Source organism: Xyrauchen texanus, chromosome 46, assembly GCF_025860055.1.
Source record: "Xyrauchen texanus isolate HMW12.3.18 chromosome 46, RBS_HiC_50CHRs, whole genome shotgun sequence".
NCBI classification, from domain to species: domain Eukaryota; kingdom Metazoa; phylum Chordata; class Actinopteri; order Cypriniformes; family Catostomidae; genus Xyrauchen; species Xyrauchen texanus.
The window spans coordinates 3293399-3581756 of NC_068321.1; the positions used below are offsets into that span (position 1 = coordinate 3293399).

At 40.4% G+C, this 288358-nt stretch overlaps 3 protein-coding genes and 1 pseudogene across 3 annotated transcripts; 1 reads left to right on the forward strand and 3 right to left on the reverse strand.

Moving 5' to 3' along the window:
- Window positions 1-2519: 2519 nt before the first annotated feature.
- LOC127638423 (sal-like protein 1) lies at window positions 2520-24882 on the reverse strand. The gene is made up of 3 exons (XM_052119946.1): window positions 24800-24882; window positions 15065-18444; window positions 2520-3371 (listed from the first exon to the last, which is right to left on the reverse strand). The coding sequence occupies exons 1-3, from the start codon at window positions 24855-24857 to the stop codon at window positions 3162-3164; spliced, it is 3648 nt and encodes a 1215-aa protein (XP_051975906.1). The 5' UTR covers window positions 24858-24882; the 3' UTR covers window positions 2520-3161.
- Window positions 24883-40581: 15699 nt separating this feature from the next.
- Window positions 40582-101461, reverse strand: LOC127638229 (retinoblastoma-like protein 2). The gene is made up of 22 exons (XM_052119666.1): window positions 101199-101461; window positions 100578-100708; window positions 94448-94648; window positions 93348-93412; window positions 79510-79638; window positions 79185-79345; window positions 63049-63113; window positions 62782-62950; window positions 62451-62614; window positions 57689-57801; window positions 57463-57566; window positions 57184-57321; window positions 56938-57102; window positions 54977-55073; window positions 54065-54295; window positions 53162-53415; window positions 52901-53077; window positions 52554-52625; window positions 46257-46356; window positions 45911-46125; window positions 43884-44048; window positions 40582-42206 (listed from the first exon to the last, which is right to left on the reverse strand). The coding sequence occupies exons 1-22, from the start codon at window positions 101334-101336 to the stop codon at window positions 42033-42035; spliced, it is 3228 nt and encodes a 1075-aa protein (XP_051975626.1). The 5' UTR covers window positions 101337-101461; the 3' UTR covers window positions 40582-42032.
- A 583-nt stretch (window positions 101462-102044) lies between these two features.
- On the forward strand, window positions 102045-134435 carry LOC127638227 (protein fantom-like). The gene is made up of 26 exons (XM_052119662.1): window positions 102045-102118; window positions 102763-102858; window positions 102981-103125; window positions 105919-106232; window positions 108697-108802; window positions 108884-109027; window positions 109150-109255; window positions 109582-109728; window positions 111027-111100; window positions 111526-111665; window positions 111742-111848; window positions 115625-115675; window positions 115783-115962; window positions 117845-117962; window positions 118063-118515; window positions 120618-120757; window positions 121511-121877; window positions 122757-122992; window positions 124330-124419; window positions 124537-124605; window positions 124682-124838; window positions 127656-127720; window positions 129126-129312; window positions 132802-132886; window positions 133000-133136; window positions 133321-134435. The coding sequence occupies exons 2-26, from the start codon at window positions 102768-102770 to the stop codon at window positions 133443-133445; spliced, it is 3834 nt and encodes a 1277-aa protein (XP_051975622.1). The 5' UTR covers window positions 102045-102118; window positions 102763-102767; the 3' UTR covers window positions 133446-134435.
- A 135620-nt stretch (window positions 134436-270055) lies between these two features.
- On the reverse strand, window positions 270056-273531 carry LOC127638239 (iroquois-class homeodomain protein irx-3-like; annotated as a pseudogene).
- Between the last annotated feature and the right edge of the window lie 14827 nt (window positions 273532-288358).

Below are 288358 nucleotides of genomic sequence, written 5' to 3' on the forward strand. Positions count from 1 at the left end.
TCTAACAAAGCCAAAATGCCACAAGCTCCTGAATCCGCTGTAATAAGGAGGTCATTCCTGACCCTCACAAGTGCAGTCTCTGTACTATGTCCAGACCTAAACCCTGATTGAAAAAATTTGAATAAACAGCTCATAGATAAATTATTTACAGTTGACCAATAACCACACGTTCACACACCTTTGCCAGAAATTTGAAATAGGCCTGTAATTGGACACATCAGCAGTGTCACTTCCAGGTTTTTTAAGGACTGGTCCAACTGCTGCCATTTTAAGAGCAGAGGGTACAACCCCAGTTTCAAGTGAAACATTAACAATAGTAGTGATATGTGGAACAATTGCTAGCAATTACTTCACTCTTTCTACTGTTCAGTGATTTAAATATTGTACTTCTGTATTGCCTTGATTGTGATGTTGATTCCCCTTTTTAAAGCTTATGCAGTCATTTATATTATACAGTAAGTTGTTTTTACTTTACCTCAAAATTATAAATGAACATGTACATGTTTGTAATGTGTACATCTATATCCTTAATTGCTAGTTATCACTGTTAAACAACTCAATGCACAATAGTTTCAAGTAACATTGTGTTTATTAAGCACACATATGATCATGCAAAGGGATGATAAAGCAACAAACATGCAGCTGATGTTAGCATTAAAACCGTCTTCTCTTTTTTGCTCTTAAGTTGTTTTCCATCTCATCATCCAAATTTGAGCACATCTTGTCCATGTGAAGTTTTTCACATCAAGACAGGATGATAAAAAAATGACACAAAATCTTTTATGGAGTCATCCGTTGTTTTTGTTTTGAAGTCAGTGGGTTTGGCTGTTGTTGCATTAATTTCAGGCATTGCCATTATAATGGTATCACATTTACATTAAAGCTTATTTAAATACAGTTCTTGCTTTCTACATTTACATTTATTCATTTGGCTGACACTTTTATCCAAAGCGACTTACTTGTTGGTGTCCCTGGTGGAAAAATTATGCTGGAATTTGATTGGAACGGTATGGTTCCACAAGGAACTGATTAGGCACTATCATGATCAGGCACTAGTTCCACAATTATGTTGAAAAATATCTTAAGGTTACAATAAAGAAAAGTGGATTGACTTCAGTTACCTGTTAATACAGACATTATTCAATCCGCTCCCGTTGTGGCTATATACAGTACAGGACACTTTGAATCACACCTGCAAATACGGTTGTCAATCACACACTGACTGTGTGACTGTAGCCAACATTTCTTCACTGGAAATGGCAGCACTAAAACATTAATGAAGGTTGACGTTCTATTTATTTTGTCAAAAATATTAAAAATATTATCTATTACAGAGATAAGTGCCTTTATCCTTTAAACCTGAAATGTTTAGGTAAGATGAGAAAGAAACCTTGGGAGGAAGTATGACTTGCACATATAAAACTGCTGGTCATCTGCCCATGTGGTTTGGAGACATAAGGTTGAGCTGACGAGTCGTACCTACTTGAAGAATGGCCTCTATTATTCTATTAGCTTGTATAAGTATCATCTTCCACTGGCAAAGATTATTGAGTATTACATATTGCCTGTTATTATTGGTAAGTTTATTGAAATGGAAATGCAGAGGAAAAGGTGACTTATGATTTTTATCACCAGAGAAAAGCCATGAATTCTGATTGTATGTAGGTGGGAAGAGAATAATTTCTTTGTTAATGGGAAATCCTTGGGAGAGGAGAACAATGCTTGAAGGTAAACACACTAAAGTTTTCCAAAATTTTTACCATAATCAGTAGTTTCAAAAGCACATTTCCTTTTGATTTAAATCAAATGGAAAGTAAAACATATTGTGTAACATGCAGCCATGACATCACATACCATTACATATATGAGTACCCCCAATGTAACAATGTAATTGTACAAAGTATGTTTAAACAAGATAAAAAAAATAGTATTAGCACTCATATGTGTTTATGCGTACTGTTTTACATTGTAAATAAGCATGAAAGAACAAAGTTAATGAGATATATTAATGTTATACACTGAGTAACAAATAGTTTTTGACAGAAAAATAAGAATTCATTAAATAATAAAAACTTGCCTCATCATAGTATTACAAAAAGGTCTAGCAAATGCAGTATATGAAATACCTCCAAGTATTAAAAAAATTGCTAAATAGTAGATAATATCTACATATTAACATTACTTATCTTCCTAAAACTAATCTAATACAAGAAATACAACAAGATAGGTCAAGTCTGTCAGGACAAAATGTTATGTTGGATTGAAAGTTTAAAAAGTCTGAAGTTTGAAGGCATCGTGGCACTCAGTATGGTGTCCCATCTTAAAAGAGCACACCCCATGTCTCTTGGATGTATTGGTGCTGATACACACTACTGGTCAAACATTTTGAAACACACACTCATTCTTTATTATAATTTTTTTTATTTTTTTCACATTTTAGAATAATAGTAAAGTCATCAAAACTATAAAATAACATAAATGGAAATATGAGAATTACGTTGTGACTAAACAAAATCCAAAATAAATCAAAACTATGTTATATTTGAGCATTTTCAAAGTAGTCCCCCTTTGCCTAGAATTTGTAGACATGAACTCTTGACATTTTCTCCAGAAACTTCTTGAGGTATCACCCTGGGATGCTTTTAAACCGTACTGAAGAAGTTCCCATCAATGTTGGGCACTCAGTGGCTGCTTTTCTTAATTATTCGGTCCAAGTCATCAATTTCAAAAACTTTTTCAAAAATATATATTTCATTAAATTTGTTTTGTAAATTATTTGTTTTGTTTAAATAAACAAATATGTTGGCACGATTATATTTTTGTCTACAAAACTAATTTCAAACATTTAAGCATATGCCTTCAAATCAAAAGATTTTTAAGATCATGAGAAACATTTCAGTCATGTGTTGCTATATGGTTGCTAGGGTATTCCATCTGGTTGCTAGGGTATTAGGGAATGGAAGTCAAAAGACGGTATGACTGATAGTGTGGTGTATGGATAGTGTGATTGACAGACAGAAACATTTTACATTTACATTTATGCATTTGGCAGACGCTTCTATCCAAAGTGACTTACAGTGCCCTTATTACAGGGACAATCCCCCCGGAGCAACCTGGAGTTAAGTGCCTTGCTCAAGGACACAATGGTGGTGACTGGGGATCTAACCGACAACCTTCTGCTTACCAGAGGCATACTGACTCCAGAGGCATTTGGAGTCCCCATTTTTCACTCTGCCCACAACATATTTCAGGGTAGTGTCTTTTGGGCAGTGAAATCTCTCAGGGTTGTATCCAACAAAACAGCCATCAACAGAAAGCCTGCGACCTCCTCTGGTTGGAGAACTGCTCCACATGTGGGTTCCCATATGAACCTAGGTGGAAATACAGGATGGAAGAATGCAGATAGATGGTCATAAGGCAATAATCCAAGACAATATCCATAAACAATGTAACAGATTCAAAAACAAAGTAATAAAATATCAAAAGGACAATAACCAAACTTCTGAAAAGACTAACTTTTGCAGCTGGGCTAATTGGGATTTTTTCAAGTAAGTTGTGTTCTTAGATCAACATCCTGCAACAATATTTTTATCAATCAATAAGATTTTAGGGATAGGTTAGGGCTGAGGTTAGGGTTAAGATTAGGACTATTTCTTATATACAAATGTTGTTTCAAGATCATGTCTTACATGACAAAATTACAATGACCCTATGCTGGTTTGATGCTGGTCTAGCTGGACCAGTATAGCTGTGTTGCTGACCAGTAAAACTAAGCTGGTGAAGCTGGTTGATGAAAATGTTCATGTGGGTTAAGCTACTTTAGCACCCCATCATCCAAGTCAATTGAAGTCAAGTCAAGTGGCTTTTATTGTCATTTCAACCATAAACAGCTAGTACAGTACACAGTTAAATGAAACAATGTTCCTCCAGGACCATGGTGCTACATAAAACAACATGAAACAGCATAAAACAAACAGAGAACTTCATGAAACTACACAGAACTAAAAGACCTACACATTTATACATAAAGTGCATAAAGTGCTACAAAAGATACATTTGATACATACTGTGCCTATGAAAAAGGTCAGATAAAACAGGTAGTGCCAAAAGATAACAATATAATAGAAAATGCTGTGAATGTAAACATAGCCTACAATGGCATAGTATCCACCAGATTAGCAGCATACTACTGTAAAGCAGTTCAATGGAAAAGAGGCAGACTCCGGGCGGTCAGCAGTGAGCCCCTCTCCATTTGTGGTTGGTGGTCTCAGACCCCGCCTCGTTTAAACGGCTAGTAGGGGTCTCGTCCGCCCCTGGCAGCAGCCCTGACCCTTCCAGGCGGTCGGCTAGGAGCCCCTTCTCCCCTCGCGGTCAGCGACTAATTCATCGGCTTCCAGGTGGCCGAGCTCCTCCATTCCCCAGAAGACGGCCACGGCTGCTCCACTGGGGTGGATGGTAACGGCGAGAACTCCACTATGGCGTATCCCTCCTCCTTCTCGGGTTTCGGCACCAGTGTAAAGCAGTTGAATGGAAAGGAGGAGGCGAGAACCGGCTTGACAATAAAAATTATATTTTAATGAAAAACTTAAACAAAAGACACAAACACACACATGACGGACAGCTGCTTGTAATCAATCTCGCTTTCTATTGCACCACCATCCGCAGTCGGCCTTTATCCCTCTCGGTGTCTTAATTAGCCTGATAAGGGACCGGGTGTGTAAAATCACAACCTGCCCCCACCCTCTGCCCTGTCACAACTATATATGGACATAGCAGTTATTAGGGTAGCAGCCAGGTAGAAGTGACAAGAAATTAAGTACAATATGTTATGAATAAAGTAGCAGCGATAGATAATTCAAAAATGTGCAAAATTGCAAAGGGAGTTGGATGGTGTTCAGTTGAGTGTGGGTGTGTGTCTGTATGTGTTGTCCGTCCAGTCTCTGAGTGTTGAGGAGTCTGATGCTCGGGGGAAGAAACTGTTACATAGTCTGGCCATGAGGTTGAAATGTTGAAGATGTCAGTAAGAACATCTGCCAGCTGGTCAGCACATCCTCTGTAAACCCTGCCAGGAATGTTGACTGGTCCAGTAGCCTTCCGAGGCTTGACTCTGCGTAGACATTTCCTTACATCAGCCATGGTAAGACATAGAACCCGGTCGTTGGGAGGAGGGGTGGTCTTCCATGCTGCCCCGTCATTCTGCGCCTCAAACCGAGCGTAAATTCATTCATCACATCTGGAAGGGAGGCAGCACTGTCACAGGCAGGTGATGCTGTCCTGTAATTGGTGATGGCCTCGATGCCCTGCCACATGTTTTGCATGTCACAGCTGTCCTGGAAGTGGCTGTGGATTCTCTGGGCGTGTGCGTGCTTTGCCTCGCTGATGGCCCGGGACAGTTTGGCCCTTGCTGTTCTTAGGGCTGCCTTGTTGCCTGCTCTGAAGGTGGAGTCTTGGGTCCTCAGCAGTGTAGCACCTCCGCAGTCATCCACGGCTTCTGGGTGGAGCTTGAACTGATGGTCTTGGAGAGAGTGACGTCATCGATGCTATTGCTGATGTAGCTGGTCACTGATGCTGTGTATTCCTCCAAGTTGGTGGAGTCGCCATCGGTGGCAGCCTCACTGAACATGTGCCAGTCAGTGTACTCAAAACAGTCCTGAAGATCAGAGATGGCTCCTGCTGGCAAGGTTATCACCTACTTCAGAACCTGTTTGGAGCGTCTAATGAGTGGTCTGTATGCTGGGATTAGCATAACAGAGATGTGATCTGAGTAGCCGAGGTGGGTGCGGGGCTCCATCTTTTAAATGCCGGGGATGTTTTTGTAAACAATTTCCAGCACTTTCGCCCCTATCATTGCAAAGTCCACATGCAGATGGAATTTAGGGAGCACTGACTTGAGATTTGCATGGTTGAAATCTCAGGCGACAATAAAAAGCCCATCAGGGTGTGCATTCTGCAGTTCGCTAATAGACCTATACAGTTCACAGAGTGCTACCTTAGCATTAGCACTGAGGGGAATGTACAGTATATAGTGCCTTTTTTAACCTTAGCGTTTACCAAAGTGCTTTACACTGTGTCCCATTCACACACACACTCACACTCATACACCAATCACCTGTGAGAGAGCCAATATTAAATATTAATATTACTAATATTAAACATAGCAGAAAGGAAGAATAGACTAGACTTGATGTATTTTGCAAGTACTCAATGGTTTACAAGTTGCCCTGAGCTGGTCTTGAACCAGTAACCTTTCAATCTCCATAGCACACAGATTCGGCACACTGTCTGCTTTGCAACATTGCCACAAGTCTTGCAGGTGCTAAAGAGATATACCAGAGATATATGTCAGTCAGAAGGTTTAGTATATTTAATAATAAAAAAACAACCAAGCTCATGATTTTAGAACACGGCTCAAGATACAGGCAAAAATAGCCATTTTTCATATTTTTCGACCCATAGGTGGCACTGTCAGCAAACTATGCATGTACCCTCAGATCATGTTCCTTATGAAGCATATAAAGTTTTGTATCCATAGGACAAAGGGTTGTCCAGATACAGCCTCACTGCCTGTTTTACATCAACCTTTTTAAATTTTTGCAATGCTGTTACTTTAAAACAAAGGCAAACATATAAATTCTGTACTACATGTTATGTGCGGCTCGATCTGGTGATTATTTTGAGCCATTGCTTGGGCAAATCAGTTTGAAGGATTTGAAAAATGTAAACTGTAAACATCACAATCCAAGATGGCAGCCATTGTAATGGCATGAGTTTTAATGTAAGGGCTTTATTTGAATCATCAGGAGGAGTGTACTCAGACAAAAAAAAAGAAAAAATAATTGTGTCTCTAGGGCAAACAGTTCAAAATATATGCGCAAAAGAAAAATGCATTTTTTAACTGGTGGTGACGCTATAGAGTTTGTCATAGAGGTCCTAAATTTGCTATGGGGATTTCCCAATTTTCCTACAAATGGTTTTATGGGCTGCCATATACTCCCAGCCAGAATAATAATAAGAAAACCAACAGATACAATAGGTGCCACAGCACCTTTGGTTCTTGGCCTCTAATAATTGAAATATAATAAACCATTACCTCTAGAATGTTTAACATATTACAGTATCATATTAGGTTGTTGGGCCTCATGTATTCAGATATAAGACAAAGGCAGGCCTACATGCAGTCATAAAGCCTGACTGAGGCCTACATTCAATTATAAAGTATAACTACAACAATCGTGCCAAAATCAAACATAGGGAGTCCAAAACAGACTACAAATCTCATGAAGCCTTGCTCACTTTACAGCTATGTATGACATTCTGAAGAAACGAACTCTCAAATCCTATTGGATGAGACCAAGACAAGACAAACCGCGCCCTCAACCATGATGTCATCGGTAGTAGAAAAACCTTTGAGATCTTTCTGGGAGTTGCTTCCAGAAACATTTACATGCTGTGTCTAGATGCAGCTCATTGCTGCTCTCAGGTGTAGCATTGTTGCGCAAGGAAATAATGTACGACTTGACACTGTGGCCATACAATCTCCATCTCGCTGGACAAGTTGAGATTTCTCCATGTTCCACCCAACACGCTAACGGATCAGAAGGAGACCGTCGAGCAATGCTCCGTCTTCACCGTTTGCCTGCAGAAGTGAAGAAAGAAGATTTCTCTTCATTCTTCAGCAGAGTCAACTTCGCTGATTTCTCCAGCAACCCGCCGAGCATCAGCAGCCATAATGCCCTCCGCCGAAATGGCCTCCCACTATCACCTGAGCTTCAAGGAACCGAGTCAGAGTTAAACGACGGATGAACACACATTCTACACACGTCCTAATGCGATTCATTAAGAGGTTTACGTCTGAGCAGAGATAGATTATTATAGTGTGTTATTCTGTTATGCTCATTGCTGCTAATAATACTCAAAGTATTATTGTAACATACTGTTATCACAAATTAGATTTGTGTTGTAGTGCAACCATGTTGGACAGTTGTGTATTTCCGCCATCGCGGGTGAGAACGGCACACTATTTATCCATTAAAGAACCAAAGACCGTGGGATGGTTTACGTGCCATTCACCATGTCTCTGAGTGATAAAATAACAGTTGCCTTTTCCCCCCACGATTGCAAATCCGGCTTCGGTGCAGTCACTCTGTTTTCTCTCTCTCATACTAACCGCACACACAGGCGACCCCTCACAAACATAAACACACACACATTTGGCTAGTAGATAACTTCGCAATAAAACTCAGCTTTGTCCCTAAGTTATCATACAAGCAGAGACACTCGCTAAACAGGCAGACGCCATTAACCCTCTGGGGTCTGAGGGTGTTTTTGGGTCCATTAAAACATATTAATGGCTAATGTCTGATAACACTGTATTCAGCACAAACTGGGCTACAATAATATGTGAGCAACATGTATGTACATGTTTGTATTTTTGAGAAAATAACGTTTATGCGTGTTTTTTGAAAAAACTAAAATTGTAAGTAATTGAAATAAGGCCATATAACACATACTAAACATTTGTCCACAAGACTTTTGAGAACTGGATCTTGTAGCTACAAAATGATGTTAAAACCATCCTGATCACTCATTCATACAAAGCAATTTAGTCGTTTAACTTTTGTAAGACACTTGTAGTGTTAGAAAGGTCATATGCGAGGTGGTGTGAATTATCACGAATATTGATGCGATTCACACCTGAGACAAAGACCCCTCCCCTGGGCCTATCAATGAGGAATGTGATAGAAAGAGAACTAATGTGAGGATACTTAATGATCAAAATCAGGTTTTAAGTAAAAAGAATTAAAAAAATACATTTTATTTACATAAAGACATAACTTAAAAATTTTAGACCTACACTACTGTTTAAAAGTTTTAGAAGAAGTCTCTTCTGCTCACCAAGGCTGCATTTATTTGATCCAAAATACAGTAAAAACTGTGATATTGTGAACTCTTTTTACAATTTAAAAGAACAGTTTTCTATTTGAATATATTGTAAAATGTAATTGTTATGTATACCCTGTCTTGTTTCACTGTTGCCCTTTTGTTTGCCATTTTTGTCACTTTTGCATTTCTTAGTTTTCACTTTAGTCCCTTATGTAACTCCATAGTCCCCTTGTTAGCGTTCGTGTTTTCTGTCATTGTTTTCACCTGCCCTCATTAGTTTGCCTTTTGCTTCTGTTAATCACCTTGTTATCTTGTTTGAGTTCTGTTCGTTCATTGGCCCCTTTTTTCCCATGTTTATGTATTTATACCCTGTTTCTTTGTTCAGTCCTTGTCTATCGTTGTTTGATGTTAGCCTGGTGTGTGTTTCCTTCCCGAGTCCTCTGTTTGTTTACATCGTGTTTAGTTTACAGTTTTTATGTTTGATTTCCCCATTGTGGGTTGTTCCTTTGTGTTTACCTGTTTGTTAACTAAATAAAGTTTAGACTGCATTTGGATCCGCATCTCCTCGTCTGCCTCGTTACTCAAGCTTTACAGAACGATAGACCACACATGGATCCAGCAGCTATACGGGCCAAATGCCGGCTGCTCAACTTGCGGCAAGAAGACCAGCCTTTGGTAGACCATGCTCTCTACTTTCTCCTCCTGGCGACCTTTACGGACTTCCCGGACTCCGCATTGGTGTTTTTTTTTAAGGACAGCTTAAATCCCTCGCTGAGGGAGCGGGTGCCACAGGCAATGCCCGGCTGCAATCTCCGCGACTACCTGGAGACGACCCTACTAGCGTGCAGCTCACCGCTCCCTGTCACACCAGCCTCACCTGTCAGCGAGCAACCCCCTACGCCAGTGGCTTCCCTTGAACCTGCACAGTCCACTTCGTCCGCCCGGAGGAGGAAAATACAGGCTTCCGCCTCCCGGCCCACGCCTGCCCCGGTCTGCGAGCCAGAGCCCATGCCTGCCCCGGTCTGCGAGCCAGAGCCCACGCCTGCCCCGGTCTGCGAGCCAGAGCCCACGCCTGTCACAGTGAGCGAGCTAGCGGCCACGCCTGTCACAGTGAGCGAGCCAGCGGCCACGCATGTCACAGTGAGCGAGCCAGCGGCCACGCTTGTCACAGTGAGCGAGCCAGCGGCCACGCATGTCACAGTGAGCGAGCCAGCGGCCACGCTTGTCACAGTGAGCGAGCCAGCGGCCACGCATGTCACAGTGAGCGAGCCAGCGGCCACGCATGTCACAGTGAGCGAACCAGCGCCTATGGCCTCTACCGTCAGCGAGCCTGAGCCCTCGTCAACCACGCTCAGCAAGCCTGAGCCCTCGTCAACCACGGCCAGCGAGCCTGAAGCCACGCTGACCAGGAACAGCATCCCAGCTTCGCCAGTCGCATCAGCCCGGAGGAAGAGGAGAAAGGGAGAGGTCTCTGCACTCCAGCCTCCGCCTGCCGCAGCCCCATGCCCTAAAACCCCCTTGGCTCTGCCCTCAGCGCCCGGCGAACCCAAGCCGGCACATACCACGGTAACCCAGCCAGAGCCTGTAGCCTCAGACGTCAGTGAGCCAGTGCCGATAGCCTCAAACGTCAGTGTGCCAGTGCCTGTAGCCTCAGATGTCCCTGAGCCAGCGCCTGTAGCCTCGACCGTCCCTGAGCCAGCGCCTGTAGCCTCGACCGTCCCTGAGCCAGCGCCTGTAGCCTCGACCGTGCCTGAGCCAGCGCCTGTAGCCTCGACCGTCCCTGAGCCAGCGCCTGTAGCCAGGACCGTCCAAGAGCCAGCGCCAGTGGTCATGCCCGTCCTAGAGCCAGCGCCTCCTGAGCCTTCCAGGGCTCCGCCTCCCGAGCCTTCCAGGGCTCCGCCTCTCGAGCCTACCAGGGCTCCGCCTCCCAAGTCTATCAAGTCTCTCGAGTCTTCCAGGGCTCCTCCTCCCAAGCTTTCCAGAGCTCCGCCTTCCGAGTTTCCCGAGCTCCGCCTTCCGAGTTTCCCGAGCTTTCCAGAGCTCCGCCTTCCGAGTTTCCCGAGCTTTCCAGAGCTCCACCTTCCGAGTTTCCCGAGCTTTCCAGAGCTTCGCCTTCCGAGTTTCCCGAGCTTTCCAGAGCTCCGCCTTCTGAGCTTTCCAGAGCTCCACCTTCTGAGCTTTCCAGAGCTCTGCCTTCTGAGCTTTCCAGAGCTCCGCCTCCTGGGCTTTCCAGAGCCCCGCCTTCCGAGCTTCCTGAGCTTTCCAGAGCTCCGCCTCCCGAGCTTTCCAGAGCTCCGCCCTCCGAGCTTCCCAGAGCTCTGCCTCTCAAGCCTCTCGAGCCTTCCAGGGCTCCGCCTCTCAAGCCTACCAGGGCTCCGCCCCTCAAGCCTCTCGAGCCTCCCAGGGCTCCACCTCTCAAGTCTCTCGAGTCTTCCAGGGCTCCGTCTCTCAAGCCTCCCGAGCTTTCCAGAGCTCCGCCCTCCGAGCTTCCCAGAGCTCCGCTTCTCAAGCCTCTTGAGCCTTCCAGGGCTCCGCCTCTCAAGCCTCTCGAGCCTACCAGGGCTCCGCCCCTCAAGCCTCTCGAGCCTCCCAGGGCTCCGCCTCTCAAGTCTCTCGAGTCTTCCAGGGCTCCGTCTCTCAAGCCTCCCGAGCTTTCCAGAGCTCCTCCTCCCGAGCCTCCTGGGGCTCCGCCTCTCAAGCCTCTCGAGCCTCCCAGGGCTCCGCCTCTCGAACCTCTCGAGCCTTCCAGGGCTCCGCCTTCCAGGCCTCTCGAGCCACCCAGGGCTCTGCCTCTCGAGCCTTCCAGGGCTCCACCCCCCGAGCCTCCTACGGCTCCGCCCCCAGAGCCTCTTGAGCCTCCTACGGCTCCGCCCCCAGAGCCTCTCGAGCCTCCTGCGGCTCCGCCTCCGGGGCCTCCTGCGGCTCCGCCCCCAGAGCCTCCTACGGCTCCGCTTCCAGAGCCTCCTATGGCTCCGCCTCTCGAGACACTCAAGCCTTCGAAGGCTCCGCCCTCAGAGCCTCCCGAGCCTCCTATGGCTCCGCCTCTCGAGCCACTCAAGCCTTCGACGGCACCGCCCTCAGAGCCTCCCGAGCCTCCTATGGCTCCGCCTCTCGAGCCACTAAAGCCTTCGACGGCTCCGCCCTCAGAGGCTCCCAAGCCTCCTACGGCTCCGCTTCCCGAGCCTCCTACGGCTCCGCCTCTCGAGCCACTCAAGCCTTCGACGGCTCCACCCTCAGAGCCTCCTACGTCTCTGCCCCAGAGACTCCAGAGCCTTCCTGGTCTCCGTTCCTAAAGCCTCCCACGGCGCCGCCTCCCTCGGCTCCGCCTCCTGAGCCTCCTTCAGCTCCACCTCCTGAGCCTCCCTCAGCTCCGCCTTCTGGCCCTTCTGAGCCATCACCTCCCTCGGCTCCGCCTCAGAGGTCCTCCTTGGCTCCGCCTCACGCGGCTCCGCCGGCCTCCCCTGTGGCCACTCCATCTCCTAGGCCACCAAAACCGGCCTCTGTCCTGTGGTCACCTCCCAGGTCCCCTGAACCGGCCCTTGGCCCATGACCACCTCCCAGGCCACCAAAGCCGGCCTCTATCCTGTGGCCTCCTCCCAGGCCTCCTCACCCGGTCCCTGTCCTGTGGCCTCCTCCCAGGGCTTCTGAACCTGTTCCCATCCTGTGGCCTCTTCCCAGGCCCCCTGACCCAGTCCCTGTCCTGTGGCCTCTTCCCAGACCTCCTGACCCAGTCCCGTGGCCTCTTCCCAGGCCCCCTGACCCAGTCCCTGTCCTGTGGCCTCCACCCAGGCCTCCTGACCCTGTTCCCATCCTGAGGCCTCCCCCCTGGCCTCCTGACCCCCCGAGCCTCCTACGGCTCCGCCCCAGAGCCTCTTGAGCCTCCTACCACTCCGCCCCCAGAGCCTCTCGAGCCTCCTGCGGCTCCGCCTCTGGGGCCTCCTGCGGCTCCACCCCCAGAGCCTCCTATGGCTCCGCTTCCAGAGCCTCCTATGGCTCCGCCTCTCGAGCCACTCAAGCCTTCGACGGCTCCGCCCTCAGAGCCTCCCGAGCCTCCTACGGCTCCGCCTCCGGAGCCTCCTACGGCTCCGCCTCTCGAGCCACTCAAGCCTTCGACGGCTCCACCCTCAGAGCCTCCTACGTCTCTGCCCCCAGAGACTCCAGAGCCTTCCTGGTCTCCATTCCTAAAGCCTCCCACAGCGCCGCCTCCCTCGGCTCCGCCTCCTGAGCCTCCTTCAGCTCCACCTCCTGAGCCTCCCTCAGCTCCGCCTTCTGGCCCTTCTGAGCCATCACCTCCCTCAGCTCCGCCTCAGAGGTCCTCCTTGGCTCTGCCTCACGCGGCTCCGCCGGCCTCCCCTGAGGCCACTCCATCTCCTAGGCCACCAAAACCGGCCTCTGTCCTGTGGTCACCTCCCAGGTCCCCTGAACCGGCCCTTGGCCCATGACCACCTCCCAGGCCACCAAAGCCGGCCTCTATCCTGTGGCCTCCTCCCAGGCCTCCTGACCCGGTCCCTGTCCTGTGGCCTCTCAGGGCTTCTGAGCATGCAATTTAAATACCTGCTTTAGCCAAAACAGCATTTAAATGTAACTAAAACTTGCTTATTAGGACATATTTCAATACTCTGAATCCTGGCTGGCAAGTCTGAAAACAGTCCCACTAGTCAACTAATTAAAACTAAATGACTAACTTGTCCGAAATTGTATATTCTCCACACACACACACACACACACACACACACACACACACACACACACACACACACACACACACACACACGTTGTGTTTCCATGTTTTATGTGGACTTTCCATAGACATAATGGTTTTTATACTGTACAAACTTTATATTCTATCCCCTAAACCTAACCCTACCCCTAAACCTAACCCTCACAGAAAACTTTCTGCATTTTTACATTTTCAAAAAACATAATTTAGTATGATTTATAAGCTGTTTTCCTCATGGGGACCGACAAAATGTCCCCACAAGGTCAAAAATTTCGGGTTTTACTATCCTTATGGGGACATTTGGTCCCCACAAAGTGATAAATACACGCTCACACACACACACACACACACACACACACACACACACACACACACACACAATACCTTCCTCTCATGTATTATAGGCTTATTTGTTACTTTATCTAATCATGTTACTGTTTAGTTTGTAGTTAGATGTCGGAAGTTTAATGACTACATTGTATCGATTATTAATTGATATTACTGCATCAATAAACTTGTTTTGCATACACCTGTGTCAAGGGCTGGCAGGGGATGTCAGTGCTCAGATTCAAGCCTTCATTGTTTTCCTTTTGAATGTCGATGTTCTCTTGACGTTGACTTTCCTAAGAGAACAATCCTATATTAAGACTGCTATACTGTCTGGTTATTAGTCTCTGATTCCAGGATGGTGCCCCGTCAAAATTAATCCTTATTAATATTCTATTGAATTTGATAATTGATGGTTATTTGTGATTATTATTGATTTAAAGGATTAAAAAGCTAAAATTGATTCTAATCAATGTTCTATTAATTTTAATAATTAATAATGAACTTAGATAATTAGGTCTTAGATCATTTGCACCATTCTCTATATATGACACTATTCTTGCAAACAGTTTTCGGACAACTGAAACTGAAAAGAAAGATTGATAACTCTTTACATGTGCATGTTCCACGAGACAGGCCTTCATGCCTCTGAACAAACAGCACATCTTTCTTTCTTTTGTCTGTTCATAAAAATATAATAAAGTGCATTTCTTGAAGCGCATGTCTTTGTGTCTAACAGCATTTCTTGTCGACGTCTTACAGGTCACCCACCATTGTTGTGGGTAGATGAGCAAAATTACCCACACATGAAATACCCATTTGTGGATGAGGAGTTTGTGAATAAGGAGGTGGATACAGCCTCGTCCCATTTGGAGGGTGAAAATTTCACACCGTTCTACTGTTTAGTATATTTAGTGACTTCCCAGATCCGCCATTTCCCAATATTGTCGATCATCATCTGTCAATGAGTTTCACAATCAGCATTTGGATATTTGTAACATATTGTCAATATCCGTTTACATCGTCGTATCGCCAAGCCCAACTGAACACCTTTAACAGATTAAGGAACAGGAACACAAAGAGCATTTATCTAAAAAAAAGTGTTTGATACTTTAATACTTTTGACTGGTGTACCTTCAAATTTCCTTTCGTGGTAAATGCACGTCCACATATGTTGCAGGTGAAGGGTTTCTCACCGGTGTGGGTTCTCTCGTGAATTTGCAGTGCACTCGAAGAAGAGAAGGTCTTTCCACAAGTGTGGCAGAAGTGCTGTTTAGCTGTTCGTCGAAGTGGTGCTGCTGTTAATTTTGATGTAGACTGAGTGAGTAATGTAGAAGCGTAAGCACTAGCTATACCAGCTGCAGGATCTTTAGAATCTTTTTCAATGATCTTATTGAGTCCGATTCGTTTTGAGGTAATGATTGGATCAGTGGTGTGTAGAAACTGGTTTGGTGGAAAAATCCGGATCAGATTTGCAGGCTCAAACAACTGTGAATGTAAGTCTTGCATCTGGTGGGTGAGCATGTGCTGTTTAAGGTTGCCTTTGGTTGAGAACCCTCGGTTGCAAGCAGTGCAGACAAATGGGTGCTCTTTAGTGTGACTTCGATAGTGAATGTCCAAAGCATTTTGACAAGCAAATGTCTTGTTGCAGATATCACAAACATTGGTTTTCAGCGATCCCCGCTCATGGAAGGATAAAGTCATGGTCATGCTGTCTTTTGGGACATCTTCAGATGTTCCATCTATTAGTTTGAACTCTGTAAGATTTGGCGGTGAAAGACTTGAGCCATTTGGTTCAGCAGATATCATTTGTCTGTTATTTTTAGTGTATCCATGTATTTTAAGAACAGAGGGAGAGGAGGGTTCCCAAGAGGATGGAGTCTCAGTGAGGATTGACATTTTTCTGCTTTGACCACCAAGGTTCCCTTTTAGTGAAGATGATATATAGGTTAAGTAGTCTATATCCATTGATCCATTCTCCATAGTTTTCGACCTGTTGTCTGACAGGTCATCCACATGTGAGATAGTCATCTGACTCTCTGATCCTGTTGGTTTGGAAAAGTCAGAAGAAGCAGGAGAAGATGATAAACTGTCTGGTAATGAGTCCGAGCACTTTGAATCCGATACAGCTTCCATAAATGCCATGTTTACATTAGAGAAGCTACCCACTTCCATGTTCCTCTCTTCTACAGAGTCAGGGTGCTGGTGCATGGGCACTGAGCAGATATTCTCATGCAGTGGGATATTAAAGATGTGACCACCCATGTGCATATGGATATGCTCCTGTAGTACCATTGTATTTGTGAACTTTTCTCTGCATACTGGGCATGAATGCTGTACTCCAAGGGGAGGCATGGAACGATGAATAATGAAGTGTGTCTTGAGATTGCCTTTGGTTGAGAAGGCTTTTCCACACACTCTACATTTAAATGGCCTTTCTCCAGTATGGGTGCGGTAGTGCATTTTAAGGGCACTTTGGCAACTAAGAACCCGGTGGCAGATGATACACTCATTGGGGTCAGAGGACTTCTTATCTATGTTCTCCACCAACTGCTCCAGCTTTGAAGTCTCTGAGGCTCCTGTAGGATCAGGAAGACATCCCAAAAGAAATTTGGTTTCAAGCTGCTTCAATTTTAGCTGACATTGTAAGCTTGAATTGACAGTGGTATCAGAATCAACATGGTCTCTTGAACTTTCCTTTGAGGAGCTTACATATGTAGAAACACTCAAGGCTTGACTACCCTCCCGAAATTTCTCGGATGAAGTTAGAGGAGGGCTACTTCTAAATACCTCTTTTTGCCCATAATTTCTCTCACACTCTTTTTGCCCATTATTTCTCTCACACACCACATTGACAACAGGACTATGTGATTTGGTTATTGATATCACATCTTCCTGTTTTTTAACAATGTGTGGAAGACTTGGCAAAGATGTTGGAAACATAAAGCCAAGAGAGTAACCCACTAAGTGTTTGTCCTCCAGCCATGTAGGGCCAGGCTTTTCAAGAGGTAGAGACATGCCATAAGGAATACCTGTGCTGGTTGGGACATTGTCTAAGTGCTCCAGAACCGGATGAGGATTCATTTGTTTGTTAGGATCCTTCTGCTTGTGGAGCTGGAAGTGGACTTTGAGATTTCCACGAGTGGAAAATCGATTTCTGCATATGTTGCATTTATAAGGTCGCTCTCCAGTATGAGACCGCAGGTGTGTCTGCAAAGCGCTAGAGCTTCCAAATACTTTTGCACAGAACTTGCATTTCTGCTTAAATAAACAATCTTCAGATGGCTTTTTGTTTTCCAATAAAGTCACATTGAGTGGTTTTCCTTTCCTCTGCTGGACTAATGCAGTCAAAGCATTCAAGTCCTCAACAATTGCCCCGATACTAGGCAAGGAGTTTGCACATTCATTAATATCATTCTGTTTATGAGGCAAATCATGTTTGTTTAGAATCCTATCTATAAACGAAGCAGGAGATGTTGAAGGCACTTTTAAATGAGTAGTTCCAGAAACCTTCTCACTGGCTGTGTTACCTTGCAAAGATTGGTTACTAATTAGATCACTACCAACTTTTGATGACAATGAGTTATCTCCTTTTTTATCAGTCATTTGTGAGTTTACTTTATGACACCTTGAGCCATCTTGGTTGGTCTGTGAAATAATATGTTTAGACTCTTTAGCATAGCTAATATTAGCAGACTTGCTTACTAATTTTTCTGCTAGCCCAGCAGATGCTGCGAGCTGTTCAGAAAGGTGTAAGCTGAGCTTTATCAGTGAACCGGTTTGAGAGATTCCTGAAAGACCATCACAAGTGTTTTTGGCTACAGGTGTGTCTGAATTTTGAGCTGTTAATAGGATTATCTGGTGTCGAACTTCTTCAATTAATTTGAGTTGCTGCACCTGCTGTTGCTGCAAAGCTAACAGCTGCTCGATCAGACCAGAGGCAGCCATTTTGCTGTTGCTTGTGTTCTTGCAGTTAGCCTTTGAACTCAAACTAGCTTCCTGTGCGAACTGAGCGACAGCAACCTTGGTGTTTTCTAGGTTCTCAATGAAGACATTGCTCTTAGTGACTGATAATTTACATGACTCAATTAAGGAAACATCTTGAGGTATGACAGTTGTGTATGCTGAGCTAAAGCAATCAGCATCATCGTTTCCATTATCATGATGTGAATGGGACTTCGTGGCAATGTAGTAACTGCTGTTTTCATATATGTTTATAGATCCATCAGTTCCTTCTGATGTTCCATCATTAGAAAAGTCACAAAGTTCCTCTGTATTGTTATCACTTGTTGCACCATTTACTTGCTCCTCAGAATTGAAGATTGAAAAACTTGAATTGTGAGTGTAAGGTAAAGAGTTTGGAATTCCATCATCACATTCTATTAGAACTAACTGATCTTTTGAACAGCCTTTCTGGTGTTGATGGAGGTCTGTTATATTGCAAAATTCAGCACAGCATTGTTCACAGATATGGACGTCACAAGTTGAGTTGGGGACATTTTCCAAAGGACGATCTGAATTTCAAGAAGAAAAAGAAGTAATTAAAAACAGATACATTTAAAGAGGATATTAGATGGTACATCAATGTGAACTTATCTCTCAACAGAGGCAATACATTACATTTTAAGGAAAAAAAGGCTTATTTTGTTTAAATATTTGCAAACAGGAATCAATTGCAAATAATAATTTAGAAAAACAGTTCATAACAGCTTGGAGTCTTGCAAGCATCATACTCATCTCAACAAAAACCAGATTTGTGTCACAATGTTTTTAGTATGTTTCAAACTTGTTATATCTCCATAATACACTCTGATTGTTTATTCCATTGCCATACCTAGACCAGTGTTCGGGACTAACTAACTAAACAAAAATTTTCAGTAGCATATCAGTATCTCACATGTTTTCAAAATAGTGCAGTTTTTCTGTTATAAGCTACTTTTATCAAGGAGTAATGTGTAGTGAGACAAAATACTACATCGCTATTTTTTCACATTGTATTGCTAATGCAGCTCAGTTAAGCAAGCTGTTATTGTGTGGCTTTTGTAGCAAAATATTTAGTTAATCACTGCTATTTATCACTATGTTTTCGAGAATTTTGTGTTTAGTGTCAAATGTTCCTCTTAAAGCTGTCACCCTAATTAAGATTCATTTAAAAAACCCTCCATGGTCCTCCCATGTCAAATCAGCCAAATTTCAGAAACTTCCCCAGCAGACATACTTTTTCGGAATTAAGATAAACATAAATTATGATGAAAGCCAAAACATGCCATTGATTAATATTTATTGAGAAATAATTTTTTGTTTAAAGGGGGGTCAAAATGGCAATATTCACAAATTTGATGCAAAACTTCAGGTAAAAAAAAAAAAAAAAGAAATAGGGGGCAGCGTGTTTCAATAAAATAATGTGTGTGCATCTTAGTGAGATCTCTATGAATTGAAGTAAATACATATAGGCCTATTAAATATATATGTAACTATAGATATTCAAATAAAAGTGTATTTCGGGGCTCTCGAAATTTAAGAATTTGACATTATTTTTTTTTATGTGAATAAATAGTCAATTCTGTGGTTTTAACAGAATTTGTAATTCAGGCTTTTTTTTTGGACAAGAAAAACTATCTTCATACCTCTTGATCCACATTTGGTTTTCGACCATTGAAAAAATATAACATTTACAATTTCCACATGAAGCAGCGTTGAGAGCCCAGTTCAATATTTCTGGCATATAACCACATAGGTCCCAAAATATGATGATGCCCAAAGGAAAGTTTGTTCTGAACTTTGTTCTGAACATTTTGATCTTTAATACTTTAAGCAGTTATAAGCATTCCAACTTTAGAACCCAGTTATTACAATCAAACCTTTGGCATAATATCATCATGATGGCGCCCTCGGTGTGGAGTGCTGCTATTCTTTTGTTGTTTTTGTTTGTTTGTCGTGTGTTTAGTAATCTTTTTCCAATCGGTTTTACCAGGGACGAACTGCTGAACAGATTTTTTTTATATTTGGATGCTTTGCTCTACATTTTAGTTGGAGGCGCAGCTGTGCAGTTCAAGAGATGCAGGCGAGGGAGATGGGCAGGTGCGCTGGTCAAGCTCTGTCGGCGCGGCTTTTGAGCAGCGCTGCCGAGCATTCAACTAGCGAATCTCAGCTCTCTGCCTAACTAAACGGAGGAACTCCATCTCCTCACCCGTACTCCTTACTCAACTCAACGCAATTTCATCAGCTTACAGAGGTGGAGATAATGTCTTGTACAATCAGGCCTGGATCACACTGAATAAGGAAATCAGAGGCTAAAAGAAGATAATCTGAGAAGCTGAAAAACAAGTTTTCAACTAAAGACCCTGCATCAGTGTGGAGTGGCATGAAACAATTTACGAATTTCATGACTCCTGCCCCCAACCCTGTGGTGGACCAACAACTGGCTTGTGATCTGTAGATTTGAAAGGCCCAATCTCACACCCCACACCCGTTCTGACCTTCACTTCACTTCACACCAAAACCTCCTGCAACCCCCTCCTCCCCCCTCCTGTCCACATCTGTGCTCTACCCACTACTCTTCTCCGCCTACACCATTGACTGCGTCGCCAAGGACCCCTTTGTCAAGCTCCTGAAGTTTGCAGACCCCCCACCCCCCCCTTACCAGTCTAAACAGTACTGTGGCAGCAGTGGAGTCATTCAGGTTCCTGGGCACTACTATCTCACAGAACCTGAAGTGGGAGACCCACACTGACTCCACTGTGAAAAAGGCCCAGCAGAGGTTGTACTTCCTTCTCCTGTTGAGGAAGTTCAACCTGCCACAGGCGATGCTGATACAGTTATTGAGTCTGTCCTCTGCACTTCAATAACTGTCAGGTGCATGTAATAGTGGCCCCCCCACACAGTGCAGACTTTACCTGTCAGTCAGCAGGCTGGTGATATCATAATAGCTAGGCACAAACCTTTGGTAGAAGTCATCCAGCCAGCCCCAAAAACTGCCTTACCCCCTTTTTGGTCATGAGCGCCAGGTAGGCTGCGTAAACATTACTGTAAATGATGATGTTATCTAGATATGTGGCAGCATATACTGTGTGCGGTCTGAGGACCTTGTCCATAAGGCACTGAAAAGTGGACGGGGCTCTAAACAAACTAAACGGAAGAGTCACAAATTGGTGTAATCCGAACGGTGTAGAAAAAGCCATCTTTTTTCGGGATATTGGCGTTAAAGGGATCTGCCACTAACCCTTTATTAAGTCCAGCATCAAGTAAAATTGAGTGGCGGCCAACCGATTGAGTAACTCCTCAATTTGCGGCATTGGATAAACATCGCTCTTCAGTACCAGACTGGCCCAATCACTGTGCGACTCTTGTATTATGCCCATTTCGAGTATTGCCTGTAATTCTTCCTGAACAATCTTTTTCTCGTGTTCAGGAAGGCAATAGGGGCACCTACGAACCACCACTCCCGGGGTGGTCTCGATATGGTGCTCTAAAAGGTTCACCGGGTAGGGGAGAAAACACATCTTATTGTGTATTCTATATACTTCATTTTCTATTACATTTGTATTTATTTATTCAATTTTATATAATTTTTTTATTATTATGTATGTCTTGTTAATGTTTTGTATTGTTGCGCGCTGGAAGCTCCTGTCACCAAGACAAATTCCTTGTATGTGTATATGCATACTTGGCAATAAAGCAGATTCAGATTCTGATATTGTAACAAAGGGTACTGATTTAAATGATATACTTGTCTGTCTCTGTGTAAAAATAAAATAATGATGTTCCAAACTTTCTAATTATAATTTTATAATCTGTTTTAATCTTTAAAAAAGTGTTAGTTGTAACAGCACTACTTTAGTTCTCATTTTCTTTTTAACCCCATTTATACATGTTTTAAATATTTATTGACAAAACCTGTACAGTATATGATGAAAATTTCACCTTTCAAGTATAATTTGATGATGCATTGCATTCATAATGATCTCATACCAACCGCTTTTTCTTGGTTTCATGATTTACCAGCATGCCTTCACCAGGGGCGTGTCCAGGTTTTTTGTGCCAGGTGTGGCAAAAGTCCAGAGGAAGGGGGGGTGGGAGGTTTGTCTACTGAGGCGGAACGTCGCTGTGTCCTGCCAGAGACGGGCAGAATACTGGACCATGTGTGACACAGACGGGTTAAGCCGTTGCGCACATTCTCCAGGACGCGAGTGGAGTCCGAGTTGGGTTGGCAAGTGGGGTGGCAAAGCTAATTTTTAGGGTGGCAGCTGCCAACCCATGCCATCTGTCACGAACCCCGCTCCCTCGCTCCGCCCCCTTGAGCTCGTACGCTCTTTTTCCTCCCTCGGGCTTCCACGCCCGTTTTGCTCGTTCGAGCTTGCACGCTCGTTTTTGCTCCTACGAGCTCACATGCTCGTAGACTATCTCCCCCCTCGGGCACACATGCACTCCGCGAGCATACTCGCTTGCTTCCCGCTCTCATCCAGAACATTATGACCACCTGCACTCGTCCCAATCACCACGTCATTGTTTACACCTGCACTTGCGTCATCTGCACTCCTGTTCATTGTTTACACCTGCACTCGTCACTATATATTCCACACACAACCGTTTCACGGGTGTTGATTATTGTGTTTAGTTTCCCGTATCTTTGCCCCCCGCTAGTCTCGTCTAGTTCTGACCCCCCCGCTAGTCTCGTCTAGTTTTGACCCCCCTGTGATTCGTTACCCCCTTAGCTTGCCAGCTCTCTTGTTCCCCTAGCTCCCCTGTTTAGTCCTTCCCGCTACTCTATTCTGATTACCCCGGCTTTGACCCTCGCTTCCCTCGACAACTCTTCACTGGATTTGCCCTTTGTACTTTCGCCTGCACTGCTTTCTTTTAATAAAGCAGTTCATCCGACATTGTGACTGTCTCATCTTGTGTGTGTGTGTTCGCTACACCATCCTTCTGGCCCCCGCCCCTGGCCTAGACATTAGAAATGAGAGACAGACTTTGAAAAAAGCTGCAGTTGATGTCAAAGGTCTGTCATCATTTAAGGGCCATCTGCCATTTCACTTTGAGCAGATCATATAGGCTTTTGAACTATTTTTACAACATACGAAAGAGAAAGGCATAAGTGGCCATCCCCGTGTACACTCTCAGAAAAAAGGGTACTAAACTGTACATTTTAAGATACAATGGTCATCACTAGAGTTGCAGCGGTATTCCGGTTTCACGGTATATCACGGTATGAAAATTGACGGTTCTCACATGCGTGTATGCATCTCATTTCCTCCTCGACTGCCTGTCAGACTCGTCAACTTACTTAACCCCCCCCCCCCACACACACACACATGCAGCAGAGAAAATGTCAGAGAGAAGCGAGGCGAAATAAGTGAGAGTGTGTATAGAGTTAAAGCAGTGTTTCTCAACTTGTGGGTCGCAGGTCTATTCAGACTGGGTCCCGGACAGCAGGGAAAGAGCAATAGCATGGATCTCCCATTGAAGATATTACGGCGGCCGTTCAATATCCCAATAAATAGGCCCAAGTGCACTTTCGCACGAGTGTTACAGAACCAGCTTGCGCTAATGATCTGCTCTTCTCTGGCGCATGCGTGAGACAACCTGGCTTTCCTTGATATTACGGCTTGCAGACCTCAAAACTAATGTGACCAATTTCAATTCTAGTGAGATTTTTCTAGTTTAAAGTGTTACGGAGGAAGTCAAGTCAAACCTTGAGGAGCCTTTACTCTTATGTAATATATATGTTCTGTTTAGAATAATAATGGGCTCATATAAGTAAATATGCTCTTCAATTTTTAAAAGGGGGGTGAGAAAACTTCCAGTTGCTTTGTTGTTGACTCCAACAGCAAAGAAAACCATGAACAAAACTATACAACATAAAAGGAAATGCGACCCAGGATGCATTAAATACAGGTTATGTTTAATCTATGGCATGTCGACACTTGATGTCCAATGTAAAATCTGTCCTGAAGTAAAACCAGTTGAGAAGCACCGAGATAAAGGTACGGACGGACAGGAGCAGTCTACAGTATGTTAACTGTTAATAATCAAAAGCTCACACAGCTGATGTTATTTTCATTTAGTAGTTCATTTAACATGCTATGCTAGCATGTAAACTAACATGCTTTAGTTATATTACATGTATAGTTACATGCTATTTTTTCATGTTTATAATTTGGTATATTATTATAATTCAGTTAGCTTTCTTATTTTTTTTAATTTATTTTCAAAAGGGATACTTTTTTACACCAACTTCAATAAAAAAATAAAAAATTATGGTTTCAAGTTTCAATTATAATAAAGCGTTTGTTCAACCAAAAAAAAAAAAAAAAAAAACTTTTTTTTACAGGTCTTCCGTAGTTTTCACTCCTTTAAGGGTCATTGTTTTGATAATAATAATTGAGCATGAAATCGTGATATTTTCTGGGACGGTTATCGTACCGTCAAAATCTCATACCACAGAAACCCTAGTCGTCACTGGGTCATCATTGTTTTGGGTAAATATTTGCACCCGTAAGGACACAAAAAGGTACTGTGCAGTTACATAATATGGTCCTAAACGTAATGTACCCAAAAAGAGTTTTTAGCCGTTACAATGCAAACTATATTACGTTTGTTTTTCTCATATTGTGAAAACTTTTGGGGTAGATTTTAGCAATACAATTGTACTGAACATAGTTCTTGAAAGCTATATTAAAATGACTGACAACTATAGGCTTCTTAGTGTTTTCAGAATCATAGAGCTAAAACGGTCAGAGCTATCGTTGGTTAAACAAAAAGTGTCCATCACCATATTTTGTCAAAGAGTAGAAAAAATACACGTCAATTTTATATGCGTGTACGTTCAAACTCCATCATTACGCCACAGAAAGTGATGCGAGAACTCACCGATGTGATGCGCGTCCACGTGAACATACTGTGGGTTTGCCTGTTTCCTACGGGACATCCTGGAGTAAAACAAGGTCTGTTTGTTTTTTTATCTTACTGAAGGATCCTCAAAATGTACCAGCGTCAAAAACAAACGCATCCTTCATTCGGGCTGACCAGAACTCTTTACTTATTTTTCATAACTGAGAAATAAGAAGCTGTATGAATCTATGTATGCTAGTACACAATGGCGTGTCCAAGGCGTAAGGTAAAAAAGAAGAAGTATTTAACAAGTAATAAACGAAAGCCGTTCATACGTCACAGCAGTGGCGAACAAAATATCCACATTTGAAACATTCCCAAAACTCGCGGCTCATACATGACATCTCCAGGACGCCGAAACCATGAGTAAATTCACTGACAGCACTGAGACAGTTCAGCTCCACCCATTGACATTTCTATTGGTCACCGTGTTTCATAGTTCCGCCCATCGGTATTCCTATTGGTCAGCATGTTTCATAGAGGAGGTGTATGAATCAGTGGCTGGAAATGCAAAGGAAGGTTTATGTTTCATTTAAAGTAAAGGCCAAGTGATGTTAACACTTATAATAACTTTTATTTGTAAGTCACATGAACACATTTTATATTTTGTTTAAATGTCCAAAGTTCATGAGCATTAAAATATAATCTATCATAAAAATAAATCTAAGTTTAGTGGCTGTTCTAACTAGTTGAATGTAAATAATGATCTGCAAACATTATGTAATGTTTGTTAATGACATTCTAATGAAAGTGATTACATTTATTATAAAATATTATCTATTACAACTTCCTATTGGCATGAGTGGAGAGCTAAATGGTGTTTTATTGTGGAAAAACAGAGTCAGAAAATAGAAAAAGAAACAAGAAATAATAATTGAGTGCAGCACAGTAGGTATAAATGCATTATGTACAGCTGCTTAAAATTATTTTTAGTTTAGTGTGGCAATGGTTGGCAACAGAAACACAGAGCGTTCATTATATTAACCCCCCACCCCACACACACACACACACACACACGGGCATCTAATGTAAATAGTACAAATCATTATAGTCCAATAATTTATTAGACAATGGCACACACAGTGAGCCTAATATTGTGCATGGCTGTCTGTTTTAAAACGTAATTTTTATTTTTACGTATAGTTATTTTACCTGTGGCTTGTGAGCATGTTGTGTTGCTGTGAACAATGCTGTGTTGACCTCAGCTGCTTACCTAACACATGATGAATCTGCAGTTCTCTTTGATGCTGGTGAACATGATTATTACTGTCCACCTTATCTTTTGATTCATAGTGATTTCATGAGGCACACAAATACATACATTCATGTGTCATTTTCCTTTTGTGTAATAGAGGTGTGTGTGTTTTTGGACGGGCACACCAGGTGCTGTGCAATACACTCAAATGAGTCATGTTTGATGTAATTTTTATCTCAGGCCTAGGATCCTTAGCAACAGACTTGATATGGACAATGACACCTTTAATTCCTATGAACACAACCCCTGCATGCAAGCACTGACTGACATCACTACTTTCACACTATATATAGTATAATTATATTCTCTCTGGAATGATCTGAAATATTGTTTTTTGGGAAATGTTTACTTTGAAAAATATTTCCCAGACTTTGGTTGTAATTATTAATTTGTATGTTTTTACATATTTGTGTAACAATTTATTTATTATTAGTGTATGAAGCAAGTAATAACATAACAACCACTCTTTAGCAGCCACATAGCAACACCTGAAAAACACCCTGGCAACCACTTAGCAATGCCCTAACGCCCACTTAGAACACCTTCACAGCCACATTGCAACACCTTAAAAAGCACCCAGAACACCCTAGCAATGTTCTAGCAACCATCCAGAATACCCTATAGCAACCACCTAGCAATGCCACATCAACTACTTAGAACACCTTAGCAACCAAATAGCAATAGACTGGGTCAGTGCATCTCTGAAACGGCAAAGGCTTGTGGGGTGATCCAGGTCAGCAGTGGTGAGTAGCTATCGACAGTGGTTCGAGGAGGGACAAACCACAAACCGGCGACAGGGTGTTGGGCGCCAAAGGCTCATCGTTAGGCGAGGGCAACAAGGCTATCCAGTCTGGTCCGAACCAACAAAAGGTCTACTGTGGCACAAGATACAGAACATGTTCATGATGGTCATGGGAGGAATGTGTCACAGCACACAGTGAATCACACACCGATGCGTATGGGGCTGCGTAGCCATAGACTGGTCAGTGATTACTGACCACCATTGAAAGCACCTACAATGGGCACGCGAGCGTCAAAACTGGACCTTGTAGCAGTGGAAGAAGGTCGTCTGGTCCAATAAGTCTTGTTTTCTTTTACATCACATGGACGGCCATGTACGTGTGCACCATTTATCTGGGGAAGTGATGGCACCAGGATGCACTGTGGGAAGACGACAAGCTGGTGGAGGGAGTCTGATGTTCTGGGCAATGTTCTGCTGGGAAACCCTGGGTCCGGCCATTCGTATGGACGTCAATTTAACACATGCCACCTACCTAAACATAGCTGCAGACCAGATACACCCCTTCATGGCAATGGTATTCCCTGATGGCATTGGACTTTTTCAGCAGGTTAATGAGCCCTATTGAAGAGTTCAAGGTGTTGCCCTGGGCCCGGTTGCATAAAACACCTTACGTTTTTCTCTTTAGCATAACACTTAATGTGTGATATCCCCTTACCTAAGGGATTGACTTGAGGGTGTTACATTTAATCCCTTAAACTCTTCTCTTAGGTAAGGGAAACCATTAAGGTATCTACTACAGTGAGCCAGGTTTTACCGTAATAAAATTCCAATGTTACCATGGACACGACATGTCCCGACCAACTTTCAGAAGATCGGAAATGTCCAAACCAACATTTGTGCAATTTTACCACAAAGAAAATACTTTATACTACGTTTTATTTTCATTTTAATGACCATTAAAGTTTCTATGTATCATTATTCATGTGTAAATTATTGTCGGACCTCTTCTGAAGCACCGCATAAACAGGGTTGTCATATGACACCTTTTCTCATACATTTTCAGAGAAACTTTAGGGTGATCTTAAGGGAAAATTACACTGAAGGTGCTTTATGCAACTGGACACTGGCCTCCAAATTCCCCAGATCTCAATCCAAATGATCATCTGTAGGATGTGCTGGACCAACAAGTCTGATCCAAGGCGGCTGCACCTCACAACTTACAGGACTTGCAGAATCTGGTGCTAATGTCTTGGTGCCAGATACCACAGGACACCTACAGAGATCTTGTAGAGTCCATGCCTCGGCGAGTGTGCACTCTTTTGGTGGCACGTAGAGGACCAACAGAATATTAGGCAGGTAGTCATAATGTTTTGGCTCATCAGTGTATGTCCACATGCAGCTTTCAGTAAGTTAAGGATTTTTTTAATTAAAAATAAAGACTGTTCTTTCGTGGCTTTTTTTAATTTATTTTTTTATATAGTTTAGTGTAAGAGAAAGCCAGAAAAATGCTTGGTGACAGAATCACTATGAATTACATGAATATGAATTTATGATGATATGCGGCAGTGCAGAGATTATGTAAATGGAAGTGCAGCATAGTTCTAGCGGGAAGACTAGCAGCTGTACATCATCACATCATTAGTGGGGTAATTCCTAGCCAATCGCATGTAAGCCATTGCTTTATAAGTCCGCTCACAATCTATCACATTGCTGTTTCAGTGAGCTCCTCGCCCCTGCCTCCTATCTCCGGCAGGACATGATGGTTCCGGGCACAACTCCCTTGGACCGCCGGACGGGGCCTACGCCAAAGAGAGAGACATTGCTTTCTGTTTTACATTTATCAAATAAATGGCATCTTAAACTTCACTCAAGCCTGCGTGTCTTCCCGATAGAAATGAAGGTTACTCCTGAAAATTGCTGGAAAAATCGGTTTGTATGACCCTACAAACTCCCAGAACACCCTAGCAACCACACATAAATGCTGTAACAACACTCTAAAACACCCAGAACACCCTAGAAATTCCTAAAAAAAAAACAATCAGAACACCATAGCAACCTCATACTAACACCCTGAAAAACACACCCTAGCAATGCCCTCATACCCACCTACAACACTCTAGCAACACTCTTCCAATCGCCTAACAATGCCCTAACACCCACTTAGAACACCTTACCAATCACATAGCAGCCCACTAAAACACCTGGAACACCCTAGCAACCACCCAGAACACCCCAGCAATGCCCTAGCAACCAGCCATAAGAACCTAGCAACCACCTAGCAATGCCCTCTCGAACCACTCAGAACACTTTATCAACCACATAGCAACATCCTAAACACCCAGAACACATTAGCAATGCACTAGCAGCCATTCAGAAGACCCTAGCATTGTTCCATTTTTTTGTTATGACCAGAAAAGCAGGAAATGTCCAAATTTACTTTATTTATCTATGATTATGTGCTTTTCCTATTTCCAGTTTTATTTTTGTGCAAACCACTCTATCTAATGTAGTTTTAACTAAAATGATGTCTGTCAGTGTTGTTTTATTCCCTCTGTGAAGCATTTTTTCCCTCATCCTTAACATCCTCTATAGATTGAGCTACTCAGATAGTCGTCTCCTCCATATCTTCACAAAGCATCAGATGAAAGATGAAATCACCATGATCATTTCCACTGTGTTAAAAGACAAGATTAGAATACATTCATTCTTCTCCACTCTGTTTGTAGGTTAAAGGTGAAGGGTATCATTTCTGCACCACTAGCTTCACCAAACAAAATAGCAAAAATAATTAACTAAACTGTAATCACTTTGCAGTTTATTTTGGCCAAGAACTGCCTTCCTAGACAAGAAGCGACCAGCTAAATGGCATGCAAAGCGTCCAACCACGGTTCATTTATCCATTTTCTTCTAGACGTTTTTTTTTTTTACTGTTCCAAACTATTAACCAACAGACAACTTTCCAAATTGAATCAAGGGTAAACATTGTATGGAAATCTTTTTATAGATGTCCTTCAAGATAAATGAAACTCATCCGGTGAGTCTACTCTGTTCATTTTTGCTTTTATGAGACCAAATTTAGATGTTTCTCTAGCATGCATCCATTACTGACAAGGTATTGTCTGACATCTGCATAAATGCACCACATACAGTATTTATGATGTGTCAGATGTGTTTGGTAGACTGGATCTCATGTCGTGTTAAAGCCAGCCTCTAAAGCTGTCAGCTGTAAGGTGTGAGTTTTCAAATGGACAGATCTGTGAGTGACAGAATGAATATTTCTTCAGGAATATCAGCTTCATCAGTTTGTCAATAGATTAAATCAACAAGTCCATGTTTTACTGCCTCCTTTGCCATTTCTCATCTTGTTCCCTTGGTCTGTCGTGAATCAATAGAGCTTGAACAAAGAGGGATCCCATTTCCCCTGGTTTAGCGTCTCTATACTGGCTTCTTGTGAAATTCAGGGTCGATTTAAAAATTCTGATTTATGTCTACAAGGCACTATCTGGTCTCGCGCTCCAATATATCAGTGACTAATCTATGGAATATTCTCCCATTCCATGTGAGGTCAGCTTCATCATTAGCCATTTTTAAATCTTCTTTAAAAACATATTTCTATTCTGTAGCTTTTGAATAGATCATTGAATAGTTTGAAATGGATAAATACAAAAAGTTGTATTTTTTATGTTTTTATTTTATTATGTTTTACGTTTTACTTTAAATCTATCTGTTTTTATATCACTCTGTCATTTTGTTTGTTTGATCTGTTAAGCGCTTTGGGTCAACTTCTGTTGTTTTTAAATGTGATTACCTGCAACACAATTACGAAGTTGCACGCTGAAATATAGCTGTTATTAAAGTAATAGTTTACTTTAAAATTCTCTTATCTTTTACTCAGCCGTATGCCATCCCAGATGTGTATGAATTTCTTCTGCAGAACACAAATGAAGATTTTGTTTGTAGAATTATTGTCCAGACAATTCAAGTGAATGAGTGCCAAAATTGTGAAGGATAAAAATCATCCATATGACTCCAGTGGTTAAGTCAATGTCTTCAAAAGCGATATAATAGATGTGGGTGGGAAACAGATAAATGTTTAATTCCTTTTTTTACTATTAATTCTCCTCCCTGCTCAGTCAACCTCCACTTTAACTTTCACATTCTTCTTCTTGTGTTTTTGTTGATTCACATTCTTCATGCATACGCCCTGTACTGTGCAGGAAGAAGAATTTCAAGCAAAAAATTGACTTAAATATTGAAATGTTTCTCACCCACGCTTATCATATCACTTCTGTAGATATGGATTTAACCACTGGAGACTTATGGATTCATTTTATGCTGCATTTATGTACATTTTGGTGTGTCAAAATTTTGGTACCCATTCACTTTGACGCCCATTTCATTGTATGGACCGAATACAGAGCTGAAATATTCTTATAAAAGTTATACACATCTGGAATGGCATGAGGGTGAGTAAATGATGAGAGAATTTTCATTTTTTGGTGAACTACTCTTTTAAGGTCTTTGCACACCAAACGGCAATTTTCGATTAAAAATTTGAATAGAAACAATGGATCCTATGTAGCTATTCACACTTGTTTTTCTTCACCAAATATTAATAATATTATTACTATTGCTGTGACTTACAGTGCACTCTTTGTGCCTTTGTATACCAAAATGTGGTACTATGTGTTGTACTATATGTTGACCCTCTGAGGGCCATGGTTGTAATATTACAACAATTATTTTGAGCAATCCTAAAAAAAAACATATTTAATTTTTTTTTTCAGACCACATTTAAATAATCAATGGGTCATGTTGGTCTGCCTCTGAATCCTATTGGCCATTAAAATGTATAAAGGCGACCATTTGACCCGAAGATCACTCAACCTGCGATCTTTCTAGGAGCAACATAACCGTTTTTTGTTGGATTGAATATCTCAAGATTCAAGTAAGTAAAATGCCTTAAATATCTTTTTTGTGATTATTACAATGTGTACCACATATAGATATTTAGCTTCTGTGAAATTTGTTTAAAAAATTATTTTGTGCTTGTTATATTTGTGTTGAGTCAGGTAGCATTTTGTTTTAGCTGATAGCTGTTGTTTTGGAATAATTAAGGTGATGGTTGTTGCATTGGAATGAATGCTCTGGAATGACTTAGGAGTGAATGATACAATATTTTGTGAATTTTGTGTGAATAGTTTTTAAATAATTACTACCTTTCCAATTTCCGAATGTCACCAGCAAAGAAAGGACCCGTGTATAGTGTGCAGAATTTTCTTGCTATCATCCAAAATGGAGAGAGTGACTTGAAGTTGGATTCAGACAACAGTATTGCAAATGATAGAGAAACAGATGAAGATGCCGGTGAAGTGGACAAAAAAAACCAACAACCCACTGAACCCACTGACTGCCCAGACGATGATTATGAGGACACTGAGCTACAACTAAAGAAACCGACCATACACCGTAACCAGTACTGATTTTTCTGGTCCATATGTCACCAATGGTGATGTTTCCATCCACACACAACTGGAATACTTCCAGAGGTTTGTGTCAGAAGACATGCTTCAGGCTCTGACACAAAACACAAATGAGTACAGCTTTCAAAAGACTGGAAGATCTGTTAACACCAATAAAAAAAGATATCAAGAAAGTGATTGGAATTTACTTAAAGATGGGCCTAGTTCAAATGTCTGGAGTCAGTATGTATTGGGAGACAGCCCTGCGATAAAACCAAGTTTCAGATGAGATGTCACGCAAAAGATTCCAAGAACTGCTGAGATTGTTACATTTTGTCAACAACTTGACAGTGCCAGAGACAGAAAAGACAGACAAACTGTGGAAACTAAGACCTTGGCTCAACTCAGAGAGAAGTGTTTGCAGGTTGTACCAGAAGAACACAACTCTGTGGATGAGATGATGATCCCTTTCAAGGGGAAATTCAGCGGCATAAGGAAGTATTAGCAAGGAAATGCCACACCCATGGGGATTTAAATTATGGGTGAGTAGTGGAATCTCTGGCATGGTCTGTGATTTTGAGGTGTACCAAGGCAGTGTCAATGGACATCGAGCCAAATCTGAACTTGGATTGTCAGGGGATGTTGTGATGAAGCTTGCTTCCACACTTCCAGAAGGGCAGAACTACAAAATGTATGCAGACAACTATTTCACCTGCATCCCATTGGTAGTTCAGATCCTTTGTCGTGGAATTAATTATGTGGGAACAGCCAGACAGGTACACCTACCCAACTGTAACCTTGCAGTCGAAAAGAGCTTGAAGAAGAGTGGGAGAGGAAGTTTTTACTTCAGAGTCGAGGGGAACCACAACATCTGTGCTGTCAAATGGTTTGACAACAGGGTGGTGACACATGTGTCATCCTTTGCTGGTCCAGAACCTGTGTAGAAAATTGATCACTGGGACAAAGCCACCAAAACCTAGTTGAGAGCCTTACATTTGGAACTTACAACATTCGTGAGTTGTGGACTATTGATCATTCTGCCAATATGAATCACGTAAATCAACGTGCTGCATCCATGCATCTGTAATGAGGTGATAAGGCTGGCTGGAGGACCTAAGCTCCGATATGAACCTCAGGACTTCCTGTGTTGTGGCAGATATTCTATGACAGCCATGCGACGATCGCCTTGGACGGTTAGCATCTTGAACTTGAACGCCCTCTGAGCGATTCAAGCCTTGAAGGTCTAAAATCGCACGCAACCCCCCATCCTTCTTGGGAACCAGCAAGTATCTGCTGTAGTAATCTGACTCTCTCTCTGGAAGAGACATGCTTGTCCCAGTTTCACGGTAGTGGGAACCACGCCGTTGAAACGCAGAGGACGGCGAACAAATTGAATTCTGTAGCCTTTTTCTACTGTTCTTAGGACCCACATAGAAACACCTGGAAGTAGTTTCCACGCTGCCAGGTGCTCTGAGATGGGTATCGATTCTGACACTTCCTGTTGAGGGGATGTCGAGTGTCCCGTGTCCTGGTCTATGGCAGGAAGCAACGGAACACCCAACATTTTGCTGGAAACCGCTAACTCCCAAAACACCAGAGGCGGCAGGAATTGAGCAGTTTCGTGGAGGTATTGGGAGTGTACAGGTGGATGAGTCACGTGACCCGTCCCAAGGGGGGGGCTACCCCCACAAGGCTGGGCTCAAAACTGTCAGGATTTTTTATTTTTAGAAATAACTGCCCTGAGGTCTTACTTTGGGGGCTGCTGAGGGCGACGAACCGGCCCCCAGTCTTTACAAGAGGGAGCACGATTCGCCACGCTTTGTTTTTGAGTCTCCGGTCTAGAAGGATCGGGGCGGAGCTGGGAAGGAATTGCCCGAAGGCTTCCTCGTGGCTTTTTGCCTCCTGGAACCTTGTGATAATTACATTCATAGCATCACCAAATAAGCCAGAAAGCCAAACCGGGGCATCGAGAAGGAAAACTTTGTCCTTATCTCTAATGCCCGGACCGTGGTGCCCGCACTCAGGTCCTTCAACAGATCAGCCTGGTACGCCTGTAACACTGCCATAGTGTGCAGGGCAGCACCAGCCTGATCTGCTGCCTGATAAGTCTTCCCCACAAGCGTGGAGGTGGTGCTGCACAGCTTTGTGGGGAGAGTGGGTCTCTTTAGTGATGATGCCGAGGCAGGGGAGAGATAACCTGCAAGTGTCTCTTCTACCGGTGGCATCACCGAATACCCCCGTGCCTCGGCACACACGATAGTCGAATATGTCGACGTCGAGGGCAAGAAGACACGGGAAGTATAAGGTTTCCTCCATTAACGAGAGAGCTCGTCATGGAGTTCATCAAAGAAAGGAAGCGTTCCCTTCCCCTTTTTTTTTTGGCCACCAGACATAAATATTTCTTCTAGTTTGGAGCGTTTGGGGGGTCTCTTGTTCGCGTGGCCAGTCTAACTGTAGCTTGGCCACAGCCCAAGTAACCACCTTGAGTAATTCCTCAGCCACTTTATTATTATGCGTGGAATGTTCAGAGGTTCAGCTTCCCCCTCGTGAACCGAAGAGGCAGATCAGCTGGATCTGGGGAGAGAGCGAGCGATAGGGATGGACCCGTCTCTCGCTCCTCAGCCAGATCTATGCGAGAGCCCTACGAAGAAAGAGTGGGCACTGGCTCTTGGAAGTAAGCGAGACTAGTGCGAAACATTTTGACTGTAAACAGATCACAATGCTCGCACCCGGCTCGCCCCAACGCAAGAGCACCATGCTCTTCCCTCAAACACACAAAACAAAACTGGTGTGTGTCCGTTTCAGCCATAGAGCATAAACATGGGAACACACACCGCTTGCTTTGTTTATCAGTCATTCTTTTTCTTCTTTGTTTTTTTTTTTAAAGAAAAGAGAAAGGTTTCTGTGCACTGCCTAACAATTCTAACTCCTAACAGAAGAAAGTAGAAAGTTCTGACAGTCAAGAAGCACAACACACACAGAATGATCTGAAGACAAAAGATCTGACGATGCACCTGTGATGCATCTATTTATAGCCCTGCTACAGGTGCATCCTGATGATGTCACCATCACAGGCTATAAATTCTGGTAAATTTCATTGACGTGTTGCAAACATATTCACAGCTGGTCACACCTAAAGTTGTTCCCAAAGCGTTAAATCAGCGCAGCATCAAAGTGTAGCTTTTTGACAGGGAACAGAAGACACAAGGCAACACAACAGTGGATCATGACAGTTAGATTTGCTTATCTTCTGCATGTGCCTCATGGCTATAAATATCTGTGTTTGTAACCACTAAGCTGTCTTTGGCATAGACCCGGCTGTGCTGTATGCATCTCCGTAAAACTCAATAAAGATTGCATGCCTCTTTGGTCTCGTCATTGTCTCTAGCCATCCTACAACACATATAACACAAAGAGAAAATCCGAAATCTGTTGGTTCTGATGAAAATCAACCATTTTGAAACCATGAAATGGCCTGAAGTTGAAGAAACACACAAATACACACCTGTGTTCGCCCATTTTATATTGTGGCGCAAAGTTAGGATCATTAACTATATTACTTGACATTTAATTTCAATAGTATAGAAATATAATGTGTTTGAATGTGTGGCTTTATAATCTAAGATAACAGTCTGTTGCGGTTTATTGAATATATAGTGTCCTTACAGTTAATTCATCCCATAATAGTAGTCATTAGACAATAAAACATTAGTCATTAATCTTACAGTTCATACAAAATCTTTGTTTAAACATTGACCCTTAACACTTACTTAGTTTAATAATTAATATTGGCATTATATTCATGATGATAGTCAGAGGGGAACTGTCCCCACAGTGAGTCACAGTGGCAGTGGTTACTGATCAGAAGGTCAGGGGTTCAAGCCCCAGCACCACCAAGATGCCACTGTTGGGCCCCTTGAGCAAGGCACTTAACTCCAGGTTGCTCTGGGGGGATTGTCCCTGTAATAAGTGCACTGTAAGTCGCTTTGGATAAAAGCGTCTGCCAAATGCATAAATGTAAATGTGAGTCTGGTTTATCCCAAGACTATTTTTCTCCATTAATCAACATCTTATGGAGTTTTGTGTTTCTTCCCACAGTCGCCTTCGGTTTGCTCACTGGGGTTATTAATACAATTATTATTTAATTACTTATTTTTAAACACGATTAACAATCATATTTTATCTAACTACACATTGATGACTCATAGATATTATAGACATTACAGTTTTATCTTCTGTAAAGCTGCTTTGAAACGATGTGTATTGTCAAAAGCGATATGCAAATAAAAATGACTTGATAATATAACGTTTAATCATTATACAGTATGAAACACATCACTGAAGTACACAGTTATAGTTCACCACATTAATACTGGACGTGTTCCACTAATGTTTCACAATGACAAAGTGTGTACTTGTCTTCATTTTGAACAGGATATCTACTGTTTTATCATTAGTTGTTTCAGTTGTTGCTTCATTTCAAACAACAAACTTCTTTTTGTGAAATGTTTTGCTTACAGTATGCAGTCTTTCGAATAAATTAGCCATGCTTGCTTTTACCTGATTTTTAAGTGTGTGCTTTGTGTCCCAATTCTTTTTCCCAAGAATCAAATATAACAGCACATATATGATCATATATGAGGCATGATTAAATGCAACATAATAAACATCATTCAATCTTACTGATGCAATGTTTGAGATAATATCCACACACATGCCGTGAATGAGTCATGTGAGAGCAGATTGTGGTCATATTTCAGACGGTGATATCACTCACTGACTCACAGCCTCAACTATGAGCATATTTCATTGAGACTACACTCAAACAGAAGCTCTAACAACACACACACACACACACACACACACACACGTTGTGTTTCCATGTTTTATGGGGACTTTCCATAGACATAATGGTTTTTATACTGTACAAACTTTATATTCTATCCCCTAAACCTAACCCTACCCCTAAACCTAACCCTCACAGAAAACCTTCTGCATTTTTACATTTTCAAAAAACATAATTTAGTATGATTTATAAGCTGTTTTCCTCATGGGGACCGACAAAATGTCCCCACAAGGTCAAAAATTTTGGGTTTTACTATCCTTATGGGGACATTTGGTCCCCACAAAGTGATAAATACACGCTCACACACACACACACACACACACACACACACACACACACACACACACACACACACACACACACACACACACACACACACACACACGTTGTGTTTCCATGTTTTATGGGGACTTTCCATAGACATAATGGTTTTTATACTGTACAAACTTTATATTCTATCCCCTAAACCTAACCCTACCCCTAAACCTAACCCTCACAGAAAATTTTCTGCATTTTTACATTTTCAAAAAACATAATTTAGTATGATTTATAAGCTGTTTTCCTCATGGGGACCGACAAAATGTCCCCACAAGGTCAAACATTTCGGGTTTTACTATCCTTATGGGGACATTTGGTCCCCACAAAGTGATAAATACATGCTCACACACACACACACACACACACACACACACACACACTTCCCAGCTGCACTGATTCATTCTCAGACTGATGATGGAGGTCAAATGAACACAGGTTTACCTCAGCTAGTGTATTTGTCTCTTAGACAATGTCTTGGTGTTTAATCACTTGATATGAAACATACATTTCCCCTGGATGACGAAGAGCTAAGCACAACAATTAAGTTCCATATAAAAAAAAAAATTTAAAAAAACGTTTGTTCAAGGGCGGCACGGTGGTGCAGCGGTTAGCACTGTCGCCTCACAGCAAGAAGGTCGTGGGTTCAAACCCTGGTTGCCCCGACCTTTCTGTGTGGAGTTTGCATGTTCTCTCCGGGTACTCCGGCTTCCTCCCACCATCCAAAAGACATGCAGGCTAGGTTAATTGGTGTCTCCAAAAAAATTGCCCTAGATGTGGATGTGGATGTGGAGGTGAGTGTGAGTGTATGTCTGTCTATGTGTGGCCCTGCGATGGACTGGTGACCTGTCCAGGGTGTCCCCTGCCTTTCGCCCAAGGTTAGCTGGGATAGGCTCCAGCCCCCCGCGACCCTGTACACAGGATAAGCGGTTGATGATGGATGGATGTTTGTTCAAGAGTTTGGTTATACTGCCATGTGCTACTGAAATCATCATATTTTTCTTAAGTGTTTCAAATTATGCATACAAACTAAATAACTTATTAGTTTTGTGTTTAATTCATTCTTTGAAAAGTGACAACTTCATAATTTTTACAGATTGCTTTCTAACTGATTTTCCCCTGTGTTGTTATAACCCCAAATGACTTTATCTTTCTTTCTTAACACAAAGGGAGAAATTGTGAAAAATGTTGTGCTCAGTGATATCATAAACTGGCAGTGGATGGTGACCACCTCTTAAAACTAATGAAAAGTTTAATTCAGAAGTCAAATAAATGATTGTATGTGCTCATGCCTTGTACTGAATGCATATGATAAGGTTTGGTGAGAAATACATACATGTTAAACATGGCCCTGGTTTAATAATTTCAAGTGTAAAAAGCACTTTTTTTTTTTCAAACTTTATTTAAAGTCGACTTTAATTATTAGCAGCATGTTGGAAACATTCAATATTAAAACCATCCAGTAGGTTAATGAGTAAAGTAGAATCACATTCAATAGGTTAATGTCTGGCCACTGCTGGTTATTGTGAGATTTACTAGATATTATAACTTGAGGCCAGAGGCAGACAGACTCTTTGTGTCTGCTTCAGACGACTGCTTTAAAGTGTGTTGATGACACATACAGTAGCCTGTAAGCTGCCAATCAGTCCACACTTCTGCCCTATTTGTGTAAAAATACAAGCATATCCTTCCCATGTCTAACAAACCTCTAATAAACGCTCTTTACCGTGGTCGAATACAGATTTTCAGTGGAACTGGTGGCTTTTCGTGTTGTATTTTAAAGCCAATGTATTTTAACAGTTCAATAATGGACACTCACATTCTGAGATGATATTCTTCACACCACAATTGTACAGAGCTGTTATCTGAGTCACTGTATTCTTTCTGTCAGCTCGAACCAGTCTGGCAATTCTCTGTTGACCTCTCTCATCAACAAGACATTTCTACAGACTGTTGTGTTTGAAAATCCCAGGAGATCATCAGTTACAGAAATACTCAAACCAGACCATCTGACACCAACAATCATGCCACGGTCCAAATCAATAAGATCACATTTATTCCCCATTCTGATAGTTGATGTGAACATTAACAGAAGCTCCTGACCCATTTTTATGCACTGCACTGCAGCCACACGATTGGCTGATGAAAAATCACATGAATAAGTAGGTGTACAGATGTTCCTAATAAAGTGCTCAGTGAGTGTATACAATGTCTAGTAATTATATCTAACTGTCTGAAAGGTCCTCAGCATGTCACAGAAGGCTCCATCTACAATGTGCAATTAGCCAAAGAAATGTGTGATGCAGCTGTTTCCGTCACATGTTTATCATGTTAAAAGAGAGAAGCCTCATGGGCAACAGGAAGTGAAGTAGTTCTGAAAAAGTATTGTGATAAACTATTTAGGCTGTGGTTTTCTAAAAAAAACCAAAAAGAAGTATCGGAATGAAACGGACCGGTTATTAAATGGTTCCCAACATTTAAAAAAAAAAACAGTTTTCATTCCATATCAGTTGAAATGGACTTTGTTCATGTTTTCAGTTTTCATTCCTGGGAACGAATTCAGTCCTTGATTCGAAGAGTCCAGAGATGAGGACATTCAAACTTGTCTGCGCTCTCTTGTGCGGGTTTGACTAGGCCTAATTCAGATAAAGTAAATACTTGAAATGGCCTTCCATTACATTCTTAAGGTACTTGGTGTAATGAATTTCAGCACTAAAGCCTGGTCACACTACATGCCGTCATGAAATGTGTACAGTAATTGTGTAAAGGTGTAATAGAAATACACAACTCTAGTGCACAGTCTGTTGGTCAAACTGAAAATGGGAATTAACTGTCCTCATAGGAAAGATTCAGATAAATTTAAGGCAAGATGCAGGCCTACCAGGGGCGTCGCTAGATCCCTTTTATTGGGACACGAGCCCCAGTAAAATTTTCCTGATAAATCACGAGGTAGAACCATGTACCGATCTGGGATATATGGTTTCCTATTCAAAACAAGAGACTCATTATAATGCCTGCTGAAGTGAAGGTTTGTCTTCATCAGTGCAATCAAATATATCTTCACCCCTCTGTGCCCCTCCTCTCTCCTCCTGGATCTGGAGCATCTTACAAACTGGATTTCCGAGTCAGTTTAAACTAGGACAACAGCTTTATTGGTTCACAGGTTTGAATTAATGCTGGGTTGCTGTGTAAAGAGTAAAGCATAAAATTTATCAGGAAAGGCACTTACAACAATCACATGCCATATTTCAGAAATAACAGTGAAGAAAACATGTTCATTTGTTAATGAGTAGAGACTACTGAATAAATTCCTTTCAGAACTGAAGAGGGAACAAGTACTGATTTTAGCACATCTAATACATGCAAAGAACAACATGACAAAATAAATATGACATTTCTGTGCACACACTTTCTACTTTTAACATGATTCTTAGCTACCTGATGTTGGTTAATTTATTTTATAAATATATAAACCGGACATACACATACAATGACAGCAAATACACAGACACATAGAAAGAGATGACAGACATCTCTTGGTTTCTGAAGATGAACTCTGATAATATACATTATAAAACTCTTTATGAAAAATAGTTCTTTATAAAACACAAATGAGAAACGCAGCGCAAGATTGGCAAACAAATCCTTAAGTGCTTAAAATCTCCTTCAAATCTTGTCATGAAACATCCTTTTTAAGCACACAAAATACTCTATAAAATCCTTTTTTTTTTTTTTTAGATTAAAAAATATCTGAGTCAATATCATTGTTTGATTATGGCTGAATTTCTTTTCAGATTAAATTAACTAGTGTTTTTTCACAATTAAACAGCTCATAGGTTTGTGAGCAATGGCTATAAAGGCATAGTTCACCCAAAAATGAAAATGATGTAATTGTTGACACCCTCATGTTGTTCCAAACCCATATGCTGCTGTTTTTATATATAAATTGTATATAACACCATAAAAGCGGTCCATTCGATTTTTGCGGTACAGTATATTCCAAGTCTTCTGAAGTCATACGACAGCTTTAAATGAGGAATAAACTGAAATTGTTTATTCGCTGAAATGTTTCTCTTCTTCTAAATCTTATCAGGCAAATTGCAGGTCAATGTTTCATGACAGACTGAATGTGTCAATGAAAAGACACTTGGTTTTTCTGTGTACCATAATCAAACGTGATTGGCCGGTTTGAAAATACAAAATGCAGAATGTTATTTGAGAGCTGCAGCGAAAGTGAATATTATCAGGAGTAATTACTTAAATTGGTCTGTAAGTCATTTGGACAACTTTTCTGATGCTTTTATAGTGTTCTATTTGCAGTTGACAGTTGTGATCAATTTAAACTACTGTTGTATGGAAAAGAGATGCTTGAACATTCTTAAAAAAATATCCTTTTAAGTTCCACTGAAAATAATGATGAATAATGACAAAATTTTCCATTTTTGAGTGAAGTACTCTAATTATGTGGCCATTATGTAAAGGATGAATTGATTGTATTTGTCAGTTGCTTTGGGAAAGGACTATCCTAAATGTATTTTGGGTGAGTTGTATCTTTACATGTATCTGTAATTCTCATTTCAAATATTGACACATCAGTGTGTAGAACTGCGGTCGTTGGCCACATCCTGCAGGCGTCTGAGCAGCGCCGTCTGATTATCCTGACAGAGTCTCTTGGCGGGAGACTGCTGCTCCTCCTCCAGGGCGATGCAGCGCTTCTTATTGGGCGTTTCGCCTGTCCGGATCATGGCATTAATCTCTCGCAGCCGCTGAGAAGAAATGCGAGATTGTTTGAAACAACTAACCATATAAAATAAAAATTCGAATTAAAGATGCACTCAGTAGTTGTTTCGATTAATAATTCTTATGAGTCGGTTCTTTTTTTAATATAGAGTGCGAAACATACAGCGCAGTGTAGTTATATTCCCAAACAAATTACTCTAAAAAGCCGGTTCTTTTAAATCTACAGTGTAAAACATAGAGCATGACCAGTGTAGTTTGATTCCCAAATGAATGATTCTTTTGAATCTACAGTGTGAAACATACAGCGCAAACCAGTGTAGTCATATTACCGAAGAGATGACACTTATGAGCTGTTTCTTTTGAATCTACAGTGCGAACAGCATAGTCCGATTTCTGAACAAGAGATTCTTATGAGCGGTTTCTTTTGAATCTACAGCTCGAAACATACAGCTTGACCAGTGTAGTTTGAATCCCAAATGAATACCTCTAACAAGTCAGTTCTTTTAATCTACAGAGCAAAACATACAGTGTGACCTGTGTAGACAAATTCACAAACAAATGACTCTTATGAGCCAGTTCTTTTAAAATACACAGCGCGAAACATATCGCGTGAGCAGAGTAGTTTGATTTCCAAACAAATGACTCTTATGAGCCAGTTCTTCGATTCTACAGCATGACCAGCATAGACAGATTCCCAAACAAGAGATTCTTATGAACTGATTCTTTTGAATCTAATGAACATACAGCATGGCCAGTGTAGTTTCATTCCCAAATGAATGACTCTAACGAGTAGGTTCTTTTAAATCTACAGAGCAAAACATATAGCGTGACCAGTGTATTTTGATTCCTGAATGAATGATTCTTTTGAATCTATAGTGTGAAACATACAGCACAGCCAGTGTAGCCATATTCCTGAAGAAATGACACTTAAGTGCTGTTTTTTTAATCTACAGCATGAAACATACAGTGCAACCAGAATAGTTATATTCCTGAACAAATGACTCTATAAAGAGCCGGTTCTTTTAAATCTACAGCACGAAACAGAGCATGACCAGTGAAGTTTGATTCCCCAACTAATGACTCTATCAAGCTAATTCATTTGAATCTGCAGAGCAAAACATACAGCGTGACCAGTGTATCCGATTTGCAAATAAATTACTCTTATGAGCCAGTTCTTTTAAAATCTGCAGTGTGAAACATATAGCACGACCAGTGTATTCCGATTCCTGGATTAATCATTCTTTTGAATCTAGCAGCAAAACATACAGCGCTACCTCCCAAATGAATTATTTTTATCAGCCGGTTCTTTTAGTGAATAGAAAACTGAACGTGTATGCACATTACACTGACAACTAGTGGCGTAGATGCTGCACCACGCAAAAACAAAAGTTTTTAGTTACTGATGCCATTGTTGAAAATGCCCTATTTTCAATAAGCCATGATTCATTTATTTATATAGAGACAAAGATTGATGGCTGGTCATGTGATTTTAACATGGCGGTCCCCATGAGGCAACCTGCTCCAAGTAAAATAAAACAATCTTTTATTAGTGTGCATTATTTAAACATATCTTTACAAAGTACTATTCATTTCTTTACGTGTAAAATATATGAGTGCACCTTTAAGAAATTAATTTCAATGCAAAAATAATTTGACCTTGAATGAAAAGATACAGTTTCTACATTGATATTTTGTTGCCTTACGTTTGATGGGCTGGAGCTGATGTAGTAGAAGACCTTGTCTCGAGGTGAGAGGGGGCTGGTGCTCTTGTGAGGAGAGATGTAGATGGAGTGATTGTGGGAGAGGAGGACCCGGCGAGGAGAGCCAGTCCGGAGTGAAGGATATGGACAGAGGGGAGGGGCTTCAGCCTAAAAAGAGTTAAAAGAATATTCCCATTTCTTCCAAAGAAGATTTACCTCATTAAAAGCAATAGTTCTCCCAAAAATAAGAATTCTCTCATCATTTACTCACACTTATGCCATCCAGATGTGTATGACTTTCTCTCTTCTGCAGAAGACAAATACATTTTTTTAGAAGAATATCTCAGCTCTGTAGGTCCATACAATGCAAGTGAATGGGTGCCAAAATGTTGATACTCCAAAAAGCACTTAAAGGCAGTATAAAAGTAATCCATAAGACTCCAGTGGTTAAATCTATATCTTCATAAGTGATATGATAGGTGTGGTTGAGCAACAGATCAATATTTAAGTCAATTTTTGCTAGAAATTGCATGAAATTGCATGAAATGCATGAAGAATGTGAATCACCAAAAACACAAGAAGAAGACTGTGAATGTTAAAGTGGAGGTTAATAAGAGAATTTATAGTAAAAATTTACAATATTGATTTCTTTCTCACCCACACCTATCATATCGCTTCTGAAGATATGTATTTAACCAATAGAGTCATATGGATTCCTTTCGTGCTAACTTATGTGATTTTTGGAGCTTAAAAAGGTTGGCACCCATTCACATGTATTGTATGAACCAAAAGTGCTGAGAAATTTTTCTAAAAATCTTAATTTGTGTTCTGCTGAAGAAAGTCATACACATCCGGATGGCATAAGGGTGAGTAAATGATGAGATCATTTTCTTTTTTGGATGAACTATTCCTTTAATGTTTGGATTTTTCTGAATTTCACAAGCACAATAAGCTACTGAAAGGTATGTAAAAATGTTTTAGCCAATGTAAAAATTGAAAGCATTTAACTTCCCTTTCTGTTTACAATCTTCTTTCAGCGGCTCCCGAGGGACTGTGCAAGGGAGGTGAGTGAGAATGGTATATACAGTATGGAGAGTTTGAGGATAATTTGCCAGCGGCTTGAGCCTTGCATCTATCCTCTTTTCCATTTCAAGCAGCTTTGCCTGTTCAGTGTACTTGTGGCGATTTGCAGCTCGATTTGGTGTGCTGCTATCATTTACGTTCATCAATCATGAATCACGGATATTTTGATGGGCTTTCAAGGAAAGGCATTCCTCTTCAAAGTCCTGCCCTTCAGCTTGTACCCCTTTATGAAATGTGTAGATGCCGCACCTGCTCTGCTAAGGATGAGCAGTTTTTGTATATTTAACTACGATGATTGACTGCTATAAGCACAATCCAAGGAACAAGCATACAAGCTGAAAGATCAGTTGCTCCTACATCTGGAACATTTGGGACTTAAAGTCATTTGAGTGAAAAGCATGTTGGTGCCCAGTCTCAAGTTTCCTTCTTGGAATAAATCTCAACTTGTTGGCCATGTCGCCACATCTGTCCAACAAACGCACTCAATCTATCCTCCGGTGCTTGACGAGTTCAAGCGGGGTGGCCCTACAGTTGTGAGAGTTCTAGCAGGTTTTAGGTTTGATGGTTGCTGCAGCATCATAACCCCTATGGACTTACTACAAATGAGAACTGTGCAATGTTTGGTCAACTCGAGAGATCCTCGTCAAATGTTGCAACATGGTCTCTTAAATCTCTCAGGGATGTGCCGTTATTTTGCTAGCTATGTGGAGAGTTACCACGGTCTATCAGAAGGGCGTTGTGCTCTGCTGAGAGTGCCAGATGAAGAGTTGTCACAGCATATGCGTCCAATACAGGTCGGGTGGCCCAAACACTATGAGAGTTCTATCAGGTTTTAGGTTTGAATCCAATATATCCAATAAGGCTGGGAAGCCCTATGCGATGGTGGGACATTCATTACATTGACATTAAACTGTGCAAACAGCAATTCAGAAGTACAGTGAAGTCACCTTGTTTTTCGGCGAGTTGCTGGAGTAACGCAGTGCGAACTGTTTGATCTGTTTGATGTAGATGTGGTTGTAGAAATGGATGAGGTCTCCTCTCTCCTCCTCCTGCTCTTGAGTGGCCCCAGGTGCCCGGGTCGGGGTGGAGGGGGCACTGCTGGGTTGAGGAATGGGCAGAGTGCTGCTGGAGCGCATGGACATGGGACTGCTCTCACCGCTCCCTGCAGAAACAGAGGAAATCACTATTTACTGGACATAAACTGAATCTCAGTGAACTCTAAACAGTTGTTTGGATGAGTAAAATGATAAAAAGACAAAAATGTCTTCAACACATTTCTATGCTGTGGGTTACCTTGTTCTTCTGCTGTGTTAGTGGTTGAGCTCTGTCTGTGTGTGTGTTCACTGCTTCCTAAGTGACATCCCCTCCCAGAGATCAACACACTCCTGTACACCTGAAATCATAATTATCACTTGTTTATGTACTGTTCCTGTGGGTCAAGTGGTAGACCACTGCACTAACAACATCAAGATTGTGGGTTTAATTACTTTATTTTCTACTGATAATACTGTAAACAGATTAGCACAACAACTTGAGTGAAAAGTTCAAATTTGCTTATTTGACAAGTGACGTGGAAAGTGCAGAATCTTAAATATTTCTTCATTTTACATAATAAAAATGTTTTGCCAGAAAAATCGTCTCGGGTTACATTTGTAACCCTTGTTCCCTGAAAAAGGCGGAACGAGATGTTGCGCTGCTAAGCGCTACGAGGAACAGCTTTAGCTGTGAGCCGAGCTGAATAATGTGTGGAACACGTCAATGAACACTGACCGGAATTTATAGCCTCGGCTGATGTAATCATTAGATGCACCTGAGGCCAGGCTATAAATGGATATGTCACCAGGTGTCGTCAGATACTTCTTTTTGAAGAGCAGTCCTGGGACGTCCCAGTGCGGCAAAGCAGCGCAACATCTCGTTCCGCCTTTTTCAGGGAACAAGGGTTACAAATGTAACCCGAGACGTTCCCTTTACAAAAGGCTTCACTACGATGTTGCGCTGCTAAGCGCTACGGGGAACGCAATACCCACGCCGCCGCACTTGGGGCTGTCCGGACCCCTACGGTTGTGCAGTGTACTCACAAAAAAGCGAGAGGTCTCAGACATGAGCTTCAGATGTCGACTCAAGGGCATAAGAGCCCAGAGTAGCATAAACATCTAAACCATTCAATTTTGATGAATGTGAGCGGAGAGGACCAGCCTGCCGCATCACAAACTTGTTCAGGCATGAGCTGAGATGTCGAATCAAGGGCATAAGAGCCCAGAGTAGCAAAGCATCTAACCCATAAAGTTCGATGAATGTGTGCGAAGAGAACCCTATCGCACCACAAACTTGTCATAAAAACTGATGAATGTGAGTGGAGAGGACCAGCCTGCCGCATCACAAACTTGTTCAGGCATGAGCTGAGATGTCGACTCAAGGGCATAAGAGCCCGGAGTAGCAAAGCATCTAACCCATAAAGTTCGATGAATGTGTGCGAAGAGAACCCTATCGCACCACAAACTTGTCATAAAAACTGATGAATGTGAGCGGAGAGGACCAGCCTGCCGCATCACAAACTTGTTCAGGTATGAGCTGAGATGTCGACTCAAGGGCATAAGAGCCTGGAGTGCAGAACATCCAAACTAAAAAAGTCCAATGAATGTGTGCGGAGAGGACAACCTGCCGCATCACACACTTGTTTAGGCCTGGGCTGAGATGCCGACTCAAGGGCATAAGAGCCCGGAGTAGCAAAGCATCTAGCCCATAAAGTTCGATGAATGTGTGCAAAGAGAACCCTATCGCAACACAAACTTGTCATAAAAACTGATGAATGTGAGCGGAGAGGACAAGCCTGCCGCATCACAAACTTGTTCAGGCATGAGCTGAGATGTCGACTCAAGGGCATAAGAGCCCGGAGTAGCAAAGCATCTAACCCATAAAGTTCGATGAATGTGTGCGATGAGAACCCTATTGCACCACAAACTTATTATAAAAACTGATGAATGTGAGCGGATAGGACTAGCCTGCCGCATCACAAACTTATTCAGGTATGAGCTGAGATGTCGACTCAAGGACATAAGAGCCCGGAGTGCAGAACATCCAAACTAAAAAGGTCCAATGAATGTGTGCGGAGAGGACAACCTGCCGCATCACAAACTTGCTGCAGAGGGAGACCTCTAGCCAAGGTTTTAGAGGAGGAGAGCCCTCTGGTAGAGTGCGCCCTGAAACCTACTGGCGAAGCTTGACCGCGCGCCTCGTAGGCCCGGGCAATAATGAGGATGCCTCTTTGAGGGCACCCCGCCCACCAAGCCATGGCAAACCGCAGTGGCAACATAGAACCTGGCAGTGGCGAGGCACGTGCCCGCTGACAGTTCTTTCTACAGAAAATCCAGAACTGAAACAAACTGGCAGTTAGCTGGTTCTGTAATAAGAACTTTAGTAGAAGGAAACGCATGCAGGCACATTTGCGTTACTACGTTCAGCCCCTCCCAAGGGGGAGGGGGGGGACTGGGGGACTCGGGGAGAAGTAGAGGAGACATTGCGCTATCAACAGAGGCGAAGAGGTCCTCTTCTGCCCTGTAAAATCTACCCAGATCAGTTCCAAGTGGAGGGAGCCCTAGCACTTGAAATGGTCTCGATAATCTCAAGAGAAAACCCTGTGAACCTCATTTGGTACCCTTAGGGGCCAGACATGAAAGGTTTCACAATTTGGACCAAGGACGAGAAGGTCCTCCCTGTCGGAATCGCCCAAGGCGAGCCGTCGAGGAGAGGAATTAGCTCCGAGAAACATATCCTGTCCGCCAGCTGGCGCCATTAATAGGAGGCAAGACCCTTGCTGGTGAACATCACCAAGACTCCGGGAGCAGAGAAACCGGGAAAGAAATACATACAGACGCATTCGGGTCATGTATGTGCCTTAACGTCCAGACCCAAGGGGCTGGGTGATTTCAGGGAGAAGTAGAGGAGACATTGAGCTATCCATAGAGGCGAAGAGGTCCTCTTCTGCCCTAAGATCTCACCCAAACTTGTTCCAAGTGGAAAAAGCCTGGCATTTAAAAAGGTCTCGATAACCTCAGGAGAAAGCCCTGTGTCCCTCAGTTGGTACCCTTAGGGGCCAAACATGAAAGATTCCACAATTCGGGGCAGGGATGAAATATTGCCCTGTGCCTGAGATAGAAGATCCTTCCTCTTCGGAATCGCCCAAGGCGAGTCGTCGAGAGAAGAGATTAGCTCCGAGAACCAAGCCCTGTTCAGCCAGCGCGGTGCTATCAGTAAGAGGCAAAAACCCTTGCTGGCGAACTCTGGGCAACTACTACCTTAGGGTGGAGTTCTTAACTCCCACGTTGGTATTTCCTGTCTGGACCGTAAATCTGCTCCCGTATATGGGCATCCAGGGATATAACTGACCTGAGTGACAGGAGCTTACCCTGGGCCCTAAGGAGAATCCGACGTGTCAGAAATACAGCTGACAAGAACGTGGGTCTCCTTGAAGATTTATGTAAGAGGCTACCGCTGCATTGTCCACCGCGCCAAGACATGGCAGCCTCAGGAGGAGGTATTTCAGGGCCAGAAATACAGCCATCAACCCGAGACAGTGACTGTGACAACCGAGCTGGCGACCCTCCTATCCCCTTAAGCTGGGCGACCACTTAAGGCCGCTACCCTGCCCGTCAGGGAGGCGTCTGTCGTTAGCAGTCTCGCGACAACAAGACGCACCTAGAGTGGGACCCAAGGCAGAAAACCGGGGTCTGAACCACATAGAAAGGAGCGAAGCCTGAGGCACGTAACCCTATTTAGCCCAGGGTTTTGGCCCTTGGAAGAAATCCCCTGGCTTTTGGCCACAACAAAAACGGTCTCATGAGCAGAAGGTCCAGAGGGATCACCGTGGACGCGTTCGCCCTGAGACCTGGAAATCGTTGATATTGATAACAGTGCAACCTTGACCTAGCCTGACTTTGCTCAGGGTGATCTGAATGGACTCAATCCTAGCGGGAGACAGTTGTGCCCACATTGTGATTGAACTCCATATGATGCCCCGATAGACAGTGTTCTGAGTGGGAGAGAGGACGCTTTTCTTGGCGTTGAGCCTCAACCCCAGAGAAACAGATGAGCTAAGACGATGTCCCTGTGCTGAACTGCCAGTTCCTGGAACTGCGCTAGGATCAGCCAGTCGTCTACGTAATTCAGAATGCAGATGCCCGGAGTCGCAAGGAGCCAGCGCTACATCATGCATTGTGAATGTGCGGGTAAAAAGGGCTAGGCTGAGTGAAAGAACCTGACCCTGGAAGACTTCGCCCCCAGAAGTGAACCTCAGGAACTTTCCATGTTGTGGCAGAACTTCTAAATGAAGTATAGAAGTGCATCATAAGATCGATGGTGACCAGCCAAACGAGTTGTAGGGCTTGAGACACGACCGTCTTGACAGGCATCATCTTGGACTTGAACACCCACGGGTAGTTCAAACTTTAAGATCTAAGCCAGATGCCACCCCTCACCCTCCATGGGAAACGGGAAGTATTTAGTGTAATAACCTAACTCTCTCTCTGGAAGGGGAACACATACCATGGCCCCTTTAACTAGGAGATTTAGTTTTTTTCTTTTCTTTTTTTTTTTTTTTTACAAAAAAAAAGAATTCCGGTTTATGGTAGTGAGAACACGCCGTTGAAACACGGAAAAGCGGCGAGAGATTTAAATCCTGACGCCCTTATAAGACCCACAGAACAGAATATATCCGGCAGAAGTTTCCACGCTGCCAGGATCTCTGAGATGGGTATTATATTTTAACACTTCCTGTTGAGGGGTTGTCGGGTGTTTCGCGTCCTGAATAAAATGCAGGAACAGCGAAAACACCCAATTTTGACTGAAGCCTCTGCAACCCGAAACACCAAGAGGTGGCGGGAATGGAGGGGCTTCGAGGGGGTACCGGGAGGGGTGAAGTGAAGCACGCGCCCGTCCCGAGGGAGCTACCCCTAATCTAGGCACAAGACCGTCAGGGTTTTCTCTTACTAGAATTTATAGTCCTGAGGTCTTGCTTAGGGGCTGGCGAGGGCGCGAGACTGTCCCCAATCCCTGGGAGGAGGAGCACGACTCGCCACGCTTTGCTTTTGAGCCTCCCTTCAGTCAGGACCGAGGTGGGTCTGAGGCTTGCTCGTCAAGCGCAGAACCCACACTCAGGTCATCCAGGAGGTCAGCCTGGTACGCCTGAAAAACAGCATAGTGTGCAGAGCAGCACCAGCCTGACCTGCTGCTTGATAAGCCCTTCCCACTAAAGTGGAGGTTGTCCTACAAGGCTTTGAGGGAGAGAGGGCTTCTTAAGTGACGATGCCGAGCCCGGCAGAGATAGCCCATAAGCGTCTCTTCGACCGGTGGCATCACTGAATACCCCGTGCCTCAGCACCCACGATAGTCGAATAAAATGGCGTCGAGGGTATGTGAACACGGGAAGAAACTATATATATATATATATATATATATATATATATATATATATATATATATATATATTTATTTTTTTTTGTTTTTTTTAGGGGTTCTCCATGAGCTGAAAAAGCTCTTCATGGAGGTTATCAAAGAAAGGGAAGGGACCCATGAGGCGTTCCCTTTCTTAGACTGGAAGATAAAATCTATCCCCTAATTGGTGCGTTTGGGGGTCTCTTTTTCGCTTGGCCAGTCCAATCTGGCAACCGCAAGAGTAACAACATCGAGCAATTCCTCCGTAGATTTTTTATCGCGGACGGAAAGCTCGGAGGCGGGAAGAGAATAGCGATCCACCTCATGATCCGAAGAAGCGTCGGAGCAGCCGAGATCATGTGAAGGACCAGCTGGGTTTGGGGAGAAAGTGAGAGAAAGGGATCAACCCGTCTCTTGCTCCTCAGCCAAATCCATGCACGAGCCCCACGAACGATCTTTTCGTGAGTGCTGACTCCCGGAAGCAAGCGAGGCGAGCACGACGCACTCTGCCTGTTAAAGCAAATCGCAGTGCTCGCACCCGCTCTGCTGCAACGCGAGAGCAGCGTGCTCTTACCCCCAAACAAACAGCAAAAACTGATGTGTGTCGTCTTCAGCTATAGAGTGAGAAGAGGGGAACACGCACCGTTTGCTTTCAGTCATTCTCTCTCTTTTTTTTTTTTTTTTAGAAATATTTAAATATATATATATATAATATTTTCTAAACAGAAGAGAAAAATAGAACAACGTTCACTGCACACTGCCTAACAGAATCTATCTCCTAACAGAGGAAAGAAAGTTTTGACGGTGTGTGAAACACACAGAAACAGAATCGCTCTGAAAAAAGAGTTTCTGACGACACCTGGTGACATATCCATTTATAGCCTGGCCTCAGGTGCATCTAATGATTACATCAGCCGAGGCTATAAATTCCGGTCAATGTTCATTGACGTGTTCCACACATTATTCAGCTCGGCTCACAGCTAAAGCTGTTCCCCGTAGTGCTTAACAGCGCAACATCGTAGTGAAGCCTTTTGTAAAGGGAACCTAAAACTTCCTGTTTAATTCCAGATTTAAATATTGATTTTCAATATCAGAATTTCAATATGGACTCACACTTTTGAACCCCACTGTAAACAGATAATTCAATAAATTCACACTCACAGTGCTGCTGGCCTGTGGTTGAGATCTGTAGCACTTCATGATGTTCTGGAAAGACTTGTCCTCCTTAGTTACCTTCAAAATGAATGAGGACATAACAGTTAACTATTGACCAGTTAAAGACATACTTTTGCACCATAGAAAAAGTTTTTTTTTTACAATATAAACGTCATTGTTGGATGTAGAGCTGCATTATTATTACAGAAACAGGGTTCCCACACGTTTTGACTATTTCATTTCCATGATATTTCCATGAATTTTCCATGATCTTGCCAGTCATTTGGATTACTGGAAAAGGATTTTTTAATTAATTGAACAGAGATCGTACACACTTTTTTGGATGTAAATACCTTGGTCATGACGTAGACGGCACACATAAGCAGCTGGTCTAGATGTCGGTCCATCATGAGTTCAGTGCAGTGCACTAGTGAATACTCAAAACACGTCCAGATCTTTCTGCGCAGATCTGCACTGATGTCCAGTTTAGCACACAGATCTCTGAGCCGCACACTAGCTAAGTGATAAACCTGATGAAGTTGACATGAATAATGTTATTTTGGATTGAATTATGTCCAGTTTTGAAATCATAAGAATGATATAGAAATAAACACCTTGCGGAAGAACAGGCTGAGTGACCCGGTCTTCTGTGCCCGGGTGGGTGTTCCCTGCTGAGGACTCTTCTTGTCTTGTTTAGCAGGGATCGGGTTGTTTTGAGCGGTGCCAATGGGCATACCCGTTAGCTGCTGGGTGGTCAGGGTGCCCGTCAGACTCTGGGCATTTAGGGTTGGTAGAACAGCCCCACTTTGGCCCGTCATGCTCAATTGTACTGGGATAAATGTGATGCCTCCACTCTCATTGGCTATTCCTGAAAATAGAGTAAACGGAAGTGTAAATAATCATACTTGTTTAAATACTTAATCATAAACAATCAAAATCATAATCAACATTTATAATTGAAAAATAATAAAAATTATATTGCTGTTAACTTTCTTATTTAAAAAGTGGGGCCTGGGTAGCTCAGCAAGTAAAGATGCTAACTACTACCATTGGAGTCGCAAATTTGAATCCAGGGCGTGCCGAGTGACTCCAGGTCTCCTCAGCAACCAAATTGGCCGGTTGCTAGGGAGGGTAGAGTCACATGGGGTAACCTCCGCGTGGTCGCTATAATGTGGTTCTCGCTCTCGGTGGGGTGTGTGGTGAGTTGAGCGTTGTTGCAGCGGAGAATAGCGTGATGCCTCCTCATGTGCTACGTCTCCGCGGTAACGTGCTCAACAAGCCACGTGATAAGATGTGCGAATTGACGTCTCAGATGAGGAGGCAACTGAGATTCGTCCTCCGTCACACGGATCGAGGCGAGTCACTACACCGCCACGAGGACTTAGAGCGCATTGGGAATTGGGCAATCCAAAAAGGCCGGGTTTTATTTTATGTCTAGAAGAACAAGTGTGACTCAACTTAGATTTTTATTTGGACATTGTTTGTGTGAATCACTCATTTTGTGAATAGTTTTGCACCTTGAACAGGTATGGTAACTGTATGGCCATTGTTTGCAGTGACTGTTGCTGTTGCCATAGTGACCACAGTTTGTCCAGCTGCAATGGTGCTGACCAGAGACGGTTGGGCCACCTTGACATGTTGGGCAGGGTCACTGGGCATCTCTCCATCAACAAAGAGGCGGCGGCGAGCCGTGCCAGAAGGGGGCGAGCTGTAGCGATCATGGAGAGAGGTGGGTGATGGAGAAACTCCTGGAGGAGGAAACAACAGATAAGAATTACAACTTTTGAGTTAATTTGGGTATATGCATGTCTACAGAGATCGTTTACCATTGGTCTACGCTACAGCCCAGGGGCATCACTTTATTTGAAAGAGTGGTGGGGACAGTTGGGGGAGGGGTTAACTTATTTAATATAATAAACAAAGATTCCATCTGTATGTAGGTAGATGTATATTATTAGCGGGAACACATCTGTTTGCATTTTTCTTTGTGTTATGGGAAAGGAGCGTGAATTGTGCAACAGCAGAGCGAATAGAGCGTTCATCTGGAGTGGTGGTGGCGTAGTGGGCTAAAGCACATAACTGTTAATCAGAAGGTCGCTGGTTCGATCCCCACAGCCACCACCATTGTGTCCTTGAGCAAGGCTTGTGCCAGAAAGTATAGTGGTCTAAAGCACATAACTGTTAATTAGAAGGACGCTGATTCGATCCCCACAGCCACCACCATTGTGTCCTTGAGGAAGGCACTTAAATCCAGGCTGCTCCGAGGGGATTGTCCCTGTAATAAGTGCACTGTAAGTCGCTTTGGATAAAAGCGTCTTCCAAATGCATAAATGTAAAGTGAAGTCAAAAAGTGGTAGAGACATGTCCCATCTGTACCACCCATAAATAATGTTACAGCCACTGTTATGTTTTTGGAGTGTGCTCCTTACCTTTCCCTGCTCCTGTGATGTTACTGCTCAACTCACTCTTTTTGGGAGTGTGTGTACTGTTTCCGGAACTGTCTTCAATGTGTTGAGGTGGCATTACCTGTCATACACATATTTAAACAATTTCACATAAGCCATTCTTCACTACAAATCACTATTTACTGGAATATAGAGTATCATGCTTTACATGCTAGGGGGTTGTGTATGGTTGTCAGGGCGTTGGTAAGCAGTTGCTAAGGAACTCTAAGGTTTCTAAAATGTTGCTATATGGTTGCTAGGGTTTTGCGGGTGGTTGCCAGGTCATTAGCTGTGTTTCCACTATCTGGTAACATGAGGGTGTGCTAGTGTGTGCCAGGGTTAGTTGCGTTCCTAATGATTTCCAGGGCTTTATCATGCCTCCTCAGGGCTTTGGACAAGGGCCAATGTCCTTTGGCCAGTCGATTAGCATTGGACCAAACAAGCCCAGCTGGGGATATTGCCGTGGTCAGGGCTGGACTGGGAAGAGAAATCAGCCTGGGATTTTACATGGCAACTGTCCCAAAAGTTGTTGAGCGGGGGGCGTGTTCGTTGTCCTTTTCTGCATATCGCGGCGGCATTTTGTGGTCCGTTCTGATTAACGCGTGTATCATTTTCGCTTATCGCTGTTTACAAATGATATAATCTCGATGTTCTAGATAACTAGATAACATAATACATCAGCTTGAGCTTCCCTCTTGCTTGTGAAATGGGCGGGATGTGTGACATTGGCACCAGAGTAGCATGTTAAGGGTGGGTTTTAGGGCAATGCTGCGGGGCTATTGGCCCGATGGTCGGAATGCAGATCAATTTTGGTCTTGTGGCTCAAGGTCCAAGGCTATTTGGCTATTATTTATAACTGGCCAGTTCATAGCTCTGGCTCGTACAAGCCCAATAGTGGAAAACTATTGCTTTGCACTTGCTAATGTGCTCTGAGTGGTTTTAATATGTTGCTATATGGTAATTTGGGTGTTGTGGGTGGTGGCAAGGTCATTGAGGTTGCTAGGGTGTTCTGGGTGGTTACTAGGGAGTTGCAAGTTTGCAAGGGTGTTCTTGGTTGTGGCTGGGTCATAACAATGTTTTTGCTAAGGTGCTCTTAGTGGTTTTTCATGTGACGAGGAGGATGGTGAGAATCCAAGAGAATTCATGCCTGGCGCTAAGTTGCCCAATCAGTGAGAAAGAGATGCACACAGCAGTGTTTTGTGTGTGTGTGCTTTTATTATGTTTCAGTTCAGTGTTTTATGTTGAATTAAAGTCTTTTTGATTGTTAATCCAGTTCCTGCTTCCTCCTTTCCCGATGAACGAGAGGCTTGTCTGCCGCAGTGTTGCTATGTGTTTGATAGGGTGCTATGGGTGGATGCAAGGATGTTGTTATGTGGTTGCTAAGTTGTTCTGAGTACTTTTTAGTATGTTGCTATGTGGTTGCTAGGGTGTTTTAGGTAATTAAGAGTTGTTAGGGTGTTCTGGTTGGTTGCTAGGCTTTTGCTATATGGTAGCTAGGGTGCTCAGAGTGGTTTTTAACTTATTGCTATATGGTTGATAGGATGTTGTGGGAGGTAGAAGGGCATTGCTATAATGTTGCTAGAGTGTTCTGGTTGGTTGCTGGGCCACTGCTATATTCGGTTGGTTGGGTGTTCTGGGTTGATGACTGAGCATTGCTAGGTGGATGCTAGGACTTTGCAAGGTGGTTGGTAAGATGTTCTGAGTGGTTGCTAGGGTGTTGCTGTGTGGATGCTAGGGTGTTCTAAGTGGTTTCCATAACACTGCTAATACTAGAAACAATAACAGCACACCTCTCCTCAACACGCCACATGATTTGAGGTATTATTCATGTCCATAGCGCAAATGGTGCGGGACAAGGAACTGTACATGCTGAAGTTTAATACTTAGTAGTACTAGCAATGCCACTGATATTGTCTATGATACTTAAGCAGTTGTATTGTTCTGACCTCCCAACAGGCAGGAACAGAGTTCTTGGCATCTCGGATACTGTCCCACAGCGGCGAGCTCTCTTTCCATGCCAAACACTCCAGTACCTGCTCCTCAACATGATTCAGATGCTTAACCACCTCCCGGAAAAGACCCTCCTCTGCCCGCACAAGCACCTCAATCACCTGAGAGACAGAGAGACTGTTTGAGGCTTATAAATTAATGAATGCCTTTGTAATATTTTTTTCTATCTCTACATTATTTACCTTGTAAAAATAAAAAGCAGGCAGGTCAAAGATCTGTAAGACTCGTGGAAACTCTCCTGGTGGTCGGTATGAGAAAATGACGATCTCCAGACAGCAGGCAATCAGCGAGCGCTGGAACACATCCTGCTCGAGAATACCCTGAGACCCACAATATTACACTCAGTCGATATGATTTATGACATGAGGGTGAGTAAATGATGGCAGAGTTTTAATTTTTGGGTGAAATACAGTTTAAACAGGTTATAGATTACATTCATTTTAAATGAAGGTGAAACATACTGTCAGGTCCACCTCTCCAAGACGTTTCTTCTCCTGGTTGATGATGACTTCCAGTGATTTGTAATACAGAGCCTCAGCCAGGCAAAAATACTTCATAGCAACATCTGAGACAGGAAGCCAAAACATATTTGATATCAGTATTGTGAGAACAGTGATGAGCTACAAGTCAAAGCACAAATAACTAATGTCATGAACAAAACATGACATGAAGAATGAAGTTGCACACCTCTGGCCAGACTCTTGTTCTCCTCGCCTGTTCCCTCGTAATTCTGAAGAAAGATCTCTGACATATCCTTCAGTCTGGCTGATATGGACTCACTTGGGTCTCTCACACAAGATCTGTGTGTGATTACAATAGTGAATGCAGTGTTTCTGAAATTACTGCAATCACTATAATCACAGTCTCTAAAATAATTAAGAATTATTATAATCACAGTTTATTGGAATCAGTAGATTCACAATTAACTGTAATTACAGTTCACTGGATTCACTATAATCACCATTCATTGTAATTACATTTCAGTTAAATCACATTTTACTGGAATCATAGCTCAGTGGAATCACTATTAAAACGTTTAACTAGAATCACATTTGACTGGAAACACTACAATCACAGTTTACTAGAATGATTGGATTCACATATTACTGCAATCACAGTTCAATGAAATCACATTCTACTGGAATCAGTGTAACCACAGTTTAGTAGAACCATTAGATTCACATTGAACTGTAATAACAGTTCACTGCATTTCACTGAAATCACATTTTACTGTAATCACAGTTCAGTGGAATCACTATTATAACATTTAACTAGAATCACATTTTACTGTAATCACAGTTCAGTGGAATCACTATTATAACATTTAACTAGAATCACATTTTACTGTAATCACAGTTCATTGGAATCGCATTTCACTGGAATCAGTGTAATCACAGTTCACTGGATTCACTATTATCACAGTGAATTTCAATAATGTTTTTGTGGAATCACAGTTCTCTGGTATTACATTAATAACATTTAACTATTATCCCATTTTACTGGAATGACACTGCATTCACTATAATTCATTTGAATCACAGTTTACTAAAATCACAGTTTACTGGAATTATTATAATAAAATGAAGCTAGAATAGAGCCCTGCATTTCAGCCCGAGCCCGACGGGCCCCGACTTATTCACGCCCCTAGTGCCGGGCTTCGGGCCAATTTTCACGTCATAGTTCACATGCGGGCCGGGCCTCGGGCCTTTTTTGGGTTATCCTTCTTTTTATATTTTTAGACATTAATTAAAAAATGTATAAGTAGTTGACGTCGACGATAGAAAAACAAACATAAAAAGCCATTTCATAACCTCATAACTTTCATAATCTTATAATTACACTGACAAATGACTGACATGACAGTCTAACGCATGCACGCACGCACGCACGTCGCACACAAAAGGTTTCCCGTCAGTGGCGCGACCCACGATTCACCTCATGTGCAAATAATGGAGAATATTAAGAGAAAAATCGCAGATGACCAACTTAAAACGGTAAAAAAACACCAGAGGAAAGGCAAACTTCTGGGCTGTTTTTCAAATCGTGACAACCTTAAATGACGAGCCAACGATGCTCTGTAAGAGACTGTTCTAACTTTTCGTTTGATTGGACTTTATTTTCTTTTAACTGTTAAACTATTGGAAAAAAGAATGGCCATATTCTGTGGTGAATTTTTGAGGTAAGATAACCTGCGAGTTTGTTTTTAATTTATTTAATTTAATTTGTTTAAATTGTTGTAGGCTATGCTCATTTCGTTTGCGCGATGTTGCGAGCAGCCTGAGCCTGCTTCAAAGGTGTTTTACTAACTGTGGTTTAATAAATAAACATTTATTAAACTAACTGTCTGTGTGATATGCTTGAAGTGTTTTATATCTATGGTTTTTATTGTGGCCAAGTAAAGTATTAGCGTTGATTTGAGAGGCTAAATTAATCATGTTTTACTCGCTGTCGGCGCGGCTGTTGCTTGGTCGTCATTTAAAAAAAAAAAATGCTCCAAACATTTGTCTTAACTTAATAAAGAAATGAAAAGAAACATAACTAACAAAACTGACCTATTTTAATGGCTGCAAATAGGGCAGGCTGCCGCTGTGTAAAAAAAATACAAAAATAAATAAATAAATATACGGGCTCGGGTCGGACTCGGGCTGATAATTCTGATGAGCTGTCGGACACGGGTCGGGCTAGGGCCTGAGCGTTTCGGGCCAGGGCCGGGCTCGGGCCTAGATTTGAGGCCCGTGCAGGGCGCTAAGCTAGAATAACAATTTACTGGAATCACTATAATCACAGTTTGCTTTAAACATTGGATTCATATTTTACTGGAAACACAATTAACTGGAATCTCAATAATCACAGTTCACTAAAATCACTATAATAACATGTAATTTAAATCACATTTAACTGGAATCACTAAATTAACAGTATACTGGAATCATTGGATTCACATTTTGTAATAACAGTTCATTGAAATTACTGGAACTACATTTTCCTGGAATCACTAAAATAACTGTTCAATGGAATCACATGTAGCGTCTGGAGGAATCAATGAAGGATAATCATTAACTCAGCAGGTCCATGAAAACAAGAACTTACTGTTCCAACTCCCCTAATTACTTCAATAGCGCCGACTAGTCTCCACGAGCACAATAAATGTATTGACAAAGAGACAAGGAACTATTGACAGGAAATCCTCGTGACTGCTAAGCCCCCCCCTTTCCCATATGACTCGCCTCACACCGCATGCTTTACCATGTGAGATCTTGAACGTAAAAATGTGGGTGTGTGTGTTTTTCAGTTTTAAACTTAGAAATGTATGTCTAATGAAATATGTTTTAATCCCTGTGTGTTTATTTGTCTGATGATAGATCAAAACTAGTTGAAATTAGTTTAGTAGTGTAGTAAAACCTGTTATAGTTAATAAGGTGATCTTATATTTAATAGCCTAACAGTGTATATCCACGTCTAAGTGAACCAAGTACATCTTTCTTGGTATCAAATTAAACCTTACGATTTGTCCTAGCCGAAAATAAATATAAGGTCACCTTAGAATGGTATTTCGGCTATGTTTACCATCTTTTGAGTCATTCAGCCCAAAATCTCTTACCGTCATAAACACAGTCATAAACATGCAAATGAGCCTGACGGGACAAAGGAATCATTCTCCTGCCCAAAGGAAGGAGAATTTTACGACCCCAAAGGAAGGCTCAGTCAGGGCTGATTCTCACCAAATTCGTACTGAGAAGGAGAAATGACCCTTTTAATCTATATATATATATATATATATATATATATATATATACATATATATATATATATATATATAATCCATGTGATAAAAGTATTGACATGTATCGTATGTTCCATCTCATAATTTTCCTAAATGTTGTTTGGTCTATGTTTCTTGCAAACTCTAATGGGTTAATGTTTCAGACTTTGCATACCATGGTTACCCGAAATCATATGTGTGGCATATTTGGTCTCTATAACTTGGTATTTCGAAGATTGAAATGACTGTGTACATGATATGTCGATAACAACAACATATTAGTATTACAAGTATATTTCCTAGTTTTCTTTCTTGCACATGCAATGAGAAATGTGAGAACAAAAGAGCAATAAACCAAATTCCCGCCTGGAACCCAAACCCTTCTCATTGGTCGAGCCAATGAGAGGTGGGACATGTTTTCTAAGGGTATAAAATTGCTGCTCTTACTTCCCTCATCTTCTTACTCTTAGTCCTCTTATCTCTTAGCTCTCTTATTCCTCTTACTTCCCTCATCTCCTTACAGCTTAGTTCTTCCTCTTAGCTCTTATCTTCTTCCTCTCTCTTCCTTTTCAACTCCTCTCCTCTTACTTCACTTCTGGACCTCCCTTGGACTTCTCCCGGATCTCTTCAAGCCATCTTACATTTTTCTCTTCTCTTCTGCTGAACATTGCAACTTCTCGGAACAACCCTTCAACTCTCTCTCAACAAGTGAGTTTCAACTCCACGCTCTGGAAACACCGAACCGAAATCCTCCGTCTCAAAGGACGCCACGAGGACCCGACATACGTGCAGCCTTGCTCAGCCACACATAGGCCCATTTTGCAAGTATCATTTCATCTGAAATCCAAACGCGTTAAAGTGTGTAATTCCATTTGCTGGCTCTTAAGGGTTAACTGTTGTAATAAGTTGCTATCCTTAAAAATCTCTTTATTTTCCTTATTGCTTCTACTCTGTTTATTTTATGTTTATTTTATGTTTATTTTATGTTACATGTTAAGTGTCTGTTTGTCAAGTGTAGTGATATATTCTAGTTCCTTGTATTAAAACCCAATTATATGCTTGATTGTCTGTGTGTGTTGATCATAAAACAAAGCCTCTTTAATGTGCGATTTTAAGCTACGAGCTGATATTATCAAAGTAAGTTAACGTGCTTTGATGAGTAGGCTTATAACTAAGAATAAACCTTCAAGGGAATTGATCAGGAATATTTAGCAAAGCTGTTCGCTGGACCGAACTGACTGGTTCATGGTAGCCTCACGGGTCAATTCCATTGAGGGTCTAATTAAATTAATATAGCCTGTCTGCATATAATGTATATTCCTAATTAATTATAATTTGTGGTGTTTAATTATCTATATATATTTGAAGCAGACTCCTGGACTATATAAGCCCTTTTTGGGGCGTTTTTACAATGTGTATGGGTATCCGGGTCAAATCGTCTGATTAATCATTGATTACGATCACTGAAGTTAATTATACATTTCCCCAAACCTGATCTGCATACCCTACACACATTTTACTGGAATCACTATAATCACAGATCACTATAATCAAAGTTCACTGGAATTAGATTTTACAGACCAATGATTATAGTAGAATGTCTATGAATATAAGTACTCTACAGCTATTAGGTTGTATGTAGCAGATTATGACAAACAGATGTGAAAATAGTTTGAAATGTATTACCTAAATGTGTCTTTCAGTGTCATGCTGGGTCTGTGTTTAATTCCAGACAGAAAAGTGTGCAGACGGCCCACACTCAGCATCGCCATGGAAACAGGGGTACCGATGCTACTGTCCGGCACGTACCTCCTTCCCGTCAGAGGAGTCGATACTTTAAGTGCAGAAGCCTGTGTAACAAACATACAAACACACACACGTTTATTGATAAAGATGACATGATTTATGTTCATAAAGTAATTAAATACAAATTCAGTTATGAATATATAAAACATTTCCTTAATTAAAACATTTAATAATTGTACTAAAATGAGTGAATGTTAAAGAACACACGTACTGTGAAAGAGTTTTGAAGTATGTTGGCGGGTCGTTCCTGGTTCTCTATCCCCTCACAGAAACAGGGTCCTGGAGAACCAATGTCTCTTGCTGCTTCTCCCAGAAAAATTCTCTCATCAAGAGAACCGGACGATAACACATGTTCCTCATACACACGGTTCAGAGATGTGCTGCAGAAACAAAGAGCGAGGATGCGATCATGAACTACTGTAAAAACATTTGAGGAGTTTCATATGAAATAACTGTTTAACTGTTAACATATACTCACAGACTGTCACTAAAATTAACTGGCTCCAAGAATCCTGTCATTGTGTCTTCTTTACCTTTCAATACCTGTTAAAGCAAAAAAAAAAAAAAAAGACAAGTGAAAAACAGACAACATGGAATTCAAGAGGCCCCAGTTTATGGCAGGGCTCCTCTCTAACTGTCACACTGAAGAAAACTTGCTAAATTTTATTTGATTGTGGTGGACCAACACAATCTATGCCAGGTGCGTAGATTCCGGGGGCAGATGGGGCGAGGTAACCCCCTCGCATAATAAAAACAAGCTAGCACAAACACTATGGCCTCAACAATAAGTTAAGATGGCCATAAAAATTCCTTAGGACCTCAAGATGGAGCATGTTTATTAACTGACAGCAACGGGTAAAGTAAAGAGGCTGCAAAAAAAGACAAATTCATACATGCATCCTAAAAATGGACATCAACTGCAACATATACACTCTATGTTCACTCTATCCGTTTAGAAAATCGCCAAGAGTACTTTGGAAGTGGTTTGGAAAGTGAATAATGCAAAGGTAAAACCTTAAAGGGTCATGAAACACTACAACACATTTTTGTACGATTACGGTGAGAAGAATAGCATCTCAGAATGTGGTCTGAGATGCGGGTTGGCTCTCTTTTGGCAGCACAAGAGGTATGGCGGCACTGCCCAGTATAAGGCAGGTGCCCTCTTTCTCATCACACTACTCCCCTGCCCTATTCAGGCCAGGGTGCCATCTGGACTGGCCTACTCCCCCATCTCTGGAGGGGAGATGCTGCACTTCCGGCTGTTCTGCCAGCTGATGGTCCATCCCGCATCCTGGAAACCTGGGGAGAGATGATGGAATCTGCGGATGATCAGGAGGTTTAGGAGGTGGAGAACGAGGTGGAGCAGGCTGAACCGTAGGAGGTGGAGTTTCTGGGGTTGAGGGTAGAGCCGTGGGAGGTAATTGCTAGCATCAACTGGGGAGCAGGAGTCCCTTTCCTTCTCCTCTTCTGGACAGCTGGGAGTGTTGTTGCAGGAAAGGTCGAGGCTACAGGCATTGGCTCTGGGACAGTCTAGGCTACAGTCGTTGGCTCTGGGCGGTCGAGGATACAGGCGTTGGCTCTAGGACAGTCGAGGATACAGGCATTGGCTCAGGTGGTCAAGGCTACAGGCATTGGCTCTGGCTTGTTAAACTTGGAAGGCATAGGAACTGGCTTGTTAACCTGGCAGGCATGTGTGCTGGCTTGTTTACCATGGCAGGCATGGGCGCTGGCTTGTTTACCGTGGCAGGCATGGGTGCTGGCTCGTTTACATGGCAGGCATGGGCACTGGCTCGTTTAATTTGTCAGAAAGCACTCGCGGCCGACGCTACAGAGGATGGTTCACTCTCTGTCTCTGTTGCAGATGTAACACAATCCTTCTGACGGGTGAACATCTGAAAAGCCGCGGGTCCAGACGGCATTCCAGGCCGCATCATCAGAGCGTGCGCGAACCAATTGGCTGGTGTTTTTACGGACATTTTCAACCTGTCCCTCTCCCTGTCTGTAGTTCCCACATGCTTCAAAATGTCCACCATTGTGCCTGTAAAAAAGCAATCAAAAATCACTTGTTTAAATGACTAGCGTCCTGTTGCTCTGACTCCCATCATCAGCATATGCTTTGAGAGGCTAATCAGAGATTACATCTGCTCTGTGCTGTCCACCGCTCCGGACCCATTGCAGTTTGCCTACCGCAACAACCGCTCCACTGATGATGCCATTTCATCTACAATACATACTGCTCTCTCCCACCTGGAAAAAAGGAACACATATGTGAGAATGCTGTTTGTAGACTACAGCTCAGCATTCAACACCATAGTGTGCTCCAAGCTTGATGTGAAACTCCGGGCTCTGGGCTTAAACAGCTCGCTGTGCAGCTGGATCCTGGACTTGCAATCAGGCAGACGTCAGGTGGTTAGAATGGGCAGCAACATCTCCTCATCACTGACCATCAACACTGGAGCCCTGCAGGGCTGTGTTCTCAGCCCACTCCTGTATTTCCTATACACACATGACTGTGTGGCAACACAATGCCATCATTAAGTTTGCTGACGATACGACAGTGGTAGGTCTGATCACTGACAATGATGAAACAGCCTACAGAGTGGAGGTGCACACTCTGACACGCTGGTGTCAGGAGCACAACCTCTCCCTCAACGTCAGTAAGACCAGAGCTTGTAGTGGACTTCAGGAGGAAAGACAGAGAACACAGCCCCATCACCATTAATGGAGCACTGGTGGAGAGAGTCAGCAGACACAAGTTCCTCGGTGTCCACATTACTGAGGAACTCACATGGTCCATCCACACTGAGGCCGTTGTGAAGAAGGCTCACCAGCACCTCTTTTTCCTGAGACGGAAGTATGGAATGAACCAACACATCCTCACACGGTTCTACACCAGTACTGTAGAGAGCATCCAGACTGGCTGCATCAACGCCTGGTACGGCAATAGCACCACCCACAACCGCAAAGCCCTGCAAAGGGTGGTGCAGACTGCCAGACACATCATTGGAGGTGAGCTTCCCTCCCTCCAGGACATTTATAACAGGCGGTGTGTTGAAAAAGCTGCACTTGGGTTCATCTTCACGTCTTTGTCTTCATCATTGTCCTTGCCACCAAAGCTACAATTAATATTATTATTATTTGTATTATTTTGTACAAAATGGCAATATTTCTGCATATTTTTTTCTTTCCCATTTCCTCTGGCATTTTCCCCTTCATTCACAAGTGGCACCTTATGGGAAATAAGTGAAATATACTGTATATGATATAGGCCTTTGTGTATATAATGCCCAACGAGAAACAAATCTCTCTCCACTGGTCACAAACACGATCTACTGCTGAAAAAAAAAAAAAAAAACCCCTGTCATGGTAAGAAATGTATTTACATTATGTCAGTCATTCCTAGAAGTTCACAAGGAAATTGCTTGATGCGGCTTGGTTTCTCTTCAGAGGAAAAATCACCGAAACACGCTTTGGCCACTGATGTTGTTTTTTCTTTTTAATGGTTTTCTGTGGAAAAATATTCACACAATACTAAACACTTTGTGATTTTATTATGAGCTGACGTTTTTAAGTAATACAATGTGTTTTCTTCCTGGTCATTGTTTTGAGTAGCAATAAAGCCATGTTAAGCATTTTAGAATGTCCTTTGAACTCCATAAACCGGAGCATAATAAAATCGAGCGCTATATAATGTGCATATTTACAGTATGCATCAATATAACCAGAATGTGCATACCAAATAAAATAGCTTTTAGTAACTGAATCATTAGTGGTTTATCTGCATGTTCACAGTATACACACACAATAAAAATGGCTTGTCCACATTTGATGTGCTTTGCCACTGCCTGCTTCATCATGGTTGCGAGAGAGATTCACATATCCCCGGCCAAGCACAAGCCATACGAGAAAGGACCGGTGAAAAATGAGTATAGACTAATGAAATATTATTTATACACTTTCATACATTAATACTCATATTCAGTGTTATGAAGTCAACAATATTTTTTTTTGCAATTGCTAATCAGTATCACATGCTGTGCATTTTTTTTAACTTGCAAAGGTGGTCCCATGTGAGAAATGAACTCGCTGACTAAACCATTAGCAATCGGTGTTGGGTCAAAGAATGAAACACGACTGCCCTCTACTGATCATGTCTCTTCTGCACCGCATAATGACGCGTCACACCGCGTGATGTCACAGGATCTGTTTCCCTTTGACATGCATACTCAAATGCTGCATCTGTACTTTATGCTGATATTTAGTGAGAGCCAGCACAGGCATCTGATAGATGACAGATTGCTCACCCCCTCTTTCTCCCCTGCACCACCGACTAGGGCCCTTGTACTTACAGCTGTCCATGCCCAGTTGAGATGCATTTTTTAAAACAGAGAGGCAGACTTGATCTAAAAGAGGACTGTTTCGTGACCCTTTAAAGACACTATACAAACTGTGAACTTTAGACTATGCAAATGAGTTCCAGACTGAGAAGGAAGGGTCGGCCAAACTGTGCGTTCTATCTTTGTGTTCCTCTGTTAACAGTCAGTAAGAACGCTGGAACAGGAAGGTGCAAAATTAAAATTTCCTCCTCATAAGAATGGGATAAAAGTATCCATTCAACGAACACAACCTGTTCTTGGTCTCAGGAAGACAAGGTAGTTCTGAGTCACTCTGAGTTACAGAGGGACACTAGCTAAAATATGGCACATCAGGTTCCAGGAGTCTCCACTCCACAGAGACAAAATCAGATCACCCAAGTTCTGAGTGTTCGGCCTGAACGATGGGAGATATTAACAGAAATAGTTCTTTCGAGAAAACCATCTCCTCAATTTTCCTGCATCTGCGTGTTCCAGATTTGAAGGACCTCTTGGTGCTCCAGGAGATCAGCATTCCTCAGCACTTCACGTTCAGAACCCAGCTCCTTACAAACTGCAACTTGACCCAATACAACTAGTGGAAGACGTTGCCACTGAGCTCATTACAGACATAATCCAACACAACCTTTTGCATCTTTGATACTATGTACTTTACTTTCTTCATCTTTTGTAGTATTCTTAAACATATTAGTACCACATACAGATAATACAGTAAGAGGTGTATTCTAAAGATAAGGCCGAATTTCACGAAATCCTTTAGAGTATTCAGATAATCAACTCCCTCCAACTTACATATTTCTAATTTATTGAATTTTCCATTTTGATTATTCTTATACTGCTCAGGTAAATTCCTTATCTGGTGTCCCATGGAAAATAGAGGGAGAGGCCATCTGAGATTAAAGTTGCTGTAAGTGTTTTTAACTGATTTACTTCCTTGAGACTGATCCGTTGGACGTGCTGTTTCCAAATCCCAGCATTCGAAAGATGCTTTATTCATGCAAATTAGCTTTTTTGAGACCAACATCATGCAAAAACGGTTGTTAAAAACAACAGCAGCAAAAACATGTCCTCAACTTACAACTGTTTTGAACAACATGGCTTAAAAATGACAGTAAGTCTCAAAAATTCACTGCAACTACAATACTATGACAACATGTAAAATGACTGACAGGTCAAAAGCGCCATTGTACGTGGTCCGTGGACACTTTTTTGTTTGCTGTTTAAAAAGGTCACAGAAAAAGGTGAGATATCTTACAACACTTATTTCATTAATATTTCTCAGGGAGTAGGACATTTCTTTGCATTCCTTTCCATGAAAAAAATAGCTTAAAGTACCTTTAAAACACACACAATGTTGGTGTTGCTATCCTTATGAGGACTCTCCATAGACATAATGATTTTATGATGTACAAAATATATATTCTATCACCTAAACCTAACACAACCCCTAAACCCAACACAACCCCTAAACATAACACAACCCCTAACCCTAACACAACCCCTAAACCTAACACAACCCCTAACCCAAACACAACCCCTAACCCTAACACAATCCCTAAACCTAACACAACCACTAACCCTAAAACAACCCCTAAACCTAACACAACCCCTAACCCTAACAAAACCCCTAAACCAAACACAATCCCTAAGCCTAACACAATCCTTAACCCTACCTCAATCCCTAACCCTAACACAATCCCTAACCCTAACGCATCCCCTAACCCTAATGCAACCCCTAACCCTAACGCAATCCCTAAACCTAACACAGCCCCTAAACCTAACACAGCCCCTAACCCTAACACAATCCCTAAACCTAACACAGCCCCTAAACCTAACACAATCCCTAAACCCAACACATCCCCTAAACACAACATAACCCCTAAACCAAACATAATCCCTAACCCTAACACAACCCCTAAACCTAACACAGCCCCTAACCCTAACACAGCCCCTAAACCTAACAAAACCCCTAAACCTAACACAACCACTAACCCTAACAATGCCCCTAAACCTAACACAGCCCCTAAACCTAACACAAACCCTAAACCTAACACAACCCCTAACCCTAACACAACCCCTAACCCTAATACAGCCCCTAACCCTAACACAATCCCTAAACCTAAAACAGCCCCTAAGCCTAACACAGCCCCTAGACCTAACACAACCCCTAAGCCTAACACAGCCCCTAACCCTAACACAGCCCCTAACCCTAACACAGCCCCTAAGCCTAACACAGCCCCTAGACCTAACACAGCCCCTAAACCTAACACAGTCCCTAAGCCCAGCACATCCCCTAAGCACAAGCATAACCCCTAAGCCAGACACAGTCCCTAACCCTACCACAGACCCCTAGGCCTAACACAGCCCCTAACCCTAGCACAGTCCCTAAACCTAACACAGCCCCTAGACCTAGCACAGTCCCTAGACCTAGCACAGCCCCTAGGCCTAGCACAGCCCCTAGGCCTAGCACAGTCCTAAGCCTAACAAAGCCCCTAGGCCTAGCACAGCCCCTAAGCCTAGCACAGCCCCTAAGCCTAACACAGCCCCTAAGCCTAGCACAGTCCCTAGGCCCAGCACGTCCCTAAGCACTAGCATAGCCCCTAGGCCAAGCACAGTCCCTAGCCCTAACAAAGCCCTAGGCCTAGCACAGCCCCTAAGCCTAGCACAGTCCCTAGGCCTAAGCACAGACCCCTAAGCCTAGCACAGTCCCTAAGCCTAGCACAGCCCCTAGGCCTAGCACAGCCCTAAGCCTAGCACAGCCCCTAAGCCTAACACAGCCCCTAAGCCTAACACAGCCCCTAAGCCTAGCACAGCCCCTAAGGCCTAAAACAGCCCCTAACCCTAGCACAGCCCCTAAGCCCAGACACAGTCCCTAATCCTAGCACAGCCCCTAAGCCTAGCACAGCCCCTGGACCTAACACAGCCCCTAAGCCTAGCACAGCCCCTAGCCCTAGCACAGCCCCTAAGCCTAGCACAGGCCCTAAGCCTAACACAGCCCCTAAGCCTAACACAGCCCCTAGGCCTAGCACAGCCCCTAAGCCTAGCACAGTCCCTAGAGCCTAGCACAGCCCCTAGCCCTAGCACAGTCCCTAAGCCTAGCACAGCCCCTAAGCCTAACACAGCCCCTAAGCCTAACACAGCCCCTAAGCCTAGCACAGCCCCTAAGCCTAGCACAGCCCTAAGCCTAACACAGCCCCTAAGCCTAGCACAGCCCCTAAGCCTAACACAGCCCCTAAGCCTAGCACAGCCCCTAAGCCTAGCACAGCCCCTAGGCCTAACACAGCACCTAGACCTAACACAGCCCCTAGGCCTAACACAGCCCCTAAGCCTAGCACAGCCCTAAGCCTAACACAGCCCCTAAGCCTAGCACAGCCCCTAAGCCTAACACAGCCCCTAAGCCTAACACAGCCCTAAGCCTAGCACAGCCCCTAAGCCTAACACAGCCCTAAGCCTAGCACAGCCCTAGGCCTAGCACAGCCCCTAAGCCTAGCACAGCCCTAGGCCTAACACAGCCCCTAGGCCAAGCACAGCCCTAAGCCTAGCACAGCCCCTAAGCCTAGCACAGCCCCTAGCCCTAACACAGCCCTAAGCCTAGCATGGCCCTAAGCCTAGCACAGCCCTAGGCCTAGCACAGTCCCTAAGCCTAGCACAGCCCTAAGCCTAGCACAGCCCCTAAGCCTAACACAGCCCTAAGCCTAGCACAGCCCCTAAGCCTAGCACAGTCCCTAAGCCTAGCACAGCCCCTAAGCCTAAGCACAGTCCCTAAGCCTAGCACAGCCCCTAGGCCTAGCACAGTCCCTAAGCCTAGCACAGCCCCTAAGCCTAGCACAGCCCCTAAGCCTAGCATAGCCCTAGGCCTAACACAGTCCCTAAGCCTAGCACAGCCCTAAGCCTAGCACAGCCCCTAGACCTAGCACAGCCCCTAAGCCTAACACAAGCCCTAGACCTAACACAGCCCTAAGCCTAAGCACAGTCCCTAAGCCTAGCACAGCCCCTAAGCCTAACACAACCCCTAAGCCTAACACAGCCCCTAAGCCTAGCACAGCCCCTAAGCCTAACACAGCCCCTAGCACAGCCCTAGGCCTAACACAGCCCCTAAGCCTAGCACAGTCCCTAAACCTAGCACATCCCTAAGCCCAGCACAGCCCTAAGCCAGACACAACCCCTAAGCCTAACACAGCCCTAAGCCTAGCACAGTCCCTAAGCCTAACACAGGCCCTAAGCCTAACACAGTCCCTAAACCTAGCACAGCCCTAAGCCTAACACAGCCCCTAAGCCTAACACAGCCCTAAGCCCAGACACAGCCCATAACCTAACACAGCCCCTAAGCCCTAACACAGCCCCTAAGCCTAACACAGCCCTAAGCCTAACACAGCCCCTAAGCCTAACACAGCCCCTAACCTAACACAGCCCCTAAGCCTAACACAGCCCCTAAACCTAACACAGCCCCTAAACCTAGCACAGCCCCTAAGCCTAACACAGCCCTAAGCCTAACACAGTCCTAAACCTAGCACAGCCCTAAGCCTAACACAGCCCTAAGCCTAACACAGCCCCTAACCTAACACAGCCCCTAAACCTAACACAGCCCCTAAGCCTAACAAAGCCCCTAAGCCTAACACAGCCCCTAAACCTAACACAGGCCCTAAGCCTAACACAACCCCTAACCCTAACACAGCCCCTAACCCTAACACAGCCCCTAAACCTAACACTATCCCTAAACCAAGCACAGTCCCTAAGCCTAACACAACCCCTAAGCCTAACACAGCCCCTAAACCTAACACAGCCCCTAAGCCTAACACAGCCCCTAAACCTAACACAGCCCATAAGCCTAGCACAACCCTAACCCTAACACAGCCCCTAAGCCTAACACAATCCCTAAGCCTAACACAGCCCCTAAACCTAACACAGCCCTAAGCCTAACACAACCCCTAAACCTAACACAACCCCTAACCCTAACACAGCCCCTAAGCCTAACACAGCCCCTAACCTAACACAACCCCTAACACAACCCCTAAGCCTAAAGCAGCCCCTAAACCTAACACAGTCCCTAAACCCAACACATCCCCTAAGCCTAACATAACCCCTAAGCCTAACACAATCCCTAAGCCTAACACAACCCCTAACCCTAATACAATCCCTAAACCTAGCACAGGCCCTAGCCCTAGCACAGTCCCTAAGCCTAACACATCCCTAAAACTAACACAAGCCCCTAAACCTAACACAGACCCTAAACCTAACACAGCCCCAAAGCCTAACACAGCCCCTAAGCCTAACACAACCCCTATCCCTAACACAGCCCCTAACCCTAACACAGACCCCTAACCCTAACACAGCCCCAAAGCCTAACACAGCTTCTAAGCCTAACACAGCCCCTAAGCCTAACACAGCCCCTAACCCTAACACAGCCCTAACCCTAACACAGACCCTTAACACAGACCCCTAACCCTAGCACAACCCCTAAACCAAGCACAGTCCCTAAGCCTAACACAACCCCTAAGCCTAACACAACCCCTAACCCTAAAACAGCCCCTAAACCTAACACAGCCCCTAAAGCCTAACACATCCCTAACCCTAACACAGTCCCTAAACCTAGCCCAGCCCCTAAACCTAGCACAGATCCCTAAGCCTAACACATCCCTAACCCTAACACAGTCCCTAGACCTAACACAGCCCCTAAACCAAACACAATCCCCAGCCTAGCACAGCCCCTAGGCCTAACACAGTCCCTAAACCTAACACAATCCCTAACCCTAACACAGCCCATTAACCTAACACAGCCCCTAAGCCTAATACAGCCCCTAAGCCTAACACAACCCCTAACCCTAAAACAGCCCCTAAACCTAACACAACCCCTAACCCTAACAAAGCCCCTAACCCTAACACAGCCCCTAAGCCAAACACAATCCCTAAACCTAACACAGCCCCTAAACCTAACACAGCCCTAACCTAACACAGCCCCTAACACAACCCCTAAGCCTAAACACAGCCCCTAACCCTAACACAGTCCCTAAAACAAACACATCCCCTAAACACAACATAACCCCTAAACCAAACACAACACCTAACCCTAACACAACCCCTGACCCTAACACAATCCCTAAACCTAACAAAGCCCCTAAACCTAACACAATCACTAAACCTAACACAGCCCCTAAACCTAACACAGCCCTTAAACCTAACACAACCCTAACCCAAACACAGCCCATAACCCTAACACAGCCCCTAACTCTAACACAACCCCTAAACCTAACACAGCCCATAAACCTAACACAGCCTCTAACCCTAACACAACCCCTAACCCTAACACAACCCCTATCCCTAACACAGCCCCTAACCCTAACACAACCCCTAACCCTAACACAACCCCTAACCCTAACACAGCCCCAAAACCTAACACAACTTCTAAACCTAACACAGCCCCTAAACCTAACACAACCCCTAACCCTAACACAGCCCTAACCCTAACACAACCCTTAACACAACCCCTAACCCTAACACAACCCCTAAACCTAACACAGCCCCTAACCCTAACACAGACCCTAAATCTAACACAACCCCTAAACCTAAAACAACCCCTAACCCTAACACAACCCCTAACCCAAACACAATCCCTATCCTAACACAGCCCCTAAACCTAACACAGCCCTTAAACCTAACACAACCCTAACCCAAACACAGCCCATAACCCTAAAACAGCCCCTAACCCTAACACAACCCCTAAACCTACCACAGCCCCTAAACCTAACACAACCCCTAACCCTAACACAACCCCTAAACCTAACACAAACCCTAACCCTAACACAACCCCTAACCCTAACACAACCCCTAAACCAAACACAATCCCTAAACCTAACACAACCCCTAACCCTAAAACAGTCCCTAAACCTAACACAGCACCTAAACCTAACACAACCCCTAAACCTAACACATCCCCTAACCCTAACACAATCCCTAAACCTAACCCAGCCCCTAAACCTAACACAATCCCTAAACCTAACACATCCCCTAACCCTAAAACAATCCCTAAACCTAACACAACCCCTAAAACAAACACAATCCCCAACCCTAACACAACCCCTAAACCTAACACAATCCCTAAACCTAACACAATCCCTAACCCTAACACAACCCATTAACCTAACACAGCCCCTAAACCTAATACAGCCCCTAAACCTAACACAACCCCTAACCCTAACACAACCCCTAAACCTAACACAACCCCTAACCCTAACACAGCCCTAAGCCTAACACAGCCCCTAAACCTAACACAATCCCTAAACCTAACACAGCCCCTAAGCCTAGCACAGCCCCTAAGCCTAACACAGCCCCTAAACCTAACACAGCCCCTAAGCCTAACACAGCCCCTAAGCCTAACACAGCCCCTAAACCTAACACAGCCCCTAAACCTAACACAGCCCCTAAACCTAACACAGCCCCTAAACCTAACACAACCCCTAAACCTAACACAGCCCTAAGCCTAACACAGCCCCTAACCCTAACACAATCCCTAAGCCTAACACAGCCCCTAAACCTAACACAATCCCTAAACCTAACACAGCCCCTAAACCTAACACAGCCCCTAAACCTAACACAGCCCCTAAACCTAACACAACCCCTAACCCTAACACAGTCCCTAAGCCTAACACAGCCCCTAAGCCTAACACAGCCCCTAAACCTAACACAGCCCCTAAGCCTAGCACAGCCCTAAGCCTAACACAGCCCTAGACCTAACACAGCCCCTAAACCTAACACAATCCCTAAGCCTAACACAGCCCCTAAACCTAACACAATCCCTAAACCTAACACAGTCCCTAAGCCTAACACAGCCCTAAGCCTAGCACAGTCCCTAAACCTAACACAGCCCCTAAACCTAACACAATCCCTAACCCTAACACAACCCATAAACCTAACACAGCCCCTAAACCTAACACAACCCCTAAACCTAACACAACCCCTAAACCTAACACAATCCCTAAACCTAACACAACCCCTAAACCTAACACAACCCCTAAACCTAACACAATCCCTAAACCTAACACAATCCCTAAACCTAACACAACCCCTAAACCTAACAACACCCCTAAACCTAACACAATCCCTACACCTAACACAACACCTAAACCTAACACAACCCCTAAACCTAACACAATCCCTAAACCTAACACAGCCCCTAAACCTAACACAACCCCTAAACCTAACACAGCCCCTAACCCTAACAAAGCCCCTAAACCTAACACAGCCCCTAAACCTAACAAAACCCCTAAACCTAACACAGCCCCTAAACCTAACACAAACCCTAACCCTAACACAACCCCTAACCCTAACACAGCCCCTAACCCTAACACAGCCCCTAAACCTAACACTATCCCTAAACCAAACACAATCCCTAACCCTAACACAACCCCTAAACCTAACACAGCCCCTAACCCTAACACAGCCCCTAAACCTAACACTATCCCTAAACCAAACACAATCCCTAACCCTAACACAACCCCTAAACCTAACACAGCCCCTAAACCTAACACAACCCCTAAACCTAACACAGCCCCTAAACCTAACAAGCCCATAAACCTAACACAACCCCTAACCCTAACACAACCCCTAACCCTAACACAATCCCTAAACCTAACACAACCCCTAAACCTAACACAGCCACTAAACCTAACACAACCCCTAAACCTAACACAACCCCTAACCCTAAAACAACCCCTAACCCTAACACAGCCCCTAACCCTAAAACAACCCCTAACACAACCCCTAAACCTAAAACAGCCCCTAAACCTAACACAACCCCTAACCCTAACACAGACCCTAAATCTAACACAACCCCTAAACCTAAAACAACCCCTAACCCTAACACAACCCCTAACCCAAACACAATCCCTAATCCTAACACAGCCCCTAAACCTAACACAGCCCTTAAACCTAACACAACCCTAACCCAAACACAGCCCATAACCCTAACACAGCCCCTAACTCTAACACAACCCCTAAACCTAACACAGCCCCTAAACCTAACACAGCCTCTAACCCTAACACAACCCCTAACCCTAAAACAGCCCCTAACCCTAACACAACCCCTAAACCTACCACAGCCCCTAAACCTAACACAACCCCTAACCCTAACACAACCCCTAACCCTAACACAACCCCTAAACCAAACACAATCCCTAAACCTAACACAACCCCTAAACCTAACACAACCCCTAACCCTAAAACAGCCCCTAAACCTAACACAGCCCCTAAACCTAACGCAACCCCTAAACCTAACACATCCCCTAACCCTAACACAATCCCTAAACCTAACCCAGCCCCTAAACCTAACACAATCCCTAAACCTAACACATCCCCTAACCCTAACACAATCCCTAAACCTAACACAACCCCTAAACCAAACACAATCCCCAACCCTAACTCAACCCCTAAACCTAACACAATCCCTAAACCTAACACAATCCCTAACCCTAACACAACCCATAAACCTAACACAGCCCCTAAACCTAATACAGCCCCTAAACCTAACACAAACCCTAACCCTAACACAACCCCTAAACCTAACACAACCCCTAACCCTAACAAAACCCCTAACCCTAACACAACCCCTAAACCAAACACAATCCCTAAACCTAACACAACCCCTAAACCTAACACAACCCCTAACCCTAAAACAGCCCCTAAACCTAACACAGCCCCTAAACCTAACACAACCCACTCACAAAAAACTTTCTGCATTTTTTACATTTTCGATAAAACATAATGTAATATTATTTGAATTGATTTGAATTATGAGACACTAGAAATGTCCTCATAATCCACATTTATAGCATTTATAGCAATATTCTTATTACCAGTTTGTAACCTAAAAAATATGTCCTTGTAAACCACCTAAATCCACACACACACACACACACACACACACACACACACACACACACACACACACACACACACACACACACACACACACACACACACACACACACACACACATACACACACACACACATAAACCTTTAGTGATATGCAGGGTTGGGGAGTAACAGAATACATGTAATGGATTACATATTTAAAATACAAAATATAAGTCAAATTAACGTAGGATCAAAATTTCTTTTTTTCTAGTAAGATCTTTGATATTAGGGCAAAAATCTTATTCTTGATGATCATTTTTGTATTGTTTTCCTGTAAAAATATCTAAAAATCCTTAAACATGATCAGTTTGATTGATCTTGTTTTAGAAACAACACTGCAGAAGATATTTGGGTTTTTCAGAGAATGTATTTTTAACATGTGTATATTGTCTTACTGTACTGACAGAGTTTTTACAGGTGAAACTCGAAAAATTAGAATATCGTGCAAAAGTTCATTAATTTCAGTAATTCAACTTAAAAGGTGAAACGAATATATTATATAGACTCATTACAAGCAAAGTAAGATATTTCAAGCCTTTATTTGATATAATTTTGATGATTATGGCTTACAGCTTATGAAAACCCCAAATTCAGAATCTCAGAAAATTAGAATATTGTGAAAAGGTTCAGTATTGTAGGCTCAAAGTGTCACACTCTAATCAGCTAATTAATCCAAAACACCTGCAAAGGGTTCCTGAGCCTTTAAATGGTCTCTCAGTCTGGTTCAGTTGAATTCACAATCATGGGGAAGACTGCTGACCTGACAGTTGTGCAGAAAACCATCATTAACACCCTCCACAAGGAGGGAAAGCCTCAAAAGGTAATTGCAAAAGAAGTTGGATGTTCTCAAAGTGCTGTATCAAAGCACATTAATAGAAAGTTAAGTGGAAGGGAAAAGTGTGGAAGAAAAAGGTGCACAAGCAGCAGGGATGACCGTAGCCTGGAGAGGATTGTCAGGAAAAGGCCATTCAAATGTGTGGGGAGCTTCACAAGGAGTGGACTGAGGCTGCAGTTACTGCATCAAGAGCCACCACACACAGACGGGTCCTGGACATGGGCTTCAAATGTCAAACATCTTACCTGGGCTAAAGAAAAAAGAACTGGTCTGTTGCTCAGTGGTCCAAAGTCCTCTTTTCTGATGAGAGCAAATTTTGCATCTCATTTGGAAACCAAGGTCCCAGAGTCTGGAGGAAGAATGGAGAGGCACACAATCCAAGATTCTTGAAGTCCAGTGTGAAGTTTCCACAGTCTGTGTTGGTTTGGGGAGCCATGTCATCGGCTGGTGTTGGTCCACTGTGCTTTATTAAGTCCAGAGTCAACGCAGCCGTCTACCGGGACATTTTAGAGCACTTCATGCTTCCTTCAGCAGACAAGCTTTATGGAGATGCTGACTTCATTTTCCAGCAGGACTTGGCACCTGCCCACACTGCCAAAAGTACCAAAACCTGGTTCAATGACCATGGTATTACTGTGCTTGATTGGCCAGCAAACTCGCCTGACCTGAACCCCATAGAGAATCTATGGGGCATTGCCAAGAGAAAGATGAGAGACATGAGACCAAACTATGCAGAAGAGCTGAAGGCCGCTATTGAAGCATCTTGGTCTTCCATAACACCTCAGCAGTGCCACAGGCTGATAGCATCCATGCCACGCCGCATTGAGGCAGTAATTAATGCAAAGGGGCCCAAACAAAGTACTGAGTACATATGCATGATTATACTTTTCAGAGGGCCAACATTTCTGTATTTAAAATCCTTTTTTTTATTGATTTCATGCAATATTCTAATTTTCTGAGATTCTGAATTTGGGGTTTTCATAAGCTGTAAGCCATAATCATCAAAATTATATCAAATAAAGGCTTGAAATATCTTACTTTGCTTGTAATGAGTCTATATAATATATTAGTTTCACCTTTTAAGTTGAATTACTGAAATTAATGAATTTTTGCACGATATTCTAATTTTTCGATGTTTCACCTGTATAGTCAAAACAAGTGAAAAAATCTACCAGTGCTGAAGAAGTAATCCAAAGTATTTACAATACATTACTGACCTTGAGTAATCTAACGGAATACATTACAAATTACATTTTACAGCATGTATTCTGTAATCTGTAGTGGAATACATTTCAAAAGTAACCCTCCCAATCCTTGTGACATGTTATAAAAATCACCACATACTTAGGTGTCTTGTGTGAAGTCCGCTACATAATTGAGTGATCAGGTAAAATACACTTTCTTTTTTATTTCATTTTGATTTCATGTTGGAGCTGACAAAAATAAAAGATTTATGAAGATATGTGGAACAGATCTTTCATGTTATTTCCAGTACCTTGCGTTCAAAGAGTTTCTTGATGAAGGGTTTCAAGAAATGTTCCTTCACTCCTTTGGCCTCCAGCACCAGACCATCATGCAGTTCACACAGCTGTTCTATGAAACATAAAGATCCTGGACCTGGTTTATAATCTTTACTTTTGAAGTCCTCAGGCAGTCCTGCACACAAATTCAAACATAAACACCAATGTTTCATTGCTCTTCAGTAATCTCCTAATGTCTGGACAACTGAGTCCTAAAGAAATGGTTTGTTTTGGGGTTTAAAAGAGTGAGTAAGTGTGTGTGTGTGTGTGTGTGTGTGTGTGTGTGTGTGTATACGGCACCTTTAAATAAAGGGTTGAGCAGATCTTTCCGGCTGGAACACAGCAGTGAGTTGCCGTAAACCAGATCCAAAACGCACAAGAGCAAATGATACGAGTTCACCAGATCATCACTGATCATCGGGAAATTTCCTGAAGAATAGAGGAAGAGAGAGAGAGAGAGAGAGAAAATAAATGATATCTGTGTTGACTAGTTGAAAAGGAAATGTAGAAAAAACAATACGTTCTTAAGTGGTTGTTTGCAGCACACTAAAGGCCTCAATATACTTCCTACGAAATCGAAGAACAAACAGATGCGACATCATTTAAAAGGAAATCTGGCCAAAAAGAAGCTGTTTTTATATTTGTTTCTGTGGTTTGTAACCGGCTGTTTTAAACCATCTTACAGCCATTTGTCCACATCAGCGGTAGGTGTGACCTGGATCGCTTCCTACCTTAAGACCAGCAGCTACTTCCTGTTCAGTAAGTTAAGATCAGTCAACATGAACATAGCAAGCTGGAGCAAATTTAATGTACCTACATCTGTACAATTGTTCGCGTAGAGACAATTCCAAGAAAAAATCATGATTTTTTTTGTTTTGGTTAATTAGTGACAAAGTAGAAAAATCTACTCATACTATTAAGTGCAATTTACTATTCACTCTTTTGTTTTATGTGCTGCTTTACTTGTGTTTTCTGCAATGAAAGCCATTCACACATCTGCACATTATTATTATTCTTTTCTCAGTTTTTTCCCCATTAACACTTTTATTCACCAATCTTTGCAGTGGTATCAGTGTCATCATAAATTACAATAAGAGAGTGTAATCGGCGCACACTATGTCCACATACAGCATGTTAGCGCATTAGCATCATGACTTCAGAATGTAAACGACAAATTGTGCATTTTCTACTATATATATATATATATATATATATATATATATATATATATATATATATTTTTATAAAAATCATCATCAGTGGTTAAAAACATATTTTAATGATATAGGGGGAATACTACTCATAGAATGTGGCATAAAGTCATTGATAACACATTTTAATCTCACATTAGTTAAGGTTTTACTGAGTGTCCTCTTATTTAAATGTACTTTTAAAGGGCACCTATTATGGATTACCTTTCATGTAGTGTGTAACATAGATTTAAGTGAACAAAAACATCCTGCAAAGTTTTATGTATGAAAGTTCACCGTAAAAAAAGTTATTGTCTCTCAAAAGGAGGAGTCGACTCTGAGTCAGTGTAATGAATCAATTTTCCAATGAGACATTTTCCTTTTCGTTGTGACGTCAAGACAAAAAATTATCAAATTGTCTGCGCCCACTCATTGTGCGCGCAGACACCAGGGAAAACTTGAAAACATCATGTCGACAACAAGACGCTGTGTTCTGAAGTGCATATCAAAAGCGACCTTTTTTTTCACTGCCCAGGGTCGAGCATGTGAAGAATCAGTGGCTAGAGTTTATATTTACAACTATACCACACAAGTATAGCCCGAACCTTGTGCTGTGTTCGCGTCATTTTAATGCCGATTGTTTTACGAACATGAATGCTTTCAAGTGTGGATTCAGCGAGCCGGTTGATACTGAAGGAAGGTTCAGTACCAAGTTTATTTGGATCAGCTTCCTCCTCCGAATCACAACCTGTAAGTATTATTAATAATTGTTGCTTTTATGTGTTTTTTAGCATGCTTAATAAGTATTTGTGTGTGTTGTGTACGTTACGCTCAGCGCAGCTTCTAGGTCTCCAATGTCAATTTTATTGAAATATGTGAAATGTTTGTCGATGTTATTGGAGATGTCATAAAGAATAGAGCAATAACTTGTAGTATTGCAGTGCTTTATCAGTATGTTTATGCATTGGGCTAACGCAAACAATAACTGATTGGGTGTTTACCACCGAACTTTGGGCTATGATCGCTAACATAAATCAACTCAAATTCCTTCTCTGATTTAGATTTTTTTACTACAAAGCGGTGATGGGCGTTCCGTTTCCGACAATCTCTGCACAGAGTATACCAATCACAACTGACTGGGTCATCTGATCAATCACCGCAGATTAGCGTCACGCAAAGGAAGGGTTTGGAAAAATGAGTCGTTGAACGAATCATTTGGGAGTCGGTGAGCAAATCAGGTAAACATAAATGCATATTATAAGACAACAAAGGTGTTTTTTGTCATTGCATGCATGTAAAACTGTTGTTGGGGACTCCCAAAACAATATTAGGAACATTTTAAATGCCATAATAGGTGCCCTTTAAATGCCTCACAGCGGTGCGGTGGGTGTCTGAATGTTCGCAAACGTTCCTCGGCTGTTTTGTACTTCTTTTTACGCCTGAACGAAGAATAACTTCTGTAGAAGTATCTTTATAGACTTAAAGGTACAGCAAAGACCCTTGTACTTATCAAAACATATTTTTATATATACGTTTCTTTGGAGTTTAATGAAGTTCTGGATCTTTCATTATAGGTTCTTCATATCAGTGTAGTGGTTTCTGGATTCATTAACAGCACCTCAGAATAGATCAGTTTCTAAAATGTTCTCTTCTTAACTAGAATATAAGAAGTTCTTTGTGGAGCTAACAGGTTATCCAATGACATCAGGCAGTAAAACCCTTTTGGTTGTAACTGAAAACTTTATTTTTAAGCATGTAGTTGTGTTAGAGCATAAACGTTTCCTCAGCTGAAGCTATATGGTTTTCCAGAATATCAGTGAAAATGCATTAGCAGAACAATACTGTTGACTGAACTACAAACATATATCAAAGAGACAGGCAGCCAAACCTACTTCAACAACAGGAAAAGTCTGCAAAAAGAAATTGTGCTGTTAGGCCACAGTGTTTAGATTTATAAGTTCCTGTTTAATTCATTTGAGTTACCTGCCAGTACAATGCAAAGAAAGCAGTCTGAATGTAAAAATAGTTAAATCACAAATAACGCTCCATCCATGAAATAAAAATACAAGTTTTGTGGCTTTTACCCCATGTCTATTAGCTTTGAGCCAATCTATATTATAGTTTACTCCTAAAAATCAACAAAATTCCCATTTAGCAAATACAGTATGTACATTTACAATTTACAGTCTAAACTCTACACTCACCTAAAGGATTATTAGGAACACCATACTAATACTGTGTTTGACCCCCTTTCACCTTCAGAACTGCCTTAATTCTACGTGGCATTGATTCAACAAGGTGCTGAAAGCATTCTTTAGAAATGTTGGCCCATATTGATAGGATAGCGTCTTGCAGTTGATGGAGATTTATGGGATGCACATCCAGGGCACGAAGCTCCCGTTCCACCACATCCCAAAGATGCCCTATTGGGTTGAGATCTGGTGACTGTGGGGGCCATTTTAGTACAGTGAACTCATTGTCATGTTCAAGAAACCAATTTGAAATGATTCAAGCTTTGTGACATGGTGCATTATCCTGCTGGAAGTAGCCATCAGAGGATGGGTACATGGTGGCCATAAAGGGATGGACATGGTCAGAAACAATGCTCAGGTAGGCTGTGGCATTTAAACGATGCCCAATTGGCACTAAGAGGCCTAAAGTGTGCCAAGAAAACATCCCCCACACCATTACACCACCACCACCAGCCTGCACAGTGGTAACAAGGCATGATGGATCCATGTTCTCATTCTGTTTACGCCAAATTCTGACTCTACCATCTGAATGTCTCAACAGAAATCGAGACTCATCAGACCAAGCAACATTTTTCCAGTCTTCAACTGTCCAATTTTGGTGAGCTCTTGCAAATTGTAGCCTCTTTTTCCTATTTGTAGTGGAGATGAGTGGTACCCGGTGGGGTCTTCTGCTGTTGTAGCCCATATGCCTCAAGGTTGTGCGTGTTGTGGCTTCACAAATGCTTTGCTGCATACCTCGGTTGTAACGAGTGGTTATTTCAGGCAAAGTTGCTCTTCTATCAGCTTGAATCAGTCGGCCCATTCTCCTCTGACTTCTAGCATCAACAAGGCATTTTCGCCCACAGGACTGCCGCATACTGGATGTTTTTCCCTTTTCACACCATTCTTTGTAAACCATAGAAATGGTTGTGCGTGAAAATCCCAGTAACTGAGCAGATTGTGAAATACTCAGACCGGCCTGTCTGGCACCAACAACCATGCCATGCTCAAAATTGCTTAAATCACCTTTCCTTCCCATTCTGACATTCAGTTTGGAGTTCAGGAGATTGTCTTGACCAGGACCACACCCCTAAATGCACTGAAGCAACTGCCATGTGATTGGTTGATTAGATAATTGCATTAATGAGAAATTGAACAGGTGTTCCTAATAATCCTTTAGGTGAGTGTATATCATCCAGGAAAATGGACAAAAAAAGGATTTGACATCTCGTTCATAGGAGTGTATGAATTTTGAACTCCTTTTTGACTACTACGGGCGGCTGTGGCTCAGTTGGTAGAGCAGGTCGGCCACTAATTGCAGGATTTGTGGTTTGAATCCTGGCCCACATGACAATGCACCCCAAATGGCTCCCAATGGCAGGCTAGCATTGTCAGCTCTGCCAGCATTGGTGTATGAATGTGGGTGTGAATGGGTGAATGAGTCACAGTGTAAAGCGCTTTGAATAACTTTAAGATTAAAAAGGCGCTATATAAGGGCAGACCATAAACCATTTACTTCTTTGATCAGAATTGAGTAATACAACAATAGAATAAAATAATAAATTTCCATGATGAAAACTGGATGCTACTCGTTGAATTAAAAAAAACATAATGTGACAACAATACATACAACTATTTGAAACATTTATTGTTGCATATAGCATACAGTTCCACATACTGTAGCACCCCAGTGCTGGGAGGAAGAGCCTTTGGCCAAAAGAGAAGTTCCCATCTAGGAGAAGTTATTAACAAGGAGTACTCCAAACATGGTACCACTCACAGCTGAAGCTGGTGATGGGCTAATGGAGATCACCATAAAAACTTGAGCCCAGTATCACTCATGTGAGAAGCCGCAACAGGGCCATGTGGCCCAGATGACGGACAGTCGCTGAGGACTCAACGGATACCCCAGTACAGTAAGAACTCCAGATCAACTTAAGTCCCACTGCCCCTTTGCCCATTCCAAATTGTAGTCTGAATATACAAAAAAATAACTTTTAATTTGTTAAAAACTACTTCCTTTGATTCTAGTTATGCTGCCTTCATGTGCGATTGACTTAAACAAAAGTAAACAATTGACAAGCAAACAACCAGAACATCCTAGTTACTGCGTAGCAGCACATTAAAAACACTCAGAACACTTAAGCAACCATATAGCAGCATCTTGGCAAAAGCACATGACACCCTAGCAACCACATTTTAAAGTCCAAATTATATTTTGATTTTCCATGTGCTGCTACTTTTCACACATATTATGTGCAACTCAAATTTTGAGCACAGTATGCACGGACTTTGCACGTCATTTACTGTCCTAAAAGTAGTCGAAGTGCGTTGAGCGCTTCGGTATGGGCTCGCGGTCTAAAAATATACTTTGAAAGACTGATTGTTTGAGATGGAATGGCACGCTGAAAAATTAAGTATACCGTAGTCTTAACAATCGTAATACATATGCACCCATATAGCAACAACCTGGCAACCACCCACGACACCAAAACAACCAGTGTCAGGGAGTCACTAAATAAAGTAGCGACACTACTAACTTAACAACATTTTTAAGTTGCGTGACAGTAGCTCAGCTTTTTTCACAATAGTGTTGCTTTTTCAGTAACGGGCTACATTTTCCAATGTAGCGCTGGGAAATCTGATTCATTTAAGTGAATCGGTTCCTTTAGAATGGTCAAGTAAATGAACACTTTCCAGTAAAGGATTCACTTATATTTAGAGTTGGGTACTTCAGTTCATTTTAGTGAGTCAGTTTGTTTTGATGCTGGAGTAAAGAAACTAGTTTACATAAATGACTCACTAGCTATGTTTCCATCAACAGCTTTGTATGCACATTTTGGAATAGCAAATAAAAACTGCTGGATGGAAACATCAAGATGCAAATAAAATCTCCAAAATGCACATAAAATATTTACTTGAGGTGGATACATTTTTTTTTATTCGACAAGAAGAAATGTCCATAAACTCTGAGGGAAACACATATACTGAATAAACTCCAACTGAATTTATAAGGAATACAAGATATGCATTAAAAAATTGTATGTGACTGAATTACTTGCATAACTGCACTAACCAGAGGAGCAATCATCACATCTGGATTGCAGCATTGGTCATCCTGAAATAACGTTGTCCTGAAAATCCATATAAATTTAATACAAACATGAACTGTGCTGAAGAGCAGGTTTATTGATACTTTTTGAAAAATATATTATGGATCCACACAGCAAAGACATAAGGAAGGAGAAGGTGGAGCAGGCTAGGATAGAGCCAGTAGGAAAAGCCAGGGTGGCACTGGTGGAGCAGGGCAGGGTGGAGCGCCTAAACTGGGCTTGGTGACTTGACTAGGCGACTTGACAGGGCTTGATGACATGGCTGGGCGAGCAGACCTGATTAGGCAAGCAGACTTGACGTGACAGATCAGTTGAGACAACTTGACTTGACCAGGTGGCTTGACTAGGTATGAAGGTTTGGCTTGACTTGACTGGGCTGCATGACTTGACTTAAAAGTTTGAACTGATGAGATGAGTTGACTTGGCAGGGTGATTTGCCTTGGCATGGTGACTTGATTAGGTGTGATGGTTAGGCTTGGTGTAATGGCTTATCTTGACTTGCTGACTAGTCTGGGCATGGCGGCTTGATTTGGTGTGATGGTTTGAATTGGTGAGATGACTTTACTTGGCGTGGCAGTGACAACTTGACCTGATGTGTTTGTTTGACTTGATATGGTGACTTGATTAGGAGTGATGGCTTGGCTTGGTTTGACAGCTTGACTTTGTGTGATGACTTGACTGATTGACTGGGCTAAGTGATTTGATTTGGATTGATGGCTTGACTTGGCATGATTAACCTAGGAGATAGCTTATGGGAAATTAGTGGGATCAGGTGCCTCTAGGACAGTCACGAGGACAGATGGCTCCAGGATTGGAGCAAGGACAGACGGTTCCAGGATGGGAGTGGAATCAACCAGGGAACCATCAACCGTGGCCATGAGCACTGGCAGTGACAGGGAAATGGCCTCTGTGGCCATGGGCGCTGGTAGCAGTAGGGGTGCGACCTCATTGGCCATGAGCACAGGCTTTGACAAGGTAATGGCCTCCATGGTTGTAAGCACAGTCTGTGACAAGGAAATGGCCACTGTGGTCGTGAGCACTGGCAGAGACTGGGGAACAGCCTCTATGGTCATGAGTGCTGGCAGAGACTGGAGAATGGCCTCCATGGTCATGAGCACTGGCAGAGACTGGAGAATCCAGGTCAGGATGTTGAGAACCTGGGTGGTGTCTTGGGAGACTGACTCCTCCTGGGCAGGAGCTGGGTTCAATAGCAAGACCATGTTGCCTCTGCTGTGTCCAAAGGGGTCAGATTATTATGTCACTGTTTGTAAGGAAGGGCCCAAATGCAGGAGGCAGTTTCACAAAGATTTATTTCAAACCAAACAAAATACAAATAAAAACTATCACAAGGGAGATAAACAAGAACAGAGAAGTGAAAACTCAAAGAAACAATCAGACTAAAAACCAACCAAACAGGAAAACAGACCGACAAGAACTAATACAATAATCAGACACAAGACTGAACACGAGGAGTTTAAATATGCAAACTAACAAGGGAGAACAGGTGAAACATATAACAAAGTAACAAGGCAAATGTGAGGGTAGGGTATCACTCAAAGAAAACGAATCGGCACCGCCGCTCTGTCTATGTGCTTATGTACTACACACACACTGGCCCGCACTCTTGCTGGCCAAATATTAATTCCCCACTCACAAGGGCTCCCCTGGGTCCTCCTTAATTCCCTGGAGCTCATGCAGTGGATGCTTGGCACGCACGGCGTGACAAAGGATTCCGTAGCGTAAGCTAGCTTAGCATATTGAAGAACCTCTCGAAGAGAACAATCGTTACTAACGTAACCTCGGTTCTCTAGATGAGGGACCAGTATTGCGTAACCGGCATGTCAGCCACGGCATTTTCGCTTCATTCAATGAAAACCAGGGTTCCAGCCTACGAACTACGCTTATATGCACTCTAGTCACGCTCTTTTGGCTGGCTTTGATGCAGTGAGCGGATGCCTCTCATTGATGCGAGTTCGCCAAGCTCGTCTATAGGCTGCAGCAGTTGCGCAGAGCAACCAATGAGCTCGCTAGCTAGCCCGCTCAAGGTCTGCAGCCGCCGCGACTGCGTTGACAATGGATACAAAATTAAGGATAATTTCTTGGCTTCAATATCTCAGAAAAGATGAATCGTTCCGTGAGCGTAAGCTAGCTTACGCAATACTCGTTCCCTCATCTAGAGAGAACCGAGGTTACGTTAGTAACCGATTCGTTCTCTTACGAGAGGTTCTTTCGTATTGCGTAAGCTAGCTTACGCTACGGGAACCCTTTGTCAACGCCGTGCGTGCCAAGCATCCACTGCATGAGCTCCAGGGAATTAAGGAGGACCCGGGGGAGCCCTTGTGAGTGGGGAATTAATATTTGGCCAGCAAGAGTGCGGGCCAGTGTGTGTGTAGTACATAAGCACATAGACAGAGCGGCGGTGCCGGTCTGTGTGTACTGTGTCCCATTAATGCAGCTCACCAGGGGAGCTGTAGCGTATTAAACCGCTAGCAGTTTAGCCTGCAGAGCGGGTACTTCCAGATTGTAAAATCTGACAAAGGTGGAGGGGGAAGCCCAGCCTGCTGCCACACATATGTCGTGAATGGAAATCCCGCTGGACCATGCCCACGAGGAGGCCATGCCTCTAGTGGAGTGAGCCTTAATGCCTAGCGGGCATGGTAGGTCTTTTGACGCGTACGCGGCAGCAATAGCGTCCACTATCCATCTGTTAAGTGATACGCAAGCATAGTCACGGGCACGGGACTTACATACAGAGAAGTGTTTGCTGGCCGTGTGACAGAGCGGGCAGAGAATGGGTGCGCGCACGTATTCGTGAGCGCATTTATTGACTCTTAACACTCGAGTGGTTCGTAACCGCTTTTGAGTGTGCTCTGATGGGGACACGGAACGTGTAATGCTTGTGTGTAGAGGTGAACACTGGATTGTGGGCACATTTTCTACACATAAGGCTGGTGGTGTGACAGAGCGGCCAGAGAATGGGCGCGCGCACGGATTCGTGGGTGCGTTTATTAACCCTAACACTCGGCGGTTCAGTAACGCTTTATGTGAGTGTGCGTGATAGGCCACGGGATGTGTAATGCTTGTGTGTAGGGGTGAACACTGGATTGTGGGCACATTTTCTACACATAAGACATGTTTGCTCTCTGGTATGGACACGGGATGTGTAATGCTTGTGTGTAGAGGTGAACACTGGGTTGTGGGCACATTTTCTACACATATGGCATGCTTGCTCTTTACCAGATTTATTTGGGTCGCCGTGAAAACGGTGTTTGAGCGCAGGCAAGCGGGCGTTAACACCGGCTTGTTGGCTGCTGAATCTACCAATGTAGTAGCCTGAAGGAAGGGGACTGACAGGGGGCGAAGCTTTGACGGTGGTCCGGCCGCAGTGGGACTGATCCGTCGTTTTGTCAACAAAGCTAGGAGGACTTCGGTTGTTCAGGTTTCAGCGCAATTCTAATCCGAGGCCCGCGGGGGGGCGGCGGTCTGCGGCGGCTGTCTGAGCGCGATCGAGGGCGGCCGCCCTGTCGATGCTGAGAAGTCTGGCTTTGTTGAGCTGGGCGCTGTGAAGAGGCTCGTGCAGGAGGCTCACGTGGGCGGCCTGCAGAGGAGCTAGCGCGACGAGGCAGAAAGAGATTCATGGCTTGTGTGGCTTTTTGGACCTCTGAAAACCGGTCAATGATACCACTCACCGCGGAGCCGAAGAGACCAGATGGAGAGAGCGGTGCGTTGAGGAACGTAGAGTGCCCTGCTTCTCCCATGTCGGCTAGCGTTAGCCACAGATGTCTCTCGGTCACAGTCAGTGCGGCCATGCACTTCCTTATAGCTTGGGCTGCAGATTTGGTAGCGCGGAGGGCGAGGTCCGTAGCGCTCTGTATGTCTGCAACCGCCTCTGGATGCCTGCTTTCCTCATCCCCTCCCGCAGAAGGTCCGCTTGGAGGATCTGTAGGACGGCCATAGAGTGCAAAGCAGATGCAGCTTGGCCGGCGGCGGAATAGGCGCGGCCAACACAGGTGGAAGTTGTTCTGCAGGCGTTAGACAGGAGCACTGGTTTAGACCGCCATCTCGCGGCGGGCGGGCAAAAGGTGTGCTGCTACCGCATCCTCGACCGGAGGGATGGAAGCGTAGCCCTTCTCAGTGGCGCCGTCCACCGATGTTATGGATTCCTGGGCCGAGGAGGAGGCGTGTGAGCCTGACCACTCCTCGCTGTCCGAAGCCATGATGGAACAGCCCTTATCCTCCGCTTCTTCGTCCGAGATGGCAGCAGAGCAGCCACTCGGCGGCAACTGCGCGTCCCGGGTGGGCGGGGAGGGTGAAGGCGATGCTCGAGGGATGGGCTCCGGCGAGGCAATCGCTTCTACCACTGTTTCCGGCAGCCTTTGAGAGCGGCGCTTTTTTCTGCGCGGCTGAACGGAAGGCGGCGCGGCAGCTTCGGTCCTGAGCGCTTGGAGTCGAGCCCGCAGGGTCAACATCGGCAGCTCCTCTCAGAGATCGCATCCGCCTTCGGCGAGGGCGAGCTCTGAATGCCCCAGTCCCAGGCAGAGAGCGCAGATGATGTGGCGGTCTCCGGTGCTGAGAGGAGCGCGGCATGAGGCGCAAGTGGAGCGAGGCATCATAAAAAAGACGCCCGTACTCTTTTGTGAAGTTCTTTAAGAACTAGCTTGCTTTTAAAAAGGATACATCGCCGGATGGCGTAGCTCGCAGGACGGCTGAAGGTGGCGAAGACGGCCGGCTTCTTCGAGCGCTGTCCACGCTTGCTTGATGCCCCTCGAACGGCGACGCGGCTTCCAGTTGAAGAGATGAAAATCAGGGTTCCAGCCTATGAACTACGCTTATATGCACTCTAGTCACGGCCTTTTTGGCGGGCTTTGATGCAGTGAGCGCGCGGACGCCTCTCATTGGATGCGAGTTCGCCCAAGCTCGTCTATAGGCTGCAGCAGTTGCCGCAGAGCAACCAATGAGCTCGCTAGCTAGCCCGCTCAAGGTCTGCAGCTGCCGCACTGCGTTGACAATGGATACAAAATTAAGGATAATTTTTTGGCTTCAGTATCTCAGAAAAGATGAATCTTTCCCGTAGCGTAAGCTAGCTTATGCAATACGAGAGAACCTCTCGTAAGAGAACTTGCAAACTTGTCCACTTGCATTGTTTAGAGGAGGAGGCCTGAAATGAAATCCTAAAAGCCTTAAATTCTGTTTTGATGAAGAAAGAAACTCAGATACATCTGGGAGTCAATTATCAGCAAATTTTCATTTTTGGGTGAACTATTCCTTTAAGGGACCCTAAAGGAGGAACACTGCTCCTTGACCTCTTTTATTCTCCCATTATAACATTGCTGTTTCAATTAGGGGCCAAGCGCCCTGATAGGTGTGGTCATGAATAGCCCAAATACCAAATTTGGGGTCTTTAGGATATACTCCACAGCACCAATGTCAAATTTTAAGTTTTTTCCCCCTACTGTTGCTTCAAACTTTGTCCAATTTTCCAAAACAATGGCTCAAATAATTATCTTGACTAAGTTGCACAGAGTGAGTCTTACTACATTTTGATTTTCGACTGTGTTGAAAAGTTACGCAAGCACATATTTCACGCAGTGGCTCCAAAAGGTTTGAGGCTGCATCTCGGCAACCCTTTGTCCTATTGAAACAAAACCTGTTACTTGCTTTATGATGACCATGGTCTGAGAGCACATACAGTTTCACGTGTAAAAATATCAAAGATGTAAAAATTTATATTTTTGCCTGTAAATTTTGAATGGTACACTTGTGTGCTGACACCTTGCAATGTCTCTTTGCTATCAGCCTGACATTTCTTTAAGGGTCGTGGGTTCAAATCCCTACCTCAACAAATCATGCATTTTTAATTTCTTGTGTTACGGAGATCTTTGCATTGGGATTACTAAATGGTTGCTGGTCTTTTCTCCAATCAAATTTTGATTTTCTTTTTGTTGTGAAGTAATATGAATTCAAAGGTGATTATGGTGACTACAATGATTGACTGTGATTGCTCTATGCTGGGTATGTCCCTTTGGTAACTGCCACTGTTGTGGCTCTGAGGTGCAGTAGACTGTGTAGTAACTTGTTGAATGGAAATTTGTAGGTTAAAATCTATCCTGAGGTGATGTGTAATGTTGTGTTTGTTTGCCCTTTGTCATTTGTGATCTTTGGGTTGTGGTTAATGCTGTGCATTGCTTGCCATTTCAGTGCTTGGCTCTGTAATTGCTGCTTGCAGTTATATTTATTGTTATTCTGCTTCTTCTTCCTCCCAATGGGAGTCTATGGCAGCCTATAGAACCGATCATAGGAATAAGATGAAATTTGGCACACTGATGGGGTGATCATGAATAGTGAATCACCCCATAGCAAATTTGGGACCTCTAGAACAAACTCCACAGCACCACCACCAGTCCAAAAATAAAATTTTATTTTGCGTGAACCTGAATTATTGAACCATTTGTCCAAGAAACAAATTTGTTTTTGTCCGATTACTCTCCTCTAAATGTTTCAAAATGTTGACATCCTTCAATCTTTGTCCAATTTTTAAAAAAAATGGCTCAAACAAATCTCCAGACCGAGCCGGACAGAAATTATAGTAAATAATGTTGATTTATAGTAAATAATTTTTTTTCCTTTGTTTAAAATTTACGGCAGCGCAAGAGATAGTGATGTCTCTTTGCCATGGTTGAGATAGGGCATTGGACTACGGCTCAAAAGGTTGTAAGTTCAAGTCCAGCGAAGAGCCATTTTAAAAACTGTACTTCTGTTTTAGCTTGATACTATGTAGGATGTACTACATTGAATAATTCCTGCTTGAATACAAAACCACTTTGCATTAAAATCAAGATAATCTAATCTATCTGTATTTTAGCTGTCAGCTTGGAATGTGTCTTTGGCATTGCCAAGATGTGTCAATTGAGTGGCCCAGTGGTTAAAGCATTGGGATATGGCTCAACAGGTTGTGAGGTTAAGTCCAGTCAAGTATCTTCATGTTTAGCTTGATACTTTGTAGGATGTACTACATTTGCATAATACCTGCTTGAATTCAAATCCACTTGGCTGTAACAATATTCTCAGCAATCGTTTTGTACTATTCGCTTGGACAGTCTCTTTGGCATTGCTGTGTCAGCTGATTGGCCCAGTGCTTAAAGCATTGAAATGTTCAAAAGATTGTGTTTGTGTCCAGACACATTTTTTTTTTAAATTTTGACTTTAGTTGACCTGTGTGTCTTCATGTTTTGCATACTATAATGTAGTCCTTCCTTCACTGTGTAATTCCTGCTTCAATTTAAACCACTTTGATGTACCAAAATGTTTTCTAAGCAATAATGTTGTACTCTCAATTTTGAATGCAAATACTAATCTGACTGTGGTTAACTCTATGCTTAGGTGTGCTGATTCACAGCTAGGTATGTCTCTTTGGTGGCTGTTCACCTTGTGGCAGAGTGGTGAAGTGGATTTAGCACTTAACTGTGGCAAGGAAAGTCATCAGCTCAATCACATTGAAGGGCGACTTGTGAAGTAGCGTGGGGTTGCATTGTATGTAATATACACACATTGTGCTTACTATTGTGCAACTTTTGCTTGAAATAATATGGTGACAGATCTGTTACCTTTAGCATGAATGAAGAGGATCCAGCAGAAGTTGAAGACTTCAGTGACAGTGCAGGGATATCGTCTTAGGACACAGAAAATATCAGTCAGCACAAACCTCTTAAAAACACATAACACAAGGCAAAGAGCTCAGTGTGTAGGTCTGCGGTGTCTGTTGCACTGTATTTAGAGGCAGCTGTGGCTCAGGGGGTAGAGCGGGTCGGCCACTAATTGCAGGGTTGGCAGTTTGATTCCTGGCCCACATGACTCCACATGCTGAAGTGTCCTTGGGCAAGACACTGAACCCCAAGCTGCTCCCAATGTTAGGCTAGCACCTTGCATGGCATCTCTGCCGTCATTGGTGTATGAATGTGTGTGTGATTGGGTGAATGAATCACAGTGTAAAGCGCTTTGGTAACCGCTAAGGTTAAAAAAAAGGTGCTATATAAGTGTAGAGGAGCACTCAGTAAAAAAAATTCTCATTTAAAAAATTTTACTTCAACAGAAATTGTAATTTTGAAACATCTAAAATCATGACAACTCACATGAGATGAAGACTGCAGTCAAATCAGTAACCTTTTGAAATTGTTTTTATTCTACATGGAGAGGGTCCCCTCATGGGGGCGGCCATGTTAGAATCACAGGACCAGCCGAATACTATTCACTTAATCTCAGTAACTGCACGGTTATTAAACACTTTCACTCAGTGATTTAATTAATCATGACTGACTGTGAATAGTGAATTTCTACAATGACATCAGAAACTGAAAACGATTGCGTTTGAATGATGCTGCATCCACACCACTAGGTCCAAGTCCAAGACAACGTCAACAAAAACTCACTGAGTGCACCTATAAATGTTTATTTCTTCCATGCATCAAGACATTTTTATTTAAAACTGAAGATTTAATGTTTAATGTCTTGGGATTGTTTTATAAAAAGAAACATTTGAACCATGAAATCTCAAATCCATTTGCATACAAATGTAATAGTTTGCTCATTTATATCAGACAATTGATGTATCCTAGGATTCTTTATCTTATCCGACAGTATGTTTAACATTACAAACAAACACATAATGCAGTTCATGCAGTGTTCAAGTCCTTGCCAACAAACTCACCTCTGTTTCCGGCCTCTGTGTATTCTTGGTAATTCTTCTGTGGGTATTTTAAAGATGTCTTTGAATATGGGCACATATTTCTTAAAGATGACAGCGGTGACTGTGAAGTTTCTCTCTAGTTTCTCGGTGCTCTGCTGGAACTCTTTGTGCAGGTTGGCCATGTCCTGCCATTTCTTCATTTTATTAAAAAACTCAATCAAGCTGGAAAAAAGGGGAAAACTCTTATTCAAGGGGTGAGAGTGGACATTTAGGACTTTCTATAAGTGCCCGTACACTTTTTGGTTGATAATCCAATGCCCCCATTAGACTACAGAGTAATACAGTTTAACTGTACAATAGGGGTGTGCAGCGAAGCCATTACCGTTATCTGCATTTGTTTATATGACAAAATTATTTGTATCTGTCTCTGTATTTGAATCGAACCGAGAGTGGGCGGGGCTTAAACTGGAAGTACGTCAAAACTAAATGAAATACCCATTTTTAAATGTTACTCTTACATTTATAGCTTCTACTAATAAAATATGCCCTGTATATGCCTTTTCAGAATAATAGCTTAATAATAATAATAATTTTTATTATTATTACTATTATTAATTATAGAATTATTTAATTTAATAATTTTTTTCTTACCATATGAAGCTGAATTTGTGTGCCATATTAACTGTGGAATATGTTGTTATATGTGGTTTCTCCTGGTATTTCTGATATTAATATCTGCATATTGGGCACCCCCGTTTTTATCTACAAAATTGGTATATATAATATATTCTTCTCATCAAGTTCTCATCAAGCCGGACAACTTTCATTTTTACAGTCATTAGTTCCGCACAAGAGGAAGCTGCCATTTATTTATTTATTTATTTATTTTTTTTTAATTGCAGTCTCTGAACTTTTAAATACTCCTCCTTGGTGATTCATGAAAATATTGATTCTAAACATAAGGGCTAGAATCAATATTCTTTTTTCCTCTATTTCGTGGAACAAAATAATAAAAGACTGGAGGAAAACTTCAAAATAAGAGTACTTGAAGAACATTAGGGAGAGAGACTGTGAAATTATGGTTGATGGTCTAGCCGGTGACTTGGGAGGAGCTGTCAGACAAGGAGGAGGAGGAACAAATGTGGAGTAAATGTTGAGTGGAGCCAGCGGAGGAGGAAGGGACAGGGTACTGGACGGAACAAGAGTGTCCATTATGCTGGCTGGAACCAGCGGAGGATGAAGGGTTGTCAGGGTGGGAACCAGGTGGGGAGCAAGTCCAGATCCATTAACTTGGCGAGAGATGGCTGAGGGGTGGTCGAGGCTACAGGCACTGGCTCTGGGACGGTCGAGGCTACAGCTTGGAGGGAGGAGCCATGGAAGGTGTGAAGCCGTGCTGTGGGAGGAGATTCAAAGTCCTCATCCTCTGCACCCACAGTGAAAGGTGAGATGCAGAGCCACACCCACATAATCAACGATTGTCCAGTGAGGACCTGATGGAGGCATCAGCTCCTTCAATGCACTATTCAGGCCAGCCCTGAAGAAACTCATCATAGTGCACCAAATTCAGGAGATGGATAAAATCCTCACGTGCGTGAGTTTTGCTACTGCAGGCGGTATATCAACTTAGTTTGGTCAGTCCTTCTGTAACGTTGGATTCATGGAGTGGAAGAGGAAGAGAGGAGACGCAGGGAGTAGACACCTTTTTCTTTTAATGATAAACGCTGGAGTGGAACAAACGCTGGAGTGGAACAAAACAATAAAGCTAAACATCAGAACAAAACAATAAAGCTAAACATCACAACAAACCATTAAACGTAACACTTCAACCTTACAACGTAACACTTTAAGAACTGAACACTTGAGTGAACAAAACTAGAGGGTATACAGGTATATATATATATATATATACACAAGGAGCTAAATGAGGGAATGGAATACAGGTGAGGATGATTAGGAGCAGATGGAAGTGATAAGGACATTGCACTACGGGAGATGTAGTCTGGAGGAAAACTTCAAAATAAGAGTCCTTGAAGAACATGAGGGAGACAGATTTCTTAATTTCTCCTTTGGAAGATTAGCTTCTTTTGTTCTGTATTTGTCAGTTGCTTTGGATAAAAGCATTTGCTTAATGAACAAAGGTAATAAGCATACATAAGCTATAGATCTTGATTTTTTGAGGAAATTAAAACAAAGGCTGAGGGATAGATTTAAAAACTATTCAGACAGGATTACTTTTATATGTGGATGTGGGGGAATTGAATAATTACCAGAGTCTGTCAATAATTAACATGTCAGTAATTTTTACGGTGTGTACACGTTCCCACACTGGTAAAAAACAAATACAAATGTAGAATGTTTTATCTACTATAAAATGCCCTGTAATAAAAAGCCTAGGTGATATTAATTGCCTGCAAATTGAAATGTTGGTAAAAAGCCTGTAAATCAGCACATTCCAGCGATGTAGGTTAACAAAATGACAGAAAATATAAGATGCACTTTATGCTGGTGAGTTCACTCCACAAACCTACGTAAGATTCGAGTTGGGCTCTCTGCGTCATTATTCAAAACTGTTTGCATCCATATGATCAAAGTAAGTTCATAGGTGATGATTCTTCCCCGAACATAATTTAATATGGTAATATTGCGATTGTAGAATGTGTGTATGGCTGGACTTGTAATCTGGCATACCGACAATTTTCCATGTGGGCCGACGCACTTTGGGGCCAATCGGGGTGGACTGGCCATCGGGAGAACCGAGCGGGCCGGTGGGTGGGTCGAGATAAGCTAAAATTAGCCGCCGCGTTTTAAAAATATAATTTGAAACTTTTTAAGACCTTTTTCAATACCTGAACAAATAAATTGATACTGTATACCCATACCAAAACAAACCCACACAAAATAAATAATGTATCACAGACTTTTACTTAAACAGGCAGGGGCACACATTCAACATAGCCTTAACATTGCTTATCAGTAAAACAGGGTAGAATATGTGCACGTTTAAAATAGTCAAGACATGTTTTTCACATTTATATCACATTAAAACTGGTTTATGTATGATTATATAAGATTAAATCTACAAATTAGAGGTCAACAAATATTGGATTTTTTTGGATATGATAATGTGTTGAAAGAAAAGAAATGAATCTGCAAATTGTTTTTAAAATTAGTAGCCAATATTATGTTGTCCGTTTTTCCTTCCTGTGATGGTGAGGGCCAGAAAGAAGCTATAATAGTCCAAATTGAATTACATTCCAGATACCGTTTATGGTGCAACCAAAATACCAATAACTAGGGATAAAAAAAGGAAAAAGAAAAAAGATTTGATTCATAGTGCAGAGGTTTTAACTTTAAAGGCTAAAATACACCAGTGACTCTTATTTTGAAATGTTTGCACTTCACTTCATCCAGCTGCTCATTCAAACAAATAATGGACATCAAATGTACACTCCAGTCATATTTCATCAACACAACATTATCATCATCAACAGATGATCTTTAGTGATCACTTGTCATAAACTTCTGCCTAATGATTGTGAACTGTTCTGCAACAGCTGGAAACACTCACAAGCCCCCGTGTGCTTGGAGAATATACAACAGTATTGTGTTTTTACTTTGAAGGATGCAGCGCATGCATTTATTTAATTAGATCGTATTCTTTTGAAGTTTGATACTCACAATAGGTAATATCACGATTTCCAGATGGGTCTCCTAAGCAACCGAATTGGCCTGGTTGCTAGGGAGGGTAGAGTCACATGGGGTAACCTCCTCGTGGTCACTATAATGTGGTTCGTTCTCAGTGAGGCGCGTGTTCTCGAGTTGAGCGTGGATGCCGCGGTGGATGGCGTGAAGCCTCCACATGCGCTATGTCTCCGTGGCGACTTCCGGAGTTTGTGGAGTTTGTTATCTACTGATTTATTTATTTATTTTTTATATTTTGTTCTATGTTTTGCCCACAAAATGATCCAAAATACTTTAAATAACAGCAAAACCCATTGAAGAAACTGTTAGTTTGACCCTCACACTTTTTAATTTTTATCCTGTCAAAAAACAAATATGCCGCTACTGTGAATGAGGTCTATGTGTGCCTTAGCCCAGTCCATTATCATGACATACAGGGAGCTTTGCACAATAGTACTTGTCTATTTTTAATCAGATGTTAATTTTTGCATTTTATGATTATGCGATGTACGCGTATACTGTACTTCAGAATTTAAATAATGTATGATTATTTTTGTAAAACTAACATTACCATTAGTTAATGCATTAGATATCATGACCTTTTTCTTTTTTTTACAGCATTTTATTAATCTCGGTTCATGTTAATTCTTACATTCTAACACATTTTTTACATTAGAGGTTTTATATGTTAGCATTAGTTATTGTAATATAAACTAGCTTGAACAAACAATCAACAACAATAGAGTCTTGATGAATTAACATTAACCAAGAAAAAACATTTGTTAGTATGTAATAATTAACATGAACCAAGATTAATAAATTCTATAACATAATGTTCATTGTTAGTTCATGTTAATCAATGTGATTAACTAATGTTTACGAATATTTACTCATTATTTAAATGAGTTATTTTTGTCTACTGTACAAAGAATTTGTACTTAATTGTCATTTAAAATAAACTCATATTGCAAAATCTCAATGATCTTTAAAAGAGTTTTCATTTTATTTAAGTAAAATATAAAATGTGAATTCTCATTTCGTTAAATGCCTTATGAAGGTTTTTTATAACCAAAACGTAACTGTGTTAGTAAATATAAAGTCATTTTTTCAAGACCTTTTTCTATTTCGTCATATCAGTGTTTTTTTCTTAAGCTCCTGCTGATAACCAATTGGCTTTTTGTTTGCTCTTTTTGTTGTTGTTGATTTGGGGTGACAAATGATCCAGACATGTAATTTGCAGGTTTCATAGGATTCATCCATATGTATTCCTTTATGGTATGGTGTAGCCAAATGGCAACAATTACATTTCTTTCACTTTCTCACCTTTCAGAGAAAACTACAGCACAATGCATTGTTGGAACCTAAATGTAACCAATAATATGCAGTTTTAAAGCCACATGACATTTGATTTTGTCTCCTTACAGTGGAGAATCCTGCTGAAGTGTTGCTCTAGTTTTGCTCTAATAAACATATTTCAGTGTGTTTGTTTGACATCATGATTCTTTGTTGCATCTTTGATAAATTAATTAGATGCTGCAACTTAATCTAAAATGGTATTACAGATAATCGCAAAAATGTTGTCATATGGCAACAATGTACCACAATTATACTGTATAAAAATGAACTATTCCTTATATTTATATAGTGATTTTCTAGGCACTCAAAGCACTTTACGTAATATAGGGGGACTCTCCTCAACCACTGATGCATTTTCTCATAAAGAATTTTATAGATGGTGGCATCTATTATATTTTTGCATTTATTCATTTATTTGTGAATGTTTACAATAATATAACTGCATTTATGCATTACTAACACACATGATTTGTATTTCTTCTTTTCAGACAAAAATGAACACAGCAATGTTTTATGGAAAGGGCAAGAAGAGTACACAGTGCTCACTTTAAGGATGAGCTAGGCTTTATGACAGTGAAAATAATCAAAAATACTGAAGAATTAATTTTAGTTATAATTATTTAATAATTAAAAAATAGAGATTTCTTTTTTATTTAAATTTTATTTAAAGGAAAAATAGGATTTGGATCATTTTCCATTGTGGTGCATCATTCCCCTATTACATGTTTATTTATTTATTTATTATTATTATTATTATTATTTTGCAATGTATTATTATTTACATTATTGTTAGTAGATCTGTTTATGTAAAAAAAATAATAAAAAAAATAAAGTGGAAAATGTATTTAACCATTAGAACATAACTTGTACTATACAGGGTTAAATTTAAATATATGTATATAAAAATCCCCAAACAACTGCTATTATTTTTTTATGAGCATCAAGTCTCTGTCTGTCTATATATCTATCGTCTGTCTGTCTGTCTGTCTGCTTTCTATCTATCTATCTATCTATCTATCTATCTATCTATCTATCTATCTATCTATCTATCTATCTATCTATCTATCTATCTATCTATCTATCTATCAGAATAAGGTGAGGCTGATTTTCTGACCTCTGTTTTGAAGAGCGCAGGATCCTGGTCAGTGACACATAGTTGCCCTCAGCTGTGCCTTTACTCACAGTGGGCACTGAAGATCTACAAGCCACATACAGAGCACACGCCAACCAGTGCAGTTCACTACCCTGAGACAGAAAGACACAATGTTAGTACCGCCATAATACTTTTTGTAAGGGTATTCTACCCTAACCCTAAGCTGACTATAGGGGGCATTAGCCCCTATATAAGGAGCATGTCTGGGGCAAATGCTATCAAGATGTACTATTCTTTAGGTATCAGTATTTACATTTTAAAATACAACCACTATTGAAACTATTTAGCTGTAAAGGACGTGTTCATTCAGATAACGCCTCTGATGATGTCACACATACAGTATGCCCTCACCCCCTTACGCGCATTCTGCACTCATGTCAAATAGACAGTGTGATCTATTCACACACGCACGCTTGCAAACATTTACGAGCACACATGCAAATAAATATTCATGTATATATTCAAGTACAATACTCGTTATTATTCAAGCAGAAAAACAACATGATGCATGAAAGGCACTTTACTATGCTTGCATGCACGTATATCGAGTGCGTGCATTAGGCCTATACAAGTACAGTTTACCTCGAGAGTGTAATTTTTGCTGATATTCTCATAGCTTCTCCATGCTCCGTTACTCGACTCCTCGTCCATATTCAGACCTCGACACAGATCTTCAAATTCATGTCTAGTTTTCTGCAATGTGTCTTCCTCCTCGGTCATTTTAGGGCTTTTCGTGCGTATATATATTGAGACACAAGTGATTTGAATCTATGTTTGCTATATAAATCAGCTGTTAAATGAACGGGAATTATGTTATTTCATGACAGCGCGAGCGAGTATACAGATCTGCACGGTGTAGCCATTTAAATGTATTTTGATTGACAGCTCATTCCTGCTGCATTTGAGTTACGCCGAGTGCGTACCGACTACTTCGGGATGAAGAGATACGCCGAGTATTTGACGTAGGTATGATAGCAAATGGCATCTGTGCGCAGATCCTGTCACACGGAAATGGAAGCCCCGCCCACTTTCTGCCTCTTTAATGCCATGTTCCCCTTGGCATTACACATCATAAATCACTATTTTATGAGTCTGAACCTGCATTTCTGCTTTCAGGTTACGGCTTACTGTAGTTTAAGGATGTGAAATGTGAAAATACAATTGGTGTGGAGTTTGGTGCATTAGTCCTTTTTTATTTGACTGTAAAGCACAATACATTGCAATCCCATACCAAATTAGTGTTAATATACAGAAATTAATATATTTTGATTGAATGTGTGGAATATTGTCAAACAGGAGATTATTTTTACTCTTTTACTTGCTTTAGTGGGATTTCAGATAAGCTGTTTTCGAGCGGTTCATTTAGTTAGTAGGTGAACGCGTGATTCCGTTAAAACTACATTTCCTATAACACCGTTTCCGGAAGTTAATAGCTTTAAAGAGGAAGTGGAAGATGTTGTTTGTTAGCAACTGTCGCTGTGGTCTGTGACGCTTTTGAATTGGTGAGAGATTATGTTTGGATTAAACGATTTTATAAACATTTGAAATGACCTGTAGAGATATGTGTGTTTTCTACGCTGTTTACACGCGCCTCTTGGGCTGGAGTTCTTTTATTCTTTTGAAAATTGTTTGTATGAAATTAATGACATTGCAACCATGAGATTACGGTACAATAGTTTTTATCAGATGTAAGTGCCACAGTACTGAATGATTAGGCTACTATGATTCCTATGTGCTTGCACCATGGTATTTACATGGTTTTCATAACTACTTATAAGCATTCCGTGGAATTACCAAGGTACTATATATAAAAACATAGCAATATGGTGCATTTGGCGCTCTTTTGTAAATCATTGTAATTTACGGTCATTAATGTAATATTTGCAAAGTTTATAACGTGTCTGCTGTGTGGGGTTTGATCTTTGAATCACACTCTGTTTCAGGTAGTATCGTGAGAAACATTGATTGTAAACGTTTTTTCTTTATTTTTAATTTTTTTTATTATTATTATTGTTAGAGTTTTTTACTTTATGAAAAAATACCAAAAATCTGATCCTTTTTTTTTTCTTTTTCTGAATAAACTCATTGCAATGCTGTATACATGTTAGGCAAACATTGCTTATGAGAGTATTGTTGATGTTTTCAGATTGAATGATGTTTGCTCATGGTGATGAGACGGCTGCTGATATTCCTGTGAAAGACATAACTGGCAACACAAATGGAGGAGGAGTCACATTATCAGGTCTGGAGAATACTCAAATCATAAGATTTTCTTTTTTCTGTATAAGGTGTCAGTATACTGCAAGTTGTAGCTTTTCTGCCAAAAGGATCACAATATGACCAGGTTTTACTGTTTGTTTGTAGAGGCTTTACTGTCTCAGAATGTCAGAGAAAGACAGAATGTGTCCAAGTTCAGCAGGGAGGAGCTGGAGGACAAATATTTGCGTCTGCAGGAGGAAATCCTTATACTTAAACAACACGCATGCAAACAAGAAGACAAGATCCGAAGGTATATGCATGTTTGTTTTTGTTCATCTATCCAAGCAATCTGCACCGTTTCATCACACATAGTCTGGTGGACTGTGATTTGAGAGCATCAAAAATGACAGCAATCATTAAATAGTAAATATTTTAGCTTGATTGGTTTCATAAGTAGTAGGGATGTTATTGAACAATCAAAGTTTCAGTTTCGATTAATCAGTTTCAGCTCAGAAGCATTAAGAAAACATGCCATCAGGTAGAGAAAAAGATCAATTCTGTATTTTCTATACATTCTTTTATTAACAGTAATACATTAAAAGTCAATAAAACAAATGCGTACTAAACTCTGAATGTATTAAATTACACTGAACTGAATATATATATATATATATAAGAGGAAAATATCAATAAATGCATTGATGTATTTATTTAGATGATATTCAAACAGTAGGCTACATATGCATACTAAATTCAGTGGTTGTTTCTTGTTTTCACGTTTGCTTCTACAGTAAGGAATTTATTTGTTCCACTAAGGGACTCCCAAATTATTGTATTGTTCTTGTGCAAAATGAATACATCATTCAAACATTTACAGTTTAGGTTGGAAAAGTATGTGAACCCCTAGGCTAATGACGTCAACAAAATATAATTAGAGTCAGAAGTTGGCAAACCTGTCATCCAATTCATGAAACGAGATTGGAGGTGTGGGTTAGAGCTACTTTGACTTATAAAAAGCACTCAAATGTTTTGAGTTTGCTATTCACAAAAAGCATTTGCTGACGTGGACCAAGACTTGCAAAAAAGAGATCTCGGAAGACATACGATCAAGAATTGTTCCTTTGCATAAAGCTGGAAAGGGTTACAGAGATATCCATCTATCTACACTGAGACAAAATGTCTTTTTAATAGAGACAATTTAGTACCGTGGCTACTCTCCCTAGGGGTGCCTAGATGATGACTCAAAGGGCACACCGCATAATGATCAATGAGGTAAAAAAAGAACCCTATAGAGACAACTAAAGACTTGAAGGAATCATTGGAACTGGTTAACATCTCTGTTCATGAGTCTACTATACGGAAAACATTAAACAGGCATGGTGTCCATGGCAGGACACCACAAAGGAAGCCGCTGCTTTTCATCAAAAACATTGCTGTGTGGCAGAATTTTGCCAAAGACCACTTTGACACTCCACAACTGGGAAATGTTTTGTGGACTGATGAAACTAAGTTTGAATTGTTTGGGAAAACCACGCAGCACTACATATGGCGGAAAAAGGCCACCACATATCAACATGAAAACATCATCCCAACAGTGAAGTACGGTGGAGGTAGCATTATGATTTGGGGCTACTTTGCTGCTTCAGGGTCTGGACCGATTGCCTTTAGCTAGATATCCTGCAGAATAATGTCAGGGTGGACAATAAGGACAATGACCCTAAACATTTAATTGAATCCATTACAGAATGGCTAAAAAAAAAAAGAGAAATTCCACCTTTTGGAGTGGACCAGTCAGAGCCCAGACCTTAACCCAATAGAGATGCTGTGGAACGACCACAAGAGAGCCGTTCACTCCAGACATCCTAAGAATATGGCTGAGCTGAAGCAGTTCTTTCAGGAAGAATGATCCAGAATTCCTTCTGAACGTTGTGCAGGTCTAATCTGCAACTACAGGAAACACTTGGTTGAGGTTATTGCAAACAAAGGAGGATTAACCATTTATTAAATCCAAGGGTTTACTTACTTTTTACACAGCACTGTGAATGTTTAATGGGATGTGTTCAGTAAAGACATGAAAGATTATTATTGTTTGTGTGTTGTTATCTTAATCACATTGTGTTTATCCATACTTGTGACTTTGATGAAGATGAGATCACATTTTAAGACCAATTAATCCAAAAAAACAGCTGATTTCAAAGGGTTCACATACTATTTCTTGCCAGTGTATTTCATCTCAAGCATGCTCTTTGCTGACACTTTTGTCTACTTGGTTAACAAGTACACTAACTTTTGAAAACTTTATCAATGTGGAAATTGTTTGGTGTGGTGGAAATGACGCCTCAACTGTGGGACAGTCATAATCTTTGAAAAATTGGTAGAAATAATTTTTCACACAATAAATACTGAAATGGTTTATTTCACTCTATGTTTAGATTACCATAGTTCTGAATAATTTGTGTTTTTATAATAGATTTGCATAGTTTAATATTGAAAGTTTGATTGGGGACAGTAAAATAAATACATTTGAAAGTACCAAAATCAATGATTTCAATGATATGGTTAAGATCCATAACACTCTTTTCCAATTATCTGTTGTTCAATGTCTGTGTTTCTTTGCCCACTCAAACGTTTTCTTTTTGTTTTTCTGTTTCAAAAGTGTCTTTTTCTTTGCAATTCTTCCCATAAGCACCCCTGAGTCTTCTCTTTACTGTTGTGCATGAAACTGGTGTTGAGTGGGTAGAATTCAATGAAGCTGTCAGCGGAGGACATGTGAGGCATCTATTTCTCAAACTAGAGACTCTGATGTACTTATCCTCTTGTTTAGTTGTACATCTGGTCTTCCACATCTCTTTCTGTCCTTGTTAGAGCCAGTTGTTCTTTGACTTTGAAGACTGTAGTGAACACCTTTGGATGAAATCTTCAGTTTTCAGCAGTTTCAAGCATTGTATATGCTTCATTCCTCAAAACAATGACTGTTGCGCTTACTGCCCTCAAAGTTATTAATCACACTGAATTAATGCGTTAATTTGACAACCCTCATTAAAATGATATATTGTAATAAATAATGTATGCATGTATATCTGTATTATTATATATATTTTAGGATGGCGACCAAGTTGATTCGTCTGGTGAAGGACCGCAAGCAGGGCGAGCAGGTGGCGTCTGGGGGTCGTGTAGCAGGTGTTCGTGATGTTGAGAGTGAGGAGATGATTGAGGAGCTGCAGGAGAAGGTTCATGAGCTGGAGAAACAGAATGAAGGGCTCAAAAGGCGTCTGCTGACAGCTAAACACCAGTTACAGGTGCAAACCCGCAGACACACTCCATACAGCCACATACAGCCACGCATCAACTCAGGCCTGCGTGGACTCCGAGACGAAACACCCATGACACCATCGAGATCACACACCCCCAAAACAGGTGCTCACTTGCTATTCCATTCTGTGTTCTTTATTCTATACCGTGTTCTACATTCTATTCTAAGATCTGTTTTATATTATATTCTTTTATTCTATTCTGTTTTCTGTTCTATGTTATTCTGTTTTCGGTGTTATATTCTATTCTGTGTTCTATACTAATTCATGTGTTCCACATTCTATTCTGTGATGTGTTTTGTTTGTTCTATTCTGTGTTCTTTTTTCTGTTCTAATCTATATTATAATCTATTCTATTCTGCTCTAAATTATATTGGGTTATATACCAATCATTTCTGTGATTCATGATCTATGTTGTGATTTTCTATTCCCATTTATTCCATTCTATTCTTCAATTTTATGTATTCTATTCTGTGTTCTATTCTGTTATGTGTGTTGTGCATTCTATTCTAAGATCTATTTTCTGTTCTATTTTGTGCTCTCTAATATGTCCGATGCTATTCTATTAGGCTATTTTCTGTGTTTTATATTCTATTCTTCTATATTCTGCTTTCTTCTATTTCAATAATTTCTGTGTTCTGTATTCTATCCTGTGTTCTAAATTATTTTCTGCATTCTGAGATTTCTATTCTGTAGTTTTTTTCACTATTCTGTGTTCTACATTCTGTTTTGCAATCTATTCCAGTCTATTCTGTGCTCTATATTCTATTCTGTGTTCTATATTAATTCCCTCAGTCCACATTCTATTCTGTGATGTATTTTTCAATTCTATGTGTTCTTTTTTCTATTCTGAGATCTATTCTATTATATTTAATTATTATATCCAGTGTTCTCTATTGTCTGTGTACTAAATTCTATTCTGTGTTCTGTATCAACCATTTCCACATTCCACATTCTATTCTGGTTCTGATCTATTAAATTTTTTCTATTCTATTCTGTGATCTATTGTGTGTGTTCTGTATTCTATTCTGATATCTGTTTGCTATTCTATTCTATTCTGTTATGTGCTATCTATTCTATTCTATTCTGATGTTTCCGGTGTTCTCTATTATATTCTGGTTCTATTCCAGTAACTTATGTGTTCCATATTCTTTTCTGTTATTTCTTTTATTTTAGAAAAATGTAAATTCTTTAGAGATTTTATTTCTCTCTATTATATCTGGTGTTCTATATTAAATTCTGAGATCTATATTCTATTCTATGTTCTATATTCTCTATTCCAGTGTACCCTTGGTTCTGTTTTCTATTTTATTCTATTCTGCGATTTTCTGTGTTCTGTATTCTATTGTGATCTACCGATTATTTCAGTCTTCCACATTCTATTCTATTCTATTTTCTGTTATGTGTTCTATATTGTACTCTGATATCTGCTCTATTCTATTCTGTATTCTTTATTCTATTGTGAGATCTACAGTATATTCTATTCTGCTACTTTCTCTGTTCAATATTATATTGTGTTCTATACCAATCATTTGTATGTTCCATATTCTGTTGTGATCTATTGTATTCTGTTATTCTGTTTTCTGTATTGTATTCCACTATGTTCTGCATTCTGTTCTGTGTTCTACGTTTGTCTATTATATTTCTGTAATCTCTTTACCTCTGTTAGAGGAGTCCGTTCTTTAATTAAAGGAATATTCTGGGTTCAATACAAGTTAAGCTCAAACGACAGCATTTGTGGCATAATATTGATTGCCACAAAAATCAATTTTGAATCGTCCCTCCTTTTGGTTTAAAAAAAAAAAAAAAAAAAAGTCTGGGTTAAAGTGAGGCACTTATAATGGAAGTGAATGGTGGCCAATTTTTTAACGTTAAAATACTCTTGTTTCAAAAGTAAAGCCACCAGACGTAAACAGTGTGCATTTTAACATGATTTAAGTAAGATAAAATCACTAACCTTTCCTGTGTAAAGTTATAGACAATTGTATAACTTTGCCATGACGATGTGATGTCAACAAACCCTAAAATGACCATAAAAATGATGATTCAAATAATACATGAGTTTTAACAGAAGAATTAATGCAAGTGCTTTCATAAAATTATAAACCCTCCAAAAATTGGCCCCATTTACTTTAATTTTAAGTGCCTCACTGTAACCTCTGTTTTTGCTATTATTTTTTATGAAAAGGAGAGATGAGTCTGAATAAAGTTTTATGGTAATCAACATTATGCCACAAATGTTGTCGATTGAACTTAATTTGTACTGAACACTGAATATTCCTTTATTGGACACAAATGCTCATACACAATACAATTATGAATAGGCCTACATTTATATATTATTTATTCTATATTCTATTCTGTGATCTGTAGTCCACGCTTTTATGTGTTCTACATTATTTTCTGCATTCTATTCCTATCTGTTCTGTGTTATGTATTTTATTATTTTCTATTCTATTCCATTCTATGCACTGAGCCTTTATTAGGAGGACAGAGATATTTAAGAAATTACGAAGAGTCTTATAATTGTTATGTCCACAGTATGGTTCTGTGTTGTCTCTCACTCAAAGGTATGAGGCTTGTTGACGGGGACATAAGTGCAAAACCACCCCAGGGTTTGTTGCCCCGCTATGGACAAAGTCTGCTGGATGAGTCCCGTGCTGAAATCCGCAACCTGTGAGTACAACACAAGATGCAGTACTTTATCTAATGCCAACACAACACTTATCAAATAGAATATATATTATGTTTTTCCAGGGAGAATGTAATTGAGAGTCAGCGAGCTCAGATGGAGGAGATGGAGAGATCAGTGGAGATGTTGAGGGATCAGCTGAAGAGGAAAGAGAGAGATTTTGAGGACTCATACCTCCAGATAAGAGAACAACAGGCCAGTGGACAGAGGTGATGCTTTCTACTTCTAAACATGGTCTACTCTTCTCCAGCTCTGATTCTGCACAGGAACTGCTCTGACAGAAGACTTTTAATTGTAAAGCCTCTTCACTGATGTGAGATTTGTTTTTCAGGTTGACTATAAAGGATAATGTGGAGATGATAAAACTCCAGAAGCAGCTGGCAGAGAAAGCAAACACACTCACAGTGCTGGAGGGAAGATTTCTGCAGCAACAAGAGGTGAGAGCATTAAAGCAATTCATTATATAGCAATTAAAAATACTTGACTCATTTCATCCTCTTTTAGCTTCTCAAGAATAACTTTTGCCATTCTGTCATGACCACCAATGTTATACTGTATAATAAGTAATACTTATCTTCATCATTGGTTCATTTTAAACTGTTTGGTTCTTTAAAATAATTCAATATGAAAATGTTTCAGTTTATGTGATAAAAATGTTTGTTGTTGCCAAAACATCTGATCGTGCAGTATTGTAAAGTTATATTGCGCCCTCTGCTGGTACTCATGTCAATAGCAGGTACTGTGTGTGTGGTGATTTGTCTAGAGTGTGAAGACTCTGAAGGCCAGTCATGATGCAGCATTGATGAAGGTGGATGAGGTGCGCGGACAGCTAAAGGAGGATAGACTGAAGAATTTACAGCTGCAGACACAGCTTCAGTCCAGGGCTCTGGAGCAGAGACACACTCAAGAGGTACAAATTACATCATACACACATGCTTAATACACAGAAGGATAACTGGTTCATAGTGCAATAAAACATAGGAATTACTTGAATGCAGGTTAAATTTGTAGTTGTATAATAAAGTATAATATAATAGTGGTATTCAGGTCTTTTTTAGTCTTAAAACCCCTTAAACTCTGGTGCATTTTTAGGCTACCACCTGTAATTTTTTACACTCAAATGTAAAAGTTCACCATTCACACATACTGTGGACTAATTGCAAAAAAATTCTAAGTTTTTTTGCAATTAGAGAACCCCCCAAAAAAAAAGACTCAAATTATTTATAAATAATATTTTTTGTAAAATACACTTTGAAAAGTGTCATTTTATTCCACTAGATGACAGCAAGCACAAGAAAAAAGCCCTCACAGATGTGCTCGTCCATAGACATTCAGTCTAATTTACAGTTCAAGCACCACCCTCATTGTTTCATTGAATATCTCGGAGGCTGAGTGGACTAGAAGCTCAATCTAGGTGTCATTAGAAAGCTGAGAATATCCCCTTTGTGATTTTCAACATTTTATCAACAATAGTCAAAAATATATTTGAAAACTTGACTTTTCTTATGCTTTTCCTTCTGGATGGCATATTTTGTTCTGGACATCTAAGATATAACATTGGATTATTCAGCCAAGCTAGCTCACAGACAAGTGGCTCTTTATTTAGAAAACTTTCTAATGTAAAAGCAGATCTAAAGTTTTTGGCTACTTGGCGCTTATAGCAGCAGTGATCGGAACATAAAAGAGACGTTTGTATTTGATGACTTACAGAAATCATTTTTCACGTCGTGATTCTTTTGAAAATCATTCAAACTGTGGTGTTAGTGCAGTAAAATTAACTATACAGTCACATTCTTGAGAATAAAAGCTTTCATTTAATACATGACTTGTCCGTTAATGTGCTATGTGAAGGACTTTTATTTTCATAAAATACTGTATTTCTACACCATTACCTCTAGGGGCGCTTATTTGGGACACAAATGTTTTGAGGGCTGATTTTGAAATTTTAAGTAACATAAATGCAGAAGTGATGGTTATCTCTGAACATTTCAGATTCTAAGCTGTCAAATGATACCTCATATGCCTGACTTATATAGACAGAGACTTTAACGTTTTAAGAGTAAACTTTTTTTGGCGATAGAACACCCCCCTTTGGACCTGTCCATATAGTTTAAGGACTTCAGCCATGAAACATCAACCAAGATTAATGTTTATGTTTTTTATGGTAATTGAAGTGTTTTCAAAGCTTAAGACGTTTTTTGTTCACAGTTACAAGAACAAATCCAAGACTTAGAGAAGGAGAGAGACTTGCTCAAAGAAAACTGTGATAAATTTGTTAAAAGGTAAGATTATATAAGCTTAGCTTTTATCTACATTTAACAATTAAAAATGTTAAATCATATGAAAGTCCAAACAAGCATAATTTTTCCTTAACTTATGACACATTGTCAAAATGTATACTATTGTTTAAGACTTGGTGAAATGGTCTGTGCTAATGTAGTTCCTATTGAAACAGGAAGTTGTGGTGGGACATATCAACAGTCTGATCCTTTTTTTTTAAATAGTCTTTAGCTATATGCCACTATGTAAAATATGACTTAGCACATTTTCTCTTCGACAATACGGGCCAAAAATATTGATAAAATATTATTTTGTCAACTTTTTAAAAGAATACTAGCATACAGATGACCTCAAATCCAACATATATGAACTCACTCCAAGTTCAAGTTTTCACTGAATATTTTTGATGATTGTTCTGTTGTATCAGTGCGTTTGATGTGAGTCTGGAGCAGAAATGGAAGTCGAGAGAACAGCAGCTCAAACTGCAGATTGCTCAACTGGAGATGGCTTTAAAATCTGACCTCACTGATAAAAACCAGATACTGGATAAGATCAAGGCAGAGAGAGGTAACTGCACACTTTACAACAGATGTTTTAAAACTATTGCTGTGTGAGACTCATTGTTATTTTATTCTCTCTGAAGATTTGAATGAAAATTTGATGCAAGAAAACAAACAGCTTCAGTTGCATTTTCTCGAGCAGAAGCAACAACTGGATGAAATTAAAGACCGCATGAAGTTCTTTACCAAGGTAAAATGCTTTAGTTGTAGCAGAAGCGAACAATAGTCATTTAAATAAATAGTTCACCCAAAAATAACAACTCTGTCATCATTTATGAATGATTCATGTTATTTTAGACGAGTTTGAAATTCTTTATTCTGTGGGACAATTAAGGATAATCTTAATGCAGCTCTTTTCCATTCAGTGAAAGCATATAGTGACCATGGGTTATCAAAGCACCATAAAAATGTTGTTAAAGTATCTTGAAAGTTCATACAACTCATATGCTATATTCCAAGTCTTCTGAAGTCATATGATAGCTTTAATATGTGAGATTTGGCATCAGCCAAACGTTTTTCACATCACGTAAAGCCTAGTGTACACTACATGACATCAAAGCTCGTCTCGTTTGATGTTTTGTATCGGCGACTGGCCTGTGACGAGAAGTCTCGGATCTCACGACGAACGGTCTTGTTGTGTGCGCACTCCTGCGAATGGTCAAGACGAGTCCCAGACACTACGACAGTTTTCAAAACTTCGTGATATCTAGATGTCTTTTCGTCAGGTGTGCGCACTGTCCCATCGAGCGAGAGACCAACAATGAGCCACAGTCAATGCAATATAGAGAGAGCGCAAGAGGAGGGCAAGGTATTAGTAAGTAGAAGACCAAAAATAATTAGAAAATGAGATGATCTCTCTACTCTCTCTTTTTATTCAGCTATTCTTATGTTTTCTTTTGCAAATAGCAAAATGTGTGCAATCCGTTCTTTCATGTTTTTTTGAAAGAGGAGAGCAAGGTATTGGGTAGCAGGAGACAAAACATTATTAGAAAATAAAATAAAACATCATCCACATCTACATTGTCCTACCTGCTGTCTATATTATTTTACAATGTTTTTTATTATTTTTTTCCTTAAATAAGCATGAAATGGGGCGAGAGTCTTTCTTTCATGTTTGTTGACATGTTATCAAGCATAAACTGCACGAGTTTGTGAATGAATTTCATTATTGTAATTTTAAGATGCATCTAAATCTAAAGAATCTAAAGGTAGCTGTAATGACCAGTTTAAAGGGAAATAAGTATATAATCTTAAAATGTAAAAAAGCGAACGCATGAACATGTACAATAGGGACAAAGATATGAGCAGCGTGCATATTAGAATCTCAGTTACAGTTACTGCACAAAAATAACTCCGAATTCTGCTCTAAACATCATGTTTGGGAATATTAAGAGAAACTGTACATCGCTTTTAGTGCTTTATCATTTAGTAAAGCACATACATAATGACTGATTAAAATTAATTAAAATTATGACCAAAAGTTTGGAATAATGTGCAGATTTTGCTCTTATGGAAAGAAATTGGTACTTTTATTCACCAAAGTGACATTCAACTGATCACAATGTATAGTCAGGATATTAATTACATGAAAAATAACTATTACAATTAGAAATAAATGTTCAGAACAAAAAAATCCTCCATGTGCAGCAATCACAGCTTTGCAGATCTTTGGGATTCTAGCTGTCAGTTTATACAGATACTCAGGTGACCTTTCACCCCACACTTCCTGTAGCACTTGCCATAGATGTGACTGTCTTGTCGGGCACTTCTCATGACCTTTCAGTCTAGCTGATCCCACAAAAGCTCAATGGGATTAAGATCCATAACACTCTTTTCCAATTATCTGTTGTTCAATGTCTGTTTCTTTGCCACTCAAACATTTTCTTTTTGTTTTTCTGTTTCAAAAGTGGCTTTTTCTTTGCAATGTTCCCATAAGTCCTCCTGAGTCTTCTCTTTACTGTTGTACATGAAACTGATGTTGAGCAGGTAGAATTCAATGAAGCTGTCAGCGGAGGACATGTGAGGCATCTATTTCTCAAACTAGAGACTCTGATGTACTTATCCTCTTGTTTAGTTGTACATCTGGTCTTCCACATCTCTTTCTGTCCTTGTTAGAGCCAGTTGTTCTTTGTCTTTGAAGACTGTAGTGTACAACTTTGTATGAAATCTTCAGTATTTGGGCAATTTCAAGCATTGTATAGCCTGATCATAACCATTCCTCAAAACAATGATTGACTGATGAGTTTCTAGAGAAAGTTGTTTATTTTTGCCATTTTTGACCTAATATTGACCTTAAGACATGTCAGTCTATTGCATACTGTGGCAACTCAAAAACAAACACAAAGACAATGTTAAGCTTCATTTAATGAACCAAATAGCTTCAACTGTGTTTGATATAATGGCATGTGATTTTTCAAGCACCAAATTAGCAATTTAGTGATTACTCAAGTATAAGGTGTTGGCGTGATGGCTGCTGTCTAGATTTAAAAAAATATTTTCAAATAGTGATGTTGTTTTTTACATCAGTAATGTGCTGACTATATTTTGTGATCAGCTGAATGCCACTTTGGTGAGTTAATGCACCAATTTCCTTCTGAAACTGCAAAATCTGTCCATTATTCCAAACTTTTTGGCCACCAGTGTATATCCTCATGAAATCAAAGACACTCCTTGAAATCCGAACACAAGTGGTCAAAAGGGACGACCAGGTGTAACGGTGATGTCTTGCTTGTACATTTGTGATCGGGTTACCCAAAATGCATCTTAAAAGAGTAGTTCACCCAAAAATTGAAGTTCTCTCTTCATTTACTCACCCTTATGCCATCCCCGATGTGTATGGTGTTCTTTCTTCAGCAGCACACAAATGAAGATTTTTATAAGAATATCTCCGCTCTGTTGGTCCAGACAATGCAAGTGAATGGGTGCCAAAATTCTGAAGCTCCAAAAATCTCATAAGTCAGCACAAAAGTAATCCATATGACTCCAGTGGTAAAATCAATGTCTTCGGAAGCGATTTGATGGGTGAGTGTGAGAAACAGATCAATATTTTAGTCAATATAAAAAAAAAATGTATGACTGAGCAGGGAGGACAATCTCCACTTTAACTTTAACGTTCACATTCTTCTTCTTTTTTATTGAACAAAACACAAATTAACAAGACATAGCAGTTTATACAAGTAAGAGACCAATGACACACACACACACACACACACACACACACACACACACACACACACACACACACACACACACACACACACACACACACACAAAAAAAAAAACAAAAAACAAACAAACACAATTATAGATGAATAGATATAGTAGTGTCTTCAGGTACTGTGATACATTCACAGTCTTCTTGTGTTTTGGTGATTCACATTCTTCATGCATCTACCCCCTAATGGGAAAGAAGAAGAATTTCTTGCAAAAATGGACTTAAATGTTGATCTATTTCTCACCTACCCCTGTCATATCACTTCTGAAGATATGGATTTAACTACCGGAGACGTATGGATTACTTTAATGCAGCCTTTGTGCTTTTTGGAGCGTCAAAATTTGGCACCCATTCACTTGCCTTGTATGGACCTACAGAGCTGAGATATTCTTCCAAAAATCTTAATTTGTGTTCTGCAGAAGAAAGCCATACACATCTGGGATGACATATGGGTGAGTAAATGATAAGATGATTTTCATTTCTGGGTGAACTATTCCTATAATACCAGTATACACAAATACACATATATATATACGCACCACCAGAAAAACAAGACGCGCCAACTTCAAGTCATGTAGTGTAAGCTTGGCTTAACTGAACTGAAATGTGCCATATTTAAATATACACAAATGATGACAGAAATGTCACTTTTTTTGTTAATTTTTATTTATGAAAATGTCCATAAAATCACTTTTAAAATAACTCCTTTTATTTGTTTCACTTTGATCCTTGTCCGATTGTTTTCTCTACAGGAAAGTGAAATGGATGCTGCTGAACTCAGTGAAGCTCTGATGCTCATAAGGGTAAATGCTTTGGATAAGAAACTACCAAAAAACTGCAACAAACTGACAAGATATGGCATTGTTTTTTGTAATGTTTTTTATTTGTATTATTTTGAATTGCTGTGTAGGTACGCAGGAGTCAGAAGAGTGGAGATCTGGGTTTCCTAGAGAAGGTTGAAGAGGGATTGAAGGAAGATATGGAACGTTCTCTGAGGGAACTGCAGGCTACTCATGCTGAGACTGTCCAAGAGCTGGAGAAGACTAGAAACATGCTCATCATCCAACACAAGATCAATAAAGACTATCAGGTCATGAACGATACCTGCTCTGATAGTTCACTGACCTTTATAATAAGCATGACTATCACTGTGTGGGTGAATCTGACAAAAACTGTCAAGAACATGTCCAGGTCACACCAAAAGAAAATATATGAAATAATTTTTTGTATAAGGAAATTGAAGCAAAGTTTTCTTTGTGGTAAATTATCGATTCTACTTTATTTTTCATTTGATTTTGGGATGATGTATGACCTGGGAATTACTTTGTGAGATTAAATGCAAATAAATACTTCAGTAAAGTAAATTTAAGGGCTTGCACTTCTCCATATACACTGCTGAGCCAAAACATTATGACCACTCACAGGTGAAGCGAATAACATTGATCATCTCCTAACAAGGCCTCGTGTCAAGGTCTGTGTAGATTAGATGGTAAATGAACAATCAGTTCTCGTAGTCAACGTGTTAAATGCTGAAGAAATGGGCAGGAGTAAAGACCTGAGCGACATTGACAAGGACCAAATTGTTATGGCCAGACGACTGTGTCAGAGCATCTCTGAAATGTCAAGGCTTGTGGGGTTCTCCCTGTCAGCAATGCTGAGTACCTAACGACAGTGGTCCGGGGAGGGACAAACTGCAAACCGGCGATAGAGTCTTGGGCGCCCAAGGCTTATCGATGCACGAGGGCAACGAAGGCTATCCGGTATGGTTCGAACCGACAGAAGGTCTACTGTGCCACAAGTCACAGAAAATTGTAATGATGGTTACAGGAGGAATTTGTCACAATACAGTGCATTGCACCCTGCAGCGTATGGGGCTTCGTAGCTGGAAACCGTTCAGAGCGCCCATGATGACCCATGTCCACCGTCAAAAGCACCTACAATGGCAAGCGTTGGAACTGGACCTTGGAGCAGTGGAAGAAGGTCGTCTGGTCCGATGAGTCCCGTATTTTTTTTAAATCACGTGGACGGCTGTGTACGTGTGCGCCGTTTACCTGGAGGAGTGATGGCACCAGGATACACTGTGGGAAGACGATGAGCCGGTGGAGGGAGTCTGATGTTCTGGGCAATGTTCTGCTGGGAAACCCTGGGTTTGGCCATTCATGTTGACATCAGTTTGACATGTGTCAACTACCTAAACATTGTTGCAGACCAGGTACACTCCTTCATGGCAATGGTATTCCCTGATGACAGTGGTCTCTTTCAGCAGGACTATGCACCCTGCCACACTGCACACATTGTTTGGAAATAGTTTGAGGAACATGATGAAGAGTTCAAGTGGTGCCCTGGCCTCCAAATTCCCCAATAAGATTGAGCATCCGTGGGATGTGCTGAGTAAATTCCAATCCATGGTGGCTCCACCTCGCAACTTACAGGACTTAAAGGATCTGCTGCTAATTTCTTGGTGCCAGATACCACAGGACAACTTCAGAGGTCTTGTCGAGTCCACGTTTCTGTGGGTCGACACTGTTTTGGCGGCACACGCAGGATCAACCACATATTAGGCAGTTAGTCATAATGTTTTGGTTCATCTGAGTATATTGCCAGATATTTCTCATTTGAGATTTTTACCCTCTCCATTACTTTAACTTGGGTTAGTAATTCTTTCTGAGATTTACCACACTACAGTATGTATGCAAACCCTGGGGTAACATTCTTCTTTGTATATTTCTGTTCGGTTTCTGGTTGTCTTTTTGCTAAAAACTGTCTGTTATATTCTAACAGTGTCTGCATCATTTCACATTATATACCTTTAGCATCACAATACAGGGTTTGCACCACAAAAGCAGTGCTAATCCTGCTCTTGATTTTGAAAAGTTGTGTTAACCCTTTTTAAAATTTGAAAGTGTGAAAATGCTGTTATCCCATGGTTTAGTGTGTTGTGGAAATGCATTTAAATGTCTGTGTTGTTGCAGGCTGAGGTTGAAACAGTCACTCATAAGATGGACAATCTGAAACTTGAACAAGAACTGAAATCTGAGCAACTGGCTCAACTTCTGGACATGAGAGCTGCCAAGATAAAGAAACTAGAAGGTTTTGCTGCATCTGAAAATTTTTCGTCATAGTGACGTTATTAGTGATGTATAACTAACATTTGTCCTTTGTAAACCTGATTCATTGTGTGCCCATGCAGCCCAGCTCAAAGACATTGCCTATGGCACCAAGACCCACGTTTTCCATCCTGATGTAACCAATGAGGACATCCCAGATGAGTTTGATGAAATGATTCACATGGCTCGAGGAGAAAACCTTCTAGAAATCCACCTAGGAAGAGCTCAGATCTCACCTGAAGCTGTAAAGAGTCTAAAGGACGAAGATCCCTCCACCTTTTGCACATACGCCTTCTATGACTTTGAACTGCAGTCCACAGCTGTGGTGCGAGGTGCTCGTCCAGTGTACAGCTTCACATCTCAGTATCACGTGAAAGTGGATGAATTCTTCTTGAACTATCTACACGCCAGCTCTATTACTGTGGAGGTTCAGCTTGCAGAGGGCTTGAGCTTCCGTACGGTTGCTGCTGGTCAGCTCAGGTTAAATCAGCTGCTGGAACAAGATGGGAAGGTGTTTGGCACAATAAACTTAGTAGGTGAGTCTGTAGACCATCAGCAGTTATTTGTGTAAAAAAACTTTTTCAGGAGAGGTCAACCAATATGGATTTTTCAGTGGCTGAAACTGATGAGTAAGATAATTTTGTCATTAATTAGTCACCATCATGTAATTTTTAAGAAAGCAGTTTGTGGCTGTCATAGTGCACACATGTGTGTGTGTGTGTGTGTGTGTGTGTGTGTGTGTGTGTGTATGTATGTATGTGTATATGTATATGTGTGTGTATGAAGTCAGAAGTTTACATACATCTTAACCAAATACATTAAACTTAGGTCAGTTAGGATCACTACTTTATTTTAAGAATGTGAAATGTCAGAATAATAGTAGAGAGAATGATTTATTTCAGCTTTTATTCCTTTCATCACATTCCCAGTGGGTCAGAAGTTTACATACACTTTGTTAGTATTTGGTAGCATCACCTTTAAATTGTTTAACTTGGGTCAAATGTTTTGGGTAGCCTTCCACAAGCTTCTCAAAAAAAGATGCTGGAATTTTGGTCCATTCTTCCAGACAGAACTGGTGTAACTGAGTCAGGTTTGTTGGCCTCCTTGCTTGCACACTCTTTTTTTCAGTTCTGCCCACAAATTTTCTATCAGATTGATGTCAGGACTTTATAACTGCCACTCCAGTACCTTGACTTTGTCTTTAAGCATACCTCCAAATTTGTGGCAAAATGGCTTAGAGTCATTGTCCACTTGGAAGACCCATTTGTGACCGAGCTTTAACTTAATGGCTTATGTATTGAGCTGTTGCTTCAATATATCCACATAATTTTCCTTTCTCATTATGGCATCTATTTTGTGAAGTGCACCAGACCCTCCTGCAGCAAAGCACCTCCACCACATGATGCTGCCACCCCCATGCTTCATGGTTGAGATGGTGTTCTTCAGCTTGCAAGCCTCACCCTTTTTCCTCCTAACATAACGATGGTCATTATGGCCAAACAGTGCATCATACCAGAGAACATTTCTCCAAAAAGTAATATTGTCCCCATGTGCATTTGCAAACTGTAGTCTGGCTTGTGTATGGCAGTTTTGGAGCAGTGGCTTCTTTCTTTCTGAGCAGCCTTTCAGGTTATGTCCATTTAGGACATGTTTTCCAGTGGATATAGATACTTGTCTACTTGTTTCCTCCAGCATCTTCACAAGGTCCTTTGCCATTGTTCTGGGATTGATTTAAACTTTTCGCACCAAACTACGTTCATCACAAGAGACAGATTGCGCCTCCTTCCTCAGTGTTTATACTTGGATACTATTGTTTGTACAGATGAACGTGGTACCTTCAGACATTTGATAATTGCTCTCAAGGATGAACCAGTCTTGTAGAGGTTCACCATTTTTTTCTGAGGTCTTTGCTGATTTCTTTTGATTTTCCCATGATGTCAAGCAAAGAGGCACTGAGTTTGAAGGTAGGCCTTAAAATACATCAACAGGTACATCTCCAATTCACTCCAAGCTAGCTCAGAAGCTAATTGGCTTATTGCCCAAAGGCTTGACATAATTCTTTGGAATTTTCCAAGCTGCTTAAAGGCACAGTTAACTTAGTGAATGTAAACTTCTGACCCACTGAAATTGTGATTTATAGTCAATTAGAAGTGAAACAATCTGTCTGTAAACAATTGTTGGAAAAAATAATCGTGTCATGCACAAAGCAGATGTCCTAAACGACTTGCCAAAACTATAGTGTGCTTATATGAAATCTGTGGAGTGGTTAAAAAAAGTTTTAATGGCTTCAACGTGTGTGTGTGTGTGTGTGTGTGTGTGTGTGTGTGTGTGTGTGTGTGTGTGTGTGTGTGTGTGTGTGTGTGTGTGTGTGTGTGTGTGTGTGTGTGTGTGTGTGTGTGTGTGTGTGGGTAGATTTTGGAGCAGACACAGTGGGTTTACTTCTGTGTAAACTGTTGCTGTTTTTTAGTGAGCTTGTTTCTTTATCATTTTACGTACCTCTTTTCAAAACTAGCACTAAACTTGCTATCACACAATTTTTATCCTAGTAATATCCCTATTATTAGTTCAGTAGTTGTGCCCTGAAAAGCTGTCTAATGTTAGTTTTGGATGTTTGACTGTCATTGTCACATATATGTAGGTGTTTCAGAGGAAATCCAGGTGTTTGGTACTCTAGAGTACTGGCTCAAACTCAGGGTTCCTATGGAACAGGCCATTCGCCTTTATAAAGAGAGAGTCAAAGCACTTGGATACATCAATACGGGAATGAAGCACAGTCAGGTACTGTTCACAATCACATTAATGGCTTAGTAAATATGTTTAATCTGTGGTTTTGTAAGGACCTTGTAGTTTTTTTTTTTCCCCCGAGTTGCCAATGGGGTAAGAAATGTATACTTAATTCAAGATATGGGTGTTTTTCCAACTGTGGTCACCAAACCAATTTTTTATTAAAATGTTTTAATACAATTTTCAATGTATTCAATTCGATCATACAAATATTATTACATTTTTAGATCTAGGAAAAAAAAAAAAAAGATTGAAGTAAACAATTTAATTAATTATTGTGTGAAAATTATTTCAATTATGAATCATACATTATGACCAATAGTTGCGGCATAATTTCTACCATGATTAACAAATTTTCCATGAATAAAGTTTTTGTACCTGGTTACCAAGAGACATATGTGTGAAGAACATGCTATATATAAAATACAAAACATGTTTTTTTTAATTTTTCTATTGTGCATTATTTTCAATCAAGCTTTTAATGTGACGGTTTATTTACATAGGTCATTTACTAAGTAATACTAATGAACTACATATATTTACTGTGTAATTAGTTGTAGAGCGGCTTGTACTTTAATACTGTATTGTTATTACTATAGTAATTCATAATAGGAACATATAATATGTGTAACATGGATACTGTAAATATAGCGTTACTGAAGATTTTTGCTGTGTATTTTTTTTTTTAGTGTTCTGACATTGACACTTAAAGACATTGACATCTCCTCTCGTGGACTCCCCCTTCAGGTTATATCAGCTCCTGTCCCCAGTTCTTCATTATTGATGGATGGGGATCTAAATGAGCTAAATGTCACCGTACACTCCTGCTGTAATCTCCGCTCTAAAGGTCCACACTCTCAACCCAGCCCGTACATCATCTACAAATTCTACGACTTCCCCGATCACGACACACCAATTATATCCTCCACCAATGAGCCCCAGTTTGAAGATCACATGGTCTTCCCTTTGGCCATGAACTCCGAGCTTGATGCGTTCCTGAGGTCAGAGGTTCTGGTGCTGTATGTGTTTGATGATCTAGATGTTGAGGATCAGATGTATCTGGGTAAGGCCAGAGTACCGCTCATCTCACTGGCCCACGATAAGAACATCACTGGTGAGGAGAAACACTCTGGCTCTAGTTCTATTAGCTTTGAGGTCATCCGTATGCCATTGTACTCAAAATGTATTTTGAGCAGATAGACGCATTCAAAATTCTCTTCCAGGAAAATGGATTCAAAATCTACTATTCTGTGGTGAATAAGAATGTGTTTCCCAATAATACCACCTGCCTATGACTAGAAATAGCAAGTTGAAAATGTGTCTTTGGTCATACTAGTGCTTAATATTTCTTTATTTATTTCTCTTTGTTTTATGCATTTAGATTATTTTCTTTCCCAAAACTTCAAATGGTTGTGACGGATGTGGGTTTATGTGGTTGTGCAGAGTTGTGACATCAACTATTTGTTATATGTTACACCCCAACTTCCAGTTTTAAAAGGAAACTGTTCATCAAACCATTTAATGGGGTCATGACATTTTCATTATATCAAAAATATTATATTAAAATTTTTTCTCAAAATATAGAATTTTCAAATTATTCTTCACCACATGAATAGCGTAAATTAATTTTAGCCTACTGATAAGCTAATTCATAATTATTAGTTGCTAAGTAATTTTGTTTTGTATGGGAACACTGCCAAACTGTTGAAAATAAGAATGAAATTATACATTTATTGGGTTTTATGCTTCCAACAATACACTTACTCTTATATACACTTATACAAGAAAACACATATCTTAATATTAGTCGAAAGATCTTATGCAACTTTGCTTCAAATTTACAACAGAATGTATAAAATGAAATACATTTATTTTGTTTTAAGGATGTTTAGATCTGTTTTGCTGGAAAACAGGACAAAGATACTGATAACATGTTTGCAGTGAAGAGATCCCTTTTAATATTGGCCTTTTTCTTCTGATGTTATTATTGTAGGTATGTTTGAGCTGACAGATCCCGCAGGACTGCCCAGCGGCAAAATCAATGTGACTCTGAAATGGAAGTTGACATACCTCCCTCCTGTGTCCTCTGCTATCACAACCCAACAGAGCAACATCACCAGCAGAGGGACACCAGAGACACCGACATCACAAGAGAAGAACACAACAGAGAGACAGACACAACCGATGACCAAAGACCCTCCACTAATACCTCAGCCTACTCCCTCTGAGGTGATGTCATTTAACTGTAGTCAATGTTTATTCAACCAAACTTTTACTTTTGTAAGTAATAATAGTATATATGTTAAGCCAAGCTTAAGCTACCATACTGTTCTTATACAGAGCAACATCCTTGTAATGCAAGTATACAGACAAGATGTATTTGGGGCAATAATGTGACATTACATTATATCAAAAATACATTCAAATGCAATTCACTCAAACAATTACTTGAATACACTTCTAATATTATTAAATAGTTTGCAGTTTCTGAGTTCAAAGTCATTTTGATATGATATTTTGTTAAAAATGTCAAAGTGGTGTAACCTTCCATAGATGGTAAAAAAAAATAAAGTCTCATTAAAAACTGAAATTCTTGAAACAAGAATTGTTGGAATAAGTAGTTTGGAAAATTTGTTTATAAAAAAAATTAAATAAGTAGTAAAACAATTTTGTTTTAAAATATTATTCATATTTGAAAAAGTGTGTCCTCAAGTGATCAGTGTTCAATTAGCAATTAGCGCCTTTAAGTGCATGTGCTACAATATATTAGGCATTATTTAGATGGCATGGAAGCACCAAAAATGGAAAAAGCACCATCTGCAACATCATGTAAATAACCATAGAGATAACCAATTTAACATTCTTGACTGTTATAGTGCCACCTGTTGTCTGATCTCCACAAAATTTTGCATTTTTCAGACTTTTTGTTTCTGGCACCATTCAGAGTACATTTTAGAGACTGTTGTGTGTGTGAATTCCAGGAGATTAGCAGTTACAGAAATACTCACACATCTGACACCAATAATCATGCCACGGTCAAAATCACTGAGATACATTTTTTTATGATGGTTAATGTGAACATTAACTGTATCTTCTGGCTTGTATCTGTGTATTTTGTATTATGCATTGTATTACTGCCACATGATTGGCTGATTAGATAATCACATAAATAAGTAGGTGTACAGGTGTTTCTAATAATGTGCTCAGTGAGTTTACATTTTGTTTGTCTTGAGACAAGGATTCTAATTATAAATGGTAAATGGTCTGCACTTATAATTAACCTTAGAGGTTACCAAAGCATGTCCCATTCACACTCACACTCACACTCATACTCATACGCCAATAGCGCTAGCCTGCCATTCGGAGCAACTTAGGGTTCAGTGTCTTGGCCAAGGACACTTCGGCATGCGGAGGAGTCATGTGGGCCGGTAATCGAACCGCCAACCCTGCGCATAGCGGCTGACCCGCTCTACCCCCTGAGCCACAGCCGCCGGTATATAAGGCGGTAATGACTTTTAGACTCAGAGTTTGTCTTGACAAACTCTTTCTTTCGTATATGTCTATAGGTGCCGATGCCCAAACCCAGACAGCGGACACTGACGAAATTAACAACAAAAAGAGTCTCTTTTGTGGAGGTCTCAGAACTTGAAAAACAGGTAAATGAAGTCTGCAGCGTGCTCTGGTTTAATTATTAGAGCTGTTGCAGCTGTCTTCAACTTCCGTATAATCTGTAGTCTGCTGATGATGTAATTTATTTTTATAAAAATCATAAGATGGAGCCGACAGCAACCTCTGATCCTGAAGATGAAGAAATAGTGGCATCTGTAACCCCTGCACCAAAGGTATGCTATAAATACTGTTTGAAATCTTTAATGAATGTGTGTTGATGGGTAAGCAATGTGTCACTATTTTCCTCAGACTGTGAGAGTGATGGAGGCCGGACAGTCTGTTGCTGTGAGTGAGGAAGATGATGAAGAAGAGTCTCAGTTCTCTGAAGGTCAGGTGATCACCACTACCACCACCTCTCAATCTGATGAGTCTGACATCTCTGAGGAACTGCAAGAACCACTAACAGGTGTTTGTTCATTTACTGATTAATTTTTATTCAAGAAATATTTCACTCAAAAATAAAAATTCTGTCATTATTCACTCATCCTCATATCAATATATAATATACAGTCAGGTCCATAAATATTGGGACATCGACACAATTCTAATCTTTTTGGCTCTATACACCACCACAATGGATTTGAAATGAAACGACCAAGATGTGCTTTAACTGCAGACTTTCAGCTTTAATTTGAGGGTATTTACATCCAAATCAGGTGAACGGTGTAGGAATTACAACAGTTTGTATATGTGCCTCCCACGTTTTAATGGACCAAAAGTAATGGGACAATTGGCTGCTCAGCTGTTCCATGGCCAGGTACGTGTTATTCCTTCGTTATCCCATTTACAAGGAGCAGATAAAAGGTCCAGAGTTCATTTCAAGTGTGCTATTTGCATTTGGAATCTGTTGCTGTCAACTCTCAATATGGGATCCAAAGAGCTGTCACTATCACTGAAGCAAGCCATCATTAGGCTGAAAAATCAAAACAAACCCATCAGAGAGATAGCAAAAACATTAGGTGTGGCCAAATCAACTGTTTGGAACATTCTTAAAAAGAAAGAACGCACCGGTGAGCTCAGCAACACCAAAATACCCGGAAGACCACGGAAAACAACTGTGGTGGATGACCGAAGAATTCTTTCCCTGGTGAAGAAAACACCCTTCACAACAGTTGGCCAGATCAAGAACACTCTCCAGGAGGTGTATGTGTGTCAAAGTCAACAATCAAGAGAAGACTTCACCAGAGTGAATACAGAGGGTTCACCACAAGATGTAAACCATTGGTGAGCCTCAAAAACAGGAAGGCCAGATTAGAGTTTGCCAAACAACATCTAAAAAAGCCTTCACAGTTCTGGAACAACATCCTATGGACAGATGAGACAAAGATCAACTTGTACCAGAGTGATGGGAAGAGAAGTGTATGGAGAAGGAAAGGAACTGCTCATGACCCAAAGCATACCACCTCATCAGTGAAGCATGGTGGTGGTAGTGTCATGGTGTGGGCATGTATGGCTGCCAATGGAACTGGTTCTCTTGTATTTATTGATGATGTGACTGCTGACAAAAGCAGTAGAATGAATTCTGAAGTGTTTCGGGCAATATTATCACATATTCAGCCAAATGCTTCAGAACTCATTGGACGGTGCTTCACAGTACAGATGGACAATGACCTGAAGCATACTGCGAAAGCAACCAAAGAGTTTTTTAAGGGAAAGAAGTGGAATGTTATGCAATGGCCAAATCAATCACCTGACCTGAATCCGATTGAGCATGCATTTCACTTGCTGAAGACAAAACTGAAGGGAAAATGCCCCAAGAACAAGCAGGAACTGAAGACAGTTGCAGTAGAGGCCTGGCAGAGCATCACCAGGGATGAAACCCAGCGTCTGGTGATGTCTATGCATTCCAGACTTCAGGCTGTAATTGACTGCAAAGGATTTGCAACCAAGTATTAAAAAGTGAAAGTTTGATTTATGATTGTTAATCTGTCCCATTACTTTTGGTCCCTTAAAAAGTGGGAGGCACATATAGAAACTGTTGTAATTCCTACACCGTTCACCTGATTTGGATGTAAATAAAATTAAAATCAAATTAAAGCTGAAAGTCTGCAGTTAAAGCACATCTTGGTCGTTTCATTTCAAATCCATTGTGGTGGTGTATAGAGCCAAAAAGATTAGAATTGTGTCGATGTCCCAATATTTATGGACCTGACTGTATATTAAAAAGAAGTTTGCTGTTATTTTTCCATTGAACACCAAAGCTACTCATTCATAGTTCATAGCGACAATGCTAAAATAAAACATGGTAGCTTTATATAACAATTTTATTTGAGTATTGTCTAGATTGCGGACAGTCCAAATAAAAAGATATGTTTTAAAAATGTGTAAAAGGTTGACTGTTATTCTGGATTAAATAATTTTTAAACAAAAAATAACTTTATATATAAAAAACAAATTAGGCATTATTTATTTGCAACGTATTTAACAGTTCAGTAAAACTGAATATTCAGTGAAAAATAATGAGTTACTTGACTATATCCTTTAGGATTTGACTTGATCATTAAAAGTGGGCTATGATATTATTTGTTCATTTTATTTTCCCCACCAACATGGCCTTCATTATATCAGAGAAAAGTCATTTCAGATGTTGTGCACCGATCGATCGTGCTCAATTAGACCAAATCATGAGTCAAATCATGATTTCATGTTGTCTGGTCATGTTTTTATAGAGGCTTTAAATTCACACTCAATTATTTTCCACCTTGGCACAAACAAAAATTCTTCAAGTATGGAAAATTGTGTGTGTTTTCTTTTGTTTGTGTTATTGTGGGAAGGAAGCCCCATGTGCTGCTTTGCCCCCAGCAGATCCACATATGAATGTTTTGGTAAAGCATTAGTTAGTATTCAGTTTCCTATAAAACAGCAGCTGTGCTGTTGTTTATCAGATGGAAAAGCATTAATATTGCATTCAGTGCTGCCAATAATTTGATATGTTTCCTGTTGACAGCCAACAACATAAATGTTAATATGTGTTGACCTTGGCCAAGAGGCTGTGTTTAATGCGTTCATGTCTAACATCTCTCTCTTACCTGCTGCTGACTGCTTGAGTCCATACTGAGAATATAAACAAACCAGACTATACACCAACAGCTTCCATATGAAACGCCACTAATAATGATCCATCAAATAATGTTTTCTGTGCTTATTCTGTATTACCAACTGTTGCCAAAGTAACTTTAAAGGAACCGTACTGAAGGAAATGTTTGTGCTTTTGTCTATGCAGATGTACAGGATGAGGACAGTGATGACTGCATTGTCCCTGCTCACAGCACACAACAGAAAAAACAGGTATGTGTAAAATGTAGCCAATGTGGGTGATTTTCATCTGCAGTCCCTCTGCATGTTGCTGATAAAGGAGAAAAAAACTACATTAACCAAAATAATCTATACAAACTAAACACATTTCAAAGAAAGAAGACAAAACAATATAATCATAAGAATAAAAGCACATTTTACAAAACAAGTTCCAATGCCAATTGTTCCAATTTTTTGACAACAATCAAGTATGTTCTGGTAATTGACTAAAAGTACTTTTAATGGCAATATATCAGCCTGTGTGAATCTTCCTATTCCTAAATATATGTTTACTACAGTAAAACAGTCAAATCAATTCTATGGTAATTAAAAATCACTCCTTCCCACTCATCACTCAACCCAAAACTTATTGTGAGGGAATTAAAAATGTATTCTGATGGAATGCAAAATTACTGAGAGGGAAGGCCAAACATTATTGCAAGGGAACACAAAAATTATTGTGAAAAAAAGCTAAACTTATTGCGAGAAAATGCAAAACGTATTGCGAAGAAATGCTAAACATATTGTGAGAAAATGCTAAATTTATTGCGAGGGAATGCCAAACCTTTTTGCAAGGGAAAGGATGAACTTCTAGTTTAATAAATATTTTGGCTACTTTGAACATGCTTTCAGTTATCAGTAAGAGTGAGGTACTCTTAGCTCTACGTTTAACACATTTACCATTTAAATCCATTCTGCAGAAGTCCTCCCAAATTAAGCACTGAAAATGTAACAAAAATCTAGAGATTCCTTCTAGTACTAACTAGTTATCATATGGGCCGTTATAATAGTTTTTCTTTTTACTAAATGGGACACAAGAGAACAGGAGCATATATATCATAAGTAGGAAAGATTACCCGCAATACTCAAATGATCTTTTCATATAACACTTTGAGCCCAGATGTGTGTCATTATTCAGAAATATTTATCCGCTGAATGCAATGATTGACCAGTCACCATCGAGTATTCTAAAGAGTCATGTTATAATATTGTGTAATGTTGTATGGTCCTTGTTCAGATTCAAACTGTACAACATATTGAAAAGACTGTCTATTTCTCACAGCCTAGTTTTAATTCACATCAAATTGAATATTGACTACCATGAATAAGGTTTATTGAAAGATTTGATACATTGTTGAATAAAGGTTTTAGGGTAGAATTTAAGCATAGAAATAGCAACAACTGGACAGTTTGTGTTAACAGCGTGATAAGGGGAATTGCATGTATCTTATGTCTGCTGTCGGCACAAATTGAATGACAGAAACATTCCAGATTGAAGCGAATGATACATTGAATTTACAGAGACTCAATCACTAAATCTGAGTAAGTCTTCTCATGTCAATTTATATAAAGTTGTATGTCAGATGTGATAAGGTCATGTAACGGTTTGTTCTACCAGCCATCTGAAAGCATCCGTGTGGAGATTGTTTCTCTGGATCTGAAGTCTGGATCCAGAGCGGCAGAAGACAGTAGAATTGTTCGTCTGTTTGTGGAGTACTGCTTCCTCAACCTTCCATCAGTTGAGACACCGCTGTCACTGAAGAAACCTCTGCCTGGACACAGCGTCTCCTTCAACTTCAGCAATGGTGAAGAACAACATTCATACCAAAACACGTTTTACCAAGTATCAAGAATAATTGCTACACTACCAGTAAAATATTTGGACACATCTACTCATGCCTGGCAAAAGTCACCAAATGGATATTTGATATTCCAAACTGTTTTCCTCTAATATTTGATTAATTTGACCATGAAGACATCACCGAGAAATTGACAAATTCATGTACGCTTCAAAACCAAATGTATATTTAATAACTAAAAGGCTAATTTATTTCTTTCAGCTGTTCCATCATATGGCATTTTTATTGTTTCAACCGACCACTGAACCACACACACAAGGTTGTGAGATACCATATATCAGATATAGAGGGGAGGGTCTCTGTTTCATGATGACATACATCAATAGTCTAGCTTCCATCCACCTTTCATGCTATTTTGTTATCTACAAAGTGAAAATGCGTAAAAAAAAAAATTTGCGACATTTGCCGCCTTCTGCTCGTTTCCATTCAAATGGCCTTTTATTGATAAAAATGGTGTGCGTGATGACGTCATTCCTAAAACAACACTTTGTCGCATAGGTTTTGGTTTAGCGCAAAAGAAATCTGTCCTGAAGCTTTTTCCATTCAGAAATGTGTTTATCGCTAATACGCCTCCCAGATATCCCAAATTTTTTTCCTCTGAAGTTTTGGTAAAATGGGGAGATTATTAAGAAAATTGAAATTAACCAGCTTACTGTCATGTTAATTAACAAATAAAAGCAATCAGAAGAGGAGGAACTGCAATCAAAAGGGAGCAGGGCGACCTTCTGATAGGACTGTAATATTGGTCCTGGTGTTGCGCGTATCGCAGGTTGGCACCGGTTCCGTCATGACCCTGTTCAAGTTATTAACCTGCAGCAAGTACTGGACGAAACTTTCAGTCTCAGTATAAGGACATCCATCGATGTGTGTATGAGGTGTGCACTGATATTAAAGAAAAAAAAAAATGATGCGGTGTAATATCAGGGTATACATATGATATATTCCTGATATTCAATATTTTGAACAATCATCTAATCAAAAGCATTGGAATAACAACTGCATTATGTCCCGCATATTTCTCCAGCAACTTTTAATGACCAACTGAACTTGATTGGCATCTAAAATGTATTTTAGCTTCATAATGCAAATTTACATTTACTGAAGAAGCAGTAAATGTGATCCAAGGTAAAGATGGTTAGATTCAAAGTATTTAAATGTATTAAAATGTTCAAAAGCTTGTTTTCTGAAAGTGAATTCAGCATTGAAAAATAGTTCTGATCGTTTATAATCTTGCAGAACATGCTGAGAATGTAATTCAGCTGACTGTTTTCATCTACAGAACAGGGTATGGCTAATTTAACTTAAAGAACTTCAGTTCGTGTAAAGAAAAGGTGTGTATATATAGGTATAAAAATATATATTTTTAATTATATATTAATAATTAATTTAATGTAATACATTTTTTTTATGTAATGCTTTTTTGGTTTGGTAATTTATTTAATTTAATACAGGGGATTTTGCCGGTAATTTAATAATAATAATTAAATAGAATTTGGAAAGTGTTCCAAAAAAACAAAACATGCTTTTCTCCTAGTATTGTGTATTTATTTTTAATTTAAAACATCTTTATGCACAGAAATGATATATTTTATGTTTTGTGGGCTAATTCCGTGACTGCCGTCTATTTTTTTTGAATGGTGTGGAAAAGAAACTTTAATAAATAAACGAATGGATTAAATTAATCGCAAACAGTAGCCATTCATTTGTTCAATGTGCATGAGATATTTGTGTTGGCACACTTGGAAGTGTCCCGTTTGCAGATATGCTGTAAAGATCAATCCATAATCACGTACAATAGATGGGCTTTCAATACTCGTCATAATTAACACAGGCTAACGATTGGGGCAAACTCTGTGATGTGACACTACATTTTTGCATTAATGCCAATTGTATCGACAAAAAGTGTTTCCAAACCAGTTTTTCGCTATATTTGATGTATCGACATTGTTTATGCGCTTGAGTTAAATGGAAAAATTGTATGTCGACATTTGTGACATTTTAGCGATAATGTGTGTTTCCATCAGCTTTATTTTGATGCGACAAAACTTTTTTCCAAAAAATCCTTTGATGGAAATGTAGTTAATCACTATGTCAGTGTGTTACTGCATGATATTAAAGCACAACAAAGTTAGAAAAAACAAAAAGCGAGAAAAAAAAAATGGCGTGCTGTTTCTCCCAGATGTGGTTGAAATTTAATCTAAGCACAAACGCAACATGTCAAGCAGAATTATCTGTTATTTTAGTGGATTACCTGTATTAAATGAGCTCCAGGCAGGACTGGACTGGTAATCTGGCATACTGGGCATTTTCCCGGTGGGCTGACACACTTTGGGGCCGATCAGGGGTAGACTAGCCATCGGGAGAGCCGAGAGGGCTGGTGGCTCGGCCGCAAAATGTACCGAACGGGCCGCAATAAGCTAAAATGAGCTGCCGCGTTATGCAAAACGGACAACAAAACGGCGCCGCGATATGCAGAAAAGGAAAACACTTTACATTTTTATTAATTACATAAGTATTTTGCTTCCATCTTGTATGTGTAAAAACCTAGTCCGTTATATTCGCCTATATTCGGCACCCTTTAAAGGGGTATGTCGCACAAGCGCACCACATCGCCCTGCTGCCCACCTCTGTTCCTTAACAAATTAACCCTCCTACGGTATTGATTATATATTATATTATTATAATATATTTTTTTTTTATCACAGGATTATACATTAGGATATATATTAAGACATTATCAAACAATTATTTGTTAAAGTTTATAATTTTAAATTGATTTGAAGTGTCAGATTGTACAGTTAATGTCACTATGCTTGCAATCAAACCTGACCATGGTGTTACAAAGAGAAGACACAGAATAAACATTTCTCTACCAATAATTTATTTCAAACAAGAAAATGTAATAACTCAAAGTAAATGCATAATAATGTCAAGACAATGAACATCATTTTGCATTTTGATGCATTTTTACTGATATATTGATTGTATTTGACAGATACAATTTTGGTCTTTACCATTTATTTTCAATGGTCGGTCAATTTTGACCGCTTTTTATTGTTTTGTGTTTTTGCTTTTTTTGTGTGGAGGAAATGTCACCAAGTATTGTACTGTTCAGATAAAGGAAATCATTCTTATTAAATGAGGAAAATGTATTTCATCAAAAATGACCGAATACCAAGGAGGGTTAATATGCAACCAACTTGTATTGAATCCGAAATATGTCTCCTTAGTTCTGCCGTTTTTTTTTATTAGTTTTTTTTTGGATGGTGCTTACGTTACAATGTACCACCACAAGTGTGCTTGGCCTCATAACTACTACTTGCATCAATAAGTATAATTTGATTACATAACTACAACAGAATGAATTTGATATAACTTGATTAGTAATTCAAATGAAAGAAAAAACAAAAACGTGTGTGTTGTTTGTTCTGACAGTGATTCATGTAGATATGGAGAATAATCAAGCCAGACGTCAAACTTTAAGAGCTGTGCTGGAGGGCAGAAACAGACAGCTGGAGCAGTAAGACACTTTCTCTATTTAGTGTGATCTCATTCATTTGACATCTTGTATATAGTTACAGTGTTGTTTATATAGCTGAATTAAGTGACTGTCTGTTTGATTGGCTGTCACAGTATAAAGTTCACTGTTGTGAGTGACCCTCCAGAAGAGGAGGAGCAAGAGGAGGAGTGTGAGGATGTGGGCGTGGCCTATCTGCGGATAATCGACATCCTGGAGAAACGCAGAGACATGAAGGATGTCAGTCTGAACAGTGAGTGTGTTAGTCACAGAATTCCACATAAACTGACATTTAATGTGTTTTCACACCATGTTAGATTTATTTTAGGTAATCGTCAGAACATGGGATTTGTACAAATTGATATACCCTTTTTGTGGAAAGTGCCTCATTGTGACCTTAAAAACATTCTCTTTTTTTTTTCTCTCCCTTTCTGTAGTTGTGGATGTTCAGGACAGCAGTGAAGTCATAGGCCATCTAGTCGTGACCGTTGAAGCTCTGGAGGCGCTGACATCCATCATGAAAGATCCAGAGCGGGATCGTCCTCTCACTGCATTAACTTAATTTACAGTAAAACAATGATTTACTTTTTCCAATTGTACTTTTCCGACAGCTAAATTATTGTTGCTTAAAGGAATAGTTCACCAAATAATGAAAATTCTGTCTTTATTAACTCTCACGTCGTTTCAAACCCGTTTGACTTTCTTTTTAGAGTGGAACACAAAAGGGGATGCTTAGCAGAATGCTAAGAATATGAAAAAGAGTGACCAGGGTGTTCTTCAAAAAAATCACCTTTTATGTTCCAGAGAAGTAAGAATGTCATGCAGGTTTTGAACAATATGAGGGTAAGAAAATGATGAAAAAATTGTAATTTTGGCGCAAACTATTCCTTGAAATAATTTTAGAGACTATTTATTGTCTAGATTTAACAAAACAAAATTAAATGTAGTGCAAGGGGCGGTCTGTTTGGCTTTAAAAACTACAGACAGTAATAACATATGGGAACAAAACAGTCCTTTATGTAAACGGCATCACATGACTTTAATACCGTACAGTGTGAAATCACATTCTAATGTTTGTCCTTATGGCCTGCAGTGTTACGTTTGATGGAGCGCTGATGTTTAGACCCTTAATAACTTTGCTTAATGAAAAGGCTGTTACAGCTCATTAGCCAGCGCTTTGGCGGCGGCGATATATTATTGAAGGTGCAAAATGAAATTTAACTGGATTTAATGCGATTAAATCAAGCTCTTTAAAATGCTAATGCACATTTTCACACGTGTCCAGCTGTGCCATGTACGCAGATGCTCCCTTTGATTCTGTGTGTGTGATTTAATGTGAAATGAACGCTTACTGTTATCTGCACTGCTGATAATTTGATACTTGATATATCTTTATAGGTCTGCATATGTTAAAAGGACAAATCAGATGATTTAGTACCCTTGTATAGATATACAGTAGATGCATTATATTTGTATGTTAATCTTTGTTGACACTGAAATAAGCAGACATTTGTAAATATTTTGTATTTATGAATATTTTAGAGTTGTTATTAAAGAGTTTACATTTTGAATTTGTTCTGAATTTTTGAACCTCAGTTTACAAAATGTATATAATGGTACTTATAATCAACTAAAAACGGCATTATCAAGCTATTTGACTCTGGTAATGTGGCATATATTCAAGTGCATCTAAGGTGGCAAACTATCTTATATTAGCTGGGACGTTGCATATTTTGGTCGAAATGTAGATGTAGATTTGTTCATTTGAATTCTAGACATGTGACAATCATTGCTTGACCTTTAGCCTAGTTTGTTGTCTGAGATTTGAATGTGAGATTTGTATTTGGAGTTCTTAATTTCTTCTTAATCTGAACATTTTAACCTGATTCTCTAAAATGAAGTTAACCGTTACAGTTAATTCCACTTCTAAAAACTCAAAAGCTTAAACAAACTACTGCTGTTTAAAAAATAAGACACATAAGTCTGTTTTTTTAAAAGACATATCTAGAAATAAAATGAACACATTTAAGATTAATGTTATTTATTGATTGTTTGATACTTCAGAATGGCGTAGTTATGATATCTATGAGCAGGAGCTAACTGCCCATGCTAACCAGCCAAAAAACTGTTCCGAAATATCTGTTTGGCTGTTGGTTAACATTATCAACTAGCCAACACAGCCTTGGTGAAGTCATCAGAAAAAGAATGTTGTTTCGAAAGTTTTGTCAAAAGATCATCAAGACAAAAAATGTTCTCCTTTGGAATAACTAGCAGTAATAAAGTGTTTAAGTGTACTTAAAGACTAGGAATGTGTAATGAAGAAATGGATCAACAAGCAAATTTTTCTTTCCTGTTTTGAGGTGAAACGGGTAGTTTGGAGAGGAAAAGCCAATTTGATTTAATTTTATGTCACAGCCATAACATTATCTGCTGCTAGCTTGCTTTTGTAATTTTAGGCAAGTTTTATTAGATTTTTTTCTCTTTTTTTTTCACTTAGGGAAAATAAGACTTGTAAGCCATGAACAGCTCTGAGGGCAATCACATTACAAATATTGATCTGAAGCAAAAAAGCATTTTGAAAATCATACAAAAAGCCAAAGGTACAAGACTGTGTACTTAACGTCTTTCATGAGGAAATTAACTACAATCCCATGAAGCATTGCAAATGAAATGATCGAATTAAAAACTATGGAAATATATAAAACTATTGATTTTAAATGGTTGATTATAAGTATAGAGAAAATACTTCATAAATTCAGATATACACAATTATATAAGTACACTGCCTGGCCCAAAAAAAGTCACATACTCTAATCTTTAGTTGGACCGCCTTTAGCTTTGATTACATCATGCATTCATCATGGCATTGTTTCAAAAACCTTATGCAACATTTATTTCCATCCAGAGTTGTATTCATTTTCACCCAAGGACGAGAGAGTCGAATCACTCCATTAAGTCTTCTCCAGCACATCCCAAAGACTTTCAATGGGGTAAAGGTCAGGACTCTGTGGTGGCCAATTCATGTGTGAAAATGATTCCTCGTGCTCCCTGAACCACTCTTTCACAATTTGAGATTGATGAATGTTGACATTGTCATCCTGGTATATGCTTGTGATGGAAGGGATGAAAAATCCACTGATGTGATAATCTGGTCATTCAGTACATTCAGGTAGTCAGCTGACTTCATTTTATTGCAACATAACGTTGTTGAGTCTAGACCTGACCAACTGAATCAACCCCAGATCATAACACTGCCTCCAGTGACTTGTACAGTGGGCACTATGCATGATGGGTGCATCGCTTCATGAGCTTCCCTTCTTACCCTGATGCATCCATCACTTTGAAATTGGGTAAATCTGGACTCTTCAGATCACATGACCTTTTCCATTGCTCTACAGTCCAATCTTTATGCTCCCTAGGAAATTAAAGTAATTTTTCTGTTTAGCCTTACTAACAAGTGTCTTTCTTGTGTCCACACAGCAGTTTAGACCCAATCCTGTTAATTCTAGTCACATTGTACATGTGGAAATGTCTCTTACTTATCACTATTAAACACAGCCGTGAGATCTACTGTCACTTTTTTACGGTGTGACTTCACTAAGCGTTTGAGTGATCTCTGATCACGATCACATTTCTTCCATGAAGCTGATGGTTCAACACTATACTTCCAGGTTTTACTAAAGCAATGGACAGTTTTTAACCTAATTCCAGTGATTTCAACAATCTCCTTAAATGCTTTCTTAGCTTATAATTATAATTAAATAATTTCCTTCTGAAACAAAGTAACATCTTTTCCGCGACCACGGGACACGTCTTCCAACATGGTTGTTTAAGAAATGAGAAGCTAGGGGCCTGAGTAGCTCAGCAAGTAAAGGCGCTGTCTACCACACCTGGAGTCGCAAGTTCAAATCCAGGGCGTGCTGAGTGACTCCAGTCAGGCTTCTTAAGCAAACAATTTACCCTGTTGCTAGGGTGGGTAGTGTCATGTTGGATTAACCTCCTCATGGTCACTATAATGTGGTTCTCTCTCTCAGTGAGGCACATGGTGAGTTGTGCATGGATGCCACAGAGAATAGTGTGAGCCTCCACAAACGCTAGGTCTCCGCGGTAAGGCGCTCAATAAGCCGCGTGATAAGATGTGCAGATTGACTGTCTCAGACTTGGAGGCAACTGAGATTTGTCCTCCGCCACCAGGATTGAGGCGAGTCATTACGCCACCATGATGACTTGAAGCGCATTGGGAGTTGGGCATTCCAAATTGGGGGGAAAAGGGGAGAAAAAAATCAGTTAGGGTTAAAAGAATTGTTGCCAGCTGAAACATATTAATCACTGCAATAATGATCCAATCATAGGCTCTTAAGTATCAACTTATTTAAATCCAATTTCTTTGGCCAGGCAATATAGTTTGAGAGTTTAGGGAGAGCGATTGAACTGCATTATTCTCAGTGCATCGAGGGAGTGGGTGATCGCTGCAGAGCTCTTTTGCCGTGCTTTGTTGGCCACAATTCTCTGATAGGTGGATTTTCACACTCAGGATCATGGGAATTGTAGTTTTTCACCAGAAATCCCACTATTAAACGTGATTATTTAAGAACAAAGTTGAAATAACGAAGACTGATGGCTTTAACAGAAGCATATACAGCACCATTAACTAACAACCTTAAAGCTCATGGTAGATCACAGTAATTAAATGTTTATAAGTTATTGTTTTTATGTGTCAATGGAAAACTTTTATGGGATTTTTACTCACAGAACCAGACTGTTGCGCTCTATTAGGAGTACTTTAGCATAGATGACTCTTCCACAGGTAATGTGATCTGTCTAACCAGGTATGTTCAGCCAAAGAATATCATAAGTTGTGCACATGATTGATCAATATCATAGAACAATTCTCATTACTGCTGCACAGTTCCTCTCACTTTCTCTCTCTTTCACTTCCTCTCAGTCCGGTCATGCAAATGACTTCCCACCTGAAAAGAGAACAAAAAAAAAGGTGTACCGCAGGGTCTCATTATCCATTCAGTGTTAAGATGTGGGGCGGGTCTGTTGTCATGTTGAGATGATTGGAGTGCAGGCCTTTGACAGCTGTGACAGGTGGGTGGGTGGCCTGCAGACAATCACCACCCCCCCTCCCCCCGCCGCCACTCTTGGCCCATCTGTCACATCACTGCTGAGCAGTCTGGGAAACTATACAGGGACACTGGTCAATTAGACATGTTAGGACAAGAGGGACATGTCATCTTCATGACATGGATAACCTGAGACTGCAAAGGCCACTTCCCACCAGCAGATACTAAATTAATCTAAAGTGGTCTAGCTACAGAATTATATTTTATAACTGTCTCTCAGAGGGCACCTTGCAGTTACATTCTGTTCAAACAAAACCCGTACAGTTTTTCTTTTTTTTAACGAAAGTGCATAGTTTTGTGACATAACGATGCACTTGCGTTAAAAAAGAAAAAGTGTCTACGCTGCACACAAGAAGAGCATTGTTGATTGTAGTTTAGTTGAAGATGTTATCTGCCACGTTATCATAATAAGCCAATTTTAATGGAAAAGTACATTTCTGCCACTGACTGGAGTGTGGAGTTGCGGAGCTGCTACTTACCTATGAAACGTACCTACCTTAAAAGTACCTACTAATTATTCACATAGAGACATTTTAAAAGACCATGCCATGTGATTTTTTTACATTTATTTTTAGATTACATCAACAAAAGTCTATAAAATACAATAACAGATGATAAACAGTACATATAATGGCCATGTCTAGTATTAGCATTAGTGTCATGCATGCAGAATGTAAACATGACAAATTGCACATTATACTACAGTACATGGAAAGTATATTATTTTAAATCATTGAGTGTTTAAAACGGCTACTTTTAATTATTTCATGTGCATTCTATTCATATAAAGATACATGTAGTCATGGATAACACACTTTATTAACACACTGGTTGATGTTTTACATGTAGAAAGTGTGTGTCTTATATAAACAGCACACTGTTGCTGGAGTGTTTTGAACTTCTCCGCAAGTGTATCGGAGCCTTAATTCAGTTTTTTTAATGGTCTTCAATTTCACATTTTGAATCTGTGACATTAATGAAACACAGTAACATCCCAGTAACGGCTGATCTTAGTCAAGTCATTTTTATTTGTATAACGCTATTTAAAACACAAAGGTAATTTAACAGAAAATTAAAAGGTAATATCTATTATGTCTTAAGAGTCATCATTGTGTAATTGTAAATTGTGTATAAAATAAATAATTACATTGTTAAATAATAATTGTATTTAAAACGCCAGTGATTAATCCGAAGGCGTCTGTGGCAAGGAACACAAAACTCCATAAGATGTTGGTTAATGGAGAAAAATAACCTTGTGAGAAATCAGACTCACTGTGGGGGCCAGTTCCCCTCTGACTAAATAGCATGAATATAATGCCAATATTAGCTATTTGTGTGCAGTGCAAGTCATGGTTTAAAATTTGTTAACTAAGTAAGTGTTAAGGGCAAGTGTTTAAAAATTTTATTTTTTATGAACTGTAAGATTAATGACTAATGACTTGTCCATCCTGTATTAACTGCAGAGGTTCCCATAGATGCATTGCCTTTGTTAATTGGCTGATGAAGGCTTTTGTTGGCAAATAATTTATAGTTTATGTATTCCATTTCAAGAGTGTAGTCCATCAACAAACAAAGGTGATGCAGGCAGAGATCATTGAGGTGCATCGAAGTTCAACCTGCAGGTAATTTTGGTGAGGTTCTGTAGGGTACATCCTAAGTCCAAGGTTCAGGCAGTGGCATATGAAGTATCCAATGTCTTACAGTTGGAGTTGACATCAGTTCATCCTCTGAAGTCCATCATAAAAGACTGAAGTGATCTCTGGCTAGCAACGGTTGTAGTTTGTCATCATCACTCAGCGACACATAGCAGTGGAGTCTGACACCAAGCAGGAATGGAGCTAACTTAGCAATATTTCTGAGGTGGAAGAATGCTGTTCTACAAACATTGGAAATTCGATTTTCAATATCCAATCTTTGATTTCACTGATACTCTATGCTAATATTTAGAAGTTTAGAAGAAATATAAAGTTGGGTATTGTCTGCACTAGAAGAGCAATGCAGCCGTGATCAGATGATAAGAGCTAGTCATTTGTAACTCTGATAAGTGCAGTCTCTGTACGTTGATGGGGCCTAAATCCTTACTGAAATTGTTCATATATCCCATTTCTCTGTAGAAATTAACATAGTTGGGAGGACACTACTTTTCTAGTATTTTCAACATACAGTCAGGTATCCACATCGACCTTGGGACTGTCCCATTGACCACCTTCCTGGTGCTACTCTACCTCGAGGACAGATATTATCACTTCCTGAATGACAGGCCACGGAGGACTGTGTGGATGAGGTCATTCATCAAGCCTATATTCATACCTTCACATCTTCTGCTGCCTCCAGCTTTTTCTTCATGGCCAGAATGATGGTCTCAGGCCACGCATTAACTGGCTTTAAATGAAGCAACAGTCAATTTCAAGTATCTTTTGCCACTGGTCCCAGCAGCACTTGAACACCTGAGGGGTTCCCACATCTATTCCAAGTTGAACCTGTGCAGCACATACAACCATATCCCTGAGGAAGACGAGTGAAAGGCAGCTTTCGTCACCTCCAGCGGCCACTATGAATACTGTGTCATGCCGTACGGCCTGGTCAATGCCCCCCTCGGTTTTCCAGTCCTACATGATTGAAGTTCTTTTGGACTTCCACCACTACTTCATCCTTGTATACAGTCAGGTCCACAAATATTGGGACATCGACACAATTAATTTTTTTTCTATACACCACCACAATGGATTTGAAATGAAACGAACAAGATGTGCTTTAACTGCAGACTTTCAGCTTTAAGTTGAGGGTATTTACATCCAAATCAGGTGAACGGTGTAGGAATTACAACAGTTTGTATATGTCCCTCCCACGCGAGGGGACAAGGACAGGCCGAAAAGGAGGACTTTGTACTGGTATGCCTGACCCTCGAATGCAAACCGCAGGAAGGGTCTGTGTCGAGGTAGAATCGAGATGGGGACGTACGCGTCCTTCAGGTCTACCGCCGCAAACCAATCTTGATGCCGGGCGCTCGCTAGAATGTACCTTAGCGTCAACATCTTGAATGGGAGTCTGTGTAAAGCCCGGTTCAGAACTCGTTAGTCCAAGATTGGGCACAAACCACCGCCTTTTTTGGTACAATGATGTAGAGGCTGTAAAACCCGCTCTTCATCTTGGCTTGAGGGACAGGTTCTATCGCATGCTTCTGCAGAAGGGTGGCGATTTGAATGCTGGCAAACCTGGGCGGGCGCCTGGAGAACTTTTGGAACCGAGTTGGATGGTCAGGGTCAGCCATCGCGAAGGGTTGGAAAGCGCAGTGATGGCCGAACACACCGGTTATGTGACACAGGGACTGAGGAAACTGCTCTTTTGTTGAGTTTTTGGGTACCGCAGCTACTGGAGCAGGCGGCAAAACAAAATTAAAAGTGAACAAGATTCTCCTCCCGGCCCTCCACCAGGGGTGGTCTTTTTACCAGCTCCATGGCAGTGGATCCTCGCGTCCCTGGGTCGCCCATCTCAGGGGTACTTCCAAGTCTTGTTGTTAGTGGGTGGCTGTGAGACGGGTGGCGTCTGCTTCCAGTGGGGGGCTCGACGGCGTGGCGGGGCCGCAGGGGCGGGCTGAGGTGGAACCAGTGCAGCAGGGTTGTGGCATCTTCTGCCATGCTGTGGCAGGATGTGTTGAATAGCCTCCGTCTGCTGCTTCACCAGCGAGAACTGTTGGGCAAATAGTGTCGCTCGCGTTGGCACGGGAAATAAGACACAATCAGAAATGGTATCTTTAAAAAGACATTCTGCTGTGTGCCGCTCTTTTAGAATATACTCTTTTTGTCAGGGAAAACACTCTTTTAGAATATACTCTGAGACCTGCTGAAGCGCCCAGGGTTGATCTCTGCAGTGCATCCATGCAGAGAGGGGAGAAATCGCTGTAATGCGCTGTAAGGATCCAGCAGAGGTGAGTTATGGAAATCGCTTGTCTCAGCTTGAACCATCGTCCGTTCGAAATCTCAGGTCTTGAAGCAATTTACTAGTCAACTGATGAGTTGAATCAGATCTGTTAGATTAGGGAACGTGTAGTGTTGGAACCACTTTCAAACAGCATTTACAAGCATGTTTAAGCGCATTTTCAATATCACACAAAGATATCACCTGACAAATGTCTGTACCACATGTACTCGATCATGCTGTTTAAGCAGTATTTTACACTTGACAAGGTTTACAGACACAATCATGATTTTTGGCAAAAAATGTATCGCCCTATCTCTGAAAGTAACAGTGGTGAGCAAACACTATAGAGACAGTGATAATCACTATGAAAATCGGGACAACATAATCGTGGCCAAACAGTTGCACTACATGAATGGAGTAGTGAAACAGTCCTGTACTCGGCTAACTGGAAAAGATGATAGGCAGTCAGGTAAGACATTATATAAATATGCAATGGTAAACAACAAAAAATCTTTTTTGGTCCATAAACATATTTTTTGGACAAAAAAATACACTCTAAAAAGTAATTCAGTGGATCAGTTGTTACCACAACTTAATTCAATGCATGATTGCAAGGTTAAAATTCTAATTTATTGATTTAATTAAACTTTTTAAGTTGCAAACGTTATTTTGATGTGTTGTGATGACATAATAATGTTGCTAATTACATCAACTTAATATTGTGTAATTTAAACAGAAATGTCTGTATTAATTGAATTAAAATTGTAGTAACTTGTAATAAACTGTAGGCTGAACAGATACAATATTAAGGACATTTAAGATAAGATAGCACTTTCAACAACAAGATAACAATTTGAAGGTGAGTATCATGACATTTACAAATAAATACTACTAAAGCAATGAATTTTGGCATATTCTCAATTTTGATATGAGCGGAGGTTAGGCTACACGCGCTAATACAGTTGATGGAATATGTTGTACTACTACACATAGCTAACGCTAGTCATATTTAGCAGTGTAATCTGATATCTGCCCTTTAGTTTAGCATAGCAGTGGATATGAATGATGAAGTTTAATTTGACAAATCTGCTCAGCCAGAGAAGGCTTTTCATTTGTGCCATAGGGAGGAGGAAAAGCATGATTCAACTTTTGCTTATTCGTGTACCCATCAATTACATCGTGTAATCTAATTTCATGCACCGACACATTTTTAAAAATCTTTTGTCATTAACATAGACGGCCTTCTAGTTCCATTATAGGCAATTTGCTGTTTGACCAAAATTAGCAGCCTTTGGATTGTGGATTGTTCGGTGAGAAGGATAAAAGTAGTGGAGGATGAGTGTGTCTTTTTTGTCTGTATTGCTCATTTCATCCAGTGTTGCTTTTATGCCTAAACCTGAAAAAAGAGATGTTAGGTATGATATTTGCATTGTTAATGAATCTGGATTTTGTTTACTATTGTTATATAACTTAAAGTTTTTGTATTTTTCCTGATCTTAAAAGCTGCATTACATTTTTCTTAAGATGTCAAGATATATAAATTATCATTAATGTGATTCTGTCAGTATCCCCCAGACCTACGTGTATCTACTTGATGCTAAGACTGCATCAACAGTTGATGCTAATATACTATGACATTCTAGGCCGATTACTGTTTTGTTAAGTTGGCCCATATCTAAAAAAAACAATTGGCTGGGGGTGCAAAATGTGTTAATTTGAAACATCTACAAAAACAGGGACGCTAAAACATTACAGGTTACACCATGGTCATAGTGGGCAACCGCTGTCATGTCACAACGGTCGCCGGTAAGCCGGCTAGCTCTTCCGCGTCCCGTCCAGGGACCAGACGTGGAGGTTCCAGAGGTCTGGGCACGGGTGCCAGAGCGTGCCCCGTCCCTGAGAGAGGAGGTCCTTTCTCAGGGGAATTCGCCAGGGAGGAGCTGTCGCGAGGAGCCTGAGTTCCGAGAACCAAGTCCGAGTGGGCCAGTAGGGGGCCACCAACGTGACTTGCTCCTCGTCCTCCCTGACCTTGCACAGCACCGGTGCAAGAAGGCTCACTGGGGAAATGCGTGCTTGCGCAGCCCCGAGGGCCAGCTGTGTGCCAGCGCGTCTGTCCCGAGGGGAGCCTCTGTTAGGGCGTACCAGAGCGGGCAGTGGGAGGTTTCCTGGGCGGCGAACAGGTCTACCTGGGCCTTGCCAAACCGTTCCCAAATCAGCTGGACCGACTGGGGGTGAAGCCTCCACTCCCCACCGGGCAGGCATTGTCGTGATAGCGCGTCCGCTACGACGTTGAACTTGCCGGGGATGTGAGTGGCACGCAGCGACTTGAGTCCGCCGCGGAGGACGCCATATGCCCCAGGAGCCTCTGGAAAAGTTTTAGAGGGACCACTGTGCCTGGCTTGAAGGAAGCGAGGCAGTCCAGCACCGACTGAGCACGCTCGCTCGTGAGACGTGCTGTCATTGAGACTGAGTCTAACTCCAACCTGAGAAAAGAGATGCTCTGAACCGGAGTGAGCTTGCTCTTTTCCCAGTTGACCTGAAGCTCCAAGCGTGCTAGGATGAGCCAGTCGTCGAGGTAGTTGAGAATGTGGATGCCGGCTACTCGTAGCGGGGCAAGGGCCGCCTCTGCGACTTTCGTGAAGACGCGAGGGGACAGAGACAGGCCGAAGGGGAGGACTTTGTACTGAAACGCCTGGCCGTTGAACGCGAACCGTAGGAAGGGTCGGTGTCGTGGCAGAATTGAGACGTGGAAGTACGCGTCCTTCAGGTCCACCGCTGCGAACCAATCTAGATGCTGAACGCCAGCCAGAATATTTCTCTGCGTAAGCATTTTGAACGGGAGTTTTAACAAGGCCCGATTGAAAACTCGCAAGTCCAGGATTGGTCGTAAGCCGCCACCTTTCTTGGGTACAATGAAGTAAGGGCTGTAGAAACCCTTCCTCATTTCGGTTGGAGGGACGGGCTCTACCGCGCCCTTGGCTAAGAGGGTCGCGATTTCCGTGCGCAGGGAACTGGCGTGCTCGCCGTGTACTGCGGAAAAGCGGACGCCCCTGAAGGGGGGGCGGGAGCCGGGCGAACTGAATTGCGTAACCGAGTCGATTGGTCCGGTGCAGCCAGCGTGATGCGTTGGGAAGCAAAAGCCGCGCTTCCCGGCTCTGCGCTAGGGGCACCAAAGGGACGAGTATTTTGGACCCGGCAGGGCCTCGCAGCGGGGCGGAACAGGTAATGCAGCGTCTGGCGGCTTCGTTGCGGCCTGAGGCTGAGGTGCTGAGAATAGACTCAAAGCACTTACCTTGCTCTGCGCGCCTGGCAGGGGGCGGGTTCTTGACTGAGGAGGAGGTCTGATGCTGGCGTCCTCTGGACTCGTCTGAACCGGCCGGCCGGGGGACAGACGTGGGCAGGCGGAAGGCGGGATCGCAGCGTCCGGTGTACTGGGACTGTTGTGATCTTAAAGCACATTGCCGTGAAAACGGCATTTGCGCGCCAGGTGACCCAGAGGCAAGGGAAATAGCTCTTTTATTGAGAATGTGGGTACCACAGCCCCCGTCAGGGGGTGTGGCAAATGAAAAAACAAAGGATTCTCCTCCCGGCCCTCCACTGGGGGACGGAGCGGTCTTACCACCTCCGGAGCTAACGTCTTCGGCTCTGGGTCGGCTGTCTCAGGAACGCTTGGGAGCCTTCCGGGTCCTGGAGGGGGTTCGTGAGACAGGGGGCGTGCGCCGCCTGCAGAGTGCTCGACGCTGGGGCTGAGAGCTGGGCCTGGGTTGAGGTGGAGCAGGAGCTGGTTTCCTCGCAGGGGGACGACCTCGGCAGGCAGACGGGGCAGGGCCCGTAGCGGCAGGTCTGCGGTGGGGCATAATGTGCGAAATGGCCTCCGTCTGCTTCTTCACCGTGGAGAACTGTTGGGCGAAGTCCTCGACGGTGTCACCGAAAAGGCCAATCTGGGAGACCGGTGCATCCAGGAAGCGTTTTTTTTCAGCATCACGCATCTCGACCAGGATGAGCCAAAGATGGCGTTCCTGGACCACTAGGGTGGCCATCGTCTGTCCGAGTGCCTGCGCTGTGGCCTTCGTCGCTCTCAGGGCGAGGTCGGTCGCTGAGCGCAGTTCCTGCAGCACATCAGGATCAGGTCCACCCCCGTGCATGTTTCTGAGAGCTTTGGCCTGGTGGACTTGCAGGAGGGCCATCGCATGCAGGGCGGAGGCAGCGCGTCCAGCTGTAGTGTAGGCCTTTGCGTTAAGTGAGGATGTTGTCCTACAGGGCTTGGATGGGAGTACGGGCTGACCCCGCCAGGAGGTAGGGCTACCGGGCATAGATGGTGCGCAACTGCCCTATCAACCTGGGGAATCGCGTCGTACCCATGGCGCCTCCGCCGTCGAGGGTGGAGAGAGTGGAGCGGGTGGCACCTAGACGAGCCGGAGAGCGGGGCTCTCCACGTAGATGTCAGCTCATCATGCACCTCCGGAAGAAAGGGACCGGGGATGCGAGGCCGCGAACGGCGCTGCCCCCAGGAACCAATCATCCAACCGAGAAGGCTGTGGGGAGGATGGAGGGTTCCAGTCCAACCCCACGCTCAAGGCGGCCTGGGCAAGCATGTCGGACATCTGAGCTGTCGGCCTCAGCCTGGGCCTGCTGGCCCGAGGCGGCAGTCCAGGGGAGTCCTCGGCATCAGACACCGCACTCTCCGATGCAGCGGCGAGCTCATCTGCTTCGGACTCGGGAGGATAGACAGCCGGGCCGTGAGGCGAGCCGCTATCACCGCGAGTGTGGACGGAGACCAGCGAGTGTGTCGGGGAACGGGAGGTTCGCGGGGGGCTACCCGGCGAAACTGCACCCGCTGCCGCCCCCAAATCGCCCCCAGCGCCAACCACACCGTCCTTAATCCCGTGGGAAGAAGGAGCAATGCGGGGTGTAGCTGGGGTGGCTTGCTTTCTGTTGAAAGCGAGCCGCGACCGCAACGTGGTGAACATGAACCATCCACAAACGCCGCCTCGGTGTGATCGCGGCCCAAACACACGAGACAGCGCCTGTGGCCGTCTGAAGCAGAGAGCACTCTACCGCATCCAGGAACGACACAGGGGCGGAAAGGCATCTTGAAAAAGACGCGTCCTTAAAAGGACGTTCAACGCCGCTGTGTTTGTTCTTTTAGAGAAAATTACTCTTTTAGTAAAAACTCTTTTAATACACAGTGTGTGTGTGTCAAAGCGCTCAGGGGCAACAATGCACGCCATGCACTGAGAAGGAGAAAGCCGCTGTTGTGCGCCGTCAAGATCCAACAGCATGCAGATCGTCAGAGGAAAACAGGAACGTTTAAGTGGCGTGTAACTCGCAGCAAACTGCAGACAGACCATCGGCTCCGAAGAAATTTTTCTGAATGAACTCCCGTATTTGCCCCGCTTAAATACCCGTATGTCCGGGGGCGGGGTATGCAAATACCGACTACCAACTCCCATTGGCCCTTTTCAATAAGATCAGAGGTGAATATCGGCGCTCAAGAGAGACCCCTAGTGTCACTTCTCCGACACAACGTGGAGAGAGCGACAGAAGGGAAACTGGAATTTCAGCACTAATATTAATGGAATATTTGCCTCCCACAGAAGCCGAAAGCATACTCCTTACTCACGGCAAGATTTCAAAGAAGACCTACTATAGGTTTGTGAGTTCTTCAAACACAGATGATTACACTGATGTGGATGTTCAGGATGGGGAACTGTCTATAACTAATGATGGTCGAGATGATAATGATGTGAGAGATCTACCAAACCTCTTTGAAAAAAATTTGGCTTTGTTGTTTCTAAAACTGGAGAGCACTTTTAATGTATTAATGAGGTTGTTGAAGCATACATCATACATTATCATGTCCCATCATCAAAGACACGACAGAGAAGTTCAAGGTAATGGTGAAACTCAGTACAGGGCATTTTATGATGGCATTTATTATAAAACAAATTAGCTGTTTTCTAAAGAAGATCCTACCATTGCTATTATTCTCTATGTGGATGACTTTGAGATATGAAATCCTCTGGGAACATCAAGTAAAAAACACAAAGTCACAGCTGTTTACTGGGTGTTAGCTGATGTCCCTGCACTGCTCAGATCTTCACCTCTTCCTCCTTAGCAATTCTCTGCAGGGCTGATGATGTGAAAAGATTTGCTCAAGATCTGCTCAAGGATCTTGTGAGCTTGGAAGAGGAGGGCCTGTATGTCCCAGCATTAGGCAAAATAGTCAAGGGATCAGTGGTTGACAGATTTTGGAGAGTTGATCCAAATAGTTGTTGTGAAGGCCACACTTGTATTCATTGTGAAATGCTTGAGTGCTCTGAGAGTTGAGAATCTCAGGAGCTATGTCCTTGAGAAAACATACACTGTGAAAGTGTTAGAGCCTGCAGAGCTGTCCGAAATGTTCCCTTTAACACCTCACATGTTTGGTGGAAAAAGCATTGTAACCCTGAAACACTACATTTATTTTACATAGATTGTCAACAAAACCTTGACTGGTCAAAGTCAGAAGTCATAGCTGGAACAGACAGTAGCCCAGTTTTGGAAAAACACATATTGGCTTCTCTATTAACCAGTGTAACACTTTTTCTTGATGAGGTTTTGGCCAATCAGCCTAAAGTTACTTTAAGATGTACATAAAAGACACAAATACAGTGCAGCAACAGTCTGTTATTATACTTGATCCCTCAATTACTGGATATGTGGCCTTGATCTTTTCATTTAAAAGAATAAATAAACAAAAACTTTGCACTGTGGGGGAAACTGTGTATTGTATTTTTATTGACGTTTGTAGTTATTTTTTGTGTTACAGATTGATTAATGCCACAACCAGCACATTTCCGAGTGATACTTTCAGACCATGATGTCCAGAAACTGACATTACAGTCTGGAATCCCTGGAACAGTTGGAGAACTTAATTCAGTTGAACAAGGATGCTGATTTTGGTAGGGATTTTTCTCCTTGCTTTCGACAACTGACATCACAGATATGGACACTATCAAGGTTGTGAATATTCAGGAACCCCCTTCAGTAAATTTGACCTTAACAGATTACTCCTGCTCAAGCATTGTTGATGGTTCTTGTCAGCCTTCTGACAATGCCTGCTCACCTGTGTCTTTCCATGACACATTGCCTCTTTCTCCAGGATCGATGAAAGAAAGCCTAGACCAACGGTCAAAGACTTTTGCAATTCCCAATTTCTCTTCCAGTACAGAGATTCTGCTTCAGTCAGGCAATTAAAAATTGCATTTTTTTGGTACTCTTTTTGGTACCAGACATTCTTGGAAGTTTATCTGAGGTCATTTTTCAGTACACTGCTTATCCATCAAGTGCATAACTAAGTAGCAGAGGCCCTGATCAAAAAACATCCCTACCTCAAAGGACCAGGATATTTCAATGGATGTTATGGATGGATCCAGCAACTCAAATATAAAATGAACAAATTCAGATCCAAACTTTGAGGTATCATCTGTCCAGAAATTGGTGAACACACTCAAGGACCAGGACATGATCAGGCTCCTGCTAAAAATGTTAAAAAGCCTAAATAGGCTGAAGTAAATTACCTACCTCCTCATCCTCAAGGTGAATCCAGTGGAAGTTTGGAGAAAGAGAGAGTGGACCTCTTACGTGAAGTTACAAAAGGCGTAATTGCCAGATGATTGCTGAGAAAATGGCCAATACTTTCTCTCTTCATAGGCAAGAAATAATTTATGAGGCCCCTTCAATCAGGGACTTCATGGAGCGCTGGCCTGCATTATTTGATGCAACACCGGTATGGTTTTTTATCTTTTATTTTACATTTAAAGCCATGATATTGATTTTTGGAAGCCAATGGACTTCATTTTTTATCGATTTCCCCATCTTCAGGCAGCCATTGTTCACACTTTCAGAACTTTATTAAAATCAGTAATTGAAGTTCCTTAAACATGAACATTAAGTTTCGGTATGGTTCCACAATTTGTGCTAGACTATATGCATGTTGTTTGCCTTGGTGTCACAAGGAAGATGCTCAATTTTTGGATCAAAGGGGACCTTTGATCCCACCAGCTCCACCAGATATGTGTTGATCTAAGAGTGCCTGAAGAATATTTCATTTGTAAAAACATGATAGCAAACGTTCAGCTCATCATAGTCGTGCCAATCAAAACAACCCTGAAACCGTGCAAATTTTTCTTCTTCTATAGCAGATTATGACAAAGCCAGGCAGTAAGCGAAAAAGTCTGAGAGTGACAGCATGCAGGGGAAGTATCATCGAAAAAGACTGTGAGTTTCTTTGTTTTAGCATTGATTATTTAAAACTAGTAGAAGTAAATGTTAGACAAATGTAGTAGTTGAGTAAAAAGCATAATATTTCTCTCTGAAATGTAATGAAGTAGAGGTAGCGTAAAGTTAAAATACTCAAGTAAAGTACCTCATTCTCTTTATGTCTAAAACTAATTAACATTTTGCTTACATGCTCTTTTACAATCACTAACATGCATAATTAAGATATTTCTTAATTTCTTATTGTGAAATTTTGTTTGTAACATTTTATATATTTTTATTTACACCAGACCAAACTCACGGTACCCAGAGTGCCAGTCTTCTGAAGAAGAATACATTATCATCCCTCGGAATCGCTCGTACCGATCCCACCATCTTCACCAAAACCACCAGTCCCACCCGCTCTTCCAATCCCACCAGCTCCACCAGTCCCACCCGCTCTTCCAATCCCACCAGCTCCACCAGTCCCAACAGCTCCACCAGCCCCACCCGCTCTTCCAATCCCACCAGCTCCACCAGTTCCACCCGCTCTTCCAATCTCACCAGCTCCACCAGTCCCAACAGCTAAACCAGTCCCACCCGCTCTTCCAATCCCACCAGCTCCATCAGTCCCATCAGCTCCACCACCTCCACCAGTCCCACCAGCTCCACCAGTCCCACCTGCTCTTCCAATCCCACCAGCTCCACCAGTCCCACCCGCTCTTCCAATCCCACCAGCTCCACCAGTCCCAACAGCTCCACCAGCTCCTCTAGTCCCACCCGCTCCACCAGTCCCACCCGCTCTTCCAATCCCACCAGCTCCACCAGTCCCAATAGCTCCACCAATCCCACCTGCTCTTCCAATCCCACCTGCTCCACCAGTCCCACCCACTCTTCCAGCTCCACCAGCTCCACCAGTCCCACCTACTCTTCCAATCCCACCAGCTCCACAAATCCCACCCGCTCTTCCAATCCCACCAACTCCACCAGTCCCACCAGCTCCACCAGTCCCACACGCTCTTCCAGTCCCACCAGCTCCACCAGTCCCACCCGCTCTTCTAATCCCACCAGTCCCACCAGCTCCACCAGTCCCACCTGCTCTTCCAATCCCACCAGCTCCACCAGTCCCAACAGCTCCACCAGCTCCAACAGTCCCACCAGCCTCTTCTACACTCGACTCATCAAGAAGGCAGACAAATACTCGTAAGCATTGTTTTTTAAGCTTTCATGTATCACTGTAAAAAGTAAACAAATTACATTGCACACATGAAACAAAAATACACAACTGTAAATGAACAGTAATTAATTAGCACACATATTTTTGTAAAATCTGTGATCATACTTTTGTCATCTGTTCCTCCCGGAATACACCTCCCATAATTCCCTGCCCTCATCACTGCCAGCTGTCCTCGATTGTTTTCACCTGTCTTTCATTTACTCATTACCCATTGTGTATATAATGCCCTGTTGTTTGCTTAGTCCTGTTTATTGACCTGTTCCCCTCTTAGATATTTGCTCTGTTCCTGTGTTTTCCCATCATGGATGTTTCTTTTGTTCCTGTATTTACCCCGTTATCCTGTACTTTGTTTATTTTATTAAAGACTGTTTCATTGCATCTAGATCCAGCTCTCGTGACTTCTTTCCATACGTCATACTCTGCCTGGGGCTCTCTCTCTCTCTCTCTCTCTCTCTCTCTCTCTCTCTCTCTCTCTTTTTCTTGGCACCTGCAAGCCTCTGATATTAATTTATTGCAATGTCTGTTTACATACATAAATTACTCAGCCCAGACCCAGCCAAATGTGTCGGCATGTTGCGGGCCCAACAGGGGGCTGCTTTGTGTTGAAAGCCCACACTCATCCCACACATTTGGGCTGGCCCACTGGGGCCCTACCAGGGCCCCATAGGGTGGGGCCCACACATGCCCCGTATTTCATGCCGGTACCTTTAATTTTCTGCTCGAATTGGCCCCACACGGGCCCCAAAGGGGCTTGTTTGCTGGAAATCAAAGTCCAGCCCATAACAGCTGTAACCATAGTCACAGTGACTAAAGTAAATCTCAAAGATGGCAACCCCCGTAACATCGGCAAGTCTTAACACAACTGACACTGCGTTATTAAATGAACGCCCAAGTTCATTTACACAAGTTCATCCATCAGATCAAAATTAACCAACAGCGACTTTGCATGCTTTTTAACTGCGTGCAGAGCGCAGCTTTTGTGTCGCAATGGCGAGATCTGAATCTTCAGATGAAAGCATCTAATATCTCCGTCTACCCAGGTAACAATTTTAGGTTCTAAAAATATTACTAAAACATTAAATGTCTAGTTTTCTTGTTGTGATTATAACGTTATTTAAAGGTTAATAAAACATTTCTTATAACGTTCTCCTAACTTTAATTTTACCCAAAATAGAATGTTCTTTGAACATTTCTTTTTAACATTCTATGAATGTTAAAATGTCCCGTTTTCTTGTTGAGATTTTAATGTTAGGTTACAAAAGCATTTCTTACAACATTCTCCTAACTTTATTTACACCCAAATTATAATGTTCTTTAAGCGTTTTCTTATCAAGATTAGAACGTTATATAAAGGTTTACAAAAAAGTTTCTTACAACATTCTCCTACATTTTTGACCCTAAAGATAACATATATTATATTCTATGAATGTTAAATTGTCTTTTTAAAACATTTTTCAAACTTGATTTCCCCTCACAATATGTTTAAATAGTTTAAATGTTTCTTTAAACATCATATTAACGTTACAATTTTAAAGTTTTCTTGTTGTGCTTAGAATGTCATTGAAAGGGTATAGTAATGTTTTTACATTTTGGTAACATTATTTTCCCTCACAGTATAATTCTTGGAATGTTTATTTGTAATATTCCAAGTACATGAAAATGTCCAGTCTTCCTACCACAAATAGAACATTTGAAGAATAGCATTCCTGCTAAAAAAACAAACAAACAAAATAAAAAAACCTACAAACTGTATTCTTTCTCATAATAAAGAAATCATGTAAAATTATGTTACATGAAACATTTATTACAAATTTTCACCACAAATTTTAAATGTTCAAACCATTTAAATGAAAAATAATATTTTGGGGAATTTATGCTTCTCAAAAGATCACATATGTGCATTAAGACTTGCCAATATGCCAGTAAGTCATCGCTCACCATGTGGTACACATACATTTTGTTATAAAAACAACATTGTTCCTCGTGTGGAGTATAACTGAAGGTCTTTGCAATGCATTCAACAAACACCTTTATAGACCCCTTTGGATGCGTCTTGTGGCATGCCTCTAAAAATAGATTTTTCATAAATCAATTGTTTGGATCAAAAATAAAAACATTTAAACACTTCACACCTGAACATTTTAACCCAGTGTCATTCTTATTTTCAACTGACAGTACAATAACACCCTTTCTACACTGTGCAAGGTGCATGAGCTTGAGTCTGTCTACATTGGATGTGAAGTGAACATTCAAAATGACAAACTTTTACAATTTCTTCTCCCTGTTCTAGCCTGTACTTTTCTGACTGACTTTGGAACCTTGTATTGTTATCACTTCTCATGTTATTGCTGATAAATGGCTTGTTGTATTCCTCATTTGTAAGTTGCTTTGGGTAAAAGCTTCTGTTAAATGAATACATGTACATTTACATAAAGCACAGACAATCAGCTGGATCCATGAGTTGACGAAATCCCACATGATACACACGAGAAACACTTGTGTACAGACCAGCATGGCAACATTATATGATGTGACCAGGGTTGGGAGGGTTACTTTTGAAATGTATTCCACTACAGATTACAGAATACATGATGTAATATGTAATTTGTAATGTATTCCGTTAGATTACTCAAGGTCAGTAATGTAATCTAAATACTTTGGATTACTTCTTCAGCACTGGTAGATATTTTCACTTGTTTTGACTATAAAAACTCTGTCAGTACAGTAAGACAAAATACACATGTTAAAAATACATTCTCTGAAAAACTCAAAAAAATTCAATCAAACTGAACTTGTTTTAAGGATTTTTAGATATTTTTACAGGAAAACAATACAAAAATAATCATCAAGAATAAGATTTTTACCCTAATATCAAAGATCTTACTGGAAAAAATAAATTATGATCTAACTTGAATTTTCTTGATAATAAATATGATCGTGTCTGGTAACATGTGCATGTAAAATGGCTAGAAATAGGCAATTAAATGGCTTGTGACGAAATGTGTCGATTTGTCAAATAAAATAATTTCAGGACAGTCCCTAGATGATATGTATATATTTTCGAGCCAATTGGACAAACGGCCTAATTTGCATGCCAAATTTAAACTTTTTCCCCATAAATGGTTGCAGAGTTATAAGGAATTTTTAGCTGTAGTGCTCCCTTTTGGCGAAATTGGATGAATCTTGCCTGCATTCTCAAGATTTTGTGATATCAAACTATTCCAAGTTTCGTAAAGTTTGGACTTTGCGTTTAGAATATATAGGCCATTGAGTTAATTAGGGCCATGTCTAAAGAATTAATTAGCTAATATCTTCTAAGCAATTTAACAAATCAAAAATCCGAAAACAAAATATTTGTCAGGGTTGTCAAATGATACAAGCAAAATTTTGGGCAAATCAGACAAAAGGCCAAGGAGGAGTTTGCAAAAGTAGTTTTTTAGAACATTTTAAATGGCAGAAAATTTCTCAGGTGGAAATAAAATCAGAGATATATATTTTGTTCAACTTGACTCAAGGAATCAGAGGAAGAATTTTGATCCAATCCTTACAGTTATGAAGATATAACAAAAACTTAAACATGCATATTATAGCGCCACCTAGTGTTGGACGCCTGAGTAGTGGGGGGGATTTGGGTCTGAAGCTTCAGTTCATGTTCACATCAGCCATCAGAATGGGGAAAAACTGTGATCTCAGCGATTTCACTCTTACTGTTACAGAATATAACATTGTGTATCTGGTTATATGTGATTCTCAGAGAGATTATTTTTCCACTGTATCTCCAGTTTCCAGTGAGGATTCTCCAGTCCAGCAAAGAGCAGTTTCACTCATTCTCTTAGTTTATTCCGAGACAGATCCAGTTGTCTCAGATGTGAGGGGTTTGATTTCAGAGCAGAACTCAGAGCATCATACCTTCATCTGTGGCACCACAATAAATCAACCTGCAGAGAACAATGACATGAAATTATGTTTAATGTTCTGTTCTTATAGTCACTGTGCTGAAATTGAGTGTCTTTACAGCCTCACTCGGTTTGAAAGACTTTGAGCTCAGAGCAACTCATATTTCACTGTCAGTTAACACACAAAAATTACTGTTGATGGACTGACAGATATATAAAACCTTTTAGGCTTCAGCAATCAGAATACCACTGAAATGCACACTATGCTCTTCAAAAACTAAAAACAACTGCAATTAAAATAGCCTTAAATAGCTTGCCTTGTTGTAATTTATACATATCTGGCATGAGGGTGAGTAAATTATGAGAGAATTTGTATTTTTGGGTGTACTATCCCTTTAAGGGCTCTTGTCAGATCTGGATGAATTTGTCAATAAGAAGAGAGGTTTGGAAACATTTCAACCCCGGTCACAGAACACTCGCTATCTCTGAAACCGCCACGTCTACTATATAGTGCACTATTTCAGGAGTATGCCATTTTGTAAGAGTGTCTGAATTATGAGTGAGCCACTCTTTCCCCACTTTTGTTCACTCATTCTTACCCACAATTCACTCTAATTTTTAGTGTACATTTGATGTACACTCGAGGATGGTTAATTGCCCATAATCCACTGCGGGGAAGACGTACGAGCTGGGAATTTACTGCTTCATTGTATTGTATTAAATTTCTTTTTGACAAATCATTACTGGATTAAAATAACAATCACATATAGAGAGGCAAAACATTCAGATACATTTTAAAATGTACTCTTTATTTATATTAATAACAATAACAAGGAAGGCCCAAGTATTTTAAAAGTGCATATGTGACGTTGTTTCTGAGACAGCCTCAGAGATCCGACGCTCGGTGTATACGTCAGCATCCAAATTCACTCACTCATTTTCTTCACTCACTGCTGAGATATAGTGTACTCGCTGACATTCACTGTATAGAAAATAGTGAAAGAGTGAACGATTTCTGACAAAGCCACTCTATTTTGCATTCGATAGCATATCTCTCACGCATGTGCCTCACACCCCTCGCTGTTCACGCGCAGAAATTATGCCTGTTTGCACTCCAGTTGTCAATCACACGAACGGCAGAGCAAAAGGCATTTACACTTAACTTGAATGTTTACATGGATTTATACAGTTACTCAGCCTGAAGTAGCTGCAATAGTTGCCAGTAAATGCATAAATACTGTTTATGTCATGCGGAACAAAGCTTACTGATATACTGCTGCACTGATTTAAAAATGTGCACTTAAAAACTGATGTCATAAGAGCCCAGTTACAGAATGACCATCTCATTACACAGAAAAGCCCACGTTAGAATTAGAGCCAAAACCTACCTCAGAGTGCTGCCTGAAAGAATTTCACCTACTGTTGCACTTGTGTACATGGTAGTGTGACAATAAAGTGATTTGATTTGACTGATTTGAAGTTGAAGCTGTGATTTTAATCTTGAAAAATCAGCTTGTCTTGGTTTTAAATGAAAGCATTGCATGATGCAACTATTATTTTTTCACTGTGCGGAGCAAGTGATAGTCTGTGTCAGCAATGTGCAGTTGTGTGAACTTCCGCTGTCATAAAAATCCAATTGAATAATCTCTCAATAAATTACACATTCATTCAAAGTAAACCCAGTAATATAACGACAGTAATGCCACCCATTGTAAAGAAGTAACATTTTAAACATTTACAGTTTTTCTCAATTGCTTATACACTATAACCAGGCTTTTGAACTAAAATTTCAAAACCATAATGCCATTTATCAAAAAGCACACCCATTTCACTAAACTATAAACACTATTCCCTGTTTTGACACATGAGTCAGAATTGTTGAACTGTCACTGCAAAACTCTACACACAAATCCCTTAATATTTCATTGCCTAGACCATGTGGTCATTTAGAAAGCACTAGCATTCAATATTGTTCACTCAAGTCAGCATAGTTTCAGCTCAATTAGCACACAATTACCCAGGTGAAAACACTAATGGCGCTTTTCCACTACACAGTACCAGTTCGCCTCGGCTCAACTTGACTCGGCTTTGTTTGGTTTTCCACTGTGTAAAAGTTATACCTGTACCTGCTTTCGGGTACTTTTTTTCGTACCACCTCCGGCGAGGTTCTGAGCGGGCTGAGGCGATACTAAAATGTGACGTAAAAACAATGCCGACTGCTGATTGGTCAGAGAGAATCGTCACTATTCACTGCGTCATCATTGCGCGCGCCAGACGGAGTATCCAGAATAACTCCGCCATTTTTAAATAGTTTGCACAGATATAGCCTACAAAACTATTATTATGGCACAGCGGGATCGACATTTACAGATGGCACTCGATGATGCAGCACATGCCCGAGAACTCGAAGCGGCTTTAAGGAGAGAGGAGATTGCTGCAATGTCGTCCTTCAACCAGGCCTTTCTGGGAACCCTGAGCCAGCTTGTCCAGGCACTGAACCGGCGGGATGCTGTTCCACCGCCCCTGGACTGAAACCCCTTTGTTTATTTTAATTAAATGTTTGCACTACATGTAACATATGTATATAGTTGGATGTGTGAATTTATATTAATATTATATTTTTTTCTATTTGTATGCGTGTTTAAATAAAACCTTTTTGAAACTTATTACAAACAGTGTCTTTTTTGATGGTTTGCTTTTTTACAAGGGTTTCAACAAGTATTTTCAGATTGTATACTGTGATAACCTTTAATGAAAAACAGCAGAGACAACATATTTAATGATAATGTATTTATTTAGCAATTAAAATAACGCATCAGACCCTCTCGTACATCTCTGCCCTCCTCCTCAACACCCTGTGCCACTGCCACCACAGGCTCTGCTGCTGCAGGTGCATCCCAGTCATTGTCATAGTCCTCTCCGTGACTCTCACAAAGGTTATGCAAAGCACAGCAAGTAAGAATCATAGATTTCACAATTATAACATCACAGTCATTTCTTTTCATGAGGCAACGCCACCTTCCCTTCAGTCTACCAAAAGCGTTTTCAACCACTACCCGTGCTCGACATATTTTCTTGTTGTAGATCTGCTGTTCTACTGTCAGCTGTCCAGTGTCAGTGAATCGGTAGCTCGGTTGAAAGCCCAAACAGACGGTCTGTTCCGGGTATTATTTGTGGCGGTACTGTCTGCAATGGAAAACGGAGCGAAAAGCGAGCCGAGTCGAGGCAAGCCGAGGCGAGCTGGTACTGGTAATGGAAAAGCGCCATAAGAGTCACAATTTAACACACCTCAATCAGAACTTTCAAGATACATAAAAGTGCCAGAGTCAGTTCATTTGAGTTTTGGAACAATGGATCCACAAAGAAATGAAGGAAGAGGTCAAGGAGGGAGCGGAAGAGGACATGGTGAAGGAGGAGGAAGAAGACGTGGTGAAGGAGGAGGGAGAGGGAGAGGACGTGGTGAAGGGGGAGGAATAGAACGTGGTGAAGGAGGAGGAATAGGACGTGGTGAAGGACGAGGTAGACGAGGTGGAGGTGGTGGTGGAGGAGGAAGGGCAAGGAGACAAGCAGTCTCGGATGAAATTAGAGCCACTTTAGTTGATCATGTCCTTGTCCATGGCATGACTATGAGGGAGGCTGGGCAACGAGTACAGCCTAATTTGAGTCGCTTCACCGTCGCCTCCATCATCAGAACTTTCAGGGAGGAAAACAGGTAGGTGTACTTACAGTAAGACTGCTCTGTACAGTAACTTGTGCTGTACTCTGTGCTTTGACATCACATCTACTGTTGCACTATGTAATATGTACTACTGTAATAAAGAAATGCATCAAATTGCCTCGCATACAGATAGTTTCAGTATGTTTCCATTTTTTCCTGTAAAAAGGATGTGTGAGAGTTACAGTAATGAGTGCTTCTAATTTTTTAGGACACAGAGACGACCACCTGGTGGAGGCAGGCTAAGGCTTTTGTCGGAGGAGCAAGAGAGGGAGCTTGTAAACATGGTCATTGCCAATAAATGTAATCCACCTGCGAGAGATTCAAAGGAGAGTGATTTAGGATAATAATCATTTTCGAGGAATAAATGCCATCAGCCTCTCCACAATTGACCACATCCTCCGAAAGCACCAGTGCCGGATGAAACAGGTATACCGCGTCCCTTTTGAACGAAACTCTGACAGAGTGAAAGACCAATGAGTGTAATATGTTCAGGTATGAATTTTGATATCGCATGAAGTATTGTGTACCATGCAGTTTATGCTGCCATTTGTGCCCTCTTGAACTGTGCTTCAGCATAGTGATTTACTCTACTGTGTTTCATGTGTTTTGCAGAGAATCTTTGAGATTGAAGGCTTGCCTGTTCCCCATGAAATTATCTTTGTGGATGAGGCTGGTTTCAACCTGACCAAAAGAAGGAGAAGGGGGAGGAACATAATTGGCCATCGGGCTATTGTAAATGTCCCTGGTCAGCGCGGAGGGAATGTCACTATGTGCGCAGCCATCAGCCAACGAGGGGTACTCCACCGCCATGCCATTTTAGGACCCTATAACACTATGCTCCTCCTTGCTTTCCTTGACGGTCTAAGAGAGCATATGTTCCAGTTGGACCACAGGGAACCAGCACAACCAGACCACCCTCACTACGTTGTTGTTTGGGATAACGTCAGCTTCCATCGCGCTGCTCTGGTTCGAGACTGGTTTACCAATAACCCGAGATTTTCAAACATCTTTCTGCCTGCATACTCTCCCTTTCTAAACCCAATAGAGGAGTTTCTTTCGGCATGGCGGTGGAAAGTGTATGATCGAGAACCTTATATGCGCGTTCACCTCCTCCAGGCCATGGAAGAAGCCTGCCTAGATGTATCAGTAGATGCGTGCCAGGGGTGGATCAGGCATGCAAGAGGATTTTACCCCCGCTGCCTGGCTAGGGCTAATATAGCCTGTGATGTGGATGAGATTCTCTGGCCTGACCCAGACCAAAGACAGGAGGCTGAGGCGGAATAATCTTCTTTTTTTTTTCTTTTTTTTTTGTGTTGTACTGTGTAGTACATGAATGAATAAAAATGTGCCAGTGTATCCATTGGTTGTGTCTTTTGTTCATCATGTGAAAAGGTTTGTGAGGAGGGGAACCACAAGTAACATAACTTACCAGTTTTGGAAATGTTGTTTTGAATTTATTGCACCAGTGTGTTAGACTATGTTGTAGTGTGTGTTATTTTGAGGGCTTGTGTGTCCTGTCTGAGGGCAAAGTTTGGTTTTTCAGCAACAGTGAATGGTTTTGAATGTAGAGCTTCATTTTGACCTGAAAATAGGTTGTTTGGGAAACTGGGTGAGACGTTATGGATTTGTGTTTACTGTTTTGAGAATACGAGGCATAGTTTCAAGAAACGTGTTTAAGCAATTGAGAAAAACTGTAATTAGAAATTTACTGGAGTGAGAGTAAAAAGTACCCACTTTTAAACCTACTCTAAAAGTTTTTTCTTCCAAAAAACTACTCAAGTAAATGTAACTAAGTAAATGTAGTGTGTTACTACCCACCTCTGGAGGTCAACAACACAAAAACTAAAGCTGACCAATGTGATGAGGAAAGTTTGGTTTCTCTTATTCTTCCAGATTTCAGATCATTCATAATTCAAGTTCATTCAGACAGTGAAACAGATTGATGGATTTCTCTAGAGGGAGATTGTTCCTGATCTTCTGTTTGATGTACTGAACTGTTTTCTCATTGTTGTGGAAGCTGCTTCCTGTCTGTGTCATTAAATCTTGTGAAAGAGTCTGATTAGACTTAAATGACAGACCCAGAAGGAAACAGAGGAAAAGGTCCAGATGTCCATTCTGACTTTGTAAAGCTTCATCCACAACTCTCTGATGCAGCTCAGATAATGAAACCTGTTTTGATGAATATCTTCTTATTAAATTCAAAGCTTTAGCCATCAGACTTGGTTTGGTAAAGTGGTCAAACACATTTATGTTGTTGTTTGTAAAGGAGAGGTGCACATATAGAGCTGCAAGATGTTCCTGAACGCTCAGATGAACAAAGCAGAACACTTTCCCCAGGTACAGCCCAAACTCCTCTCTGAAGATCTGAGTGCACAATCCTGAGTACACTGATGCTTCTGTCACATCAATACCACACTCTCTCAGGTCTTCCTCATAGAAGATCAGATTGCCTTTCACATGCTGCTGAAAAGACAAGTTTGACAATCATGCCCTCATCTGTCTCTTTGTTCTCATAGTCCTTCTCATGTTTGTTTGAATGATCAGGAAGTGTGTGTAGCTTTCAAAGAATATCACACATTTTTAATTGCAATGTTTCGTTCACACAACCTTCGTCAGGCATTTATTCTTTATATACAAAATGGCTTTTTATTGTATGTCCACTTTTAAATATTATTAAATCACTTTCTATTAAGGAAATAATTTGAACGCATATGGCAACATCTAAACATTCACCTTTATCAAAGTTTTACACTGCTCATAATCTTCAATGTTTCCATTTCTGTTTAAACAGTAGTAAACATTCATATTATACAGTGTGAAACGCTCTTCTTTCCATTTGTTGCCTAATTTCACTTTAACAGACTCTTCATATTAACAGATACACACAAGTTGTTGATTCATTGAAATTTTGCACCGCTACAGACAATATTGGCTCTAACATGTATGAGCAACTTCACTTCAAACCAGTGTTGACTGGGCATACTGTGAACGTAAGAAATAAACTATATATATATATATTCAGCATTCAAAATGAGTGTCAGGGAAAGAACGTTTCTTGCATCATGTACAGTACACAACTAAAACCAATGAATATGCTTGATGTTCTATTTATTTTGCTAGTTAAATGGGTAAAACTTTATATTGATTCAAATGAACAAACTAATACTTAAACTGATACATAATATACTGTTTAGCATTCTAGCTAATGAGTGTTGTCATTTTATCTTATAATGCAATGGAATGAATGGTCATTTGTTTTATAGTTGTGTGCTATGTGCATATCTGTGTTTAGTATAGGTAAATTGTTTTATTACTAAGAAATATAAATTGAAATGATTTGATCACACAATAAAGATTGATAGAGTACAACAGGGATAAAAGGCTTTTTTCTGATCAAAACATGTATCATGATCGGAAAAAAATATTTATTTTTAGTGAATATTGATGGAGAAACATCATTTGTGTGAAAATTAAAAATTATTTGGATTAATATTCTGTTTAGTTTTTATTTGTTTTTAAAGGTGATGAGAGAGCCTTTTACCCAAAGCCAAATACCACCCTGTCACTGATTGGACCGCTATTAAAAAACAGAAAATTCTAAATAAATATTTGTCCTTAAAATATATATGTTAATTTCAGGGATTTTCTTTAGCTGCATATATTTGCAACATTTTAAAAATAGATAAAATTGCCTCAAAATCAAACTTTATACACCACACACAAAGATCTCATGTATCAGACACGTAGAGCATCCTAACAGGTGTTTAGGAAAGTGCTGTGGTAATGTTGCTATTTAGTGTTTTGGAAGAAAATCAAATCAAAGGAGCCTTTTACCCCACAGGGCCTTTAGTCCCGTTGTACCCTATTGCTGGATGACTCAGAAAACTAAATAAGTTGTATACGATTGCATAAATGTGTTCATGTTTAGCAGCAAAGTAAATTTAAAGCACATACATCATCCAGATGTCTTTTATGTGTGTTTTTACATCTGGAAGATGTATATTTTAAGTTGTTTGCTCATCTGCAATACATCTATAAGACGTATGTCAATAAGTATTTCTCGGATGTCAATATTCAAAATACATTGATACCCACAAAATTATGTTTATTTTTATTACCATAGTTTTCTATTTACTGTATTATCACTATGGTTTCTCTAAGAATATAATGGTTAAATATGGTTACTGTAGTAAAACCATGCTAACTATATTACAAAATGTATAAATAATAATAATAATAATAATAATAATAAAACACAATATTGACATGGTACATACTAAAGAAAACATGATATTCCCATTTTTTGTGTGTAAACAACAAGATATTGCCATAGGACATGTCCAAACTGTTACATATGTGGATGTAGACTGTTTCTTTTCTCTCTCTCTCTCTCTCTCTCTCTCTCTCTCTCTCTCTCTCTCTCTCTTGTCGGTGCCTATGTGATTGATTTTCCTCCCCCAGTTCAGGAGCTCCTCCCCCAATTATAACCTGTCTACTGTGATTGGTTGATGACACATGAACCTTGATTTGGAGGAAGATAAAAGGGAGAACAAAGGCGCTGCAAAAGAGTTGCTGTATGTGTTGTTGGTTGAGTATTAGATGAGGGCTGTTGTTGTGTAGGGAAGTCTCCATTTCTTGTTGTTAATCCCAAATGGTTGCTGAAGAGTTATTGTTGAACTTGTTAAAATTGAGTGTGCTTATTGTAGCCCTTGCAGTTTGTTGTTAGTTTGTCATCTGTTTTCCTTTATTTTTTCCCTCATACATCTATAAATTGTCTATTTGTTAATATTACAGTCACAGCTTTAATTTGAGAAGCTGTAGGGAGAGGGAGCCATTTTTTTTTTTTACCAAACTTTTCCTCTGTTTTTGGTTAGACTGGGAATAAGGGAAGAAATTGTTTTCTTTTTGTTCTTTCTTTATAGGTTTATAACTCCTGAAATTGGGTTTAGTTCATTTTTTTTTTGTTAGTTATTTTGGCCAGAGAAATCTTTGCTTCCAAACTTGAAAATAAATTGAAAATAAACTTAAACTCTTTACAAGGTTTCTATCTGGTTTTGAACACATTTTGTTTTTAAGATTTGTTGCAGCTTTACCATAGATAGGGTCAGTAACAAAACCATTTAGTATTCCCATAGTACATGCTCAAAGCATGGCATTGCCATAGTACATGTTAAAAAAATCATGGTGTGTCTATGGTGCTTTCAAAAAACATAGTACCATGATACATGTCCAAACAACATGGTAAAAAGCATGGAACATATAAAAAAATATATGGTATTGCCACGTGACTTGTCCAAACAACATGCCATTGCAATGGTAAATGTTCAAAAAACATGGTGTTGCCATCTTACTTGTTCACAAAACATTATATTATGTCCAAACAACATAGTATCACCATGGTACATGTTCAAAAAAACATGGTATTCCCATTGTACATGATAAAAAATGTGTTTTCATGGTTTATATACTAAAACGCGTTATGGCCTTGCCACATGCCCAAAAGCATGGCGTTGCCATGTCTCTTATACAAACAACAAAGTATTAGCATGGTACATGCTCAAAAAATATGGTTTTGCTGTGGTACTTGCCAAAAGCATGATCTTGTCATAGTACATATTTAAAAACATTGTATTGCCATGGTACATGCCCCAAAATGTTGTATTACCATGGCACGTGCTAAAGGAAACTTGGTATTGCCATCATGCATGCCCAAAAGAATGGTAATGCCATGATACATACTCAAAGAAACATGGTTTCCAAACAACATAGTATTGCCATGGTACATGTTCCAAAAATATGATAAAATATGGTACATACCGCAAAACATGTTATTGCCATGGCACAAGCCCAAAAGCATGGTGTTGCCATGGCACGTGTCCAAACAACATAGTATTTGAATGCAACATGTTCAAAATATATGGTATTCCATGGTACATTCCCTTTAAACATGGTATTGCCATGGCACATGTCCACAAAACATGGTTGTGGCATGTCCAAAGACCATAGCATTTCTATGGTGCATGCCCCGAAACAAGTTATTAACATGTTACATGCAAAAGAAAACATGTTATTCCCTTTTTACGTGTCCAAACAACATGGCATTGACAGAGAAAAAAAAACATTGTTTTTTCATCGTACATGCCCAAAAAACATGTTAATGCTATGGTTCATGCCCAAAAACATGGTATCACCATGGTACATGCTAAAGAAAACATGGTATTATCATAACACATGTTCAAAAAACACGGTATTGCCATGGGGCATGCCCAAAAACATTGTACTGCCATGGTATTGCCATTAAACATACTCAAAAAAACATGGTATGGCCATGATATATGTCCAGATAACATGGTGTTCCCAGGGTACATGACCCAAAGCATGCTATTGCCATAGTACATATTCAAAAAACAAGGTATTTCCATTTTATGTGTCCAAACAACATGGTAGTGCTGTGGTACATGCCCAAAAAACATGGTATTGCCATGTCACATGCCAAAAGAACATTGTATTGCCATAGTACACATTCAAAAACATAACATTGCCATAGTACAAGCTCAAAAAATATATTTCCATGGTGCATGTCCAAAAACATGGTATTGCCATGACACATGCCCAAAAGCATAATATTGTCATGGCACATGCCCAAAAAGTATGGCATTGCCATGGTACATGTCCACAAAACATGATATTGTTATTATATGTGCCAAATCAAAATAGTAGTGACATGGTACATGCCTTAAAACATGGTATTCCTATTTGTTGTGCCAAACAACATGGCATTAACATGGTAAATGCCCAAAACATGGTATTGCAATGGTACATGTCCAAACCATACCATGGTCCCTATGGTCTATGTGGGTCTATCCCTTTTAAAAGAGACTCACAGGAGGTGAGGTAATCACCACTAGGTGGCATGATTATATCATTCTTTCAATAGAGATCCTGTCACGCTCTCTGTGTCTCTAGATTGAATGCTCTTTTATGGGATTTTTCTGTCACAAGACACATTGTAATGTCCTCACCTTTCGCCCAGTGAGCTCTCCCAAAAACCAGTTACCTGCCCCCATTTACCATAATAATTAGCTGCAGACATTCGTTTGGTCAGTTCTGGTTATGTGAGACTTGTGACATTCCTCATTCTGGGGTTATGTGCTCCTGACCTTGTGTTTTCATTGGCTCTCTATTAACAACACTTTTAATGTATGCGTGGCATGTCACCTCCGAAATTACATTTTCAAATCAGCTCTGTCATGCTCAGCTACACTGTTAATGGTTTACAGTGTTGAAGCTACTGTACACTAACTCACTTGCTGCTTTTGTAATATTTATGAAATCAGGACACCATGTTCTGATAGTTTTACCCACACACACGTTCTCATATTAAAGTTATTTATCAAATGAAATAGACTGTGATAATGTTTAAGACAAACTTTTGATATATATATATATGATAATATCCATTCTGGTTGCAACATTTTTGCACTCATTTTACACCCAAAACATTATAAATCTAACAGTGCTGGTACAATGTGTCAGTCTATTTATATTATACATTTGTTGACCAGTAATCTGAATAAGACATGTCCCTCTTTAGTGGTCACCCAGTGTCTACTTTGGGACTAAGGTGGAGAAAATATGATAAAAAATAACTAAATGGCACCATTTTCTGAAAATAACTCTTGGGAAATGTCTGTACACATGTATGTGTTCATGTGGCATCTCTGTTGATGAAGCATGTTTCAACGATACATTAATCAGTGCTCAGTACTCATGTCTCCGCACAGCTTTCATTCAGCACCGGGTTACAGCAGTGTTGAAGCTTCTGGAGTCCTCAAAGGTCCAGTACACACACATAGACTCAGACAGACAGATCAATCTTTATCTTAATGATCTCTTCACACACAGGTGAACTCTGCCCCCATCCACATTTAAATTACCTGCCCATTGTATGCTCACCGCCTCTGGCAATCATTTCTCAAAATGCCACCTGGGATGGTCCCTTTAAGTGGCTGGACTGTGAGTGTGTGTGTGTGTGTGTGTGTGTGTGTGTGTGTGTGTGTGTGTGTGTGTGTGTGTGTGTGTTGTACATGTGTGTAGGCGGGTTTAGGTGGTTTACGAGGAAATTTTTTTGGGGTTACAAACTGGTAATTACAAGGGTATTTTGCTATAAATGTGGTTTACGAGGACATTTCTAGAGTCTCCATAATTCAAATCACTTAAAAAACATAAAAACAAAGTTTTTTTTGTGAAGGTTAGGTTTAGGGCTTGTGTTAGGTTTAGAGGTTTGTGTTAGGTTAAGAGATTGTGTTAGGGTTAGGGGTTGTGCTAGGTTTAGGGGTTGTGTTAGGTTTAGGGGTTGTGTTAGGTTTAGGGGTTGTGTTTGGTTTAGGGGTTGTGTTAGGTTTAGGGGTTGTGTTAGGGTTAGGGGTTGTGTTAGGTTTAGGGATTGTGTTAGGTTTAGGGGTTGTGTTAGGTTTAGGGGTTGCGTTAGGTTTAGGGTATGTGTTAGGTTTAGGGGTTGTGTTAGGTTTAGGGATTGTGTTTGGTTTAGGGATTGTGTTAGGTTTAGGGGATGTGTTAGGTTTAGGGATTGTGTTAGGTTTAGGGGATGTGTTAGGTTTAGGGGTTGTGTTAGGTTTAGGGGTTGTGTTAGGTTTAGGGGATGTGTTAGGTTTAGAGACTGTGTTAGGTTTAGGGGTTGTGTTAGGGTTAGGGGTTGTGTTAGGTTTAGGGATTGTGTTAGGTTTAGGGATTGTGTTTGGTTTAGGGATTGTGTTAGGGTTAGGGGTTGTGTTAGGTTTAGGGGCTGTGTTAGGTTTAGGGATTGTGTTTGGTTTAGGGATTGTGTTAGGTTTAGGGGTTGTGTTTGGTTTAGGGATTGTGTTAGGGTTAAGGATTGTGTTTGGTTTAGGGGTTGTGTTAGGGTTAGGGGTTGTGTTAGGTTTAGGGGTTGTGTTAGGTTTAGGGGCTGTGTTAGGTTTAGGGGATGTGTTAGGTTTAGAGATTGTGTTAGGTTTAGGGGATGTGTTAGGTTTAGGGGATGTGTTAGGTTTAGGGGTTGTGTTAGGTTTAGAGATTGTGTTAGGGTTAGGGGTTGTGTTAGGTTTAGGGGTTGTGTTAGGTTTAGAGATTGTGTTAGGGTTAGGGGTTGTGTTAGGTTTAGAGATTGTGTTAGGGTTAGGGGTTGTGTTAGGTTTAGAGATTGTGTTAGGGTTAGGGGTTGTGTTAGGTTTAGAGATTGTGTTAGGTTTAGGGATTGTGTTAGGTTTAGGGGATGTGTTAGGTTTAGGGGTTGTGTTAGGTTTAGAGATTGTGTTAGGGTTAGGGGTTGTGTTAGGTTTAGGGGTTAGAATCTATAGTTCATACAGTATAAAAATAATTATATCTATGGAGAGTCCTCATAAGGATAGCCACACCAACATGTGTGTGTTTGAGTGTATGTGAGATTTTGCTGAAAGATTTGGGAATATAGGTGAACAGCCTTTATATATTGGTTATGCAATGGTTTATATGTACAGTAGGTGTTTGTTTTGAATGTAAACAGACTGTACTCTTATTTATAGATTTTATTGTTTTCCCCTTGTCCCAGACCCATGACTTTCAATCTTATAATATGAAAATCTACCATAGTATTAGATTTTTTTAAAACTGTGATCTAAAAATAGTGTAAAATAACATAAACCATCTCTATCTATATTTTGTTAAAATTATTTAAATATATATATACACTGTATATTTTTTACAAATTGTATCCTTCCTACATCATGATGTCATTTCCACCAAATACTTTTTTTCCTAATTAAAGTTTTCAAAAGTTAATGTACTCATTAATCAAGTAGACAAAAGTGTCAGTGAATACCATGCTTGAGATGATATATGAGTGATGTTTGAAGAAAACAGAGAATCAAGGTAAATTTATCTTTTTTGAGCAGAGTATTTTTATTAGGTGACATTTCCAGTCAAGCTGTAATTTTGTTAAATTATCCAAAAAGTGTAAAAACATTGTGAGTTAAGTATTTAGAATGTGTAAAATGCTAGCTATGAAATTAGCCTTAGCAAGACAAATGAGTTGGCCATTTTACTGAAAATGTTGGAGTAATGTTGGACAAAATGTAAATTGTCCAGCTAAATGAATGTTGATTTTAGATGTGTACATTTTCAAACTCTAAATCACTCAAATCCCTTTATTGTCACTCAACCATATACACAAGTGCAACAGTGGGTGAAAGTCATGGGTGCAACATATCAGTCATGACACATGTACATATACCAATTACAATAAACATCAGATTTACACAACAGCAGGAGCGGACTGGGATGGACCATTTCAAATTATTAAGCCCATTCAGCCCCATTTCGTTGCCGGCCCACTGGGAAAATATCCCATTGGCCAGTCCGCCCCAGCACAACACAATTTACAAAACTAATATACACATAATTACTCAACAAAATATACAAATAATAATATACAACATACAGTATACAATACAGACAATATGCAATAAAAATAATATATATATATATATAAATGTGCAGTCAGGTTGTATAGTGTTGTAGTATAATTTCTATACTTTTGTGGTTTTGTGAATAATTTGTTTTGGGTGTGTTTCTGAAACTTTACCTATACTAAAATGTTATTCATTTGTTGTGAAACAAGATTAATAATTTGTACCAAAGTTATAACAACAATACAAAATGTAACACACAGCTTGAGGTTTACGATTTATGACAAATATTTAATCTAGCGGTTAATTGTTAATGTAGGGAGCATGAAGTGACACTTATGTTATTCTCATCTCACAATCCAAACAAATCATCATTGTTTACATTGAATAATTTGATTATAACATTGGGAAGGTGTTTTTGCATCAAAGGGCAACAATGCTTCTCAAGTATGTCACTGCATCATTGCCTCTGTGAATAAATGACCCATAGTTAGTGTTATTATAGCACTCCTGACGGTTATGTGTGTGAATAAGTATGCCTTTTCACACCTTAAGAGAATCAGCAGAATAAATTAAGGAGTCGATTGCCTCTTGGGTTAGATATTAGACGTCTTTGTATGGGACTAGAGGGTGTGAAACATTAGTAATTTATTTAAACTTGCTTACGTGTTTGTGCCGCCTGTTGTGTTTAATGGTCTATCCATCTAACCTAACCTTCACCAAAGACATTGAGAAACTACACTTGAATACAGTAGATCAATTCTGTACTTAGAACATGGTTTTAACACAAGACCTTAAAGATAAATACATGATTTGAGATGTGATCTGAGTTTTCAGTGTTTTTGGTCATTCCATGGAATAAGTGTAATTTGTGCTAGAAATTTTCAGGAAATTATTATTTTATTCTTTCTTGCTGAACTGCAAGAAATCATATTTTCCCTCTTCAAGACCAAATTACCAGGACTGTAACTACCATACCACGCATCCGAACGCTAGTGGAGGTCAGTGAGAAAGAGAAGCCAGAAGATACTTGTGGAGCGGAGGGGGGAGGGGCCGGGTCGGAATATCGCGCGCCCGGTCCCCAATCGGCCTGATGAGGCGCGCGAGGGATTAAGGCGGCCGGTGACGATGGTTCGAGAGAGAGAGAATTACGGGCATGTCCGTCATGTGTGTGTGTTTATGTTTATGCTTTTGGTTTTAGTTTTCATTAAATATTATTTATGTTGACCAGCCGGTTCTCGCCTCCTCCTTGCCCATCCTTTAACTTTGTTACAATACTGTTTTGGAGATGGGCACGAACAATTTGGTTCAGGCTGTGGAGCCCCCGCAGCAGGGCGTTTGGGTGACTACTCGGCGGCATACTCGCTCAGCAAAGCGACACCACTCTCCTGATTCCTGTTAGGGAATCATGGCGATTATTATTGGCGATTCTATTGTAAGGAACGTGGAAATAGAGACTCCAGCCACTATTGTTAAATGCATTTCAGCTGCCAGAATGTCTGACATTTACAAGTGCTGGCTAATGCTAAATGTAGACGTGGCAGGGAGTGTAACGTAATTCATGGAAAGGAGGAGGCGAGAACCGGCTTGACGATATAAATAATATTTTAATGATTAACTTTAAACAGAATACACAAACACACACGACGGACATGTCCGTAAACGATCTCTCTCTGTCCCGCACAACCCTATGTCAGAAAAAATATGTCAGACACCGTAATATGCTCTGGTCCCATCCCTGCTCGTTGTGGTGACGAGGTTTATAGTAGATTAGTGTCACTGAATGGCTGGATGTCTGAGTGGTGTCTGGAGAATAGAATAGGATTTATAGACAATTGGAAGAGTTGTTGGGGTAGACATGACCTGCTAAAGAGAGACAGACTCCATCCCACCAGGGAAGGTGCTGCTCTCCTCTCTAGTAATTTGGCTCATAGTATTAATAATGATAGTATTTGATTAACTGGGGCACAGGTCAGGAAGCAGACAAACTGGTTAACCCGAACGATGATGAATATATTAGTTTAAATAAATCTACTCCCCCAGGTTATTGTTAAAAACATGAACCTTGTCTAAAGCGTCGAGAAGGAGGTGCTGCTAAGTTTTTGGTGTTACTCAGAGGACAGGATATAAGTTTAAGTCTTTTGAAATAATAATGCTTAATGTGACACTGTCAGATATAAATAAAAAAACTATGTCACCTTTTACCCTTGCTACAGTGTATAGATCACCCGGGCCTTATTCTGATTTCCTAGGTGAATTTGTAATTTTTTTATCAGATCTTTTAGTTACTGTAGATAGAGTTTTAATTGTTGGTGACTTCAACATGCACACATTATACATTGGGATTAGCATTTATCGATATTCTCAACTCTCTTGGAGTCAGACAAAATGTAACAGGACCAACTCATCGTCATAATCATACGCTAGATTTAATTCTGTCATGGTGTAGATGTTGATAATATAGAAATTCTGCAGCAGAGTGATGAGTTCTCGGATCATTACCTCGTCTCTTGTATGCTGCGATCAGCTAACATTACTCAATCTTCACCACGCTATCGTTCAGTTAAACTATTCTTTTGACCACTAAAGAGAGCTTCACTAACAACCTTCCAGATCTATCTCATACATTCAGTAAACTCCAAAGCCCAGAAGAACTTAATGAAATAACAAAAAATATAAATACAGTCATCTCTAGCACTCTTGATAGTGTCACCCCCTTTGATTAAAGAAAATTAAAGAAATAAGCCCTGCACCATGGTACAATGATCACACTCATACTATCAACAGAGCAGCTCGGAAAATGGAGCAAAAATTAGAAGTATTTCACGGTGCATGGAAGGATAGTGTCTGTAGCTACAGACAGGCACTAAAAGCTGCCAGGTCCGCATATTTTAGTAAACTCATAGAAAATAACCACAACAATCCTAGGTGTTTATTCAGTACTGTGGCTAAACTGGTTAGGAATAAAGCCTCAACAGAACCTGATATTATGTTGCAGCACAAGTGTAATGACTTCATGAATTTCTTTACAGACAACATTTAAATAATCAGAAATAAATTTGGAATTATGCAATCATCTGTCATAGGGCCTCAGAAAACAGTGTCTCATAATTTTCCACATGCAACTCCAATCATACGTCATGAAGAGCTAACAAAACCTATCGAAACATCAAAAGCCACAACATGTTTGTTAGATCCAATACCTGCTAAACTCTTAAAAGAGGTTTTCCCTTTAATTTCAGAACCTCTTCTTAATATTATTAACTCCTCGCTATCCTTAGGACATGTCCCAACTTTAAACTTTAAAATGGCAGTTATCAAATCGCTTATTAAGAAGCCACAACTTGATCCTGGAGAACTGGCTAATGATAAAAGATTTCAAATCTCCCATTTATGTTGAAAATACTAGAAAAGGTAGTATCCTCCCAAATATTTTCATTTCTACAGAGAAATAGTATATATATGAACAGTTTCAGTCAGGAGTTAGGCCTCATCAAAGTACAGAGACTGCACTTATCAGAGTCAAATGTCTTGCTCTCATCATCTGATCGTGGATGCATTTCACTTCTAGTGCTTTTAGATCTAAGTGCTGCATTCGACACGATAGATCACAACATTCTCTTGAATAGGATGGACCACTACCACTTTGTCTATATAAATGAGGAATTGTCAAACCAAAATGGAGTGCCACAGGGATCAGTTTTAGGGCCTCTGCTTTTCACCTTGTATATGCTTCCCCTGGGAGATATTATCAGGAATTGTGGAATAAGTTTCCACTGCTATGCCAACGATACCCAACTTTATATTTCTTCAAAACCTGATGAGATTTTACAATTCTCCAAATTAGCAGAGTGTATCAATGAAATAATTGATTGGATGGCCAGAAATTTCCTTCTCAATTCCGACAAAACAGAGGTACTAATTATTGGACAAAAAAACTCTTAAAATAAGCAGCAAAAACTCTCGGTGGATGTACTGTTACATCATCTTCAACAGCAAGGAACTTAGGTGTTATATTTGATACCAATCTGTCCTTTGAAAATCGAATTACCAATGTTTGTAGAAATATTGCTAAATTATGGCACATTCTCTGTTGCTGGTGCCGAAAATCAAATTCATGCGTTCATGACCACAAGACTAGATTATTGAAATGCATTACTTCACAAATTACACAATGATGACTCATAGATATTATAGACATTACAGTTTTATCTTCTGTTAATGCCTGATCATCTGTAAAGCTGATTTGAAACGATGTGTGTTGTTAAAGGCGCAATACAAATAAAAATGACTTGACTTGACCATAGAGGTTACCATGTCCCCAGCTTCATATTCACCTTTGAGGTCAACCAATATGGGTCTGTCAGTGGTCAATTCATAAAAAACTAACTCCAATGCCAAACATGTGCTAACAGCCTTTTTAAAGTACTATTGTTATTTATTGATACTAACCCTAAAGCACTGCTACATGATTTCAATCTCATCACAGTAAGTATATAATTAATTTAATAATAATTGTAATAGATAATTGAGTAAAGTCTGGATGTACTAGTAGTGTCAGTGTGCCTTGTAATAAATCACACATTATAATATAATAGATGTGCCCACACATTTGTCAACACTTTCACATTCATGTTTTGTGGATTAATGTTACAGGCAAAAATGTACAAAATGTCTAAGAACAGCACTGGTTAGCAAATATTTGTGCACCACATCACATTATTTAAGGTCAACATGTTTGTGCTTTGTGTTAAGATATATTTTTTTAAATAAATACAAAAATCAACCATACCATTTTTTCCCAGTAACAAAGTTGAATTATTGATGAAGGTTGTATGAGAAATGTATCTAGAAAAAAAAATTATCACCTTAATTAGCAAATATCTTTGCATCACAAAACAATATTTACTGTCAATATATTTTTACTTTGTGCCAAGAGAGAAATAAATAAATGTATTACTGTTTATTCCTTAAATCAAAGTTGAATTATTTATAAAGGCTGAATGAGAAAAATGTCTCTATTTGAACCATGTCTGAACCAAAACATGTTTTATTTCATTTAATTAGATATGATGTTATAGTTATTTTTTGTTACTAATTCAAGGCAAAGCACATTTATTTATATAGCATGTTTCATACACAATGGTAGTTCAAAGTGCTTAACATGGAAATAAAAAAAAAGATAACAAGAAAATTAATATAAGAATAAAAGGACTCTAACTCTAAAGAGCTGCTACATTATTTTAACACTGTCAAAGTAAGTTAAGAATTCATATACTAATCATTTTGTTAGATCATTTAGTAAAATGTGGTTGTATGAGTTTGCCTTGTGATAAATCACATTATATAATTGATGTTCCAACACATTTGCCAACATTGTTACATTAAATTAATGTTTTGTGGTTTAATGTGTGTAACCCGCACAAGAAGAGACAGTCACAATGTTGAATAAAACTGCTTTTATTTGCAGAGATGGAAAAAGTACAAAAGGGCAAATCCAGAGAAGAGTAGTCAAGGGGAGCATAAGGTCGAAGTCGGGGAATCAGAGTATGTCAAAGGGGCAAATCCACAGAAGAGTAGTCAAGGGGGGGCGTAAGGTCGAAGCCGGGGAATCAGAATATAAATATGGACGTAACAAGCGAGTTGAAATGACAGGGGAAGCTAGGGGAACACTAAATCTGGCAAAGCTAAGGGGTAATCTAAACAATAACCAACAAGTGTGGAGAGACAGGGCAGCGTATATATAGGGGAAAACGAACAGTGCAGGTGAAACTAATAATCTAGTGATTGGGAGCGAGCGTGAGAGCTAGAGGGGGCGGGGTGAACTTGAGGATCAGAGTACGTTACAGTACTCCCCCCTCTGCTATGGACAGCTCCTGACGGCCGCGCTCGGTTGCGAGGAGCGCGACCTCTGGGAAGTGGTGCGGGGCAATCGGGATGCTGGCGATGGTAATCCAGCTTGAGGGCTTGGTCCAGGACATCCCTCGACCGTACCCACGACTGTTCCTCAGGTCCGTAGCCCTTAAATTAATCTACTCCCCCAGGTTATTGTTAAAAACATGAACCTTGTCTAAAGCGTCGAGAAGGAGGTGCTGCTAAGTTTTTGGTGTTACTCAGAGGACAGGATATAAGTTTAAGTCTTTTGAAATAATAATGCTTAATGTGACACTGTCAGATATAAATAAAAAAACTATGTCACCTTTTACCCTTGCTACAGTGTATAGATCACCCGGGCCTTATTCTGATTTCCAAGGTGAATTTGTAATTTTTTTATCAGATCTTTTAGTTACTGTAGATAGAGTTTTAATTGTTGGTGACTTCAACATGCACACAGATAATGAAAATTATACATTGGGATTAGCATTTATCGATATTCTCAACTCTCTTGGAGTCAGGAATAAATTCCTTCCAAGATAGGAATAAAGCCTCAACAGAACCTGATATTATGTTGCAGCACAAGTGTAATGACTTCAGGAATTTCTTTACAGACAACATTTAAATAATCAGAAATAAATTTGGAATTATGCAATCATCTGTCATAGGGCCTCAGAAAACAGTGTCTCATAATTTTCCACATGCAACTCCAATCATACGTCATGAAGAGCTAACAAAACCGAAACATCAAAAGCCACAACATGTTTGTTAGATCCAATACCTGCTAAACTCTTAAAAGAGGTTTTCCCTTTAATTTCAGAACCTCTTCTTAATATTATTAACTCCTCGCTATCCTTAGGACATGTCCCAACTTTAAACTTTAAAATGGCAGTTATCAAATCGCTTATTAAGAAGCCACAACTTGATCCTGGAGAACTGGCTAATGATAAAAGATTTCAAATCTCCCATTTATGTTGAAAATACTAGAAAAGGTAGTATCCTCCCAAATATTTTCATTTCTACAGAGAAATAGTATATATATGAACAATTTCAGTCAGGAGTTAGGCCTCATCAAAGTATAGAGATTGCACTTATCAGAGTCAAATGTCTTGCTCTCATCATCTGATTGTGGATGCATTTCACTTCTAGTGCTTTTAGATCTAAGTGCTGCATTCGACACGATAGATCACAACATTCTCTTGAATAGGATGGACCACTACCACTTTGTCTATATAAATGAGGAATTGTCAAACCAAAATGGAGTGCCACAGGGATCAGTTTTAGGGCCTCTGCTTTTCACCTTGTATATGCTTCCCCTGGGAGATATTATCAGGAATTGTGGAATAATTGAGTCCTTTGAAAATCGAATTACCAATGTTTGTAGAAATATTGCTAAATTATGGCACATTCTCTGTTGCTGATGCCGAAAATCAAATTCATGCGTTCATGACCTCAAGACTAGATTATTGAAATGCATTACTTCACAAATTACACAATGATGACTCATAGATATTATAGACATTACAGTTTTATCTTCTGTTAATGCCTGATCATCTGTAAAGCTGATTTGAAACGATGTGTGTTGTTAAAGGCACAATACAAATAAAAATGACTTGACTTGACCATAGAGGTTACCATGTCCCCAGCTTCATATTCACCTTTGAGGTCAACCAATATGGGTCTGTCAATGGTCAATTCATAAAAAACTAACTCCAATGCCAAACATGTGCTAACAGCCTTTTTAAAGTACTATTGTTATTTATTGATACTAACGTTTGGTTACGTATGTAACCTCCGTTCCCCGAGGGAGGGAACGACACGTTGTGTCAGAGAAGCGACACTAGGGGTCTCTCTTGAGCGCCGATATTCACCTCTGATCTATGAAAAAAGGCCAATGAGAGTTGGCAGCCAGTATTTGCATGTCCCGGCCCCGGACATACGGGTATTTAAGCGGCGCAAATACGGGAGTTCATTCAGGATTTTTCTGAGGAGCGGAAATGGTCCGGCCACAACAGTGGCTCGGTTCAGTGACATGGCGGAGGAAAGACACAGCGTGTCGTTCCCTCCCTCGAGGAACGGAGGTTACATACGTAACCAAGCGTTCCCCTTCTGTCGCTCTCTCCGCGTTGTGTCGGGAAGCGACACTAGGAGACCCATTCCAATCTTGCCATGTGCTGAACCGTATGCGTGAACTGCCGATACAGAGGCGGGCAGGGATTCATCCAGTGCCACGCATCGTCTGTACCCGGCTGCACGTACCATTCCCCAATGCCCCATATGAACATCGGGATCCTTCTAGTTACCCTGGGAGGAACAAGGCGATGTTTGCCAACATGGGAGCGGGCCAGCCTGGCTGGGCCTCTTTTCTCTCTATGTTTCTCGCATAGAGCAATCACGGCCGGGGCCCTTACACGCATATAGGGAAGGGGTCTTACCCAGACCCTCGCGGAGACCACACCTGCCCTTTTTCTTGGGGAGGAAAAGTGGTGAGACACGTCACTACGGCCGTCTTAGGGCTGCGTGTGGAAAGTATGGTGCGGTGGTAGATCCCAGCCTCGAAGGGGGAGTTGCTACAGCACGGCGACCGGGCAGCTGTAACTGCCTAAGGGAGACAGCGGGGTCTGCTTCGTAAGGGGACAGAACCGTGGAAATACACACAGGGGCGTCCGCACAGGAGGCCTTCTACTTTACCTGTGGAGCACCTATACCAGTACAGGGTAGCCATCAGGGTACCCGCAGTGGCTAGGTCGGTGAGTTCCTCCGCTGAACCGCTGGACCCGGAGGGCTGGGGAGGAATCGACCAGGGGCCCGACTTCGGAGTGGAAGCCCTGGGAAGAAGGCGCACTACTTTACCTTGGCGTCAGGAAAAGGGCTGAGCGCAAGCGATCCACCCGGCGGTCGGTCTACGTGTTACCGAGTTCTCACGGGCTCGGACCTGAGAAAACACGAGGCGCTAACCGACTCAGCGGAGGTTGTAAAACCTCGCGAAGGTGTTGGGTGTTGCCCAACCCGCGGCTCTACAGATGTCTGCTAGGGAGGTGCCCTTGGCCAGTGCCCACGAGGGCGCTAACACCCCTTGTTGAGTGAGCTCGGACCCGTGCGGGTAGGGGCGCGGCCTGGGTGTGATAAGCCAGTGTGATGGCATCGACAACCCAGTGGGCGAGCCTCTGTTTGGAGACGGCATTCCCTTTCTGCCGTCCCCAAAGCAGACAAAGAGCTGCTCAGAGCGTCTGGTGCTCTGTGTGCGGTCCAGGTAAATGCTTGGGGCGCACTGGACACAGCAACGAAAGGGCTGGGTCTGCCTCCTCCGGGGCAGCTTGCAGGTTCACTACCTGATCTCGGAATGGTGTGGTAGGAACCTTGGGCACATAGCCCGGTCGTGATCTTAGGATCACAGAGCGTATCTGCGGACCAAACTCCAGGCAAGTGTAAGCTGACAGAGAGCAGCTTGCAGGTCCCGACCCTCTTAATGGAGGCTGGCCGATCAGCAGGGCCGTCTTAAGAGAGGGCCCTGAGTCCAACTGATTCGGCGGCTCGAAGGGAGGTCTCTGGAGTCCTGCCAAGACTACCGAGAGATCCCAGGAGGGAACTAGGCCTGGCGGGAGGGATTCAACCTCCGAGCCTCTCAGGAACCTGAGGATCAGGTGGGTGCTTACCCAAAGACTTGCCGTCTACAGGATGCGTGGTGGTGGCGATAGCGGCAACATACACCTTGAGGGTGGGCGGGGACAGCCTCCTGTCCAGCCTCTCCTGTAGGAACAGAAGCACTGACCCTGATCGAGCATCTCTGTGGGTCTTCGACTCGGGAAGAACACCAATCTGCTGAACAAGCGCCACTTTAGAGCGTAAAGGTGCCTGGTAGAGGAGCTCTGGCTTGGTTGATGGTATTCTAGCGATTGGCCGGTAAGCCGGCTAGCTCTTCAGCGTCCGTCCAGGGACCAGGCGTGGAGGTTCCAGAGGTCTGGGCGCGGGTGCCAGAGCGTGCCCGTCCCTGAGAGAGGAGGTCCTTTCTCAGGGGAATTCGCCAGGGAGGAGCTGTCGCGAGGAGCCTGAGTTCGAGAACCAAGTCCGAGTGGGCCAGTAGGGGGCCACCAGCGTGACTTGCTCCTCATCCTCCCTGACCTTGCACAGCACCGGTGCAAGAAGGCTCACTGGGGAAATGCGTGCTTGCGCAGCCCCAAGGAGCCAGCTGTGTGCCAGCGCGTCTGTCGGAGGGAGCCTCTGTTAGGGCGTACCAGAGCGGGCAGTGGGAGGTTTCCTGGGCGGCGAACAGGTCTACCTGGGCCTTGCCAAACCGTTCCCAAATCAGCTGGACCGACTGGGGGTGAAGCCTCCACTCCCCGCCCGGGCAGGCGTTGTCGTGATAAGCGCATCCGCTCTGACGTTGAGCTTGCCGGGGATGTGAGTGGCACGCAGACTTGAGTAGCTGCTGGCTCCATAGGAGGAGGCGGCGGGCGAGTTGTGACATGTGGCGGGGCGTCACGCCGCCTTGGCGATTATATGCGCCACCACCGTGGTGCTGTCCGATCTCACGAGGACATGTTTGTCCCGAACTAGCGGGAGGAACTTCCTGAGAGCAAGAAGGACGGTCAGCAACTCCAGGCAATTGATGTGCCAGCGCAGCGGGGCCCCTTTCCAGCGGCCCGCTGCTGCGTGCCCGCTGCACCACGGCACCCCACCCGGACCGGAGGCGTCGGTTGTGACCAGGACGCGTCGGGACACCTGCTGCAGGGGCACTCCTGCCCGTAAAATGCAGAGGTCTGTCCAGGGTCGGAGTGTTTTGAGGCAGGCGGAGGTGATCCTTACCCGATGCGTGCCGCGGTGCCATGCGTGTCTCGGGACTCGAGTCTGGAGCCAGTGCTGGAGTGGTCTCATATGCATCAACCCCAGCGGCGCGACGCCATGGAGGGCGCCATATGCCCCAGGAGCCTCTGGAAAAGTTTTAGAGGGACCACTGTGCCTGGCTTGAAGGAAGCGAGGCAGTCCAGCACCAACTGAGCACGCTCAGCTCATGAGGCGTGCTGTCATTGAGACTGAGTCTAACTCCAACCTGAGAAAGAGATGCTCTGAACGGAGTGAGCTTGCTCTTTTCCCAGTTGACCTGAAGCCCCAAGCGGCTGAGGTGCGGAGCACCTGGTCTCTGTGTGTGCATAGTAACTCTGAGAGTGTGCTAGGATGAGCCAGTCGTCGAGGTAGTTGAGAATCACGGATGCCGGCTACTCGTGGCGGGGCAAGGGCCGCCTCTGCGACTTTCGTGAAGGCGAGGGACAGAGACAGGCGAAGGGAGGACTTTGTACTGAAGCGCCTGGCCGTCGAGCGAAAACCGTAGGAAGGGTGGGTGTCGTGGCAGAATTGAGGCGTGGAAGTGCGGCGTCCTTCAGGTCCACAGCTGCGAAACAATCTAGATGCTGAACGCCAGCCAGAATATTTCTCTGCGTAAGCATTTTGAGCAGGAGTTTTAACAAGGCCCGATTGAAAACTTCGCAAGTCCAGGATTGGTCGTAAGCCGCCGCCTTTCTTGGGTACAATGAAGTAAGGGCTGTAGAAACCCTTCCTCATTTCGGTTGGAGGGACGGGCTCTACAGCGCCCTTGGCTAAGAGGGTCGCGATTTCCGTGCGCAGGGAACTGGCGTGCTCGCGCGTGTACTGCTGGAAGCGGGCGCCCTGAAGGGGCGGGAGCGAGCAAACTGAATTGCGTAACCGAGTCGAATGGTCGGTGCAGCCAGCGTGATGCGTTGGAGGCGAAAGCCATGCTTCCCAGCTCTGCGCTAGGGGCACCAAAGGGACGAGTATTTTGGACGTACCGGCGGGCCTCGCAGCGAGGCGGAACAGGTAATGCAGCGTCGGGCGGCCGTTGCGGCCTGAGGCTGAGGTGCTGAGAATAGACTCAAAGCACTTACCTTGCTCCGTGCGCCCGGCAGGCGGGTTCTTGACTGAGGAGGAGGTCTGATGTTGGCGTCCTCTGGACTCGTCTGAACCGGCCGGCCGAGGGGACAGTCGTGGGCAGGCGGAAGGCGGGATCGCCGGCGTCCGGTGTACGGAACTGTTGTGATCTGAAAGCACATTGCCGTGAAAGCGGCATTTGCGAGCCAGGTGACCCAGAGGCAAAGGAAATAGCTCTTTTATTGAGAATGTGGGTACCACAGCCCCGTCAGGGGTGTGGCAAATGAAAAAACAAAGGATTCTCCTCCCGGCCCTCCACCGGGGGCGGAGCGGTCTTACCACCTCGGAGCTAGCGTCTTGGCTCTGGGTCGGCTGTCTCAGGAGCGGCTTAGGAGCCTTCCGGGTCCTGGAGGGGTTACGTGAGACAGGGGCGTCGCCGCCTGCGGAGTGCTTCGGCAGCTGGGGCTGAGAGCTGGGCCCGGGTTGAGGCGGAGCAGGAGCTGGTTTCCTCGCAGGGGGCGCCCTCGGCGGGCAGGCGGGGCAGGGCCCGTGGCGGCAGGTCTGCGGCGGGGCATGATGTGCTGAAATGGCCTCCGTCTGCTTCTTCACCGAGGAGAACTGTTGGGCGAAGTCCTCGGCGGTGTCACCGAAAAGGCCAATCTGGGAGACAGGTGCGTCCAGGAAGCAGTTTTTGTCAGCCTCACGCATCTCGACCAGGTTGAGCCAAAGATGGCGTTCCTGGACCACTAGGGTGGCCATCGTCTGTCCGAGTGCCTGCGCTGTGGCCTTCGTCTCTCTCAGGGCGAGGTCGAGTCAGCTGGCGCAGTTCCTGCAGCACATCAGGATCAGGTCCACCCCGTGCATGTTTCTGAGAGCTTTGGCCTGGTGGACTTGCAGGAGGGCCATCGCATGCAGAGGCGGAGGCAGCGCATCCAGCCGTAGTGTAGGCCTTGGCGTTAGCGAGGATGTTGTCCTACAGGGCTTGGGCGGGAGTGCGAGGCGACCCGCCAGGAGGTAGGGCTACCGGGGCATAGATGGTGCGCAACTGCCCTATCAACCTGGGGAATCGCGTCGTACCCGTGGCGCTCTCCGCCGTCGAGGGTGGAGAGAGTGGAGCGGGTGGCACCTAGGCGAGCGGAGGCGGGGCTCTCCACGTAGGCGTCAGCTCATCATGCACCTCCGGGAAGCAAGGGACCGGGGGATCGCGAGGCCGCTGAGCGGCGCTGCCCCCAGGAACCAATCATCCAACCGAGAAGGCTGTGGGGAGGATGAAGGGTTCCAGTCCAACCCCACGCTCAAGGCGGCCCGGGCAAGCATGTCGGACATCTGGCGTCGGCCTCAGCCTGGGCCTGCTGGCCCGAGCGGCAGTCAAGGGAGTCCTCGGCATCAGACACCACACTCTCCGATGCAGCGGCGAGCTCATCTGCTTCGGACTCGGGAGGATAGACAGCCGGGCGCGAGGCGAGCCGCTATCGCCGCTGGCGTGGGCGGAGACCAGCGAGCGTGTCAGGGAACAGGAGGTTTGCGGGGGCTACCCGGCGAAACTGCACCGCTGCCGCCCCAAATCGCCCCCAGCGCCAACCGCACCGTCCTTAATCCCGTGGGAAGGAGCAATCGCGGGTGCAGCTGGGGTGGCTTGCTTTCTGTTGAAAGCGAGCAGCGATCACTAGCGTGGTCATGGTCATGTTCTCGCAGTGAGAACATGAACCATCCTAAACGCCGCCTCGGTGTGATCGCGGTCCAAACACACGAGACAGCGCCTGTGGCCGTCTGAAGCAGAGAGCACTCTACCGCATCCAGGAGCGACACATTGGCGGAAAGGCATCTTGAAAAAGCGGCGTCCTTAAAAGGGCGTTCAACGCCGCTGTGTTTGCTCTTTTGAGAAAATTACTCTTTTAGTAAAAACTCTTTTAATACACAGTGTGTGTGTGTACGTGTCTGCGCTGTCGAGCGCTCAGGGGCAACAATGCATGCCGTGCACTGAGAAGGAGAAAGCCGCTGTTGTGCGCCGTCAAGATCCAACAGCATGCAGATCGTCAGAGGAAAACAGGAGCGTTTAAGTGGTGTGTAACTTCGCAGCAAACTGCAGACAGACCATCGGCTCGAAGAAATTTTCTGAATGAACTCCCGTATTTGCGCCGCTTAAATACCCGTATGTCCGGGGGCGGGACATGCAAATACTGGCTGCCAACTCTCATTGGCCTTTTTTCATAGATCAGAGGTGAATATCGGCGCTCAAGAGAGACCCCTAGTGTCGCTTCTCCGACACAACGTGGAGAGAGCGACAGAAGGGGAATCCTAAAGCACTGCTACATGATTTCAATCTCATCACAGTAAGTATATAATTAATTTAATAATAATTGTAATAGATAATTGAGTAAAGTCTGGATGTACTAGTAGTGTCAGTGTGCCTTGTAATAAATCACACATTATAATATAATAGATGTGCCCACACATTTGTCAACACTTTCACATTCATGTTTTGTGGATTAATGTTACAGGCAAAAATGTACAAAATGTCTAAGAACAGCACTGGTTAGCAAATATGTGTGCACCACATCACATTATTTAAATAAATACAAAAATCAACCATACCATTTTTTCCCAGTAACAAAGTTGAATTATTGATGAAGGTTGTACGAGAAATGTATCTAGAAAAAAAAATTATCACCTTAATTAGCAAATATCTTTGCATCACAAAACAATATTTACTGTCAATATATTTTTACTTTGTGCCAAGAGAGAAATAAATAAATGTATTACTGTTTATTCCTTAAATCAAAGTTGAATTATTTATAAAGGCTGAATGAGAAAAATGTCTCTATTTGAACCATGTCTGAACCAAAACATTTCTTATTTCATTTAATTAGATATGATGTTATAGTTATTTTTTGTTACTAATTCAAGGCAAAGCACATTTATTTATATAGCATGTTTCATACACAATGGTAGTTCAAAGTGCTTAACATGGAAATAAAAAAAAAGATAACAAGAAAATTAATATAAGAATAAAAAGACTCTAACTCTAAAGAGCTGCTACATTATTTTAACACTGTCAAAGTAAGTTAAGAATTCATATACTAATCATTTTGTTAGATCATTTAGTAAAATGTGGTTGTATGAGTTTGCCTTGTGATAAATCACATTATATAATTGATGTTCCAACACATTTGCCAACATTGTTACATTAAATTAATGTTTTGTGGTTTAATGTGTGTAACCCGCACAAGAAGAGACAGTCACAATGTTGAATAAAACTGCTTTTATTTGCAGAGATGGAAAAAGTATAAAAGGGCAAATCCAGAGAAGAGTAGTCAAGGGGAGCATAAGGTCGAAGTCGGGGAATCAGAGTATGTCAAAGGGGCAAATCCACAGAAGAGTAGTCAAGGGGGGGCGTAAGGTCGAAGCCGGGGAATCAGAATAAATATATGGACGTAACAAGCGAGTTGAAAAGACAGGGGAAGCTAGGGGAACACTAGAGCTGGCAAAGCTAAGGGGTAATCTAAACAATAACCAACAAGTGTGGAGAGAAAGGGCAGCGTATATATATATATATATATATAGGGAAAACGAACAGTGCAGGTGAAACTAATAATCTAGTGATTGGGAGCGAGTGCGGGTGAAACTAATACTCTGGTGATTGGGAGCGAGCGTGAGAGCTAGAGGGGGCGGGGTGAACTTGAGGATCAGAGTTCGTTACAATGTGACACGGGTTGAACATGTAAAGATGTCGAAGAACAGCATTGGCTAGCAAATATATTTGCAACACATCACATTATTTATCAATTTATTTTTTTACTTGTATAGCAAATCATATTATACAGTATACATATTTTATCAAGTCAGTCCAGTCAATATTTTTGTATATTGTGCAGAGAAAACAAATCTGTAAAAAATAAATAAATAAATACCTGATCACTAAGACTTTTCCCTATAACAGAGTTGAATTATTGATAAAGGCTGTAAGATCAACTTAGCTAGCAGACAAAAAAGAACAGCCTTATTTATCAAATATCATTGCACCACATCAAACTGTTTACAGTCAATATTTTTTTACTTTCTGCCAAGAGAAAAAAGAAATGAAGAAAACAAATACATAAACTGATCACTATTATTTTCCCCCATAACAGAGTAATCAATTTAAGTGTAGGGCCTCATGTATTCAGATACAAGACAAAGGCAGGCCTAACACAGTCGTAAAGCCTGACTGAGGCCCACAAAAACAAAGTCATAAATCTTACTGATAAAAACCGCACCAAAATCAAACAAAGGGAGTACAAAACAGACTACAGCTCCCAAGAAGCCTTGCTCACTTTACAACTCTGTGAAATTCCAAAGGATCGAACTCTCAACTCCTATTGGATAAGGCACTCAAAAGAACGCACCTCAACTATGATGTCATCAGGAGTAGAAATACCACGAAAATCGTTCTGTACCTCGCTTCCAGTGACTTCGCTCGCCGTGCACAGACCAGTCCCCAGCTGCTCTCAGGCGTTGCCTCGTTGCAAAAGGAAGTAACTTGCAACTTGAAACTGCGGCAATACAATCTCCATCTCGCTGGATGAGTTGAGATTACATTGTGTTCCACCGAACACTTTAACGGAGCCGAAGGAAACCGCCGAGCAATCCGCACCTTCATCCGTTTGCCTGCAGAAGTGAAGAAAGAAGAATCCCTTTCCTCTTCCGTCAAGTTAACATCGCTGATTTCTCCGCCAGCCGGCGAGAATCAGCAGCCGCCCGCCGACAGAGCGAGATAACGGTCTCCCGTCAGTACTCAAGCCTCAAGGAACCGAGTCGGAGTCGAACGACGGATGAACACACGTTCTACATGCGCCCTCAAGCGATTCAAGTAAGAGGTTAACGTCTGGGCAGAGATAGGATATTTAGGTGTGTTATTCTTGTGGATCAAGTTTATTGTTTGTACAGTTTACGGACAGCGGAGTCCGCTCATTTGTTGCTAATAATAGTCAAGCTATTGATGTAACAAACTTTTATCACAAAAGAGAGTTTTCTGTGTTGTAATACAACTATGTTGGACAGTTTTTACGCCATCGCAGATGAGAACGGCAAACTGTTTATCCATAACAGTTGCCTTCTCTCCCACGATCGCGAAACTGGCCTCGGCACCTCCACTTTCTCTCTCTCTCTCTCTCTTTCGTACTAACACACACACACACAAACAAAAGATGTACAAGCGAAAGACACGCTGCACACGGGCAGACGCCATTAACTGGCTTCACTCCGCCCACATTCGCGACCATACTCTCTGGCCGGAAATCTCGCGTGACGTAAACTCCATGAGAGTCACGTCCGCCATTTTGTGCGCGTCACTCCTCTCTCTCACACACACACACACACATACATACCGTCCTCTCATATGTTATAGGCTTATTTTGGTTACTATATCTAATCATCTCACTGTTTAGTTTGTCGTTGAATGACGGAAGTTTATTGACTGCATTGTATTGATTATTAATTGATATTATATTTTCAATAAACTTTGTTATAATTAAAAGAGAAGTATTTTGGTTTGTTTTGCATACACATGTGTCAAAGGCTGGCAGGGGATGCCAGTGCTCGAATTCACCCCTTCGTTGTTCACTTTTTATTCTTGATGATCTACGGACATCAATCTTCCTAAGAGAACAATCTAACATTGAGACTGTTATACGGTCTGGTTATTAGTCCCTGATTCCAGGGTGGTGCCCCGTCTACATTAATCCTAATTAATATTCTATCAATTTTTTGATAATAATCTTTGATAATAATTAATATTCTGTTAAATTTGATGATTGTTGATTTAAAGGATTTAATAAGCTAACATTGATTCAAATCAATGTTCTATTGATTTTAATAATGAATGATTATCTATGATAACTATTAATTATTGCTAATAACCAAACCCGCTCCTAAACTGTGAGCCCTACATAAGCAATCAAATAATAAGAAGAACAGCCTTAGTTATCAAATATACACCACATCACAGAAGAACTGAGCCAAGCAAAGGTAGGATCCAATCATGGGACTTTATTGACTCAACTGGAGAAGCAATAACAGATCGAACGATAATGGGAAAATAAGCTCCACATTCCTCACCAGTTCCTGGGGAAGGAGTAGATAGAGAGGGTTTGTAAGGTTTCAAAAGGGACACATGGAAAGTAGGGATGATATGATACTGAGGGGGTAAATGTAAACAATATGTGATGGGGTTAATCTGCTATGTTATGAAGAAGGGCCCAATATAACAGGGACTTTTATAACAGGGGAGTTGAAGTCGGATGTCCTGAGCTGAGAGCCATACCTTCTGCCCAGGTTGGTACACCAGAGTATTGGAACATAGAGCATCAGTGTGGATCTTCTGATTTGAATGGCTCATTGTAGATGAATGTGTGAAGAATTCCACAGTTGCTTGCTGTTACTAAACCAGTAATCCACTGCCCGAACATCTGAAGGCTCCCCCATCCAAGGGAACAAAGGAGGTTGAAACTTCAAGATGCACTGGAAATCAGTGATCCCCGTAGAAGGATTTTTGAGTGAATTTTGGCCTTATTCTGCCCAGGGTAGAAATTGGCTCCATTTATGCTGATCCTGGTGACAGTAGGTACGGAGGTACCTGCCGATCTCCTGAATCTTCCTCTCAGATTGCCCATTGGATTAGTATGATATCCAGAAGACAGGCTGACCAAAACTATGAGAAGATGGAAAAAGGTCTTCCAGACTCTGGATGTGAACTGTGAAACAATGTCTTCAGGGACCCAGAAGTTAAGGAAAAAATGCTGGAATAAAGTTTTGGTGGTCTCTAGTGTTGTAGGGAGCCCTTTAAGGGGAAACAGTCAGCAGGCTTTGGAATAACAGTCAACTGCCACCAGGATTCAGGTGTATCCCTTAGACGGAGGGAGGTCAGTGACAAAGTCCACACCAAGGTGGGAACAGGGCTGCTGAGGGATGGGAAGAGGTAGGAGTTTACACAATGGGAGGTGACGAGGAACCTTGGAGATTGCACATTCTCACAGGAAAGGACAAATTTAATGACTTCTTGAGTTACCCGGGCATTTTGGCTAAATGAAGGAATTCCCAATTCTGATGATTTGTGAGAACTTGAAACGGGAACCGTGCCTCCTCCAATCAGTTTCTCCATTCCTCCAGAGCCAATTTGATGGCTAGCAGCTCTTGCTTGCTGATATCATAGATTAGTTCAGCGGATGTTGGCTTCTTGGAGAAGAATGTACATGGATGAAGTTTAGCTGGGGTTCACTGTCATTGAGATAAGATGGCCCCCACACCGTTAGTTGATGCTCAACAATGAAGGGGAGATCCGGATTAGGATTGGGGCACAGGTGAAGGTACATTACAGCCACTGGAAGGCTTGACTGGCTACAGGAATCCAGGAGAGGATTTTAAGTTTATTTTTTAACAGATTTGTGAGATCAATTATCAGAACTTTTTATAGAAGTCACAGATGAATCTATGGTAGAAATGAGCAAAGCCGAGAAAACGTTACAATTCTATGATGGTGGTGGGTTGTGGCCAGGATGTAATGGTGGTCACCTTTTCTGGGTCCATCTGTACTCATTGAGGTGAAATGATGTCCATGGAGTTACTGGAGTACCTCTCGTACATGGTGGATATGCTTGGTGTGGGAGGACGATTAGATTAAGATATTATCAATGTATAAAATAAAAAATCTGTACACTAAGTCCCGGAATACCTCCTCCATAAAAGACTGAATGATGGAGGGGGCATTAACCTCCACTGGACATGGCTTGATACTCGTAGTGACCTGTCACGGTGATGAAAGTGGTATTCCACTCGTCCCCCTCCCAGATATAGATCAAATTGTAGGTGCTCCACAGATGCAATTTGGAGAAAATAGTTGCTCCTCTTTACTGTTCTATGGCTGTTGGTACCAGTGGAAGAGGATATATACATTTTACGGTAATGTCGTTGAGGGCTCGATAGTCAATGCTGGGGCGCAAATCACCATCATTCTTTGCTAAAAAGACAAATCTAGAATCAGCGGGCAAAGTGGATGGTTGAATGTACCCCTGATTCAAAACCTCGTTAACATACTACTCCATGGCTCTTTGCTCGGGAATGGAAAGGGGGTATATCTTCCCAAGAGGCGCCAGGAAGTATCTCAATCTCACAATCCCTTGACTGGTGAGGTGGAAGTTGAGCTGCTTTCAGAGGGTTGAATACATCCAGAAGACCTGGTAGGCCGTAGAATTTTGGAGATTGGTGGCGATGGAGGTACTTCCAATGAATGTGGTATGACATGGAATAGATAAACAACTGGACAAACATTGATCACCCCAATGAATGATACTCCCAGTAGACAAGGAGATTACTGGGTTGTGGTGAATGCGCCAGGGAAGTCCCAAAATGAGATAGAGTTCTCTAGCACCAGCTCCAGCGATGGACTCCACATGTAGTGCCCCTATTTGCAGAGTGAGTGGTTCCATATGATGGATGATGCATCCCGAGCTTCAAAAGGAAGAAGCGCACAATGAAGTTTCCCGCTGAGCCGGAGTCTATAAGGGCGAGAGCAGAGATCATATGAGTTGTGTTGGAGATGGTAGTTGTGACAGTGAAGGAGGTATGATGTCCAGTGGGACAAAGAAGAGAGCTCACCATCACGCGTGGAGGGCGCACAGGACAGCGAGGCATCAAATGATCCGAAGCCCCACTTTAATGACAAAGGTGTTGATCTCGTTGCCTCTTTGGTTCGACGGTTGTGTGTAAAGTGGAACTAAGCTGCATGAGCTGCTCCTCTGAAAAATCTGTCACTGGCTCAACAGACCTCCAGCGTGGCTCAAGGAAGAAATACCTGGACACTGATATGGAACAGGCATGCAGATTATTATTGACCTGAATAGACAACTGAATTAACCTCTCTGGCCCCATGGCGTCATCGGCACAGGCTAGCTTACTTTGCAAGGTGGTACAGAGCCCCTTTCTGTAGGTGGTCAAGAGGGCAAGCTCATTCCAGTTACTGGCCACGACTAGGGTCAGACATCAGAAGGTATATTCGTAGACAGAAAGTTGCCCTTGGTGGAGATGAGTTAGTTGCTTTCTGGAGTGGAGTCCTGAAAGAGGATGTTCGAATACCTCCGGAATGTTACATGAAAGCTTTGGAAGAGTGAGTGATTGCCCCATTTTGATTTGATTTTTGAACATAGAAGCAGGAGGCGGATCATCTGGAACAGTATCAGAGATACTCCCAGATAACACTGCTGTGAGGGTATCAACAGTGATCTGGATGTTTTGCAGGGCATCAGCATCTTGTGCCGAAAAAGTGTGGGTGCTAGACGATTCTCCGGCTGGATCCATAACAATCACAGAAAATGCACAAAGCTTTTAAGAAATTCCACAGATAGTGATAGTAAGGTATCATGGTGATGACAGGGGACATGCAAATTGTCTGATATTCTGATAAAAAAAAAAAAGAAGAAGAAATATTTTGCATTACACACTAAACAGCGTTAAATCTTATGTTACTGTAGTTCATTATGCTGTTAATTCTATCAGTAGTCAGTCAGTCAGAGACACATTTGCTAAGCATTTTCTAAAACCTGGGTTTTAAAATGTCCTGTCACCACAGATAAAATCAGCGATGTCAACTAATTGACACCTTTAACAATCTCACATTGTCTGATGACCCCTGACCCCTTCATGTGTGTGTGTTTGTGCTCACAGTGCATTCCTCGAGTCTTGTCGCACCAGACTCACAATTCTAACAACTAGGATGCAAATCATCTGCCTGTTTGATGGTGGTGCTGTAGTTTCAGGATTCGGTTTGTCAGTGTGTTTGTCTCTGCTGACAGCTTTATGTGATCACAGTGTTTCTGGGCTGGGTGTCAGGCAGGTAGTATATGACAACTTTACTGCATAAGTACAGTGATCTGTCTGCCAGCTGCCTAACATACTCAGAATCTACTGATATCCACTGTGCTGTGTGATTGAGGTTTGAACTACACTGCTGAAATATCTCTCAGTGAAGATACTCTCTATAACAACAGTTCTGAACAAGCAAATTTTAAACAATTTTGTTCCCTATTTCTTGTTAACAATAAAGAGGAAATATTAAATATCCAACACACTCTCATGAGGAATTGTCACTGTCGTGACTTTTGTCCTGCACCATCAAAACTTCACTGTGACCCGACCCAACTGACCAGGGCAGCATTTCCCAAAAGAAACAGATATAAATTATTGATAAAGGTTGTAAGAGAAACATTTCTCTATTTGAACCATGTCTGAACTAAAGCATTTGTTATGTCACTCCATTAAATATGATATCAGAAAGATCAAAGCATTATTTTTAAAGAGTAAATGTCACATCAATAGCCTAACATGGCATGATCAACTTAAGCTTCTGATGCTTTTGGGAAACGCAGCCCTGACCGGTACTAGGGATGGGCATTTTTGAGTAATCTTATAGACTAACAACTCTAACCTACAAAAAACAAGTAATCAATTAGTTGTAAATTAAATGGGTGGGGGGTGGAATGAAATTAACAATATGCTGTATTTTATTTAAGCATCACTCCTAACAGTATAGTAACAGTAAACATACACAGTTTTAACAAGGCACTGTGGCTCTTAAGCAAATCAGAGCAAAAGGGAAAAACCTTTGCTTACCGTTTATCAAGTGCAGAAACTTTGCTTGGTGAAGAACAACCCGGAAACATGTGTAACAGTCACATGAAATCATTGTACAACCTGAACTTCTTCAGAACGTCAAATCTTTGTGACACCTGTGCTAAGGCCATTTCCACACTAATATTAGGCATTTTTGTTAGAAAATGCATTCATTTCGCAATGTTCACGCCATTTATCCAGACTAAAACAGCATTTTCCTCCACCAAATATGGAGCATTTTAAAAACATTCTCCATTACCACATACAGTGAGGAAAATAAGTATTTGATCACCCTGCTATTTTGCAAGTTCTCCCACTTGGAAATCATGGAGGCGTCTGAAATTGTCATCGTAGGTTCATGTCCACTGTGAGAGACATAATCTAAAAAAAAAAATCCAGAAATCACAATGTATGATTTTTTAACTATTTATTTGTATGATACAGCTGCAAATAAGTATTTGAACACCTGTCTATCAGCTAGAATTCTGACCCTCAAAGACCTGTTAGTCTGCCTTTAAAATGTCCACCTCCACTCCATTTATTATCCTAAATTAGATGCACATGTTTGAGGTCGTTAGCTGCATAAAGACACCTGTCCACCCCATACAATCAGTAAGAATCCAACTACTAACATGGCCAAGACCAAAGAGCTGTCCAAAGACACTAGAGACAAAATTGTACACCTCCACAAGGCTGGAAAGGGCTACGGGGATATTGCCAAGCAGCTTGGTGAAAAAAGGTCCACTGTTGGAGCAATCATTAGAAAATGGAAGAAGCTAAACATGACTGTCAATCTCCCTCGGACTGGGGCCCCATGCAAGATCTCACCTCGTGGGGTCTCAATGATCCTAAGAAAGGTGAGAAATCAGCCCAGAACTACACGGGAGGAGCTGGTCAATGACCTGAAAAGAGCTGTGACCACCGCTTCCAAGGTTACTGTTGGTAATACACTAAGACGTCATGGTTTGAAATCATGCATGGCACGGAAGGTTCCCCTGCTTAAACCAGCACATGTCAAGGCCCGTCTTAAGTTTGCCAATGACCATTTGGATGATCCAGAGGAGTCATGGGAGAAAGTCATGTGGTCAGATGAGACCAAAATAGAACTTTTTGGTCATAATTCCACTAACCGTGTTTGGAGGAAGAAGAATGATGAGTACCATCCCAAGAACACCATCCCTACTGTGAAGCATGGGGGTGGTAGCATCATGCTTTAGGGGTGTTTTTCTGCACATGGGACAGGGCTGACTGCACTGTATTAAGGAGAGGATGACCGGGGCCATGTATTGCGAGATTTTGGGGAACAACCTCCTTCCCTCAGTTAGAGCATTGAAGATGGGTCGAGGCTTGGTCTTCCAACATGACAATGACCCGAAGCACACAGCCAGGATAACCAAGGAGTGGCTCTGTAAGAAGCATATCAAGGTTCTGGCGTGGCCTAGCCAGTCTCCAGACATAAACCCAATAGCGAATCTTTGGAGGGAGCTCAAACTCCGTGTTTCTCAGCGACAGCCCAGAAACCTGACTGATCTAGAGAAGATCTGTGTGGAGGAGTGGGCCAAAATCCCTCCTGCAGTGTGTGCAAACCTGGTGAAAAACTACAGGAAACGTTTGACCTCTGTAATTGCAAACAAAGGCTACTGTACCAAATATTAACATTGATTTTCTCAGGTGTTCAAATACTTATTTGCAGCTGTATCATACAAATAAATAGTTAAAAAATCATACATTGTGATTTCTGGATTTTTTTTTTTAGATTATGTCTCTCACAGTGGACATGCACCTACGATGACAATTTCAGACCCCTCCGTGATTTCTAAGTGGGAGAACTTGCAAAATAGCAGGGTGTTCAAATACTTATTTTCCTCACTGTACTTTGGAAAACACTGACGTTGTGAAACAAAACACAATTTTTTATGAAAACATATTAGTATGGAAGTGCCTTAAAAATTCTTCAACGAGATGGCCTTCAACTCGACTGACTCTAGAGGCTCGAATGGCCCAGAAGGATCAGAGAGAGGTCCCATGAGGGAAACAGGCACAGCCTAGGAGGGTTCAACCTCCTGGAGCCTCTTAGGAACTTGACTTCCAAGAGACTTACCTTCCACTGCCTGGTGGTAGACCACTTAAGTCTTCCGCATCCTGTCCATGGACCAGATATGGAGGTTCCAGTAGTCTAGGCACAGGTGCCAGATGGTGCCCCGTCCCTGAGAGAGGAGGTCCTCCCTCAGAGGAATTTGTCAGGGAGGTGCTGTCACGAGGAGCGTGAGATCAGAGAACCAAGTATGGGTGGGCCAGTACGGCACCACGAAGGTGACTTGTTCCTCATCCTTCTTGATCTTTCACAGGGTCTGTGCAAGTAGGCTCACTAGAGGGAACGCATATTTGCACAGCCCCCGGGGCCATCTGTGTGCTAGCGCGTCTGTCCCCAGGGGGGCTCCCATCAGGGAATACCAGAGCAGGCAGTGGGAGGATTCTCTGGAAGAAAAAAGGTCTACCTGTGCTTTGCCGTATCGACTACAAATCAGCTGGACCACCTGGGGGTGGAGTCTCCAATCTCCCCTGAGCATCACCTGCCGTGACAGCACGTACGCTGTGGCATTGAGGCTGCCCAGGATGTGAGTGGCCCGCTGTGACCTGAGTTGCAGTAACTCGAGGCAGTTCCAATGCAAATACGGTCCTGTCCAGGAGCAATCGGCTGCGTGCCCATTGCACACAGCACCCCAGCCTAACTTGGAGGCATCTGGTAACCACATCATGCCTGGACACTTGTTTAGGGGGGGACTCCTGTCCACAGAAAGGCAAGGTCTTTCCAAGGACTGAACAATTGGTGGCAGACCGGCGTGATAGCCATGCGATGTGTGCTGTGGTGCCATGCCCATCTCGGGACTCGAGTCCGAAGCAGTGCTGAAGCCGTCTCATATGCATCAACCCGAGCGCCGTGACCAACGCAGAGGATGCAATATGCCCCAGTAGCCTCTGAAAGTGTTTCAGTGGAACTGCTGTCCTCTACCTGAATGACTTCAGGCAGTTCAGCACCGACTGTGCATGCTCGCTTGCTTGTGAGGTGCAGTATCATTGAGACCGAGTCTAACTCCATGCTGAGAAAAGAGATGCTTTGAACCGGGAAGAGCTTGCTCTTTTCCCAGTTGACCCGAAGCCCTAGACGGCTGAGGTGAGTGAACACCAGGTCCCTGTGTGCACACAGCAACTCTCGAGAGTGCGCTAGAATCAGCCAGTTGTCGAGGTAGTTGAGTATATGGACGCCCACTTCCCTTAACGGTGCAAGATCTGCCTCTGCAATCTTCAGATGCAAGGGGACAGGGACAGGCCGAAGGGGAGGACCTTGTACTGATATGCCCGACTGTCAAAAGCAAGGAAGGGTCTGTGTCGAGGGAAAACTGAGAAGTGAAAGAACGCATCCTACAGGTCTACCACCATGATGCCAGACGCACCCCAAAATGCGCTTCTGTGAAGACCCGATTCAGAACTCACAGGTCCAAGATTGTCCCCAACCCATTGCCTTTCTTTGGCACGATGATGTAAGGGCTGTAGAACCCTTTCCTCATCTTGTCTGGAGGGACAGGCTCTATTGCGTCATTATACAGAAGGACTGCAATTTCCACGTGTAGGATGGCAGCATTCTTGCCCTTCCCCGAATTGAAATGGATGCCGCTGAACCAGGGCGGTTGCCTGGTCATCTGAATCGCATAGCTGAGTCTGACGGTTCTGGCCAGCCAACGTGACGGGTTAGAAAGCGCTAGTCACGTGTCCAAGCTCTGGGCGAGGGGCACTAAGGGGACAATCATGTCTGATGTACCTGGGGTTGGGTTTCGTGGCGGGGGGAGCAGGAAACAACACATCAAGGAGCCTCGTTTTGTCCCAAGGTGGCTGCACTGAGGGGAACCTCAAAGCACTTACCTTGATCTGTGTATCCGGCGTAGGGTGGGTCAGCGACTGAGGAGAAGGGCCTTTTGGGCCATCCTCAAGACTTGTCACAACCGGCTGGCCAGGGGTGTGGTGCAGCCGGCACGGGGGACCGCGTTTGTGGCGCCATGATAATGGTGGCCGTGGGCACCAGCTGTTGACCCAACGAGATAGGGAACTGCTCTTTTTTTGACAATGTGGGTACTGCAGCCCATCCGGGGTGTGGCGAACACAAAAGGGAACACAAGATTCTCCTCCCGGCCCTCAACCGGGGAACAGAGTGGTCTGGTCACCAGCTCCAGGGTTCCATGAGCTATGAGCGTTGCCCCGAACTCCGAAAAGAGAGTCTCATCCCAGAACTGGACAGGAACAAACAAGCATGCTGGGGAATGAGTGGTCAGCTGGGGATTACCCAGCAGAATCAAACCCATTGGAGCCCACAAATTGCCTCCAGCATAACCGGGCCAGTCTCGTACCCATAGGTAGAAGGTCCGGCGTGGGGGACGGCTGAAGTGGCTTTCCCCCTGAAGAAAGAAAGCCACGACCGCAAAGTTGACATGGTCATGTTCTTACAATAAGAACATTAACCATCTATAAACACTTCCTCAATGTGATTATGGCCCAGACACATGAGGCAGCGATCATAGCCATCAGAGGTGGAGAGAAAACTACCGCACCCAGAAACTACACAAATACAGAAGGGCATCTTTAAACAGATGCACCTTTAGAAAGACGTTCACATAAATGTGTTTGCTCAATTAGAGGAAATATAGTCTTTTTGCAGGAATATATATACTCTTTTAAGCTGTCGAAGCACCCAGGGGCATACTCTGCAGCAACCACTGCAGAAGGAGAGAAAGCCACTGAAATGCGCCATATATTCAACAGCAATTCGCTTCTTTCGAGGTGAATGGACTGGCAGAGAAGTAAAGTTGTCTGCTGAATCAACCGCTCGGCTCCGAAGAAAAAATCTGAATGAGTGGTTGCGAGCCAGCTACTTTTATACCCGTATAATCTTTTATGGCCTTTTCTCAAAGATTTGAGGTGTTTGGGGCTCCCAAGAGCGACCTCTAGTGTCACAACATTGACACAATGTCGAGTGAGTGTGACAGATAAGGAACAGATGGTTTGTCGTGTCACATCGGGCTCGAGTCAAGAAACAGACATCTACCCAGTTGGTATTTTAAACATGAACCATTGCTAAACTTTGAAATGTAAAAAAATTAAGAAAATTCTGTACACATAATTTACTCGTTTTTGCATCATTTCATTATGATTTTGAATTCCATGAAATGGACACAAAAGGAGTTTTCAGAATGTCCAAAATTCAGCTTGAAAAATGACAAAAGCGCCTTAAAATGATCCTACAATTACTCGTCTGCAATACTGAAAGTCTTGGCAAAGATGCTATTGCTTCGTGTGTCCATTTGAGAAATGTGTTAAATTATCAGCGTCCTAACATAACACTCATATCCCACTTTCATAACATTCAAAAATTGTTTCTAAAAAAGTGCTAAAAATGCTTTGACATCAGTGATGTCATATGCCATTCGCTTGTCTTCTAACATATTTTGAAAATGCTAAAGTTTGGATGTATTTCTCAAACTAATTTGACTGCTTTCATGCAAAGGTTTCAAAAAGTTTTTTTTTTTACACATCTAACTAGATTTCAACTTATAGTGTGTTCAAAATGTTTGATGTTTACTAAAGTAAAACTTAGGTGCACAACTTTTGCTATGGCCATGAATGATACCACAAATCATGCTACTTTTCACCAGTACACAACACCTAGCAATGACCCAGAACACCCTAGCAAACACAAAGCAACACCCTGGCAACCTTTTAAGAGTTCTGCACAGGCATTTTATTCAGGAAATGGAAAAATCTGCCACGTTTGTAATCTTAAAATATTTACATTTTGTCCTCAATTTTAAGATCATGAATAGCTATGGATCATTTGATGCTATATACAGTACAGTATGATGTTGTTTAACACTGTTGTTTCAATGAAAGTATAAACAGAAGGATTACACAAATTCCCTCTGTGTGTTGCAGTCCCTATATGAGGTACACTAGAAGAAATGTGTATGTTAACTAAAATGTGTATGTTTGTGTGAGTGTGCACTCTGCCAACAAACTGTGTTATACTTTATTTTACAGTGTCCTTGTTACAGTGTAATTACACATTTACTATAGTTAGTAAGTGCTATTGAGTTAGGGTTTGGTATGGTTTAGGGTTAGTTGCTTATAACTGTGCAAAATGTACTGTTATTACGATAGTCATATATATATATAGATAGATAGATAGATAGATAGATAGATAGATAGATAGATAGATAGATAGATAGATAGATAGATAGATAGATCTATATTATGCATATTTAGATTAATTTATTTTTAATCTAAATTCAACAAATTCCAACATGGAACATGTCCATGTTCTGTAACATACCCCAATCCTTGAAAACCATGAACAAAACTATGCAAGCTAAAATAAAATATGACCTACCCAGACAATGTTAAATAAGGACTCATGTGCAACTGGCATAAACATTGTTTGTGCAGACCATAATTTGTTTTGTGTGGTGAATTACTGTAGAGAGCAAAAAACTATCAAAACTCAACATAAATATTTAAGATGAAATATAGCATGAATCTTCGAGTAATGGAGATTCTAGCAAGTTTTTTTTAAATGCAACATTTTAACATTACAATTATAATTAAGAAATATTTTTTTCTATTAAGGTATAACAAAGTAATTCACAGATCTCATTAGATGCTCACATATAATATTGCTCTGTATATAAGCATGGTGTTTTTTTTGGTTGGCCGAGGCAGTTCAGGTAGATGTGCAGACTATATATTCTTGGCTGGAATGATTGATTGAATCTTTTGTTTCCACTTACCCTCAAGGCCAGAGAGTCAGTATATCCATTATTTATGTCAGTCTTAGTGCGGTGGGCCGCTCGCTTGCCCCTTTATGACATAAACCTCAACTGAGAGACTGATACAAAAGAGAGGAAATAAAACAACATGATCAATCAAATGTAACTGGGTCAGAGGTCGACTGCACACATCACCTTTATCACTACAGAGGAATTTGCCATTTCTCTACTATTAAAAAAGAGATTTTAACAACTGGAGTGAATGCTGTAAAAAAACAGAAGGTGTTGATCATTTTGCATTGTTGTGCAGGCATAGACGCTGGGGTTTGTGTCTATGCCTTTAGTCATTTCAACAGAAAATGAATGAAAACATTCTAAGACAAACATTTAAGCAAACAATTATAGTATATTTAAAAAAAAAAAAAATACATGCAATTTGTCTGTAAATTATGGAAAGAAATAATGTTTTTATGAGTAAATTAGCTTATAATTCACAGTGGAAATGTAGATTGTATTATACAATTCATCAAATTTTACTATATGTAAACAATACAATACACATTATTTTACTTTTAACAATGGATATATACTTTTATGGAAAAATAGTGTTCAGATTAAGTTTCTAATAATTAAAGGTGCACTCAGTAATTTTTTCCTCTTTAAACAAGTTGAACTCCTAAAGACATGAATTGTAATATATGTATGAAATCATAATCACTTAAAATGAAGACTCCATTCATATCAGTAACCTTATAAAAGCTGTTTTATTCTACATGGTGAGGGTCCTCACATGGGGGCGGCCATGTTTGAATCACATGACCAGATGAATACTACTCACTTATTCTCAGTAACCATCCTGTTATTGCTCTGGCAACCACCCACAACACACTAGCATCATGACTGTGATTTTCTTCAGAAAGAGTAAAAATATAGTTATTACTGCTTTTTCACAGCACAGCAAAACTTCATTCAAAGTTTGTGAGAGAAGAGAAGCGAAGAACTATACTAACAAACTCCTCAGACTGGCTGTTCATAAGCTCTGTTTTGAGCTGTATTGATTGCTGGTGTTTGCTCATTTATTTGATGGACTGTTTGACAGACATGTGTGTTAATTGAGAGTGAGTGTGCATTTCAGGCATCATATGAACTTGAATCTCTGACATGCTGAGAGTGCATGCAACAGGGATTGATGCAGCACCACTGTGCATGTGAGTTTTCCTCGTCAAACTGAAATTTTGACAATTTTCCTGGCAAGATTTTGACATCTGGAAACTCACACTAATATTCTGACATGACTGGCATACCACAAATACAAACCAGCAGAAGTGATGATATTCTCTGTAATTGGTGTGTGCAGAGAAACAAGGATAAGCTATTTGAGTTGTCAACCATAATAGGCTGTTCATATTAGAGTAAAGACTCTCCAGAGAAAAATAAATACAAAATAGAAACATTAGATATGTCTATCAAGATGAAACTCTGAAGTAACCCTTGTGCTGTGTTTATTTATTTATTTCCCTAATTTGGTGTGCCCAGTCAAAAATGATTGGCCTATTAAAAATGGCTTATAAATCTCTCATTATGCTATATTATCACCAAATATTGAATTAGATATTTTTGTCAACTTGTTTTCTTTCAATTAGCACTGGTTTTGTATTTCTTTTGGAGCTTTCTGACCATAGGCCTCACTGACACGAGCTTAAGTAGCCTACATCAATTTTGGCAATATTACACAAAATATTCTATTCTGTACTATTTAACACAATAGTATGCTTAACCAGGAAGTTTGTTTTGAAATGCTTTTATTTTGTACAAAATCGCAAAAAGTCACATTTGTGGTGTTCCTGGTCAAAAATGACCGGACTATAATGTATATGATATATTTCCACCCGGAGAAGTCCATTGCACGAAGCTGCTTCTGCACGCAGACCGCTTTGGCACCGTATACATGTGAGACAGTTCTCTATGGCTGTTCATATGTTCTCCTATCTAAACTTCCCACCCAGAGGGAAGCAAAAGATGAACTATTTAATTCAATCATCATTCCAACACTCACCAGCGTTTCAATTTGATTCTCCCGCACAGGTGATTCCTATCAGCCTTATTACCTCACCGTGCAGCTTATTTAGGGCGTGCTCTATTCAGCGATTCCGTTTCTTCCAACATGACTATCACGATTTATCTCCTTTCAAAGTGCCCTTCGGAGTGTGATTTATTCCATTCAGAACACTGGGGCATTATGCAAGTGAACTCCTTCCAAACGACCGCTACTTAATTACATACTCGCTGCCACAGCAGCTCCCACTCTGAGGTTTCTACAGCTTACTTACGCTATACACAGCCTCTATCCGAGAAGACAAGAGGCGGATCACACACTGCGCACAACTCATTCATAATTATTCCGCAAATGCGTCTCGCCTCCGCACAGCATTCAAACTTGCCTTTGCCGCGCAGACCTGATAACCATGAAGCAAGCGTTTTTACAAACTTCTATTTATCTCTAGACTATAACATGACTTTCCCTCCAACCACCCAGGACAAACGCTTCACGATGGATAAAATCAATACATAATTTTATGTTACATACATGTCTTCTCTACTTTTGCCCAAAGCATTGGATTACAAACTCTTAACAAACCATAGAACCTAAATGCTGCATGACTTTTAAAGTGTTTAAACATTGCCTCATAATCTCACATCCCATCCAAGTTTAAAGTAACGAGTTTAAACCGACACCGGACGATTCGGCTTTGCACTTTGCTTCCTACTCAAAATATTTATGTTTTTCTGTAGAATTTTTTACAAGTCATCAATATAAAAAGTACAAAAGTAATTTTATTCACCACACTACTGCAAACAGTGCTCTTAGAGTATCTGTTAAAAAAACACGATTTCATATGTTCTCCTCAAAATGAGACGAGTCACCCTATGCCAATAATACAGAGTTATGAAATTACTTGCATTACACTGCAAACAGCGCAACAACAAGCGCCATAACTGTGGCATCTTTCAGGCCATGCGACAAACTCCCACTACACCGCAAACAGCGCAAAGAGTCGTTCACGCGCCACAATCATGGCACGTCATTCAGTTCATGCGTCTAAGCTTATATGACTCTGTAACCCATATTATAACATTGCCCTCCCGGCTAATCTGGGAGGCCACCCCCCATCTCAATCTGACCCGTTCGAACCTCAGCAGGGTGTTCTCCCATTCAAATGCATTGCGAGCTATCTAACGTTTATTTGTATTCTGGGTTCACCCATTCAAGGCGTAGTAAGGACTCTCCTGTTTGAGTGTTGTAAGGGCCCCCATTGTCATGAGGAGAGGCTTGGGTCGTTTTTACAAATGCCTAGGATTCACGCCTATACTCTGGGCGATCTGTGGCTAGGATTCATGCCTCTGGTCGGGCGTGAATCCTCCAGCACAATCCATCAAGGGCGCTCCCATCTGTATGTAGATTGAGATATTCACATTTATTTGTATCGTGGGCTCTCATGTTCGAAGCTCGGAAGGACTCTCCTGATCGAGTGCAGAGAGGTTAGGCTCGCCTGCTCAAGTGGCCGCCGTGCCCCTTCCCTTGGGGTTTGTCCATTCAATGCATGGGCCCATCTGAGGAACCCACCAAGTCTGGGGGGAAACTTAAGGTCAGTATGGGTGGCTAGGATTCATGCCTCCATCCAGGGCGACCCTTCCCTCTAATGGGGGTACGGCTGGCGCTGAATCAACTGATCAGTGGGAGAGCGAGATAAAGGGGAGCTGGGGACCCCAGTTCGAGAGAGAGAGATAAAGAGAGAGAGAGACACACATGGCTGCATTGTGTGTGTGTGTCCTTATGTTTTATGTTGGTTTATGTTTACCATTAAATTTTATGTTGACTGTTCAGCCGGTTCCACCTCATCCTTGAACGTCATTTTAACTGTTACAAGTCATATAAGCATTTATTGTAAAATTGTGTTGATAAACAGGTTTATAGTGCTCTCGCACCCAGTTTAAACTGTATCCTGAAGACACAGACTGCGTCCAAATATGGGAAAATGCTTTATAAACTGTTCAGAGACCAGTTTCCTTTAGAGTTCCATTCTTACAAAAATGCTGTTGTTTAAGTCATTAACTGATTAGGCAGCTGCCTACGTTTTCAGATGCAGCCAAAGCTTGTGTAAAACAGCCATAAAAAAAGTGTACTCCTATCTGGCATTCTCCATCAGGGTTGTTGTTTTGGTGTTGTTGATTTTGTTATTGTTGCTATTGAATTTTGCATTCCAAACACGTCAGAAGAAAAATGGTCGATATTAGATTACGTCACTATGGTGGTAACTTTTGTGAATGCGAATGCATAAGGGGAAAATGTTCCTCGGTTGTTCCGTTCCACGTAAGAGTTCTCATCTAGTAAGTAACTTAAGGAAAAGGGCCTTATGATGTCATAATGGGGTGTCATTGATGTCATAAGGGGGTCTTTGTGCTGTCATAATGATTAATCTATGATGCAATAATGGGGCCTCTGTTTGATTATAGTGGTTCTATGATGTCATAATAGTGGATCTATGATTTCAAAATAATTGATGTATGACACTATAATAGGGCCTCTTTGATGTCATTATGATGGATCTATGATGCATTAAGAGGGCCTCTATGATGTCATAATATTGGATTTACAGTATGATGCAATAATGGGGTCTCTATGGTGTCATAATTGTGGATCTATGATGTCATAATGTTTTTTTATAATGTCATATTAAGTCTTCTATGATGTTATAAAGGAGTTTTTAATGTTGTTTATTATAGTTGTTTTTTAAATAGTTGTTTATAATGTACCAATTTCATAGAACAGAAATTAAAATATAATTTTGTTAGTATTTAACCATCTCTCTATTTTAACTTTACCTCCAAAGAAACAATTAAAGAAACTGTTAATGATTGTAATTTTTTAATTAAAGTTACATTTCCTCATTTTCATTAAGTATATTTAATCTCTATCATTACTGAATCCTGTTATTATAGTTCACTTGCATTGTCCTCTGAGGCTGTAGATTGTAATTTAAAAATAAGTCTCTACAATTGAACTCATATCAGCCATTTCACAAGTTTTACCTCTAAAATGTATGTGTAGTACAATACAAACTTTAATGTGTAGTGGATAAAACACTTGAATAGTTATATTCAAATATGTAAATAAGAGTTGTGTTTATCTTTCTAAAAGCAAGTTATATCTCGTTTATAAATGTTTAAATGAATAACATAATATAAACTTGAAAATAGCACGTTATGGCTCTGCAGGTGAAGATCTCTGAGTGATCACAGGCAAACCACGAGATTCATCCGCACAGAAGAGCAGTGGCGAATCACAACTCGTGTAAAATGTTCCTCCCCAAGCTGCATCCAATTTAAGGTTTACTAGAGCGCCCAAAGTTCCATAGTGTAGCTTTAATGCATAGTTATGACCTAATATTAAAAACCAGCTAATATTAATCTTCATTAGTTTAGCTTAAGGTGGCAAAATGCAATTTAAAGTATTAAAAATGTAAGAAATACATGACATTTCTGATGTAATGCTTAAAATCTTAAAGGAATGTACTTAAAAAACATTTTTCAATGGAGTGACGGTTCTCAAAAACAACATTCAAAGCACTAGACAGTGAGCACTCTTCTAAATGCAGAGTTAACACAGGCCTGGGCAGCCCTCACCATGACATTTGAATGAAGCAGCAGGGGGGTTGAGTGATATTCAGCTCATGTGACCTCATGTGTGTGTGTCAGCTGAACTCTGTTGTGACTCTTTCAAACACACTGAATCTGCAGTGTCCAATCATGACAGCCCAACACTGACATCTCCTCAAAAACTTAGAGATGCCGGCCCGCTCGGAAACAGGCTTTTGTCCTTCGTGCTGATTGATATTCTACAACTCGCTCATGTTGGCTAGCTTGTTGGTTGTATGAAAAGCAGCCTACATCTTAAAGTGTTCAGCCAATTGTTTTCACTAAACATTTGATAAATATTTCAAATAACAATTACCACCACACCAAACCATTTTGCCCCTAATTTAGTTTTTTTAAAAGTTAGTGTACTTAACCAAGTCGACGAAAGTGTCAGTGAAGATCATGCTTGAGATGATACAGAAGATATTTGTGATGTTTGAAGATAACAAAGTCATTTCCAATATTGTGCCGTCCAAAAAACTCTTTCCTTCTGCTTATAGGTCATTCTTGCTATCCATGGCTATTAACATCCAAAGACAACAAACATTTGGATTCTCAGATTGTCTGTCTTTGTCATTCTCAAGAAAAGACACAATACACTTTATTCACCCGACCTCACTAAAGCTTGTCGGTTTGAAACCTGAACAGGTTTTATTTCGTAACCATTCAAAGGAGAAAACAAGGGCGACTCATTCTGCCTGAGCACCTCTACAGACAGCATATGGCCAAACGTCAGGCACAGATGTGGACAATGAGAAGTCCACTTCTCACTGGGATTTCAAAAAGAGGGCAGGAACAAGATGTTTTTCTGGGGCGGTCGGTTGATGATTCACCACTGAGAGCCACTTTTGTCTGTGTCTCTTTCAGCATTCAGAAACATGTTTCCAAATGTTTTACACCTCATATAATGCTTTCAATGTGTCCAGCACACTTTGACATAGATAAAGGTTTATTGAGCTGAGAACATCTGCTGTTGTAAGAGGTTCTTCAAATGCCAACAAAAACACGCTGCCATTTGCAACCCATTTTATTATCATAATCTTGATGTATTTCCTAGTGAAAGAGGATATTGAACAAGTAAAAGTGTAGAACAGGATTATACATTATCAAGCGGAAAGAAATTGGTTTGTGAAAAGTGGCCGCAAAATACCAAAAATGGAAACATTGGAGGGGAGGGGCTGAGAAATAATCAGTATTTGTGATGTCATCTGATAAGCAAAGTTGTTTCAGAGAGCATGCTGTTATATTTTGATTAAATATTTGACAATACATGTTTTATTACACATATCACGGCAGTACCTAGGTAAAATATCCACTGTGTGATGCTAAAAGTGAGTTAAATACTCTTCTGAACAGATGAGGTTTTACTGTTAATGCTCTATGTAGGTTTAACAAAACCGACCTCCCTACCGTAAACCTTAAACCCAATTGCTGATGTAACCATGTCATTATTGTAGCACTTTTATGACACTTTCTATCTCACATGTCAACTTGCGAAGAACTTGACTGGCCTAGAGGAAGCCCAGTTGTACACAGATACTACAGCATTTCCCTTATGAGACTGCTCTGATCTATGATGAAAGCTAATAAAGGATAGTACAAATGGCCGTTCACTGAACCCAAACTTGGAGTCAAAAAGTTGCGTTTTTGTCTAAACAAGAGGACAGGAATTGTCATCTGCCCATAAACACATTGTCTTTAGAGGCCAGTGCTGACAGAACAGAACAATTCAAAGTCTGTTTTGTGTGAGCGTGGGCATGAGTTACTCGAGACCTGTCAACAGGAATGGTTCAAACGTGTTTGGATCGTCTGTGTGGTTCAAAGAAGGGTCACTTACTAAACTTTAAAAAAATTAGGGGAAATGTGTATGTACTTTAAAATCAAAACGAGGTTATTCTTATTAAGGACAACCTCTAGTTTCCCTCGCCTTTGAAATTATGTAATAATGAAGTCAAAATTGTACAAGCTGTTGTTGGCAAATCAATGAACATTTGACAAAATCATGTCTTTGTCCTTTTTCATCCCATTTACGTTCACACTGCAACCCAAAGTGCCCAAATCCAATTTTCTATTTAAATTCTCCTTTTTTTATTGGTGTTCATATTACCAGGTTTTGTTCTCTTTTACCGCACAAGCACACACACCACTCTATTACTGTATACTTTATAATTATTTTAAAGATTATATTTAATTGAATGCTGTTTTTATATAATTACATTTTCTTTATATAATTATATAATATTTACTTTATTGCAATTTGCTCTTTAATTTTATTACTACTTTATTTACTACAATATATCATTATTTTTACTTTATATAATTATGTAGTTTATATGTTTTTCAACCTGTACATTTACTTTTTTACTGCTTTAATTATTACTGTAAATAATTATTTTTCTTTAAAGAATTATATAATTGATATTTTGCTACAATCTGTTCTTTTACTTTTATTACTGCATTAGTTATTAATGTATATAATTATTTTACTTTATGTCATTTATATTTTATTGCAATATTTTCTATTTCTTTTATGACATTTTTCACTTCATAAAATTATAAAATTTACATTTTATTCAAACCTATTCTTTTATTTTTTTTACTGCTTTATTTACTGATTATATATATATTTATTATATATATATATATTATATTGGAGTTTAAAGAAAATAAAATGCATGCCATTGCCAACAAATACAGCAATGTATATGTTGTTGTACATTTGACAAATAAAAGTTTGACTTTACTTTGACTAAGATCATCAAATGATTTCATGATATCATTAAACACAATATCATATTGATATTTTGATCTAAAATGAAATTCAAAGAATACAGTATATTAATTAGCATTAACATTTATTATGGTCACTGTTAATATCAAGTGTCACACCATTTGAGACGTAATGTACATCAATACATCTTAAAAAACATATATGTGACCTGCTCCATCTTTATAAGTCACTTGGTCAATTAAACACATTTTGAATTGTATGCACTAAAGTACAACATTTAATAATTTCAATTATTATATCAGCCAACATTTATATGATTATTTCAAGACAAAAGTTTAGAGTAGAAACTATTAATAATAATGTATAATAATAGCATTATTAGAGCCTTGTATAAAACCCACAATGTGTTTCTGAGTCAATAACTCAAAATGCTGGAGCAGGTTTCTGTGTAATACTTTATTTAATGCAATTCATAAATTCTACTATGATTAATACAAATGGGAAATCATGTGAGCAATTGTGACGTATGTGGCGATAGACTGACATACAAATCACATACATTTCAACTGACTCTTCACACTGGAGTAAAGTACAAAATATCACATACATCTGATCTATTTCCCCATATGAAATCGGTCCAGTTTAGAATAAAAAATGTCAGATTCATTGTGTCATCCAAAAAACAGATCTGTGTCACATGTGGACAAATCCAACTGCAGTGTGAACAAAGACTTTTTGAGTAGTATTTGAGTTTTTGATAAGATACAGATCTTGACCGCTGCGACAGACCACTGGCTTTGTGTCATTGTTTAGTCTAATGACAGCACCTTTCACTATAGCCCACTTGCAGCATGAAGACTAGTGTTAGTGACCTTTGACCTTTGTTGCTGACTGACACCTCCACACCCACCCAGTAAATGACCCGAATCTGACCCGAGGTAAAGATGGTCTTCATCAGCGCGGTGCGCCGGAGGCAGGGGTTATGAGGGCTTATTTAAGAGAGGCTATTACATGATAATGGGCATTTGAACTAAACGATGCAGGCTTTTGGGGCGCACAGGGGCAGGAGATGAGAGCTGAGGCAGAGAAACACTGGTGGGCCACATTTGATAAATGAATGGGGTGTCAACACCCATCTGCTCTTATCTCTAGTGCGCCTCTCCACTTTTATTTCTCTTGCACATTTGCTGTATACTTCCTGCACTGCCTTTTTTCTGTCTGATGACAGTAGTTCTCCTCTATTTTGCTGTCTCCATTACTGACTAGACTCTTTCTACTACTCACTATAATGCTTTTATATACAGTGGCAAGAAAAAATATGCAAATTTGGAATTAGCTGTTTTTTTTTTATTAATTGCTCAAAAAAATTTATATCATCCTCATCAAAGTATAGAAAAACCACAATGTGCTTAATCTAGCAACACACAAACAATTATAATATCTTATTTATTTATTTATTTATTGAAAAGTAACCCCTTGGTTAAAGACGTTGAGTCAGGAGTTGGCAAACCTGACATCCAATAAATGAAACGAGATTGGAGGTGTGGGCTAAAACTATTTTGACATATAAAAATCAATCAAATATTTTGAATTTGCTATTTACAAGAAACATCTGCTGACGTGGATCATGCCTCACAATAAAGACATTTTAGAAGACCCACACTCAAGAATCATTGCTTTGCATAAAGTTGGAAAACGTAACAAAGTTATCTCAAAGAGTTTAAATATTCATCTGTCCACAGTTAGACAAATTGTCTATAAATGGAGTGGCAAAATATAACTAAACGATGCAGGCTTTTGGGGCGTAGAAGTGGCCGTCCAGCAAAGATCACTCAAAGGGCACACCACAGAATGCTCAGTGAGCTAAAAAAGACTGGGAAAATGTTTTGTGGACTGATGAAACTAAGGTTGAATTGTTTGGGAAGAACGTGCAGCACTGTGTATGACGGAAAAAGGTCAAAGCATACCAACATGGAAACATCATCCCTACGGTGAAGAATTTTGGAGGGAGCATCATGAATGGGGCTGCTTTGCTGCTTCGGGCCTTGATGGCTTGCCACCATCAAAGGAAATATTAATTACCAAGTTTATCAAGATATCCTACAGCACAATGTTAGGGCTGCTGTGTGCCAGCTGAAGCTCTGTAGATATTGGGTGATGCAGCAGGACAATGACCCTAAACATCGAAGTAAATCCACAACAGAATGGCTTCAAAAAAGAAAATCCACCTTTTGGAGTGGACCAATAAGAGCCCTGACCTTAACCTAATAGAGATGCTGTGGAAGACCTCAAGAGAATCGTTGACACCAGAAATCCTAAGAATATGATCGAGCTTGAAGCAGTTCTATAAGGAAGAATGATCCAAGAATCCTTCTGAACGTTGTGCAGGTCTAATCTGCAGCTACTGGAAACTGGAGTTATTGATGCCAAAGGAGGATCAACCAGATATTAAATCCAAGGGTTAACTTACTTTTTCTACAGCACTGTGAATGTTTAATGGGATGTGTTCAGTAAAGACATTAAATATTATAATTGTTTGTGTGTTTTTATCTTAAGCACATTGTGTTGGTCTAAACTTGTGACTATGATGAAGATTAGATTATATTTATATGACCAATTAATGAAGAAAACCAGCTAATCACAAAGGGTTCACATACTTTTTCTTGCCACTATACAGTATATATTTTGCCATTGTAATGTTGAACATAGTAGTACTGCACAGTATACCGATCCACATTCCCAAACCTAAAAATATTGGTGGTGCCAAAATGTAGTCATACAGTAACTAATGGGCCTAATCGGAAGCAATCTGTTGGTGTTGGCAGTATGGTTCTGTTCTAGGCATACTCCCCACAAATGCCTGTGAATACTGACTTGTCCAAGTTAAAAGGGTAATATTCTGTTCTCTAGGTATGGCTTTTGTTCCTCCTTTAATGCAGGTCTAAAAGTTTTTTTATTTTTTTATTTTATCATCCGCCAGTTTAAAATAATTTGCCTGATCACTGAAGCCATAGTAAAGTAAAAGTTCAAGTAAAACTCTCTGTAAAACAGTTAAAGGATGGGCAAGGAGGAGGCGAGAACCGGCTTGTCAACATAAATAATAATTTAATAAGAAACTTAAAACACAACATAAACAAACACACATGCGGACATGCCTGTAATTCTCTCTCTCTCGAACAATTGTCACCGGCCACCTTTATCCCTCGCGCACCTCATCAGGCCGATTGGGGACCTGGTGCGCGATATTCCGACCCGGCCCCGCCCCCCACCGCTCCACATTCCTCCCGGCGTTATCTCAGGCTGGGGTGCCACCGGCATGACTTACACCCCCCCATCCCTGGGACGGGGTGTATCTCACGTGGTCAACCCCGCCTTCCTCGCCCTGGGAGGAGACACAAGGGGACAAACAACAACAAAATAGGCGAGGGACAAGGCCAACATGGTGCGAAAGGGAGAGAGAGAGGAGAGAGAGAAAAAGCTCACTCACCGGTTCTCTGATGTACTGTCGCATGGTCCTCGAACACTCCTCCACACTCAGGCGGATGTCAGCCACTCCAACCCCGGGCGAACCGGAGTGAAACCTTCGACCCCCAGCGGGCAGAACGCGCCTCCACTTTCCTGGCAGCAAATGGGGACATTCCTCCGCCCCTGGCAGCGGCCCTACCGCTCCGGGCGGTTGGAGAGTTTCTTCCCTCCTCCCCTCGTGGACGACGGTCTCCCTCGACCCCTCTGCGTCTCTGGGGATGGCAGGGCACTCCTCCGCCCCCGGCAGCGGCTCCCTCGCTCCAGGCAGTCGGGGTATCCCGTCCCCACTTGCCCCGCGGATGACGGCCGTTCCCCGCATCCGGGCGGTCGGGCTACTCCGTCACCCGGCAGATGGCAGCGGCGCTCCCCAGGGTGGATGGCAGTGTCAAGGACTCTGCGACGGGCATCCCTCCTCCCTCCCGGCTTTCGGCACCAATGTAAAACAGTTAAAGGATGGGCAAGGAGGAGGCGAGAACCGGCTTGTCAACATAAATAATAATTTAATAAGAAACTTAAAACACAACATAAACAAACACACATGCGGACATGCCTGTAATTCTCTCTCTCTCGAACAATCATCACCGGCCGCCTTTATACCTCGCGCGCCTCATCAGGCCGATTGGGGACCAGGCGCGCGATATTCCGACCTGGCCCCGCCCCCTCCGCTCCACACTCTCGTCAACAGGTCACACGGTTTACAGCATCATTCATTTGTGTAGAACAAACGGGATGAGTTATGCACTGAAGTTTAGTACAGGTGTAAGGGGCTGTTTAGAAAGAATGTGTTCTTAAAAGCAACACAACAAATAGAATAGAATGTAGGGTTGTGTCTCGTTTGGAAGGCTGCGTCCTCTGGAGGTCACATTTGTTGGCCGCATACGCCATCGAGGCTGTCTCGTTTCATAAAAGCGAGTAGGACACTTCGAATGCAGCCCTTGAATGTGACCTTCTTTCACAGGAATTCGGAGGATGCATGAGGTGTATCCTTCATGGACACTCACAACCCACAATTCTTTGCTTCGACGGAAATGTCTAAAACAAATGACGCCAATTTGCCCATAAATGTTAATTCCCAAGTTGAAGTACCTCAGTAGATGGTGCAGAGTATATAATATGTCTAATTATAGTAATATATAATTTAAATAAAGTATTAGACTAAAAGTACACTTGTAAAATCTATTTTCTTTTCTCTTTACATCTTTATATCTCTCCTAAAATGTACCTAATACATTCCCTTCCAAAGGGACTTTGTTTCCTTCTCACTCAAAGCGCTCATGCTTGTTAAAGAGTGGAGTGGTGTTATAGCAACCATGTTACGTTCCATTTCAGTTTGTCCTACGAAGGCCGTCTCAGGACACTCGATATACTGCAGCCTTCAAAGGACGCATCCTACCTAGCAAGCATCCTTCGAAACAAGACACAGCTTGGGTGTCTCGAGATTTAAGGCGCACCTAATGTAAATACAGCCTCATCACTGCTGTCTTTAAAAGCTGAGTGTGCCTCTCCCCAAGAGACTGGTCTCTAGTCCCTTGTGTATGCAAGTTAATTAGATGTGTTTCTTTCCATAAATCTTTGGCGCAGGTTAAATGTGTTGCTGAAGAATTAAGCATGCATCCTGGCCATCGGGTCAGGATGCCAAGCCATCATTCTCCTCACATGCCGTGGGGCCATCCAGGGATGCCGAGCTGCTCAGTGCAAGCCGCCGCCCCTTTCACCTAGGGCCCCGCTCATTTTCTCTAGACCTTACAAATGTCTTGGTAAGTCAGTCCACTGGTGGCCATCTTTGGAATGCTTTCAGGAAGCTATTTGAAAAGGTAGTCATGAAAGTGAAGCTCCTATCTTCTTGAATGGGGAAAGACTGAGATCTACAAATGGTTGGTCAAGATTACAATCAAAGAACATATTTCAAATCAGCAGTAAAATCTGACAACATTAAAATCATAAACTGTATTAATTATACAATATATGCCTGTTCGAGGCCTGATGCCACACCCACTTTGTCTGTCTCATGTTTTACTCCTTAAACAATGTCTAAAAAACATGGCGCTCCTGGGCATGACACTGAAAAATCAACGAGTGCAACAGTCAAAACTGTCCATCTAGTGCATGTTTTCATGGGAAAACATTTGAAAAACACAACCTGATCTCATAGAATCATGTTATCAAACCTACATTTCTGCAAGTAAGGATTGTTACGCAACTCGTTGCTCATAACCAACTAGATTTAAAAGTTTGTTTAATTGTGATCAAATTGTGTGAGTTCCGACACCAGAAAATGGCATTTTTGCTTCAACAGTTGTGTATATACACTCACCTAAAGGATTATTAGGAACACCATACTAATACTGTGTTTGACCCCCTTTCGCCTTCAGAACTGCCTTAATTCTACGTGGCATTGATTCAACAAGGTGCTGAAAGCATTCTTTAGAAATGTTGGCCCATATTGATAGGATAGCATCTTGCAGTTGATGGAGATTTGTGGGATGTACATCCAGGGCACGAAGCTCCCGTTCCACCACATCCCAAAGATGCTCTATTGGGTTGAGATCTGGTGACTGTGGGGGCCATTTTATTACAGTGAACTCATTGTCATGTTCAAGAAACCAATTTGAAATGATTCGAGCTTTGTGACATGGTGCATTATCCTGCTGGAAGTAGACATCAGAGGATGGGTACATGGTGGCCATAAAGGGATGGACATGGTCAGAAACAATGCTCAGGTAGGCCGTGGAATTTAAACGATGCCCAATTGTCACTAAGGGGCCTAAAGTGTGCCAAGAAAACATCCCCCACACCATTACACCACCACCACCAGCCTGCACAGTGGTAACAAGGCATGATGGATCCATGTTCTCGTTCTGTTTATGCCAAATTCTGACTCTACCATCTGAATGTCTCAACAGAAATCGAGACTCATCAGACCAGGCAACATTTTTCCAGTCTTCAACTGTCCAATTTTGGTGAGCTCTTGCAAATTGTAGCCTCTTTTTCCTATTTGTAGTGGAGATGAGTGGTACCCGGTGGGGTCTTCTGCTGTTGTAGCCCATCTGCCTCAAGGTTGTGCGTGTTGTGGCTTCACAAATGCTTTGCTGCATACCTCAGTTGTAACGAGTGGTTATTTCAGGCAAAGTTGCTCTTCTATCAGCTTGAATCAGTCGGCCCATTCTCCTCTGACCTCTAGCATCAACAAGGCATTTCGCCCACAGGACTGCCGCATACTGGATGTTTTTCCCTTTTCACACCATTCTTTGTAAACCCTAGAAATGGTTGTGCGTGAAAATCCCAGTAACTGAGCAGATTGTGAAATACTCAGACCGGCCCATCTGGCACCAACCACCATGCCAAGCTCAAAATTGCTTAAATCGCCTTTCTTTCCCATTCTGACATTCAGTTTGGAGTTCAGGAGATTGTCTTGACCAGGACCACACCCCTAAATGCATTGAAGCAACTGCCATGTGATTGGTTGATTAGATAATTGCATTAATGAGAAATTGAACAGGTGTTCCTAATAATCCTTTAGGTGAGTGTATATATACAGTATATAATAAAAAATTATAATACAGATAATTCAAATGCATTACAGTATTTTGGCACACATGTGAAGCATTAAAAAAGACAATACAAAAAGTGTCTTTAGAATACAATCTATTTTTTTATTTCCATATTATTGAACAGAGAGTTCACTGCAAATTTGCCACACACTTGCCGCAAATTCATCACAGATAATTTTCACATGCAAATGAGCTTTGCGGCAAACTTGCTGCAGGTTCAACACTACCGGTGAAGAGATGTAAACTTCAGAAAAACAATTGCAGCGAATCACAAGCTCATATGCATGTGAAAATAATGAGAAGCACATTAGTGGCAAGTTTGCAGCAGTTGCCTATACAGAAAGCTTTGGTTACTGCACCCTGGAGAAAACAGATGGTACTCAATACATGAATTGCTCAAATGGAAGGAATATTCCTTATTAAAGCCTTATTATTTATTTAGTCTTATATAGATTTAGCGCTTTTACATAATTGTGTCTACAACATAGGTACACATATAAGCTGTTAAAAGTTGAATATTCACTTGTTCTTTTTTTATACTATTTCATGTATACACCTTTAAAAACTCTTACATCATACAACTTTTATCATTTGTATTAAATAAACAAAATAACAATATCCCATTTTTAATTTTAAATAGACAATTACTTTAATAAATCAACTGTTTTTGAGGAACAGATTGTAAGCTTTTTAATTTAAAACAAAGAAAGTTCCACCTGACAGTGGTGACTTAGACCTGATGGTGGTGACTTAGACCTGATGGTGGTGACTGAGATCTGACAGTGGTGACTTAAACCTGACAGTGGTGACTTAAACCTGACAGTGGTGACTTAGACCTGACAGTGGTGACTTAGACCTGATGGTGGTGACTTAAACCTGACAGTGGTGACTTAAACCTGACAGTGGTGACTTAGACCTGATGGTGGTGACTTAAACCTGACAGTGGTGACTGAGATCTGACAGTGGTGACTTAAACCTGACAGTGGTGACTTAAACCTGACAGTGGTGACTTAAACCTGATGGTGGTGACTTAAACCTGACAGTGGTGACTTAGATCTGATGGTGGTGACTTAGACCTGATGGTGGTGACTTAAACCTGACAGTGGTGACTTAGATCTGATGGTGGTGACTTAAACCTGACAGTGGTGACTTAGATCTGACAGTGGTGACTTAAACCTGACAGTGGTGACTTAAACCTGACAGTGGTGACTTAAACCTGATGGTGGTGACTTAAACCTGACAGTGGTGACTTAGATCTGATGGTGGTGACTTAGACCTGATGGTGGTGACTTAAACCTGATGGTGGTGACTTAGACCTGATGGTGGTGACTTAAACCTGACAGTGGTGACTTAGATCTGATGGTGGTGACTTAGACCTGATGGTGGTGACTTAAACCTGACAGTGGTGACTTAGATCTGATGGTGGTGACTTAAACCTGACAGTGGTGACTGAGATCTGACAGTGGTGACTTAAACCTGACAGTGGTGACTTAAACCTGATGGTGGTGACTTAGACCTTATGGTGGTGACTTAAACCTGACAGTGGTGACTGAGATCTGACAGTGGTGACTTAGACCTGATGGTGGTGACTTAAACCTGACAGTGGTGACTGAGATCTGACAGTGGTGACTTAAACCTGATGGTGGTGACTTAGACCTGATGGTGGTGACTGAGATCTGAAAGTGGTGACTTAGACCTAATGGTGGTGACTTAGACCTGACAGTGGTGACTTAGACCTGATGGTGGTGACTGAGATCTGACAGTAGTGACTTAGACCTAATGGTGGTGACTTAGACCTGACAGTGGTGACTGAGATCTGACAGTGGTGAATTAAACCTGATGGTGGTGACTGAGATCTGATGGTGGTAACTTAGACCTGACAGTGGTGACTGAGATCTGACAGTGGTGACTTAAACCTGATGGTGGTGACTGAGATCTGATGGTGGTGACTGAGATCTGACAGTGGTGACTTAGACCTGATGGTGATGACTGAGATCTGACAGTGGTGACTTAAACCTGATGGTGGTGACTGAGATCTGACAGTGGTGACTTAGACCTGAAGGTGATGACTGAGCTCTTACGGTGGTGACTGAGATCTGATGGTGGTGACTGAGATCTGATGGTGGTGACTTAGACCTGACAGTGGTGACTGAGATCTGATGGTGGTGACTGAGATCTGATGGTAGTGACTTAGACCTGATGGTGGTGACTTAGACCTGATGGTGGTGACTGATATCTGACAGTGGTGACTTAAACCTAATGGTGGTGACTGAGATCTGACAGTGGTGACTGAGATCTGATGGTGGTGACTTAGACCTGATGGTGGTGACTGATATCTGACAGTGGTGACTTAAACCTAATGGTGGTGACTGAGATCTGACAGTGGTGACTGAGATCTGACAGTGGTGACGTACACCTGATGGTGGTGACTTAGACCTGACAGTGGTGACTGAGATCTGACAGTGTTGACTTAAACCTGATGGTGGTGACTGAGATCTGACGGTGTTGACTGAGATCTGACATTGGTGACTTAGACCTGACGGTGGTGACTGAGATCTGATGGTGGTGACTTAGATTTGACGGTGGTGACTGAGATCTGACAGTGGTGACTGAGATTTGATGGTGGTGACTTAGACTTGATGGTGGTGACTGAGATCTTACGGTGGTGACTTAGACCTGACAGTGGTGGCTTAGACCTGGCGGTGGTGACTTAGACCTGGCGGTGTTGACTGAGATCTGGCGGTGGTGACTGAGATCTGACGGTAGTGACTGAGATCTGACGGTGGTGGCAGTGGCCTAATTACAACAAACAATTCCAAACTTCTCACCACTCAAGTCAAGCTTTCTTGCTTTACAACTTCATTTAACTATTTGGTGCAACAAATAACAATTTGCTTACAATGTACATTTTATCCTTCTGTAAATATTACAACATTGAACAGCAAAATCAATCATAAATCACTTTGACATCAAAAAAAAAAGCCATCCATTTCTGTTCTTGAAATTCTTCAAAAACGTTCAGTCAGCTTTATCTGGAAGTAGATGATTACTATGCTCCTCCTCTATGAAGTCCATGACTTTAGCAGACAGGTGGTAGATCTCCCTCGTCCTGATTGTACAACATGGTGATAATGGCTCCATCAGTTTGACCAGAATATCTTCAACTGGTACGAAGCACATACCCTTTCCACCTGGTTTTGGACGGAAGCATGTGAGGGTGAAAAAACTCCACTTGAACATCATCATGATGAGCATCCACAGTGACAGCCTTTGCTAACCACCAATTTTGGTCATAAATGACTGCAAGCCAATCTCCACAATTAATGACACCACCAGATATATCTGTCGTAGTCCCACCAGGACCACTCTGAGGTTCCGGCTCCATTTCCTCCATCAGCATTGCCAAAGGCTCTCTGTTCTTTCCCTTTCCCCTGCTATAGACAGCCTACTGCAAGCTGGCTTCTGTATGTCGGATCCAATGGACTATCTTAGGAAGATTCAGGGAATTCTGGGGCCTTTCTCTTACACTCTCTTAACTCTTGCTGTCTATGTTTCCATGCCTTTCACTCATCTTTTCCTTTTCATTCAAATCACTGCTAGTTTTTATCTTCCTATCCTCTACTCTTTTCATCCATCTTTGCTTTTTCTTTCTCAGGTATTCCTCCTTTATTTCTGGCTCACTATATATGTGTTAGTATGAATATGTTCACGAAAGAGATGTGTCTTTAGTTGTTTTTTAAAGGTGGCTATAGACCTCACCGTGCAGGTGGAATTAGGCAGGTTATTCCACCAGCGAGGAACAGCCATGGTGTAGGTCCGGGACAGTGATTTCGTGCCTCCATGGGATGGCACCGTGCACTCAAATTTGGGCCACCTGATTGAGCGCTACAGCTGTTTGGAGCACAAACCGCTAGGCTACAGCTCCTATTGAATGTGCCTGAAAGTAACAGTTTAGGTGAAAATGAATAATTTATTAAAATATGTTTAAGCAGCCAAAATATGACCCACCCTTTCCAATTACGGCATTCGGACCGGAGTCACAGTCCACTTGTGTTTAGCCAGTCGCACAAGCCACATTCAACATCTGTTAGAAACATCACCACAGCATGTGTCATAACCAGACACACGATATCACAGGACCACAGATGGAATGTTATCACTTTCAACGATAGGGATTTTGACTTTAACCAAAGTGGACATGTGTGTGGAAACAATAATGTTGCTCTTAATTTCCCCTGGAAACGGAATCAATTATTCATGCGGATGCAGTTGGCATTGTGGCTGGCGTCTTTGCTCCGTGAACCGCTGTTAATTACAACCTACAAGACTGTTACAGTTAATTTCCAGGCAAGCATATTGTCTCTTCGAAGCTTGCGAGCAGGTCATAAATTATCCTGAAGGTGAAGGAGAACTCGAGGGAAACGGTTATGAAAATTTCATCAATCTCGGCCGCACACCACAGCTGGTCCTGTCAGCGACCGCATTGTGGAGGAGCAGCACTGGGCGGAGGGTCAAACCTGCCGAGCGGTGAGGGCCGAGGGGGGCCTGTCACGTCCCCGTACTGCTCTCTGTCACACGCACACACACACACACACACACACACACACACACACAAACACTGGCTATTATTGTAGTGCTGGGCAGAAAGCCACAGAAGCAATCTTCAGCCTGTCCTCCTCTATTAATTTACTTATAGCATGCTCTGTGGCCAAGACCTCTTCAGTTCATCAGCTTGAGTGAACGTGTGTGTGTGTGTGTGTGTGTGTGTGTGTGTGTGTGTGTGTGTGTTTGTGATCACTAGTATTAGTTCTCACTTTGTGCCATATCACAATTTAGCACAGTGCTTCTGTGTTAGAGCACAAATGCCAGTTCTTGTGTGGGTCAAATTGCATTTAAAGGTACAGTACATATGGAATCTGGTTGTGAGACAGCTATTTGTCACTGATGTTAGCTGAGCATAACATTACTTCTTTAGCACTTTATAATGATACATTATATCATTGTGGACAGAGAGGAGAGGATATGATATGGGGAACAGAATGGGAAATGTCTCAAGCTAGATTCAAACTCATGTTGCCCACATAAACAGCATTCTTAGTGCGTCAGAGTATTTGCATGTGCACTAACTGAGAGGCTCTGACCACCAGGGCTCAAGTTGAGGGCGATGCGAGGGGATGCCATCCCCGTTGTTGAAAGAAATGTCAAAAATCCCCCTTGTAAAACCACCATTCCCCCTTACCATCCCATTTTGATTGAAACTGGAGTGCACCTTTCTAATGATGTATAGGTTGTCAAGATGAAATAAGAATTGTATGGCAGTAACATGCATTAAATGAAATCAAAACCAATCGCAAGGCCACCGTCTGACTTCACGTGATCCCATCCCCCGCCCCTCCCCAGGCCAACAATGAATTTTTGACCCCACCATATCCCTTTATTTTTTTTACAAATCGACCACTGCTGACCACAGCACATTACTTTAGAGAAACACACATCATCTTCATTATTTCTTTCTTTCTTTCTGTCTTTGGCCCCATTTCCACCTGGTATTACGATGTGTCTCGTTTGATTCAATCACAAGTTGTCAGGTGAGACATATCACTGTTTACACCTGTCTTTCTTTCTTTCGTAAAATGTTATCCATCCATCCATCCATCGTCAACCACTTATCCTGTGTACAGGGTCGCGGGGGGCTGGAGCCTATCCCAGCTAACATTGGGCGAAAGGCGGGGGACACCCTGGACAGGTCGCCAGTCCATCGCAGGGCCACACATAGACAGACATACACTCACACTCCACATCGTAAAATGTTATGTTCTTATTTATTTATTTTTTGTTTGTGCATTCTTTCCTTTTTTCATTTGTTCTTTCATTATTTATTTATTGTTCTCATTTGTTTTACAATCTTATTTTTGTTTGTTCATGTTCATGCTTTCTTTTGATCATTCATTGTTGTTATTTATTTTTGTTTGTTCATTAATGTGTTTATTCATTTATTATTACGCTCTTTTGATTGTTCTTTTGTTTATTAGTTAGTTTGTTTGTTCTGTTTGTCAACTTTATTTGATTTGTTCATTGTTATGTTTTTTTGTTTGCCTAATCATTCATTTGTTTGTTTTATTGTTCTTTCTATTGTTTTAGTTTGTTCATTCTTTTGTTTGTTTGTTTTTTTCCACCCTTTCATTCATTTATTATTTCATTCTTCTGCAGTTTCTTTCATTCTTTTATTCATTTGTTTGTTCATTCATTCTTTTGTGGTTACTTTCATTATTTCTTATGTTCATAAGAAAATTATTTTGTTTGTTGTTAATTCATTGTTCATTCCTGTTTTTTGTCTTTTTCATTTGTTTGTTTATTCGTTCTTTTGTTCATTGGTTCATGCTTGCATGGTTTCTTTCTTTTATGCATTAATTTGTACAATTCTTTTGTTCATTCATTAGTTTGTTAGTTTGAAAATATTTTTCATATTTATTCATTAATTGTTCTTTCTTTTGTTGCTTCAATCATTTGTTCATTTATTCTCATTCTTACTTTTGTTTATTAGTTAGTCCATTTTTTTATTTGTTTGTACAGTCCTTCAGTTCATTTTGATTCTTGTTATTTCAATTGTTCTTTTTGTTTGATACTTTCATTCTTTCATTTGTTCATTAATATGCTTGTTCATTCTTACACGTTTTGTTTTCTTTTTTGTTTACATTCTTCAATTTGCTCGTTAGATCAATCTTTGGTTTGTTTGTTCATTCTAAGAAGGTTTCTTTTCTTCTTTCATTCATAAGTTAGCTAATTATTTCTTTTGTTTGTTTTTTCTTACTTACATGGTTTCTTTCATTCATTTGTTAGTTTTCTTTCTTTCTTTTTTCTCTCTTACTCCCCCGCTGCTCCACACTGCCAACAGCTGTGGCAGCCATCCGCAGTCATACATCAGCGCCCGTGCTCGTCCTCTCTCTGCAGCCACAGACGGACACTGAGGTGCGCGAGGAGCTCGTCTCGTCAGGTGTGAATACCGTCTTCCATCCCTCAAACTGTCAATTAGTGTTGCAGATCAGAGATGAGGGAGTTTTGCAGTTTGATAATGGGCAGAACAGCCTGTCACACCAGAGAACGGGCCGGAACACAGCTGACTCCACTATTTTTGACTCTGTCTTTCCCTTTTTGTGAGAGGTTATGGATTATTTTGATATTCATATTGATGGGCTTAGCATAACAGTTGCTAAAAAGAATCAAAATAATGACTATCTTTGACTAATCATTCATTTTTTGCATTTTTTCAGGTTATTACGTAAACAGATATGATCATTGAAGACGAGTCTCAAAAAGGTATCCTTTATCCAACAATTACAATTCCGCATGTACCCTCCCTTCAAAGCTGTGTGCTTCAATTTTTTTGGTGAAAGACAAAAGTAGGGATTTTGGAAGAATCTAGACAAAGGTATTTTCCATACAATAACTGTCTGTCATGCTTAAAAAGGGCCAAAAATAAAAACATAAAGCATTATGAAAGTACCACAAAAATGTAGTTCATACAACTTCTGAATTGTCCGTCCAAATCTGAACGTAAATGCGAACTAGACATAAACTAGGAAGATTATCAGTGAATAACAATTTACATTAAAAAAAATCTATCTTAAGGCTTAAGAAGACTTTTATGATACATTTTATGGTCAATGTGTCATTGTAAGAAAATATCTGCATATACATTCTTCAAACATTTCTACTTTTGTGGTCCGATGTAAAAAATAAAAGCATACTTTTTGGAACAACATGAAGCATTGAAGAGTATATAATGAACAATTCCTTTCAGAAAAAAGCTGGCATAATTATACAAATGATTAACTTCTTTCTTCCACAAAAACGTCCTTTTTGTCCAAAGCTACAGTATAACATGGGCTGAAATGCTCTCTCAGTGAAAGCTGTCAACAATATACCCATGTGTGATGTCTGATTTGGCAAATGACCATCCGTGTTTGAGGCTCCGTCTGGGTCTTTTTTTGCCATCTCCACCATACGACTGGCACGTTTTGGCACCTTGGACAGACGCATAAACAGATGCAGTCTCTGTTAGTAATGACAGGTGATTATATGTGGCAGCAGTGCCAAGGCAATTAAACGGCGAGCTGATGGCACCATTTGGTGCGCTGTTATCCCAGCGTTAAGGCTAATTGTGGCAGCACTTTCACTCCTGCCAGGACACTGCTTCAAACATTGTTAATTTTATACCAATACATGTTGTTTGGAGATGAATGCTGGCGTTCTCTGAATGCTGATCTATCCAGTGTGGCATCATTTCTGTGGCGATGCTCGTGTTTGCTATTTGATTCTCTCTGAACCCATTGCTCTTCTAATCATGTAGAATATTCAAGAAAAACTATTGAATTTTGAGGCAATCATAATTATAGAATGTTGCAATGGTAATACACTGCACCATGTTAAAATAGACATTGTTTTGAGTTGTATCCAGTAAACTGCTGTCATGAACAGGGCCGTAGCTAGTGGCGTGAGAAGATGAAATTATTCTAGGGGTCCAAACGTCCAGGGGGCCCCACAACAAATTTGAAACTGTATTTTTTAAATAGGTAAGGGGCACAGATCAATAGACATTCAGCGGGCCCAGAATTCCTTACTACGGCCCTGGTCATGAAGCCAGCAAAACTTAACTTTCCCAGTCGTAACAATCCATAAGGCACTGTTTACATGAATCAACCTAAACCTAGAGGAATAATGTCACTAACGAAAAGTCAGAAATTCACCCACCTAAAATAGTAGTCGTCATTATTTTTTGTACAGCGTTTTTCACAACACACATTGTTTCCCAGCAGCTTTAGTCCCACTACTGAAAAGAAAAGGTAGACAACTTTAAAGCTCAACATAAATGTATAAATGTAATAAATAATATAAGCACTTTAATAAAAATAAAATCTTATAGGCGGGACTATTTGTTAGTTTAACTGATGGAAGACGGAGAGTGTATTCAGAAAGCTGTTTTAAAATAATGTTTATTTCTGCAACTTTGCAACTAATCACAATGCATTAGTAATTGAAGACCTTCCAGTTTCCTACACTGGGAAACATTTTCAGAATTTGAAAAGAAAATTACTGTTAAAATGCTACAGTAAAATTGTGTTAACTGGTTACCTTACCATCTACGGTGAACAATATATTTAAATTATATTTTTAATAATAAAAAAATATATATATATATATATATATATATATATATATATATATATATATAAACATTTTACAAACAAAACAATATATATATAATTTTACACTAGAAATATTTTACAATATTGTAAAAAAAATTGTTTTCGAACATTATGATGTACCTTATAGTTAACTGTGAATTAACCATTAACTAAGCATGAGGGGAACAAAGGCTAGCCTGTGTGGTCTGAACCAACAAAAGGTCTACAAGTCACAGAAAATGTTAATGATGGTTTCGGGAGGAATGTGTCACAGCACACTGTGCATTGCATGGAGCCACAGACCGTTCAGAGTGCCCATGATGAGCCCTGTCCACCGTTGACAGTCCCTACAATGGGCACACAAGCATAGGATCTGGACATTACAGTGGAAGAAGGTCGCCTGGTCTGATGAGTCACGTTTGTCAGTTCAAAGCAGTGCGACCATTCTCTGTTGACCCCTCTCATCAACAAGGCGTTTCCATCCACAGAACTTCTGCTCACTGGATGTTTTTTGTTTTTGACACCATTCTGAGTAAACTCTAGAGACTGTTGTGTGTGAAAATCCCAGAAATACTCAAACCAGCCCATCTTTAGTACTATTTATAATAATAAATTCTTAATGAAAATTACAGCAGGAAAGTAAAAAAAAAAACGATATAATGCTAAACATATGTAATTTTTTTACGGCAGTAAAGTGTTGTTCAAGATCCCAGTAGATGGACTGTAAAATAACAGTACGATACTGGCAACTGTAGCTGTCAGTCATTTACTGTAATTTTCAGGGATTGTTTTTACAGTGTGGGTCCAGACATTCATGTGAACATCAATATGACACATGCCACCTACCTAAACATCATTGCAAACCAGGTACACCCCTTCATGGCAATGGTGTTCCCTGATGGCAGTGGCCTCTTTCTGCAGGATAATGCACCCTGCCACACTGCACACATTGTTCAGGAATGGTTTGAGGAACATGATGAATAGTTCAAAGTGTTGTCCTGGCTCCAAATTCCCCAGATCTCAATCTGATTGAGCATCTTTGGGATGTGCTCGACCAACAAGTCCGATCCACAGTGGCTCCACCTCACAACTTACAGGACTTGGATCTGCTGCTAATGTCTTAGTCCCAGATACCACAGGACACCTTCAGGGGTCTTGCAGAGTCCATCCCTTGGCATAGCACATGGAGGACCAACCACATACTGGTGGTCATAATGTTTTGACTCCTCAGTGTATATTATATATTGTGGTGTTACATAATTTATTATGTTACATTTTATGCTGTTTATTTAATGTTTAATGCATTATTGTGTCTATTCATATTAATGTGTTAACATGTTGATTAACAGTAAATGTGCAAAGCAGATTCTTGTAGTTTATGTAGGTTGTTATATTAACATTATATTATTTATTGATTTATTCTGGCATATTTAAGGGCATACAACATGTAAAGAATTAAATAGGATTAATTTAGTCAATATATATGAGCAGCATTTATTTCTTTATATTTAAGTAGAGATGGCACTGGGGTGCAGTCAATAATGTGAGAAATATGTTACAGTCAAAAGAATCTGTGTTGGTGTAATGAGAGATCGAGCTATGAGGCAGCAAATGTTTCAGTGGCTCTTGCTATGGCGACTGACCTGTTGAACACATGATGTCATTTGCTGTCTTTGAATGCAGCATGCTGTTATTCTTTAATTACTGAGGTCTTAGCTGTGAACAGGCTCCACTTACCACTTTTAATCAAGCAGGATTTGACACAGAACGATCGTCCGGTGTGGTATTTCACAGCCATGTACACACGACCCCTTGCAGGCTGATTTCATCCAGAGCTTTAGACTACATGTGTTTGAAAAAATTCAATTTGGATCTGAAGCAATAATGCAATTAGAAAGCTATGTGGTCCACTGTGCATTTTATTAATTTCTTATGTTCGTTAATCTGAAAATGCTTTATATTTTAATTGAATGCAAACAAGAACACATGTATTCTGTTGAAGTTTCTGTGTTGTACCAGATACTTGTTCTGTAATATATGTTGTACTGCACAGTATACGTTTCAGGTTTATTTGCCACATACTTTTCATCCTCACAGAGGAGGTTAAATATGCTTTCTCCAAGTTCCAGTGCATTTACTCACTTGCAATAATGTAAAAATAAAACAGACTGATTTAACGGGCAAATCAGTGACATGAAGTCGAATGTTTTGTCTGATAAAATCTGTAAAATATTTTCCGAACTGTCCCCAGTGGCCAAAGATGGAACTACATATGCGTGCAGTGCACTGTATAAGCACAAGACATTACATGAATGAAACACTTGAGTGATTACTCTAATTATTTCTAACTGAAATCCTTAACATAACCTGAACCGTAACAGTACTAAGACCAAAACAACTTTCTTTTACTTCTGTGCAAATGTAGCATTTCGCCTGATGGAAAACAAAAGGAATACAATGCCAAATGCACAGCTCGAGCCATTTTCTGAATTAGGGAGAAAAAAAAATTATAAATCAGAACCAACACATCCATTTCTCATGTGATCATTAAAATTGAGATAAAAGCAGTTTAAGATATATAAAGGCAAATTTTGCCTACTAATTGCCTACTAAATTTTTATAATTATTTTTTTACCTTCATAAGGGAATATTTATTTCTACTTCTAAAAACTGCTATTTTTCTACTGAAACCATAACTAGAATACATTATTTCCTACCATATTGTACAGTAAATATATGGTGCATTTCATAATTCGTTTACAAATGCATTATAAATTATTTATGCATTATAAAAACATGAATAAAAAGGGTGACTTTGATGCAATACCTGGCAAACAATAAGGCATTCTACCTTACATGTTATAAATGCTTAATAACATACATTCAATATTAGTAACCAATGAAAAATGTACCTTAAAGTAAAGTGGACAAATATGAAGCATGTATTAGGGAGTGGCCAACAATATGTAAAGTTTAGTATGGCTTAAAGGTCATCAGGCTTTATTTTTATGATATACATTATGCTTTGAATTAGCATGAAGACCTGAAAAGGTTTTTTTGCAGATGACTTATGGTAAACAGGACTAGGTAAAACCATTCTTTTGACATCAAATCAGGACATTCCAGTATTAATGTAACCACAAATTGTACTGTAGAAAAATGACATAACCCCTTCTTTTAATCTCACTATTATAGTCTATTTTTGCTGCTTTGTGACCTAAAACATGAATTTATGTCGGATTTTATGTTTTTGATTAATACAAGTATGAATAAGTGTATCTATCAAGAATTTATAACATGTAAGTTCAAATGCTCACTATTTGGCAGGTTTTGCGTTAATATGTAATTTTATTAATGTTGTTATAACTGCATATCTATAATTTATAATGCATTTATAAATGGCTTATTAGTCATTAATCCCTTAAACTCTGGTGGATTTTTGTGCTGCCACCCACAATTTTTATACTCAAATTTAAAAGCTCACAATTCACACAAGCTGTTTTGTAATTGCTAAAAATTGGCCTCAATTTTCAGAGACCCCCCCCCAAATAATAATAAAAAGATGTGCTCGTCCAAAGCGTTCAGTCTAATTTTCAGTTTAATATCTTGGCCTCTGAGTGGACTAGAAGCTCAGTCTAGGTGTCATTAGAAAGCTAAGATACTCCACTTTGCGATGATAAATAACATTTTATGATCAGTAAATTATTTGTTTAGCATGCTTTTCCTGTTGGATTGCATATTTTGTGCATATTTTCAACGCAAATGTTTTGAAAAAGTAGCTTAAACGCAGAATTGATGGTTATCTCTGAAAAGCTCAGATTCTAAGATTTGAAATGAGTCTTATAAACACAAATACTTTAACGTTTTAAGCGTAAACATTTCTCACTGTATAGCGCCCCCTTTTGACCTGCCGGCGGGTCCATATAGTTTAAATAAATACCTTTATGAACTCTTAACAAAGGGAACATTAATGTAAAATGTAGAAAATAAGCTCACATCTGAAATGTCACTTTTGAAAATGAAACAATATTTACTTGATAGGAGGAACAGAGGAGGTGGAATAGATGAGATAAGAGACATGCAAGACAACTTGTGTAGGTGTGCAATGGTCTGTAGATATTCCTAAAATTATCATAATTGTAAATATTAATTTACAATTATGTAGGTAATTAATAATGATTATACAGTAGTAGTTTTTAAGAATTAATCTGATCATTCTAATAACAAATAAGCCACATAAACGTGAATGAGATGTGTTTGTTTGGTTCTGTTTGTATTGGCATTGAGAGGTGTGTCAGATGGAGTGTAATTAGCAGTCGGTGAACAGATTGTCCTCTCGGTGGGCTTCGAGTGTTTGATGCTGTCAGTGCAGCCAAATCTAACTGCATTTAACCATTGGGGCAAATACACTTCCTGTGTTTTTGTTCCCAAAGCCAAACTACTGTAATTAAAAACATGTTTTTCTATCATGCTGGGCACCGACTTGAGTTAAACATTTTAGGGGCATAAAGTATTAAATCATTAACAGCTGTATGGAGTGCAAAATAATCAAATAGAGGGCATGTTTATATGCACATTAACTCACACCGTTTCCAATGTAAACCCAGTCTGAGCATTTCTCGCCTACTCTTTTATGAATACTGTTGTACAGCTGCCTCCCGGAGTTCAATTCTGAATCCTAGTTATCCTACATAAGATCCTAAATAACTTTGTTCGCAGATAATTTGATTTGTGTTTGATTCAGAGTACAAAATACCTCTACAAGTAGAGCAAAAATACCCATGACTGTTCTGTTTGTCAAGGACATAACAAACTCATAATACACCATTAATACATTCACTTTCATAATTGAGTTGGCTTAAAGTCAAGCGCAGAACAAAGCAACCAAACAATCAGAGTAAACGGGATAATCCTTTAGTGGTTATAAATATCATTTTCAGCACTGTAAGATCTCTCACCGTTAATAATCAGGTCTGTCTTTACTCATGGCGAGGTTAAAGATCCCCAGTCTTCAGGATATTTGTGTCTCTTGCAATCAGACGAATAAATTAACACACCATATTCAACCACACAGTAAATTAACAATAACATCTCATTTCAAAGGACTTTTTCTGCTCTTTATCACTATATTTAATAAATATGCTCACTGGTTTCTTCATTAGAGGAAATATATTTTTTATTATGTAGTTCTATCAGACAGTCTATCATATCAATTTAGCATTTTATTGTGTTTTAAGTTTGTTGAAAGAATAGTCAGGCACACTGATGCTATTTATTTTTTTTATATTAATATAGACATGACAGTCATTACTGCAACACTGACAATCATCATAATATATATTTAAATATACCATCAAACAAATGTTGATTTCCTAAATTGGTTTCGACACATTTCATTCTTCATAAAAAGTATTTTGTGTCACGTTAGTCGATTGATCACCTTTTACATTTATTCATGTCCCTCGTTTGATAAGAAAGAGTCAAACTGATATGCCTGTACTGCTGTCATACATCTGCCCTGTCTTACTGTCAGAAAATAATATGACAGCCGTTTCTGGTGGATAAAATGTATGTGGCTATTAAAGAGTGTGAAACAGAGATAACTCATGATGGAGATATTTACTGAGTTCTCTTATCTGTGACACCCTAAGAAGTTATTCTCTACCTATACGTGATCCTTGCAACGCTCCATATACAGTAAGTATTCAAAGACATTTTTACCTATTTTTTTGCTCTTTCCAGACAGAACTCTTTTCAGTTCATAGGGACTAGATTCAGGAAAAAAACAAAAAACACAAGAAATCATAAAAGTATCACATCTAGTCCGCAATCCGTCCAGAATTCAAAACTGGTGACTCACTCACGAAAATGAACCATATTGTCATCAGTGACATTGATGCACCATTTTGTATTATGGACGCAAAAACTGGCGGACTTTAGAAGACATGTAAAGCCAAGTGTACACTACACAACTTGCAGTCGGCGCCTTGCAACTCACAGTCCGGTTTTTCGTTGTGCTGGTGTAATGTATCAACCACATGACCATTCGTCCCTGACTGAGACCATGTGTACACCTGGTATTAAGATGCGTTTTGGGTGACCCGTTTCACAAATGTACAAGCGAGACATCACCATTACACCAGGTCGTCCCGTTTGACCACTTGTGTTAAGATTTTTAGGAGAGAGTCTCTGATTTCACACAGACATACATCAATCATTACATCTGTGCTTTACTAAATGACAATAAAACGCATAACAGTAAAAGTTGAGAAAGCACTAAAAGCGATGCACAGTTTCTCTTAATATTCCCAAACATGATGTTTAGAGCAGAATTCTGAGTTATTTTAGTGCAGTAACTGTAACTGAGATTCTAATATGCACGCTGCTCATATCTTTGTCCCTATTGTACATGTTCATGCATTTGCTTTTTTACATTTTAAGATTATATACTTATTTCCCTTTAAATCCGCACGTAACCAGCGAAAACTGGCCGTTACAGCTGCCTTTAGATTCGTTCCGTTTTTAAACGAATCGCCAAAAATGCATCTTAAAATTACGCTAACGAAATTCATTCACAAACTTGTGCAGTTTATTAATATGAAAAACAACTCTCGCCCAATTTCACACTTTAAATAAATTAAATAAAACAAAAACAACTGATAATAATAAAAACAGTGAGTATGACGTGAGTGAGTTTTAATATTTTTTCCTATTATATTTGTCTTCTGCTGTCTTGATCTCCTCTTTCAAGAAACATGAATGAGAGGGTCGGGAGATGTGAGTGAAGTTTTTTGTCTTCTACTTACTAATACCTTGCCCTCCTCTTGCACTCTCTATATATTTAAATGGCTGTGGCTCAACGTCTATCTCTTGTTTAATGGGACAGTTCGCACACATGACGACATTTCGCAGGAGTGCGCACACAACAAGACCGTTCGTCGTGAGATCCGAGACTTCTCGTCACAGGCCAGTCGCCGATACAAAACATCCAAGGAGACGAGCTTGAGTCATGTAGTGTACACTAGGCTAATATAGCACACTACTTTTATGACTTTCTTTCTCTGTTTTCGATCTCTCACTATGCAATTTGAGAAAATAAACTCTCTTAAAATTTTCAGTCTCTCATTAATTGAATTTGACTCATAACATTATTCAACAATAGCCACTGTGAACTGTCAAAATTGTATACTTTAGTGTTTCATAGAAAAAATGTCAGTATGCCAGTCTGGGACCACATGGGGGCATGTAGTTTCAGAATTATCATTTTTGTGTGAACTATTCCTCAGATTTAAAAGAACCTAAAATTGAGAACCAAAACCTTTGTGCAATAGAGGGGAGATCTGAAGGCTTATTAATGAAACTTAGAATAAAAGAAACAAAGACATAAAGAATGATGTGCCATAACTTTGCTTAATATGCTCGTACAGAGGTGCAGCAGGGTCTGTATACACTGTAATTATAGTGAAGCTAGTGAGTTAATTAGGAAATGTTAAGGAGCCCCGCTGGAGAGAGACTTAACAGAGTAATAAAATGGCTCCTCGTTAACGTACCTGATGATTATGAACCTTTATACACATCTGCACAATGTAATTAGAAATCCAGCAGCACAATAAGTATAATACACATTCTAAATCATGAGATGGGCAACTCTTGTGAAAAAATGAAGAAATATAAGGCGCAACTTTACTTATAATGTAGAGGATATTAGGGTTACAAGCAGTGTTGGGTTTAATCTGATTCCAAAGTAATTAATAATTACATTTTTGGTTTAAAAGTTAAGTTACATATTACATTTTAAATTAATGTAATCATATTACAGTTACTGACGTTCAATTAAGTGAATTCATTTTAAGTACATTAACTGGTTTACCCATATTTCTAAAAAAAAATATTATTTATGTACGATATATTTTATACATAAATTATGTTAAAAAGATGGTTCACCCAAAAAACTGTAAAGTCGTTAATTATTCACTCACACTCATGTTGTTGTAAACCAATATTACTTTCTTTCTTTTTTGTACACAAAGTGATCATCTGCTCAGTGAGGTCATACAATGGCAGTGGATGGTGACCACTTCTTCCAGCTTCAAAAGGATGCAAAAGTATAATTCAGAAGTCTAATAAATGATTCAGTGTGACTCATGCCTTGATCTTAAGGCATACGATTAGGTTTGGTGAGAAACAAACTGAAATCTACTTTATTACTTTAGTGAAAATCTTGACCATTGCTCTCCTGTGCATGTTCATGAGAGTGCACAAGAGCAGCAGTTCATGCAGCTCCTACTCAAGGCATTCAAGCAAAAAACTTGCTTTGTGAGTGTAAAGAGATCAATGGAAAGGAGGAGGCAAGAACCGGCTTGACGATATAAATAATGGTTTAATGAGAAACATAAAACAAGGACACAAACACACACGACGGACATGTCCGTAAACAATCTCTCTCTCCCGCACGATCCCCTGCAGTCAACCTTTATCCCTCACGGAGGCATAATTAGTCTAATACGGGACTGAGTGTGTAGGATCACTACCCGGCCCTGCCCTCCGCCCTGCCACATTCCTCCCTCGTTCTCTCAGGCTGGGGAGCCCCCGGCCTGACATCCCCCCCCCCTCCCCCCTTCCCTGGGGGAGGGCGTGCTTTAAGTCTAGTCTGCCGGCAGGTCATCCCCATCTACCTGGACGAGGGAGGGGACAAGGGGAGGGAAACGGAAATAATTAAAATGGGGGGGTACTTCCTGTAACAGTGTAGTACCCCCCAAAAAAAACACTGTAAAATTTAAAAGAGGGAAAAGGCCATAGCAGGGCGACAGTGAGAGAGAGAGAGGAGAGAGAGATGGAAAAAAAACCTCACCAGTTCTCCGATACGCCGCAGCTTGTTCCTTGGCCACTCCTCCACCCTCTTTTGGACGACAGCCACGACTCTCCGGGCGGATCAGAGGCAGTCCTCCAGCCCCTGGTGGACGGAACTCCCACTCCAGGTGGTCGCCAGTGAGCCCCTCGCCGCTCGCGGTTGGCGGTCTTAAACCCCGCTGCATTTCAGCGGCCTGTAGGCGACTTCTGCGCCCCTGGCAGCGGCCCTGACCACTCCAGGCGGTCAGTTAGGAGCCCCTTCTCCCCTCCTGGTTGGCGGCCATTGTCCTCTTTCAGGCGGCTGGGCTCCTCGTCCCTCTGCAGATGGCCCGGCTGCTACATTGGGGTGGACGGTAGTGGCGAGAACTCTATTACGGCCTATCCCTCCTCCTTCCCAGGTTTCCGGCACCAGTGTAAAGGGATCAATGGAAAGGAGGAGGCGAGAACCGGCTTGACGATATAAATAATGGTTTAATGATAAACTTAAAAGCAGACACAAACACAGACATGACGGACATGTCCGTAAACGAACTCTCTCTCCCGCACGATCCCCTGCAGTCGACCTTTATCCCTCACGGAGGCATAATTAGCCTAATACGGGACCGGGTGTGTAGGATCACGACCCGGCCCCGCCCTCCGCCCTGCCACAGTGAGTGAGTGAAAAATTAAGTGTCTCAAGTCAAGATGAAATGCCTGTCTACAGCCTTATTTGTTTGAACCAGTGGAGGAATGAGCTTCCAAACTATATATTGCGCTGCAAAATTGGGGTTTCCCTCTACATCAGACTCCGGGGTTCCCCCGGTGCACTTTCTTCAAAAACCTATAAGAATGTCGCTTATGTGTTATCATGGACACATAAGCTGTGTTCTCCGAGAGACACCTTGAATTTGTTAAAGTGCTTTCTCTTTAGGCTTTTAATCCCTTAAACGGCTACATCCATGTTTGATTTACGTTTCAGAACACCGCTTTCTGCAAATCCACGCAATAGTCAGTTTTCTTAGTGCAAGTCTCAGCGAAATCAAATTATGTCCATTAAGCAAACTAACAAGGAACTATTCTTCTAACTACAGGTAAAGAGCTGTAGTTCCAAACACACAACATTGTGATGCTGTTTGTGATTGTTTGTTGGAAATATGTCAGTACTGATGAAACTTACGACCATAGTTGGCTAACATGGTTTTGGGAAATGCACCCCAGAAAGAGTCCAGAAATACTAGAACAAATAATTAAAAACAAAATAGGTAACTGACAAATAAGGTTATTTGAGCTGAACCTTATGAAAACAGTTTAAAAAATGAGTAATCTTTTTTTTTCATAGCAGGAATCTTTTAAAAATTTCATTGAAAACCCATGTTTCAAGTTTGTAGAATTTGAAGCTTTGAGTCTATGTTGGTTTCAAATGGAAATACAAACTTAATTTAATGACTTTAAAAAATCTCATGTGTTCCACATCATGTAAAATGTTTTCAAATACTATCCTTAATCATCAACTTAATCATTAATATCAAAAAGTTTTTTCAGGGTCACACCAAATGACCTGAACAAAATGTGTTTTTTTTATATATATATATATATATATATATATCTAATAAATTACATAATATTGATATTTAATGATGAGAAAAAATAAATAAAGAAAAATTCTACACAGTCTTGAGTGTCTAAATTAGTCTTTTCCTTTCATGTGTTTTTTTTTTTTTTGATACCAAAATTTGCAGCAAATTTGCCCCAAGATCAATCACTTGATTTTTTCCTCATTTGTTGGTCACTTTGGATAAAAGCATCAGCTAAATGAATAAAGATAAATATATAATGAACTAATATCCTCTTTATCAGCTGAGGTGCTTTGTGGAATTCTTATTGGTTGATTTGATGGCACTGCTAGATTACTGTATGTGTTCTCAATATTCCTCTTTTACAGGATAACCCTTTAGCCCTTTTGCTATTACACGTTTCGAGAGTTTGCAAAACACCAGCTTTTACTCTTTTATTGAAATGATAGCTACTATATCTGAGGTCAGACACTCACTGTTATTGAATGAGGTTTGATCCTTCCCCAATGAGAATCCAATGGCATTGATCAAACGGTAATATGAGCTCATTAGCACACTGACTCAGGATCAGTGTGTTTGGGAAACGAAGAGGCAGTCCATCTTGACCTTAGCTAACGTCTCCAATCGATTAACTCAGACTGGGAAAATAAGCTGTATTGAGGTGAACACTGCTTTGCCTGAAACATGATTACAGTACTTTGGCCTCTTGGTTTTTAGCATTAGAGTCGAGTAACTTAATTAGCGCTTACTGATAGTATTAATAATGACTTGAGGGACTGATTTACATTGATTCTTGTTGCGTGTCTTTCAAGAGCCGTATGGCACCACACACTTGATGTGTTTAAATTATGTGAAAGTGCATGCTAAATTACTGTACTCGGAGATGATGGCAGGTAATGTTGTTAATGACTGGGCTCAAGGATTCGGTTAGACTCTTCAAGCATTTCAATTGAGTGTTATAGACCCGAGACAAGTATTTCTACACAATCTATGTACCTCAAAATATATCTGCCCTGTGGACTTTAAAGGGACAGTTCATCCAAAAATGGAAATTCTCTCATCATTTACTCACCCTAATGCCATCCCAGATGTGTTTGAAGACAAATAAAGATTTTTAGAAGAATTTCTCAGCTCTTTTGGTCCATAAAATGCAAGTGAATGGGTGCCAACATTTTAAAGCTAAACAAAACAAAACAAAACAAAAAGTCAGCATAAAAGTAATCCATAAGACTCCAGGGGTTAAATCCGTATTTTCAGAAGTGATGTAATTTGAGAATGTGTGGATGAGAAACAGATATCTTTCACATTCTTCTTGTGTTTTTGGTGATTCACATTCTTCTCCGCATATCGCCCCCTGCTGAGCAGGGAGAAGAATGTTTAGCAAAAAAATTACAAATATTGATCTGTTTCTCACCCACACCTATCATATCACTTCTGAAGATATGGATTAAACCACTGGAGTCTTATGGATTACTTTTATGCTGCCTTCATGTGCTTTAAGGGGCATCAAAATGTTGGCACCCATTCACGTGCATTGTATGGACCTACAGAGCTGAAATATTATTATAAAATCTTCATTTGTGTTCTGCAGAATAATGGAAGTCATACATACATATGGGATGTCATGAGGGTGAGTAAATGATGAGCGAATGTAAGCTCAGCCATAATTTAATATTCTGACATCATCTCCCAAACCTCATGTTGTTCCTCATGTGACCTTCTGTAGTCTGTGGAACACAAAATATGTTAGACAGAATGTTTGGGACTGACAGTCTCAGTCACCATTCACTTCTTGGTTTTGCTAGAGGTAATTTCAGAGATTTCATAGAATTGTATGTGTCCTAAATCCATAGTTAAATATTAAAATATTTTAAATAGAAATCACACTTTTTGTATAATTTGACAATTGATATTTACCTTGATTTTTCTTGTTTTATTTGACACATCAGATGTCTCAAGCATGTATTTCACTAACACGGTTGCCTCGGTAAACAAGTACTCTAACTTTTTTTTTTGATTTATTAGTGGCAATATTGTTGGTCATTGTAGAAATTATGCCAATTGACAAAGCTCAAATAATACACAAGTTTAACAGAAGGATTAATATAAGTAAATTTATACCATTGTATGCTTCACATTTTGCCTTTAAACCGTCCCCATTAAATTGTCCCCATTCACTTCCATTGTAAGTTCAACTGTAACCTCGATTTTTTGCTTTTTGTAAGAAAAGGTTGTAAAGGTCGACATTATTTTTTTGTAGTAATCGATATTATGGCAATAACTCTGGCAACTGAGCTTAACTTGTACTGAACCTGGAATATTCCTTTAAAAGAAAATGAAATAGAACATTTTGAGGTAATATGAGCAGACCTACCTGGACTGACACTATTGACACTTTTCATGTCTGTAATTGTATTTGTGTTTTTTATTTGATTAATTCTGCAGCCCTAAAAATCTATGCATAATACTACAATAAAAAAGGTATCAAAACGAAATTATTTAAGTAACGTTTTCAAGATGTGACCTTCATGTAACAAAAGTAACAAACAAAACCTGTTCGTTTTAAAGAGTTCAACCCCTGTGACATAAACGTGCCAATAGTTGAAGAGACAGCGATATGTTACATTTCACAAGACTTGCCTTGTGTTTTTAGCTTTACTTGGATTGTGAAATGCCATTATAGCAAAAACTCTTATAAATCATCCATGGTTTCTTCGTCAATCTTCAGGTTTTTTCCCCTTACTGAAGCTCAGCTGTACTTTAAATGACTGTTGACACCATGGAGCAGCGTCTAATATAAATGGTTAATGGGTTGTGATGACCAACTACATGGTTGAAAGACCATGTAATCTCTCTTCAATTACCGAAAGCACACAGTCCTCTCTCTCTTTCTATCTCGGTTCTCTCTCTCTCTCTCTCTCTCTCTCTCTCTCTCTCTCTCTCTCACCCTCTCTCTCTCTCTCTCAGGCAGCTGATGGCTGTGATGTGTAAAAATGGAGATCTGCTCTTGAAGGCAGTTGGCAGCTGTCTGGTTATTTGTGTTTTAGCACCATGTGCCCCACACACACACACACACACACACACACACACACACACACACACACACACACACACACACACACACACACACACACACACACACACACACACACACACACAAACATAAACATAAATGAGTGTTTTTTGGCTAAAACAAACATCACTATTAATAATGTTCATAAATGAACAATATGTCAAATTGGCTTGTTGAGAAAAGGTGTGCTACTTTTCTAAATGACTGGACTATTTGGCAGTACTTTACATTAATGATTCCCTTGTTAAGGATTCATAACAGGGTTTATTAATGGTTAATAAGTTGTTTACAAATGCATTATAAATCAATAATGTGCAGCTATATCAACATGATTTTTTTTTTTTTTTACTTTCATGCAATACTTGCCAAATAGTGAGCCATTTAAAACAATTATTAAGGAGTTGACAACATTAAAAGCCTAAAATTTAGGATGGTTTAATGAACATTAGGCTTTATGATATATGGTATGAGCATGAAGACATGAAAAGTGTTGTTGCAGAAAAATGTAGGTAACTTGGACTATTTTAGTTTGGGCAGAAAACATTTTAATATCACTATAATAGTCTATTGTTGCTGCATTATGACATACATCATGAATCAGGGCATTTCTCTGTGAATAAGTGTTTTTATAAAGGGATTGTTCACCCAAAAATGAAAATTCTCCCATCATATACCCTAATGCCTTCCGTGATGTGTATGACTTTCTTTCTTCAACAGAACACATTTGAAGAACAATAAAAAGCATATCATATCTCAGTAGCTCCTTAAAATCTAAGTGGATGGTGATCAGAGCTTTGAAGCTCCAAAAATATATTTTTTGCACCAAAAGCGATATTTTTTTAATCAGTGGAGTTGTATGGATGATGCTTATGCTGACTGTCTGTGATTTTTAGAACTACAAAATTCTGATCACCATCCACTTGCATTATAAGGACCTACTGAGCTGAGATATTTTTCAATTTTTCTTCAAATGTGTTCTGCTGAAGAAAACAAGTCATACACATATAGAATGGCATGAGGGTGAGTAAATAATGACTTTGAATAATGACAAAATAACTGTTGGGTGAACTATCTCTTTAAGCATTTCCAAAATTAAGTTAAAATGCTAACTATTTAGCAAGTATTGCATGAAAGCCACCCTTTTCATTCATGATGTTATAACTGTATATCAATTATTCGTAATTCATTTTTAAATGATGTATTCGTTTTTAATTAAACCCTTTATAAACCCTTTACAAAGTCAACATTAATGTGGTGATACTGATTTTGTTGATTTTGCAAAAACCCTCAACTCAATATTGTTTTCTGACATTTTTCCACTGGGCTTTATTTGAAACATTTAAAAGAACATCTTTAAGATGTGAAAAGCCTCTTTGTTTAAAATTAGTCCCCCAAAGCTTATATATAATTGAAAAAAGAAAAGAATCACTAAAGCTTTCAGGCTGTTTTGATAAGGGCTATCAGTTTATAACTTGCTTCTCATATTGATCTGATTAAGGGGATTATAGATAGTTTAATGAGTTTTCTGCTTGAGTGCACTGAGAGATGAGGAATACACTGTCTTTCTCTCTTAGGTGACGGGACTGAACAATCCAAATGCACTTCATACAATCAACATCATTGCCCCATTTACGTATGTAATGTAATAAAGTATGTAGAATGTAACGCATAATGTAATAATGTAAATGTAATAGTTCACTGAATGCAATTGCAATCAAATAAAGAAGTTAAACTTAGTTTGTCAATGATGAGACACTCATTTGTCCATATTTAATTACTTTTTCAGAAATTATATAAACAGATATTTTGACCTCTATGAGAAGGTTGACAAATGTCTTAATGATTAAATAATAAAAATAGAATAAACTTGGCACATTACAAAATGTTTTAAAAAGTACAAATGTGAAAATGTGTTATTACCTGTTATTACTACTCTATAGAATCATTGCATTAAAAACTTTGTAGAGAATGGACCCCTTTTAGAAGCATTAATTTTCCAATATTATTCTAATTTTGAATAAATTATAAACAAAGCAAGCAAATGACTTTTCTGATTGGTTACAATGCTTAACCACTGCACAGACACAGGTTAAAGGAATAGTCCATGTTTAGTACACGTTAAGCTCAATCAACAGAATCATCATAATTGGTGGGAAAATGTTGATCAGCACAAAAACTTAAATGTAAATAGAAAATGTAAAAAAAAAAATTATGAAATCAACAAGAACACTAAGATTACAATTCAAAAAGGGTACATGAGTTTAAAACTACATTTGTTAAGCATCAAGTTGTAAGGAAATGTTTATGACCTGTTATTACCACTTGATGTTTACACTTAAAACATTTTTAGAGTCATTAAATCAAAACCTTTGTTGAAAATGGTTTAAAAGTAAAAATATTAATACAAATTAATTATGAAACCAACATGACTGAAAAGATTATAATTCTAAAATTATATATAAAGCACATGCACTTAAAACATTTTATTTAATTTTTTTAATTAAAGACATCCTTATTTGACCCTTCAGTTCTGTTTACAGTCAGAAAGATTAAGTTGGAGTTGACAACCAAATCGTAATAGCTCATATGGTGATTTATAAGGCCATGCGTGATAAACGAACTGTCCAAAAACAGTACAAAAATACTCTCTCTGAGCATCCACAGCTGATTTTATTTTTACTCTACCTCACGGTGACCAAAAACAGGCAGACTGACTAATGCTTTTATTAGCTTTCAGAGCAACAGCACAAATGATGAGCGATCTAATCTCATCAACCTGTTTAAAAGTATGAAAAATGAGACGTTTGCAGGTATATACAAAGTCCTAATGTCAGTGTTGTGGGCCGTATGTCGCCTCTGGGCTTTTCCGTCACCGCCACGGAGGCAAGAATGATGTGAATATTATTCCTCTCAGAGTGGCATTAGAAGCCCACATGGTTTCCACGGCGGCTTTAGCAGCACGGCGATATGAAAACGGAAGAGGTCGTGGCTCATATTCAGCGATGATTGACAATTATGGCCACATAATTTTCCCGCTGTCAGTTTTGCACGGCAGCCTCCTCTCTCTCCATTGAAGTGACACTTCCCTAAGATAGAAGAGGATAAATATGTCATAAATCAAGCCAAAGGCTTACGGACCCCCACTGGGATGATCTGCCATGATGCACCAGTCTAGTATTCATCATTAGATTGGGAACTAGAAAAAGGTCATGGTACCAGGTAATTTCCTTCTCGCTTTCTCTCTAACCCGGACACACGATGCACGAAAAGCCTGCTCATCTCAGCCAATAAGAGTGCATTAAGATGAGATCTTGTATCGTTTCCCCCTGCCCCCTACCATATACAAAGATAACCGCATTTCACATCAACATCTCACCCCACTCGATTCTTTTTTTTATCTGCCTCCCTTTGTGTGGTGTGTCTGTCAACCTGTGATTTATTAGCATCTCCTAGCACAGTGGCGCTAGTTTAAGTTCGGTTAGCATCGGCGTTCCTGTCAGCTGTTGAGTTCATTAGCGCTCGTAATGAGAGACCGCCGCTTGGGTGGACATGACATTTGAGGCGTGTCCTTAGAGAACAACAAACAAACGGAAAAATTTCATTAGCGCAAAGTGACAGCTTCTCTTAATCTTGGCTAGCAGCACAGATCGAACCACTCTTTTTCATTGCTTGTTTGGCATATAATGAACCACTCGGGTATTTTTCTGAGCACTACCACTTCTAAAGAGTCAACAATAATGATATGAGAGCATTTTGCCCAGTGCGAGCTACGGCAAACACATCAATTATTCATCGTTGTTAGCCTTATTATCTTTCCAGTGCCGACGTTAAACGTCATGCCGTATTTGATGGTGGCTAATGATCAAGGTGTCTTGAAGCCTGGAAATGCGGTAAGGTGTGACAGCGCTGATTATATTTACACGGTTCTTCCCTAAATATAGCCGCGCTGCTGTCCTGCCAGCATTGGTTCATGAGGTGACAGCAGCAGAGTACTGTGCTAGTGTAATGAGGAAACAGTTGTATTCAGAGCTCTTGGGAAGGTCTATAAGCTTCATTTGGGTTTATTAAGTACACAGGTGTAGTTTAACTGGCGCTATTGATTAAATATCTTAACAAAAACACTGTGTGCATCCAGCAAATGCATGCAACTTAATGTAACAGAAATGCATAAAAATATCCATAGATGACTGCTCTCTTCAGTCGACAATAGAGTATGTTTACATTGACAGCTATGGGTTATTTAATAACAGATGTCAATAACAATATCTAGTGAACAGGGTAGCCGATATACCTGTCAACACTTGCGTTTTTCCCGGGAGTCTCCCGTATTTCACACCCATCTCCCGCCCCCCTTGTTATTTTTCCCGGGAAACTTGTGTAAGTTATATGGCCCAAATATTGTTATGTGAATAATCACATCAATATATTATTCCAAGGTTGTCCAGTTGCCAGATCTTGTATGAAACGCATCCTACTCACACAATCTACACATCAAACAAATTTCAACCCATTTTTGACTTCAACCTGGCAACCTACAACCCAGTATATATCTGCGCAGGTAGTAGATGCGGGAAGTTGAATCTAGCATCACTGGTAGATGGGAGGAGAAGACTTAGGTTATGCTCCGGTGGGGGAAAAAAATATAGATGTAAAATAGGGCTGTCGATTTAATGCGTTAATTCAGTGAGATTAATTTAATTAATCGATTAAATGCGATTAATCGTGATTAATTAATTAGATTAAAAATCTTAATCGATTGACAGCCCTAATGTAAAAATAACAACAATCTTGAAGTCATATCGACAATGGCCACGCCTTTTACAAAGTGTGTTGCACTGATTTTAATATCGGACACGGTGGGAAAAATTATGTTACTCAGCACATAAATCACAACGGCACAATTTGTATATAATTATTTGTATGCCTGCCTCTACCATCCTGCAACCCCCCCCCACCCCCCACCTTTCAAAGAGCCCTACAGACAACCACAACAAAATAACCAATTAAAACAAAGACATTGGTTAAGTATATTGGATAAGAATGACAAACAATGTCTATATTATCCTATTATTAGTTCTAAAGTGACGTTTAAAGGCCTAGCAAAAAAGGCCTGAGCTTTATCAAAGCTAGATACACTTGATTCCTATATTATCTGAACTGTCTGTGGGAAAAACCATCGCGCTCCCTCTCCCCTCTCTAAATCTCTTTCACACACATGTGGACACACATATATGCATTACACACACACTCGTGAGCGAAAAACCCAGCCTTCATGTCAGCGCACACCTGCTTCTCAGTAGGGTTGAAAACAGTTGTTAAGGTTTACAATGGAAATATGGTGACACTCGCTGCTGCTGGGAAGTGCTTAAACTGACAACTTGGTGATGCTTCAATAAAGCAGCGCAAGCCTCGCAAACCTCCATTGCTAGTTTTAAAGTGATGTTTTTGAACAAGCTCAGAAGGCTCAGACCATATTAAAGCAAGACGCTTAATCCGTGGCGGAAGAAAGTAGTTCCACTTACAAGAGCATTTTAGGGATGATAACCAGAAAATGTCTCGAGATAAAACCCTGAACGATGTCTTAAGGTGTGTTAATGGTGGTATAAATAGAATAATTGACTCCGCTGCATGTCATTACAGCATTACCACTTCGGGTGTGCATTATTTTTCAATAATTCAATAGCCCATCATCAATTATTCCTTACATGTATTATCAGGGGTGCAACTACCCATTGTTAAATCTGGCTAATACAGTATGTAGGGTGTAGCTTGTGCATACATTAGAGCTAAAACTATCAGTTTCATGAAGTAAAATGTAATCTTAGCTAATAAGATGTACACTACAGAAAATTATAAGAGAATTTAAATCAATACTTATTTTACACCACTATGGAGCTAGAACTATGACAAAAGTATTGGAATCTGAAATTTGTTCATCAGAGTTATGGAACAAAAACTTTTTTGAAAAATATTAAAATATTTAAAAAATTACAATTTTTAAACAGCAACAACATTTTTGAAGTGGAATTAGCTGTAAAGATTCAAATTATAGAAATACAATTTAAACATTTTAGATAAAGAATAAATTCAGATCTCAAAAATTTATTTTGTAAAGTTTAACATTAAGTTTGTTAACATCTCAGTTACTCGCGTAACTTTGGTTCCTTGAAAGGAGGAAATGAGAAGCTGTGTCACAATTTGACGCTATGGGAGCACCTCCCAAGGGGCCATGACTTTGAACCCAAAAACGATGGCACTCTGCCTATTCTGACTTCATCGTGGGAAAATGAACCAGAGCCCATCAGGATTTTCTTACTAAAAGGAAAGAGAGCATATCCCTTGTCCCATAACAGTGAAAAATCTTGTTCCTTCCTTTCAGGGAAACAAGGTTATGGGAGTAAATGAGACTTTCCCTTTTAAGAAGGTAATTTTGAAGCTGCGTCAGAAGCTAACCCTATCTGAGCCAAATACCATTAAGCTGTAACACTAATGTGCAATAACCACTAGCCATCAGGGTAGTTAAAGGCATTGCTGTAACAACCCTTTGATACTGGCAAATAGGAAGGAAAGTTGGGACAATTAACCAATGGCTCGATTCCAAGATGGAGACAGTAGTTATGCTGGGTAGTGGAACAAATTCTCAGCACATCTTCCCGGTAAGTGGGAAGGAAGAGAGCAGAGTGATCGTCTAGCCAAGGGCATTTGTACAATGATACTGGCCTGCAGGGTAGTGAAAACAGGGTAGTGAAACATTGCACACATGGGACAATGGGACAGCCCATAGTTTTTGATTTAACACCAATACTATCCAATTGAACGTAGATAAATCTTTTTCCTCTGTACAGACCTGGGAAGTGAGGGAAGATGGATGCATTTACATTTACATTTATGCATTTGGCAGACGCTTTTATCAAAAGTGACTTACAGTGCACTTATTACAGGGACAATCCCCCTGGAGCAACCTGGATTATGTGTCTTGCTCAAGGACACAATGGTGGTGGCTGTGGGGATCGAACCAGCAACCTTCTGATTACCAGTTATGTGCTTTAGTCCACTACGCCACCACCACTCCATAAATGCATGCAGGTTATAAAACCTGGCAAAGTGTTAGGGAAACCCCAACCTGCAGCCAGACATATGTCTGCTAGTGACACACCCTTTGCCCATGCCCAGGATTAGGCCATAATCATGATAGAATTAGCTTTTATGCCCATGGGACATTGTTTGCCTTGCGAATCATACGTGAGCAAAATAGCATCCACGGCCCAGTGAGAGATCCTTTGCTTGGAGAAGGCCAAACCCTATGAGCGGCCTCTGAAGCAAACAAAGAGTTGTTTAGATACCCTGAATTGACTCGTTTGGTCAATGTACATGCTAAATAACCCTCTCTGGACTTGAGAATGGCATTTGACAGGCCCGTTCCTAACTCAAATAAGATCTGCTGACGAAAGGCCCTGAATGTCCCCAACATGATTTACGTCCCAGACTTGGATAGTAGGGAGGCAAAAAATGCTCTTAGCCATCTTGCACCACACAGAATCTGCTGACCAGAGGGTGTTTACCTAAATACAAGCCCTCAAATGTCATGAGTGGTTGCTATGGTTTCAACTTATACCCTGAGCATGGATGGAGTGTGTCCTGCATCCAAATGCTCTTGTAAAAAATAAAAGTATTGTCTACACAGGACAATGTGTTGGTTCCTCACTCCATGAGGAGCACCAATCAGCAAAGAGATGACACTTAAAAGCATACAGCCACCTCGTTGAGGGGGCCCTGGCCTGTAGGATGGTGTTTAACACTAGTTGAGACAACCCTGTTGTGTCAAATGAGACCCCATTCAGAGGCTAAGAGTGCAGTCTCCATAGCTCCTGCCAAGGATGCCAGATTGTGCCTCGAGGGCCATTTCGGCACAACTAGTACCACTGTTTCCTTTTGTATCTTGCACAATATTTCAATGAAGCAAGCGACCGGGGGAAACACAGTCAAAGCCTAGTGGAGCTTGCATTGTCTTGGAGTACAAGCGGCGGTAATGCATAGTCTCAAGGGAGACAAACAGGTGCACCTCAGCATCCCAGAATGCCTCCCAATTCATCTGAGCTTTTTGAGGGTGGAGTCTCCATTCTCCTTTCCTGGAACTCTGATGCTTAGAGTAAACCTGCTCTGTTTTAAAGGTGGCCAGAGACGTGTTAGCTCTGTACAAAACAGAATGTAAAACTTTGACCTCTGATTGACAGGCTCTCAGAGCCAAGGGGACAACAAGCAGTTCCAGGTGATTTATATGCCACACAGTTTGTGCACCTTTCCAGGTACCAAAAGCCGGACGTTTGTTGCATTGGGCTCCCCAGCCTGTGTTGGACGCATCTGTGGTGACAGCTTTGCATCTGACCATCTTGGCGAGTGTCAAACCTTTCCAATAAATTTGGCTCTCTTCCACTAGCTAGCACTTCTTAACAACAACACATCACTTGTCAAGCGTAGGAGATTGGACTTAATGCATTAGTCTGTCATGTGTGCTGAGTCAAGTTTCATTCTTAAGAAAGACATATCCTGACTGGGCACAAACACGTTCTTTATCCAGTTGACCCTGTTTTTAATGCTCAAGTGAGATCTTCAAGCAACTCATTCTCAAAGGCTGCTTTGTCCCATTTCTCACCCCTGGGGAAAAAACTGCAAGTGCCTCACCTGACTGCATACAGGTTTCACTAGTGTCAAGAGTCATGAGTTTCATGTGCTCACATTGAATGCAATCAGTCTCAATGAGCACTGTAAGAAAAGAGTGCTCATGCCCATCAAGACTAGTGATATATCGCTCACAGGTGGAAAACACTTGCGAAACATTGCCATCTTTAAACAGACCAGCTTCCAGCAAGTGACTCTTTTAGCTTTCCTCAAGCAACTCTTTTAGAAGTGCAATCCAAAACTGGATATGTTTTGAAGAGGTGCTTCTTTTGCTGGAACACATCAAGTAGAAGAATAGAACTTGTTCTCTCTGACTTGGTGCAGATCAACAGTGAAGCATTTGGTTTGGGTTCCAGAGCAAGAGAGATGTCTACTCTGCAAAAATATGCAACAAAAACTTTTGTTAACAGTTTTGTTAAATGTCTACAATTCACCTTAACACATTGCAGATTTAAATATTGAAGTCATTGTTCTAGCTCCATATTTTATTCAATATTCACTGAAAATAAATGAAAACTATATGAAAACAAGAAATGTGCACTCCATTGACAAGGCGGTCGGCAAACTGGTAGTTATCAGTTAATTGGCCTGCCGATAATGATCTATCACTTTCAGAGAAATGTAATTGAATTAAACTCATTAAAGATATTTTTATAATTATAGGCAGTACAAAATTGTGTCATCACAGCCCAGATTTTCTTAGTCTTATGCCAAGTCAACAATCTCTTTATAGATGTTCATTTGTTTTCCCCTCATTCTCTTGCCTTTAATTTCCCCATTTCAGTAATTCTTTTATTTTTCGATTTTCTTTATTTCTTGTCTGGCCAAATCACATCACCCCTCCCTTCTCTCCCCTCCATTTTGATAAATAATTTGCGCTGATGCACGGAGCTGTCAGTCATGCGTGGGCTCTGTCATGATGCGATAACCATGCGCATCTCTGGGCTGCGCCGTGGAGATTTATTGAGCGCCGATAAGTGAAGAGCTAGCCATCACACGCAGCCAAAAAGACTCCCCTATGCGTTTATTCTTATTGCGGCGTGAGATGCAAAATGCCTCCCCAGAGGGCCTTACTGCTGCCAGAGAGGCCTGGCAGGCTGTACGTGTCATTACTTTCTATTAGATAAAGAAGGAAATGGGGCTCTCTGGGACTTGGGCGATGATGGCAGTCGTTTGTGTGTGTGATAGAGCATCACTCACTGCAGCCCTGAAGTCAACTGCCAAGCGTTGTGTCCCATCTTGCGCTGTCATATTTCTTTCGCCTGTTTAAGATGTTTATTGTCTTCATGGAGTTTTGAAGTCATTAAGGAGCATGAAGCTTTTAGGCTGTTGTTGTGAGTACTATCAGAGGATGTCAGAGGAACTGGCTTTGAGACAGACTGTTTATTTAAGGACTCTGAGTGGATGAAATATTATACTGTGTTCTATTAAGCACATTTTGTTCACTTTAAGATGATAAAGGTTTGTTGACAAATTAGACTATATGCTAGCCAAGATTCTAACAATGGATGTGATATACAGTATGAATGCAACAGATTAAAGTCAACATGATAATTTAAAATGTATCATGTTGACACCTACACCAATGCCTTCAGACCAGCTGTGAGGTCATCAGCCGGGAGACACCCATGATAGATTAAGCTACTTTTGACTTTAAAAGTAATTTGATTACAGAAACCAATTTCAGGCAGTGACCAAAATTAACACCAAGCATTTGGCAAATACCACAGAAATTGGCTTTGGCAAGTAAATAAAACAAAAACCGAGCAGATGGAATGTAAAATTTCAGGAACTGCAAAAAGTGAATTGCAATAAGAATGATTGTTTTTCACCACTTGCGTACACAATATCCTTTGCTGTATGTGTAAGCCAAAAGAGCTAAATAATTTTTGTCATAGAGATGTAGATATATATTTAAAAGGAACAAATGATAAGGTTTCATGGCAGGTAAATTTGTTTTATGGCTAGTAAGTTTTTAAATACAACCACCAGGTGTGGTTTATTTTGTAAAACCCTAACTGCCAGATTTCTCCGCAATAATTGGACAAGGTCTTTTTAAGACAACTTTTTCCATTTCACCCTCTGTTAATCTGTGTGCTTGTTTTTGCTCATCCACCATGAGCATGTCAAATCCCTTTTCATCAAATATTCCCGCCACGAAAATCTGTAATGATTTTCTGTCGCCTTGTATCTTTTGCATGCTGTGATTTCCCTCCATTCTCCTCCATGTCACATTCTAATGAGGTCAGGTAGTGTGATGCACAGATGGTTTAAAGGCTGTTCTACCAGAATGGTGAAATCAGTGGTCTCACTGATGAGTCAAAACATTATGACATACACTCACCTAAAGGATTATTAGGAACACCATACTAATACTGTGTTTGACCCCCTTTCGCCTTCAGAACTGCCTTAATTCTACGTGGCATTGATTCAGCAAGGTGCTGAAAGCATTCTTTAGAAATGTTGGCCCATATTGATAGGATAGCATCTTGCAGTTGATGGAGTTTTGTGGGATGCACATCCAGGGCACGAAGCTCCCGTTCCACCACATCCCAAAGATGCTCTATTGGGTTGAGATCTGGTGACTGTGGGGGCCATTTTTGTACAGTGAACTCATTGTCATGTTCAAGAAACCAATTTGAAATGATTCGAGCTTTGTGACATGGTGCATTATCCTGCTGGAAGTAGCCATCAGAGGATGGGTACCTGGTGGCCATAAAGGGATGGACATGGTCAGAAACAATGCTCAGGTAGGCCGTGGCATTTAAACGATGCCCAATTGGCACTAAGGGGCCTAAAGTGTGCCAAGAAAACATCCCCCACACCATTACACCACCACCACCAGCCTGCACAGTGGTAACAAGGCATGATGGATCCATGTTCTCATTCTGTTTACGCCAAATTCTGACTCTACAGAAATCGAGACTCATCAGACCAGGCAACATTTTTCCAGTCTTCAACTGTCCAATTTTGGTGAGCTCTTGCAAATTGTAGCCTCTTTTTCCTATTTGTAGTGGAGATGAGTGGTACCCGGTGGGGTCTTCTGCTGTTGTAGCCCATCCGCCTCAAGTTTGTGCGTGTTGTGGCTTCACAAATGCTTTGCTGCATACCTCGGTTGTAACGAGTGGTTATTTCAGGTAAAGTTGCTCTTCTATCAGCTTGAATCAGTCGGCCCATTCTCCTCTGACCTCTAGCATCAACAAGGCATTTTCAGCCCACAGGACTGCCGCATACTGGATGTTTTTCCTTTTCACACCATTCTTTGTAAACCCTAGAAATGGTTGTGCGTGAAAATCCCAGTAACTGAGCAGATTGTGAAATACTCAGACTGGCCTGTCTGGCACCAACAACCATGCCACGCTCAAAATTGCTTAAATCACCTTTCTTTCCCATTCTGACATTCAGTTTGGAGTTCAGAAGATTGTCTTGACCAGGACCACACCCCTAAATGCATTGAAGCAACTGCCATGTGATTGGTTGATTAGATAATTGCATTAATGAGAAATTGAACAGGTGTTCCTAATAATCCTTTAGGTGAGTGTATATGCTGTTGGTCCTATGCGGGACTTCATCACGTTCCTCAAACCATTCCCAAACAATGTGTGCAGTGTGACAGCGTATTATCCCACTGAAAGAGTATGGCATACAATTGCCATGAAGGGGTGTACCTGGTCTGCAACAATGTTTAGGTAGGTGGCACATCTCACATTGATATCCACAAGATTGGCCGGATCCAGGGTTTCCCAGCGGAACATTGCACGGAGCATCACACTCCCTCCAGCGGCTTATTGTCTTCCCACAGTTCTTCCTGGTGCCATCACTTTCCCAGGTAAATGGCAGACATGTGCACGGCTGCCCATGTGATGTAAAAGAAAATGGGACTCATTGGACCAGGCAACCAAACAGGGGTCAACAGTGGACATCATGGGCACTCTGAACGGTCTGCAGCTACGCAGCCCCATACGCAGCAGGGTGCGATGCACTGTGTGTTGTGACTCATTCCCTCGTAATCATCATTAAACTTTTCTGTGACTTGTGCCACAGTAGACCTTCTGTCAGTTCAGACCAGATGGGATAGCCTTCATTGCCCTGACGCATTAATGAGCCCAACACACTGTCGCCGGTTTGTGGTTTGTTCCTCCTCGGACTACTGTTGGTAGGTACTCACCACTGCTGACCGGGAGCACCTCACAAGCCTTGCCGTTTCAGAGATTCTCTGACCCAGTCGTCTGGCCATAACAATTTGTCCCTAGTCAAAGGTGCTCAGGTCTTTACTCCTGCCCATTTTTCCTACATTTAACACATTGACTTAAAGGACTGATTGTTTGCTTAAAATCTAATCTACCCAAATCGTGATAAGAAAAGTAGCTTCATGTTATTCGTAGTTTGGCAAAAAGTTATTTCATTTTTACTTGTGTTTTTTTCTTTGAAAAATGTGTACTGGTGAATCATACACAATATGGATTTCGCTGTCCATTTTACTTCCATAATGTGACATATTTTTAAGTGAAACAGAATATTAAAGGTGGAAAATGGAGTCAATACTTGATTTTATCCATCCAAATTATTGGAGGCGGAGTCGGGGACGCACATGCAAGACAAACACAAAGCCATGTGAAATATACAAAACCAAACAGACATGAGTGCACATGGCAATGAAGAATCAAACACAGCCATGTTCACTCACACAACACACAAGACTGACAGAGTGCATGGCAAGAGAACCAAACCGAACCTGAAGCCATGCGCTCACAAAGACAAGGCACGAGTGGCCGGACTCCGACTCAGAACCGAAACCGAACTAGGCTGAAGAGTCAGGACCCAGACACCATGCTCCAAACATTTAAACACAAGCACTGACAATAGGGAATGTAAATAATATTTTGCTTTCATGTTGACTTTAAAGATGAAATAATGTTTTCTTTTAAGTATAATTGAGCTTGGTGTCCACAAATAGTCCATGCTGTGACAATACATAGTCAACTCATAGTCTATTCCTGCTACTTTCACGCACGCTGCTTATCATAATGTAGACAGAGTCCTGAAAGTTATATCATTACTAACAACTGGCACTCTCAAAAACTGGATTGAAATTAATCTGGGGGCCATCAAAACACACTCAGAATCTCCACAGATTTGTGTCTGTTCAGTGGGTAATGACTCACACTTGGTTGACCCTTCATAATTTGGTTCATCGCCTTTTCTTTTTTAATGTGCTTTGCCTCAGGATACGTTCATTCTTACTTCTGTTAAAAACAGATAAATGTGCCTACCCATCAGCACCTGCAATTTAACTCCAGCGGTCTGTCTGTTTTATTGGCAGGGGATGGAAACAATGTCAGGTCATAATTCAGCCTGGCTCAGATCCGGAGACATTCCCAGTGCTTTCCTATGACAAAGCTGTGCTTTAGTGTGATTTGACTCAGTGTAAAAGTAAATGGTCCACTAGCTGGTTTTAAAGGTTCAGTGAGCCCTCAGTCATTTTCGCTGTCAATATTTTTGAGTTGCAGTCTTTTATAGCACTTGGCAAGGCTGACATTTGAGAAGTTATGGTGCATTTCTGCACCATAACTCCAAGACTATGCATGACTCTACCAGTTCAGTCATATGTTTGCTTCAATTTAGTGGAAAATCTGTGACTTTGCATATAGTTGCAGCAGTGAGAATAACTAACTCATAACTTGTAAGCTTAGGTGGTATGTTAATTTGCACATTTACACTCACAGGGCTGCATTAATGAAACAAGAGAAAAACACATTTTTTGTAGATTGCTTATAAACCATTATTTAATAAATTGTAGCATTGAATTCAATGTGACAGTTAATGTAAGAATGTTCCTATGAAGAATAGCTCTCTTTTTTTAACTAAGCCTATAAATTGAAGGTTGATATTAGAGGTGCACAATATATCAGTGAAGATAACGATTTTGGCCGATATTAGTGTTCCTACAGTTTTACTAGTAGAGAATGTACATTGCTGAGGCTTCTATATCTTTATTACATACTGTATATATCTTTCATTCTGTCAAGACTTTGACCACATTTACTTGCTCTTAAGAAAACTGCTCATTCTGGAGATTTGCAGAATGCGGCATTCTGAAACATCACTTAAACAAAAATAAAGCCATTTAAGGGATTTAATGCATAAGTGGCATTCTTATAGGTTTTTGAATTGTGCGCATGTGCTCAAGTGCGGTATGTGTAAATTAGCTATTTTAATTTAATATTCACAGAAGTTATTACTCAACCCCCTACGTAATGTCATTAATGGCTAGAATGACGAATGTGTGTCATAGTTATTATGGTTCCTTATCTGTCACTCACTCGACATTTTGTTGATGAGTTGACATTAGGGGTCGCTCCTGCGAAGCCCAGACATCTCTGATCTTGAGAAAAGGCCAATGGAAATTGGCGTGTGGGACTGTGATGCCACCCGCCTCACGGCCGGCCGCCAAGAACCCCAACCACCGGTTCTCTTTGGCAGGTACGGCGCCCTGTAACCGGACACAAGCCGTGGCACAAGCCTGCCCCCGAGCCGACGGTCTCCACGGGCCACGAGGATGAAAATCTTCCTCCCCCATCCCAGGCTGTTCCGGGAGAGGTCACAGCTCCGCCCCGTCGTGAGGCCATGACCGCTGGTACGTCCAACGCTGTAGTCCCTTCGGTCTCTCTCGCATGGAGTTTGGTGGCGTGGCTCACACTCCCTAACCCGTCACGCAGGTTGATCAGAACCGTCCAACTCGGCTATGCGATTCAGTTCACAAGGCGCCCGTCCAGGTTCAACGGTGTCCACTCTACCGCTGTGAGAGGCGAGAACACCGCTGCCTAGCGTGCGGAGATCGCCTCCCTTCTACAGAAGGATGCGATAGAGCCTGTCCCTCCAACCGAGGTGAAGAAGGGGTTTTACAGCCCCTTCTTCTTCATACCCAAAGAAGGTGGCGGGTTGCGGCCAATCCTGGACCTACGAGTTCTGAACCGGGCTCTGCACAGACTCCCGTTCAAGATAGACATGACACAGAAACGCATTCTAGCGAGCGTCCGACATCAGGATTGGTTCGCGGCGGTAGATGTGAAGGACGCGTACTTCCATGTCTCGATTCTTCCTCGACACAGACCCTTTCTCCGGTTTGCCTTCGAGGGTCAGGCAGTCTTCGGAGAGGCTCGCTGCCGCCCCAGTACGGGTGTCACCCAGGCCCCTGTACTGAGGTAAGTACTCCACATGTGCTGGTTGTCCCCCTAGACAACCCGTGTGATGTATATTCCGCAAAATGTTTTCCCTGTGTTTGTAGTAACTCCCCCTTGGGAAGGACCTACCACGACGACGCCCCGCACAATGTGCTTCCGCTTCATCGACACAAAGTTGAGTGAGTGACAGATAGGGAACGTCTCGGTTACTGATGTAACCTCTGTTCTATGATGAAGGGAATGAGATGTTGTGTCCCTCCTGCCACAACACTGAACCAACTACTGAAATGGCCGGGTCTTTGGCTCGGCTCTTCAGTGCGATACCTGATGTGTGTTTGCAGTGTCACTCCTTTTATACCCATATGTCCGGAGTGGCATGCAAATTCCACACTCCATATTCCATTGGCCTTTTCTTAAGATCAGAGATGTCTGGGCTCCGCAGGAGCGACCCTTAGTGTCAACTCATCGACACAACGTCTCGTAACCAAGACGTTTCGGGAGACAGTTAAGTAGCTAGATAATTTCTTCAACGATGCACGTTAGAGTTAGGCATTGCATTACTTACACTGTAGAAAAAAAAATCATGTTATTTTTACAAAATACAAAAACAAAGTAGCTGTGATTGCCAGAATAATTATGCAAAACATAGAGTACAGATGTAAACAATTTACAGTACAAACTGTACATTTTACGGTGCTGTACCGTCGTTTATATGATAAACTTAATATATCAACCTTCTGAAATTGTAAAAACCTGCTTTTCACTTTATAATGTATTGTTAATCACTGTAGTAATTACAGAAGGGCACATGATCACATGAAGTTCACCAATAGTGACCCTTCCAGAAGAAATGACCAATAAACATGTAGAGACAGTGCTCAGTTTCACTCACACAAACAGTAAACAACATCAGGGCAACACATGTGAAATTAAAATAATGCAATAAACATGAACTAAACTACATCAGATATAACACAGAACACCCCAAAGTACATAACTGATATTAAAAATAAGAAGAAACATAACTATTCCCATAAAATATAATGATATGTAATGGGTCACGCAGGGAATTCTGGGAATGCCTGATTCAATTTTTTACCGTAATTTTAACAAAAATATACTAAGAATACATATACTCTCAGGTTAAACATAATATAAATTTTAACCGTTAATTATGTGAGAAAATCATACTTATTACATCTAAAAAATTTACAAGTTTTTAATGTATATTTTACGGTAACTATTCGTTAATCAATTAAACAGTTTTTTTACTGTAGCATTTTTACAGTCTTTTCCCGCTAAAAATACAGAAATTATTTACAGTGTAGTTATATGCGAAACGCACCCCTGATTAGGCCGATATTGGAAGCAGATAACATCAGGGCTTTTTTTAACCCCAATTCAAACAGTACACCCTTGTTTTGTGCCAAGTTACAAAGGTTTTAAACATTTACCCATCTTTTCTACAGTTTCTTAAATTGTTTTGATGCCTGATTTCATGCATATACTGTTTCATCTACAATAATAATAATCAAAAATTCTATATAACGCATTTAAAATTCTAGAAACAGAAATCTTGCTTTAGTGTCAATGTTGTGTAAAACAGACAGAGTATAGATTTATAATGTCGGCTATCACATCATTTATCAGGCATCACAAAAATAATTATTGGTTTTTGGTTTTGGTCACCATTTCTATATTGGTGCATCTAATACTCTAGGGGCAGCTTTACAAAAATCACAATTATTTGAACTGACTGATCCAAATATAAATATTATACAGTCAATCAAGCATGAGATAAACATAACTTCTGGACCCACTGTGACATGAGTGACCTTTTTATTTATATATGTTAGCTTTATTTGGTTAAAGTATTTCCTAGAGATATTGACAGGGGCAGACTGGGACTAAAAAGTGGCCCTGGACTTTCTGACCCACAGCGGTCCACCAAACCCAGCCCGTAACACACCACACCATAACACATCGACTTATTGATTCGTTTTTCTGGCTCAATTTCAAAATTTCGTGTTGAAAAAAAGACATTACTATTGACTGCTAGTCATGACAACGGGCCCCACAGTGCAAACTTTTTCATAATTATAAACATATAAAACCACTGTAAATGTAATGAGTGGATTTTTTTGAGAAAGCACTAAATATGCGGGAAATACACAGGAGAACATAGAGGGGCAAACACAGGTTGGGAAAACATCAACGAACAAGATGTCAAACATGAACAAAATATCAACATTCAACAATCGACCATGACTGAACAAAGAACCAGGGTTTAAATACAGAGAGGAACAAACAAGGGAATGAGGGGCACCTGGGGGATACAATCAGGGGAACACCAATCATAAAAAGAAACTACAAAGGACTACAAAAACCAAACAGGAAACAGGAACTAAACTAAACTTCAGCATAAAAGCACAAAAACAAAAGACAACAGTAAACAGGAACTAAACTAAACTTCAACATAAAAAGCACAAAAACAAAAGACAACAGTAAACAGGAACTAAACTAAACTTCAACATAAAAAGCACAAAAACAAAAGACAACAGTGAACATGACAAACTATAAGCACTATAGCTCAGACAAATAACATGTTTGAAAACTTTTTTTTCCCAACATACAGATGTTAGGTTAAAATGTACATTGTGACATGTAACATATCTATCCTTTAAACAAAGTAAGCCTTAAAGATTAAATAGCCACAAAGTAATATTTTTAATGACTTATTTTCTGCATTTTTATCAGGCATGAGTTTTATTCACCAAGTCGCACTTCAGCTCCCTGTGGTATGAATAAATTATGCAAATGACTATGTGCTTGCTCATAGCTTTACTGTTTGCAGATTTTATTTATGCTGCTGTTATTTTATTTGTTGTAACTTGCAGTTATTTGTCATTTTGTGATTATTCAGAGCTCATCTTATTCTTAATATGTTGTCTTTGGTTGTCACCATTATTGTATTGTCATTGTGTATGTCAAATGCGCTATGATGTATACATAATTTCAAATTAAAAGTCCTTTCTGTTTTTCAAAATAAAATCCATTGCATTGGCTTTAATTTTAAATGTTTGCGGGAATGTTGGAGCCCATGGCGGCCACCAATATCGCCTGTAATACGGGCCGGTACTTGTGCAGCAATGGGCCGGCCCAAATTGCCCCAGCGGTCCACCGGGAAGATACCCGGTGCTCCTGATGGCCTGTCCACCCCTGCATATTAAAATCAAGGTCTACTGTAAGGGTCTTCAAATTAATAAATATTTGAAGAGTTTGTTTGCTTTTTATAGTTCATGATGGGATAGACTTTACAGTATTTAAAGACGGTTCATTTCTTTGTGATTTGTTGCTATCATATACACCACGATAAACTGCATTTGCACTTTATAATAATATTAATCATAAATATGAATGTGGCTGGAAATGACCATGCCTCTCTAACACGCTTGTGACCATCCCTCAGAGATGATTTTTACAATTGAATTTTCTCACATTTATCACTGCTTTGTTGAGCGCTTTCAAACAGTCTTGAATCATACGTTAGGGTACTTTGATGCCACTGGAGAAAGCCATAGAAGGATTTGAAAGGAATCTATTTGGCAATTTGGCTCTTTTGTCAATCTTTTCCTGAAAGCAAAAAAAAAAATGAGAGGATTGTATCTCTTTGTATTTCTCCTCTCTTGTTCTCCACCCTCAGTTCTCTTTGCTTTGTCCAGGGGAATGATTACTGTTTTGATGTATATTTCATACATTTCAATACTTCTATTCTCATTCAACTGACAAACACTGGCCCTCACCTGCCTCCAAGCTCAGAAAATAAATAAAACACACCCTGCTTTGGCAACTCAGCCATGAGTCTGTTTAAGTACTGCTGTCTTCACCAGAGATGGACTGAGTTAAAGCGGAGTGAAGTAGATCAAATATGTTTTCACAGTTGACAATGAATCAACAAAGACTAATGGTGATTTAAAAAACACTGAGCATCTAGGATGTTGGATTAAGAACCCTGGTTTTATTTAGGCCACTTTCCTATCCTGACCTGAATGACATAACTCCACATCATTTTTTAGATATCATATTGTGCATAAAGTTTTACAGCCAAGTGAGCTGATAATAAAAATAAAATTAAAATAGAAAAACTATACAAATCAAATAAGAAAATGCACTAATGCACCAAATAGTCCTTTCTCTCATATACAGTACATTGGAAACCCTGATTCATTTTTAGTAAATCAGTTCATTCCAGGCATGGACAGGGCTGATTTTTAGTCCAGTTCAGCCCTGGTTCATTCAGACAGTTCATGTGAATCAAGAGATTGAACATAATGATTCACTGATTCATTTGAGTGTGTGTAGAGTAATTACTGATGTAGGGATGCACAATTAATACAAAAAATAAAATAACTGAAATTACAATTTCGGCTACCACAATTTAACTAATAGTTAAAAAGTGTCAATAACAGAATTCCCTTAGATATACCTCAGTCATGTCAGCATGTTCTGTTTATGATGTGCTTTTCTTTTCTTTTTTTTACATTGAGCTGTGTAACCAATCAGAGACAGTCCATTGTGAGTGTTTAGATTGGTCTACTCCAAGACAAATGTATTTTTAAAAAACAAAAAAAGTTTTGCAGAATGGATTTAAACGGCATAGTCAAATGTAGTAAAGTAAGTACTACATTCTTAATGGTGTCTTAATGGCTAATGAAGGTATTATACATTTAGTTAAAATATATATAAAAAACAAGGGAATGTGTGGAAACTGGTGAATGATGCGTGTCCCAATTCTGTGAAAATGTGCAGAGTTTTCTGTGGAATTCTGTGTGAACAGATTCTGTAAGGCCATAATTTAACAGTCCTAAAGTATGAGTGTTGCACAATCTGATGCATGTTTTAGGTGTCACATGAACACAATTCCCAGCAATTATGATATCAAGGGAAATAATTAGTAATAATGATTTTGTCATAATCGTAGAGTCCTTGTATTTACTGTAAATGTATACACCGATGACCCAAAACGTATTACCGCTCACAGATGAAGCAAATAACGTTGACCGAAAGCGCCTACAATGGGCACAGGAGCATTAGAGCTGGACCTTGGAGCACTAGAAAAGGTTGCCTGGTCCGATGAGTCATTTACATCACATGGACAGTATGTGTGCGCCATTAACCTGGGGAAGTGATGGCACCAGGATGCACTGTGGGAAGACGACAAGCCGCTGGAGGGAGTGTGATGCTCTGGTCAGTGTTCTGCTTGGAAACCCTGTGTCCGGTAATTCATGTGAACGTCAATTTGACACGTGCCACCAACCTAAACATCGATGCAGACCAGGTACACCCCTTCATGACAATTGAAGGGGTGGCAGTGGCCTATTTCCTGATAGCAGTGGCCTCTTTCAGCAGGATAATGCACACTGCACATATTGTTCGGGAATGGTTTGAGGAATATGATGAAGAGTTCAAGGTGTTGCCCTGGCCTCCAAATTCTCCAGATCTTAATCTTTTAGAGCATCTAATGGATGTGCTGTACCAACATGTCCAATCCTTCGTGGCTACACCTGCAACTTACAGGACTTGAAGGATCTGCTGCTGTTTTCTTGGTGCCAGATACCACAGGACACCTTCAGGGAGTCCATGCCTCTGTGCGGTTCTGGTGGCATGCGGAGGGCCAACAGCATATTAGGCAGGTGGTTATTATGTTTTGGCACATCAGTGTATGTTCAATTGAATGCTGTCATGCTATAAGCCCAGACAAGTTCATAGAACTTACAAATGTTTTGGAAACTTGTTGCCCTAAAAGAGTACATTTCAACTTAACTTAGTTGTGTTATCTTTGCTTTGACTCAAGTTCCACTGATATAGAAACATAAAAACTTATAAAAATATAAAAACACATCTTATAACATATATTAAAAACATAAACACAAATATATACCACAGTGCATGCTGGAATCTGGCAAATCAGCAACATTGTTCAATACTGAATAGTTTGTTTAGACACATTTTTTTAAGCTAGTTGGGACTACATTAAGAGTGATATTGTTTGTCTAACGTGTTTAGATTCAACGTAATTTACATTTCTCAGTATCAAAGATTTCGCTATCAATGATGCAGTTAACTGATGGCAATTTTAGTTGATTCAACAGATGTTTTTGAGTTGATTTGGCAAATGTGCTTGTTAATTCAACTTAAGTATAACAATTGATTCAATGAGATTGACCTAAAACAAGCTCAGATAAATTGATTGAACTCAAAAATTCCAGTAGAATGAGAGAAATAGTTAAATTCATCAACCTAACTCAAAACACTTACGTTAGGATTTATGTTTATTGTACTTGTTTTAACTCAAATAAAATAACATCAGGGATAATAGTTTAATAAATTTTATTACTGCTTTGATTACAATATACTAATCTACCTTATGACCACATTATTTCAGAAAAAAAAAGAAAAGTTTTTACCAAAAAAAAAAAAAAAAGGTTTTATTGTCCTAAATTTGTAAACATGTAATTCTGGTTCTGTACACTCTCTCACTTTGAAAGTCTAATTTGATTCCACTAGATGGCAACAAGCACTAGAAAAAATTCTCTATCACATTCCATCAGAATATAAAAATCTGAAATTTAGGTGGCGCTGTAATGCATTTTAGCCCTTACAGTTGCTCGTCCATAGACATTCAGTCTAATTTTCAGCTCAAGCACCACCCTCATTGTTTCATTTAATATCTCGGCCTCTGAGTGGACTAGAAGCTCAATCTAGATGTCATTAGAAAGCTGAGATCCTCTGCTTTGCAATGTTATAAAACATACATTTTATAAATTTCTGACATTTAAGACACGTGTGACAATCTTCCCCACCTGAATACCTTTGTCCTAAGAACACATTTAAACTGTATTTATTAAATAGTTTACCCTTGATGTTTGCCAGTGTGGTTTGATTAAATATGCTTGTTTACTCAATATCTGTAACAAACATATCATAATAAATTTGGAGAATATAATACAAATTATTATTGTAATATATAGTTATTGTTTGAAATCAAGGAACCAATCCTCTGCTAGAAAAAACACGCATTTGTGCAATTGGTCTTTTGACTCCATATTCAAAATACCTTCTACTACACACCTTACAAAACTGAATCCTTTTGATCAAACAGAATATATTTTACAATTCAAAAGTGTGAATTTCTCATCTCCTAACCCGATCTTCTATCTTATGCTTTTTCTTAGTTGCCCTTGGTCAAACATATGTTCTCCTGTGATTAAACAAATGCCGATACATGTGAACATACTTTGACTCAAACAAGGAAATGCTTAAACCTTTATGCTTAAACAGTGACTATTCATAGCTTTCTGTTGTAGTTCTCATGTCATAAGTTGCTTTGTTTTTCATACACCGATAGTGAACTGATGTTGATGGTATATGTGTGTATACGCATTTGTGAGTAAAATTCCTCATGACAGTGTGATTGGGTGTGTAAAAATGGGGAATTTGGCCTCAAGACAAAACCTGTCCAAACTACAATCACACCAGGTCTCTCTGTTTAGATGAAAGTATATTTACTCTTGGCTATCTGTAACACAAGTGAAGTGTGGGGTGCCACAAGGCTCAGTCTTTGGCACTGACCTGTCAGTCAAACTTATGCCTGGACTGCAATCCTGGGCCAGGGAAGGCCAACAAATTTTGAATAATCCTTCAAATGTCCAAACCCAAAGAATATCTTGCTCTCTTTAACTCAGCAGAGAAAATACTTATGTGGCTCTTATCTGACATATGACAGTATCAGTTGGCTCTGAGAGCTACCTCTGAATCAGGGAAACTGTCAAGAGATGTCCAGGTCATATTTCACCCTGTATATACTGATTTATCACTATTTATGTATGTATACACACACACACACACACACACACATATATATATATATATATATATATATATATATATATATATATTCAGATTTACATATATTACACATACACACAGAATTATAACATATCATTCAGGATTTGCAATTTAGATTGCAACATAATATTTAGGATTTCAAACTATATATTATGATTTAGAAGTAAACAGTCAGGATTTATAACTATAAACTCAGATTTACATCTCAGTATACATTCAGAATTATAACAATTGATTCAGGATTTAAAACTATATATTCAGATTTACAACCACATATTCAGATCTATAGCTACAGTGGAAAAAAAAAGTATGTAAACCCTTTGGAATTACCTGCATTTATGTACTGTATATATTTTTCTTAAAATCTGGTTTGATCTTCATCTTAGTTACAATAATAACCAAACACAATCTGTTTTAAATAACACACACATTTTTATATTGTTTTTGTACATGTTGTTGTATACATCATTCAAACATTCACACTGTAGTTTGGAAAAAGTATGTGAATCCCTTGAATAATGATGTCAACAAAAGCTAATTAGAATCAGGAGTTGGCAAACCTGGCATCCAATTAATGAAATGAGATTGTAGGTGTGGGTTAGAGCTAATTTTACTTATAAAAAGCACTCAAACATTTTGAGTTTTCTATTCACAAGAAGCATCTGTTTAAGTGGACCATGACTTGCAAAAAAGAGGGAGAAAGGGGAGAAATAAAAAAATAAATAAACAAATAAAAGATATCCTACAGGATAATGTCAGGGTGACTGTGCACCAGCTGAAGCCCAGTAGAATTTGAGTGATGTAGCAGGACAATGACTGTAAACATCAAAGTAAATCCACTACACCAGTGTTTCTCAATCCTTTCCTGGAGTATCACTAACACTACATATTTTGGATGTCTCCTTTATCCAACACACCTGATTCTACTAATTAGTTCATTAGTAGAATGCTCCTTGTTCTGAATTGAGTATGTCAAATAATGGAGACATCCAACATATGTGGTGTTAGTGGTACTCCAGGACAGGCTTGAGAAACACCGCACTGTAGAATGGCTTCAAGAAAAGAAAATCCACCTTTTGGAGTGTCCCAGTCAGAACCCAGACCTTAACCCAATACAGATGCTGCGGAATGACCTCAAGAGAGGCGCTCACACCAGACATATTAAGAATATGGCTGACCTGAAGCAGTTCAACATTGTGTTTGTCTATACTTGTGATTTTGATGAAGATGAGATCAGTTTTTATGACCAATTAATCCAGAAAAACATCTGATTTCAAAGGGTTCAAATACTTTTCTTGCCATTGACCTTTTGGGAAATTGATAAACTAGCATTAATTACAATAATTGTATGCCATTAGACAAATAATTGTGTGCACATACAGTATGGGTGGTTGATGTCGATTCCATTTTTTTTAGGTTTTAGGTTAAACTTGAAATGAACGTATAAAGGAAAGTGTAACTAACTGTATATCTTAGTATCTGTGACTAGTCACCAACATATTTTTCCTTCACATATTCATTTTAAATGCTCCTGTGGTGTGAGAAATTTTCCACGTATTCAATTAATATGACATGAACTTAAAATTGATTTAGATAGGGTATAAAATTGTTTCAGATGGGGTATGGCAGGTCACATCGAAGGATGTGTCAACTTCCCCAAAGTCTCTCAATCCAACTACCCAAATACAGGTGTCTTTGTGTGTTCAAATACAATTAATTGCATTAGTCCGAGCTGAGATCACAAGCAGGTCGACGTAGTGTTTCATTAGAGAGAGTGTGTGAGCTGACGACTGTGAGAACCAGGACAGATTTAACAGTGGTCGGCTGCACCTCACCCTCTGCGCAGCGAAGGAGATATGTGGCGGGTCATTGAGAAGATGAGACCTTCTCATCATTGTGCTATTTAAAGAGGCCTGTGAGAGGAGAGATAGCCAGGTTTCAGATTTATTTCACTCTGCAGATAACTGTAGCTAATGATCATACTTCTTAAATACGTCAATAGATTTTATGTTCACCTGTCACAAAGATGAATTACATCAGATCTGAGGGTTACTGAAAAACAAGGGTTGCCCAGTCTATTAGATTGACGTCAAATACAGTTGCCCAAAAAAGTATTTTGATACTTTAAGTTTCAGCTACTGTAAAATGTATGAAATTAGAAATGGAGTTAATGTCCTTGCTTGATCAAGATTTGCAGTGAAACCCATGGAAATGCCGATGTCACTGTGGATAACTATCAGAAAACATGATTTCAAGCCATTTAATCATTTTGGATGTGGATATAACCTTCTGACCCCACATCCCATCTTCTGTTTACTTTCCTCTATTTTTGAAAATGATCATCTGTTCATGCGTGTAAGATATGTTTACCAAAAGTCCAATTCCAACAACTGTATATTTTCTTTCCATATAACGCATAACGAGTCCATCCTGAAACAGGGTGAGCGAGACTCCAGGGAATTCTTAGAGGTCGACATTTTAATAGTAGTAATTACGCTCCAATCTTCCTGTGAATCCACCTGTAAAATTGTATTAGCCATGCGATTTCCCATGCTCCTGTGGGGAGAAGCCCGTGAGGACGTCCTATTTTGGAAGTTTGATTATTTAATCAGCGAGTGATCTTAGGTCTCACACATTTCTCAAGGTCATGGGAGTTTTCAGAGAGAGTTGTGTGTGGATATTACAGCACTCTGATGATGAGGGAGGGTGGATGGCTGTTTTAGGTGGGTCCTGGTGCATGACAGTTCATACAAAGCTAAAACGCTGTAACTACGCCAACACTGAAGCTGAGAAAATGTCTTCAAAGTTTTTTGATTTCACGGCCTAATGTGGATTATATTTTCACCCTGTTTTCTTTGAATCTGAGAATAGGTCAATCAAACCAGTTTGTCACAGCACATTTAGAAATCCATGACACCCGATTTAATTTGGACTCAATTTTGACGAAATGTGTAGTTACTGCATTTTGTCTTTGCAGGGTAGTAAAGATTGATGATATTAGAGGTTTTGTGGACTGAATAAAGTAATTTTTTTTATTAAAACTTGCACAAACCATAAACATTCACAAACGACATTGCTACAGTACATCTAATACACATTTCTACTGTAGATCAGAATGTAATGAGGTTTTACTTTTACAGTACAAATACATGTTTTGTCTTAATAAATATTAAATCTCACACTATATTCTAAGATTGTAAGGAAAAGCTTTTTACTCATAAAAATATACTTATTTTTTTATTTTTTTACAATATTTAACAGTACAAATACATGTTTTGTCTTGATAAATATAACATGTTACTCTAGATCCTATGGTAATGAGGTAAACTATTTCACTTAAATAAATGTTTTTTTCTTAATAAATATCACATTTCACCATAGATTATAAGGTTATAAGGCAAACCTTTTTACCTCTAAAAACATAGATTTAAATTTGTATTTATATATTTTTAAATATTTAATATAAAAAATATATGTATTGTCTTGGTTAATACAATATAAAATATCACAGTTTATTCTAAAGTAATAACTTAGGTAAACTTATTTACCTCTTATATATATATATTAGGGCTGACGATATAATGCATTAATTTGATAAAAAATAATGCGTTAAAAAAATTTACGCAATTAATCGCAATGCCCTCGGACCGTAATAAGGAAGATTCCTGAGAAATGCAAGCTTATAGTACCACCTGTTTACTCCAGAGGGCAGTAAATGAAATTTCAGCTGTGTGGCAATGCGCAGTTATATACAGTGAAGAAAATAACCCTTGAGCAGACAGAACGACATAAACATGCATTACGTTCTTGCGTTCAAACCACTTGAAGGAGCGCAAATCCGAACTAAGGGATCTCAAGATGTGTTCTAATATTAAACTATATTTAACTTGATACCATGACATAAAAATGTATGTTTATGATGCAACGCACCCGAGACACTACACAAGCATGTCTGACACTTGTAGAAATTGACGGGTCCTTAAACAAGCCCTCATAATAAATCTCCAACTGATTGACAAATTCACTTGTGTAATGGATTACTGTGAACTGTATGCCAATGATTGACTTCTGATCAATAATATGGTAGTAAACAATACATTGTATTCTAAAGCTGCTTTTTGTATTGTCTTATCAATGATTAGCTCTTCTGCCACAAGAATGTAAGGCATTTAAATTATCTGAATATTTTTTATTTTAATATTTAAAGATAGAGTAACTATGTATAATTATTTCATCATTATATATTGAATTATTGTTATATGAGCAGCTTTCTCAGAAAATATTTGTATATGTGATTAAATGCGATTAATCGTGATCGGGACACCATGTAATTAATTTGATTAAAAAATGTTACCGATTGACAGCCCTAATATATTCACACACACACACACACACACACACACACACACACACACACACACACACACACACACACACAGTTGTGTTTCCATGTTTTATGGGGACTTTCCATAGACATAATGGTTTTTATACTGTACAAACTTTATATTCTATCCCCTAAACCTAACCCTACCCCTAAACCTAACCCTCACAGAAAACTTTCTGCATTTTTACATTTTCAAAAAACACAATTTAGTATGATTTATAAGCTGTTTTCCTCATGGGGACCGACAAAATGTCCCCACAACGTCAAAAATTTCGGGTTTTACTATCCTTATGGGGACATTTGGTCCCCACAAAGTAATAAATACACACACACACACATATATATAATATATATATATTTAACAGTAAAAATACATGTATTGTCTTTATAAGTGCTGTATAATATAAATTTCACTCTGGATTCTATGGTACTAAGGTAAACCTTTTTCCTCTCAAAATTTTTGTTATTTTTATTTTTTACAATATTTAACAGTAAAAATGTATTTATTATCTTGGTAAATACAAAAATGTGGTAATAAGTTAAACCTTTTTACCTCTAAAACATAGTTTTTAAAATCAAATATTAAACAGTAAAAATAAATGTATTGTAATGAGTACAATTTCAATTTTACCCTAGATTCTTTGGTACCTCTAAAAACAGATATATTTTGATGTTTTATTTTTCATATATCAAAGTGATGCTGCAACAAATACAGAACCTGATTCATTGCTTCCACATTAATATTTAATGAGACTGGCTGTCCAAGACATATTGAGCTATGCATAACACATAATCTACACATAAGTATTTTTTACAGGTATTTTTGAATACTATATAGATGCACAACTTACATAATTTCAGTAACACACCCAAATGAAAATAGCCAAATCATACTGTTCATGTGTTACACTTGCTATAGTTTACTTCCACATTGCTTCTTCGTCAAATAGCAATGTTGAATGTAAATCCAGTAAATCATTGAAACATCAGCACCACCTTGAGTAAACACATGTGGAATACTGATAATTCACTATTGTCACACAGAAAATCAACGTGAAATAGGAGACTTTTGTATGAATATAGTACTCTATTATTATGTAATAAACCAAAAAAATATATATATCCTACATGGAAAAACATGAACATGACAATATTCAGGAAATATTAGTGCCACACAAAACACAACCAGCTGTCAGCTCAAAATAAAGTTTGTTTGAAGATTGACTGTGTGGATTGAAGATTTATCTTTGTACTCATTCACTCACACGTCTCTTTCAGCTTTGGCCGGCAGCCATCTTGTTGAAACTAGCATCACCATGCTACATGACTGCCAGCACATTTTCTCAGATGAAGGTGAAGTTGTGTCTTATTAGTTCACACACTGGCTCTACATATCGGTCCAGAATGATGATACGGGAGAGTAGTGAGAACATTCAAAGCAGATGTTTTCAGGGTTATGCTACTGCTGATGTATGACTGTGCATTCGGTTTCATAGAGCTGATTGGAGGTACAACAAAGAATTAGGTATGCGGTCTGCTTAGCTCTGTCTCCAAAGAAGACTAAGATTAGCATTTTCCTATTTCATGGTACAAGAAGACTTATTTATGAGAAATTAGGTCTAAAGTTTGACTAAACTCAAATGCTGCATCTGTGAGGAGAACTTCTGTCAGTCCTGTTACAGTTTAATTTTCAATCATGACACCTACATCACTCAAGATTTTAACCCAATAAAACCAGATAAGTCAGCTCCAACATACTCTACCCATATACAGTGCATACTGGTGACATCACTTCCCCAGATGCAAAAGAAACAGAACTCATTGGATCAGGCGACTTTCTTCCATTGCTCCAAGGTCCAGTTCCGACACTTACGTGCCCATTGTAGGCACTTTCAAGGACAGGAGTCATCATGGGCACTACGCAGCCCCATAGGCAGCATGGTGTGATGCAATGTGTGTTGTGACACATTCCTCCTGTAACCATCGTTCAAATGTTCTGTAACTTGTGCCACAGTACACGTTCTGTCGGTTCGGACCAGACGGGATAGCCTTTCTTTGCACTTGCGCATCGATGAGCCTTGGGCGCCCAACACCCTTCGTTTACCATCTAATCTACCCAGACCTTGGCATGTGGCCTTGTTAGGAGATGATCAACGTTGTCGCATCACCTGTGAGTGGTCATAATATTTTGGCTCATCAGTGCACAATATAGCAATATAGCCCAGTCCTCTTTGCAAAATTGCTCAAGCTGTACCAAGTTAGTTAGGTATAGCAATTTTGAGGTCTCCACAGATGTTCAGTTGGGCTAAGGTCAGGTCTCTGACTGGGCCACTCAAGAACATCAGTTTTCGTAATTTAAAGCCTCTCCAGTGTTGCTTCCTCCCAATTTGACACTTTCTGGCAAAGGGAGAAGGTTCTAATAAAACATCTCCATGTATTTTCCAGCATTCATTATCCCATAAATCTTTGCAAGATTGCCAGACCCTGCTGCTGAAAAGCACCTCCATAACATGATGCATTTCAGATGAAACCCTCTTAAACAGACATCTTGGAGATATATGTGTGCTATCTGGGAATCTGAATATTGGGAAAATATGGGGAAAAGGAAAATAATTAGCAGAGCATTAGCAAAAATGTCCTAAAAATCATAAAAAAGCATGGCTCTCTTGGTATTAACCAATCCATTGGCTTATTTTCATTGCTTTAATGCTTACTCCAGAAAACCATCTATTAACACAAATGTTCTGTAAATCCCGTTAATAGGCCTTGTGGGAATAGTGTGAGGAGGTTTTAAACTATTGTGGTGAGTGAATGGAGAGAGACCACATTCTGTCCTCCTTCTCCCCCAATCCAAATGAGCATCCTTTGTGTCCCGATGAAAGTGTTCACTTCAGAAACTCCAGTCAGACATAGGCATGAAATCAGTGCCACCTCCCTGTCTGTGGCATCTGTCCATTAAACAGATCATTCTCTCACACAAGCAAACACGAGGGCATTAACGTTTAGCATGTCTCATATGTTCACCTCAATGTTTCAAGTAAGGAAGCCCTCAATAAACACAATTCAACTCTGATCTGTTTATTAAGGTCTTTTTCAATGTAATAACCAAAATCAACTCAGGTTAAATGCAAATGTTTCAAATCAGTGACCAGAATGGCAGACAGAAAAAACAATTGGGCAGCTTATAAGGGCTAGTTTACTGCTTACCGCCCCATTGTTATTAAAAAATATTGACACCACTTTATATTAATGTTCCCTTTATTAAGGATTTATAAAGCGGTTCAGTAATGAGTAATAAGCCATTTACAAATGCATTATAAATCATTTATATGCAGTTTTAGTAACATGTTTAAAATAATGAGCATTTTAACATAAATGTTATAAATGCTTAATTAATACACTTATTCAGACTTATTTTAATCAAAATCATAAAATGCCCTAATTACAGACTATTACAGTGAAATTAAATGGGGCGATTTCATTTATCTAATGTTTTGATTAATTTGTGTTGTCACTTTCCTTGTTCCGTTGATGTCAAAAGAATGGTTTTACCTAGTCCTAGTTAATTAAAGTCCTCTCCAAAAACACTTTTCAGCTCTTCAGGCTCATTCACAGCATATTATGACCATTAAACCATGATCTTTCAATAGATAGGGTTTTAATGCTAGCAACTGCTTAAAATGCTTCACATGTGTCCACTTTACATTAAGATGCATTTTCATAGGTTTCTAATGTTGAATAAGAGTTATTAAGCATTCATAACATGTGAGGTAAGATGGCTTACAATTTGATGTTGTTATAACCACTTAGAAATGATTAATAATGCATTTGTGAATGTATGAACCCCTTTATAATCTTCTAACAAAGGAAACATTGATCTAAAGTGATACCAAAATATGTCATATTTTTATAGAGCCCACTCGCAAGTCTATATTCTGGTCTCTTTGGCTCGTGGCCTGTGCCTGTTTCATCTCCGCCAGTCGAAAACTGTAACCCCGATTGCTTAGAAAAGTAATAGCACACATCTCCTTACCAAGCTGCATGATTTGAGAAATCTTTTGTGACTGTAGCAGAAACGGTTTAGAAGACAAGTGACATGGGAATGTTAACTTAGTGTTAGGGGGTTGTTCACATGACAAATGCATAATAGTAACAATGATGCTTGACTAAGCAAACATCACCAATTGTCTCTGGATATCTTTGATGAAATGGCCCACAACAGAGCAAACAACGTGTACGTTTTAAACTGAGATATTTTGTCTGCCTGCAGAGGGTACTATAACGCTGATCAGATCACCTGAATGATGGCAAACTGACCACAGTCTGTCAAACGTGTGACCTCATGACCTCACTATGTCAACGTATGTTTTGGCTTTGCACGACCAACACGCTATGAGCTCTCCATGTTTTTTGTTTTTTTGAAACACATCTGTACATTAATATTCAGGGCCGTAGCAAGGTATTCTGGGCCTCCTTACTGTCTATTGCTCAGGGCCCTGTTCCAATTACAAAATGTAGTTTATAATTTGTTGTGGGGCCCCTCTGGACCTGTGGACCTCTAGAATCATTACCCCCTTTCACCCCACTAGCTACGGCCCTGTTAATATTCTACATTCTATTGTGTAGGTTAATTAGAATGTTTTAAAGAACTGAAAGCAAATTAATTTAGGTTTTGATTTCTCATATCATCCATTTTAAATGTAAAATACAGATCACACATTTGATTACAAAATTGTAAAAAGGAGAAAGAAGGACAATTATGCGATTTTGTTTTAATATTCAAAATATATGACTTTGTACAATATTATTTCAAGTAGGTACATTTTAATTCCATGTACAAAACCATCTGAATATTTTGTTTGTACCCCATACATAAATGAAGCTTATTTAAAATGGTTAGACCTCAGACAGCATGTGACATACACAATTAAATGTGACCAAAAACTCAAATATTATTAATAGAGAATGAATGATTAGCAAAACAATTCTTAAAGATAAGCATCAATTCTGGTCTGTGTGTGTGTGTGTGTGTGTGTGTGTGTGTGTGTGTGTGTGTGTGTGTGTGTGTGTGTGTGTGTGTGTGTGTGTGTGTGTGTGTGTGTGTGTGTGTGTGTGTGTGTGTGTGTGTGTGTGTGTTTTAGACATAACACAATTAGAGGAAACAAAAGACGGTTTTAAAATCCCCATTTAGGCACTACATACCACAATGAGTTCTTACATCTCTGTGTATCTAACTCTGATATTTGACAAATTATTCATTTAAATCCAACCTCAGTATAATTGTGATTTTGTGTCTGTTATGTGAGGACAAATTTGTTTTTTTGAAACGTATGTTTCACAATGGTTCGAAAAAGTAAAACGCAATGACATTTTTGAAGTCAGCAATATAAAATATATTCGAATATAATCAATCTCATATTAATTGAAGAGCTAATAGACAACATTTATCTATTATAAATTCAGGGCATTCATTATGTAGAAATTGGATATTTCTTTGATCCATAATTACCATCTTAAGTGTTATACTCCCATAAGGAAGGTAAAAAATATTTAAAAAATGCAAAAGTCTTTAATTGTCCATTTTAATTTCACAAGCTGTGAGTCCTCTGGTCTCCATGCTTCATGTGTATGTGGTTATGTGAGTTCATTTGGTGTTTAAGTCCGAGGTAATGACTAGTTAATGCCATCTGATGGGCCGAAAAAGCCATTTTGGTCCAGTTTTGAACATGAAGAGGATTTCTGACAGTCTGAGCATCACAGTCCATCTGAACCCATGAAGACTTTCTGGGACTGTCCGGCGTCGTTGCTGTTTCAGCCAAAGACCAGATCTTTGGCTTTTGAGGTGGACTTCCATTATTCAAGGGCTCTTGCGCTGCTGGACTCTTTTTGATTTGGCCCTCCTGTTCCTCGTCAGAGTTTGCATCTCTTCGGTCTTTCATTATATTGTTCATAAAACTCTTCTCGGCTCCAGCATCATCGTATTCCTCAGATCCATCAGAGTCAGTCCTGTCGGATACTTTAGAAACCGATTTCTCGTCATCCACATAATCGCAATCCTGCTTGTCTTCAATATTTTCCGTATCAATGTTCTCCAAGTCTATTTCCTCTTCCTCGTCTCTCTTGTCTCCTTCCTCATTGTCGCTCGTATACACATTTCCTTCCTCATCGGTTTGTGCTTTGACAACCCAGGTCATTTTATTCTCTTTTTTCAGTCTCCTCCGGCGTTGGCGAACCAGGTGGACACCTGAGTCAGAGTCATTTTAGTGATGATGGCGAGCATGATTTTCTCTCCTTTGGTGGGATAAGGGTTTTTCCGGTGTTCACTGAGCCAGGCCTTCAGGGTGCTGGTGCTCTCACGAGTGGCGTTCTTGGGTCGGGATGGATCTCCAAACTGGTACTGATGTCCGTATGGATAGAAGGGTGGGTGAGAAAAACCTGCGTGCTGAACACCAGGACTGTCTTTAAACTCGTACTGTGAGCCCTTAAAAAGAAAAACACATTTTTGAGACAAGCTGCACAGCCCAAGAAAAAAAGAAAAACAAACTATCGGTACAAGTAAAGGTTCTTAAATGTGTGTTGTTGTTGTTTTCCGCAGCACTTTAGGGTTAGGAAAGAGTTGTTTATTTATTTATTTATTTTTCCAAGAACCATATTTTGATTTTCAAATGAAGGGTTCTTCAATTGGCAAATTATTTAGAAAAAAAAATTGGGATTTTAAATTGTAGGTTCTTCATATAGAAAACGGATATATGGCAATATATGCAAAACACATTAAATATATACAAAACATATGAAATATATACAAAACACATTAAATAATTGCTAATATATAACATACTTGACCATAGATACAACATATATTTGATTTGATATAAAATGGCGTTATCATATATGTGTGTGTGTGTGTGTGTGTGTGTGTGTGTGTGTGTGTGTGTGTGTGAGCGTATATTATCACTTGTGGGGACAAATGTCCCATAAGGATAGTAAAACCAAATGTTTGACCTTGTGGGGACATTTTGTGGGTCCCCATGAGGAAACAGCTTATAAATCATACTAAATTATGTTTTTGAAAATGTAAAAATGCAGAAGTTTTCTGTGAGGGTTAGGTTTAGGGTAGGGTTAGGTTTAGGGATAGAATATAAAGTTTGTACAGTATAAAACCATTATGTCTATGGAAAGTCCCATAAACATGGAAACACAACATGTGTGTGTGTGTGTGTGTGTGTGTGTGTGTGTGTGTGTGTGTGTGTGTGTGTGTGAAAATGGCCATTCAAATGTCACTAATATTTTTTTTTGGGGGGATCATAAAAATATATATTTATATATATAAATTGTGAAGTCACAACTATTTTTCCAATCTAGTTAAATATGGTCAGTAAAAGCCCACAAACATATATATATATATATCTACATATATTTTCCCAAATATTAGTGGAATTTGAATATGTACACATATTCTCGAATATGTGAACTATAATTTGTATATTGTCATATAAGGTTTTCTCTTATATAAAACGTCACATACTTTTACATGGATGCAATGTATAATTTCAAAATACAAAAAAATTGAAATTTTGATATCTGGACATATTTTCTCAGATATTAGTGGAATTTGAATATGCTCAAATATATGAACTATATAATTTGATATATGTTTATATATGGCCATGTATAAAGTTTCTGCGATTAGTGTGTAATATATATTCATTTTTATAAATAAGAATAAAAAGTTTTTGTTCTTATTGGAATCTTTAGTTTTTATTTGAAGTGCACAGTTAAGATTTGAGTTGCATAATCGGAATAATATAGACTAGAAGGAACATTTTACAACCTAAAAAATGTATTAAACCCAAACGTTCTTAAACTGTTATTCAAAATTCACCTGATGGTATGCAAATAATCATAATCATTTTTACTTTGGGCTGTATATGCTTCTTGAAGTGTATGACAATAAAACGTTTTTAAAATTCAGCAGATTACAAAACCCTTTTTATTCCAATCGGAATCTTTATTTTAGTTTAGTTTTTTAAGTAGTCCCCAGATCAAAGATTTTTATCCGAATGATCAGGATACAATGCGAGCAATAATTTCCAACTCAAAGAATATTTATTAATTCTCATTAATAACATTATAACCGTTCTTAATAGCAAATTGTTATTCCGAATTCAGTATGTTCACACCTACCAGCTGATTTAGTATTGACAGGTCGCTGGAATAGGGCAGAAACGCGCTGTATCCTTGCGTATTGGGGAACGGTGTTCCGTACATGCTGGAGAGGACACTGGAGAGCGATCCAGACGCGTTCAACTCCACGCCGACGCGACCGCCGACCGCCCCGGGCCGCTCCGTGGAGTACAGCGGTCTGATGTACTTATACCCGAGCTGCGGGATAGACATGCTGCTGCCAAAGTTCCGAGCAGTTTTAAAGAACCACAGATCTCAACTTTAAGACGGGGATTGAGCGCAAAACTCCAAACGGAGAGTCTCGGTCAGTTAAAGCCGGTACTCCTGTGAAGTGGACTGAGGTCAGACTCGCGCACATTGAGAGTGATTGTTCAGAAACACTCGTGTGATTGACATTTCTAGTGTTTCACAGGCCCCTCCCATCTCTGCATCTCTCTCTCTCTCTCTCTCTCTCTCTCTCTCTCTCTCTCTCTCTCTCTCTCTCTCTCTCTCTCTCTTTCACCCTCTGATAATCTGCGATATTATCTTTTAATCACATCAAACTATATTAGCTCGGAATTGGATATAGAAATGAATATATACAATCGACTCCTTATCAGGTAAAACAACAAAACAACAACGCTAATGATAAAGCATAAGTTTGAAATACTTTCAAATAACTAGATAAAAGAAAAAAAGTGAAAATAATAAAATTGCAGTATTAATAGGCTACTTCAGAACTAAAAAAACTAAACAAAAAATAGGCCTAATAATAAATCAGAAAAATAAAAAATCGACTTTAAACATGTATATGTATGTATTAATATATATATATTTTCTTTTCTTTTTTTTTTTTTTTTTTTTTTGTTGTTGTTATTCTTCATGACAAAAAAATAATATTTTGGCAAAAATCATTTTGGCCATTGGTTTATTATTAACATATTATTTTATTTAAAGGCAATATGTGAGCTGCTTATCTTTGTTTTAATGATCATAGAATGTTTTGAAAACTAAAATATTTTTTATCCTTCAAAGCAAACTCTAATATTGACATTCATTGAAAATATTCTTAAATCACCACTTCAGTCTAATAAAACACAAGGCAATGAAATAGATCTTATATATGGCAATTTATGAAAAACACATATATTTCACAGATATATAAAAAGCTTGCAAATGCAACTTATATTAAAAAAATTCTAAATAAATATTGGCCATTTTGATATAAGACATATATTTTCCCAAAAACTAGGAATTTGAATATGTACATGCAGGCTTAAATATATGAACTTTAAGTTTATGTTTGTTCATATATGGCCAGATATCAATTTTAGGTGTGAATAAATATAGAAATAAATAAAACTGATAATTTAGCATAAGTTAAACTTCTGTTTGTGGGCCATTACTGACCGCATTTAACTAGATTGAAAAAATTGTTGTGACGTCACAATTTATATATATAACTATATATAGGCCTATACTTTTCCATATACTATATGTATGTCGAATCAGGAGAACCCCTTTATTGAGCTGGTTTTAAACACAGATGTTTGTGTAGGTTGTGAAGACGATGTGATATATTGAACTATGTGAATAACATCAAAGATCCGTATTGATTTTGCATTATGGTAGATCAATAAAGACATCGGGTAAAACGGTTAACATGGTTATCAAGCGACTGGTTTTACCACAGCTGTGTCCAATAAAACAGGGAGAAAAAATATTTTACGTTTTTATTTTCTGATTCATTCAAAATGAATTTGTTAACATTTCATTCTATCATACTAAATCCTTTCTTTAGCAGTGTCTCATTGTGATATATGAAAATATAGGGCCTATTCCTTCTGGAGGAACCATGGAACAGACAATGCAAACAAAACACTTCAGTAGAAGATGTCCAAAGTTGCCTTTTTTTTTTTTTTTTTGGCCGAATACACACTTTATGTGTGGACATAAACATTAGCCTATAACAGCAGAGTTGTTAGAGCAAGATTAGATGCCGCTGCTCTGACCTGCTGTCACCATTGATTTGCACGCTGGAGTCAGTAAAAAAAGAGAGAGAGAGAGAGAGAGAGAGAGAGAGAAAGAGAAATGGTGTTTGAAAATGAATTGAACATCCCTTTCATCTCTCTCTCTCTCTCTGTGTGTTCCTACACTGTAATATGTAATTAGTTGACCTGTATTAGATGTTTCAAGGCATTTGGTTTGCATGCTTTTCTAAATAAACACTTATTTGCCTCAAGTAAACTGAACTTAATTTTTTCAGTAAATTTAACTAGTTGCAAGTAAGCTTAACTTGTCTTTGATTAAAGTATCGTTGATTTGATTTAATTATTTAAATTGGGTCATACTATGTCTTGTTCAGTATAAAGGAGATTATGACTGGACTCTTGGTTAGACATGTGGTACATTGAAAAATTTTATCATTTGAGATGAGAATTATTATTTACAGTGTATTCACACCTGCTTTATTCAATCCTCTCCTATCCGATCTTCAGGCAAATGGCTCACTGAGGAATCAGTACACCTTTTTTCCCTCGTTTAGTGGGTTAAACAGACTCCGTATGGCAGTCAAACGGATGACTTCACAGCCAGTGTTTTTTGAAGTAATAGATACACTGTGCTCAGCCAGTCTGAAGATACGGTGAAAAAAAAGCCATTTCCCTTTCATACGAACTAGAGCGTTGCGAGTCCGGGTCACGGGTTAATGTAACACGCGCTCGCACAGTTTGTTTTCCTGCGAAGTTGAGATAAGTAGCTGACCAATGAAGCTTGTAATTGCAATATTCCACAAACTGGCCCCTGATCAGTATATAAATCTCTCCATTCAATTACAAGATGTAATATTTCAGCACTCAAGCTGGTAATGAGCTCTAATGCCTGTGCTGGAGTTAATCCCCCTCGGATGCCGCAAAGATCAGATGTTGCCTCTGTAATTAGACTGGCACAAAATCATTATTTCATGTTCAAATAGAAAATGAGGTTGGTGGGGAAGTTAATTTCTCTCTGCTCTGTCAAGCATGGACAAGAATTTAATGATTTAATTACAGTTGTAAGCTCTTTGGATCAGACTTAAACGGAGCCCAGATTTTTTTTTCCCTTCGGCACAGTTGTGTAAAAGGCCACAGCGGTTTAAAGCCTTTGACACAAGCTCATAGAGAGGAGAGATCTTTGTAAGAGCTTTTTATGAGGATATAAATTGCCTCGGTTCCTTGTTCTACGACTTAATACCTCTTCACCATTGAGTGGATGGCAACTAAAGGAAATACAGTTAAAGACATTAAGAATTTTTTTTTATTTAAATTGTAAATTGTTCATACTATCATTACTTTATCATTTTTGCTCATTTTAATTTGAAAAAGAATAATCTTTTTTTTTTTTACGGTGTTACTACAGTAAAAAACAGTAATCGGAATCGTCATTGAAAATGTCCTGAAAATAATGCGATTTTCTGTCTTGCGTGAAACACAAAAGAGATGGTTCGTGGAATGTTCATACTGTTCTTTTCCATACAATGAAAGTGAATGGTGACTGGGACTGTTGAGCTCCAAAATGAAACATAAAAGTGTCATAAAAGTAGTCACATGACTTCCTAGGTACTATAAAACTCCTATGTAGGAGTTTAAGTCTTCATTTCCATCTTTTGAAGCCATTCGCTTTAAAGCTTGTTAACGGGCCGAAAGGCACCCCTTCAGGAAAACCTGCATTTTTCTTAAAAGTGTATCAAGATTGAAAAAAATACATTTCTTTTTATTAATGGAGCAACATAATATGTGTGAAAATAAATAATAATGTATAATGTATAAAGTTTTTTTTTTCTTCTTTTTCTTTTTTATCAAAACTTTAAAAGTGTTGGGGGGTCTTTTACCCCATATTTGGGGATGGGGATGGGGATAAAGTGTAAATATGGGGGCAATAGGTATAGCGCAACATTTGTCAACTTTTGCAAATACATTCAAGACAGCAAGATTATTTTTTGAGTAATAATTTTATTTGACAGAGGAACAGCCTAAAATGTAAGTAATTATTCACTGAAAATCTTCCCTTCTGCTGTTACTCTCAAATCTCACTTACGAATAAGAAGACATGTGAGAACCAAAGCCAATTTAGTGTCACTGACGTCAAACCTGGTGTGACGTGTCCTCACCCACTGTATTTAAATATATGCAAATTAGATTTGAGAGCTATGATGGAAGGGAAGATTTACAGTGAATTACAACGTACATTTTAGTCTGTTACTCACCAAAAGCTACACTTGTAATGCATTTAGACCAAGAAGACTTCATAGTACATGAGAGTATCCGCCCTGTGTGATCTTAAATTCACTGTAAGTGTATAATGCTGACATCCGTCCACAGTCAAGTAGTGTGAATATGCAAGAATAGATTTTAGCATTCAGAGGTTTCATGTGTCACTCAGTATGACAGATCCCCCATCTCTGTTCCATATTCAAAAATGACCCCTTGTTTCCTCTCCCCTAGGAGCATCCTGCATAAATAAATATGTCCTTTTTTAAGAGACAGATCGTTCCTGAGTGAAGAGTGAAAGTTCAATCTCAAAGTTCACAGTCAAATATTTGGGTGCTAATAGATCATTTTGTCTGTCTGTTTATGTTTATTTGTGTTTTTACAAATGCAAGAATCCCTTTTAGTATTGTTCATACTTCTAATCTCTATTATGTGTTTACAGTAGTAAACTGTGTGTATTTGACTGTCAGTTGGCACATGGTCACATGTGTGTGTGTGTGTGTGTGTGTGTGTGTGTGTGTGTGTGTGTGTGTGTGTGTGTGTGTGTGTGTGTGTTCAGTTCATTATCTGTGGGAGAGTGTATGGTTTTAGTACACTAGTGAGATTTGCTCTGGCAAACAGGCAAATTCCACAGCGTGCTGTTAAAATCATATGCCTGTGTTTGTCGTGTGTGTGTCTCAGTAAAGTTACACACTCAGTGTAACTTTTACAGTGTTTTCCATATTGCATTTTTCTATCTCTGTAAGTCACATACCTGAAAGGATTTGTCGTGTCATAAGGATAATAAAGCAATGACATATGACTTCTGAAGAAAATGTAAGTGGTATTTGTCCATGCAAACTGGCCTCCACAATGCTAGGAACCTTCAAGTGCATTCAAACAGTTCTACGTGCTATGCGGTTGCTGGGTTGTTCAAGGTAACACTTTACTTACATTTTTCCTTTGTCAAAGGAATATTCTTAATACAAGTTAAACTCGATCGACTGCATTTGTGGCATAATGTTGATAACAAAAAAATAAAAAAATACAAATCTGACTCTTTAAAAACAATGATAAAATCAGACAAAGGCAGTTACAATGGAAGTGAATGGGGCCAAACTTATAGTCACAAAATGTAAACAATATGCATGTTAACAAGATGTTAGGGATACAAATCAGTTACATCCAATTTTACAACATTGTTACCATAACGACCTATGCGGCAAACCCTAAAACACTAAAACAACTGTAAAAAATAAATATATAAACAACTTTACCGCTCAAATAATACACAAGTGTTAACAAGATAATTAAAGTGCATTTATCACATTATAAGTGTCACATTTCTGCCTTTAAACCCTCCAAAAATTATCCCTATTCACTTCCATCGTAAGTGCCTCACTATAACATCAATTTCTGCTTTTTTAAATGAAAAGGAGGGACGAGTCGAAATTATTTTTATGGTGATCAAGATTATGCCTCAAATGCTATCGTTTAAGCTAAACCTGTATTGCACCCTGAATATTCCTTTAAAGGTTTATAAAGGGGCTAAATAATAACTTATAATTCATTTACAAATGCATTATAAATCATTAATATGTGGTTATAACAACATGCTTAAAAGGGGTGACTTTAATACACTACCTGATGAATAGTGAGCCATTTTAGCTCACATTTTATAAATGCTTAATAACACTTATACAACATCAGTAACCTATGAAAATGTAAAATGGACACAAATGAAGCATTTGGTGTTGCCAACATTAGAAACCTATACATAAAGTTCAGTATGGTTTAGCCATCAGGCTTTATTATACGATATATGCTTTGAAAGAGTATGAGGAGCTGAAAAGTGTTTTTGAAGAGGATTTTAATTAACAAGACTAGGTAAAACCATTCTTTTGACATCAACGGAACAAGGAAAGTGACAACACAAGGGAGTCAAGACATTACAGTAATGAATATAAACTCAAAGCGGACTGTAGCAAAATGACATAATCCCACTTTTTAATCTGACTGTAATAGTCTGTTTTTGCTGCATTGTGACATAAATCATGAATTAGGGCTTTTTATGATTTTTGATTAATATAAGTATGAATAAGTGTATTTATTAAACATTTATAACATGTAAGTTAAATGCTCACTATTTGGTAAGTATCGCATGAAAGCCACTTTATATTCACATTGTTATAACTGCATATAAATGATTTATAATACATTTGTAACTTATTTATTAGTCATCTATAAACCACTTTATAAAGTCTAAACAAAGGGAATATTAATATACAGTGCTACAAGGTTCTGGATGTTATCTACTGTAGGTGGTTGCTTACTGTCCCAAGTCAAAAGAGCCCACACCAAAGTCTATATGATAGTCTGGTCTCTAGATAATTCTATGGGATATTTTCACCTGCTTATATCATTCAGCGGACAAAAATATCAGGCAAAGTTGTAAATCTGATTACTTCTAAAAATAACAGCACACATCTCCTCAACAGGCCACATGATTTGAGGTATTGTTCATGTGTGTAGCACAAATAATGTTGAATGATTTGCTCAAGGGTTTTGTTCAAGTCCCTTTATGAGAAACAGTAATTGGGATTCTTACTTTGGCAGATAGCATTAAATATAATGTCATTTGAGTATTAAAATGTTACTACCAACGGTCGCATCAGACCATTCCAGCTCTTTCAAAGAAGCCGACACAATGCAAAATCCCCCTCAATAGTCACCGAACACACATTGTGATGTAAAACATGCCGGGGAGGAAAAATGCAATTATTATTTTAAGAGAACGATTACGATCTGAAATGAAAGGACCTCGGTGGTCCGTTATTTCTATGAGGGGGAGATTAATCTCGTCCAATCTGTGGACAGGATAATCAGGACTGTCCCTCACACCTGGTCTTCCTGTGTGTGTGGCCGTGATGGAGAGAGAGTGGAGTAATTAATGACTCTCGCCCCTCGGCTGACAGTAATGGATTGGCTGCTATCAGTGCTGGCCATCCGTTAGTTCATGGGAAAATATCAACAAAGGATTGAGTGAGTCTTCATCAAATCAGGTTTTCCAGTGAAGTCATCTTGAGCTAAACTGATCGTAAAGGCTCCTCGGGGCGGGTTATGTTGGTCAGCGAGTTCTTAACAATTTAAGTGGTTTTGTTTTTGTATGTTATTATTCCCTTTCATTTAGGTTCAGTTGCTGTCGATTGACAGAAAATAATTCCAAATCGTCCTTCAGTTTGTAAAAAAACTAAAATCTTATTTGCAGCATTGCACTTATGATAAAAGATGGGGCATTGCACACAAATAGCCAAACACACAAGGTGCTAAAGTGACAAGAGATACATTCTCTTACAAATTCAGAGTTTTTGTGTTAGCCGATACTGTGTCCATGAGTGATTTTTGCCAGTTGCTTGGTTTATACTGTATATCTGCAGCGGCATGCTAGTTAGCCCTGCCCACTGTGAAATATTTTTGGTCCAAAATCCTGCTTCACATTACTGTACATTAAATATCTTCTGATTAGATTACATAGTGTCACGTTTTATGCTAAATTTGGACAGATAATCTAGTCACGTCGCACCTGGTTAGGACATGTTGTTATAGATGTTAACATTATAGTGTGATTACTTACTAACCTAGTCTGTGTTGTTACATCCGATAGTTCCAACTCCTGTCATGTCCATTTAAAGGCTGCAAGTGCAGTAACTTTAGCAACATATGTGCAAGGATATCAGACTGTTTATATTAGGGCTGCAACTAATTATTATATATAAATATTTTGATAATCGATTAATAGAATATAATAGAATGTTAATATTAATAGAATTATTAATTGTCTATTTGAGCGATTATTTAATTGATTAATGAACAGCTTTCAACTTACAATTCAGCTTGTGCCTTGAGGTAAGAGGTTAAACTAAACATGTGCTTACTAACAATAAAGAAACAAGGATGAAAGCATCTTTAAAAAAAGAATAATACGTTTAATTCAGTAATAAATACACAAAAATCCTATTCTTAATGTTGTATATTATATGTATGTATATATATATATATATATATATATATATATATATATATATATATATATATATATATATATATATATATATATATATACTATTATGGCTGGGAAATTAAATGTATTAATTTCTGTGATTAATAGTTTACAGTTTAACGTTTTAACGTTTTACAAAATTTGATTAATGCAGTATGTTTTTTTTTTCACTTTCTTAAACTTTTCCCATTTTCTGTGGCTAAAATTGCCATATATAAATTAGCAGGAGATACACACTTGACTCGATTGCACATCCTAGAACAGAAACTGATTGTGTGGTTCAGTGCACACTTATTCATTACACGTGAACCATGTCCTGGGCATAATATGCACGAGCGGAATTAATGTACAGATTTCCCAAAGTCTAACTGGGAGGTTAACAAATTATTAGCACTAGTCCATACATAGGTTGCATATTCATTGCAATGTGCATTAAATCTCTTAAACTCTCATCCTCCACAATATTAATCTGCCTAGACTGTGGCTATCCATCCTACAGCAATCGTGAAGCTGCATTCATTATTCGTATCAGAGTGTCAACTCCAGTATTGAGGGCTGCTTTGAACTGACTTTGCCTTACTTAGGTTGCAAATACTTGATTTCTATCACAAGTCCCATCTGCGCTTGTTATGAACATCAAATATGGATTAGAGCTCATGTGGGTGAAATGCCCACAGAGTGGCACAGAAAGCAAGTTCTAAAGCAATTTGTTTTTATCTGTAAAAGATGCAATACAGTGATGAGGAATGCATATTTTATTAACTCTACCCGCACTTAACCCTAAACTGTCAGTGGAGTTAAAATTAAATCTTAAGATGGCTTTACACTAGCTTTGCATTTACACAAAATGCAAATAATTTTTACTATCCCAATATCATAATTAGATCACTGAAGCTGTGGCAAAGAAATTCAAGAAAGCGAGAGCTTTTACAATCTTTCATGCTAAAGCCCAAAGTATATGCTTAGCAGTATATGCGGCATTACACAAACTGGACTATTTATTTTCAAGAATTTAGACCCATAAAAATGTCTTTATCTTCCTTCAGACTGGAGTTATACAAATGCATGTAACTCCTGACCTCCTCACACATTCGCTCTTGACGTGCACATCCACTTTTGTTGTTTTCACATTTGTCACCTGTTGTTTTCCATTGATTGAATCTTCTAGCTGACAGCAACGGCTCAACTGTGAGTGTTCCATGCACATGGAATTGTTCGACTTTTAGAAAACTCTAGCTGCACGTGTTCAGTGCTCGAGCACAGAGTGCAGCACTCTGTTGATGATGAAGTTTGCATCACACGTCCTGTACGATGACACATAGTGTTTGATTCTGACCAGGGCTGGACTGGTAATCTGGCATACCGGGCATTTTCCCGGTAGACTGACGCACTTTGGGCCGATCAGGGGAGGACTGGCCATGGGGAGAACCGAGGGGTCCGGTGGGTCAGCCGCGAAACGGGCCAAAGGGGCCGCGATAAGCTAAAATGAGCCACTGCGTTATGCAGAATAGACAACAAAACGGCGCCGTGATATGCAGAAAAGGACAGCAAACCCCCCCCCACCCTCACACACACACACTCAACAACTGTTGGCGAACCCCCCAACCCAACAACTTTTGGGCCAGTTGCTATGTAAAATCCCGGGCCGATTTCTCTTCCCAGTCCAGCCCAGCTTCTGACTGAAGTATACTTTGGGCTTCAGTTTACTTCAATTTACACAACTCATAGAAGCGGCTCTGACCCCACAGAGAAGTGTCAGATTCAGAGTTTGTGCTTTTTATATGTCCCGCTTCTTCAATAATTGAACTTTAATAAAGGATAATCACAGCCACTCAGCTCCGCTCCAGTGATGCCAGTGGACACATACTGTTTACTATGAGAGCCTCGGCTCAAAATAACAGTTTTTTATATATGAAAGTATTAGCATAATGGCTTTGACAAAAATACAAACTTCACATTTCTGGTTAAAACCCTGCGCAACACTTGCCCCATTCACTTCCATTGTAAGTGCATTTAGGTAAATGTAATTTGAGTTGAAATGATTGTCTTTTGTAATTGACAGCACACCACAGATGATGCTGATAGAGCAGAGAGCAGAGCAGAGAGTTGTTTTGAACCCAGAACATTTCTTTAAGTCATATTCAGTCCTTCTGATTGCATATCTATTATTCAAAATCTGATAAATAATAACAGATACATGCATACATCATACGCCACAAGGTTTGCTAAATCTATTTTAAATGTTAAATTATGTTTCAAAACTCAAGAATTTTCCATTTTACTCAATTATAGATCATACATCTTCCCCTTAAAGTCTCATAAATGCATCCGCAGCAGGGGAAAAGTATTAGCATAAATACATTAGAATATGAATAACTGTGAGCGCACAATTCTCCCTCAATAATGATTAATATTCATTCGCACTGCAGTCTTCAGATCAGCCTCACTACCCAACAATCCACAACTATTAATATTTAAATGCTGGTTTTATTTAACACCCGATACCCCCGCATGAGGGTGTTTACGGGTGGAATGCGAGCGATCTTGTATGCACTTGAGCGGGTGCATTCTGCCCGACGGTGTCATCTGCGAAATCCAATTTAACATAAAGCGGTCTTATTTACAGAGAAGCCACAGATAAACATTCCTGAATGACTTTTGTCCAAAACCATTATGCTTATAAATTTAGTACCTAAACCTTTTATCTCGCTTCTATAAAATAATTTTTTGTGAAGGAACACTTGCGTGTTTGCCCTCTATTCAAATGTCAACAATATCTGTGCATCAACTGAGATCTGATATGTAGTGACTGCAACCTTTTAACCTTACATACAAGTTTACCATGCTAACCAGAATTATACCACAAAGGTCTTATAATCATAAAGACGGAGGCCAAGGTGGATTGCTGGTTTTACCTGTTTTAATAGTGGTCTCCTAGCCTGACCAGCTTATAAGTCCACCAAAACCCCTATAAAATCAGCGAAACAGACCAAGCATGGCCGTGTTGGGAGACCAGCAAACCATCCTTGGGTGGTTTAAGCTGTTTTTGTTTTTTGTTTTTCAAAAGTGAGATTCTGGCTAAAATCCTAGTGAGCTGCCAACCTAGACAACGTTTTATAGGCATCACAGTTGCACTTCAAGACCAAAAGGTAGGCCTTAATATTTTGCTGCCTTCTAAGATACCTTCTTTTGGTAAACCAGCTAAATAATTAATATTGTCTGGCAAGCTTTATTGCTATACCTTATTAACAGTACAATAAATGCATAAAAACTACGGTAAACTGCACAGTCAAAACCTATTGAAATATTACCAATACCAATTTGTTCAGAGTTTCAGAAATGGTAATTCATGCGCTCATAAAAACGATCATCCCAACAAGACAAAACTATAGATAAAAATAGTTTCTTTCTCTTATCTTCATTAAAAATGACATTTGTGAATGCTATGTATTTTATGTCAAATTTAAAAAATAATTGAGTACTGTATGTTAGCTTAGCAACATGCTAATATCTAGGTTTTCCAACTGACCTGTGTTTTGGCCAAAAAGAAGACGTATTTAAAGCATTTAATTCCATTTTCCATCCATTTGTGACTTTTTGATATAGTACTTTCCCTGATAGCACACATACATCACCCAGACGTCTATTCAATTAAGACATTCAGAAGATGACTTTAAGACCTTTATGATTTAGAATGTTAATTTAGTTAATTGCTGCTATTTATCATTATATTTCTAGTCAGTCAAATAGGGTGTTTTCTAATTCATAGTTGTGTATTTTAAGTATAATTTAATGTTGTCACACTCTTTGTTTAACCCTGATAAAACTTAACTATGATTTTCCTATAGTAATCATGTAGTAACATGACTGTTGTAACCATTGTTTTGTTTTTTTTTATAAAAATATTTGTATTCCCTTTTCTCCCAGTTTTGAATGCCCAATTCCCACTTCTTAGTAGGTCCTCGTTGTGGCATGGTTATTCACCTCAATCCGGGTGGCGGAGGACAACTCTCAGTTGCCTCCACTTCTGACACCGTCAATCCGGGCATCTTAGCATGTTGCTTGCTGTGCATGAAACCGTGGAGACTCACAGCATGCGGAGGCTCATGCTACTCTCCGCGATCCACACACAACTTACCACGCACCCCATTGAGAGGGAGAACCACTTATTGCGACCACGATGAGGTTACCCCATGTGATTCTACCCTCCCTAGCAACTGGGTCAATTTGGTTGCTTAGGAGACCTGGATGGAGTCACTCAGCACACCCTGGATACGAACTCGCGACTCCAGGGGTGATAGTCAGCGTCAGTACACGCAGAGATATCCAGGCTCCCTATTGAATGTAATCATTGCTAATTTCTCATAACGTTTTACGCACAGGACGGACGCACACTGTAAATGGCCATAATTACCACTTTACACTTCACTTCATGACGATTGGTCTCTAGATGTGGCTAGTGCTAGTGACTGATATGGATTTGCCTGCCCCATTCCCCAGCACATTTACATACAAATTGAGGGTTTTATATTTATTTATTCTTATTAATCAGCCCCATAGCAGGAATCATGCAGTGGCGCTCCATCAGTGTTTAAATACATCTCTGTGACATTTGTCCCCTGCTTTAGCATGATAGGGCCGAGCGGGGAGATAATGTAGCCATGATTACTTTTTCCATTGAGAGGACAAACGCTTTCATTTTTCCTGTCATCTTGAATAAGTGTTAAAGAGGCTTTAGGGCCTACGCTGTGTGCTCAGTATGCAAAAAGAGTGAAGCTGGGAGATGGGCGTATTAAATATCCATTAGCAGTCGCGCTCAGATCCATTATGACAACCGCCTCTTGAATGCATTGAGGTGATTTGGGTTGAGAGGTATCCCGCGCTCAGGGCTTGCAGTCCACTCTCTTTTTTTGGTGCAGCGTTAATGTATCAGTGCTTAAACAGCCGAGATGGTAATTTTGTGAGGTGCAGATCAGGGTGAGCTTATGGCAACTGGGGTTTTAGTTTTGCAGAGATGGCCAGTCATGATTTTTGAAGGGGCCACTGGATCTGTGATAGAGCCAACGTGTCTTTTGTAAACTGGATTGTTTAATCAGTCCGTAAAAGTAAGGTCATAATCTTCAAAGTGGTAGGCTATGAATACAAAATTTGAACATGCTATTAGTATATCATTCTGCACATGTAGTTTATGATCTGAGGAACAGAAAATACTACCTTGGTATTCATATCACCTGCAACTCAAATTTAAGATACAGTGACAATATCTTTAAAGCGCAACTTGCAATTCCTGATGAATATGAAATGTGAACTGGTGTAAAGCATTTATTGTAAATATGTATGTATGCATGACAAGCCCTATCAAAACGTTATCTTTTGTTTCTTCCTCTCTGCTGTAAAAAAAAAACCTACGGTGTTTTACTGGTTTTATCCAGTCCCTCAACCTAGTTAGCAGTGTTGGGGAAGCTGTGAAACTGTAACTACCTAAGATACAAGCTACTCAAAACTTAACGTAGTTAAACTCCAGTCAAGCTACTCTTTAAAAATAAAAGTAGTGACAGTAACCATGGTTTAACCATAATATTTGTTGTAAACTCATAGTAGTTAATAAAATTAACCATGGTTGCTATAGTATACACTGATGTGCCAAAACATTATGACCACTCACATATGAAGTGAATAAATTTGATCATCTCTTAACAAGGTATGTGTCAAGGTCTAGGTAGATTAGAGGGTAAGTGAACAATCAGTTCTCGTGATCAATGTGTTGAATGCAAGAGAAATGCAGTAAAGACCTGAGCGACTTAGACATGGGCCAAATTGTTATGACCAGAGGTCTGTGTCAGAGCATATCTGAAATGGAAAGGCTTGTGGGGTGTCCCTGGTCAACAGTGGTGAGTACCTACAGACAGTGGTCTGAGGAGGGACAAACCACAAATCGGCGACAGGGTGTTGAGTGCCCAAGGCTCATCAATGTGCGAGGGCAACCAAGGCTATCCTGTCTAGTCCGAACCGACAGAAGGTCTGCTGTGGCACAAGTCACAGAAAATTGTAATGATGGTTACGAGAGGAACTAATTGTTCTCATTCACCTCTATACACTGACTTGTCACACATAGTCTTCATTTGAGTCTGAATGAGATGAGGCCGCTCGTTCATGAACGAATTGAATAAACTGGTATACTCGTTTGCAAATGAAATTAATGATTCTCTCAGTCATTTAATTTGTGAACGAAGATCTGCTGACTGACTGAACGAGAGGAGTCAATCACATTCAACAAGGGGTTTAAAACAAGTTTATAGGTATGCACATAATCCTTAATTAGTCAATAGCATTCGCTATGAAGGAGTACACCACTGGTTTAACCCAATAATGAATATGCCCTTCACTGATCCAGTTGTTCATTTCTTAACATGATGAGACAACTCTTTCATGAACAAACTGAAAGAACTACGTAGTACAATTGTTTGTGAATGAAATGAATAAATTAGGCATATCGTTCATGATTAAGGATCCGCTTACTGGCTGAACGAGAGGAGGCAAGACATTTGTTCAGTTCGGCAATCTAATTCAACAAGAAATAATCCCCAATTTTTGTATTACCTTTTTTACTATTGATCTCCACTTTCACATTCTTCTTCTTTTGTTTTTGGAAATTAATTTTCTTCTTGCATATCAACACCTACAGGGCAAGGAGGAGAATTTATTGTAAAAAAAAAGGCTTAACCGTTGATTTTCTTCTAAAAATCTGTTAAAAATCTTCTGAAATCTGGGATGTCATGAGGGTGGGTAAATGATGATATAATTTTCATATCCTTTAAGTTGTATTGCAAGCCGCGTAGTATGCGCTTAAGGTGCTTTACATGTCGGAACTGATTTTTGTTTAAGGAGTTGTAGACCCAGGTCCTATGA

Coding starts and splice junctions, on each gene's coding strand:
- LOC127638423 (XM_052119946.1), bottom strand. CDS start 24,857: ATGTCCCGTAGGAAACAGGCAAACCCACAGTATGTTCACGTGGACGCG. Junction 18,445..24,799: donor CGTGGACGCGCATCACATCG/GTGAGTTCTCGC, acceptor CTTGAAATTCAG/ATCGTCCTTTGGAAAATGTC. Junction 3,372..15,064: donor CCACGAAAGGAAATTTGAAG/GTACACCAGTCA, acceptor ATTTCCACCTAG/GTTCATATGGGAACCCACAT.
- LOC127638229 (XM_052119666.1), bottom strand. CDS start 101,336: ATGACCGAGGAGGAAGACACATTGCAGAAAACTAGACATGAATTTGAA. Junction 79,639..93,347: donor CCTCTTCATTCATGCTAAAG/GTAACAGATCTG, acceptor TCTATTCTTCAG/GAAATTTCCCGATGATCAGT. Junction 53,416..54,064: donor AGTTACCATACCTGTTCAAG/GTGCAAAACTAT, acceptor CTCTATTTTCAG/GAATAGCCAATGAGAGTGGA.
- LOC127638227 (XM_052119662.1), top strand. CDS start 102,768: ATGATGTTTGCTCATGGTGATGAGACGGCTGCTGATATTCCTGTGAAA. Junction 124,606..124,681: donor CTGTAACCCCTGCACCAAAG/GTATGCTATAAA, acceptor TATTTTCCTCAG/ACTGTGAGAGTGATGGAGGC. Junction 124,839..127,655: donor ACTGCAAGAACCACTAACAG/GTGTTTGTTCAT, acceptor TTGTCTATGCAG/ATGTACAGGATGAGGACAGT.